Source organism: Melanerpes formicivorus, unplaced genomic scaffold, assembly GCF_026170545.1.
Source record: "Melanerpes formicivorus ecotype bairdi unplaced genomic scaffold, bMelFor1.0.p_v2 SCAF_7, whole genome shotgun sequence".
Lineage (NCBI taxonomy): Eukaryota > Metazoa > Chordata > Aves > Piciformes > Picidae > Melanerpes > Melanerpes formicivorus.
In genome coordinates, this window is record NW_027142359.1 from 6,313,120 (window position 1) to 6,599,109 (window position 285,990).

Consider the following 285,990-nt stretch of genomic DNA (forward strand, 5'->3'; position numbering starts at 1 on the left):
TCCAGAGGGTGTATATTTCCTGTGTGCCTTGGGCTTGCTGATTGCTGGGCAGAAACCACTGCTGGGTGCAAAAGAAAAGGGCTTCTGCTTTCATTTGGTAAATTGTATTCCCTGGTATGTGTTTTCCTAATACGACTCCAAGTGCATACAAGGCATCTGGGGTGTTTCTGATGAGGTACATGATGAGAAGAGAGAATGTAAGGTGTGAGGAAGACAAGGGAGTGAGGAAGACAAGGGATTGAGAAAGATGCTACCACTTCTCTCTGGGTGCAGAGGTTGGTGTGTGCTTGGCTTGGATGGCGTTTCCAGGGCCAACAGGGTTATGAGCAGAGGTTATAGAAAGGTTTTTCTCTGCATTGCTTTGTCTTCTGTGTGGCTTTCATCACAGCACTTCATCATTCAAAGAGGATGTTTCTCCAGGGGTCTCTGTGCTGCTCATCCCAGGAGGACAGCTGTCCTTTGTGAACCATCGAGTGGGTTCTTTTTCATTGATTTTCCACCTCTCTTGCATGATAAACATTTTCTCAAATATTGCATTACACAATGAGGGTTGCTTTTACACTGCTTTAAGACGTTCTGCGTTGCTTTTACACTTTTACATTGCTTCTACAATCATGGTGGTGAGACCCTGGCCCAAGTTACCCAGGGAGGTGGTAGATGCCCCATTCTTTGAATCAGCGCAGGTCAGGTTGTTTTAGGCTCTGAGCAACCTGCTGTAGTTGCAGATTTCCCTGCTGACTGCAGCAGGGTCGGACTAGACGATCGTTAAAGGCCCCTTCCAAACTAAACCCAGTGTGTGATGCCATTATTCTTTGCTGCCCAGGGATGGATGACTTTGTGCTATGGGTTGTGAGAGAGGTCAGGAACATCGCAATCTAATTTAAAAGGAAAATATTTTTCTCTTTTTTAAGAGTAAGGAAGGTTTTTTTAAAAAAGGGGGGAGGGGAGAAGTGTGTGCCTGTGTAGTTTAAAAGAAAAAAGTTTCAAAAGGTTAATAAGAAGAAATGTTCTGACCTTCCTGGCCTGCCCTCACGGCCAATGACACACACACTTGCGGTCTGTGGGCAGCCCCTCCAGCCCCACCGAGCCTCTTGGCCGGGGTCCCTCCCGCTCCGCCCCGCTCCCTCAGCCCGTGTCGGCGCGGGGCAGCGCGGCCCCGGTGGAGGCCGCGGGCGGGGCGGGAGGGGAGGGGAGGGACTGGGGGGGCCCCGTCCGGCCCCACTTAGCCCCCGCCCGCAGCTCGGCGGCCCCAATCGCGTCCTCCCCTTCCCCGCGGTGACTCCGATCCCGGCTCCGCCGCTCCCGCTCCTCCTCCACTCCGCACTTTGCGTCTCTCTACCGCCGCTGCCGCTCTCAGTCAGCGGCGGGGCCGCGGCGCGCACTGTTCCTGGAGCCGGGCTTGGGGCGCAGCGGCCGCCCGGTCGCCCGCCTGCCGTCCCCCTGAATGGCCTCCGCTCCGCGGCTCTAGCCGGCCCCCTGGGTCGCGGGTAAAGGCAGCGTGGAAGCCGCGGGTCCGGGGGACACACACACACGACGGGACGTTGGCCGGAGGCGGTGCCCGCGGCTCTCCCGCCGCGGCAGCATGGCGCGGGGCGGCGGGCGGCAGGAGGCCGCTGCTCCCACCACCACCAGCACCCGGGGCCTCTGGCCGCGGGGTCCGGGGCCCCTCGGCCTCCTCTGCCTGGCGCTGCTCTGCGAACTGGGCGCCGCCGAAGCGGAGTTCTCTATCCTGGACGAGGCGCAAGTTCTGGCCACCCAGATGAGGAAACTCGCCACTGAGGAGCTGGGGGTCGTCACCATGCAGGTACGGCACGGCCGGCACGGCCCGCGCCTCGCCTGGTTTTCCCTCCCTCATTTCTTGCCTCCTTCCTCCGCACGCTCTTCCCGATTCCTGTTTGTCCCTTTCTTTCTTCGTTCCTTTCTTTCTTTCCACCTCCCCGGTTATTTTCTGTTTTGCAAACTTTCCTTCCCCCTTGCGCAAGTGGCCCGGCTCCCTTCAGCCTCCCGGCCCCGGCTCCTCTAAGCTCTCCGGCTCCCCTGAGGCCCCCGGCCCCGGCTCCTTTTAGGTCTAACCCCGTTCCCCTCAGCCCCGACCCGGCTCGGGCGGCGGGAGCGATCGGGGCGCGTTGAGGGAGGAGGACAGGGACTGATTCTTGTTTTATTTGTAATTTGCACAATCGAAGCGGGCAGAAAACGCCCTCCCGAAGTCTGTTTTCCGCGGAAGGTTCCGAGCCCGGCCTTGGGGCTAAGCCCGCCGTGCTCCGGGCCGGCTGTGCGGTTTGTGGATCGGTGCTAGCCCGCCTCCCTTCCGAGCATCCCTCCCTCTGCGTGCTGCTGGCGATGAGTCGAGTCCTGCCCGAAACCCCTCGGATGAGGGTTGAGGAGTTAGTTATTTTGCATCTCGGCCTTAGGGGCTGCATCTTAATTGGGTATTTTGTATAGGGACTGGTTGGACTGGTAGGGTGTGCTGGTACCTATGTTATAACTATCGGCTACAGACCCGCTCCTGGTAGGGGGAAAAGTGAAATCAGATCCTAGGCGGCTTTCAGCGAAAGGTATGGTCAGTAGCAAATGCAATTTAAAAAGCCTCCCAAATTGAAAAGGAGACACTTTCATAGGATCAGCAGGGGTCTCTACCCAAATGGTCTTTTATCTTCTCTAAACTGGCGTCATTCTCTTACCTCTGAAACATCATTGTGTTGGCCGGCCTCCTAGGGCTTCGTTTTGTCCGAGAAAACACCGAGCTGTCTCTTGTCCTTGATGCTAAGAAGACGTGGATTTAAATGACTTCACTTAACAAGGTAGATTATTGATGTAGTGAATTCAAGGAAGTAATTTTTCCCCCCCTATGCTGTGCATACGCCTGCATTTATTTCCTCTCAAAAGATAGGAGCGTAATCCTGTAAATGGTGGCATCTGCTTAGTGCAAATTAAGTCAGTATAATTGTCTTGCTAAATCTGTTTCTGGTGTTAAAAAACCCTACCCTAATATGATCATCTCAACTCATTTTGTCTGTAAAAAAAGCAACTCGTAAAAATATCTATGGCTTTGATACACGATCCAAGTGGAGGGTGAGCCAGTTTTTCTTTCCAAGGATTGTAGCAATGATACGAACTCAGGATCAATCTGGATGCTGGTGCAGAGGGATGCAAATAATGTTTAAACTCAGTTTGCTCTTAGTTGGATATTTAAGGCCCCAAAGTAATTTAATGTGGTGGAACTGGTAGTTAAACTCTGAAAACCCTTTTCATACTCGGCTCTGTTTTTATATGCTTAATATTTTGGCTGTCGTAACTCCCACCAAGCTAATATGCAGCCTGTCCTTTGCTCTCCCCTCTAACATTATTACAGCTGTTTAAGATTAAACACCAGTGGGAACAAACCTCCCCTGATTTTTAAAACCTTCCTTGGTGATCTCCTATGGTAGGACAAAACCAATATAACATATCATTATGACATGTGTCGCTGCAGCCTGGGTTTAGGGGTGCAGAATTATCCTTTTCTTCACTTGTGCAAGGCTGTTGGGTTGCCTGTGTCACAGGGCTGTTGGCACAGCAGGGATGCTTGGGGTGACGCAAACAGGTGCCATAGCAGAAAGGAGGAGTGGGGCATTTTTGGAAGAAGAGCCAGATTGCTTTTGGGCTTTAAGTGGATAAAAATCCAAGGGTGTTGTCGTGGGTTTGGAGGGCGACGTGGAGGCAGAGGAAGTTGTGGTAGCGAGAGGAAGGATTAATACCCGACCATTTGGGAGCTGCGGTTTTGTTTAGTTTCATAAATTGTAGAGGAGGAAGCGGCAGCATTTAATGCTTCCCTTGTGCTCTTGCTTCGTGCTTTGGTCCTTGCCAGTTGTGGCTTCTACATCTGCACATCCTGGTAATGGGCAGGAGGTGGTGTCACCAGCTGCTGGAGTGGGACGTAAGGCTGGGAGAGGGCTTTGGAGGAAGGCTAGGTCTGAGCTGGAGGTAGGGAGAAAGCATCCAATGAGTGAAGGAGCAGGTGGAAACGCTTAAATTGAGTGAAGGTGAGAGGGTGGTTTAGGTGTGTTTTCAGTCTGGAATAAGAAACTGTAGACAGAGTCTCCATAAGTGCAGGAATGGAGGATGAGGTGGAGCCTCCAGAGCGGACTCTAGAGGAGCAAGGGGAAAGAGGTAAGAGGAGAGCTATGAAATTTGTCACCCTTATATGCCCCTGGAAAGGGTAGAATGAATATGGAAGCTGGAAGATGGAAAGTAAGGCAGATTTCTATTGGAGCAGCCATCAGTACTGTAAATGAGATCTTTCATCCTCCATGCAACATCTACTTCCTGTGATGCATTCTTCTTCTACCAGTGTTTTGCCTAATTATTTCAGCAACAATAAGGGCTTAGTGCTTTTAATCAAATCCTGCTCTTTTATGTTGTTGAGTGAGGTGCACGTACATCTGTATTGTAACACAGACTGAAGCGATGGGGAAGAATCGGGATGAGAGAGATGTCTGATGCCAGCGTCAGTCTGACAATTGTTTTTTTGGCACTCACACTGCTGATTTCTATTTATAGATGGTTGGTGAGTGCAGTATCTGACTGGTACCTTTAAGCAGTGCTTTGTTTTCTCGCCCATGTAAGTGCGCTGATTTCAGATATAAATTTATTCCTTGGATGATGGTAATGAGGATAACATAGGTGAAGCTCATGAGATGCATCATTCCAGGAAGGTGGAGAAGTCACTGTCCCTGGAGGTGTTCAAGAAATGTGTGCTCATTGGGGACATTGTGTAATGACAGTGGTGGTCTTAGGCTGAAGGTTGAACTCAATGATCTTAAAGGTTTCTTCCAACCAAAACAATTCTGATTCACTGGATGTATTGGACAGCAGTTTAACAGCTGCTTATGTAAGTTTCAAATCAGAATACACACCTCTGTATTGCATGAAGCGATCACTGAGTGAGAACACATGTTGGGCAGTGCAGTGCAGCAAGATGTGTAGGTCCTGAGTGTCTGTGTGTTGTCATCTTGGCTGTTATTTCTCCAGGAGCGGTTAAATAGAGAAAGTTCAGTGATTGTCTGACTTCCTTTGTTGCACTAATTATTATTCCCACTCTGAAACCCACAGATAATGTTTCATCCCATGTGGATTTCCTTTAAAATATGTTGAATTACGGGGTGGTGTGTACATGCTCATTTGCCCTGAGCTATAGAGGTGATCTGTTTGTGGTTCCCACCAAAGTTCATCAATGCTTCTTCCAAATTAACCAGAAGCAGCCACACCACAATCTCTTCATTTTCTCTCTCCTTCCCATGGGATGGAGCGGGGACAGCCTTGAGAGCTGTGCCTGCAGCAGGATGCAGTCACCCATAACTGTTCCCTTCTTTTAATTTTCATTAGTTAGGGTGTCTGTATTGTTACAGGGAGCAGCTTTTGGCAGCAGGCTGCATCCTTGGAAGACAGTGTACAATCACATTTCTAATTGCCACTCCGAGCAGGTGTATTCTTCACCATTCCTCACTACACTATGACTTCAATAGCCTGGTATCATAATTCACAGTGGGCTGGAAGCTTGAGGAATGAGCAGGTTGTGTGAGAACCCTGCAATATGTTCTCCTGGGCAGAGCTGACACTCAGCAGTAATTAAAAGCTAAGTGTCCCTTTATACTAAAATTATAACTGAATTGGTGGTTGTGGCATGATCTGGTCTGCTGGTGGGGTTTTACCATCTCTGTTACCTGGCTTGCTCTATCTTGGTTTCTCTGAACTGCTTGAAATTACAGAATAGGTTGGTGGTTGGAACAAGTGAAATTCCTTGATTGAGAGGTGAAGGCAGGGGGAAAAACGTAAATCAGAACTTTTGGGAGCCTTTTGTTTGGGTTTGGCAAAGTTTAGCCCTCTAATCTGCATGGGGCAGCCAAGGTGAGGGCTATTTATTGATAGAGTGGGTCAAAGTAACATCTCCACCTCCAAAATGGGGATATAATACTTGTAGTAAGAGTTGAAAGGCTTAAGCAACGCTTTGAAGATGAAAAGCATTGTTAAGTGCTTCTATAACTTTCAAAATGGATGTTGATGTTTCTAGCCAGATACTAACAAAAGTTATAGGCCCAGAGGGCCTTGAGTATTCTTGAAGGTAGTTCTGCCATTTTAATCCTCTACATTTTTTTATGCTGGGGAGGAAGTGCAGCCCTTTCCCATTGTCCATCACTGATCTTGAAGATGGGAAGTTAAAAAAGAAGTATTTTCAGTCTGAAAATGACAGTTTGCTGGTTATTTTTGTCCTGATTTGTTGTTTTTCTTCTAGTATCAGTACTTGCTCAGGTGGTGTGGTGATGTGTAAAATAACAAATGCTGTAGTGCAGGTTTCTCCAGGCTGATTTGCAATGGGATTATTTATTTATTTAACTAATAACTTATCTGGCCATATGTTTTTCAAGAAGAACAGATTGTGCACAGACCAGAATGACATGGAGATGTCCAGGGGTTTATATAGGGAGGATGCCCTGACACTATTGTTCTGGGAAATCCACATTCTTTGAAGATTTCTGGGTGATGGCAAAGAGTTGCAGTCACCAAAACAGTTCATTTGTTTAATCGCTTTGAAAAGGAACACTGACAGAATACAGTATTTTTTTTTCCAATGGGATGATCATCTGGCTAATGACAGTGGATTTATGACTTGGAAGAGACAAATCCTATTCCAAGCTGCACTGCAGACCAGTTGAAATGCCAGAGCCGTGGTTCACCATCTCTGAAATCATTTTATTTACACATTTTCCCACTTCCTGCACTGTTACCAAATAAATCTATAGGTGACCGTGAGGTATTTGCTCAGCAAGTGATGTAAAGCACTGCAAGTCCTCCAGCACTGGGTCTGAAACCTGGACCTCTGTGAACCTTCATCCAAATGACAGCACAGAGCTATAGAACCGCTGAGGTTGGAAAAGACCTTTGAGAAAAAGTCCAACCACTCGCAGGGAGCTCACAATCCACCACTACTGCTAAGCCACTGCCACTGAACCACATCCCTCAGCACCACATCCATGCATCTTAAGTACCTCCAGGGATGGGGCTCCACCATATTTAGTTTTTCCTTTTATTTGCGAGTTGTTTCTAGCTTGTGAAGCTGAACTGCAATAGAAAAGTGCAAGTAAGGAAGGCTGATAAATATTTGACTAGATATATTTTTCTGGTAATTATTATTTGCCAGTAGTGCTCACTTCAGGAATAATTACAGAGTAGAAACCATTGGAGTAAAACCTCATCTGTTTTACATGATTATGCCTTGGTTTGAATCCAGCTACAGCAGCCTCTTTCAAGGCTCTCTGAAAGCCCCAGACTGCAGCAGTTTTTCATCCTGTTCCATGTGGATTCTTTTTTTTTCTTTTTTTTCTTCCCTTTTCTCCCCGGCATGAAACATTTCAGAAAGATAGCAAGAGGTCCTGGTGGAAGGGCAGGGAAAATGGCTGCGTATAGGAGACTGAATCTGAATTTTTAATTAGGCTTTGAGTTGTTTCTTCAAAGTGTTGGGACATCGTTAGCTGTGTAAGTCCTGTTGCCTTAGCCAAGAGTGACATTTCCCTTCAAACAGGGAGAAAGCAGCTGCCCTGCGCAGATAAAAGTTGCTGAGCGCAGTGCAGCGAGGAGGGGTGGGAGATAATTGGCTGTCCCCTGCGCTGCTGCCACGAAGGACCCTGCCAGTCGTGGTGGGGACCGGAGGGGTTATTAGCAGCAAGAAATATGAGGACTTTGTGAAGTAATTGGGAATCTCTCAGCTGTGGCAGGGCCGATAACACCTATGGGAAGGCGCTGAAGTAAATGCAGCATGTGCTAGCCTGCTTCCTTTTTGGCTTAATTCAGCAGAGGAGGTGCTTGATGATCTGAACGGCAGAGAAGCTGCTCTGCTGCTGCTAGCTTGGCCAGGCTCTGGTGAGAAAAAAATTCTATTGGTTATTGTCAAATAATAGCGAGTGTTTCACCACCTTTCAGACAGAAAGGCAAGATATTTTGAGACTGGAAGGAAATGTGAAGCATTAAAATGGTAGAATTAGACTGGAGATTAGGATGAAATTCTTCACAGTGAGGGTGGTGAGACACTGGAAGAGGTTGCCCAGGGAGGTTGTGGATGCCCCTCCCCGGAGGTGTTCAAGGCCAGGTTGGATGAGGCTTTGAGCAACCTGGTCTAGTGGAAGGTGTCCCTGTCTGTGGCAGGGGGATTGGAACTAGATGATCTTCAAGGTCCCTTCCAGCCCAAACCATTCTATGAATCTATGATTTTGTGTGTGTGTGTTTACCACTTATTCTTTTATTTCTGTAGATAAAAGGAAGTTTTAAGAATTGCCAGATTGTTTTTTTTTTTTAGCTTGACAATTTGTGTTTTCAGTTCAGCAGGTTATGGTGAAAAAATGAGCAAAGAAATTAATAGAATTGCAGAATAGTTTTGGTTGGGAAAGTTCTTTGAGCTCATCAAGTCAGACCATTATCTAACTTTACCAATTCTGATGCTTTGCCAGTTCATGTGTGGGAGTGCTGAGCCATGAGCAATGATCCCAAATTTCTCTGTCCTTTGTTAGCATGCTGCATATCCTGAGTGTGAGGCTTCACAGAGAACCAGGCACATGGCAGTGCTTTATGGATCAGATTGTGGGGGCTTTGCTGGGGACTTCGGTGAGGGTTGGGTTGGATAATGTCCTAGGAGTGATTTATTCTGTTGTTATTCAATAGAAAAATATGAACTCTGGGAGCAGCTTTTTGGTTTGTTTGAGCTTTTTGTTTGTTTTGGTTTATTATTTTTAGTTGCTTTTTTGGTTTTTGTTTGGTTTGGGATATTTGTGTTTATTTTACATGGATAATACAGCTTAAAAATGGGAATTTAAATAGCTTGATACTTCAACTTTTTGGGTTTTATGCCAAAAATTCTGCTAAGATTTTTGACTAATACCTTTACTTTTGTAGGCTTAATGTAGAATACAATGTAAAGTGATTGAGTGTGGAGTGCCTGCATTCTGCTGTCACCATTTTCCTGTGGTTTATTGTCATTTAAAAATGTGTAGTATTAAGGAAACCTGAAAGGAAGTCCTTGGGCTCACTTTCCCATGGCAAACAGAGTTCAAAAACATTGGTACTTAGCCCGGTGTCTGTTGGGAAGATACAACCTTTTAACATAAAATAAAAGTGCTAAGTCATTGCTTGACTCTTGCATTGTCTGTGTTCATCCTCCAAAATCCTCACGTCTGATTTAGCAGGGGAAATCCAAGTTGATTTTTTAAATAATCCTGCTGCCACAAGTCACTAAAACTCATTTCTAATCCCATGAAAAGTTTGAATGGAATCACTTTTATCAGCTGCCTGTAAGGTCTCTGCTGGAGATTTTCCCAAGTGATTTTTCAAGCAGTATATTTGCAAAATTGCAATCATTAGCGAAAACAAACTCTTACTTCTCCAGCCCCTCAGCCAGAAGCAGCTGATAAAATCAGTTTGACACTGGTGGTGTTGGAGCTTACGGTTTTGTTCAGCCTTGATGCGATTTGAAGCTGCAGCCACTCTACTAGCAGAGCAGAAAATACTGTTTGGAGAGAAGCTGTCATTCCATTTTGGGCACTTCTGCAGAGCTGTCTGCCAGTGCTTTCTGCCCAGTTTTATCCATCTTTTCCACATATTCCTGCAATACAGTAGGAATTTCTGGCTATACTTAGGATTGTCGCAGGTGGGAATGAGGCCAGGGAAAAAGGCTTTAACATAGACACATCTGGAAGTTGCTATAGAGGTTTCTAGGATCTGGAATGCTTTAAGCTGAATTTTTTGTGTGTTTGCCTTGGTAGGGTTATGAGAGTATTTTAATGCCCTTTTTTGTGGATTTCGGACCAGATTGTGTCTGTGAGTTCAAGCTTGATGGTGATGATCTGATGGTACCCACACCACAGGGCTGAGGTGCTCCCATGACCTCCCTGTCTCTGGTTCACTCCCTGCTGCTCTTGCTTTCAGCAAAGGAAGTACTAGAAATATTTCCTCCTGAGCTCTTTTACCTCAGAAGTAATATTGAACAAAACTTGGGAAGGTGTTTGTGGTAGGGGGACAGAAAGGAGAAGAGACAGACTCCTAAAAACAGCTGTAGTGGGGGCCTCTTTGCCAAGGGCTGGAAAGGGCTCATCAGCCCTTGGGGAAAATCTGATGGAGAGCCAGGAGGGCTCTTTGCCTTTTGTTTGTTGGAAAATAAAGGAACTCCAAATTGTGTGGGTCAGGAGCATGAGATTTTCTCGTAGCAGACTTTCATTTTGCATGAGGGTGCGAGTTCCCTTCCAACCCAGACTTCTGGGATTCTGTGAGGGTAGTATTTGATACTGAAATGATTGCAAGTTGGCAGAAATACCTCAATTTTAACCAAACAAGCCACAATCTTCACCATTTCTTTCCCAGAAGCCATGTTAACACAGGAAAGATTGATCCCTGCATGCTTGTGATTTTCCTCTCCTTCCTTCTCTCCACGTGATGGCAGATCTGTGTGAAAATGCATTGAATGGCGCTAAAGCCACAGGGAGAGGTATTCAGCAGCAGCTGGATGATGACATGGCCAGCAGTGACAGCAGAGCTGCTCCTGGCCAGGGACCATTTCCCACTTGCTGTGTATCACACAGCTCATGTGTACACCATGGGACGGTTCAGCGCACTGCTGCATCATCCAAGCCTCGCTGTTGCTTTGTGAACAGGAGCCCAAGCCCTCGGCAGAGACCAGTTGTGTTTGATTTTGACTATTCCTGTTTTACCTTAGAACAGCAAGGAGGATAAAACCAAGTCATATGAGGTCTTTAGGACTGCAGTAGATGTGTTGGAGAGTATCAGGTGAGGAATGCTTTTTGGGAGCCCTCTACGAGACACCTTGGTGTGGCTATGGAGGTGCATGCTTTGTGGGAGCCAAATTAAGCTTGCCTGAAGTGTTTGCTTTCACTGATAGCCTTTTGATTAGGGATCAACACAGGTTTGAGACTGCCCTTCCCCCTTCTCCTCCTGGCATTGGGCCTAGCCGGGACTAAGAGGCCTTGAGATAACTCCTGCACTGTTACCAGATAGGGAGCATCTCTCACGGGAGCAGAGAAGGAAGAAAGAGAAAGTGAAAGGCTTTGCAGGTAGATTTATGGGGCACAGGATATTATGGGTATGAAATACACCAATTTCTATGTCCACCTAATGGGCTGGACACTCGAGATGCTGGAGGTATAGCTTATGTGGCAGGAACAGGAGGCACCCAGCCTAAACTGCCACACATATGAAGGAAAAGAAAGCAGGATCTTTCATCACTGCAAGGACTTTAAAATGGAGGAGGAAAGGCTACTTCAAGTCAGGGGATCCTAAATTGCAGCCAGTATTTTGTTAGTGATGGAGGCTAAGGCGGGTGTGTGATCTGCAGGTTCCAGCTGGCAGACTCAAACCCATGTGGACTGGACCTTTTAGAGACAGAATTTTTGTGTCATCTGGAAGGCATATGTGGCATAAGAAAAGCACTTTTAGTTCATGGACAACACATTTAACTAAAGTTTAACAAGTTTAAAGGAAATTTAAATATATTGCCACTGTGAACTAAGTAGGTAGACTTCACTGATTATAGTTTGTCTGAAGTATTGTGTGTAATGTGAATTTCTTGCTCATTTCTATTTTCTTTTGCTAGTTCATTGCTCAATAGTGTAATTTGAGAAGAAATTAAATACATTTCTCATTTTATTTCTACCTGAAATGTGGCTATAATTTTATCTGTGAAACCTTAGAGCTGCTGTGCATTAATTGAAGGGGGCTAGGGGAGGCTAGGGGGAGCTGGGGAGGGACTTCTGAGGAAGTAAAAAGTATTCAAAATAAAAAAGTGCTACAGAGTAAAAAAAAAGACTTTTAACAAAGTAAAAAGTGACAGAATGAGGGTTAATGGCTTCAAACTGGAAGAAGTTGGTTTTAGGTGACACATGAGGAAGAAATTCTTTCCCGGGAGGGTGGTGAGGCACTGTAACAGGTTGCCCACAGAAGTTGTGGAGGCTCCAAGCCTGGCAGTGTTCAAAGGCAGAATGGGCCTTGAGCCACCTGGTCTAGTGGAAGGTGTCCCTGCCCATGGCAGGGGGTTGGAACTAGATGATCTTTAAGTCTCCTTTCAATCCAAGCTGGGCTGTGATTCTGTGATGATGATACTAAATTACAATATTTTAGCTCTTCCATTTGAATCCTGCTGCTGTTTCACTTTTAGTAGCCCTAGATGATTTCGATAGCTGCTCTGAGGGATATGCTTTGATGGTCTTGGAGTTGTTAAAATTAGCTGGGTTTTATTTTATTTTTGGATTTTAGTCCAAAAGTTGCTTGTTTTTTACCATTTTAAATATCAACATACTGATGATACTGTGTTTGCATTGAACCTGCTGCGTGCAAAGCCCAAATTAAAATAATCCCATAATAGATAACTCACTGCTTGGTAAGAAGTTGAACCTAATGAATTGTAAAATACTGGTCCACTATAGCATTAAGTAAGTGTAATTTTGTCTCTCCCTTCATATTTATGCATTTATTCAGTAAGTTGTTGACTGTAAGTCTAGAAATACATTTAAAAAAAAAAAGCTCTGGTAATTGCAGCCTCAGCCTGTCAAGTGCTGCTTTTTCATACATTACCAAGAATAGAAAGTCAGCCTCCAAAAATAAATGAAACCCAACATACATCACCATGGTTTTCAGTGCTTGAAATGGTGGATTTGTCTTCCAGGAGCAAAGGTGCAGCAGCTCTTTTGAGAAGGGAAGACTCAGTCAGGATGAAATGAGCTCAGAGCTGCTATGTGAAGGTTTATTTGAAAACCAAGACCTGCTGCTTGCGCTCTCTGCTTTGAGTGTGTCATCTGGGTGATTTATTAAGAGACTGGAAATTCATGCTGAAGGGGAAGAGAAAAAGTAAGCCACTAGAAAGGGATAATACAGTCATTAAAAATATTTGTAGAGAATGCATTGTTTTGGGGCTCTTTGGAAATGGAATGAAAGCTGTTGTCCTCTCTAAGCCAAGTTAGATGTGAGCTGCTATGCTAGATTGTGTTGGTCAGACTTATTCCAGCCTCTTGGGTTTTTATCATAGAATCAATAAGGTTGGAAAAGACCTCAAGGATCATCAAGCCCAACCTGTCACCCAAGACCTCATAACTACTAAACCATGGCACCAAGTGCCACATCCAGTCCCCTCTTGAACACCTCCAGGGATGGTGACTCCACCACCTCCCTGGGCAGCCCATTCCAAGGGCTAACAACTCTCTATGTGAAGAACTTCCTCCTCACCTCGAGTCTAAACTTCCCCTGGTGCAGCTTGAGACTGTGTCCTCTTGTTCTGGTGCTGGTTGCCTGGGAGAAGAGACCAACCTCCTCCTGGCTACAACCACCCTTCAGGTATTTGTAGAGAGCAATAAGGTCTCCCCTGAGCCTCCTCTTCTCCAGGCTAAACAACCTCAGCTCCCTCAGCCTCTCCTCATAGGGCTTGTGCTTGAGGCCTCTCCCCAGCCTCATTGCCCTTCTCTGGACACATTCAAGAGTCTCAATGTCCTTCCTAAACTGAGGGGCCCAGAACTGGACACAGTACTCAAGGTGTGGCCTGACCAGTGCTGAGTACAGGGGCACAATGACTTCCCTGCTCCTGCTGGCCACACTATTCTTGATGCAGGCCAGAATCCATACCCAGATATGAATCCATATCTGGGTGCAGCTTTGATTAAAAAGAAAATAAAAGCTATTGTGTGTTCAAGACCTTTGACCCCCAACCTTTACTCCTTGGGAAGTGTAGGGACTTCCCATGAAGTTGTACTTAGGCCCTTGAGCAGATCAAAAGTGCAGCAGAGCTGGGTTTTTGCTGCTTTCCATCCTTGCTCCATCATTTCCTGAGCTCTGCTTTGCTTGTTTTGTGTCACTTTTGCCATTCCGTCTCTCCTTGCTTGCCAGTACCAGCAGTGTGCTGGAAATAACTTCCCTCCTCATCAACAATGAATGGGCACTTAGCTGTCCTCCCCATGATGCGACGTGCATGGGGCTGCGGTGGTTGGTGTGGCAGGTGGACACATCTCTGTGGTCAGTACAAAAAATAACATGATTGTAACAGATCCTCTGAAATGTTGTGCTTGATGGAAGATACTCCTGTGAGATAGGGAGCTGGATGGCTGTGAGAGCATGGATATGAAGCATGCAGAGCGCTCTCTGCATGACAAACCCCAGCAGTGCCACAGCCATCCGCTCTTCCTCTGTGTCTGCAGAAAAGAGCTGCGCTGGGTTTTGGCTGCTGCTGCTAGGAGATGACATTTCATTTTAGTGCTGAAAACAGATTCATGGCTTTTTTGGGATCCTTGCTCTGAAATAAGTTTAGAGCCAGTGTTAGCATCAGGCCCTAATTGCCTGCATGTCCAAAATATGTATTCAAAACATTAAAGCCTTGCTATAGAAAGGTTGTGGGCTGGCAGTATGGCCAGCTGCAGACCCTGCAAAGGCTGGTATGTGAGCTGGCCTACAGCCATACCCATGCTGGTGAAGATTGTGAACTCGTGGCCTTACTTGGATGCAGAAAGAAAAAAGATTCTTTTTTTGTCCCTTTTGGTGAACAGAAAATACTTTGTTCTCTCATAGACCTGGCAAGAAATCTACCTGAGTTAGGTACTCAAAGTCTTGGGAGATGCTGAATCCCTGTGCACAAAGGGAGGAAAATGGTGTAGAAAGGAGTTTAAGAGATAAAGGGGCTGAACTGACTGGTTACTGCTTTGGTTTTGATGAGAGCAGATGATAGCAAATACTCAGGAGTGGCAGCTCACTGGCTCATCCTCATGCCGTAGTGGAGGAGCAGGATTCATGGATTTATTGAATGGTTTGGAAGGGATCTTGAAGATCATCTGGTTCCAACCTCTCTGTCATGCACAGGGATACCTTCCACTAGGCCAGGTTGCTCAAGGCCTCATCCAGCCTGGCCTTCAAACGTCTCCAGGCAGGGGACATCTACCACCTTCCAGAGCAACCTATTGCAGTGTCTCACCACCCTCACTGTGAAGAATTTCTAATCTTCAATCTAAATATCCCCTCCTCAAGCTTACATTTTATTTAGTTTTATATTTTTTTTTAACTTTCCTGCTGCCAGCCCAACCAGAGCAGAGATTTTGGTGTTCTTGGTCATCATGTTTGGTGCAGGTACACTGTCAAGGCTTGAATTGTCTGGTCAGTTTTATTCCTGAATCATGACAAATGCAGAGCAGTTGTGGTCTGAGTTGTCTTCATGTCACCAAATAAAGAACTAAAAGCATTAAACCATGCAAAGTACACTTTGGGCTGTCGTTATGGGTACCAGACCTATTTGAGTCTTACCGCAGAGGAATTGTGAAGCATTCCCAGCTACTCATTTTAAAGCCCAGTTTAAAGTAATAGACTTAAAAATCTTATTGTGTAGTTGAGTTAGTGACTGAGTCTTCACTTCATAATCTCTTTATAAAAATGTATGCACATTAGCAGGACTTATTTAATAGACACACTGCCTAGATGAAAGGGCTCTTTGTGGAAGGAGGCTTTTGTGCCTTTCTGGATCTCTCAGCAATTCCTGCAGAGCTTCCCAAGTCTGGCTGACACCGAGCGCCAGAGGAAAAGACCTTCTCGCTTTCAGCTTGACTGGAGAATAAAGGGGAGAGAGCTGGGAGTGGGGGAGGGACCCCCGCTCCCCGAGGCGGGGCGATTGCTATGGGCAATCACCAGCCCAGCATTTAACACGTTTTAGTTCTTCCTACCCCCAGCTGGGGTTTGCATTCACGATGAGCGCGCTGCTACCCTGGCAGCACAAGTGGGGCTGTGGCAACAATAGCAGCTTCCCAGCCCGGTGAAATGAAGACAGCTTCTCTCAGCCCAGGTAGTCCCTCCATTTCTGGTTTGGTCTACAGATGAGGTTGGCAACGCCCACTAACCAGAAAAGCATTTAATTAGTTTGATTATTTTTTTTATTTGAGATCTGATGTTGTCTTTCATATTCTATTTAATCTCTCATCTGGATTTTTTTTTTTTCTTCTGTCTGTGGTGCACCACAGATTTTTGGTGAGAAAACGTTTTTCTTTCCCTCAAAAAGTAAGGCTGCAGCATCATGGCAGTGTTCACTTGGACCTTGCAAACATCTTCATGAGAGTAAGAATCTAGTGGACATCTAATTAAGTTTCCACTGGCAAAAAGAAACCTCAACCAAACAAAATACTGAAGCTTTTTGGTGAAGACATCTCTGTTTGCAGTTGCTGTTAATCTGCATGCTCTGCAGTTTTGCAAGCAGAGAGTGCTCCACCTTAGTGCTGTTGTAAGGACCCCAGAAAATGTATTCCAGTTTGGAAACTGGTGAAGATTCACAGAGAAACTTACTTAAAAAAAAAAACCAAAACAAACAACAACCAGAAAAAAAATCCCCAAACCCCACCAAACAAACAACAAAACAGCAGAAGCCCAAACAAAACACACAGGCTTTTAATTAGGATGGTAAAGCTGGACAAATGTGATTGAGATCCTTTAGAGTTTCTAGTTTAGTCAGGTGGTCTGTCCCTGGTGGGAAAGGTAGGTGGACTCTCTGCACTGAGTTTTTTCTTGCTGGTTGCCGTGCAAGTGCTGCTCATGTATTTCTAACAGCCAGATGAGGAAGAGCTGGGGGCTGCTGGAGGTTGGGTACCTCCAAAGAAATTTATGTTGATAGGTAACTCCTGTGGTGTACCTTACCTCTGCTGCTTGCCTTGGACCCCACCTGCCTGTCTTTATCTGATTTCTTGTATTTGCCAATGGTTTTTCAGCTGCAGTCACGGCTGGAGATTATCTTGTTAAGAATGAGAGTGGTGAGATGCTGGCCCAGGTTGATCAGAGAGGTGGGAGTTGCCCCATCCCTGGAACCATTCCAGATCAGGTTGTCTGGGGCTCTGAGCAACCTGCTCTAATTGTAGCTGTCCCTGCTGACTGCAGGAGGGTTGGACTAGATGACCTTTAAAGGTCCCTTCCCACCTAAAGCATTCTATGAGGAAAGAATAAAAGTAGTTCTGTGTCTGGCTTGAGCTGAGTGTCTGCAGGTTCCCAGAAGGGTGAAGTGGTTGGGTGTGTGGTGGCTGAGGGTGAAAGCTGAGGACTGGGTATCTTCAAAGAGGGATGAGGTGGAAAGCCTTATAAAAGGAACATGCACTGCCAAAGTTGATCAGGGCCGAAAGGCAGTGGGGCTGGACTCTTAGTGTTCCTTTATGACTTGAAAGCACTTCTTGTCTTGGAACAAACCAAGGTACTGGTGTCATTGTTGTGATTGAGAATTTTAATCTTAAGAATTCAAAAAAGCTTTTTGAGCTAAATCACTCCACACCTTTTTGCCAGCAGCCCCAGCACAAGGCTGCATTTCTCTGTGTAAAGCCAACTGAACGGCCAGCCTCTTAATTTTTGGATGAAAGCTTAAGCCCTTTCTAGGTGTCCTTCTAAAGCGATGCAATTCAGGTGCCACTCATTTTCTTCAAGCTCCTCTTACTAAACAAAAGCTCTACAGTAAGTGATAGTCTGAGGAGGAGAAGACTTGAGATCTTCTCCATACATATCAATAGCAGCCTGAGAGGGGATTTTCTCAATGCTCAGCAAGAGCTAAAGGACCTTTTGTGGGCAAGAGGATGGGGCCAGACTCTTACTGGTGCCCAGAAACAAGACAAGGGGCAACAGGCACAAACTGGAACGCAGGGTTCCATCTGAACAGGAACAGAAAATTCTTTGGTGTGAGGGTGCTGGAGCTGTGGAGCAGGCTGCCCAGAGAGGTTGTGGAGTCTCCTTCTTTAGAGATCTTCCAAAGGCCCCAGGACACTGTGATCCTGGTCAAGCTGATGTGGGTGCCCCTGCTTTAGCTGGGGGGTTGTACTGGATGATCTCCAGAGGTCTCTTCCAACCCCTGCAAGTCTGGGATGCACGTGGGCTTTGTTACACAATGCAGTGTTACCTGTAAACCTCAGCAGCAGGTTGAAATTTGTCATGTTGTGAATTTCATGTCTTTTATAAGGTTTTTTTGTGTCTTTACCAGTCATTGCAACTCTTGTAAGAATGAAATCCAAGAAGGTTTGAAGTGTTTCTTGCACAAGCAAGTGGTAATTGAGATTATTTCCTAATAGTAGGTGTTTGGAGTAAATAAAACAGCTGAAACTTTTGTGGTTTGATAGCAATCCCTATATAATTATCCATCATTTTTCTATTCTGCTTTTCTTGGTGAAATATTTGGAGAAGCAGACACTGTTCACTGCATGGTAGTGCTGTGAAGTCTAAAAAGCATGCATGTTCTGAAAGCTAGAAATATATTTACTTTCTCATTCTTTTCAGTGCATATGAAGAGCAGGTTTGTGCTCTTCAGTTTCTTGAGGGGAGAGTTAGCTGGACATTGTATTCAAAACCAGGTTCTGTTTATCAGATGAAGATTTCTTATGAAGAATAATATTTATTTATTTTAATAGCTACTGGATGCTTTGCAGACTAGGATAACAAGTCAGAAGCACACCCCCCACACTCCCCACCCCCACCCCAACAGCATTATTGTTATTACGATTTTATTTTTGGTGCCTAAAAACTGAAACAGGAAATGACCCGAGACACAGTTTCCATGACACTCTCTCACTTGAATCCAGTTTTCAAGAAGATGAAAGGACCAAAGCAGGCTTTTGATAGTGAGCAGCTAATTGGGTGGCTTATAGAGGCAGGGTTTTCTGTGGGGGGGAAAAAAAAAAGGGGGGGGGGAAGAAATTAAGTGGAACAGCTGTGTTTTGGTACATATGTATAATCCCAGAGAAAACTCTCCAAGGACAGGGAAACACAGTCATGCTTCAGTGAAAAGAAAATGAAGAATCTTTGAAAGCATAAATGTGGCTTTTTTTTAGTGGGAGGGAAGCTCCTGTTTAAAATAAAGATCTACTGGTATGAGTGTGTTAATATTTAATGGATTTGGAAAATAAGAATGGAGCCACATGAAATGGTTTGGAAGGTTAAGGAAGTGATTGTGGCCCTGTACTCAGCATTGCTCAGACTGCACCTTGAGGACTGTGTCCAGTTTTGGGCACCACAGTATAAGAGAGACATTGAGGTGCTGGAGTGGGTATAGAGAAGGGCAGTGAAGCTGGTGAGGGATTTGGGGAGCATATCTTAGGAGGAGAGGCTGAGGGAGGTGGAGTTGTTCAGCCTGAAGGAGTCTGAGAGGAGACTGTCTTTTTCTCTATAGCTACCTGAAAGGAGGTTGTAGTGAGGCCAGTGTTGGCCTCTTCTCCCAAGTAATTAACAACAGGACAAGAGGAAATGGCCTCAAGGTGCACCAGGGGAGGTTTAGGTTGGATCTTTGGTTGGATATTTCTTTACTGACAGAGTGGTCAGGCATTGGAACAGTCTGCCCAGGGAGGGGGTCACCATCCCTGGAGGTGTTTGGGAAACATGTAGACATGGCACTTTGGGACATGGTGTAGTGGCCATGGAGGTGTTAGGTAGAAGGTTGATAATGATGATCTTAGAGATATTTTCCAACCTTAATGATTCTATAATTCTGTGAAGTGTGGGGTTTGCTTCTGTTTATACAAATGCCAAGAAAAAGGCAATGTGCTCAGGTGGGTTTTTTGCTGTTCCTTTTGCTCAGTGTATTCCTACACTGAGAAATGTGATGTGGTTAGAGCAGCATGCAGCCAGGTCTGCTGCTCAAGGAGGATGTTCTTCTCTGGGACATGTTTCTGCTATACAAGGCCAAGGATTGCAGAGCAAGCTCCTAAGAACCTGCTTTATTTTCAGCAAAGATCAAACTGTCTCATCCTGTAGCCTAGTGTCTTAGTTTTGATAGTAGACTGCAATTCAGAAGGGTTACAAAAGCAGCTGATCCTGCCTGCTGAGGGGAGAGGATCTTGCTTGCCCTCCCACTGCCACCAGGCCTGTGGTCCATCCCATTGGGCAGCCTGAGTTGACTGCACCCACCCATGACTCCTTTCCCCCACACTGAGATCAGCCTGGGCTTTAATTGATGGTTGGATGGATTTTTCATGGCTTGCTTCTTCAGGAGGTGTTTTTCTGTCCAGATGGAGAAGAGAATTTTGTTAGCTAATGCCTGTCTTGCTACTGTGCATGGAGTAACTTTGTTTTCCCATGAAGTTTTGAATACCTGGAAGGGAAAGCTGTTGTAGGAACGTTTGAAGATCAGTCATCTTGGGACTTTGTGTGCTCTCCATGGTGGTGGGGTACCCTGTTGGTTTGTGAAGTGTTTCCAGCTGGTTAGTGCTATTTCCATGCATTGTTTTCTCCTTTTTATGCAGAATATGCCCATCTAGGTTGGCATAGTTCAAACTAAGTGAAATAGGAGAGCCAATATCAAAGCAAGCGTGGTTTTTGAATGCAGGAGATTAGAATCTCCCCTCTGAAAGCTAAGCCAGCAGTTGCTAGTCCTTCAAAAAGACTTCAGTAGTTCATGAACCTAAAAATCAGCTGCACCATCAGTAAACAACCAACAGAGAAAGAATTTGGAGCAACTTGGATGCTGAGTGGACTGAAACATCTACCCTACAAGGAAAGAATGAGACACCTGGGGCTGTTTAGCCTGGAGAGAGGAGGCTGCAGGGGATCTCATTAATGCTTAGGAATATCTAAAGTGTGACTGCTGAGAGGATGGGGTCAGACTCTTCTTAGTGGTGTCCAGTGACAGGTCAGGAAGTGCCACTTAAACATGAAGAAATTCTTGACTTTGAGGTTGGTAGAGCCTAGAGCAGGCTGGCTAGATTGGTTGTGGAGTCTCTTTCTGTGAAGGCATTTAAAACCTGCCTGGATGTGTTCCTGGGTGATTTACTCTGGGTGATCTGGCCCTAGCAGGGGCTTGAGCTGGATGATCGTCAGAAGTCCTTTCCAGTCCCTCCTCTCCCCCTCTATGATTCTGTATGATTCTGTGAATTTGGCACAGCTCTGGCTGCTTGCATGCGAGACAGTCTCACCACACCATCATGTTCTCCTGACTTCTGCACTGCTAAGGAAGCAGCTGACTGTCTGAAAGGGCTGCTTCACCATCAATAAATAAAACCCTCTGAAACCAGCTTGACTGCTGGTGTTGGGCAGCTCCTCAGCCTTCTCATGTGAAGATCTTATTAGGCAAGGGCTGTGGGCTGGCTGCCAGTTTTCCTCTGCAGACTGAGCCTGGGGGACTGCTCGTTAGCTCCCTGCCTGCCTGCCAGAGAGGAGCACGTTAAATTAATACTGGAGGAAAGGGCCGTGCTCTGACACCGCGGGAATGCAGGTGGGCTGGAGCCATGCACGGGAATGAAACCAACGTGCTAATCGTGCTGCTGGCAGGAGGCTGCCTGCTCTCTGCAATTTCTGTGTTTTCTGGTCTAAATAATCCCAGTGGGTTTTCACCAACCCTTTCCAGCACTCTCTGCTGATAGAGCCATTAATAATGTGGTTTGTCAGGATTTGGGGTGAGCATTTGGTGAGAATCTTGAGAAAGACATAGGTGTTCCCCGCCTTCAGAAAGTGGAAAATACTGCTTTATGAGCACAGCGTGGTGTTTGCTGCTGCTCCTGAGTGACAGCACAATGTCAAGACTGTCATTTCCCAGGAATGGTGTCTGCTGCTGGCAGAAATTTCTCTGCACATTGAGACTTTGAGATCCAATCTTGTGCTTGTGCTGTCACTATGGAGCTCTCCTGTAGCACTCCTTTATTTATTTTTTTTTTAAGGCTGAAATGTTAATATTGATCCCAGAGTACATATTCAACTACTCTACTCAGAAAATAGTCATTACTTATGCATGGTGAGAGGCTGAAATGAAATAAAGTCAATCTGCTGTTGTATGTGGGAGGCAGGGGGTTGGTTGTCTGTTCCCATGCAGCTGTGACAATCCCTTGGGTCCTGCCACCTTGGGCATCATCCCTCTTTCCCTGGCCCTTTCTTGTAATAAATCTGTTTTATCTCAGATTAAATTAAATCAACCTGAAAATGAAACAATGGTAGCAAGATATTCCAGAAGCAGCAATTTAATTATGATTTTGAAATTCAATGCTAAAGGAACCAAATATTTCATATAGATGCTGTTGCCAGAGCTCTGCTAAAATGTGGTTATTCTCAGGAGTGCTTAATATGGAAAATGTTTAGCAGGCAGGAAATAGAGAGTCTTTTTTTTTCTCTCCCCCCGCCCCCCTTGATGTTTATCTGCAGAACAGGTAGAACAATACCTGCTTAATAAAGGGGTTTGTTTAAAATGCAGCTATTCAGGAGGCTAGAGAGCAAATAAATGGGAGAGTAAGCAAAACACAGTTTAACTATAGGGAACATAAAGTTGAGAGGAAAAAAACGGGAGGCCAGGTCTTGTTTTTGCTGGTACTGGTCTACATCACTGTAATGGTCTCGGTGCCTTGAGGGGGTTGCAAATATGATTTATTGACACTGGAAGGGTCTCATGTGCTTCCAGCAAAGCACAAAGCAGTGAGTGGGTGTTGGACTTAAAAACTGCCTGATGAACTTTTCATTTCCCCAGCTCTATCACTTGGTAAGCATTGTTTCAAGCAGTCATCTTTCTTGCAATGTGCTGTGTGATGATCTCTGAATTTCTGCCTGCCCAGCTGCTTTATGCTGCCCCTATTGCATGTAGCTCATCCCTCATGTAGCAAATTTGGGGTGGAACTCAGCACTTTCCACAGTGATGACAGCTCAGTGATAATGAGTGACTGATAACTACTGAAGCCCCAGTTCAAGAAGGGCAGGGACTTGCTGGAGAGGGTACAGCAAAGGGCTACAAAGATGCTGAGGGGACTGGAACATCTCTCTGATGAGGAAAGTTGGGGCTTGTTAGTCTGGAAAAGAGCGGACTGAGGGGGGAATCTCATCAGTGCTTACAAATACTTAAAGGGAGTATGGAGCCAGGCTTTTCTCAGTGGTACCCAGTGACAGGACAAAGAGTAGCAGGCACAAACTTGAACATAAGAAGTTCCATCTGAAAATCTTCAGAGAGGGAGACTTCACAGCCTCTCTGGGCAGCCTGTTCCAGGGTGCTGTCACACTCACCATAAAGAAGTATCTCTTCATGTTGAGGTGGAACATCCTGGGTTCCAGCTTGTATCTGTTGTTCTTTGTCCTGTCACTGGGCACCACTGAAAAGAGCCTGATACCTTCATCTTGACACCTACCCCTCAGATATTTATAGGCATTAATAAGGACCTCTCTCAGCCTTCTCCTTGCCAAACTAAACAGCCCCAGGTCACTCAGTCTTTCTTTATAGGAGAGACATTCAAACCCCCAAATCATCCTTGAAGTGTTTAGTCTGTCAGCTCCCTGTGTCTCTGTAGCAAAAATTATCTTGTGAAGACAGGTTTAAACTGTGTCATGGAAAGCTTTCGGATACTGAAACACAGGTTACAGTCTGAAAGAGGGAGATGAAGTTAATTTATGGCTATCAGCAATTTATTAACTTACTAAAGTTAAAAGTTTTTAAGATAAATTATCAGCATCAGACTAATGAAAATTTCCTGTCCAATAAAGAATACTTTATTCTTTCACTTTCTGCCTGTCAAAACAGTGATGCCAGTGTAGTAGAAACTGTGTTTGACAACAGGAATATTTATTCCTGGAGTAGCATTAAGCTACCTCAATTCTGGCTACATTCAAAGCAGCCTTAATGCCTTTATTTCTCCTCGCTGTCTGAACTTGCTAATCCTGATACCAAAGTGGATTACAGTGTCATTTCCACATGTCCAGACATATGTACAGCACAGAGGTAATTGCACAGAAAGGCAAAAGAAAGAGAATTTGTGTAGCCCACCATTTGGAGGTGGGCTCTCTACACCTTAAACCCTTAATTCAGTGTCAAGTTTGCCAGTCAGTCCTGGTGGGCTTGTGTGCTGAATAAGGCTTGGCAAGCTTGTGGCCTTTCTTCATGTGCAGCTTGAACTTGGAAGCTGTGCTTCCACCAGAATGAGAATTTGATTCCCATTTAGCACAGTTCATCACAGGATTTTTTTGGTTGGAAAAGACCTGTGGGATCATCAAGTCCAACCATTAATCCAGTACTGCTAGGTCACCACTAAACCTTGTCCCATAGCACCACATCTATATGGCTCTGAAACCCCTCCAGGGATGGGGACTTCACCACTGCCCTGGGCAGTCTGTTCAGTGCTTCACAACCTTGTCATGTATTCATAAAGAGCAGAATTATTGTATAATGCTTATAAAAAAAATGGCAGGTCTTGGTAAAATACTATTTGTTGTAATGCAGCAGTGTGTACTAAGTACAGGTGTTCCATTGATATCTATTTTTGAATTTGATAGGATTTCGTAAATGAAAGCTGGGGTGATTTACTGATTTGTTTTTAAATAAGAAGCTGATACTAAACATTCTAATTTGAAAACCCCTTTGACTGATAAATATTTGATGTGCACTGAAACATCCTCAAAAAATGAAATATGGATGAGTGGTAGGAAACCTTGCAGTACCACAAAACACTGAGATTTGATAATTTCAAGTGCAAATGTCTGCCCAGGGATTCTTGATTCTTTTTAATGAAGATAGCGCTGTATACACGATCAGCATGAGTGCTTCTTAAATGAGAGAGTTCATCTCAGTAGCATCTTCTGAAGAAAATCACAGCAGAGGTTTATTTTCAGCTGCCTTTTCTCCAGAGATTTGGAAATATTTTGTTTAGATACAGTTAAACATGGCTTTAGATTAAAAAAATGAACTAACAAAGTCAAATGATTCTTTTCCGGTTTAACGCAGAAATTGTTTTAATTGTGTTCATTTACCAGGAGCAGCACACTTTGTAGTTTGTAAATGGTTTGTGGAAGAGCAGCTTGTAATAATATTTGCAGAAGGCATGAAAAATACTAATTGCTTCTGTCATTGTTTTAATTTTAACAATGTGTGTGCATGTGTCTGAGTTTGGGTTTTTTGATCTCTTCAATAGGTACAACCCAATTGGTAATGACATCAGCCATAACCTGAATTCATACTTCCCATTATACATTTCCTGGGCTGTATTTTTTTTTTTCCTTTTCTGAAAGGCTCATTCCCTCCAGTTTAAATTCCTTTTTAAGCGTGGAAATTTGCTCCCAAACTCTGTTGTCTGCTCTGTTCCTCCTGCCCTCATGGGTTGTGCTATGCTGACCATAAATTATAAGAGTGTGTGGATGTGCAGCTTCCCAGGACTGTGCTTGTAGGTTTGTAGCAATTACTTTTTGTGCTTTAGATTGCAAAACATAAATCTGATGGCAGTCAATTTGAGGTTTTCAATCTGTCCTCAGGATGGTGCAGTTCTCAGTCCAGTCTGCTTTGCTGTCATCTCTGCTGGGCTCGGGAGGTTTCAGCAGGGTTAAAACCAATTCAAAACAGAGGGGGGGAAAAAAAAAAATCTATCTTTAGAAAAAATCTAGGCTGTTTCTCAGCATCCTGAAAGCTGTTTTTTTCTTTGGTTTTTTTTTCTTTTCTTTTCTTTTCTTTTCTTTTCTTTTCTTTTCTTTTCCTTTTTGCTTTGCTTTTGCAGCATTGTGGTTTGTCTTGCATGTACTCCTCTATTTTCCAGCAGTAGCATTGGCCATGTTGAAAGTTCGTTCTGTTTAGAAACAGGCTGTTTTTCCAAGCAGAGCTGGAGGCATGGGTGATGTTCATATCACAAGATTGCACCTTGATACGGTCCCTTAAAAACTTGGAACTATTTCCAACCATATTAGAAATGAACATGTATCTTACCAGGGGTAATGGCTTCTAAGTGTGAGAAGCTCTATTTAGGTGAGACACGAGGAGGGAATTCTTCTGCATGAGGGTGGTGAGGCACAGGAACAGGTTGCTCAGGGAGATTCTGGATGCCCTCCATCCTGGAGGTGGTCAAGGCCAGGTTGAATGAGGTATTGAGCAACCTGGTCTAGTGAAAGGTGTCCCTGCCCATGCATGGCAGGGGGTTGGAACTGGATGATCTTCAACGTCCCTTCAAACCTGAACCATTCTATGAATCTAGGAAATATATCTATAATGTTTTCAGCCAATGTAATTTTTAGGAGGCTGAAATAGTGTTGTTTTTTTTTTCCCTAGGGAAATAACTAGTTAGGGTGTTCATTCAAAAAGAGTGAATGTCACTATTGTTTTCATGGTTGTTTAGTGAAAATGATAAATAACGGTTTGGTAACATTCAGATAATTAGAGCAGCAGATTAGAAATGGTTTTGTGTTCTGATTTTTTCATAAGTCTTTTATTATACTACTTATTCTTGTGTCAAAATACAATGTATGCTGAAGTTGCTGTTGTGGCAAGAGGGATAAGGAAAGCTGAGATTGTTTTGAAGCCCTGATTAAATAATGACCCTCTGAATAATGACATTGGTCAGGGAGTCTTGGAGACCAATATGGTGTCTACACAAATCTGTACTTAGATGTCAAATCATGGGCTCTGTTCAACTGCAGTAATTGTGTTTAGCTGAACAGCCCCCGTGTGAGGCTGCTATTGTGAAGTGAACTTGAACTGTCCAGTGTTTATCGCTTGGTAAAAGGGTCATAAGTGCTGTGTGGGATGTCTGTGATGGCCTGTGGTATAGCCATGGAGAAGGGAGGTGTGCCAGCAATCTGTGTCTCTCCTTTGTCATTAGGATGTCACGGATTCACAGGTAGCATTGGACTGGGAGTGACCCTCAAAAATAATCTTGTCCAACCCCACTGCCGTGAGACCTCTGGCTAGACCAGGCTGCCCTGGGGCCACATTCTTCAGAAAAACAAAGTGAAACCACTGATTTGGCAGCCTGAATCTGAGTCAGCAGTGTGCTCAGGTGGCCTGGATCAACAATAGTGTCATCAGCATGAGTAGGGAAGTGGTTGTCCCCATGTACTCATGTGTGGCCATACCTTAAGTTATGGGTTCAGTTTTGTGGCCCTTACTACAAGAAATACATTGAAGTGCTGAAGGTGTCCAGTGAAAAGCAATGAAGCTGGTGAAGGGTCTAGAGAACAGGTTTGGTGAGGAGCAGCTGAGGGAATTGGGTTTGTTGAGCCCGGAGAAAAGGAAGCTAAGGGGAAACCTTCTGGCTCTCTAAAACTCCCTGAAAGAAGGTTGGAATTGGGTGGTGGTTGGTCTCTTCTCTGAGGGAGAAGTGACAAGACAAGAGGAAATTGCCTCAAGTTGCACCAGTGAAGGTTTAGGTTAGATGTGAGAAGAAACTTCTTAAACACGGGACCAGGCTTCCTATGGAGGTTGAATCCCCTTCCCTGGAGGTGTTTCAAAGAGGCAGAGATGTGGTGCTGAGGGACGTGGTTTAGCACAGGACTGGTAGAGTAAGTTAATGGTTGGATTTAGGGACTTTGATCTACAGCAGGTCTCTCTGGCCTGAACCCTGTCCATTTCAGCAGCTGCCTTGGTGGAACTGCCCCATCTCCTGGGACCCACAGTCAGGGGCCTTGCAGCCCCACCCATGGCTTGCAGCCTCTTCAATTTGTAAAACAATGAGGGTGCAAGATAAAGGACTCCTCTTTACAACCATCTGATAATGTTTTGCTCCCGAAGGCTGGATGTGGAAATTCTCCTGGGATGGCTTGGCAGCAGGAGAGTTTTGCTCTTCTTCAGTGCCTTCCTTCATTAAATCTGGAGCTTTTTCTCCCTTTTCTGACTTGGAATCTACTCTGCTGTTGATTAACACTGGAGGTTTTGTTGGAGTTTTGGTTGTTGGGTTTTGTTTTGGCTTTTGTTTTACTCCCCCCTCTTTCATGTAAATGATGTCTTGCTATTTTCCTTGCTTTTTGTTCATTTTTAATTAGAAGAATAAATGCTTGCATTCATGCACAAATTGCTTTGAAGTGCTGTAGGAATTCAATTCATGAGCCTCCCCTTAGTCTCAATCTTTAATTTTTTTTTTTGATGAAGTGATAACATCTAATGGCTCTGCTCTTTCCAGAAGATTACATTTGTTTGCAGCGGGTTGCTCAACCTCCTTCTGTGTCCCAAGATAAAAAGTTAAACACAAGGGAGAAAGATTAATCAGCTAGCTCCCATTGAGGTTTTGTTTCATGGAGGTGTGACTCATGGTAACAACTCTGCCAAAGGCTACTAGAAAAACGGTAGGTACTCAGACAGAGCCCCTGCACAAGCACACAGGTGTCCAGGCTGCTAGCTGCACAGAGTGCTGGAGCCTGGCACTTGGAATGGAGGGTGAAGGACACAACACCTGTGTGAGGTGTGACCAAGTGAATTATCTTCTCAATCTGGTGGCTGAGCTAAAGGAAGAAGTATTAAGACTCAGGACTGTAAGGGAATGCAAAAGGGACTTAGGTATGTGGAAACAGGCTTTACAGAACCCCCCAGTTGAGGGATGTGACCCCAGAAACAGGGGGAAATGGGTACAGGTCCCTGTTAGGAGTAGCATGGGGAATCTATCCCGGCCTCCCCCATTGTCCTTGCAAAATAGGTATGAGGCCCTGCAGGTTGAGGGCAGTGTGGATGAGAAGACAGAAGAGGAACCATCTGAGGGGATGCCTAAAGCAAATCTGTCCCCACCAACCATCAGGACTAGTACCATAAAGAAAAAGAGGAGGGGAATTGTTGTTGATGACTCTCTCCTGAGGGGAACAGAGTGACCTATATGTCGTCCTGACCCACCCCCAGGGAAGTCTGCTGCCTACTTCGGCCCTGGGTAAGGGACATCACCAGGAGACTACCAAAGCTAATCCAGCCCTCTGGCTATTACCCATTGCTGGTAATCCAAGCTGGCAGCGATGACATTGATAAGAAGGGCACCAGGACAATAATAAATGAATTCAAGGCCCTCAGACGATTGATGGGACAGGAGCTCAAGTGGTGTTTTGCTCAGTTCCCTCGGTGGCAGGGGTGTACAGTGAAAGGAAGAGGAGAACCCATGCCATCAACAAATGGCTCAGGGGATGGTGCCTGCAGTGGAATTTCGGGTTCTTTGATCAAGGGGCAACTTTTGCCGCACCTGACCTGGACCTAGATGGGGTGAATCTATCCAGAAAGGGCAAGAGTGCTCTAGCACTAGAGTTGGCAGGGCTCATTGGGAGGGCTTTAAACTAGGTTTGAAGGGGGTGGGTGATGAAACCAGTCTCTCTGAGGAGAGAGTGGGACATAAACTAGAGTTAGATGATAAATCAGCAGCCCAGCTGAAGTGCATGTACACCAACGCACGCAGTATGGGTAACAGACAAGAGGAGCTGGAAGTCTTGATTCACCAGGAAAACTATGATGTAGTTGCCATTACAGAAACATGGTGGGATGATTCACACAATTGGAGTACTGCACTGGGTGGTTACAAGCTCTTTAGGCAAGACAGGTGAGGGAGAAGAGGAGGAGGGGTGGCCCTGTATATTAGGGAATCTCTAGATGCCACAGAACTTGAGGTAGAGGATGAAACACCTGAACACCTTCTTTGCCTCAATTTTTAACAGCAAGGCAGGAGGAGTTCAGGACGAGTGGCCTCCGGAGCTGGGCGATGGGGTCGGGGGGCAGTGTAATGCCCCGGAAATCCATGAGGAATTAGTTCGGGACCTGCTGAGCCACTTGGATATTCACAAGTCCATGGGACCGGATGGGATCTATCCTAGGGTGCTGAGAGAGCTGGCAGATGTGCTAGCTAGGCCACTCTCCATCATTTTCCTCCAGTCCTGGCTCACAGGTGAGGTCCCAGATGACTGGAAACTGGCCAACGTGGTCCCCATCCACAAGAAGGGTCGGATGGAGGAACCTGGAAACTACAGGCCAGTCAGCCTGACCTCAGTGCCAGGGAAAGTGATGGAGCAGATTATCCTGGCGGCAATAACTGCGCACCTGAAGGATGGCCAAGGGCTCAGGTCCAGCCAACATGGATTCAGGAAGGGCAGATCCTACCTCTCCAACCTGATCTCTTTCTATGATCAGGTGACCCGTCTGGTGGATGTGGGGAGGCCTGTGGATGTGGTCTACCTGGACTTCAGCAAGGCCTTTGACACCGTCCCCCACAGCAAACTGCTGGCCAAGCTGTCAGCCCGTGGATTGGACCATTACACTCTGTGCGGGGTTAGGAACTGGTTGGAGGGCCGGGCCCAGAGAGTGGTCGTGAATGGTGCCACATCCAGCTGGCGGCCAGTCACCAGTGGTGTCCCCCAGGGATCAGTGCTGGGCCCTGTCCTCTTCAACATACTCATCTATGATCTGGATGAAGGGGTAGAGTCAGTCATCAGCAAGTTTGCAGATGACACAAAGTTAGGGGCAGATGTTAGTCAGTTAGAGGGTAGAAAGGCTCTGCAGAGGGACCTCGACCGACTGAACAGATGGGCAGAGTCCAATGGGATGGCTTTCAACAAGTCCAAGTGCCGAGTGCTGCACTTTGGCCACGGCAACCCCATGCAGAGCTATAGGCTGGGGTCGGAGTGGCTGGAGAGCTCCCAAACAGAGAGGGACCTGGGTGTGCTGATCGACAGCCGCCTGAATATGAGCCAACAGTGTGCCCAGGTGGCCAGGAGGGCCAATAGCATCCTGGCCTGCATTAGGAATAGTGTGGCCAGCAGGAGCAGGGAGGTCATAGTGCCCCTGTACTCTGCTTTGGTTAGGCCACACCTTGAGTACTGTGTCCAGTTCTGGGCCCCTCAGTTTAAGAAGGACATCGAAACACTTGAACGTGTCCAGAGAAGGGCAACAAGGCTGGTGAGAGGCCTTGAACACAAGCCCTATGAGGAGAGGCTGAGGGAGCTGGGATTGTTTAGCCTGGAGAAGAGGAGGCTCAGGGGTGACCTCATTGCCCTCTACAACTACCTGAAAGGTGGTTGTAGCCAGGAAGGGGTTGGTCTCTTCTCCCAGGCAACCAGCACCAGAACAAGGGGACACAGTCTCAAGCTGCGCCAGGGGAGGTTTAGACTCGAGGTGAGGAGGAAGTTCTTCACCGAGCGAGTCATTCGTCATTGGAACGGGTTGCCCAGGGAGGTGGTTGAGTCATCGACCCTGGAGGCGTTCAAGGGGAGATTGGATGTGGCACTTGGTGCCATGGTCTAGTCATGGGGTCTGTGTTGATAGGTTGGACTCGATGATCCTTGAGGTCCTTTCCAACCTAAGTGACACTGTGATACTGTGAAAGGATTGAGTGCCTGTGGGTTAAAATCAGAGGGCTAACGAAACTGGCATCCTGGTTGGAATCTGTTATAGACCACCCAACCAGGCTGAAGAGGCAGATGAAATATTGTATAAGCAACTGGAGGTTGTCTCAAGATCATCAGACCTTGTCTTTGTGGGAGACTTTAACCTGCCAGATATCTGCTGGGAACTTAGCAGAGAGGAGGCAGTCCAGAAGTTTGAGTGCATGGAGGACAGCTTCTTGATGCAGCTGTTAAGTGAGCCTACCAGGGGTCAGGCCCTGCTTGACCTGCTGTTCTCAAATAGAGAAGGGCTGGTGGGAGATGTGAGGCTGTCTAGGGTGCAGCAACCACGAGATAGTGGAGTTTTCAATATGCAGGGACATAAGGACGAGCAATAACAGAACCCTTACTTTAGACTTCTGGAGGGCAGACATCAGCTTATTTAAGCAACTACTTTGGAGAGTACCCTGGGTGGCAGCCTTTAAGAGCAAAGGGGTCCAGGATAGTTGGACCTACTTCAAGCAGGAGCTCTTGAAGGCACAGGAACAGGCTGTGCCCATGTGCCGAAGGATGAGCCAGCAGGGAAGGCGACCGGCCTGGATGGGCAAGCAGCTCTTGAAGGAATTAAGGGAAAACAAGAGGGTGTATTGCCTTTGGAAAGGAGGGAGGCAACTTGAGATACGTTTAAAGATGTTGTTAGATCATGTAGCAGAAAAATGAGAGAGGCAAAAGCCCAGTTAGAACTCAAGCTGGCCACTGCTGTGAAAGACAGTAAAAAGCATTCCTATAAATATATTACTGCTAAAAAGAGGAGCAAGAAGAACCTCCACTCTTTATTGGACCTGGAGGGGAATGCTGTAACTAAAGATGAGGAAAAGGCTGAGGTACTAAATACCTTCTTTGCCTCAATTTTCCACAGTAAGGCAGGAGGACTTCAGGATAACTGGCCTCCTGAACTGGTAGATGGGGTTAGGGAGCAGTGTAGTACCCCTGAAATCTATGAGGAAGTGGTTAGGGACTTGCTGAGCCACTTGGATACTCACAAGTCCATGGGACCTGATGAGATCCATCCTAGGGTGCTGAGAGAGCTGGCAGATGAGCTGGCCAAGCCACTGTCCATCATTTTCCACCAGTCCTGGCTCACTGGAGAGGTCCCAGATGACTGGAAACTGGCCAGTGTGATGCCCATCCACAAGAAGGCCTGGACGGAGGAACCTGGAAACTACAGGCCTGTCAGCCTGACCTCAGTGCCAGGCAAGATTATGGAGCAGATCATCTTGGGGGCAATCACAGCACACCTGCAGTATGGCCAAGGGATCAGGCCTAGCCAACATGGATTTAGGAGGTGCAGGTGCTGCCTGACCAACCTGATCTTCTATGATCAGGTGACTGCCTGGTGGATGTGGGGAAGCCTGTGGATGTAGTCTACCTGGACTTCACCAAGGCCTTTGACACTGTCCACCACAGCAAACTCCTGGCCAAGCTGTCAGCCCATGGCTTGGACAGCAGCACTCTGTGCTGGGTTAGGAACTGGCTGGAGGGCTGAGCCCAGAGAGTGGTGGTGAATGGTGCCACATCCAGCTGGCAGCCAGTCACTAATGGTGTCCCCCCAGGGATGAGTGTTGGGCCCAATCCTATTCAGTATCTTTAATCTGGAGAACAGTATTCTCAGGGGAGACCTTATTGCTGTCTACAACTATGTGAAGGGAGGTTGTAGCTAGGTGGGTGTTGGTCTCTTCTCCCAGACAACCAGCAACAGAACAAGAGGACACAGTCTCAAGGTGCACCAGGAGAGGTTTAGGCTGGATGTTAGGAAGAAATTCTTCATAGAGAGAATTATTGGCCATTGGAATGGGCTGCCTGGGGAGGTGGTGGAGTCACCGTCACTGGAGGTGTTTAAGAAGGGACTGGACGAGGCACTTGGTGCCACGGTTTAGTTGATTAGGTGGTGTTGGGTTATAGGTTGGGCTTGATGGTCTTGAAGGGCTTTTCCAACCTGGTTAATTCTATTCTAAATCTAAGTCTTTTCCAACCTCATTGATTCTATGGTGTACCACAGCTTTTGGAAGGAACACAGGAAAAACAGTCCTGGGGACTAACTGACCTCCATTCAGCAGGAGCCAGCTGAAGGTGGGTTGCTGGATGGCCTGGGCCAGCTCTGCTCCTCTGGCCATTGTTCTGTAGTGCCTGAAGGTGATCACTGACCTTGGATGAACACTAGCAATTGGCTTGGAAAAGTGGTTTAGCAGTTTCTTCTAAAGATTATCTTCTTTGCTTTACTGACCTGGCGATTATTTGTCACTTCTCATGTGGTCACTTTTTTTTGGGGGCCCAGAACACAGTGTTTACTTCTGTTGTAGGTAGGTTTAATCTTGTTGGTAGTGTCAGGTCTTCTGGCTCATAAACCTAACAAGGAGAAGTTGTCAGGAAATCAGTCTATCAGTGCTCCCTGAGTTCATTCCTCCCCTGCCGTGGAAGCAAGAGGAGAAATAGCCCCTTTCCAGTGCTGGTTGATGGGTAATTCTCTTTTTGTTAGCATGTAAGTAGAATAAAAATTCTTCATTATGAGGGTAATGAGGCACTGGAACAGGTTGTCCAGAGCGGTTGTGGATGCCCTGTCCCTGAAAGTGTTCAACTCCACATTCCATAAGGCTTTCAGCAGTCCTGTCTAGTGGAAAGTGTCCATAGGTGCCTGTGGTAGAGAGTCCTCCTGTACCTTTTGTTTCAGACACTGACTCATACAGGGAGGAACAATCTCTTTCAAATTGCGCTGTTCAGCCTGGAGAAGAGAAGGCTGCCGGGAGACTTTTAGAGCAGCCTTCCAGTACCTGAAGGGGGCCTACAAGAAGGGGAGAGACTTTTTACAAGGGTTTGTTGTGATAAGACGAGAGGAAATGGACTGAAGCTAGACGAGGGGAGATTTAGAATGGATATTAGGAAGAAATCTTTACAGTGAGGGTGCTGAGACACCAGAAAGTTGCCCAGGGAGGTTGTGGATGCCTCTTCCCTGGAGGTGTTAAAGACCAGGTTGGATAAGGCCTTGAGTAACCTGCTGTAGTGGAAGGTGTCCCTGCCCGTGAAAGGAGAGTTGGGACTGGATGATCTTCAGGGTCCCTTCCAACTCAAACTATTCTGTGATCTATTTTTTTCCCCTTGAAAAAAGGGTTAGTGCCTTGCGTGGAAGCAGCTGAAAACTGACAGCTCTGTGTTAAAGTTTGAAGTTTTTTGTGTCTTTCAGAGTGGGTCAATATTGGACAGTTGTGGTTAAGAAGCTGCAGCAGCAGTTGCAGGGGAAAGCTGTTATCAGGCTATTTATTGTCTGGATGTTGATGGTTCCTGCTGAGAGATCCTGAAAAATGATACTCTTGGACCTTTAAAGCAAACAGCTCTGCAGTTTCGTTAGCATCAGCCCATTCGTTTTACACACAGAAGTTTGGTGTTGTGATTTATGAAGTATAAATTCCTGTGTTTAAGCTTGCTGGGCTTGGGTGTTTTTTTTCTGATTCAAGTAGATCTCTTCAACACCTCACTCCAGCTTTAGTGTTCCAGTGCTGCAGCATTTCTCCAAACAAACCCCATCAGCTTCTGCCTTGCTTGTGTTAAACAGATCAGGAAACTCATGTGCTCTCAGTGTGTGTCTGTGTGTCCCTTTGGGGTTTGGACTTTTTTGACTTTGCTGTAAAATCACACAGTCCTGGCTGGAATGTTATTTGATGGAACCATGTTGCAACCACAAAAAAGTGTGTCCAGCCGGTTGTGGGAGGTGATTCTTGCCCCTCTGCTCTGCTGAGACCTCACCGGTAGTGGTGGGTCCAGCTCTGGAGTCGTCAGCACAGGAGAGACATGGACCTGTTGGAGCAGAGCTAGAGGAGGCTGTGAATATGATCCAAGGGCTGGAGCACCTCTGTTGTAAGAACAGACTGAGAGAGTTGAGGTGGTTCAGCCTGGAGAAAGAGAAGGGCTCCCAGGAGACCTTATAGTTTCCCAATATTTGAAGCCTTCCAGTGTCTGAAGGGGGCTACAGGAGAGCTGGAGAGGGACTTCTTACAAAGGTATGGAGTGACAGGATGAGGGATAATGGCTTCAAACTGAAAAAAGATGGATTTAGATTAGACACCAAGAGTAAATTCTTCTCTGTGAGGGTGGTGAGGCACTGGAACAGGTTATCCAGAGAAGTTGTGGAGACTCCAAGCCTGGTGGTGTTCAAAGCCAGACTGGATGGGGCCTTGAGCAAGCTGCTCTAGTGGAAGGAGTCCCTGCCCATGGCAGGGGATTTGAATTAGATGATGGTCCCTGCCAACCCAAACCCTTATAATTGTATGTTTCTTCTGCATACTTGCTGTATATTGAATTCATGACCAAATTGAACAGACCCAGTAATTAAAATACCAAGCTCTTTTGGCTATAGAAATGCATCTCTGTATTGGTCTGCTGCTTAAATGTTTCCCCATCTTTAGTCATTTTGACATGAGCTTGAAAACACACCAGGAAAACGAAACCTAGGCTTCTCCCAGTGGGATGAAATTTCAGGACAATTTTGCTCCTGACAAATGCTTAAACTTACGTTCTCAACAAAATGCAGCCAGTTGAACAATACCCAGTAATCAAAACATTTTCAACCTGTACAAAACCCCACAACATATAAATGTTTTCAGTTTCACATCCTAGAAGCTGGAATGAGGAGTGAGTGAGTGTAGGGAGGGCAAATCCAATCCTGTTGAGAAGACCATCTGCTTTATATTTGAAGGCTGGGCAGCAGAACTTCCCTTGTTCTGAAATACTGCAGTAGATGTTGTCGTGAGTATAACCTTAGTCGAGTTACACTGGCTAAAGGAATAAGCGTTTTAACATGTGGAACTCATTTTCTTAGAGTATTTTCCCCTTTCACTCTTTTTCTTCTTCCCTCTTTGCTGGTCCCCTGGAGGGGAAAAAAAAAAAAAAAAAAAAAGAAAAAGAAGAAAAAAACCTGTTGGTTCTTGATTGCATTTTTGGCAGTTTCTAAGTTTTCCATAGTTTGCTCTCCTCCCAGATGCCTGAAATTTTCCAGGGAAACACATTTTTCAAGCAGTGTCATTCCTAGTTATCATCTCCCCTTCTGCATCACAGAATGCTAGGGGTTCAAAGGGACCTCTGGAGATCATCAGGTCCAACCCCCCTGCCAGAGCAGGATCACCTGAAGTAGATTGCACAGGAGCATATCCAGGCGGGCCTTGAGAGTCTCCAGAGACAGACTCCACTACCTCTCTGGGCAGCCTGCTCCAGTGCTCTGCCACACTCAAGGTAAAGTTCCTTCTCATGTTTAGTTGGAACTTCATGTGTTCAAGTTTATGCCCACAGTAATAGGCATAAAGTGGTATCTTGTTGTGTCATGGGGGAACTACTGTTGAAGAGGCTCTTGAAACAATCCCAAAGTTTTTTACCTCCCACAGGCTTATGGTAGTAGGAAATAAATACAGACTGTGATAACTTCCTACCATAAAAAGTGAGACCCAGCCTGAATTCCAGTTCTTCTGTTGTCCTCTGTATTGTACAAAACACTTTGCTGAAGTGCTGGCCACAGACTGGGAAGCAGAGCTGCAATGGGCTAACATGGCATGTGGCAGAAAATAATAGTACCTTGATTTTTAAATAGTGAATTGGTAAGCAATCTTCATTAAGATAAAAACTGGGAAGAGAAATGATGTTTTCCTGCTTAAAACCTCAAATATTGAGGAAGGTGTGTGCATGAGCACGTGGAGATAGACATCTGCAAAGATATACACTTGCATCACGAGTGCCAGGTTTTCTGTTCACTTTGCTTATAGAAAAGCTTTTTCTCACAATTAGTATGTCCCCCACTACCAATTCCTCTTCATTCCAAGTAATCCTGTGTAAATTTTTTATGTAAAGTGGGGAAAGTAATTTAAATGATGTTGCCAGAGGATTCATGTAAATGATAAGGTGGTTTAACAACACTCCAGCAATAAAGGTTACAGAGCACAGACCAATTATGCCCATTGGTGATGCACAGAGCTTCTCTGAGCAAAATACTGGTAGTAGGAGATGGACTGGGCCAGGGCAGTAGTCACAGTAATCATAGAATTATGCAATTACTTTGAAGAAGAGACCTCTAAGATCATCAAATCCAACCATCAACCCAAGACCACCAGGGCAGTTAAACCATGTTCCAAAGTTCCATGCTCACACATTTCATGAACACCTCCAGGGATGGTGACTCCACCACCTCCCTGGGCAGCCTGTTCCAATGCCTGACTGCGCTTGCAGCAAAGAAATTTTTGCTACTCTCCAGCCTAAACCTCCTGTTGCAGAATTTCAGGCCATTTTCTCTTGTGCTGTCACCTGATACTGGGGGAAAGAGAGCAACCCCACCTCACTCCAGCCTCCTTTCAGGGAACTGTAGAGAGCAATAAGGTCTTTGCATTTCCTCATTTTTGAGCTGAAGGTGCTGCTCCTGGTGCCTACTCTTTGAAAGCTCCCACCTGAGCCCAGCTTGTGAGCTCTGTGTTACATGTCTCTGTCAAGATACCTGTGTGTTTGAAAATACCATAGTAGACAAATACCTTAGTTAGTTATATCCTTGCGGAAAACTTGTCCTTTTCTGAAACCAACAGAAGGAGAAAGGCATTGCTGGTGTGGGTCCAGAGAAGGGCAACAAAGCTGGTGAAGGGTCTGGAGAACAGGTCTGATAAGGAGCAGCTGAGGGAACTGGGGTTGTTCAGTCTGGACAAAAGGAGGCTGAGGGGAGACCTCACTGCTCTCTACAGCACCCTGAAAGGAGTTTGGAGTGAGATGGGTCACTTCTCTCTAGTATCAGGTGATAGGATGAGAGGAAATGGCCTGAAATTGTGCCAGGAGAGGTTTTGGTTGGAGATTAGGAGCAATTTCTTTCCTGAAAGTGTGGTCAGGCATTGGAAGAAGATGCCTAAGGAGGTGGTAGAATCATGATCTCTGGAGGTCTTCAAGAAACATGTGGATGTGGCACTTTGGAACATGGTTTAACTGCCCTGGTGGTCTTAGGTTGATGGTTGGACTCAATGCTCTTGGAGGTCTTTCGCAATTGAAACATTCTCTGATTCTATTTCCTTCTAGACCTGTAGCTATTGCGTCTGTCCCTGGCCTGAGCAGGCTTTTTATACCAGTCTCTCATCTGAGTGGTTTTGCCTTTCACTGTGTTTTCCACCAGTTTACTTTAGCTTCTTCTCTGTATATTGTAAAATTTCTTAGAGGAGAAACACAAAGCATGTCTCTGCTCTCCTGGGAAGCCACTATTTAATGTTTCTCGGGTTTAGAAAATGGTAACAAAACAGAATGTGATACGGCTTCAGACACTGCAAAAATAAACCCCAGACAGGAGCCACAGGTTTCCCTCCAAACAATCCTACTCAGTGAGTTTCAGCAGAGAAAGGATTTGTTGAATATTTGTTTGCTCACCACTTTTTAAAACGTTAACCTTTAAAATAAGAAACAGGGCCCTGGTTAGTAGCTGCTCGAAGTTTTAAACCGCATTGCAGCCCTGCTGAGCTAATACATGTGCCCTTTGCTACTGCTTTTCTTGGTGTACTTTTATTAATATTACTGTTTTATTTTCATCCTGGAGTACCCAAATTTGACAGTACCATCAGTCTACAGCCTAAATCTGCTGAAAGTTGGAGTTTTGCTTTGTTGTTTTCATGTCTTCCAGTGTAGATGGCAAACCAGCTTTGATGTATTTACAGCCGAGTGGATATTTGACTAATCCTGGCTCTGGTTTTCCTGAGTCTCTTTGTGTTTTTTTCCAGATTCTTCTATTTTTCCCCCTGACTCTCTGTTTTTCCTGATTCTCCCTCCCTCTCTCTGTGTGTTTTTCTGGGATTCTCCCTCCCTCTCTGCGTGTTTTTCAGGGATTCTCTCTCTCTCTCTTTCTGTGTTTTTCTGGGATTCTCCCTCTTTCTCTCTGTGTTTTTCCTGACTCTCTCTTGTGGTTTTTTTTCTTTGTTGTTTGGGGTTTTTTTTGTTTTTCCTGATTCTCTCTGTTTTCCAGTATTTGAAGATGTTATTTCTGTTGGTGGGGAGATGGATTTGGATCTTGTTTGGCAAATAAAGTGATGTGCAAATGGTTGAATGCCCTGCAGAGCAGTTGGTGCTTGTATTTGGTTGGAGACCTTGGGGATTTGGGAGTGGTGGCTTTTTTTGTTTATTTTGATGCAGTGCTGACAGTCAGTCTGGGGGCTTTTGAAGTGTTTTCTCACCAGAGTGCATTGCTGCTGAGTGTATTTTAATCTCAAGGAACTGAGGGAACAAGCCAGTTAATATTTTGTAGTTTATGCTAAGCTTGGTTAGGAGTCTTCTACCAGTTTGAAAACTTGAGTTGCCTTCAGTTTCAAATTATGACTAAAAGTCACCTTAGCCTTGTTTTGGCACATCACAAAGCTAAACTGGAGCTGACCCCTTATCTCTGGCTTGATGAAAAGCTGACTCCATCCCATCCGGAGATGCAGGTTTGGGTGCTGAGCCCATTCATCACTGTCAGACTCCACCTGTAGGAGGCATTAGCTGGTGGTGGCCCCAATCTTCCCTATCCCAGTTTTAAGGACCCCTGCCCCTGAGTCCTCTAATCACTTCCCAACTTATCTCACTTGTCAAATATTTGTCCTGCTGTTCAAAGCTAGAAGGGAGGCCAGCTGGTGGCACCAAGAAGCTCTTGGTGGCATTTAAAGTCATTAAAGGATATCTCTAGGTACTGGAGAAGATTATTTTCCAGGAAGTTGCAAGTGCTTTGACCCAGACAGATAATTAAAGACCTAAGAAAACCAAGAGGCTCTAATGTGTTGGAAATGTGTTTGTAAAATCAGCTCCAGTTTTCTGAGGACTCCATCCAGGCTGTCATCATGTGCACTTGCACCCAAAAAGCCAACTAACTCTTCCTGGGCTGATCTCCAGCAACTTGGGCAGCAGGTGGAGCGGGGGGATTCTGCCCCTCTGCTGAGACCTCACCTGCAGTGCTGGGACCAGCTCTGGAATCCTTAGCACAGCAGAGACATGGACCTGTTGAAGTGGGGCCAGAGGAGGTGACAAAAATTATCAAAGGGCTGGAAGCCTTCTACTGTGAAGCTGGGCTGTGAATCTTGGGGTTGTTCAGTCTGGAGGAGGCTCTAGGGAGACCTTTTAGCAGCCCTGCTGTATTTGAAGGGGGGTGGGGAGGGACTTTTTACAAAGGCATGGAGTGTTACAGTGAGGGGTAATGGCTTTAGACTGGAAGAAGCTGGATTTAGATGACACATTAGGAGAAAATTCTTCCCTGTGAGCATTGTGAGACACTGGAAGAGGTAGCTGAGAGATATTGGGGAAGCTCCAAGTCTGGCAGCATTCCAAGCCAGGTTGGATGGGGCTTTGAGCAAGTTGCTGTAGAAAGAGGTGTCCCTGCCTATGGCTGGGGGCTTGAAACTGTGTTATCTTTAAGGTCCCTTCCAACCCAAACCATTCTGTGATTCTGCAGGCTCATAGGTACACTACACTCAGCTCTCCTGAAGCCTGCATGTCTCAGAGCTGTCACAGAGCACCAGAAATCCTTCTCTGGTTCCTGCAGGTACCATGATTTTCTCTTCTATTTGTGCAGCTACATGTGAGTGCTGTGTTCACCAAGGGGAGGGGAGGATCAAGATCATGAGTGGTGTGATGTGCTGAGCATTGTGCCGCAGGACTTGGGTGTTGCTGGAGGCCTGGGGGCCCCGGGGGTGGCACAAGGCTTTGTGCTCAGCCTCTGCATGCCCCACAGAGCTTAAATGTGAGTATAAAGCAGCAAGAGCTAGACACAGCCAGTCAGACAAGTGCTCCAAGCTTTGAGTAATTTGAAAAGTGAATTACTCTTCCCTGAATTCATAGTTCAGACCTGGCTAAATCTGGGACTAATGGCAGTTCTAACGTTTGCTTTTGGACCAAAGCATGGAAAATCCAGAAGCTTCAAAACTCCTAAGATTTGATGTAATTTTCCATGCTGTTTGCTTCAGAATGTTATGTCTGCAAACCAGTTCTTTGTGCTGGAAACAGGTGAAGTGAGTGAAGCAAAATTTGCTTGCATGTAGGGTGAGCTGTGGCAGCATAGAGCAGCTGTAACAGAATGCTGATTGCTAAGCCAGGTCTCCATAGAATCGTAGAATGGTTGGAGTTGGGAGGGACATCTGGAGATCATCCAGTCCAACCCCCCTGCTAAAGCAGGGGCACCCACAGCAGCTTGCCCAGCATCACAATGGCCAACAGGGTCTGGAATCTCTCCAGAGGAGGAGACTCCTCAATCTCTCTGGGCAGCCTGCTTCAGGGCTCTGGCATCTTCATAGCAAAGTTTCTCCTGTTCAGTTGGAACTTCCTGTGTTCCAGTTTGACACTGAATTCAGAATTTTTTAGATTGGATATTAGGAAAAATTTCTTCATTGGAAGAGTGGCCAAGCATTGGAGAAGGCTGCGCAGGGAGGTGGTGGAGTCACCATACCTGGAGGTGTTCAAGAAATGTGTGGACAGGGCACTTTGGGACATGGTTTAATGGCCATGGTGGTGTTGGACTCAGCTTTTTTCCAACTGAAACAGTTCTATGATTCTGTGAAGAAAAAAAAAATGTTGCTTTTGTTTCCATTAATGTTTTAAGTCAGAAGACTAAAGAAATGTGCTTGATGAAACCAAACTATTGGAGTAGTAAAAGCACTGCAGACATATTGTGGCACCTGCAGGGTTGTAGCACAACTGCAAAGCTGAACCCCAGCTCTCTCAGCCTGTCTTTGTGCTCCAACTTTCTGATCATATTTGTGGCCTCTTCTGGACCTGCTCAACATAGCTGACCAATGTTCAGCAAGAACGTGAATATCTACTAGAGATCATAGTAAATTTGAAGTAGCTAATGACAGCAAAAAGAGCGGAGCAAATGGAGAAAAAGAAGATAAAATGCTGGTGTAGGGCTTGCCAAGGTGTTGGGAGCAGTGCAGGGGATGCTGATAGCTCTGTCTGGTGGAGCATCAGCTTAGAGGAAGAAAAACTGAAAGCTGAACCAGTGTGGTGGTTGCAACCTCTGTGTGTTTCAAGAGCAAGTGGTGATGGGTTAGAGGCAAATAATGCAGGGTGAGCATCTCATTAAACACGTGGGTGGTGGTTCCTGTTGGCTGCTGCCATCTGCTCAGCAGATTCAATTGAACAATGAGGGGAGGGGGGAACAATAAGGTACAGATGTTAATAGTGTGTAAACTCCAATGGGCAAAGGTCTCTTAAGTGTTTAGACTGGTTTGGTCAGTTTGTGGAGCTGGCATTTGGGTCTGTGAAGTGCCCTTAGCTTCATTTGGCGATTGCTCCTTCACTCTGGCTTTCTACTTAAAGGCAGATCACTTTTTCAGTTAGTGAGATTAGCTGAAGTAGAACAGGGAGATGATTCTGGCTTTAGGTGAAATTCTGTGTAGGAGTCCTTGATGAGGGAGCAGATATCCTGAGAAGAATCATAGAATTGTTTTGGTTGGAAAATACCTTTAAGATCATCGAGTCTAACTTTACCGAGGCTGGTGCTAAAGTGTATGTCCCTCAGCACCACATTTCTGCATATTTTAAACTTCTTCAGGGATGATGGGGATTTAACCAGGTCCCTGGAGAGGCTTTTTGAGTGGTGGGAGCCCTTTCAGGGAAGAAGTGTCTTCTAATGTCTGACCTAGACCTCCCCTGGGGCAACATGAGGCTGTTTCCTCCTGTCCTGTTACTAGGGAGAAGAGACCAACCTGGGATTTTGTTGTAGAGAACAAGAAGGTCTCCTCTCAACCTCTTTTTCTTTGAACTGACCAACTCCAGTTCAGGAGTAATTGACCCAGGTAGGGCCTGAGCAGTTTGTGTCTAGCCTCGTTGTGCTGCAGCTCCCATTTTCCTGGGTGGTTTCTCAGTCCTTACTGAGTTTTCACTCTGCTGGCAGTTTGACTAACAGGCTCCTGCTCCCCCACTCTCTGCCATACACAGAGTTTTTACTCACAGCAGAAGATACCATAACGTTGGGTAGATTCTAAATCAAGCAGAAAGAGGTTAAACCCCAGCCCAGTGGCCAAATAAATTCCTGCTGGCACCGTGACTCTTACATAACCATGTGTAATGGTCTCTGGCTTTATTTTGGAAGTTCATAACCGGGGCTGCGTGCTAAAGAGGTGGAAGAAGAGGTCAGCTTTGTGTGAGGACAGAGAGCTCCATTCTGGGTAGCTGACAGTCTATTTCCTCCTTGCTCCTTTTGATGTCTGCAGACTAAATGCTGCGAGGAGAGAAAAATTTGAGTCATTTAAAACATTTTGCATCAAAATGACGTGCTTTAATGTGTGCCCTTCTGATGTTTAAATTATCTTTTCATCTCATGAAGGGGATTAAAAAAATAAAAAGAAGCAGCCAACATGTTTGTAGTTAAAGTGCCCAAGCTGAACTTTAAACAAAGCTCTGGAAGAAGAGGAAGTGTCAATGTACAGGCAGCTTTTAAGAGCTGATGCCTTTTTCTTCTCTCCACCAGCCCCCCCTTCCTTGGCTCTCTGAGACTTGAAAACTGAGATTTATTGCTGCCCTTCCAAATGCTTCTTTAGAATTAGGAGTGCAAATTTTTGGAATTCCTCAAGTCCTCAGGAAGCAGAGAATAAGGGAAAGTGATGAGCGGAGAATACCAAAGGGTTTTCTAGGCAGGTTTTGCCAGTCCTAGCTGCATCTAGCCTTACTAGGGGGAAATCAGCTAAACCTGCATCACCAGATCTTAGGGAGTCATGGATCAGTGATTACACTGGATTTGGGTGAAATGTAGACTTCATTAGGAATTGTAGTTGTTAATAATGTGGAGAGCTGATGGACTTACTGTCTTGCTCTAGCTGTGGAGCTCTCAGCACAGGAGAGGCATGAACCTGTTGGGGCAGGGCCAGAGGAGGCCACCAAAATGATCCAGAAGCTGGAAGTCCTCTGCTGTGCTGACAGGCTGGGAGTTGGGATTGTTCAGCCTGGAGAAGAGAAGGCTGCAAGGGGACCTTACTGTGGCCTTTCAGTGCTTAAAGGGGACCTGTAAGAAAGCTGAGGGCAGGCTTCTGAGCACAGCCTGTTGTGACAGGACAAGGGGTGATGGTTTGCATGAAAAGAAGGACATTCAAAGTTGAGAGAGGGAACTAATTTTTTTACACTGAGGGTGGTGAGACCCTGGCTCAGGTTTTCCAGAGATGTGGTAGGTGCCCCATCCCTGGGGCATCCCTGCTCTAGTTGCAGATGTCCTGGCTGCGACTGCAGGGGGGTTGGACTAGATGACCTTTACCAGCCCCTTCCTACCCAAACCGTTTTGTGATTCTGTGATTTTTATGAGTCTTAGTAATTTCAAACCTGTCAGGTCAAGGGATGAACTCAGCAGGATCTTCATGAACCACTGTCCTTCACCAGATGTGTCCATGCCTACAGATGTATTGTGGGCTTGATGTAACACTGAGAGTCATGGAATCCACAGTGTCAGTGAAATCCCAGTTCCCCTTGAGGCTGGTAAAGAAAAATCCCTTTGACTTATTTATATTTTTTAGGAAGGAGTTTACCATTCATGTTCTTATATCACTGATTTGTGGTACATTTGACATTGTAAAATGTACTTCCCAGTAGATCACTTCTCTGCATCGTGTGTAGAAGCTGCAATAAATGTGGCAGGGATTGGCATGCACTTGAGTAGGAGGACAGGAGAAAGTTAGAACATCCTTCATGAATAATGGGCATGTTTTTCTGGTTTCAATTGTATAATGACTTAAGCTCAAATTATTACTGTTACATTAATTGATAATTAATAAGCAACACTGTATGGAATAGGTTGCCCAGGGAGGTGGTGGAATCACCATCCCTGGAGGTGTTGAAGAAATGTGTGGGCATGGCACTTTGGGATATGGTTTAATGGCTGTAGTGGTCTTAGGTTGATGCTTGGGCTTGATGATCTTAGAGGTCTGTTCCAACCAAAACAATTCTATGATTCTATTCTTGTTTTGCATGGTGTGTAGACATAGCCCTTCAGGACATGGTTTAGTGGTCATGGTAGTGTTGGGTTGATGGTTGGACTTGATGATCTTAGAGGTGTTTTCCCAGCTTAATGATTCTGTGATACTGTTCTCTCTAACCTCTACTGGGTTATGTAGCCATCATATGTTGCTGTTTAAAAAATGGGTAGTAAAGGAGTATGTTAGGGACATTTGTAGGTCTTCCAATGGGGATGGACCCACTGTCACTAAGAGGAAAGCTGCCTTTGGAAATGACAAATCCCGAAGGAGAAATGTAGGTCTATCAGGCAAACTTCTCAGGAGTGCTGTCAGTGCAACTCAAATCCTTCCAATCTTGTTTTTCAGTCTGGAAGCAGAATATTAACAAGGTGCTGAGTGTTTTTCCCTCTACCTAACCACTGTAAGTGAACACTGCTGGCAGTGTGGCTGTCACTCATGTCCCTTTGGGAACAGATGGCAAGCTTTCCCAGGGGAAGACACGGCTCTCACTTCTGCCTTCTGATACATCCTTCTTTTCTTGCCATCAGTGAGCTCAATCTGGTTCTGTTAGAAATGGGTCTTATTTTTCTCTTTCCCAGATACCAAAAATGTCTAAATTCTGCTCACAACCTCTTGTGTGGTAGGTGGAAGCAGAAAGGACTTTTAAAAATGGTCATGTTGGGTTAACTGTTTAGCACTGGAGAACAGTAGTGGCTTGCGCTGCAGTGGCTTTCTAGTATGTTCACACTTTCTTTTTTAGCATCTTATGTCAGTTTGGTAAATGAACTGAGTTTTATAAATAAACCTTCTGTGTCTTTACCTTCAAAACCAAACCCATCTTCTTCCCACAGATCCACAAACACTTCTATTTCTATGGAGGCAGAGTTCCCCTTGGGCTAGCCTGGCATTAGAGACTCCCCAGGTGAAATGGTCCTTTTCTGATGCTGGTTTCCTCACCCCTGTGCCCTTTGGAGTTGCTTTAATGTGACATTCAAGACAAGCCCTCTCTTACACATCCTTTCTGATTTTTCTTGCAGAGGATATTCAACTCCTTTGTGTACACAGAGAAGATATCGAATGGAGAAAGTGAAGTTCAGCAGGTGAGTCCCGAAGCCCCTTCCCGCTGCCCACCAGCAGCATTACTGTCAGGGCAGGAATTGCTGTTTGGATTTATTGTGGCAACTTTCTAGTGTCCAGCAAATCAGATAACAATAAATTACATAGAAATGAAATAGAGATGGGGGTCTATGGGCTGATGATGTGTTTGAGAATTCTATATTGTCATGGAAAAGCTTCTCATCTGCTTTGTGTGTCCTCCCTTTGGAAACAAAAGAGCAGAGGCAAAGCTGGGGCTTTCATGTACCTTGCATTAATTGGTTGGTTTTCATCCAGGAAATCATAGGCAGCTATAGGTTGGGAGGGTCCTTTTAAGCCCTTCATTGCACCTGGGGAGGAATAACCCCTACGTCAGTACACATGAGGGGTGACCTGCTGGAAAGCAGCTTTGTGGGGAAGGATCTGAGAGTGCTGGCAGACAACAAATTCCCTGTGAGCTAGCAATGTGCTCTTGTGGCCAAGAAGGCCAATGGTCTCCTGGGGTGCATGAAGAAAAGTGTAGGCAGAAGGTCAAGGGAGATTCTCCCCCACCTCTACTCTGCCCTAAAAAGGCCACATCTGGAGTACTGGGCCCAGTTCTGAGCCTCCAGTTCAAAGGAGAAAAGGAACTGCTGTACAGAGTCCAGTGGACATTCTACAGATGCTTAGGGGCCTGGAGCAGCTCTGTGAGGAGGAAAGGCTGAGAGACCTGGGGCTGTTGAGCCTGCAGAAGAGCAGCCTGAGAGGGAATCTGGTCAATGGTCATCAAGAGCTAAAGAACCTGTGAAGGGCAAGAGGATGGGGCCAGACTCTTCTCAGTGGTGCCCAGTGACAAGACAAGGGGCAATGGGCACAGACTGGAACCCAGGAGGTTCCATCTGAATAGGAGGAGAAACTTCTTTTTTTGTGAGGGTGTTGGAGCCCTGGAGCAGGCTGCCCAGAGAGGCTGTAGAGTCTCCTCATCTGGGGAGCTTCCAAACCCTGTTGACCATTGTGATCCTGGTAAAGCTGCTGTGGGTGCCCCTGCTTTATCAGGGGGTTTGGACTGGATGATCTCCAGAGGTCCCTTCCAACCCTCACCATGCAGAGATTCTGTGATTCTGTAATAGGATTCCCAAATTACGATCCCATAGAGGGAATCTGCTGCTTGGAAAAGCATCATGCATTTAGTGGCAGTAGGTGGTTGGTCCCAGCACTGTAACAGAAGGGTTTGCTGGCTAGGGTAATGTTTCTCTTGAGTATTCCTGGGTGGTCTGCACACCGCGGAAGGGCCATGTGGGCTAGATTATCCGTATCAGATGGCTTATGAAAGCCAAAAGTGTTTTTAGGAAACCAAGAAACTGGATTAAAACTTCTTTGAAGTCTCAACTATGGATTCTCCACTTAGGAAAAGCTGCTGCTTGTTCCCCAGCCACAGATGCACCTCTTCACCCTACGCAGATATAAATAACTGTCCAAACACTGGAGGTACTGTGATGAATTCAGAGCTGTCAGAGGAGAAAAACGAGGCCCCGGTGAAGTATAATTACTGTGGTTAAAAGCTCAACAGTGAAGTGCATAGAAGAATAATTGAGCACTTCTGTTTCATTAATAACCCAGTCTTGTAGCCTTAATGAATCCCAAGCAATAGAACTGGAGTTTTATGAGTAAGAGTAGTAGATAGAATGGGATGAGCTCAAGCAAAGGCAAACAGACGTAAGCAAATTAAATCCCCAGTTGCTCATTCCTGTTTTTGTCATTCGTTAACATTTTCTTAGTAACTGATACCAAAAGGCAATTAAGTAGGGGTTTATATCAACTGGGATTTTTTTTTTCTGGCAGATCACCGAATTTTTGTAGGGGGCTGGGCTTCAGTTTATTTTATTTTTAATCCCAAACTGTAAATAATGACTTTCAGTTTGTTGAGAAAGTGAAAAACTACAGCTGTCGGCCTTGAGGCCTAACTGTTTAATAGGTTTGGCTTTCCTCATGCCACACAAGGAGTGGTTTACCTTTGGATGTTAAACTGCTTACACTTCTGAGGTCTACAGTTAGAGAATTCCTGTTGCATGTAACAGATAAAACCTCTTTGGCTTTGAATAGGTTATTAAAAATTGGATGGTGATTGCCAAAAATAACTTGGATTGCTTTCCTCCTGTAAGTGACTTCCATATCAGAGAACTCACAGTATGAAAATATAGTGGTGTGAACTGGTGATATGATTGAAGTGGAAGATGGTGAGTTTTGTTAGGGGAAAATCTAGATGAGCTGTTTTCAAGGAAGCCAGCATGTGTTCAGCATCCTGCCAGACATCTGGTTTCTGTGGTGTAGAGAACATGAAACTGGACTCCCAGGAGGAGAGAACAGTGACATAGAATCAAAGAATTGTTTTGGATGGAAAAGACCTTCAAGATCATTGAGCCCAACCATCAGCCTAACAGCACTGTGGTCATTAAACCACATCCCAGAGTGCCATGTCCATAGGTTTCTTGAACACCTCCAGGGATGATGACTGCACCACCTCCCTGGGCAGCCTGTTCGAATGCCTGACCACTCTTGCAGGAAAGAAATTTTTTGTAATATCTAACCTAAACCTCCCCTTGCACAGTTTCAGGCCATTTGCTATTGTGCTATCACTTGGTATTAGGGAGAAGAAACCAACCCCCACCTCACTCCAACCTCCTAGAAATGGTCTATTTACCTTCCAGTACCTGAAGGGGCCTACAAGAAAGCTGAGAAGGGACTTTTTACAAGGGCTTTCTGTGATAGGACCAAAGGGAATGGATGGAAGCTTCATGAGTGGAGATTAGGAAGAAATTCTTTACAGCGAGAGTGGTGAGACACTGGAACAGGTTACCCAGGGAAGTTGTGAATTCTCCCTCCCTGGAGGTTTTCAAGACCAGGTTGGATTGGGCCTTAAGCAACCTGGTCTATTGGAAGGTGTCCCTGCCTATGGCAGGGTGGTTGGATCTAGGTGATCTTTAAGGTCCCTTACAACCCAAACCATTCTGTGAATCTATGCATCTTAGAGGTTTCTTCTAACAGAAATAGTTCTGTGATTCTTTCCTAAAGTCAAGCTGTGTCTCAGCCTGGAAGGACAGGCTTGCTGTAGAACTGTTTGTGCTGATGAAAGGCATGGGCCATCCAAAGCCTCTTTGGCTTCACAACATCAGTACCTGTGAGACAGATGATCATATTAGTGCTCTCTGTCACCAAGCCAGAAGGAAGTGTCTCCCCCATCATGGGAGGAAGGATGCTTTTGGCTTCTGTCCCACTGCCTTGCCGTGTCACATGTCACAGTCATTGCCCATGGCTGGCAGCTTTGACAGTGACACTGACCCAGCGCCAGACTGCTGCAAAAACACCACAGCAACTTGAGAGAAACTAAATGTGGTTCTCTTGAGCATTTTTGAGTATTCTTAGTAGAAACAAGGTCCTGATTTGTCAGCCTCAGGTGCTGCTCTGCCTGCTCAGGTTCTGTAGAAGCTATAATAGAAAGTTCTGCACTTGACATAGTCGCTCTCCTCTTGGCTGGTGAGGTACAGGGAGGTAAGAACTGCTTGGTATTTTGGTGTGCTGTGATTTGTGTTGGGTTGGATTTTGTTTGGTTGGTTTTGGACTGGGTAAAAAGCTTTTGAACTCTTCTGACAGGAAAGAAAGGCAGGCAATAAAGTTGTCCAAAGAAGGGAAATCAAACTTGTGAAGGTCCTAGAGCAAAAGTCTTGTGAGAGTCAGCTGAGGGAACTGGAATTGTTCAGCCTGGAGGTAAAGCAGGCTGAGGGGAAACATTCTGGCTCTCTGCAATTCCCTTAAAGGAAGTCGGAGCCAGGTGGGGGTTGGTCTTTTTTTCCAAGAACAAGTGATAGATCAAGAGAAAATGGCCTCAAGTAATGCTGGTGGAGGTTTAGGTTGGTCACAAGGAACAGTTTCTTTCCCAGCAGGGTTGTCAAGGCCAAGAGCAAGCTGCTCAGGGCAGTGGTGGAGTCCCCATTGCTGGAGGGATTTCAAAGCCATAGAGATGTGATGCTTAGAGAGGTGGTTTAGTGGTGACCTGGCAGTGCTGGGTTAATGGCTGCACTTGATGATCTTCAAGACCTAACCAAAATGATTCTTTGATTCTAGATTTTGCTGTGGAGCGTGGCATCTCCCTGGATATGAAGAGCAATAGGCTCTCAAGATGGGGGAAATTTCTCTCAGTTAATTGTAGCCTCATGACAAAGGGCAATGCATATTGTGGTGATCATGTCTCCAGAATGATTTCTCAGGCATTGTGGCCCTTTCTCTGTAGTTTCAGGCGTGTGCCACATTCAACATGTTCCTTGGAGTTAAGTCTCTGGAAGGATTGCCAAGGTTGCTGGCCAAGTGGAAAACCTCAAATAAGTGCTGGTCTCTTTGAAGAAATGCGCACTGGAAAGTAGTTTTCTGCACCCTGGCTGAATGCTCAGGAGTGTATTTTCAGTGTCACCCAGATAAGGAGGAATGATTTGAATCTGCTGAAGCAGAGGCAGCAGAAGAATCTGGTGGTGATTCTGTGATCATTTATGATTCCATTTTAAGAGGACACAGTCTCAAGCTGTGCCAGGGGAGATTTAAGTTGGATGTTAGGAAGAAGTTCTTCATAGAAAACATTATTGGCCATTGGAATGGGCTGCCTAGGGAGGTGGTAGAGTCACCATCACTGGAAGTGTTTAGGAAGAGATTTTATGGGGTGCTTGGTGCCATGGTTTAGTTGATTAGACAGTGTTGGACGATAGGTTGGACTCGATCTCAAAGGTCTCTTCCAACCTGGTCTATTCTATTCTGGTCTATTCTATTCTGGTCTATTCTATTCTATTCTGGTCTATTCTATTCTATTCTGGTCTATTCTATTCTATTCTCCCTTCCCCACTGAAGCAGTGGTTTTTTTTTTTCAAAGGCCAAGCAGGTTGGTATCATAGAATGCCTCAGGATGGAAGATTCAACCCCTTTGTAGTCATCAGGACATCTGCAACCAAAGCAGGTTGCTTGGAGCCCCCAACAACCTGACCTGCAATGATTCTAGGATTGGGGCATCTCCCACCTCTCTGGGCAATCTGGGCCATTGATTTGCCACCCTCACAGTGAATAATTCCTCATTCTCTCCAGTCTGAATCTCCATTTTTTAGTTCAAACCATCAACTCTTTTCCTGTTACAGCAGGTCCTGCTCAGGCCTCAGCTTTCTGATCAGCCACTTTAAGCACTGAAAAGCCACCAGAAGGTCTTCCTGGAGCCTTCTTTTCTCCATGCTGGACAACCCCGACTCTCTTGGTCCGGCCTCACAGCAGAGGGGCACCAGTCTTTGGATCACTTTTGTGGAATAAATATGTTAAAAATAGGAATAGGAATACAAAAAGGTTAAAAGTAGAAATCTGTGGATGCACAGTAAGGATGTTATATAGCAGGAGAAGTGCTTGGTGGATGCTGGAGTTAAGGTACTTGTGTTCCAACTTCTTTCTTTCAAAGTGAAAATACAAACTAAACTCTTCAATGTGCGAGAAATGCTTTGGAGGAACCTGTCAGTATTAAATCCCTGGTTGTGTGTGTCTTATGGCATCAGTGTCTGTCAGCCTCATTGATACATATTTCATCTGCAGGCTTGAAAACATTAAAAATACTTTTGGCTTTCAAGATGCATCCAGAAATAAAACCTAACCTTGGAGCTGTGCTTTCCCTCGGTACTCGCTGAGAAGGGAAGACTTCAGAGCTGTGGAGCTTTGAGGGGGAACGAAGATTTAAAAAGAGAGAAAAAAAATAAGAGGAAGCTCAGGGGAACAATGCAAATGAGGCAAATGTCTCTGGGAAAACTGGGGAAGCTCACTGATGTTGTGATGAAAGGTTGTCACTGGAGATGGTGACAATTGAAGTGCATTACCCATGGGTGCTGCTGTAATAGAAACAGGTGTTACCGTCCAACCTGTCTGCAAACTGAAATGCTTTGGCTGCAAGCCAGCTGCCAACAAAACAAAAAAGGTATAAAAAATAGAGCTAATGGCTGCATTGTTTGGAGGAGAGACTCATTGCTTATTATTCCGTTCTTGAAAATTAAGGAGAAATGCAGAAGTCTGAAAGAAAAAGATGAGAGGAATGCCCAGGAAGGGTCCTTTTCCTTTCCTCTTTGTTTTTAAAATGAGGTGAAGATCACTTTGAGTCCTAACCCCAGGATAACAGCAGTTGATGTCTCAAGGTATCCAGATTTATTTTAGTCTCCATTAAAATGGGTGAATTTGAATGTTTCTGTGGGAGCAGGAAATGTCTGTCACACTTGGTGCCTACCCAAGGGTATTCCCAAGCATGGGGTGTTAGCTCCCTGCTCCTTTTATGTTCCTGATTCAGGGCCAAATTTTCCATTTTTACCTTAAATATGTTTTAAACAGTTCTATTTGGTTGGTTTCATGGTTCAGTGCTCTGCCCTTTTATTAAAATATTAAAACCTTGGAGTTTCTATAACCATTGTGGTGTGGTTCTTCCATCCTGTGCCACAAGCTCTCCTGCTTTGGGCAGGCTAAATGAAGCACGGAATAGCTTGGAAAAACTTGCTCTTTTAGTTAAAGATTTTAGGATTTTATGTAGGAAAATAAGAAGCTGGTTTCAGCCAGCAACCTTTCTTCTGACAGCCGAGAGCATCACTTTGCAAACTGAATGATGTTTCTGAGCTAATGATGTGAGTGTGCACGCATGCATGGGCACGCCAAGCACGCATGAGGAGCTAGGCAGCTTGAATTATGGTGCCGTGGTTTTTTTCTTTGCTGTTGTTTTTAATCACTGAGATCTGGGAATTGCCTTGATGCTGCCATGGACTTTTTTGTGCTCCACTGAAGCCCAGCTATGGAAGAAAAATTCAGTTGGTTTTGCTAGGCTTTCATCTGGGTGCTCCTTTTTGGCTTGCTGAATCGGAACCATTTGGGTTTAGTGCTTTTTCAGCTGATGGATGAGTCACCTTTCGGTTCCTCGTGTGGTTTGTTCAGTGTAATCCATTTTCAATAGAAAAATGGGTTTGGATCAACTGGCCAGGGGTGACTTTTTTTTTTTTTGAGTGAGCTGTTTTCAAAGTGGATTTGATTGTTGGGAGTATTCATAGAAGCATTGGATTGAAAGAGATCATTAAAGGTCCAACCTCCCTGCAGTAAGCAGGGACATCCCCAAGTAGAGAAGGTTGCTCAGAGCCCTGTTAAGCCTGACCTTGGATGCCTCCAGGGATGGGGCTTCCACCACTTCCCTGGACAGCCTGTTCCAGTGTTCTACCACCTTCATAGTAAAGAACTTCTTTGTAATGTGCAGTCTAAATCTACCCTGCTCTAGTTTCAGACCATTGCTTTTTGTCCTATAGCTTCATGCCTTTGTACAGCTTTCCAGTAGGCCCCCTTCAGGTAGTGGAAGGACACTTTAAGGTCTTCCTAGAGCCTCCTCTTCTGTTGCTATCTGAAGCAGTATTTTTAGGGTTTTTCAGATTAAGCAAACATAGTTCTTCCAACTTATGTCCATGGGGATGTCTTTGTAACTCTGAGAGGCTTCATGGTCCTTGTTGCTGATGTGCTCTTGACTCTTTGCCCCACCGGGGGGCCAGTTGGGCAGGGCCTTGACCAGCCTGGTCTGGTGAAAGGTGCCCCTGCCCATGGTGGGTTGCTTGGATCTAGATGGTCTTTAATGTCCCCTCCAACCCAAACCATTCTGTATTTCTATGACTGAAGTGTTTAATCCCATTTAATAAAAGTAATTACATTTGTTAGAATCATGTAATTCCCCTGCCTACTGCAGAGGGCTCAGGGGGTTGTGGTGTGGACTAGATGAGGTCACTTCCAACCCAGTGAATTCAATGATTGTATGACTTTGAGCCTGTAAGAGTTTTTTTGATAGAAGATGCTGTTTAGGTACTAAACATTTCATTTTTATCAGCTTCTGAGGTATCTTCTGAAAACCAGCTTTGTCAGACCTTCAAACTCCTCACAGTGAGGTAGAATTCAAAGGCTGCGAGGTGCTTTTATTTTTCAACCCAGAAAGTCAAAACTCATCAACACCAAAACCTCATCTTGTACAGCATTCATGTATGGGAGAAAAGCAGTGGTTCTAAAGCAGAGTCCTTCTCTTCTGCTGTTCCTTGTTAGTTTTGTTACTGATAAAGCTGGTCATGTGGTCCTTTTCATTCAGCAAACTTTATGCTCTGTCCCCTTTTGTGATTTCAGGTAGGGAGACCAATGAATAAGTGTATGGACTCAGATGTCTAGTTTACAGTAGTGCTTAAGCACAGGTATTTAATTTGCTCAAACAGAGAGAGGAACTTTATAACCAGGAAACTTAAATGCTTGGCTTTAGTAAGTTTGGCTTGCGTGTGTTTGAGGCCCTCCAAAAGAGTGCACTTCTCAAGGACATGTTGGAGCACAGTCAGACAAAAAGAAAGTTTACCAGAAAAATGGAAAAGGAACTAACTACCCAGCAGCTCATTATTGAACAACTGGGAGCAATTTAGTAGTGTTGGATGCCTACCATGGAGGAAGACCATTAGTAGTCCTCTGGTGCCTTGGCAATAAATCATTCTGCAAAACTAATTAGGTATAATTCTGCAAGTCATTTGAGCAAGGTCCTATTAAAACCTATGCTCCTAGGAGACCTGTTGTTGAGCTGCAGCATTTGCTGGGAACAATGGAGGCGAAGGCATCGCTGCTATCAGTGTGGGCCCCGTTATTCGCATAACGAAGTAAATCATGACGAAATGTCCTGTTAATAATAGTTAGGAAAGACATTTGTCAGTCCAGGGGAACAAGTGACTGCATTTCTCAGCACTGTTAAATCATCCCCGTAGGGTTTTGAGTGTCCAGGGAACAGGAGGGATGAGTGTTAGGAATTAACGAGCCCGCTTCAGCTCTCAAAAAAAATTTGAGGGGCTGCAAAATGCAACATGTCTGAGCATCCAGCACTGCAGTGTGCTGCTTACTGATGGTTCTTTCATTTGGGATATGTCCCTTTCATTAATATCTCACCTTGAACAAAAGACCAGGAGCAAAAGTCCCTGTGAATATTTCTTATAAAACTCAGTCCTTCCTGGTAACTGGGTTTACTGTCAGGTTTGCTTAAGTAACAGCCACAGATTGTTCCCCTTCCAGTTTCGCCCTACAAAGTCACAAGCTTCACTGGGTCAGTGATGTATCCCAGAAGGCTCTACCACTTGTTAACACTATGTATCCACACTGCTCTGGATCTGCCTGGCACAGAGAGAGCAGGGGCTATACCTGCAGAAAGTGCTGGCACAACCATGCCTTCAAGAAATGTATGGACATGGCACTTCAGCACATGGCTTAATGGCCATGGTGGTGTTAGGTTCACAGGTGGACTTGATGATCTTTTTCCACCAAAACAATTCTATGATTCAAATCCCACACCAGCAAGCCCCAGTGCAGAGCTCAGGAGGATTTGATTGCAAAAATGTGTTGACTTCTCGTTGTTATTACTGCTATTTTAATAAACATTTAAGCAGAAGGGCTGAAGTTCCAAGTTTGCTGTTTCTAAAGCTAGGCACTCTTAATTTATTTCAAGCCCTGAGAATTGCAGGGGAGGGATGACAGCCTGTTTGTTTGCACTTTCTGAAAGGAGAGAAATACAATCATCTGCTCTTACAAGTAATAGTGAAACCTCTAAACGTTGTCCTGATTTATGAGTGGCTGCATTCAGCAGGAGGACCTCTGGCAACACAAACCTTGTGTAAGAATTTCACCTGTGGCTGTTATTTTCCTTCTGTTACAATATCAATAACAGGTATTTCATTTTGTCATTGAAGTCTGTAGTTAAAAATGTTGTAGCTTGTGAGTGGCCACAGTGAGCTGCTAGACTAATGAAGAAAATCACTTGGAAGATGCTCAGCTAAGAGCCTGTATTGCCCCTCAGGAAAGCAGCAGGGGATACAGACAACAAAACACAAACTGGGATGATTTCTTTTGCCCAAATCACAATGACAACTCTATGAAAAGAGTTGAGAAATACTTCTGCATAGATCCACCTGACTGAGGAAGCTCTTGGTGAACAGAAATATTCATGGCAGCATTTGGGACTGCCTGGATTATGAGCTTGGCCCAACATGGCAGTGTGGGCTCTTTGCTCCTGAAGCAGTAAGAGGTTTCTGTAGGTGAGGTCTTCTGTAATATTATTACTTGGGCTTTCCTTAAGTGTCCATTTAGAAAGCTGCTTTAAATTGTCTTGTGGCCTGTTTTACTTGGACCTTACAAGAGCATTGTACTGAAGAGCATCAGTAGGAAGCCAGTACCTGAAAAGGGCCTATGAGAAAGCTGGGAAGGGACTTTTTATGAGGGCTTGTAGTGACAAGATGAGGCCCAAGGCATTGAAGCTTGTGGGGGGTAGATTTACACGGGAGATTAGGTAGAAATTCTTTACAGTGAGGGTGGTGAGACACTGGATCAGGCTGCCCAGGGAGGCTGTCAATGCCCCCTCTTTGGAGGCGTTCAAGGCCAGGTTGGATGAGGCCTTGAGCAACCTGGTCTTGTGGAAGGTGTCCCTACCCATGGAGGCGAGGTTGGAGTTAGATGATCTTTCAGGTCCCTTCCAACCCAAACTCTTCTGTAGATAGTCACATACAGGTGTCAGACCTTAATGAAAGGGAAATTAAATGTAATGGAAATTTCATTTCTTGTCCATGCAAAACTTAATGTTCAAGTGCTCCTGCTAGGTGATAAAAGTGTTTTAGCTTATTGTGCAGTCTGTTTTCTATGGCAAATGTTATTAATGACTTGATTTCACAGTGCTTAAGCCACTGAAGTAGCATGAGCCAAGCAAGATCTTTAACCCAGGCAGTTTCTCCTTTGCATTTCAGTTGGTTGCTAAGTCGGGTAATAGAGAGACATTGGCTTAATCTTCATCTTTACTATTATCATTTTTCAGCTGGCAAAAAAAATCCGTGAGAAGTTTAACCGTTACTTGGATGTTGTGAATCGTAACAAGCAAGTCGTGGAAGCATCGTACACTGCTCATCTCACATCACCCTTGACTGCAATCCAAGATTGCTGTACAATTCCACCCTCTATGATGGAGTAAGTATTAAATTCTGAAATCTCTTCTGCTGTCATGTAATATGTGAAGACAAAAAGATGATTTCTTTGCAAAGTGGCCTGTATTTTCTGCCACTTCGAAGAAGAAGGAAGACAGCATTCAAGAAGTCCTTCTTGTCTTGTCCTCTTGCTTTTACATTTCTACTAAGTATTCATTTAATGAAGAACTCTAAACAAGAACTGGGATTCAGCTGTGATGGTAAAATGAAACCAGAAGGAAAAAGCTTTGTTCAATCTTAGTCTTCCATACAAAATGAGTCTGTTTATACCCAGTGTCTCAACTGAGACACTCCTTATTCTGAACAACTTTTCTGAAGCTGGTCATGGGATGTTTTTTCCCCCTCCTTTTGAAATGCAGTAACCAAAATCACGAGTTGGTCAGTACATCACATGCTAAAACCCATTGCAGTACAGTTTAATTGAATTGACATGCTGCTGTTGGATACCTAGAGGCTTATTGAAACGGAGCACATTGCTTGGGAATGGAATTTGTTCATTTCAATTTGATTTGGTTTTAAAGACAGAATTTTTGGGTAGTCTAAATCCTGGCAGTTGGTTGTCCTGGGGTTCTGTTATGCTGTGTATATGCAATAACTACTTTGGGTTTCCTAAGTGTGTGATAGAAGATCTGATTTTCCCAATAAAAGTGTAATTTCTTTTAAATGCTCAAATTTTAAACACTTGTGTATGGCCTGTATCAGCAATCAATCAATCCTGTGACCAACAGGAGCAGGGAAGTGATTATGCCCCTGAACTCAGCACTGATGAGGCTGCACTTTGAACGCTAGGTTTAGTTCTGTGCCCCTCCAAGAATGACATTGAGGTTCTGGAGTGGGTCTAGAGAAGGGCAGCAAAGCTGGTGAAGGCTCTGTAGAACAGGGCTGCTGAGGGGCAGCTGAGGGAACTGGGGTTGTTTAGTCTGAAGAGAAGGAGGCTGAGGGGAGACCTTCTGGCTTTCTACAACTTGCTAAAAGATTGGAGTGTGATGGGGGTTGGTCTCTTTTCTCTAGTACCAGGTGATAGGAGAAGAGGAAATGGCCTGTAATTGTGCTGGAGGAGGTTTAGGTTGGACATTAGGAATAATTTCTTTCCTGCCAGAGTATCAGGCATTGGAACAAGCTGCCCACAGAGGTGGTGGAGTCACTATCCCTGGAAGTATTTAAAAGATATGTGGAGATGGTGCTGAGGGCTGTAGTTTAGTGATAGCAGCTTAGCAGTAGTAGTGGGATTGTGAGCAGTTGGCCTTGATGATCTGAAAAGGTCTCTTCCAGCCTCAACAGTTCTATGATTCTATTGGTAGTGACAGCTTATCCTTGAGGTTTTAAAGATATGTGCTAGTGCTGGTGTTACAGCAACAGTAATTGATTTAGAGCTGGTGCTGTAGAAGTCACATTGAAAGACACAGACTTGTCTGTGCTATTTGTTTGCAAGAGACACTTTGCTTTGGATTGCACCTTGAAAATGTGGGTGTCCTTAGGGCTGTGGTTTATCCTTCAGAATGCTTGTGAAATATTTGTGTTACGACTGCTTGACACTGTTCTTTTTCTTGCTGCGGCGAGGTGTTTCATGTTATAGGCTCTACTTGAGCAAACATTTGGTACACCACAGTGTCAGAAGCACATTATCTTCAGGGTGGGTTTTTAAGCTAGATTTAAGCTAGATCTGTCCCACGGTATTTAAGGCTGTTTATCACGTGGTGTTCAGCCTCTAAATGCATGGTGACATTTGAACCTTCATCACCCTTAAACAGAGCCATCTGGATTATGGACACTGTTGGAAGTTCAGCAGTTTTGGAACAATTGGTTGGGAAGGACATGATGAAATATAGTTTAGAGAAAGGATGCTTTTTTTAAAAGGTTATTTTAATGACTTGATATATTTAGTTTATATTTGTTGTTAGCATTAACAAAATTATCCATGTGTGTGGCCCTGAAAATCTTAAGCACTGGCTTCAAAGACAATTTGCCATCTTGCTTGAGATAAACTCTGAGAATATCAGACCTGGAGACTGTAAATAAAAGAGAACAAAAAGGACCGAAAAAGCACAAAATGGTATAGAGTCATAGGATCATAGAATTGTTCCAACTGGAAAAGACCTCTGAGTCCAACCATCAGACTAAGACCACCATGGGCATTAAACTATGTCCACACATTTCTTGAACACCTCCAGGGATGATGACTCCACCACCTCCCTGGGCAGCCTGTTCTAATGCCTGACCACTCTTGCAGGAAAGAAATTGTTCCTCATCTCCAAGCTAAACCTTCCCTGGCACAATTTCAGGCCATTTCCTCTTGTCCTATCACCTGATACTAGATGAAAGAAACCAGCCCCCACCTCACTGCAACCTCCTTTTAGGGAGCTGTAGGGAGCAATGAAAAAAGAAATGAAACCTGATGTTTCAATTCCTCATTTGGTCAAGTAGTGAGATGTGAGAGGGAAAATACTATTTATTTTCCTGCCATTACACGTTGTTGGCTCTTGCAGTGAAGAGCCCAAATGAGTAAGATTCCACGTGACTGTGATTCCAGTTCATGGTGACAAGTTCAGAATTAGGATGAACAGCCTGACTCTGCTCTGGATTGCTCTACTGCACACAACATCTAGCGGCCTAAGTAGTGTAATGAAATGCTAGCAATCACATCTCTGTTCTCCCTTCCAAGGTAGATTTGTGCAGTGGAACTACCTTGTTTGGAAAGTGGTGAAAATAAATAAATTAGAATGTGCAAAACCAATGTGATGGGGCAGTGCAGTTGGTGGCTATTGAGTGGGTTTGGCAGGAGACTTTTCCATAGGCTGTAATTCAGCAAATATTCTAATCCTATGCTTGTGCTTCTCTTGTTTACCCAAGCATTCAAACACGTGCTGGAGTACATGGAAGTTAATCACATGCTGAGGTGTGTGGACTGCTAAGTGGAGGTGGACTGCTACATTCATGCAATCCTACAATGGTTTGGGTTGGAAGGGAAATTTAAAATTTGTCTAGTCCAGCCCCTCTGCACTGAGCAGGGACATCTGCAACTAGAGCAGGTTGAATGGTTCCAGGCATGGGGCATCTACTACCTCTCTGGGCAACCTGTTACAGCATCTCACCATCCTCTATGTAATAGAGATTTCTTCCTTCTTTCTAGTCTAAATCTCCCTCTTTTAATTTAAACTGTTAACCCTTCTCTTGTCACAACAGGTCATGCTAACAGGTCTGTCGCCAGCTTCCTTGTAAGCTCCCTTGAAGTACCAAAAGGTCACAGAAGGTCTCCCTGGAGCCTTCTCTTCTCCAGACTGACCAACCCCAACTCTCTCATTTCGGCCTTGCAGCAGAGGGCTTCCAACCCTCCCATCACTGCTGTGTCCTCCTCTGGCCCTGCTCCTACAGGTCCATGTCTCTTCTGTGCTGACAACTCCCTAGCTGGCCCAGCACTTGAGGTGGGGTCTGAGCACTGTGGAGTAAATTTTGGCAACAGAGCAGGGGCTATGTGGCTTTCTGGTTTTGCTGTTCCTTTCTTCAGATAGAGGTATTTGCGTTTTCAGTTGTGCTTAATCGAGGTTTGGGAATGGAAAACCATAATGGTAATGAGGGAGAGACAGAGGCTGGGAAGAGACATGAATGAACATGGCTTTCAGACAAGCTCATAGGTAGATGGTACAAAGATCTGGTATCTGCCCTACCATTACCATCCAGGCTATACTTGTGTCTGTAGGGTCAGAGCCTGGAGGCTTGCTCCTTTTCCCAGGGCTGTCTGCTGTATAGAGGAAGCATCCTGAGGAGCTGAGAAGAGGCATTGCTCCACCCAGGCAGTTCATATGGATAAAGTGCTCAAGGCTCTTAGTAAAGGGATGGGTAAACTGATAGGAGATAAGGAAAATGGATGTCAAGTGACATGCATCTTCTAATCTCTGAAGAAATTCCTGCTGGGGAATAAGGCTTTGTGTTTCCTCACTAATAAAGGCTGCTGAAGGAGCCATGAGAAGCAGATTTCATGCTGTCTCCAGAGGTTCCCTATCATGATTGCACTGGGTGGCTATTTACAGGACAATGTTATAATTAAAGTATCTTCCTTCTTAAGAGGATAAATACCTTTGTGTACAAGGTGGTGTCTCCTGAGGTGCTTCATTCTTAAGAAAGCCCTCAGTAGGTCTTTAGGAAGTCTGGGAACCTAAATGGCCTGATGGGGTGGAGATGGGGCTATAGCAGTGTCAGCAAGATGCCGGGGAGAAGAGTAAGGAGCGTTGGTTTATCAGAAGTACTGAGCAGCATCCCCATGTGAAACTGAAGGTAGGGGGAGACCCCATTGCTCTACAACTCCCTGAAAGGAGGTTGGGGTGAGGTGGGGGTCAGTCTCTTCTCTCTAGTATCAGGTGACAGAATGAGAGGAAATGGCCTGAAATTGTACCAGGGAAGGTTTGGGTTGGATATTAGGAGCAGTGTTTTTCCTGCAAGTGTGGTCAGGCGTTGGAACAGACTGTCCAGGAAGGTGGTGGAGTCACCATCCCTGGAGGTGTTCAAAAAATGGGTAGGTGTGGCACTTTGGGACATGGTCTAGTGGCTGTGGTGGTATTAGGTTGACATTAGGTTGATGGTCTAAGAGGGCTTTTCCAACCTTAGTGATGGTTGGAATTGGTGATCTCAGACGCCCTTTCCAACCTTAATAAGTCTATGGTCCAACCATACACTTATGCTGGTAAAAACATTTCCCTTTCTCTTTGTTTCTACCCTGAAGGACAGAAATGAATTTCATCACTGGTTTGTGTGGAAAGTTGTCTTGAAACCCCATCTGTGGAGAGGTGCTTTGCCATTCATTAATGTCCTTGCTTCTACTGCTAAGAAACTTGTTTCAAGGCAGGTAGAAATATATTTTTGTTCTTTATTTAACTTTGCTGATAAGGCCTTAGGGAATGCATTTATCTGAACTTGTGAAAGGAGATGGAATGGAGAAATATTTGTTGGTAAAACACAATACTTGGCAGCGTTGTGTTACAAACCTTACCAGAGCTGTTTGACTAAGGGAGTTTACAAACCTATTTCTGAAAATCATTGACTCCCTGGCTGTGATACCACCCTCAGAAGTGGTCTGTTTTTTTCTGCTTTTTAAACAGATGGTTAAATATTTGCTAATGCAGTTTGGTTTTATCACAGCTCTTTCTGTGTTTATCTTTCCTCTCCGGAGCAGTTAAGTGGGAGATAACAGGAATCCCATTCAGGTCCTCCACTTGCTGCAATATCTGAAGAGCTGCACTTTCAGAGAAGAAGTGGGTGGGCCATGCTGCATGAAATTGCACATGTATTTGCTGTTCTTGCAGGGTATCAGACTGCAGTAAATGCATGTGGGTTTGTAAAGCGTGTAGGGAGTGCTCAAAGTGCTAGTCTTGGCATGATCTTGGTTTGTCCATAAACTCTAGCTGGTGTTTAGGAAATTTCTCTCTTGGATTGTTGCTTTTACTTTGTAAATGCAACCGAGCTCCTCATGAGAAAGTGGGGTTTGGAAGAGTTTGTTTTACTGGGTTGCAGCCTTCCTTCCAATAATGCACTTTTACATCTGACAGCAAGTATATTTTGATTTTTGCAAGCAGTAGTTGAAATAATTGGACCAACTTCTCTGCCTGTATCCAGTTTTAGACTCCCCAGTTCAAGAGAGACAGGGATCTACTGGAAAGAGCCCAATGGAGAGCTATGAGGATGATTAAGGGACTTGAACATCTCTCCTATGAAGAAAGACTGAGAGACCTGGGGCTATTTAGTCTGGAGAGGAGAAGGCTGAGAGGGGATCTTATCAATATCTATAAATATCTGAGAGGTGGGTGTCAAGATAAAGGTGATGGTCTCTTTGTGGTGCTCCCCACAAATAGGAACAGTGGATGCAAGCTGGAACACAGGAGGCTCCACCTCAACATGAGGAGACTTCTGGTGTGAGGGTGCTGGAGCCCTGGAGAAGGCTGCCCAGAGAGGTTGTGGAGACTCCTTCTCTGGAAAGATTCCAAACCCACCTGGATGTATTCCTGTGTGACCTGCCCTTAGGTGATCCTGCTTTGGAGGCCCATTCCAACCCCTAACATTTTGTGATCCTGTGAATGATCAGTAATTTGTGTGTGTGTGGGGGATGTTGTGTGGAATTTATTCATAAAACTGTGTTTTTCCAGCCTTCTGTTTAGATTCAGTAGCAACATATATTCAAGTGTGTAACGTAGGAGTTAAAATCTTTCCTTATAATCCAGGAAAGCCTGCCTAGTTGTGAGGGGGGGTTTAGGCTGGATGTTAGGAAATACTTCTTCACTAAAAGAGTTGTGAAACACTGGACTGGTTTGCCCAGAGCAGTGGTGTACACCACTGGTACACCATCCCTGGAGGTACATAGATGGTGTGTGGACCTGGTGCTCAGGGACATGGTTTAGTGATGCCCTTGCAGTGCTAGGCTGAAGGTTGGAGTAGATGATCTTGAAGGTCTTAAGCAGCCAAAGCTATTCCGTGTTTCAGAAGCAATGCCGAATTCTCATGCAATGTTATTTGCATACTAAAACCAACTTGAAATTTGGGTGAACATAAAGAGAGGGAAAGAAACGAGTCTTTAAAACAATGAGACCCCTTCAGCGGCTGCCCAAGTGTCATTTTAATCCACAGCTCCCTCCTTTTCCCCCTAAACTGAAACTGTACACTGTAAATTCCGGCCAAACGCGATCTGATTGGAGCTCACTTGAGCCCTGGTTTGATGTAAGATTCAAAGCTGCTGCAAATTTATTTTATCTCCTACACTTGCTGATCTCCTGCTTGTAAATCCTGTTGAAGGAGAATAAAAATGAGTGCAGCCTGATGGGAATTGAGTGTCTGAAGTTCAAAGCAGTTTGCACATCAGAGCCAACGTCAATCAAATGAACATCTTGCAAGCTAGGCAGGGAGCGCGCTTTTCCGTGGGGAAGAGATCAAAGTGGGAGTCACAGCTCTGTTTGCTCCCTCGGGATGCAGCTTCGATCGGCCCTTCATTAAAGGCAATCCAGAAGGAAGGGCTTTACAGAGAGAAGCAGGGAAAGGGGGATGGGGCAAGTGGGCCTGTCTTGAAGCTGAATTTCAGCCAATGTCTTTTAGAAACATGCAATGATTTGGGTTGGAAGGGACCTTGAAGGTCATCTAGTTCCAATCAGGGATGCTTTCCACTAGATACAAGTTGCTCAAAGCCCTGTCCAACCTGGCTATGAACACTTTCAGGGGATGGAGAATCCACCAGATCTCTGGGCAATCTGTTCCAGTGCCTCACCACTCTCACAGTGAAGAATTTTCTTCCTGGATTTTCCTCCTAATATAAAATTTAAGTGTTCCCTGTTTCAGTTTTAAGTCATTACCCCTTGGCATGTTGCTATGGGCCCTTATAAAGAGCCTCTCTCCAGCTTCCTTGTTAGGCTCCCTTGAAGTACTGAAAGGCCACAAGAAGGTTTCCATGGTACCTTTGCTTCTCCAGGCTGAACAGCCCCAGCTTTCAGCTTGTCTTTACAGCAGAAGGGTTCCGGCCCTCCCATCATTGCTGTGGCCTCCTCTGGCCCCTCTCCAACAGGTCCATGTCTGTGCTGTGCTGAGGACTCCGGAGCTGGTCTCAGCACTGCAGGTGGGGGCTCAGCAGAGGGGCAGAATCCCATCTCTCCACCTGCTGCCCATGCTGCTAGGGATCAGCCCAGGTCACACACAGGTGGCTCTGAGCTATGACTGCATATTGCTGATCTGTGCTGAGCAGCTCATCAACCAGCATCCCCAGTGCAGGGGTTTGCAGGGTTGCTCTCCATCCATTCATTGCCCAGCCTGGATTTCTGCTTGGATTTTCCTCTCATTTAAGTAAATATCCAAACTAATAACATCTATGTACAGTGTTTGCTGTGGTTTTCTAGGAAGGGTTTTGAAGGACTTCTTAAGTGTTGGCTGTGGTGTTACCACCTGGAACATTTTGGACAAGATCTTGAGAGGAGATCGCAATCATCACAGTTATTGTCCAACTCATACTCTTGCTGCTAGGATAAGTGGAAGGCACTGGGGAAAATTCAGACTTCATTGTGATCAATGCTTATCGGCACATCTTAAAGTATTAAGGTTTTGGGAGTTCTGACTTCTTCCGAAGTAAATGATGGGAAGATTTGTAGAACTTGTGTGGAAAAAATGCAAGATATGAATAGAAAAGATAAACCCAGGAGTTAGAGCCAAGAATATGAAAACTTACTGGAAATGCTACATGGCAGAGTTGGAAATTTAGATGTAATTTTATCTTTAATGGCAAATAGGTTAATAGCACATCCATAATTTAAACAACTTGGATCGCCCAAAAGAAGCATGTGGGAAACTCTGCAGTGTAGAGTAGAGATACGTTTGCCACCCTCCTGCCTTTGCCCAGTTTCTGGTCTTGGTTCTCTGAAGATAGAGCAGGTCTCTTCTCAAGGTCCTCGTATCATGGAACTTTGAAAACACACCCCATTGCAAGGTGCAGAAAGTCAGCTTTAAGGCAAACTTAACCCAAAAAGAGGTTTCACAGTGGAGAACACTTTTCCAACTGTTGACCCAGCACTTCCAAGTAATTTGGATGTAGATCTATAGTTCACGCTGGAGCAGGCCTTGTATGGGTCTGTCTGAGGGCTGCTGTTTAATTTATAGGGTTTAAAATAATTCTGCATATTTTTTTTTCCCTATCATTTTCCTATTAACTAGATTCTCTTTTTGCTCCTTGTGCACTGTAGCAGGAGAAACAAAGGGTGGGCTTGGCTGCAGCAACCCTGCAGCTTGCCTTTCCTTTTCCAGCTCTGCTGCAGATTATTTAGGCATCTGTGTTCTCATTTTCCTGATGGATAACACAATGCTTAGTGGAAGAAACTGAGACACTTGGTTGAGTTTTGCCTTAAAGTGCTTCAGCATGCTCCAATGAAAAGTGCAAGGTCAACAGGGTGTTTATAGCCAGAGCACCGATCTCCTTGGCCTGTGGCAGTGGGTTTGGGGTTGCGAGGGGTCCATGCCAGGGTGATAACTTTATTTTTGCCTTCCTAGAAGAAATGCCAAGCTGGACCTGGTGTTCATCTGCTTGAAACCCTGTGTTAATATCTATCATGACTGAGAGACCTGAATTCAGTTTGGCAGCTTTGTGTGTATGAAGAAGTGATGCAGCAATGCAGTTGACATTTTGAATCAAGAGATATAAAATTTCTCAGCTCCAAGAGGGACATTGAGGTGTTGGAGTAGGGCCAGAAGAACAATAAAGCTAGTGAAGGGTCCAGAGAACAGGCCTGGTGTGGAATGGCTGAGGGAACGGGTTGTTCAGCCTGGAGAAAAGGGAGCTGAGTGGGGAGGCCTTCTGGCTCTCTATAGCTCCTTGAAAGAAGGTTGGAGCCAGATGGGGTCAGTCTCTTCTCCCAAGGAATAAGTGGAAATGGCCTTAAGTTCTGCTAGGGGAGGTTTAGGATGGACATGAGGAACAATTTCTTCCTGAAAAAGACTTGTCAAGCCCTGGCCCAGGCTGGCCAGGACAGTGGTGGAATCCCCATCCCTGGAGGCATTTCAGTGCCTTGGAGGTGTGGTGCTGAGGGCCATAGTTTAGTGTTGACCTGGCAGTGCTGGGTTAATGATTGGACTCAATAATCTTAAAGGTCATTTCCAGCCTAAGCAATTTTGTGATTCTTTGCTAGGTACTTTAAAGTGAATTGTTGGGGCAGTGTGAGAGCTGTGTGGCAGGATGCACTTGTCACTTAGAGTGACTGTGAGCAGTGACTTGTGGCATAAAATAAACCCAGAACAGAGGAAGATTCCAGATGATTTTGAATTAAACCCCAGCACTTCCTGCCTGTGCTCTCAGACATGAATCATGTTAGTTGCTAACAAGGTATCCAGCTGCCATCACTAATAGATTGTGATGGGAGCAGTGGGACAATTAGCTAACATCCTGAAAAGTCATTATTTGTCCCTATGAGTTTGATCCTTAGGATTCCTTGGAAATTATTTCTTTAGCATGAGGGTGGTTAATTTGCTGTCTCCAGCTCTTCTCCTTCTGGTTTTGCCCAAAGGTAAACATGCTTTTTTTGTGGAACCCATCCTTTATCAATCCATCTTAGTCTTGAGATTCTTTAGCCAACAAAAAATCAGCAACATTTTTGCTCACTTGGTAGGGGCTGTCACATTTTGAAGTGGTTACATTTTAGTGCAGATAGGAAAAGCCCCAGCCTTGATCTGAGCACTACATTGCTGGGAAATGTCAAGTCTTTCCCTGGGTGAAGAGGACTCTGAGGATTTCTCACAGAGCAGGTTGGCAGTAATTTCAGCAAGGAGTCCAGGCAGAGTGAACAAGCCTGTGCAGGGTTCTACACCATCATGATGCGGCTGATTTTGGTGTCTGACTTAACATCCCTTTCCAGTGTTACAACCTGATGGTGGTGGGGTCATATCATAGACTCATAGAATGGCTTAGATTGGAGGGGACCTTAGAGATCATCTACTCCAAGCCACCTGCCATGGGCAGGGACACCTCTCAACTAGATTTGGTTGCCCTAGTCCAGTCTGGCCTTACACACCTCCAGAGAGGGGGCATCCACAGCCTCTCTGGGCAACCTATTCCAGAGTCTCGCCACCCTCGTACTAAGGAACTTTTTCCTAGGATCCGCATCTCCTTCACCTTCAAACTTTCCCCCCCGTCCTGTTTATAGACACCCTTAAAAAAGTCCCTCTCCAGCCTCTAGGCTCCCTACAGGTATTGGAAGGCAGCTATAAGGTCTCTCCAGTGTCTTCTTCAGACTGAAGAACCCTAGCTCCCTCAGCCTGTTCTGATAGCAGAGGTGCTTCAGCCCTTGGATCATCTTTGTGGCCCTCCTCTGGACTCGCTCCAACGGCTGTGTCCTTATGCTGGGGACAACAGAACTGGATGCAGTATTCAATTTGAGGTGGGTCTAGTAAAGAGGACAGGAGCCCTTTTTATCTGTTTGTCCATCTATTTCTCTCTTTCTTGCCATGAGGAGCGAGGATAATGCAGAAGATCATCAAAAGCTCTTTGCCCCTGTCTGAGTCTTGAATCAAAACCTCAGTGCTGATGCACTGCTGCTGATTGTGCTGCTTTGGAGAAAACACCAAAAACCACCCAGACACCTGCATCCAATGAAGAGTCCACAACACTTTTGTAGAGCAAGGAACTGAGCTGCCTCCTCTTGTTCCCACAGCATTATTCACTACCCTCAGTGCTCTGAGCTGCTGCCACAATTAAAGATCTCTCTCCAGTGATGAGCACGTCCACAGCTGTGTGTGTTAGGTGGGGATGGAGGAAGGCAGGTGGAGTTAAACATTTTCTATGTCAAAAGTCTGAGGTATGTAAAATATTTGTGAAGAGATGAGAGAGAATCTGTGTACAGACTGCTCTGGGGCTCCCTGAGGCAAAAGCTTGCACTTTCCATCTATGTTTTCATCTACACGGTAGAAAGTTTGCAACTTAAATATCCTCTGTGTGTGTGTCCCAGTATTTATAAATTAAAAGGTTGACCAAAATTGATAAAGCTTGTTGAAACTGCATTTATTCTACCTAATTTTTAAAGTGCATAGGGGGCAGTTAATTGTTGACAAATATATGTGACTCTTCCCTTCTCCCCACCCTCTCAAGTCTGTGTTTGAGAAGGGATCACAAAATGCTGGTACTTCAGTAACTCTACTTCTTTACTGTAGCTTCATTCATCTCAACCAGCAGTTAAGGGAATTTCCTCTCCCTCTCTACTCTGCCCTAGTCAGACCATAGCTGGAGGACTAGGTCCAGCTCTGGGCTCCCCAATTCAAGATAGGGAACTGCTGAGAAGAGTCCAGTAGAAGATGCAAAGAGGCTGAGAGGAGTAGAGCATCTCTGTGAGGTGAAAAGACTGAGAAACCTGGGGCTGTTTAGCCTGGAGAAGTGCATCCTGAGAGGGGATCTGCTCAATGCTCACCAAGGGCTAAATGGTGGGGGGCAGGAGAATGGGGCCAGATTCTTCTCGGCAGTGCCCAGTGACAGGACAAGGGGCAATAGGCACAAGCTGGAACCCAGGAATTTCTATGTGAACAGGAGGAGAAACTTTGTTGTGAGGGTGCTGGAGCCCTGGAGCAGGCTGCCCAGAGAGGTTGTGGAGTCTCCTCTTCTGGAGAGCTTCCAAACCCGGCTGGCCATTGTGATGCTGGGCAAGCTGCTGTGGGTGCCCCTGCTTTATCAGGGGGGTTGGACTGGATTACCTCCAGAGATCCCTTCTAACCCTCACTATTCTGTAAGTCTGAGATTCTTTGGTCTCCTTTAAGAACAACAGTCAATTTAAGATACGTGCAATGCTAATGGCTGAAGATCAAACTAACTTTAGTGTGTGACAGTTTAACAAGACATTGTTTTTACTGATACTTCTGTGTGTCAGTGAAGGTAGAAAAGTTGAGCAGGCAGCAATCAATAATGATTACTTTTTGCATACTCCAAAGTTCAGTTTGATTAGAGATTCTTCACCTAGAGCCTCTAGTCTGAGCTCCAGCTATGTAAAAGGAGACTGTGTGACTGCAAGAATCGTAACATACAATCTGATGTTAAGGCCAGAGCAGTCAGTGTCTGAGGTTTTGTTATGCTTTTGCATAAAGGAGTATTTTACTTATTGCCATTCAGAAAATCATTAAGGAATTCATTAGTAAGTTCTCAGGAAATTACTCCTGTACTTGAAGGGCAAATCTCTGAACTTGTAAGAAGTTGACAACAGAAGTAAAACCTCTGCTTTAAGCAACAAAACAATAGGGCCACCCTCAAATATGGTTAGACCAGTATGAATTATGAATATAAAGCAACTTCATCGCCTGTGTAGGCACCAGCAGCACTGCTCACAGTGAGCTCCAGCTCCTCTCAGGAGCATTTGGCTGGTTTTGTAGTGCTACAATTTCTGCAAGTGGATTCAGTCACCTACAGAACTGGTGATCTTAAGCCTACTGACAAATATTTTTCTTTTTCTTAGTCTTCACTTCTATGTAATGAAAGGTTCTCTTACATCCCACATGTGAGGACCCCACAAACCCAGAGATGGAGGCTCTCAGCAGATCCTGACTTGGGGCCGCTGTGGCTACATCCCTGTAGAATTGAATTATTTTGCATTGGGCTGAAAGAAAACAGATTGAATTAGGAGAGTTTGAGTTTGCTTAAGAAGACTTGCTTCCTGTGGTCATAACTGGAAATTTCCTCGTGGTAACCAATTCCATCTGTATGTGGTTTTTGTTTCTGCTAATTGTTGTTATAAGGGGATGGTTTAGAAGTGCTTTGTTTCATTGTCTCTTTGTCTCCACGATCCCCAGCCCTTCTAGCAAGCACCCTGTATGGGCAGAGACAGAAATCGGTGTCTTTCTATTCATACTGGGCACCATCATTGTTGAAGGAGAATCATAGAATTGTTCAGGTCTGTTAGGTAGAAACAAAAGAATTCAAACATGCAGGTTTGATGTTCACTTTGCTGCAAGCAGGAACAATGATTTGTCCCAAATTGGATTTTAATCCTGTTACTCTTGTGGTGCTGAGAGGGTTTGTGCCTCTCATCCTAATGACTTAGTGTTTCCTCTCTCATTGGATGTTTTTTTCATGTTGTTTTAATGGACAACCCTTTAGGGGAAGAAACTTTTCCTAATATCCAATCCTAACCTGCCCTGGTGCAACTGGGAAGAACACTTTAAAGATCAAGTCCAGCCAATAACCCAGCATTGCCAGATCACCATGTCCTGCAGTACCACATCTCCACACCTTTGAAACCCCTCCAGCAGAATACAGAATTAACCAGTGCCCTGGGCAGCCTGGTCTAGGGCTTGATAAACCTTTCAAAGTCGAAGTTGTTCCTCATGTCCAACCTAAAGCTTCCCTGGTGCAACTTGAAGCTGTTTCCTCTTGTCCTGTCACTTGTACCTTGGGAGAAGAGACCAACCCCCACCTGGCTGCAACGTTCTCTCAGGGAAAGCCAGGAGGTCTCCCCTCATCCTCCTTTTCTTCAGGCTGACCAATCCCAGATCCCTTAGCTGCTTCTCACCAGACCTGTTCTCCAGAGCCTTCACCAGCTTCTTTGCTCTTCCTTGGACCACATGTAGCTGCATCTTACTGAATTTCAATTTCCTAATTAAAATCTTCAAGTAGAAGAGTGGTGCTTGGGTTTCCTACCACTTTTGATTGCAATACTTTTGGGCCTCCACTGTCTGATAGCTTCTACATACGGGTGTGCATGAAACATTATAAGCAACTACACAAAGAGCATGAAGGACAAATATAAATTGCTCTGAGCTAAATCTGAAGTATTAAATTGGCACTGGGTGTGTGTTATAGAGATGGAAGGCAGTGATTGATACGCTGTTGATATTAAGTTGGTTGGTATCTTTTGATGTAGCTGCTTTGTCTGTAATTCACTGGTTTTAGACTTGTACAATATTGAACAAACCCCAAGTTTCTCTCCAAGATTCATTTCCTATCAGCTTTCATGTCAGAAAGCCTAGGTAAGGACTTTTGCCCAGAATGGGATGTTTTCCAGTCCTCACTTGCAGTTTGCTGTAATTTCCTAGGAACTTCTTTGTAAGAAGTAAATAGTTTCTTTTGAAGTACTAGAATAATCACACCATGGATTCATAGAATGGTTTGGGTTGGAAGGGACCTTAAAGATCATCTAGTTCCAACCCCCCTGCCATGGACACGGACACCTTCCACTAGAGCAGATTGCTCAAGGCCTCATCCAGCCTGGCCTTGAACACCTCCAGGGAGGGGTCATTCATGACCTCTCTGGGCAACCTGTCCATAAGTCAAGTGCCATCAAAATACTCAAGGTCACAAAAAGGTAAAACTGCTCTATGTAAATGATACAAAACTGCAGTGAAGTCTTTGAAAGCTTCAGAAGTGTTTCCAGATATTTATAACCCTTTAAACCCCTTCAGTTAAATTTTTTGATGGTTTAATTCTGTTTCATCATCATTAGAAGCCTATGCATGTGAATGCTTCTTGCAATAGAGTTATGAATGTATCTGAATTACTTAACCAAAATGTAACAAAACTTCAGACCATCAAATTCTTTCCCTATTTGGAATGTAAGTCCCCAACTTTTGGTTCAGAAAACAGGTTTACAATTGCTGTATTAGGTCTGTTTCATAAAAATATGAAGAGGAAATCCTCCTTTTTCAAGACACATATAAATAATAAAGTTTTCAAAAGTGAAAAATGAAATAAATAATAGTCCTGGTGAATGAGTATGCAGCAAGGAAAAAGTTTGTCTCAGCAACAGGAGAAAACAGTTCCTGATTGTATGCTGGATGCTAAGGTGGAACATCTACTGTTTAATTCCAGATGAAAGAGCAGACTGTCAGGATTCAGTCTTCCAAGGAATATTGTGGAGAAAAATGCAACACATTATTGTAGAGAGCAGATGCAGTCCAGCCATGAGGAGCTCATCATCAGAGTTTTGGGTTTCTCAGTTTTTCTTGGACCTTTAAAATATGTATAAAGTTGGAGTTTCTGCTCTGATGAGACCTCACCTGGAGTACTGTGTCCAGCTCTGGAGCCCCAACACAGGAAGGACATGGAACTGTTAGGGCAGGTGCAGAGGAGGCCACAAAGCTGGTCAGAGGGCTGGAGCACCTCTCCTATGAAGACAGACAGAGAGTTGGGGTTGTTTATTCTGGAGGAGAGAGGACTCCAAGGAGACCTCATAGTAGCCTTCCAGTATTTTTTGAAGGAGGCTACAGGAGAGCTGGAGAGGGACTTTGTACAGAGGCATGAAGTGACAGGATGAGCAGTGATGGCAGAAAGAAATTCTTCCCCATGAGGGAACAGGCTGCCAGAGATGTTGTGAAGGCTCCAAGCCTAGAAGTATTCAAAGCTGGGTTGGGTGGAGCTTGGAGCAATGTGGTCTAGTGGAAGGTGTCCCTGCCCATGGCAGGTGGGTTGGAACTAAAAGATCTTCTAGGTCCTTTCCAACCTAACCCATTCTGTGATTCTATGAAATAATTTTTTCCCACTGAGATATCCCAAGACTGGTTTGCAGGGTGGCTGCTGTGTGGGGTTACAGGGTGATGCCAGAGTGCTAACCCTGCTGTTGTCATTTCAGATTCGATGGCAATTTCAACACCAATGTTTCGAGGACTATCAGCTGCGACAGACTGTCTACCACTGTCAACAGCAGAGCCTTCAATCCTGGACGTGACTTAAATTCTGGTAAGCAGCACTTGGGGTTTTTTCCTTAAATGTTGTGGGGTTGTTTTTTTTTTCCCATTAGACTTCACCATTTCCTTGGCAGAGAATTAGCATTGATTGCCATAGCAACCGGCTTTTATTTCTCCTTGCAACTGTCACGCACTGCTCTTAATTTGAGATTTCATGATTGAAAGATGATACCTAAAGTAATGCCCTTAGTCTAAGTACTTCATAAAAATGTCAGGAAGATTTTATTCCAGCCTACCATGGATAATTTTGTTGTGGTTTATGCACTTCTTATATCTCCTCTTTTTTCTCTTTTCTTTTATACCAAGGCACTTTCCTTCCTAGGCTTGTCTGCTTTGGCATCAGCAGTGTCAGCTGCTGAAGGGACCATGCAAAGAAGTTTCTCTGATCTTCTTAGCTGAGTTCAGCTAATGTGAGGCTGTTTGCAGCGATATGCAAAAGCTACAAAACACAAGGACATCCTAAAATACTTCCTTTCTTTGTCCTGTCAGGGCATTTCCATCTTGACAGTCAGTGCATTTGCTTGACATGCTTAAAGAGCTAGAAATATGCTTAGAACCAAAATACATCAGAGTTATCCCTGAGAAACTCAGCTTTTGCTCCTCCAGTGCAGCAAGGTTTTTTTTGGCTTGAATTAATACATGAATTTCAGGTGGTCTTTTTCAGTCCTAGTTTTGTCCAGATGTTCTCTCTCTCTTTTTAACTTTGTGATTATTTTCACCTTATTTTGCCTCATATACCTTTAAGTTGTAGATTAGAGAACACCATAACTTTAGTTGTGGATTTTATTTAGTCTGAGTTTTGGGGGTTTATTTTTTGGCCTTAATTACTTACCTAATGCAGACTCGAGAGGTTTTGTTTCTTATTTTAATTTTCATGCCTTTTGGAATGAAATACTGATTGATTTTTTTAACTCGACTGATGTAGGGGCATGCACACACCGTTCTACCCTCACCACGCAGCATCTCTGTATCTTGGAATCATGGATTGTTTCAGGTGGAGAAGACCTTCAAGATCATCAAATCCAACTGTCAACCTAAGAACACCATGGCCATTGAACCGTTTTCCCAAATGCCTTGTCCGCCTGTTTCTTGAACACCTCCAGGGAAGGGACTCTACCACCTCCCTGGGCAACAAAAATCTTGAAAGAAACAGGATGCAAGAGCCTTTGTTCCTTAAAGCTCTGCTTCCTGGTTTTCTGATGCCATCTACAAGTAAAAACCAAACACAAAAGAGTCTGTGGTCGGACTCATCAGTGTTGCCCAGCCACAGGACGAGGGGCAGTGGGCGCAAACTGGAACCCAGGAGGTTCCATCTGAACATGGAGGAAAATTTCTTCACTGTGAGGGTGCCAGAGCCCTAGAGCAAGCTGCCCAGAGAGGTTTTGGAGTCTGTTTCTCTGGAGAGATTTCAAACCCTCCTGAACAATCCCTGTAGGTTCCTTTCCATCCCATCCACTGTATAGCACATCTTGAATGCAGGTGCTGGCCAGCCAAGCTCATTTCCTGACATAGATCTCATCCCCATAATTTGTGTGGTGTTTTCCATCCTACAGCTAAGCAGTCTTTGTTCACTTACTGGGATTTGCTGGGCTTTGTTTTGCTCAGAAACCTTCATTAAAGAAAAACCCAACCAAGCAAGCAACTTGCTAAAATAACGTTTAAAATCACATTCAGTTGTTGATTAAAATAACTTTGAAAGCACGTTTTCAGGCACTGTTGGAAAAGCAAAGCCAAGCCTTGAATGAGCCCCTTAATGTTTTTTATGTGAGTAAGAAAAAAGAAGAAGAAAAGAATAATCTTTTTACTGCTGCAGAAGATGGATTAAAAAAAAAAAAAAAAAAAAAAAAATTTTTTTTTCTTCTTGAGTGGTGGAGAACAAACAAACTGTAATTTCCCTTAAACATTTCTGGTTTGAATTCTCACAGAAACAAAATGAGAGCACGTTCAAGCTTCTCACTGTCCTGGCTTGTCAGGAGCACTTGAGTGCTTCCTCTTCACTTGCTTCTGGCTTGAAAGCTTCCTGATGAAAGGAGTGCCTTCAGAAAAGGACATTGGCAGTAAAGGGCAGCAGAAGAGAAGAGGGAATTGGAGTGACAGTAAGAACAGGGATGTGCTTCAGCACTGATTGACAGCAGGCTCTCATCTGGCTTTCCTGTTGGCAGCGCTCAGAAACACAGCCTTTGGGGACAGTTTTTTATCAGTTAGAAAATGCCTGTGAGAGAGAAATGGAATGGAAGGAGTGGGTTGATGCAGAAAAATGAGATGGAAATAGGTTTATTTGTGGAAAAAGAGTTGGTACACACCTAGTGAAAGTAACTAGCAATAGGATGAGAGGAAATGGCCTGAAATTGTGCCAGAGAGGTTTAGGTTGGATATTAGGAACAATTTCATTCCTGCATGAGTGGTCAGGCATTGGAACAGGCTGCCTAGGGAGGTGGTGGAGTCACCATCCCTGAAGGTGTTCAAGAAGTGTGTAGATGTGGTGCTTCAGAATATAGTTTAGTGGTCATGGTAGCTGGGTTGTGGTTGGACTCAATTATCTTAAAGGTCTCTTCCAACCTTAATACTTCTATGATTTTATGAAAAAAGAAGTTAAGTTTTCTGTAGGTGAGCTACAAGCAATGCCCTTGGTCCTCCCTTCCTTGTGAAAGTTGTTTGAAAGTCTGTGAGATGATGCTTTCCACCTTCTCTTCTCTGGTCCTCAGTTGAGAATGCCTAAACCACATGAGCCCCACCACCTTAGCCACAGAACAGGAGACTGGTGTTCCCTCAGAGAAAGGTTGCTGCCAGGAGGGAGGAGCTGGCGTGAAGCTGGACATCACCCACTTCCAAAGCATTGTCCCTGTATCACTGCAGAAGTATTTGGGGTTTGGAATAAACCGGATATGGGAAGGCTTAGGGGCAGGAGGCTGCCTGTTTGTTTTTTATGGGTGAAGGGTATTGTGATGGTGGTGTCTGTAGCTCTTGCTACATGGGCCACGACCTGTTGTGCCAAAAGCAAGTCTCTGCCCAAAGGAATTCATGGTCTGAGACAATAGTGGGCTTGGGACAGACTGGAGATGTAAACAGACTGGGAAGCAGTTTTGGTCAGAAGGCTGGAAAAGTTCTTGGTACACCAGCATCCTTACAGATGTGAAGATGGCTGTAAGGATAGAAATGGCTTTTAGAAGCTCTTCCTTAGTGACATCTGTCTTATTTCTACAGTGACCTAGTTCTGTGAAACCACTTACCTTAGACCATATGCTGAGGACAGAGCACTTTGTCTGCACAGGGCTGTTTCTCCATAAATCAACATGTGTATTCAGAATGCTGAACCAAAACCATCTTTGAAAGAGGATAAAGATCAAATGAACAAAGTTCCTCTAATCTCATATTTTTCTTACTTCTCTGGAAAATGTCCTCATGTAGAGCTAGCCAGGAATTTCTGTCACACTTGGGATTCAATGGAAATTATTTTTCTGCTCTCAGAAAGCTTGAGAATTGCTGGTACATCTGAGTATTTTGATCATGGTTGTTTTTTCCTCTGCTGCCACCTTGCTTTGCTTGTTTAGATGTAGAGGCAGGAACCGCATCTTCCCCAAAATGATGTCTCATTGTCTTTACCATTGGATGCAGCTTGGGTAGGACCCTGAGTGCATGAACCTCTTAGAATCATTTTGGTTGGAAGAGACCTTTAAGATCATCAAGTCCAACCATTAACCCAGCACTGCCACGTGACCACTAAATCATGTCCCTCAGTAGCACAGTTCTTCAATCACTCCAGGGATGGGGATTCCACCACTGCACTGGGCAGCCTGTTCCTGGCCTTGACAACCCTTTTGGGGAATACTTTTCCTCATGTCTAACCTAAATCTCCCTTGGTGCAACTTCAGGCCATTTCCTCTATCCTGCCCCTAGTTACTTGGGAGAAGAGCCCAACTCCCAACTGGCTCCAGTTGTAGAGAGCTAGAAGGTCTCCCCTCAGCCTCTTTTTCTCCAGGCTGAACAACCCCAGTTCCTTCAGACAATCCTTACAAGACTTCTGCTCTAGACCCTTCCCCAGCTGGGGCATCCTCAAGGGTTTGAAAGCCTTCTCCTCCCCCAGCCCAGAAGCAGGAGCTCAAGTACCTCTTTTTGCTCACAGTTCCCATAATTGGCCTGTCATATCTGTCACCCAGGTCATGTTGCTGAATGGGTTGGGTCGATCATTTCAGTCTTTACATAGGCAAAAATAATTCCCATGAGCGTATCCCTTTTCCCTCACGAGTTCTGTAGTTGAAATAATCCAGCCTATAAAAAGCTCTCAGAAAAACAAACTTAAGCTCTGCTCAGTTCAGCCTCAGTCTCAATGTTTTAGATGTTGCTCTTGGCCTGCTCTGCACAGAGGATAAGAAAGTGGGATCAGAGTGGTAAGGTTGTAGGTGTTGGAAGGGAATGGAATTCCTACCGCAGACTCCAGGCAAGCCACAGGAGCAGAGCCTGGGAGAGCCCTGAATGTGGACAACAACCTCAGCTTCTAGTCTGAACATGGTGTTAAGAAGGGTACTTGCAGCTCATGACCTTTGGGAAATAAAGGGCTTTTTTGGCACCGTTCTGTTGGAGCATGGTAATAGAGAAACATTCATCTTAGGGAAGAGAGGAAGAAGAAAAAACAACCCTTAAAAATAATGCTGCTTTTTTTTTCTGGATACTGGGTGACTTAATTTTTTAAGATGTCTTAGGCTTTGTTTTATCTTAGTTTGAGTTTTCCATTTGGATTACTTTTAGCCATTACTACAAACTAGATAAGGAAAGAGTCTTTATTCTTCAGATGGAATCACAGGCTTTGGTTAGTTAGATTAAGAGATCTGTCCTCACTGGTATGAATAGTCCTTTATGTATTAGATGACAAAATCTTATCCAGAGCCAGTGCATTATGTTATCAGATTGCTTTGGTCTTTTTCTCTTTTTGAATAAACAAGGAACCAGTAAATCTTTCTTCTTCTCATCCTTCAAAGTGCCGAAATGTCTGTTTCGACTCAGGCAGCTTTAGCAGAGTGCTGTTCCCCAGCAATAAGCAGAGATGGTACTAAGTTGTTCAATAAATTCTGTCTGTGCCTTTTTGTGGTGTTGATAATTTAAAATATGGAGTGCCTTGCTCATGTTCTTTGTGTTGCTGAACTTTGGTAGTTGTGGTGGGTTAAAATCATAGAATGGATCGCAAGCAACCTTCAAGATCATCTAGTTCCAACCCCACCATGGGCAAGGACACCTTCCACTAGACCAGGTTGCTCAAGGCCCTGGTCTTGGACACCTCGAGGGAGGGAGGTATCTTCACCCTCCCTGGGGCAACCTGTTTTCATGTCTTGCCACTCTCACTGTAAATGATTTCTTCCTAATTTCCAGTCTAAATAATTCCCCTTCAGCTTCAATCCATTCCCCCTCATCCTATTGCTACAAGCCCCTATAAAAAGGCTGTCCCCAGCTTTCTTGTAGGGCTTTTCAGGTACCGGAAGACGTATTTGAGCAGAAGAGTTACTTCCTCTTCTCCAAGTCATTTTAATGAAGGAAGCTGGGCTTGTTCCTTAAAAGGAAAGAGTTTTTCTCACTTCTTTCCCCTCCAGAGTCAAAAGATCTCCCAAGAAGTGAGCTGGGTTCCATCCTGGCTTTTGCCACCAGCAGAATTTTAATTGAGTTGGAGCTGCAGAGCCTTTTCTTTGTGGTGCAAATGCCTGAGCCAGAATACAGTTTCACTCAGAAAATCCTGGACTGCATTTGAAGGGCTGGAGAGTTAAGAGAATGTCTTTGTGTCAAATAAACCCATTTACTCGCTGCTGTTGTTTCTGGGGAGCACTAAAGGATCTCCATGATGCTTCTTTCTGATGGAGGATGTACTTGTCAGAGGAGACCTGCAGTGTGTGTTGTACAGAAAATTAAACTTTGCTTTTTGTGTGGGGTGAGAACCACGAGGTCTGCAGCTCAGTAAATGCAATGCTAAAGAGGAGGACTTTACGAAGCTCTTTTATAATGAGCAATTATGTTCAGTAGGTCCTTTTTTTTTCCCACTGACTGTTTGTGCTCTTCTTTTGAAGATTAATTAGTTAATGATTTGACTATGCTTTGAAGATGGAAAGCGGTATCTAGAAGTGCTAAGTGTTATCATACCGCATTCCCTTTGAAGTTTTATAAACTCTATCACATAGGGCTTGCTTTCTAAAAGTCCTTTTTGCCTTGTGAGAGATTTATCATTAGAGAGAATGATTATTTCAAATACTCTCATGCTAATACTTCCCAACATTTTTCTGCCTGCAGCAGAATTTGGAGTCACATGGTGCTGCATTGTAAGGTTTCAGAGTGACTTGGCAATGCCAGCTCATGGGCAGCTCCCAGCCAGCCATTTCTGTCCCCAATCTGTGTCTGGAATTAAGGGAGTCCACTAAGATTTCTGTGTTTCTAAGACTTGGACTCTTGGCTTCTTCCAAGCAGTGTGTTATCAAGGCTGGGTCTTTATTTAGTGGTGATGCTTACTTCAGAAAAGCAGAGTCACTGCATGTACACAATAATGCAAAATGTTTCGGAATTTCATAGGATCAGAAAATGCTTTGGGTTGGGAGGGACCTTGAAGATCATCTAGTTCCAAGTCCTGCTATGGACAGAGACACCTCCCACTAGACCAGGTTGCTTAAGGTTCCATTCTGGCTTTGAACACTTCCAGACTTGGAGCCTCCACAACTCTGGGCAACTTATACCAGTGCCTGACCACCCTCCTGGGGAAGAATTTCTTCCTAATGTTTGTAGCCATTACCCCTTGTCCATGCCTTTGTCAAAAGCCCCTCCCCAGCTCTCCTTTAGTCCCTTCAGAACTATCCCTGGAGCCTTCTTTTCTCCAGGCTGAGCAACCCCAACTCTCTCAGCCTGGCCTCATGGCAAAGGGCTTCCAGCCCTCCCATCATTACTGTGGCATCCTCTGGCCCCACTCCGATAGGTCCATGTCTCTGCTGTGCTAAGGACTCCAGGGCTGGCCCCAGTACTGCAGGTGGAGTCTCAGCAGAGCAGAGTGGAGGGACAGAATCCCCTTCTTCCACCTGCTGCCCACACTGCTGGGGACCAGCCAAGGATGCTGTTGGCTTTCTAACTGGCATCAAAACAGGGAGTTGGGTGCCTTCTTATACTTGCAAAAATCACTTGAATGTGAAAAAAGGAAATTACTTTGGGTTAAAATGAGAACCGCAGGTCAAGCATGTGGAGCCTAGAAAGTGAGTAACAGTGAAATGCCCAGCAAACATCTCTGCTGGGGCTGCCCAGGGGGTTAATTTTGATGGATTTAGCCTTTAACTATAGGCTAGGCAGGTGGCTCCTTTTACAGGATGTTTGGGGTCTTTTTTTGTTGGAGTCTTATGGTTGTGTAACCCATCCAGAGGCTGGCTGTGCTGCAAGGAGGAGGTGAGAGTAAAGCACGGGCAGCTGAGGGACTGGAAAGTTTGGAGTAAGTGAGGCAAGGCTAAAAACAAGTGTCTGCTGGGTGTTCTGGCAGGGACCAAGAAATGAGGAAGTATCTGCAGGGCATTCTTACAGCTTTAGTGGATGGAAAATCAGTGCACTCAAAGAGAAGAAGTATGTATTTTTTTCAGCCATGGCTTATCTGCTGGGAGACTGTCTGCTGTGGTCAGAGGAAAAAGGGGAAGGGGGGAAGCAGAGTTGTGATAAAATTGGTAGTCTCTGGGGAAGGTGTTATTGAGCTCATGTACTAGCAGAAGGAAAACATGAGCAGAACTGTCTGAAAAGAAGGAAGAGCAGAGAAAGGCACCAAGAAGACTGTAAGGAGCTTGTTTGAGGTTCAAATCCAGTTGTTTTATGGGGAAAATGAACGTTTTTAAATCCAGATGCTCTCATGGGGAAATAAATACCATTTGTGACCTCCTGGAAATAAGAAGTTTATCTTTGATATAGCAATGATTTTTAATAAAACACTTCTAATTGTAAACTGTTTTTTTAAAGGCTATAGATGAAATTAAACTGGACAAGTTTAATTCATCCAGGCTTTAACTGAGCATTCACATGTCTGATCTGAAAATACATTTTTCATGTCCGTTAACTCTTTCCAAACCCATAAATACTAGAGATTAAGCTTCTTTATATGAAACAAAAGAAAACAATTGCCATACAACACACCCGGAACTATGATATCTTGGTGGCTAGCTGTAAAAAGGAGGAGTGAAATGTCTGATGGTGTCATGTGCTTCCCCACCTGTGAGGATAGGTACCTGCTGGACAGGTACCATCACCAAAACCAAAAGAAGGACTTAAGAGAAATTTGGGGGGAGTTTGAGTGCAACAAACAATATTCACGGATTTGTTTGACATTTTTTGCTTTCTTTGAAAATTCATGAGATAAAAGATTCCTGCTCTGAAGAACATCACCAGGCTGATGCTGCCCATGCACAAAGGAGAGAAAGAAAGAAGGTTTGGCAGCTTTGTTGGATTTGAATTGGTGTTTTTTTGGAGAAGGATGAGAAAGTGAGAGGTGGGAAAACCCTCATCAATGATTTCAGGTCTTCTTGTTTCTTCCTCCTTCCACCGAGGCACCAAATTCAAAGTTGTGCAAAAATGGATCTTGCTGCAGAGCAGGGTGCAACCACGACTTCCAGTGGGACTTTTAGGCACTGTGGAAATAAGTGTGGTAAAAAGAGGGGGAGAAAATCCCAAAGTGGTGGGTTTTTTTTCAGGGTAATTACACTGAGCTGAATGTGGAGAGAGCATCTTGGCCACAGCCAGGCTGGGAAACATGAGTAAGTGCTAAACTGTTGAGGATGTTGAACTTCAGCTATACTCTGTGTGGGTATTTTGTTGTAAATGGCTGGCTGAGGTTTGAAATGTGCCTTGCAGTGATTTCCAACCCAAATATTTGGCATATTTCATAATGAACAAGATCCAGAAGATGAAACTGGCCTAATTTCAGTGTCCCAAGGGAAATGACAAAAGTAAATGCTCAGCAAAAGGTGAAGCACTGTGAATCAGAGTTCTCTGCCACTTCTGCCTGGTTTTGTAATCAAAAAGCATGAAAGGAAAAAGGGCAAGAAAATGCCTTTATTTAAAAGTGTATTTTAAGCTGATATGATCCATTTTAAGAATTCAAACATGCATGTTTGATTTTCAGTTTGCTGCAAGCAGGGACAATGACTTGCCCCAGGATGGATTTTAATCCTGTTACTGGTGTGGTGGTGAGGGGGTTTGTTCCTCTCGTCCTAATGACTTAGTGTTCCCTCTCTCTTTGGAGACTTTTTACTCTTGCTCTAAGGGACAACCTTCTGGGAGAAGAAATTTTTCCTAATACCCAATCCTAACCTCCCCTGGTGCAACTTGGAAGAGCCCTTTAAAGGTCAAGTCCAGCCATTAACGCAGCACTGCCAGGTCACCACTAAGCCATGTCCCTCAGCACCACATGCCTACAGCTTTCAGAGCCCTCCAGGAGTGGAGACTCCACCACTGTCCTGAGCAGCTGGGGCTGCTCCTTCAACCTAAACCTTCCCTGCTGCAACTCAAGGCTGTTTCCTCCTGTTCTATCCCTTGCTAGGGAGAAGAGACCAACTCCCACCTAGCTTCAACGTTCTCTAAGGGAGTTACAGAGAGCCAGAAGGTCTCCCTTCAGCCTCCTTTTCTCCAGGCTGGCCAACCCCAATTCCCTCACTTACTTCTCACAAGACCTGTGCTCTAGACTGTTCACCAGCTTTGTTGCCCCATTTCTGGACTCAGTCCCAACACCTCAATATCTTTCTTGTAGTGAGAAGCCCAAAACTGAACTCGGTGTTCAGGGTGCAGCCTGACCAGTGCTGAGTGCAGGGAGATGATCACTGCCACAGTTCTGATGGTCACCCTGTTGCTGGTCCAAGCCAGGAATATTTGTAGTTCATGAATTCAGGTATTGCTTCCACATACTAAACAAAATCTGTCAAATCCAGTGCTACGTTTCCACCTGACCTCCACCGTTTGCAAATCAGACGTGAAACTCTACCAGTCCTCAAACAGAGCTTCTTGTATTTCATGTTAGGTCCTTGATTATTATTCTCCAAGCACATACAAGAGAGATCTTGTATAAACATCCCTCCAAATTTGTAATTCTGCTTCCTCTTTCATTTTCCCTTTCCATCCTGTAGTTCTTGCTGATAATCTGAAGTCTAACCCAGGAATCAAATGGCAGTATTTCAGCTCAGAAGAAGGCATCTTCACCGTGTTCCCAGCCCACAAGTTCCGGTGTAAAGGCAGCTATGAACACCGCAGCAGGTAGGATTTGTCTCTTTTGAATGTCCTGGGCAAAGCGCTCAAACTGGATTCCTCAAGCCTTGATTTAATTTCAGCTTTGTACTTTGCCAAGATAACAACTTTAATGAGTAACCTTTAATGGAGTCCCTTGGGTTTTCTTAGGTATGTTGGGTTTTAAGGCACCAATTTTCACTGTTTAAGCAACTTTGAAGTAAACAAAATTGCATCCAGGTTTCTCACCTCTCCCAAATAGAATAAAGGAGGAACTTGTAAATCATAGGGCAGCCCATAGGCAAAATTTTACATGCTTGACTCATATTTGACCCTTGTTAACAAAGAAGTGAACAAGCATTTTACTGATTTGGCAAATGCATCGTTTTGGGGAGGTGGGTAAAGGATGAGACACTGGAAAGGGCATAAGCAGGAACATTTTTCCAGTCTTCACTCAAGGTTCAAGGGGAACACCATGGATAGTTTTGGAGCAGCAATAGTGGAAACTTTCCTTTTGTAGTAGAAAAAAAAACCAATCAAATGGTGACAGGATTTTTCTGCAGAGGGGATTGTTTATATTCCATGGGCATTAAGCAGAGCAGTTGCAGTGTAGTATTTTTTCCTTAGCTTTTCTGTCAGTGCTGTGGGACTGATAAAGAGTCAAGAGTGGAATCTTGTAAGAAAGTGGCTTTAGTGTCTCTGGTGCCACATTAGCTAGTTGTCCTAGTTAATCTATTCAGAGGAAATATCAGCCCATCCAGGTACCTTTCCCCGTAGCTGAGTGCACAGAAGTGCTTTGGTTACCTGTCAGTGTTGAGCAACCAAATGTTGACAGATGTTGTCTTCTGTGTGTCATCAAAGCATGAAGTATGTGGGCTTGATTAAGTTTTCTGTGGTCTGAAGATGTGAGAGATGGGTATACCCCGCTGTTGATCAGAATTCTGTCAGCAAACCATTACTGGTTTTATCTACATCACTTAGTCTGGGTAGCAGATTCTCCATGGTTAAATAAAGGACATCTTTTGGCTAGTATTTACTTCAGAGGATAGTTTGGATGGATTAATTAGTTAATACTTCAGCTCTTTGAAGATCAAAGGCCCTATTTAGGTTCCTAGGTATTAATACCAATGTGGGGCTTCAGGCTGTTTTACAGTTAAGATCTGATTTGTGCCAGTTTATTGCAGTGCCTTGTCTAAAGTCTTCTGCATTTCCTTCACTCTTAATAAGATTTCTCTGGCTGCCTTTGATATAATAAAATTTAGATCCCAAAGCTCACACTGGACTCTTAACTGATTTGGGTCTAGTCTAGAGAGGATTCTATGAGGATTCTTACTCATAGAATCATAGAATGGCAGGGGTTGGAAGGGACCTCTGGAGATTCATAGATTCAGAGAATGGTTTGGGTTAAAAGGGACCTTAAAGATCATCTAGTTCCAACCCCCTTGCCATGGACAGGAACACCTTCCACTGGATCAGGTTGCTCAAGGTCTCATCCAACCTGCCCTTGAACACCACCAGTGAAAGAGCATCCACATTATCCCTGAGCAACATATTGCAGTGCCTCACCACCTTCACTGTAAAGAATTTTTTCCTAATCTCTACTCTAAATCTACTCTCCTCAAGCTTCAATCCATTAGATCCATTAAATCATCCAATCTAACCTCCCTGCCAAAGCAGGATCACCTAGGGTAGGTTACAAAGGAATGCATCCAGCCAGGTTTTGAAAGGCTCTAGAGAAGGGGACTTCACAACCTCTCTGGGTTATTTTTTATCCTGTCTCATTTTTTTAATCCTTCATATTTTGTTCCAGGTTGAAACCTTAGTGGGAGAGCTTGTGTAACCTTTCACACATCTCTCACAACACTGAACTGGATCTTTACTCAAAACAGGTTTATTGGTGTTAGCACAGACAGATACATGACAGTACCTAGGGTTAACTCAGACTGGCCATGGGGCTTAAAACTGTGCAGACCATGGGCACCCAGAGAAAACCCTTCTTGGCAAGAAGCCTTCCCTTATTACAGTAAACCAAACACCCTATGCTAATGCAGCCCTGCACAGTTGCACAGGTTTATACATGTCATGTAACCAGCAAAACCCCACCAGTGCACTGAATTCTATGTATGAGTGAGGTTCCCAGCACCCAACATTTGTCATGAGGCTTTTTTTGCTTGTCAACACTTAATCCAAAACTTGGTGTCAGCTGCTGCAAACAGCAATCCCAAGCACTGATGCTGTGTCAGCAAAATCCTTTATTCCTAGCTGAAAGTGGTTGCTGTGGCAGAGAGAGAAGGATCTGATAACCTGAATTGTCTTCCCTCAGGAAGAGGGGGAAAGTGAGGGCCTTCTCTGTATCTTCTCAACTAGGCTTTCCTAGCAGAAGCTTTTATAACAGCAAAAATTCCTGTTACAATTCATTGTTTCTTCCTGGGGTGTTTTTGGTTTTGATTCTTGACTGTTTTCATTTGTAAATGTTTGAGTGGAAATGACAAGATGACTCATGACAGTGGTTTGGGGTTTGTTCTCCTTTAGGCCTGTCTATGTTTCTACTGTTCGACCGCAGTCTAAGCATATTGTTGTCATTGTGGACCATGGGGCTTCAGTCACAGAGACACAACTCCAGATTGCCAAAGATGCTGCTCAGGTCATTCTGAGCTCTATAGATGAACATGACAAGGTAAAGTTTCTCCCAGCATGTTTTCATTGGTTTCAGCTATCCTCAGTGTTCTCAGTTTTCATCCAAACTGATGTTTTTCACTTAAGTCTGTGGACTCATGGGGGTCTGTGGCCTACCTCAATTTTTGGAAGCCTGTATTACTGCAGGGGAAACATTTGGGGGTCTGCAGACAGAAAAACAAAGTGAAAACCACTGATTTAAGGCAAAATCTTATTTCTGGGTGACTTTAAAGGCTCCTTTGTCTTGGCAGAGTCTTTAGGTGATGGTCAGCAGTGTAACCAGGAATGGTACCAAGATGCTACAACTCTGGTGAAACCTCACCTGGAGTACTGTGTCTAGCTCTGGGGTCCTCAACACAAGAAAGACATGGACCTGCTGGAGTGGGTCTAGAGGAGGGCCACAAAGATGATCAGAGGGCTGGAGCACCTCCCCTAGGAAGACAGGCTGAGTTGGGGTTGTTCAGCCTGGAGAAGAGAAGGCTTCCAGTGGAGGAAGCCTGGGAGGTACAGTTTACAAGAGCATGTAGCAATATGACAGGGGGCAATGGTGTGAAACTGGAGCAGGGTAGATTTAAATTGGACATTAGGAAGAAACTCTTTACTATGAAGGTGATGAAACTCTGGAACATGTTGCCCAAGGAGGTAGTGGAGACATTAAAGATTAGGCTTCATGGGCCTCTGAGCAACCTGATCTATGGTCCCATCTGTGGAGACATTCAAGATCAGACTTGACATGGCCCTGAGCAGCCTGATCTAGTTGGACTGCAGGGGGGTTGGACAAGATGACATTTGAGAGTTCCCTCCAACCCAGTGCAATTTGTGAATTAGAAGAACTGTGCTCTGAGCCTGACAACTTCTGAAGTACTTGAATGCTTTGAGAAACTCTTTTCTCCTCTGAAGCTGTTTTATTTTTTGCTTGTGAAAATGAAAATTATTTCTTCTGCTGCTATACTGGGGAAAGCTAAAGCATAATTAGTGGTTGGAAGATTCCCAGACAAAGAAAGGATAAAGCAAAGGAAATCTGGATTTTGTGTTTGCGTGACAATAAGACAGTCACTTAAATTGTAGTTTTGGAACTACAGGGCCCCGTAATGTGCTTCTGTAGCACCACAAGCAGTCCCCAGTATGGTCTTTACTTTTTATAATGCTCTGCCAGTGGGACCTTGGTTATTCTTTCTCCTTGGGTTTTGGCCTTGGGTTTTTTTGTTTTAATCAGGAAGGAAGTTTCAGTCAAATCAACTCGCAGAACAGCTGATCATAATCTTTGCCTTAAGTCTTCTCGTTAATAATCCAGGAAAAACACTTCTACTTCTGTGCTTTTAGAGTGTTCTAATACTGGAAAATAATAGCACAGCAGGATTAATAGCACTTAAATGTCAGTGTCAAAATTATTTGTCTTAATATAGACTTAGAATGAAGAAAATAGATTTAAGATATTTATTAGTTGGTAGCTCAGTGGTTGGGAAACCTGTTATACAGGTATAGAAGTACTGCTTAATTCTGTGGCTGTCTTGCATCAGTCATAATTGGGAATAAATTATGCCACTCATTTAATAAGACTGGTCTAGTCTGTGTCTATTAACGTCCCACTACATGCCTTGACTTACTGACAGGATTCAAACTGCTGGGAAATTTGCCCAGCTTTGAATGAAACATTAAAGCAACACAAAGCTTGGCTAAGAAAAGTTCTTAGTGGGTCTGTTGTTCTGTTTTCTTTTCATTTTTAATATGCACTCTGCTTTTCTCTAGGCACTCAGGGCTTTCCTAAAAATGCTCTCTGCTGGCTTTATTTTTGGTTCTCTCTAGTTCATTCGGCCTTCAGCCCAGAAGAGTGTATTAACTATTATGTATGAGCAGAGTGAAGCTGACTTGGTCTGAGAAACAAAGGCTGAAGTCTCTTTTTCTTGCAATCACCATAAGTCTAATCCTTTTCAAATGTGATGGATTTATGCCTGGAGCATTTCTTGTTTAACAATTGCATTTTAAATCCAGGGAATCTCTTCAGTTGGCTTTATCATTGTGTTTTCTGTATCGGTGCGTAAAGAACTCTAAATGGGAAGGTAATCCAATAGAGTTTCTTCTCTTTCAAGATCTCTGTGTTAACCGTGGCAGACACAGTCAGAACCTGCTCGCTGGATCAGTGCTATAAGACTTTCCTATCTCCTGCCACTAGTGAGACAAAAAGGAAGATGTCCACCTTCGTTAGCAGTATAAAGTCATCTGACAGCTCCACGCAGCATGCGGTGGGATTTCAAAAGGCTTTCCAGCTGATACGGAATACCAACAATGGCACCAGGCTCCAAGGAAGTAAGTCCCTGCTTGAGCAATCCGGATTATTTCTGAGGCTTGCAAATGTCTGCTTGTTTGAGCTTCTCACTGACAGAGGCCAAAGGAATGAAGTGTCTTGAGTATTAAATAAAAAAATAGAGGGTGGGGGGAAGCACGTGTTTTGGTGAAGCGGCACGTGTTTTGGTGACTGCATCTGGAGGCTCACAAAGATGATCAGAGGGCTGGAGCACCTCCACAAGGACAGGCTGAAAGAATTGGGGCTGTTCAGCCTGGAGAAGAGCAAGGTCTGGGGAGACCTTAGAGCTACATTTCAATATCTGAAGGGATCCTACAGGGGGGCTGGGGAGGAGCTGTTTAGAAGGGCTTGTAGTGATGTGTTGAGGGACCACGGTTTGAAATTGGAGCAGGGTAGATTTAGACTGGGCATCAAGAGAAAGCTCTTCATAATGAGAGTGGTGAAATACTGGAGCAGATTGCCCAGGGACGTGGTTGAGGCCATATCCCTGGAGACATTAAAGATCAGACTTGATATAGCCCATGGGCAACCTGATCTATTTGGAACTGTCCTTGCTGACTGCACTGGGGCTGGATGACATGACCTTTGAAGGTCTCTTCCAGCCTAATGCAGTTTGTGAATCTGTTGACTCTGCACAAGTAGTTGTTGAATGTGGCCATTCCCTTCAATTTATTTCACTTGCTGACTTCCATTTGAATTACAAAGTGGAATTGTAGGATTAAGTTGTCCAGTTGTTGAATTATTTAGCAAATGTGTGTGTGTGTGAGTCCTTTTAATGCAAAATGCTGTTGCTACAGGTTCATTGACTTAAAACTTGTGTATGGATAATCTGCCTAACTGGAATCCTACAGAGGTGTCCTGTGCTTCTCAGGGAAAAGGGGGTTTGGATAATACCAATTATGGGGGCTATTTTATGGAATGTGAGGTTAGCCTGGCTAAATTTTCATTCGTCTAAGAATATCCTCCTGAATTGTGGTCTGTTGTGGGCTTCCTTCTCCCATCCCAAGATTGAGGTTTTCTTGTGTGTTTTTGTAATGAGGATGTGGTGATACAGAAAGATGGATGTGAAATTGAGTGGCATGTTTGCTTGCCAGGAGGCCACGGAAAGCCAATTCCTGAAGCTGTGCTCTGAGTGCTTGGTGGAGTTAAGTAACATTGCTGCTGCTGTGGCAGGGTGGAGAAACCAGTTTGATCTCTATGGGTTTAGTCAATTTATGTAATACAGATCCCATGGCTTGGTCCTGGGCCTGCTCCAATAAGAGCAAATTCTTCAGTGTGCTGAAGGGCAGCAGCTCAGAGCAGAACATGGTGAAAAAGAAAAGTCCTGGAATGAAAATGCTTTGGAAAGAGTGAGGAAATGTGTTCCTCCTTCATGTGATTTCTAAAAGGGTGCTTTTGCTATTAAAGCTTCAGCCAACTTCTGAAATCTAGGCAATAGATACAGTGAAACATTGATCTGCCTGTACACTGTTTAGGTGAAAGATAAGGTGGCCAAGGGCAGCAGGTATTTACCATCCTCTGGCAAAATTATGAAGAGGCTGCAACTTTATACAAAATAAAAAATAAACTCAAGAAACCCAGTGCTGCTGAAGCTAGCTGGGATCATATGCATTAGTCATCAGGAGTTATTCCAAGAACATCAGCTGTAGAGTCTTGCAGCACAACAGAATCACAAAATGGCAGGGTTTGGAAGGTACCTCTGGAAATCATCCAGTCTAACCCCCTGCTAAAGCAGGGGCACCCACAGCAGCTTGCCTGGGATTACAATGTCCAGCTGGGTTTGGAATCTCTCCAGACAAGGAGGCTCCACAAGCTCTCTGGACAGCCTGCTTCAGGGCCCCAGCACCCTTAAAGCACAGAAGTTTATTCTGTGCAGATGGAACCTCCTGGCTTCCAGTTTCTGCCCATTGCCCCTTGTCCTGTTTCTGGGTGCCACTGAGAAGAGTCTGGCCCCATCCTCTTGCCCCCCACAGGTCCTTTAGCTTTTGCTGAGCGTTGAGCAGATCCCTTCTCAGGCTGCTCTTCTCCAGGCTCTACACTCCCAAGTCTCTCAGTGATTTCTGCTCATAGAGATGCTCCATGCCCCTCAGCATCTTTGGAGCCTCCACTGGATCCTCTTGAACTGAGAAGCCCAGAACTGGACCCAGTACTCCTGGCGGGGCTTTGCTGGGGCAGAGTAGAGGCAGAGGAGAACCTCCTTTAGCCTGCTTAATGCCCTCCACCAGACCATTTACCTTCTTGGCCATGAGGGCACATTGCTGGCTTGTGGTTAACTTGTACACCAGGACTCCAGGTCCTTCTCCATAGAACTGGTTTCCAGCAGATCAGCCCCTAAATTCTCCTACATGTCTTTCCTATTTGGCCACTGTTTGTGTATTAGGATTGGAAGGCTTTGGCACATTCTCCATTAATATACAAACACGTATTTTTTCCTAGGTTTTATACCAACTATTTTGGGGCACAAATACAGAGTTAAAAGAAAGGGCAAATGTTTTGGATTTAGGTTTTCTTTAGGAGTGAAAGGGCTTTGGAGGCCCAATTGCCTATACAGCAAATTTCAGAAGTCACAGGGTGAGACACAGTAGGTTTGAGAGGAGGATGTTTATAACACAAGTTTCATTTTCTTGTAAATAATCTTTTCATCTTCTTAAAAAAGAAAAAACAAACCTACTGAAAAAATAAAATCATTCATTTCACTGTTAATTTTCTAACATCCTCTTCCTGGAGAACAATGTGTGGGTGTGCCAGGGGAAGCTATTGAGATACAGCCTCATTCCCAAATTCACACTGGGAAAGTTAGAAGGGAACTAATGGTATGAGATGGAAGAATTGTGCCATTGATCACGTCTGAATTTCCTGCCTTATGCTGGTTCTTACTGCAGTCCTGCTCAGCAGACCCTCGTCCCAAAGCTCTGCCACTGAGTACCGACATTCCCAGACAACTCTAAGTGAAGAACTGGGATAAAATTGCAGTGTAGATACATTTATTTTATAGATTCATAAAATCCTTTTTGTTGGAAGAGACCTTAAAGATCAAGTCCAACCACTAACCCAGCACTGCCAGGTCACCACTAAACCATGTCCCTCAGCACCATATCAATACGAGTTTGAAACCTCTCTAGGGATGGGGACTCCACCACTGCCTGTGTACCTTGGGCCCAGTCTTGACAACCCTTTCATTAATAATGGTGGACTGAACACGAGGGCTTTTTCTAGCTCTCTGAGTTCAGTGTATCAAATAGAGCAGGCTGATCAGCTGTTAAGTGATAGAATGCCCTTTTGAGCAGGAGGTAAGGTGTCCTTCATGCAGACTTAGGACTATCTTATGTTACTTCTGCTAGCAGAGCTTTTAGACTGCAGGATCATGCCTGGCTGTGGTGCGCAACAGCTATGCTATAGCCCTGGAAATACTGGAAGAATTCTCCTCAAGCCACAGCCAAAGCTGTATTAATACCAGACTCTGGGTGGAGTTTTTTTCCTACTTTTCACTTCTTAAAATAAAAGTCAGAAATTCCCCCCAAATTTACATGTCCTGTTGCCTCAGCCAATTCTGGCTGAATGTCTTTTCAAGTCATGATGACAAAATGTACAAGCCAAAGCATTCATACTTAGTTTAAAAAAAAACAACCCACAGCAAAGCTACAAAGAACCCAGATGACACAACAAAGTTGGTGTATAATGAATTAGCCTCGTGTTCTCCACATGATATGGTAGTGTATGATCCCTGCAAGTGTCTTTAGGCATAAAATGCTGGTAATGCTGAGATAGGGTTGCCCCTTGTCCTGTGGCTGGCCCTATCCTCTTGCCCCCTACCCTTTAGCCCTTGCTGAGCATTGAAGCCCTCTGAGGCTGCTCTTCTCCAGGCCCAACAGCCCCAGATCTCTCAGCCTTTCCTCCTCACAGAGATGCTTCAGGCCCCTCATCATCTTCATAGCCCTGCACTGAACTTTTTCCAGTAGTTCTATGTTCCTCTGAACTGGGGAGCTCCAGATATGGCTTCACTAGGGCAGAATAAAGCAGGAGGAGAACCAACCTTGCACTGCTGGCCCCACTTTTCTCGATAGAAACCATTAGCATTTTTGGCCCCGAGGATATGTTGCTGGTTCATGGGTAACTTTTTGTTCACCAACACCCCCAGGTCCTTCTCTTTAGAGCTGCTTTCCAGCAGGTCAGCTCCTCACCTGTACTGGTTCAAGGGGTCACAGGTCCTCCTCTTGGATGCATCAGGGAATTGCAGTCCTTTGGATTGCAGGGTAGGTGATGAACAGATTTTTGCTTTCATTAAGCCCTTCACATGGAGTTAGAGCAGGTTCTGCTGCATGCTGGGATTGTGTGCTGCTGCAGTGGCTGCAGCCAGACCAGAAAGTGCCTGTGAGACCTGCTCAGGAGAAACCAGCCACAGTGCTTCTAGGTGGTTGGTAGGCACCAAATCAAGCAGATGTTTGTTAGGTGCTCTGAATGGAATTAATAAGGATGTACTTGACTGTGAATCTCACAAACGAACCTGTGGCAGTATATGGTTCTAAGCAGGGCTTGTAAGGGCTCTAACCACCTGAATTTATAGAATCACTGAAATATTGAGATTGGAAAAGATCTCTAAGATTGTCAGTTCCAGGAGCTGACTGCCTTAATGTAATGCACTTTCTGCTTTCTCTCTAATTCTAGATACTGATATGGTGATAATTTATCTCTCAGCTGGGATCACATCAAAGGATTCCTCAGAAGAAGATAAAAAAGCCACTCTCAGTGTCATCAATGAAGAAAACAGTTTCCTCAACAACTCAGTAATGATCCTTACTTATGCCCTCATGAATGGTAAGAGGTGGTTTTATGTTTCCACTGGGTGCAAAATGCCCCTTCCTTGTACAGCTAGCTTCTTCAGATTATCCAAATGTAATTCCACACCTTACTGGGAGCAGTCAGTTAGTGGATTTTGGCTCATGTAATCCAGAGGCTGCATTCGGATGTTAGTTCTTTGGTATATAAAACTGTGTGCCACTGTATGGTTATGTCATGGAATCAGAATGGTAGGGGTTGGAAGGGACCTCTGGAGATAATACTGAGTCCAATTCCCCTCCTAGAGCAGGGTCACCAAGGGCAGGTTACACAGGAATGCATCCAGGTGGGTTTGGAAGCTCTCCAGAGGAGGAGACTCCACATCCTTTCTGGGCAGCCTCCTCCAGGGCTCCAGCACGCTGACGGTAAAGAAGTTTCTCCTTGTATTGAGATGGAACCTGCTGGGTTCAAGTTTGTCTATTGCTCCTCTTCCTATCAGAGGACACCATTGGAAAGAGTCTGGCCCCTTCTTGACACCCATCCATCAGATATCTGTGAACATGAATAAGATCTCTTTTCAGGGTTTGTTGTGGGGGAGTTAACCTTCGCTTTTTTAATCCCTCTTGATTTAACATTAAACCCAGAAAAAAACAGATCAACTATTGATGTTACTGTGCATAACTTCCACCAGCAGACAGCTCTCAAGGTATTGCTGCCAGTAACACAAACACCAGAAGATACTGTGTTTCATAGTGCAGCTGCTCGGGGTCTGAATTCTTGTTGGTTACCAGCCTAAACTTAATTTGACAACTGTTGCCACTGTACAGCACTGCCCATTTTTCCTGCTGCAGCAAAATAGGAGTATGCTTGGCTTCTGTTTCAGTTGTTAGCCATGACTGTAACATCAAATATAATCTGAAATGCTCTGATAGTTTAGGACCTAGCTTAGGAGTGAGGTTAAACATGAAGATCATGCTCACAGTAGAGTTCTAAAGGTTGGAAGAGCCCTCTAAGATTATTGAGTCCAACCATCAACCCAACACCACCATGGCCATTAAAACATGTCCTCAAGAGCCATGCCCACATGTTTCTTGAACACCTCCAGGGATGGTGACTCCACCACCTCCCTGGGCAGCCTGTTCCAATGCCTGACCACTCTTGCAGGAAAGACACTTTTCCTGGAACAGCAATTTTGCATCCTGTGTTTCTTCAGTAAGAAGGTTGTATGTTGTATCACTGAAAAATGCATGCAGCCCTCAGACAAGGAAACTAAAGCTCAGCCTAATGGATCATTTGGCTGTACATTTAAATACTCATCTGAGACCTAATATGTCCAAAAGTCTTTGATTTGTCTGCAGGAACTGAGCCTGGCACTTGTGTAAAATGGGCAACTTTAGTGTTTAAGGTGAAGAACAAAGCCTTTATCTCCAAGGGCTTCTAATATACTCATGGTCCTATATGTGGACCAGCCACTGGTGGAGAACAAAGAGCTGTCCTGTGGATTTATGGGTCACATAAGTCTTTGTTAAAAGGTCTTTGTTTATAGTGGTGATGCAAAGAGCCTGTTCAGTTTTTGCACCATGCAACAGAAGGTGAGAGGCAACCTTAGTCAATTTTGTCCTAGCCAATTACTTTTCCAAAAGCCATACTGTTCTGTCAGCACCTCACCCCTCACCTTGTCACTTATCAGTCCTACAGCTTTTATTGACAGCACTTTGAGAAGTCTTGATGGAAATTCAGCTTCTTTTATCTCCTTCCATTTGTCTTTCAGAGGGAGTGACAGGTTTGAAGGAGCTGGCCTTCCTACGAGACCTGGCAGAGCAGAACTCGGTGAAGTATGGGGTGCTGGACCGAACAGCTCTCCCTGTGACCAAGGGAAGCATGATGGTCCTAAACCAGCTGAGTAACCTGGAAACTACAGTGGGCAGATTCTATACAAACCTCCCCAATCGAATGATTGATGAAGCAGTCTTCAGCCTGCCCTTCTCAGATGAAATGGGAGATGGTAAGTGCTTAAGACCTCAATAATGGTTGGATTCAATGATCTTAGAGGTCTTTTCCAACCAAAACAATTCTATGATGCTATTTGTCTTGTGTGTTGAGTCTCAAAACAAATGTAAGCCTCTTCTTGAGCAAATCTCTTCTGACTCAGAACTCTTGCTTCTCTGTGTGTTTCCTAACTCAGTAATTAGCTATATTACTGCTCCCTCACAAAGCCATATCCAAGCACAATGGAAAATTTGAGCAACAGAAGGATTAGAAATGTTGCAATAGTGAAGATTTGCCTAACCTAAATTTCAAAGTGTGCTTTAAAGCTTATACACACAACTGATTTTCATTTTGGATTGAAGGAAAAGAGTCAATGAGTTTCCAAACAGTGGTGTAGAAAGTAAGAAAAATTAAGTTTTTGCCAAGAGTTCTTACCTCAGGCACAAGATGCATCCCAAACATTGTGAAATTATGGCTCTGCTTCCCACTGCAGTAGTCATGCTGAAATTTAGTTAAGCAGAGGAGGTTTAATATTCTGACTGTGCAGTTAGATGAGCAATAATTCATCCCTATTGTTGCTTTACAGGTACAAATTCTCTTCCTTCCTCCTCTCCCTGTTTTTTTAAATGGCATTAAAGAAACAAAATACTACCATAGCTTTTCATGCAAGTGCATTTCATACCTGTAAGGCATCTACCTGCAGACTGACAACCTAAACCTCCTCTGGTACAACCTGAGGCTGTTTTCTCTTGTCATATTACTTTTTACTTGAGAAAAGAGACTGACTTGCATCTGGCTTCAGTCTCCTTTCAGAGAGTCGCAGAGAGCTAGAAGGTCTTCTCTCGGCCTTCTCTTCTCCAGACTAAACAGCCTCAACTCCCTTAGCTTCTCCTCACCAAACCTGTTCTCCAGACACTTCACCAGCTGCCCTTCTCTGGACACACTGCAGCCCCTCATTGTCCTTCTTATAGTAAGGACTTCAAAGTGCACACTCTGTTTCCTCTAAAAATAATTAGCTAGATGTTTTTGCTGATGGCTTTATGTTATTTCTCTCATTGTAAGGCCTGATCATGACTGTAAGTAAACCGTGTTACTTTGGCAACCTCCTGCTGGGGATTGTTGGAGTTGATGTCAATCTTGCATATATCTTGGAAGATGTCACCTACTACCAAGACTCCTTGGGTTCCTACACATTCCTCATTGATAATAAAGGTAACTTTTTGGCATGGATAATGTCTTCTAGTCCCACTGAGATAAATAACCATCAGAAGAAAACTCTTGATTCTCATGTCTCTTATTCATTATATTGAATAATAATACTCATAGACTCTTAGAATGGTTTGGGTTGGAAGGGACCTTAAAGATCATCTAGTTCCAACCCTCTGCCATGGGCAGGGACACCTTCCACTAGACCAGGTTGCTCAAGGCTCAATCCACCCTGACCTTGAACACTTCCAGGGAAGCGGCATCCACAATCTCCCTGAACACCCTGTTCCAGTGTCTCACCACCCTCACTGGAAAGAATTGCTTCCTAATCTTCAGTCTAAATCTCCCCTCCTCCAACTTCAATCCATTCCCTCTCATCCTATCACTATAAGCCCTTATAAAAAGTCCTTCCCCACCTTTCTTGTAGGCCCCCTTCAGGTATTGGATGGCTGCTCTAAGGTCTCCTTGGAGCCTTCTGTTCTGCAGGCTAAGCACCCCCAAGCCTTGCAGCCTATTTTCAATTAAAAGGTTGTGTGTTGTTGGCTAGCTTCACCCCAGAGTTGCTGAAGACTGTGGGTGGATTCATGATTTGAAATGTCTGCACTGGAGGTTTGATACGGAAATACTGAACTTGCTGTTGAGATTTTCTACCAGTGTTATATCTGAGGTTTTATACATGTGTAGGGCAAACCAAAACTGCTGTTTATATGTGTTCAGCATGTTTCGTCTGGTCCCAGCGTCTTCTTGTAGCCATGTTTCATTTTCAGCTTACCTAGTTCTTCATTTGAATCTTCTTTGATGATAAATTGCTTGTTCCCTTTTATTAAGTCTTGTTAAAAACTGCATCTTGTTGCTGTATTCCTCTTCCCCCCCCCGTAAATATTCATCCTGGGCTCAGTCTGGTTTTGTGTCTCTATTTTGTAGGATACACTCTTATGCACCCATCCCTCACCAGGCCCTACCTGCTGTCTGAACCACCACTCCACACAGATATTATCCACTATGAGAACATTCCCAAATTTGAGCTGGTGCGCCAGAACATCCTTAGGTAAGGAACTGGGGTACAAGGCTAAATATTAGCTGTCCTTAGGGCACTTAGAAGTATTTCTAAGGAGTTTTAAGAGAATATCAGGTAAATTCTCTTTTCCCACAGTGTCTGCATACTTGGAGGGATTTCTTTTTTTTTTTTCTCTTTCTCCTCCTCCTGTGTAGAACAGTTTGGTTTTTGCCTCCAAAGAACAGTTCTGGTTTGGAGTTTTTACCTCCAAAGAACAGTTTTGGGTTGGGTTTTGCCTCCAGCTTTCTTCATATTATCACCTGCTGAGCTAAGCAGCGGTTTCCACATCTGATCTAGGCGATACTCTTTCTAATGGTTCTCTCTTTCATGTCAGAAAGATTCTCCATTGTTTGATCTGGGATTATCTTTAGAATCATAGAATCATTTTGGTTGGAAAAGACCTTTAAGATCATTAAGTCCAACCATTCTCTAACTCTCCTAAAGCTGTTGTTAAACCATGGCCCCCAGCACCACATTTCTGTGTCACTGAAACATCTCCAGGGATGGGGATTGAACCATCTCCCTGGGGAGCCTGTTCCAGTGGTTGAGAACCTTTTTGATGAATGAGTTTCTTCTAATGTCCAACCTAAACCTCCCCTGGTGCAAGCTGAGGCCATTTTCCCTCGTCCTGTCTCAGATCAGCCTTTGTCTAATCTGAGTGTGTGTTCTAAGTCAAAAGATGGTGGTACAGGAGGGCATTTTCAGCATATATACACATTTTCTTTACCTCAGGTAGATACCAGTTGATCTCTTTGTCCCTTAAGATATTTGAATGCCTGTAGAGTAGGTTTGGTTTGCTTAAGAGCTTTCTCAGTTTTTAATAAAATGCTTTATGTTCTGTTTGCCAACACAGCATTCCCCTGGGCAGCCAGATCATTACAGTCCCCGTGAACTCCTCGCTGTCTTGGCATGTAAACAAACTGAGAGAGGTTGGAAAAGAAGCCTACAATGTCAGCTATGCCTGGAAGATGGTAAGGAATGACAGTGATACTCACAGGGTGGCACAGAGGGTGCATTCATGTACTGAGCACAGTGCAGCATGAAATATTGCCATATTTCAAAGTAAGATAGGTTTGGATTACTCTGAAACTGCATGAATGTGGAGTGGGTTTTGTTACAGTGAAGACCAGTTCCCGGGTACCTAGCATAAGAAGGACATGGAAATGCTGGAGTAGGTCCAGAGGAGGTCACAAAGATGGTCAGAGGGCTGGAGGACCTCCCCTATGGGGACAAGCTGAGAGAGTTGGAGCTGTTCAGCCTGGAGAAGAGAAGGCTCCAGGGAGACCTTAGAGCAGCCTTCCAGTGCCTGAAGGGAGCTACAGAAGAGCTGGAGTGGGACTTTTGACAAGGGCTTGTTATGATAGGATAAGGGAGAATGGATTGAAGCTGCAGGATGGGAAATTTAGACTGGAGATTAGGAAGAAATTCTTGACAGTGAGGGTGATGAGACACTGGAACAGGTTGCCCAGGGAGGTCATGGATGTCCCCTCCCCAGAGGTGTTCAAGGCCAGGCTGGATAAGGCCTTGATCAGCCTGGTCTAGTGGGGGGTGTCCCTGCCCATGGAACTAGATGATGTTTAAGGTCCTTTTCAACCCAAACCATTCTGTGAATGTAAGGAAATGACCATTTCAAGTTTGTTCCTATGTCAGCTTCAGAGGTGTGTCTGTGTGTGCTTTTTCATCATGAAGACACTTGCTTCATAAGACATAACTACTGCAGAGTTACACAGAGATTATACTGGTGCTTTCCCAATGGAAGTAAATCTGTGCTGGATGTCATACTATGGTATCCTGGGATGGATTAGAATGGCTGTGGTTAGTACCTTGAGAGAGGTTCTCCTGCCCCTCTACTCTGTCCTCGTGAGGCCACATCTGGAATATTGTGTCCAGTTCTGGGCCCCTCTGTTCAAGCACCTCAGGGAATTGCTTGGAAGATGCTGAAGGGAGTGGAAGATGTTCCACTTGTGCAGAAAGGCTGAGGGAGCTGGGTCTCTTTAGCCTGGGGAAGACTGAGGGCTGACGTCATTCATGTTTATGAAGATGTGAAGGGTGAGTGTAAGGAGGATGGAGCCAGGCTCTTCTCATGGATGTCCAATGACAGGACAAGGGGCAGTGGGTGCAAGTATCAGTAGCCAGTGATGATGTTTGCTGTAAAGAACTTACAAAACACTAACTTCTAAGTTATAATAGTTTAAAAAAGAAGATCTATGCTTACAAACATTAATTATATCAAAGTGCAATGTTGCAGGCTTAATTGCTGATTGTGGGAGCTTTAGGAGAGCTCCTGAGGTGATCTTTGAGAAAATGGCAAAGTCTGGTTCTCCTTTCAGGACTGGATGAGATAGGTGATTAAAGAGAATGAAAACCAAATAGAAAGTAAGTTCTGTAACTTCCACTTTTTTCTTGCTGTTTGACTTGCCCATGTTTTCCAGGTCCAGGACACGTCCTTTATTCTGTGTGTCGTGGTGATACAGCCAGAAATACCTGTCAAACAGCTGAAGAATCTCAACACTGTCCCCAGCAGCAAGCTCCTCTATCACCGACTGGATCTCCTGGGCCAACCTAATGCCTGCCTGCACTTCAAGCAGCTGGCTACCTTGGGTAAAGTTTCCTTGCAGTTCATCTTCCCCAGCTTGTGCATGTTTCTGTAGAGTGTGGCAGCAGCAGGAAGGAAAAGTCTTCTCAAAAAACACTGGAAATAATGTCTCTGAGAGATTTCTGTTTCCAAAGCTGATTTGCTTATCATCTGTTACCTTCTTACAGCTCTTCATAGATCATAGCTCCTCTGCTCAATGGTGAGCACTTGTGGGTGAATGCAGAGGGACTGCTTGTCAAAGAGAGTTTCTTCAGGAGTCTTGCTTGATAAGTTCCTCCCAAAAGAAAGTGGGAGTGGCGAAAGAGTGAGAGAAGTCTCACCAAGCTTAAAACAAAGTATGGGCTGCCATAGCATAGCCAGCAGATTGAGAGGTGATTCTGCCACTCTGCTCTGGTGAGACCTCACCTGGAGTACTGTGTCCAGCTCTGGTGCCCCCAACACAAGAAGGGCATGGAGCTGCTGGAGCAGGTCCATACAACACCACAAGGATGATCAAGTGGTTGGAGCACCTCTCCTATGAAGACAGGGTGAGAGAGTTGGGGTTGTTCTGCCTGGAGCAGAGAAGGCTCTGGGGAGACTTACAGCTATGTTTCAGTATCTAAGGGGACCTACAGGAAGCCTAGGTACTATTTAGAAAGGCCTGTGGTGACAGGACAAGGGGCAATGGTTTGAAACTAAAGCAAGGAAGATTTAGGTTGGATGTCAGGAGGAAGTTCTTCTCAGTGAGAGTGGTGAAATACTGAAACAGGTTGCCTAGAAAGATGCGATTCAAGTCCCATCCCTGGAGACATTCAAGGTCAAACTTGGATGTGGCCCTGAGCAACTTGATCTAGTTGGAGAAGTCCTTGCTGACTGCAAGGGGGTTGGACAAGACAACCTTTGAGGGTCCTTTCCAATCTGATGCATTTTGTGATTCTCTTCTCTTGGCTGTAGATCAGTTTATTGACAAATAAGTAGGATGAAGTCTCAACCAGTCATGCAGAACTAATATTCTCTTGATTTTTGGACTTAACCAAGTTTTTCACTTCCACAAGCATTTAATTCCATTGATCCATGTGAAGTCAGATGTTACATCTGTTGGGGTAAAGTGAGAACTTCAGTGATGTGATGGTTTCCAGACGCTCCTTAACGATTCTTGGCTTCTTGACGCATTTCTGCTTTTGATAAGCTTAACTGATTCTACTCTACCTGACGGGAAAAAGGGAGAGGTCTCGATGGCAGTAGAAGTTCTAGTGTCTGGAAAGAGCAGAGAACTTGAACCCCCTCACACATGTTAGTAAACCCCACAATTTATATTAAGAACTTTGTTTTTTGACATGACCATCCCAAGTTGTAATCTTTCCTAGTTGAGAATTGGTCTTGAGAGTTTTGCTAAAATCTGTGCTACATTGCAAGAAGTTCTCAAGTGCTTTTGTTTGTAGCAAGGTTTGAAGGTCTCACAGTGGATTTGCAGCACAGCTGTGATATTTTCTTTGCTGCATTGCAGTTCTACAAATAACCAAGTGAGCTTAGACTAGAGGAGTTAGGGAGGAATTTAACTAACCTGTAGGAATCACTTTACCCATTGCTTAAAGACAGGGATTCTTCCTTTCTTCAATGCAGTGCCTAGTCTTGATTATCCTTATAGCTAGAAAGACAAGGCAAAAATGGATGATGCATCACTGAGCTAAGTGGAAAACCTTCCTGCAAAACAAAATGCAGTCACATCAGGATATATGGTCTGGGAAGCAGATGAAGGACTCTAATAGATGATGACTACAGTACATATGGTGGCTGGATGGCTGGTGATGTGTTTTAAAGGAATGTGAATAAAAGCAGAACACTTCACATACTCCGAATTATTCCCCCCACTTCCCCTCTGGAGACCATTACACATGGGAAAATGGTGTTCCTTGGGTCAAATATTGAGAAAAGGCCTTCTTCTCAACCTTCAGTCCTGCAACATCATCATCATAATTTTTCTTCTTAAAAAGAAGCTGTCTGGTGTTGCAGTTTCTGCACAAGGAAAATTCACTTTCTAGTCTGTGCTGGAAGTGACCCCAAACAGCCACACATTTATTGGTAAGCTCCCCTTTCTGAGCTTGGAATTCTCTGTTTGTTTGTTGTCTGTAACTGAAAGTGCTTGGCTTTGTTTTTCCCTGCCATATCCAACCTGAACATGGATAATTAATTTCTTTAGCACAAAAATACTTTCTTAAGGGAAACCAGCTTTTGTCAGCTTTCAAAAATTAGTAATGCTGAAAGTCAGAATGGCTTCTGAACAAGGGCACCAAAGTCTACCAGTCAAGGGCACCAGGACAGCTGAGGGGGTCACCTACTGGAAAGCAGCTCTGTAGAGAAGGACCTGGGACTGCTGGTTGCTTACAAGCCAGCAATGTGTCCTCATGGCCAAGAAAGCCAGTCATCTCCTGGGGTGCATGAAGAAGAGTCTGGCCAGCAGGTCAAGGCAGGTTCTCCTCCTCTTTATTCTGCCCTGGTGAGGATACAGCTGGGCTACTGGGTCCAGTTCTGGTCTTATCACTTCAAGAGAGACAGGTAACTACTGGAGAGAATCCAGTAGGGGCTACAACGATGCTGAGGGGCCTGGAGCATCTCTGTGAGGAGGAAAGGCTGAGAGACCTGGGGCTGTTGAGCCTGCAGAAGAGCAGCCTGAGAGGGAATCTGGTCAATGGTCAGCAAGAGCTAAAGAACCTATGAAGGACAAGAGGATGGGGCCAGACTCTTCTCAGTGGTGCCCAGTGACAGGACAAGGGGCAATGGGCAGAAACTGGAATCCAGGAGGTTCCATCTGAATAGGAGGAGAAACATCTTTGTGGTAAAGGGTGCATCACTGTAATTCCTTCCATGTGTCTTCAGTGTTCTCCTGTTTTGCTGATTTTAGAAAGCCCTACAGTGATGCTCTCTGCGGGCAGCTTCTCCTCTCCTTACGAACATCTGAGCCAGCCTGAGACGAAGCGGATGGTGGAGCACTACACGGCATACCTCAGTGACAACACCCGCCTCATTGCCAATCCTGGACTGAAGGTATGGCCTGCCTGCTGGCCACTCTGGGCAGCTCTGGAGTCCTTGGTTTCCTCACAATACACAGCTTCATCCAAAAAGGAATTGGAAACATTAGAATTACAGAATCGTTTTGGTTGGAAGACACCTTTAAGATCATCAAGTCCAACTGTTAACCCAGCACTGCCAGGTCACCACTAAGCCATGTCCCTCAACACCACATCTACAGGGCTTTGAAACCCCTCCAGGGATGGGGACTCCACCCTTGCCCTGGGCAGCCTGTTCAGGGCTTGAAAACCCTTTGAGGCAACACATTGTTCCTTGTGTCTAACCTAAATCTTCCCTGATGCAACTTGAAGGCATTTCCTTTTGCTTGTTGCCTGGAATCAACCCATACCTGGCTCCTGCTTCCTTTCAGGGAGTTGTAGAGCCAAGTCTCCTTTCGGCCTCCTCCAGTTCCCTCAGCTGCTCCTCATCAGACGTATTTTCCAGACCCTTCACCAGCTTCATTGCCCTTCTCTGGACCAGCTCCAGCTCCTCAATGTTCTTGGAGTGAAGGGCCCAAAACTGAACCATGGAATCAAGGTTGTGGCTTCAACAGTGCTGAGTCCAGGGGGACAATCCCTGCCCCAGTCCTGCTGACCACACTATTGCTGATCCAAGCCATCATGCTGGTGGCCTTCTTGGCCACCTAGGCACATGGTGGTTCCTCTTCAGCCAGCTGTTGATCAACACCCTCAGGTCCCCAGGTAGTTCCCAGCCACTCTTCCCCAAGCCTGGAGCCTTCGTGGGTTTGTTGTACCCAAGAGCAAGATGCAATATTTGGCTTTGCTGAACCTCATCCCATTGGCCTTGGCCCATTGACCCAGCCTGTCTAGGTCCCTCTGTAGAGCCTCCCTGCCCTCCAGGAGATCATACACCTGTCTAACTTGATGTTATCTACAGACTTAGTGATTTCCTGATGCTCACTGACTTACAGAGTGGTAGTTTGTAGCAGTATTCTTGTGCCAGGAGGAATGGCCATAGGCTTCAAGACAGTGAAGAGAGGATAAGAAGCAGGGGAAAAGTTGATGAGCAGCTGTTGAAATACACGCTAGCCAGACTAAAGCTGCAGTCATTTCTAAGCAGAAATAGTGTGTTCTTAAGCATGTAAAGGAGAACTTTCTGTGTCATGTGCAGGCAGAGACATGCTTATATTTACATGAAGTAAAAAAAGCAAACTCCAGAAGAGAGATAAGGGGAACTCTAAAGGAGACATAATGACACCAATATTTCATTATAATACACTTTCCCTTTGCCTGGAATGTGCCAGATCCGTCTGGTGTGAGAAGACTTTAAACAAGTAATTGAGTTTAGATGATCTCGGATCGCTCTTTAGGAAACCCCGCCAGCAGCTTATTATCTTTTCATGCAAGTCTTAGAGGAACCCTGCTAGGTCTGCCTTTGTTTTGCAGTTCTCTGTCAGAAATGAAGTAATGGCTACCAGTCACGTCACAGATGAATGGATGACACAAATGGAAATGAGTAGCCTGAACAGTTACATTGTGCGCCGTTACATAGCAACCCCCAATGGGGTGCTCCGAATTTACCCCGGTTCCCTCATGGACAAAGCATTTGATCCCACCAGGAGACAATGGTGAGTTTTTAGGGTCCTGTTATCAAAGCTTTGGCTAATCTCAGAAGGCAATAAGGGAAATATTCGGTATCGATTTCGTAGCCTTGGGGTGGGTTTGGGGGTTGTTTTTATGGCGACTTAAAATCTCTTTAGCCACCAATGTTTTCATTGTGGCTAAAAGGCTGAGTGCTTAAACACAGCCAGTTCAAACCTTTATTGGTTCTCATTCCAAATTGGTTTTATTTTAAGGGATAGTTTCTGCTTCATATCCCTGCTGTGGCAGATGGGAATATAAATATTCAGAAAAGGAGCATCCCCTTTAGGGATTAACTACTTCAGGCACGTTTTCAGTTCTGGTTTTGGTTGTTAATATTTTAGTCTTTCCATTTGTTTCTTTACAGCAGGTTTCCTCACTAATTGAAAGTAGGGATTCACTGGTTCAACTCGGCACTATTAATTATGCACTATTGTCTAGTTTGGGAAAATGTTTGTGTACATTACAAATGAGATCTGGAGACGTGGGAGTACTGTGGAGTGTGTTTTGACGTGTGTGCTTTGTTGAAGGCAGCCGGGAAGGTGCTGCCGCACTGGGATGCCTGTGAAGGCATGAGCCAGCACCATGTCCCAGCCCTCGAGCTCTGAATTGCTCGTGCCCATTCTGTAGCTCCCCTGACCCATGTTTTATTTGGAAAAAATAATTTCCATTAGCCTTTCTTCAGGTTTTATTCTTTGTTATTTATGACTCTGCTGATAGAGAAGATGGTGGAATCACAGAACCATAGGATCATTTTTATGGGAAAAGATCTTTGAGATCATCAGGCGGAGTCACTGCCCCTGCAGGTGTTCAAGAAACATGTGGACGTGGCACTTCGGGACATGGTTTAATGGCCATGGTGGTCTTGGGCTGATGATCTTAGAGGTCTTTTGAAACCAAAACAATTCTAGGATTCTGTGATTATCTAACTCTACCAAGTCTGGTGCTAAACCATATCCCTCAGCAATGCATTTTGCTCACTTTGTATTGCTGTTGTAAATGAAATGAACACACTTTTACAGTCTAGAAGGGTAGATTTAGACTGGAGATTAGGAAGAAATTCTTTACAGTGAAGGTGGTGAGACACTGGAACAGGTTGCTCAGGGAGGTGGTGGATGTCCCCTCCCCAGAGGTGTTTAAGGCCCAGCTGGATGAGGCCTTGATCAACCTTTTCTAGTGGAAAGTGTCTCTGCCCATGGGAGGGAGGATGGAACTAGATGATCTTTAAGGTCCCTTCCAACCCAAACCATTCTATGAATGCCTTAATTTTAAAAGCTTTTCAATTATTTTCCCTGTTGGTTTTGGGAAGTGGTCAGGTTTTTTTGCTTTTACCTTTCACTGAATTTCTCAAACCATGGATTTGAAAACACCTGCTTAAGCAGCATGCCCACAGAGTCTTGAGTTTTAGATATAGTCAGAAGGAATGAAGAAGCAAGCAAAGCACTGGTAGTAGAGTTCAGTCACTTGGACAGTATAGTCCAGACTCCCACTGAGTGGGGGAAAACAATGTAAATTTTTCACAAAGAAAAGTTTTTCCAACAGCTGGAATGTTTTATAACCATGCTTATGACAGTAGGAATATATTTGATGTGATGGTAGCTTATTTGAAGGTGACAGGAAGTTTTAGGTCTGGGTCCTGATCATATCTAGGTACTTGCTGAGTATTAAGAACCACAAATTTGGTAGCACCTTGTTCACCATGGGCAGAATTCACTGTCTGTATTTCTGCAGAAGCAAGGATAATGTCTTAAAGCTTACAGAAACCATTTTTCACTAATGATGAATGTTTCTTCTGGCTGCCCTTAGGTACCTTCATGCAGTGGCGAATCCAGGATTAATCACCTTTACTGGTCCCTACCTAGATGTTGGAGGGGCTGGCTATGTTGTTACCATCAGTCACACAGTCCATTCTTCCAGGTAAATGGTGTTTTGAGGTTTGTAACAAGCAAGAATACTCCCAGTTATCAACATGTATTTTGGGTAGGAGAGAGAGAAGCTCAACAGCTCCTGCATCTTCAGGAACTGAAAACCAAACCTGGTTTTAAATGTGTTCCTGGATGACCATGAAATGAGATTCAAGACAAAAAGCTAGGAGGGAGGAGGAGACGGATTGTTTTCATGAGACAGTGTGGGATGTGTTCCCTCTCTGATGGTAGTCAGATATATTTCAACAAAGCTGTTCCACCCCCATGCCAAGGACAGGGACGCTTCCTACTAGACCAGGTTGCTTAAGGCTCCATCGAACCTGGCTTTGCACACTTCCAGGTCTGAAGCCTTTACAACATTTGGAAGAAGAGGTGAAAGCAGAACTACCTAAATGCAAAGAGAGGTCTGTCCACAGTACAATTTTAATTAAAGAGCTGTCCATACTCCAGAGCTTGGGAGAGCTCCTTGCCTTGGCTGTTTAAATTTGGCAGTTGTGGACAGAAGCTTTCAGGAGTAAAAAGAATGTGAGAAAAAGGCTGTAAACCTTCAAGCTGCCCTTACAGGATTGCTAAAACCAAATTGGAGTGGAAACAATGGACAGTTCCTTGGGATCAAAGGCAAAATGAACATCATAGCCATATAGGAAGAAGCATTTTCTGTGCAATTAGTCTTCTACAGCTTAAAAGAAAGTGGAAATTCTTATGTGTCTTCATTCAGAGCTGATCAAGAGATCAGCAGGACTGGTTGTGACAGGACAAGAGGTGATGGTTTAAATTCAAAGAGGGAGATTCAGACTGGAGAGAGGGAAGATACTTGTTATGCTGAGTGTGGTGAGACACTGGCCCAGGTTGCCTAGAGAGGTGGTAGATGTCCCATCCCTGGGACCCTTCCAGGTCAGGGTCTTGGAGCAACCTGTTTTAGTTGCAGATGTCTTTGCTGACTGCAAGGGGTTTGGACTAGATTACCTTGAAAGGTCCCTTCCAACCCAAACCAGTCTGTGATTCTGTTCTATGAGTCTCATAGTTTCCTTTGTTCTCAATACAGTTAAGATCACCAGCAGGAGAGGTGGAGGCTATCTTTGCAGTGCTGGAATGACCCTTTCCTCAGGGACCAGACTTTTTTGTTTCAGGTCCCCCTGGGCCAGGTCTCCAGCCTAAGGTTTTGAGGCTTGCTTGGAGATGTAGGCCAAGGGTTTGATTTGATATGTAGACTCAGGGCTGGCTGGAGGTGTAGGTTCAGGGTTGGTTGAGATGTAGGCTGTTCAGAGGAGTGTAGGTACTAAATGTTTCCAACATGAGCTCTCCCAAGTGTCAGACATGGTGGTTTTGCATTTTGGTTTTTGCTTAGAGTCTCTTCCAAGAATTTTCCTGAGCACATGGCTTCTGTTCAAGATCCAAGACCCCTGCTTCTAATATTGCACTGCTAAATCCAGATGGCAAAGCCAGCAGAGCCCAGGACACTGCTTTTCTGCTCTTCTCAGAGACATCTTGGCTTTGTTTGGGATTTCCCACCACAGGACATCTGCCTGTCTTTTTTTGGCAGGAGCATTATCAGCCCTAATGCCTGCATGGTGCTTCTCAGAGAGGAATTTACTTAAGGGAAGCCAGCACTTTGGTAAGGAGAGAGTTGCAATTAATCACAGCCCTGATTTTTATCTAGCAAGCCATGGTTCAGTGAGCTTCAAGAACTTCAAGCTCATGTGGCTTATTAGAAGATGATTAAAGAGTGGTTAAACAAAGTTTGGCAGATGTGAGTGTGATTCCTGCGTAAATATGACCTCCAAAGCTTATAGTCACATGCAGTTATAATCCCCAAAGAGGTCTTAGCTAAAATAAAACAGAGGGTTGGGGGAGGAATCACCAGAGTTAACAGGCAGGCTTGCATTAGACACTGCTCTGTGGGTTTCAATTGACAGCCTTGGTTTATCTGGAGCTGGCTCATATCTCTCCTTCCCATTTTATGTCCATCTTGCTTCATTTTTGGAGGCTGGGGAATGGAAGATTCATGAAAGAAGTTACTTAACACAGCTTGTATCAGCAAGCCAGGATTTAATGTGTGAAAATGCAGCTGAAATATTTACAAGGTTTCTAATGGCTTTTTGTCTGTTAGGACAGGGCAGTAACTTCATAGCTTGATGCCTTGTCACATGCAGTTAAATGGGTTTGTGCTGCTTCACTGTCATCTTTCTTCACATTCCTTTTCCATCAAATGAGTAATGGTAAAGATAAATTAAATGCAGGTTTTTAGAACCTGTGTTTAGATAGCTACAAATGAAATTTGATCACATCTTCACTGGACCTCTTTAAAAGCAAACAACTTTTCAGTCTTGTAAATAGAGCTGGTAGAGGCCAGCAGCTTTTACTTTGTATAGTCCAGCTGTGCTGTTCAGTATCTTCTTTTTCTGGACATTTTTACTCCTGTCTTCAGAGATAAAATAATTTAGAAAAGTGAATTTTGGAAAACTAGTAAGTCCAAGGTGGCTGCTTTGTCATCACCCTGAGGCCCTGATGGAGGAGCAGATGATTTTGCATTCTTCAGGGATAAGGCATAACTTGGTCTGTCTCTGCTATCTTAGTGCTGCAGGGAGCAAACTCTGAGAATTTGGGTGTGAGAGATGTAGCAGTGACAGGGGTTGCTCAGTAGTAGCTTCAGGCTATCCCAGCCCATAATATTTTCATAACCTGCCATCATAAATACTAATTATTTTCCTCTGCTATTATATTAGAAGGCTTTTGTTCCAGAGCCTGGCTGCTGTGATGCGCAGTGGGGATTTGCAGCTTAGCTCAAGTGTGTTGATTCAGGGGATCTTGTCTATCTGGATGTTTCTCCTGAGGAGAAGGTGGGAATTTACCAGGATGGGAAGTTTGGGGGAAAAATAGGAACAGAAATAGAATATAGTTTCAGCTTTCAGCATCCAAATGGCCTCAGCCAAATTTCCAGACTGTGCTTCTGCCAGGAGAGCTCTTGCAGCTGCTTCAGTGATGGTGAGCAAAGTTAAAGCTATGTGACTAAGCAAAAGTAGCAGTTTTTTACCTTTACAGAACTGTAAGAAAATTCCATACATTAGCCTGAGACTCTTTAGTTGGTCTTTGATGTACCAGTTGCTAAGGCAACTATATATTCCCAAACTGGTGTGTAATAATAGGAACAGGAGTGCATTTTGAGTATGCAGCTCACAGCAGCTCTCAATGCTGTCAGCATCCACACAGATACTAGCTTCTGCCCTTTCCCTAAAGGTCTGGTTTATGGTTGCCCTACACTGGGGAAAGATGCTGAAGCAGAACATTTATGATGTTGTTTGAAATGTCACAGGCAGTAGAAGGCAGTGCCAGGTTAACACGAGTTCTTGCTGTTTAATTTCAGCTAGCACTGGATATCTGGGCTATTAGAAGGATGGGATTTGAAGCACTGAACATGGTGCTCATTAACCCCAGCACCTAATCACCACCTTGTTGCCTGGTGCAAGGTAACCCACCCATTTTCCAGTGGTGCCCAGTGACAGGACAAGGGGCAACAGGCACAAACTGGAAGCCAGGAGGTTCCACCAGAACAGGAGATAAAACTTCTTTGTTGTGAGGGTGCTGGAACCCTGGAGCAGGCAGCCCAGAGAGGTGGTGAAGTCTCCTTCTCTGGAGGGCTTCCAAACCCACCTGGCCATTATGACCTTGGGCAAGCTGCTGTGGATGCCACTGATTTAGCAGAGTGGTCAGACTGGATGATTTCCTGAGGTCCCTTCCAACCCCCACCATGCTGGGATTCTGTGATTCTGTATCTATACCTTGGCCCACTTCATTTCTTCTGGCAGAACTTGACAATCACTCCTACACTTTGGAATTGTAGGGATTTTGCTTCGTTTTCAGGTCCTAACACCTTGGGCTGAGCAAAGAGGAGCGCTGTGGAACATATACCCTCCCCAGATGGTAGGGATTCAGGTGCTAGAATCACAGGAGCTGCCTCCTGCCTTCAATTTTGCAAGTGGGGAATTTTTAATTCTAAGTTTTGTTGCTGAGAGAGCTGGCAGATGAGCTGGCCAAGCCACTCTCCATAATTTTCCAGCAGTCCTGGCTCACTGGCGAGGTCCCAGAGGACTGGAAGCTGGACAACGTGGTGCCCATCCATAAGAAGGGCCGGTTGGATGAGCCAGGGAATTACAGGCCTGTCAGCCTGACCTCAGTGCCAGGCAAGATCATGGAACAGGTCATCCTGAGTGCAATAACACAACACTTACAGGATGGCCAAGGGATCAGGCCTAGCCAGCATGGATTTAGGAAGGGCAGGTCCTGCCTGACCAACCTGATCTCCTTCTATGATCAGGAGACCCGCCTGGTGGATGTGGGGAGGCCTGTTGATGTAGTCAACCTGGACCTCAGCAAGGCCTTTGACACCGTCCCCCACAGCAAACTCCTGGCCAAGCTGTCAGCCTATGGCTTGGATGGGAGCACACTGCGATGGGTTAGGAACTGGCTGGAGGGCCGAGCCCAGAGAGTGGTGGTGAATGGTGCCACATCCAGCTGGCGGCCAGTCACTGGTGGTGTGCCCCAAGGATCAGTGCTGGGCCCTGTGCTCTTTAACATCTTTATTGATGATCTGGATGAGGGCATTGAGTCCATCATCAGTAAATTTGCTGACGACACCAAGCTGGGGGCAAGAGTTGATCTGCTGGAGGGTAGAGAGGCTCTGCAGAGGGACCTTGACAGGCTGGACAGATGGGCAGAGTCCAACGGCATGAGATTTAACACAGCCAAGTGCCGGGTTCTGCACATTGGCCACAACAACCCCATGCAGTGCTACAGGCTGGGGTCAGAGTGGCTGGAGAGCAGCCAGGCAGAGAGGGACCTGGGGGTACTGGTCGATGGTAGGCTGAACATGAGCCAGCAGTGTGCCCAGGCAGCCAAGAGGGCCAACAGCATCCTGGCCTGCATCAAGAACAGTGTGGCCAGCAGGAGCAGGGAGGTCATTCTGCCCCTGTACACTGCACTGGTTAGGCCACACCTCGAGTACTGTGTCCAGTTCTGGGCCCCTCAGTTTAGGAAGGATGTTGACTTGCTGGAAAGAGTCCAGAGAAGAGCAACAAAGTTGGTGAGGGGTTTGGAACACAAGCCCTATGAGGAGAGGCTGAGGGAGCTGGGGTTGTTTAGCCTGGAGAGGAGGAGACTCAGGGGTGACCTTATCACTCTCTACAACTACCTGAAGGGAGGTTGTAGACAGGTGGATGTTGGTCTCTTCTCCCAGGCAGCCAGTACCAGAACAAGAGGACACAGTCTCAGGCTGCGCCAGGGGAGGTTCAGGTTGGATGTTAGGAAGAAGTTCTATACAGAAAGAGTGATTGCGCTATGGAATGGGTTGCCCGGGGAGGTGGTGGAGTCGCCGTCATTGAAGGTGTTCAGGAGGAGACTTGATGGGGTGCTTAGTGCCATGGGTTAGCTGTTTAGGTGGGTTGGATTGGTTAATGGGTTGGACACGATGATCTTGAAGGTCTCTTCCAACCTGGTTTGGTTTATTCTAATAAAGGTTTATTCTAAATACCAAATGTCTGTAGGTGATAGGGGTGTGTGTCAGAGTTGAGGTAGAACAACCCATGCAGAGGATGGTTGGCTCCTCTCTGTGATCAAGTTCTGGGCTGTCTCCTGCTTCTGGTTTGGTGAGGTGCAGTTTGTGTGGAGAGACTTCAGAAATTTCCAGAAAGTTACTAAACACTGCTAAGACCCTTTTCTCCCCATATACAGCTGCTCTGACTGGTCACTGAAACACAAGCAGGGTGAGCTGAGCTGAGAGGAGTGGATTTGAGATGGTCATTTATATGCCAGGGAAGCCAGTCCACTCTCCAAGCAGGGAACTGAGTAATTAGAGTATTAATTATTTATACAGCCATGAAAGCCTTCTTTCCTTTCTTCCCTTCCCTCTTTGCAGTGCACAGATGTCTTCAGGACATTCAGTGGCAGTGATGGGCATTGACTTCACCCTACGATACTTCTACAAAGTTCTCATGGACCTGCTGCCAGTTTGTAACCAGGATGGAGGGAACAAAATAAGGTAAACCATTCCTTCCAAGCAATACACATCTAAAGCCTCTCTTATCTTTGAACCAGATGGCCCACAGGTACTTTCCAACTTACTCTGGGATTCTGCTACTTTCATTGTGTGTTCTCTGATTCCCACTCCAGTTCATAGAATCATAGAATGGATAGGGTTGGAAGAGACCTTAAAGATCACCTAGTTCCAAACCTCTGCCATGGGCAGGGACACCTTCCACTAGACCAGGTTGCTCAAGGCCTCATGCAACCTGGTCTTGAACACCTCGAGGGTTGGAGCCTCCACAGTCTTCCTGGGCAACCTGTTGCAGTGTCTCACCACCCTCACTGTAAAGAATTTCTACCTAATCTCCAGTCTAAATCTCCCCTCCTCAATCTTAAATCCCTTCCCTCTTGTGCTGTCACTGCAAGCCCTTGTGAAAAATCCCTCCCCAGCTTTCTTGTAGTCCCATTCAGGTACTGGAAAGCTGCTCTAAGGTCTTCCTGATGCCTTCTCTTCTCCAGGCTGAACAGCCCCAACTCTCTCAGCCTGTCCCCATAGGGGAAGTTCTCCAGACCTTTGATCAGCTTCATGGCCTCCTCTGGACTCTCTCCAACAGTTCCTTGTCCCTCTTATGCTGGGGCTGCCAGAACTGGATACAGTTCTCTAAGTGGGGTCTCACCAGTGCAGAGTGGCAGAATCCCCTTCCTTGTCCTGCTGGCCATGCTTTTGATGCAGCCCAGCACACAGTTGCCTTCTGGGCTGCTGGTGACCATTGCCCCTAAGTCCTTCTCCAGACTGCTCTCGAGCCACTCCTTGCCCAGCCTCTATTTGTGATGTTTATATTTGTGATATTTGATATTTATTTGTGTCTTCTCATAAAGATGCAGAGTTTTTTGTTATTCAAGCTCAAACTGTCATCAGCTAAGCAAACAGTCTGCAGGAATACAAAACCAGGTTTCTGAGGTTTTGGGTTATATTTGGACTTCAGTGAAATCCTGTGCAGAGAACCATTCCTTATTAAATGAACCCATTCCAGCTCTTCTCTGGCTTGAGCTGGGCATTTTTTTAAAATCTAGTTTGTGGTGCATAAAAAAACAACTATCAGGATTTCTGGTTTGGCATTTTTTTCCCCCTCCCAGTTTAAAACTATTAATACTCAACAGGGACAGATGCTTTATTCTGTCTCTGCATTCCCTAAATGAGGAATTTCAGGCATACTGTTAAGTGCTTTGTCAAACCATCCTAGTGCAGCAGCAGCCAGATTTCCTGCTTACAGCGTGCAGGAGCTAAGAGTGCACCACTCCAGCTATCCTGCAGGCATTTGGGGGGGGGTTACTCTATCCCTACTAAGTGGCTTTTTTATCTCTTTTTTTTGGATGTTAGGAAAAATGTCTTAGTTATTAGGGAAAATTTCTTCACCGAAAGGGGCATGAGGCACTGGAACAGGCTATCTGGAGAAGTGGTGGAGTCACCATCCCTGTAGGTGTTTAAAAGACTTTTGGATGAGGAGCTTAGGGACATGGTGTAACTGTTGTGTACAGGAAGATGTTGGGTTATTGTTGGATTTGATGGTCTTAAGGTCTTTTCCAACCAGGTGATTCTCTGATCATTTGATTCTGTGATTCTATGATTCTTTGATTTTTTTTTTTTTGTTTTGGTTCTCTGGTTCATTTTCTCTCTGTGGTCATTCTGGGTGATCACAAACCTGCTCATTCCCCTGCCTCCTCTAACATCTCTCAGAAAACAGAGATGCAGCATCACTGCCTGAATTTCAGTTTGGGGCAGTAAAACAAACCCTAGACACCAGTTTTCCTGACCCTGACACATACAGTCCCATCTATTCTGCACTGATTGTTTTAAATCTCTCCCTCAGTGAGCCGAGATGGGGAAGCTTTCCAGAGCAGGCTGCCATGGGAATCGCAGACTTGAAAGCTGCCCTGAGTATCCGCTGGCCCCAGGCAGGAGGCTGGGGCAGGCCGCAGCTGCGGGGCCCAGCTAAAGCCCCGCTGTGCCGGGGGACCCCGCTGAGCTCTTCGGGAGCATTGAGTGGCCACATTAACCTCCTCCCATCTCCCTTCTGCGGCCACCGCGCCTCTTGATCTTGGTGCAGGCTGTGGCAGTGCCACTGGCTCCTCCGCCTTCCCCAGCACCCCTGTCTGCGGCTATGGAAACGGGGGATGCCCAAAGCATGAGGGATTAAAGCTGGTTTCTGGATGAGGGCACAGATCCCACATCATTTCCCTGGGAAACTGATGGGAAGAGATGAAAAGGGGAGAGGAAAGGTTGGGAAGGCTGAGAATGGAACGGGAGTGATTTATCTCCGTGTTCAAATTGAATTCTAAAGCAGGAGGTCATTAAAGGAGAGTGTGAAATCTCTGTTTAATTAGGAACATGGGAGATTAATAAGCTGTTAGAGCTTTCCAAGTTCATTAGGCTGCTTTTGTTTCTGGATCTTCCCCGATCAGACAAGACAAGGCACGGAGCAGTTTTCCTTTCTGTTTCTAATCAGTTCCACTTTCAAGTCCTTGATGGTATGGGCTTACTTTACCAGTAACAGATGTGAAAGCTGCAGGGAAATGCCCAACAGATTCTGTTGGGACAATCTGCAGTGGATTTGTTTAATAACTTAGTTAGCTTAAGAAACAGAAGCCTTAAAAATCCTGCCTCTACCTGTAGATTGAAGATGATCTTTTACTTCCCTGTATTTTGCTGAAGCCTGCAAAGTGATTGTCCTTGTACAGCCCAGTAGTACTGGGTTCTACTTTGGGCACCTCACTTCAAGAAGGACCTTATGGGGCTGGGGCAGGTCCAGAGAAGGGTAAGGAAGCTAGTGAAGGGTCTGGAGAAAATGTCTGAGGGAGCTGGAGTTGTTCAGTCTGGAGAAAAGGAGACTGAAAGGAGACCTTTTGGCTCTCTGCAACTCCCTGACAGGAGGTTGGAGCCAAGTGGGGGTCAGTTTCCGCACCCAAGGAAAAAGTGATAGGATGAGAGGAAATGGTCTCAAGTTGCACCAGGGCATGTTTAGGTTGGACATTGGAAAAAACATGTTCACTGACATGACTCTCAAACATTAGAATGCCTGTCCCCTGGAGGCATTTAAAATACACAGAGATGTGGTGCTGAGTGACATAGTTCAGCAGCAGACTTGCCAGAGTCTAGTTGGAGAGGATGATCTTAGAAGTCTTTTCCAACCAAACCATCCTGCAGTTCTATGATTCCAGTGAGGTCTAAAAAAGGTCTCTCCTTTGTTTGTTGTGTGCAGGTGCTTTATCATGGAGGACAGAGGCTACCTTGTGGCACACCCAACCCTCATCGATCCCAAAGGACACGCACCTGTGGAGCAACAGCACATTACACACAAGGTCTGGCTCCTCTTTCCTGCTTTCTTACTGTCTTTACTGACTTCTGTAAGGACTGTAGAGAACCTGCTGTTGGTGTCTGATTTCAAAGGCATAAAATCCTGCTTTTTCCCACGTAGGAGCCTCTGGTAGCAAATGACATTCTGAACCATCCCAACTTCGTCAAGAAAAACCTCTGCAACAGCTTCAGTGACAGAACTGTTCAGCGGTTTTACAAATTTAATACCAGCTTAGTGGTAAGTCTGGGCTTCTCTTTTGTTTTGCTTTTGGGTGTACTTTGGTTGGGTTGGGTTTCTTTTGGTGGAAACGCAAGTCCTTGCCAGGATCAGCAGAGGAGGCTGGCAGCCAGCCTTCCGTGAGGATAGGCCTCCATTCACCCTCTCCAAACACAGAATCAGTGATCTGGATTGCACAAACTGTGCTCACACCAGGAGTCAGCTGACGTGCAAGGAATCATGAATGTGATTGCTGGGCAGCTCTGGCTGATGCCTGCAAAACCTCATCCAGCATCAAGAAAGTAAGAGCAGTACTCTGTTGTTATGCAAGGACTTCCCAGCAGGTTTTTTCTGCTTTGGATACTCTGACCTGACCTCTGCCTTCCAGCTCTGTCCTATGACAAGGGGTAGTAAAGGTCTCTAATTTTTATTAGGTGTCCAAATAAGTGCATTTACTGGTGAGTGTACGTGAGCATTCACAGAGGCATAGAATGGTTTTGGTTGGAAGAGACCTTTACGATTACAGAGTCCAACCATTAACCCATCACTGCCAGATCACCATTAAAGTACATCACTCAGCACCACCTCTCCACAGATTTTTAATCTCTCCAGGGACAGGGACTCCAGCATCCTGGAGTGGAGTTGCAGTGGATCACAGAGTGTCACTGTCAGACTGCAGGCTTTGGAGAGATGAATGTTCTTCTGTCCCCATGGGCTGTGTGTGAGCTTCCTCCTGCGCTCAGCTGCGTGGAGAGCTCTAAGCCAGGGGCTGTCATCTCTTGCTGTGCCATGAATGCAGCTGGCAGCACCACAGATTCACCCTTACATGATCACTACAGAATTATTCTCTGGGGGAAAAGCTGCTCTTTAAATGATACTTTTCAATTATTACTGGAAGGAGAAAGTGGGGAATAAGCATCAAAACCACTTGGAAGTTGTGTCAGAAGACACTGATTTCTGTCAGGTAGGCTTAAACATTTTCCCCGCACTGAAAATGCAAACCAGAAGGTGTCTTATATTGAAGGAAATTGTGTAGGACAGAGCAAAAACTTCAGACTGTGGCATGCAAATGGGAATGAGGAATGAGGCTGCCTGCCAAATAGATCACAGCTGTACAGGCCTGTGGGCTATTTCTTCATGTGCCAGGAAGGCTTCAACAAGTTGTGATGGTGGCTGCCCATCAGAGCAGAGCCTCTTTTGCAGGTCACTGATGGTTAAAGTGGTGGGGATGGGCCAGTGAGAGATGCAAAAGAGTGAGATCACAGAGTGATTTGGGTTGGAACGGACCTTAAAGATCATCTAGTTCCAAACCCCCTACCATGGGCAGGGACACCTTCTACTATACCAGGTTGCTCATAGTCCCATCCAACCCGGCTTTGAATACCTCCAGGCTTGGATCCTCCACAGCTTCTCCCAGCAACCTGTTCCAGTGCCTCAGCAACCTCATGGGGAAGAATTTCTTCCTAACATCTGATCTAAATCCAGCTTCTTACAGTTTGAAGCCATCACCCCTCATCCTGCCACTCCATGCCTTTGTTCAAAGTCCCTCTCCAGCTCCCCTGTAGCCCTCTTTCAAATGCTTGAAGGCTGCTAGATCTCTCCAGGGCCTCCCTTCTCCAGGCTGAGCAAGCCCTGTCCTCATGGGAAATCTGGTCTGCTGGCAGCTCAAGGCTGCTGCCACATCTCACAGTGCTGGCAAACTAAGCATGTTTTCTCCATGCTCCACATCTTTCCATCCAGTAGCAGCTTGAAAGCAAAACTCAACAGGTTGATGGACAATTTTATGTGTGAAGACAGCACTCTCGCATCCCTCCGCTCTGTAAGGCTTGCTTGGAAGGTGCAAAGTCTTCAGGTCCCTAGAAATGGGTTTCTTGCTGCACCACTTACATGACCTGTTCTTCCCTAGGGGGATCTGACAAACCTGGTGCATGGCAGTCACTGCTCCAAGTACCGGCTGACGAGGATCCCAGGCACCAACGCCTTTGTGGGCATTGTCAATGAGACCTGCGACTCGCTCGCCTTCTGTGCCTGCAGCATGGTTGACAGGCTCTGCCTCAACTGCCACAGGTGAGCAGCACACAAGGGACATGAACAGACTGCTCCAGGCATTTACTTCTCCCTCCTTCTTGGTCTGGGCAGTGGAAAAAGTGTCCAGAGAAGTTGTGGATGCCTCATCCCTGGAAATGTTTAAGGCCAGGCTGGATGAGGGCTTGAGCAACCTGATCTATTGGGAGGTGTCCTTGCCTGTGGCAGGGCAGTTTGAACTAGATGATCTTTAATGTCCCTTCCAACTCAAACCATTCTGTGATTCTAGGATTCAAGGTTTATCAAAACATGTGAAACGAAATGAAAACATGCAGTGCAAAGCCCAAGTGAAAAGAAAATAGTTATTTTACTTGTGCTATTTGGAAAAAGCATGGTGACTTAGCATATCATGGAATCACAGACTGGTTGGGGTGAGAAAGGACCTTCCAAGGTCCTCTAGTCCAACCCCCTGCAGTCAGCAGAGACATCTGCAGCTAGAGCAGCTTGCTCAGAGCCCCAGCCAACCTGATCTGCATTGGTTCCAGAGATGCAGCATCTCCCACCTCACTGGGCAGCCTGTGACAGTGTCTCACCACCCTCAGGGCAGGAGTACAAAGGGGCAGAATCCCCTTCTGCTCCTGCTGCCCATGCTGCTGGGGATCAGCCCAAGACAGGGCTGGCTCTGGGCTGGCAGTGCATGGTGCTAGCTCATCTCCAGCTTCTCACCTACCAGCACCTCAACTCCTTCACAGGGCTTCTCTCCAGCCCTTCATCCCTCAGCCTGGATTGATGCTGGGGATTGCCCCAGCCCAGGTGCAGGACCTAGAACAAACATAACAATCTTTTGCCATACTGTCCAAAAACACAGGGTAGTTTGTTTTTGACATGGTTGAGTAGGTAAAGATCTTCTCAGACCCTGCTTCTTGGACAGTTACTATGGATCGTTCCCTGTGTTGTGGCATAAGACCCACAAGTTTATAATGGACCGATGCAGCTTTTCATTGAGGGGATCCTGGTGCTTACAAATTTTCCCCACACCAGGATCATTACATGTTTGTTGCAGTGGTAAGAACAGCCCTGCATCTAGATCTGAGACTTGTCCAGGATTATCTGCTTTTGACACTTCAGGGTGTGGATGACAGATCAGGGAGGATCCATTGTCCTCAGTCCTAGGGCAGAATAGAGCAATCCCTGTGCTCCTGGGGGAAGAAGAAGGGTTACTGAAGAGCCTTCTCTGTGGTGAACAGAGCTGCACTATGGGGTTAAAGTCGTGGTGCAACATCTGATGCATTTTTCTGTGTGTTTTCCGCCCCTGAAGAATGGAGCAGAACGAATGTGAGTGTCCTTGCGAGTGCCCTCTGGAGGTAAACGAATGCACCGGCAACCTCACCAACGCCGAGAGCAGGTGAGAGCCTCAGACTCACAGCCCGAGATGGGTTGGAAGGGATCCAAAAGCTCATCTAGTCCCACCCCCCTGCCATGGCCAGGGATACCTTACACTAGACGAGGTTGCTCAAGGCCTCATCCAACCAGGCCTTGAACACCTCCATCTCCAGGGAAGAGGGCATCCACAACCGCCCTGGGCAACCTGTTCTAGTGTCTCACCACCCCCACTGTAAAGAATTTCTTCCTAACCTCCAGTCTAAATCTCCCCTCCTCAGTTTTAAGTCCGTTCCCTATCACTACAAGCCCCTGTAAAAAGTTCCTCCCCAGTGATCCTGTAGCCCCCTTACAGTACTATAGATCTCTAATAAGGTCTCCCCTGAGCCTTCTCCAGGCTGAACAGTCCCAACTCTCTCAGCCTGTCCCCATAGGGAAGGTGCTCCAGCCCTTTCATCATCTTTGTGGCTTCCTCTGGACCTGCTCCAGCAGTTGGATGTTTTTCACTGATTGTGGTTTGACTGGTTTTTTTAATAGAAGTCTTTCCTTTTTGCCCCAATACAGGAACCCAAGCTGTGAAGTTCATCAGGAGCCAATGACCTTCACAGCCATCGACCCAAGCCTACAGGATGCTCTGCCGCAGTGTATTAACACTCAGTGCAACCAGAGGACAGAGAGTGGGTAAGTGGCCCTCTCAGAACAGATTCTGTAAATAATTAAGGGAAAACAGCTCTTCAGGACCCCTTCTAAAGAACAAAAGAGAAGAAAGCAGAAGTGTGATGCCATGCTCTTAGATTTTTAGGTACTTAGATTTAGATACTTTTTCACATCCTGTAGCACACACCAATGATGGCATCATGCTGCAGTGCAGAAACAGGAGACCTCAGCATTCCAGTCTGAGTCACATAACACCATGGCTCTCTTGTCATACTCTGTGACTGAGGACTGAGGTGGGAGATTGTAGCAAGGTGAGGATTTGTCTGTTCTCCCAAGGAACAAGTGATAGGACACAAGGAAAAAGCCTGAAGTTATGCCAGGAGAGGCTTAGGTTAGACGTGAAGAACAATTTTTTCCCCAAAAGACTTGTGAAGCCCTGGACCCAGAGTCCCCCTCCCTGTAGGGACTGAAAAGCTGTCTAGATATGGTGCTGATGGACAGGGTTTACTGGTGACCTGGCAGTGCTGGGTTAATGGTTGGACTTGATGATCTTTAAGGTCTTTTCCAACCGGACTGATTCTATCATTCTATAAGTGGAAGATTTGCTGTTGGAAAGACCATGAACTCTTCCTCCTAGCACATTGGATAGTGCTGTTGTGTTTGTGTGCCTTGTGGAGGAACATGTGGACTGAAGTGTTCGCAGAAAGCAGGCAGGACTTCTGTGGTGGTAGCTTTAGGGATGGTAGTTCCCTGTCAGCTTCCAGGGTCCTGCTTCTCTGTTCTACTCCTGGCATTACATATTAAAACGTGAGGCTTGTTTTTAGTCAGTTACAAGCAGTCTTCCAGGAACTGCTCCAAACAGACTTCAAATCCTTTCTTCCATCTTCCCGAGAACTGCAGAAAAAGGGTGGGACGCCTGTAGTCTGAGTTCACCATGCTGAGAAATGTCTCATTGAAGGAGGAGTAGGAACTGTCAGAGGAGTTACAAATAGGAAGTTCTGTCTTTGCTTAGGCTGAGTGATGAAGCAAGGCAGCCTGGGAAGATGCACGTTGAAAGTGCAGCTTCTCTGTGTAACTTCCCCTGTCGCAGCTGAGCATTCAAATGGGAGCTTTTGTGTCCAAACGCTACTTGAGTGAGGGCTTACAGATGATTTTTGGTTTCGTGTATCTCATGATTCTAAACCAGATTGAGCCAAATGAGAAATGTTGACCTTGAATGTGAATACTATCTCCTTTGGTTTTAATTTTCAGGGATTGCTTTGGTGTGTTGGACTGTGAGTGGTGCATGGTGGACAGTGATGGGAAGACCCATCTGGATAAGTCCTATTGTGCACCTCAGAAGGAGTGCTTTGGTGGCATTGTGGGAGCAAAGAGCCCATATGTGGATGACTTGGGAGCAATAGGTAAGTCCACCAGTGCAGTACAGATGCTGTGTGGAGCCGCTTGTGTTTAGCAGTCTGCTGTTTCCATGTTAGAGTGTGCTTCACATCACTTCTGACACTCATGCTAGTGGTAAATTATTAGCAAAAGTGATCAAGCAGTAAAAAAATAGCATCAGGCTACACATTCCTGTCCTTGGGATGGACCCCCTCTGAATTTATTCTCCTCTCTAAAGTATGTGCACTGAAGCACCTTGAAAGCCCTCAAGATCATCTCCCATCTTCAGAGGTGTTCATTTAAAGGTTTCTGCAGAGCATTTATAGATTGTTTTTTTCTCTCTCTGCTGTTTTGTTCCTTTTGCTTTAGGAGATGAGGTGATCACTCTGAACATGATCAAAAGCGCACCAGTTGGCCCAGTGGCTGGAGGCATTATGGGCTGCATTATGGTGCTTGTCCTGGCCGTATATGCATATCGCCACCAGATCCATCGGAGGAGTCACCAGCACATGTCACCTTTGGCTGCTCAGGGTGAGCTGAGAACTCTTGGGACAGAAATAGTAGGAAAAAAACCTAACAAAACAAAATCACAACAAAACAAAAATAAAAACAATAACAAACCCCAAACAACCAAAACACAAACCCAACCCAAAATAAATCCAAACCCTCTTCTCTTGGTTTCATTGGGATATGTCACCCCATTTTATATCCTTTTTGCTCGCCCTGAGGAAGATCAGTTCTCAACCAGGGTTCTTGTGTCCTACTGCCCTCTCCTGGGTGCAGCCAGACCTGCTGTTGCTCAAGGAGAGTGCCCAAAAACCTGTAATGTGCAGAGCTTGTCAGGAAGCTGAAGTTAGGTTCTTTTTAGTGCTAAATCAGTAAGTCCAGCTTCACAGCTTTCTGGACCTTGTCATGGGATATCTATACATAGATTGATGAGACCACTGAAATCTGAAAGACAAAACTGTGTCTGGGGGAAAGGATTTTGGTAGAAAGATACAAGGAAGTGTGCTCAGGGCTAATTACCTTCACATTTGATTATACCCCAGCTCCATTTGGAAGGAATTGAATTGATTCAAAACTCTAAAGCCTGTTCCTCCCAGGGGGAGGTGGGTGCATCATCTTCTTGCTATCCCCAGCCTTGACTCTCTTGGAGAAGGAGCACAGCAAGCCCAGACAGCCTCTCCATTCCCAGGCTGACAGCCATTAGTAAGGTGCTCCATGATTCTTCTCTTTAACAGTTGCATTTTTCTGTTTGTAATGGTGTGTAGAAATGTCAGTGCGCATGTCGAACCTGGAAAATGATAGGGACGAGAGAGACGATGACAGCCATGAAGACAGGGGAATCAGTAAGTACCAAATCACGTTGCTGTAAAAAAAGAAAAGTTAGCTTTAAACCAGCCATTGCTTTTTCTGATAGAATTAAAGTTATGTGAAGAAGCCCTGTGCTGATGAGCGAAGAAAATGAGTGGCTTAACCTAAGCTGGAACTTCCAGTTACGCCTTTGGTGCACCTTTAATCTCATGCTAAAAAATGACTCCGTTACTAATCTCGATTATGTGTGAAAAGGGGTAGTCCCTTACACCCGCCCCATCATGACCACTTCCAGAAATACCTCAAATCAACTTGAAAATTGCACTTGTCACAGTACAAGGTGAGGAAAGCTCCTGCTTTTGTTCAGCCTTGGAAAGCAGAGGCTATGTCTGATATGGATGGTCAACAAAATGTCAGTAAATTGTATTTGGGTTGAGTTGGGATGTTTGTACTTCTTTAGCTTGTGTGTGGTATTGGTGTGGTGTCAGATGAGCACCTGAACTCTGGGAAAGTTCCAGAGTCAGACCACATCCATGTCTCTGGGCCCTCATTAAAGCAACTCAAACAACACCTAAGATTTGAAACTGTGTCAACACTCAAAGATTGCAAACTAAGTGCATCTGAGTTTCATGGCTTGCATCTACTGCTTCTCTGAGTCCTTTCTAGCTTCATTTTGAGTTGGCTTTCAGTGCTGCCACAGGTTCTGCAGCATTGGCACAGCAGTTCTCTAACTTCTATTGATCCAAGCAGGTGAGGTGAGTGAGTTCAACAGGATTCTGATCTGTTCCACATTTAAACAACCATCTATTGACTCCTCTGTCATTGGGCAGTTGCCTTAAAATAAGTGGTATTGTAGAAAAAGTAGTTTGCAGGAAGACTGTTGCCTTGTGCCTGATTTGTCCCGTGGAGCACTTTGTTGTGAACCAGTTGTGTTTCTCTCTGTCTGCAGTCAGCAACACTCGGTTCATAGCAGCGGTGATAGAGCGGCACGCCCACAGCCCCGAGCGCAGACGCCGCTACTGGGGGCGATCGGGGACGGAGAGCGACCACGGTAAGACCTTCGGTCACTGCCCTGGCCCTGGGTTAATGATTGTGCTCACTGGGCTTCCTTCAGGTGTCTGGCATGTTGGAGATGAGACTGACAAAACCAAACCAAAAACCTTTGCTCCTTATTGCTTCACAGCAGAGTAGTTTTGACACTCTCAGGCAGATGATACTGTCCAAGGAGGAGCTGCTTTTGTCAGGGTGGTAGCACAGCAGCAGCCCAATGCTGTGCTGTCCCTCTCTGATAAGGGTTCTGCCAGCTTCACGGGGTAGCCACAGTCCTGACCAACAGAATCACTGAATCATAGAATCATCCTGGTTGCAAGAGACCTTTAAGATGATTGAGTCCAACTGTTAACCCAGCACTGCCAGGTCACCACTAAACCATGGCCCTCAGCACCAACATCTACATGGCTTTGAAACTTCTCCAGGGATGGGGACTCCACCATTGCCCTGGGCAGCTTGGGCCAGGGCTTGACAACCCTTTTGGGAAAGGAATTGTTCCTCATATCCAACATAAACCTCCCCTGATGCAACTTGAGGCTGTTTCTGTTGTCTTAGTGCTTGTTCCCTTGGAGAAGAGACCAACACCCACCTTGCCCCAACCTTGTTTCAGGGAGTTGTAGAGAGCCAGAAGGTGTCTCCTCAGCCTCCTTTTCTCCAGGCAGAACAACCCCAGGTCCCTCAGCTGCTCCTTAACAGACATGTTCTCCAGATCCTTCACCAGCTTCATCGCTCTTCTCTGGACATGGTCCAGCACTTCAATGTCCTTTTTTGAGTGAGGGGCCCAGAACTAAACCCAGGAGTCAGGGTGCAGCATCAGCAGTACTGTACTGGGGTACAGTGGGACAGTCATTTCCCTGGTCCTGCTGGCCATACTATTGCTGATTTCAGGCCAGGATGCCGTTGGACTTCTTGGCTGCTTGGGCTCACTCTGGCTTATACTCAGACTGCTATCAACTAATACTGATAGAGACCTATGTGTCGGGTGCCTCCTGACCGTTTCTGCAGCACCTTCAGTCCATAGTGTCACCACAGAGGATGCTTCACATCACCTTTAAGCGAATAACTGTTAGGATAGGATAGGACAGGACAGGACCAGGTTGGAAGAGACTTTCGAGATCATCAAGTCCAACCCAACGGTCAGCATTACCTGTGTCCGTGTGTTGCAGTGAAGAGTATCTGTCCATGCTTGGTTGCCACACACCGTCTAGCCCTGTTTGAGGTCAGCGAATTTGGAGACATCTCTCAAGCTCTGAGACTAAGTCTTCTTAAATCTCAGAAGCTGTTGGGAGGGTGTAATGCTGTGGAGTCATGAGGAGACTTAATAGCAATTAGGAGGACGGTTAGACAAGGCACTCAGCCCCAGATGTCAGCTCTAGTGGGTGCTGCTATGGCTGAGTGCTGTTACAGCAGGGCTGCTCAATTAGTAAGGCAGTGATTGCACTGAGGGAATTGCTGAGGGACAGGAAATCTGAAGGCCAAAGCCTTGGAACATGGGTAAGCAGATGTCTGAGGGACAATCTTGCTCTAGGAGGAATTACCCTGGATTTGGGGCCAGATTACCTGTGCTGAGGCAGATTTGCTAGACTAAAGCTCCTTTTGCTCCATTTCTTGTTATCCTGATGAATCTTTCCCATCTCTCTGGTCAGCATGCCAGGGTTAGCAGGGTAACTGGTTCCCTACTTCTGAAACTGGAGCTTCTATTTTTAGTTTCTGTAATTCCATCTTCCAAGGGCTGTTTGTTCGTCTTCCACAATTCCTCTCTGCCAGCAACTAAGCACGGGAAATTAGAACCAGCGTTGGGTGCTGCTGTTTTTCACATGCTTCTTTTGGGTGTCTCAAGCAGCAGAAAACCTGGCTGAGATGCTTAGAAGCTCCAGCAGTTTTCCAGCTCTTAGCCAAAGCTTTCAGAGAAGGATTATTTGTCTAATTAAAGCAAATCTTTCTCATTTCAGCTTTTGGGGGTTTGCATTTGGAAATGCTGAGGTAGTTTGTATTGCAGTCTGGTTTTGAGTGGTAAACACAAATCTCAGTCACCGTTGTAGCACCTGCTTCAAAAGAAAGGGAGAGAAAATCTTCACAGGACCTGCTAGGGGACAGCTTCCTCACTGGGAAAGCACAATCTTCACTTGCAAGGGTTGGATGGATTTCTGGTGACGTAACTTCCTTAGGATATCCTGGTGGATGCAATGTCTCATTACACCTAGAGACAGCTGAATTGGGATTTTTAAATTCTCAGACTCCAGGAGCAGATAGTTTAGCCAGAGGAGAGCCTCGAGCTAATTGCAGTCTGTGTGTGTTTGTCTGGAAGTATCAGTACTGTTTGGCTTTATGGAGAGCTCACCAGCATTGAAACATGCACTTGGGCTTTGCAAGTAGACCTTCCTGGGTGCCCTTTTCCTTTGGAAAATACATCACTGGTATTCTACAAGAGGATATGACGAACTGTTGCTTCCAGGTTCAAGAGCTGGCCATCCTACCTTGGAAAGAACTTAGGGTCTTGTGAAGAGCAGCTGAGGGAACTGGGGTTGTTCAACCTGGAGAAGAGGGGAGACCACCTGGCTCTCTACAACTCCCTGAAAGGAGGTTGGAGCCAGATGGGGGTTGTTCACTTCTCCTAAGGAATAAGTAACATGGAAAGAGCCTCAGTTTCTGAAGGGACCTACAAGAAGGCTGGGGAGGGACTGTTTAAAAAGGGTTGTAGTGATAGGACAAGGGCAATGGTTTGAAACTGGAGCAGGATAGATTTAGGTTGGACATTAGTTCCTCACAATGAGGATAGTGAAATATTGGAACAGGTTGCCTAGAGATCTGGTTGAGGCTTATCCCTGGACATATTCAAACCCAAACTTGATGTGGCCATGGACAACCTGATCTGATTGGAGGTGTCCCTGCTGACTGCAGGGATGTTGGACAAGATGACCTTTAGGGTCCCTCCCAACCTGATGCAATCTGTGAATCTGATTTCTCTTCCAGGCTACAGCACCATGAGTCCTCAGGAAGACAGCGAAAACCCTCCTTGTAATAATGACCCATTATCAGCTGGGGTTGATGTTGGGAACCACGATGAAGACCTGGACCTGGACACCCCACCTCAGACCGCTGCTCTGCTGAGTCACAAGTTTCACCACTACCGGTTGCACCACCCAACCCTTCACCACAGCCACCACTTACAGGCTGCAGTCACAGTACACACTGTGGATGCAGAGTGCTAATGGACAAGGAGAAGAGAAACCTATGTTGTGAGCAATGATCCGTGCAGCAACAGGCAGCTTTGGTTTGGTGCTTCTCACCAGGAATGACGTATCTGACTTCCTGAGTAAACTGTTAGGCACAAAAAGCCTTCCATTTCTAGAAAGGTAAGGTTGGCTCTGAGATGGAAGGGAAACATCCTTAATGGATGGACCTGCCATAACATGGAATGAAATGGAGCAGGAGGCACATTAGACCTCCAGAAACAGGGACGCAAGTTTATACAGCAGCTGAAGCTTTGGCAGCCCTCTTATGCTGAGCCAGGAGGAGAGAGCAAGCTTGAAAGAGCCAGAGATGATTTGGTTTCCTTAACTGGAAGAGCAGAAATCTGTGCTGCTGAAGACTTAAAAAGTGCCAGATGGAGGCGGGGAGGGGGGACAAGGCTGCTGGCTTCTCTGCCGTTTGTTCTGCACGTAGAAAGTTCTCCACTCCCATGATTGTTGTGTGCAGCCCGGGACAATGCATCTCCAGATTTTTAAGTAAAGGATTATTTTTCTACTATTTATTGAACTCAAAACTTTGGGGAGGGAGGGAGGGAGGGGAGAAAACATGTTAGTGATTCTCAACAGCTACCACAATGTATTCTGTGCTGGTGAAGTGGTTCTTCTGAGGAAGACATCTGTTTCTTATTAGCTGAGCTTCATCCACTGCCCTGCTCTGCAAAAGGGAAAATGAAGAAGCCGTTCCTGCCGTGTTTACGTTCTGAGTGCTTTCTTTGCCACAATGGTTTTCTATAAATATCACAACCTGATTTAGAGGACAGGATCTTCCTCCTCTTGCAGAGGGGAAAGCCTGTGCTCTCTTACTAAAACCCTGAGAATTCAGCCCATCAACCTCTCCCATCTTTACCTCTTTGATCATCCTTCAAGGTTTCCTGTGTGGAAGTAATCAGGAATTTATTTAGCCTTAGCTAGCAGACGATTCCAAGTGAAATCTGTACCATTCTTCTGTTTCCTTTGGACATTCTCATGGTCAGACATAGGGATAAACGAGGGCTCTCTAAACCTTGGGTTACTGTGGAAGAGAGCTTCTTGAAATCGTAATTCTAAGCTGCTGCTGCTGTTTGTCTGGAAGTTAACATGGCTTTGGGAATGCCACCCAAGTTTAACCACCCTGTCTGCCACATCCTGATTGCAAATTAGTTTTCAATCACAGTGTTGGAGTTTAGATTCACTTTTTTTTTGGTGATTACTACACTATCAAAACCCTCCTTGCACTGTGGGAATGATAAGCATCCTTTTATATGCTGGGTTTGTTTTTAAAAACAAACAACAGAAAATTCACTTGTTTTAATTAATATGGTACTTAATGCTGTATTCTGTACAAAAATGAGTTTGAAACAGTACGGTAAAATATGTGTGATACCAGGATACCCCTTTATACTATGTATAAAAATCCAATCTCTTAGTGAAATAAACTGTATATAACATAGAGCTCTGTGGAGAACTGGCAAGGTGGAACTTACTGTCCTTGATGAAGGGCTGGACAACCTTAGCCAATCAAGAGTGGTGGCTCCTCAGGGCTCAGTATTTGGGCCAGTTCTCTTTAACAACTTTATCAGTGATCTGGAGTGCACCCTCAGTGAGCTTGCAGGTGAAACTAAATTGGGTGGGAGTGTTGATCTGCTGGATGCTCCGCAAAGAGATCTGGCCAGGTTGGCTGGATGGGTTGAGATCAGTTGTATGAAGTGTACAAAAGCCAAGTGCTGGGTGCTACACTTGTGTCACAACAACCCCATGAACGCTCCAGGCTGGGGGAAGAGTGGCTGAAAAAAGGACCTGGGGGTGTTGATGACAAGACAGCTGAAAATGAGGCACTGTGCTGCCCAGGTGGCCAAGAAGGCCAACAGAACCCTGGCCTGTATCAGTAATAGTGTGGCCAGCAGGAGTATGGAAGTGGTTGGTCTGAGCACTGTTGAGGCCAAACCTGAAATACTGGGTTCAGTTTTGGGCCCCTCACTCCAAGAACGACACTGAGGTGCTGGAGTGTTTCCAGAGAAAGGGGAAAATGCTGGTTCTCCAGCTGGGGAGAATAGGGCTGGTGAGGAGCAGCTGAGGGAACTGGGGTTGTTCAGCCTGGAGAAAGGAGCCTGAGAGGAGACCTCAGTGCTCTACAGCTACCTAAAAGGAAGTTGGAGTGAGGTGAGGTCTATTCTTCCTATTATGAGGCAGTAGAGAGGAACTGGCCTGAAATTGTGCCAGGGGAGGTTCAGGTTGGATATTAGGAACAATTTCTTTCCTGCATGAGTGGTCAGGCATTGGAACAGGCTGCCCCCAGAGGTGGTGGAGTCACCATCCCTGGAGGTGTTAAAGAAATGTGTGGACGTGGCACGCTGGAACATGGTTTAATGGCCATGGTGGTGTTAGGTCAGTGGTTGGACTCAGTGATCTTGGAGGTCTTTTCCAACCAAAACAATTCTATGATTGTACTTGAAGCAATGAGAAGAAACAAAGCTCTTTGCTTAGAATTCAGCAATAAGGATCTAGAGTTGTGCCAAGTCACAACTTCAAATGCTGACAGCTAACCTTGGCCCAGTAGGTGTAAATGTCATGCTGGTAAGATACTGCTGCTCATTTAAACCAAACCCTGATAACAGATGTAATCATTATTTCTGAGATGATAGTTCTTCCATTTTTATTGCCCAGGTTGCTGCCACAGCCTTACCTCCCTGATATCATTTTACTGTGTTGACTGAGGAGCAAGATCATAAAATGAGCAGCTGTACTCAAACCCAGTGTCCTCACCTGTAACTGGCAAACTTTATGGTTCTTCATTTTCCACTTGTCTCAGTTTTGAAATTTAGCTGTATTAAACAGGTCTAAGGACTTCTCCTCAACTACTCTGCCCTAGTGAGGCCACAGCTGGATTACAGGGTCCAGTTCTCGGCTCCCCAGTTCAGGAGAGACAGGGAACTACTGGAGAGAGTCCAGTGGAGGCTCCAAAGATATGGAGGGACCTGGAGCATCTCTGTGAGGAAGAAATGCTGAGACCTGGGGCTGTTGAGCCTGGAGAAGAGCAGCCTGAGAAGGGATCTGCTGAATGCTCAGCAAGAGCTAAAGGATCTGTGGAGGGCAAGAGGATGGAGCCAGACCTTTCTCATTGGTGCCCAGTGACGCTACAAGGGGCAATGGGCACAAACTGGAACCCTTCTTTGGTGTGAGGGTGCTGAAGCCCAGGAACAGGCTGCCCAGAGAGGTCATGGAGTCTCCTCTGGGGAGCTTCCAAATCCAGATGGCCATTATGATCCTGGGCAAGCTGCTGTGGGTGCTCCTGCTGGGCAGGTTGTACTGGATGATGTCCAGAGGTCCCTTCCAGCACTCACCATGCTGGGATTCTGGGATTGTATAATTTCCTGTGGGTTTTCAGAGTTTTTACCTTTGTTTTGTGCTGACCAACACTGAACTTACTCAGTGCTTTCAGTAGCTGAGCACTATGAAGGGTACTGATATTTCCTGTGTGTAGCAAGCAGGTTCTCCACCCAAGGAACCCAGGTGGCCTGCCCAGAGAGAGAAGCTCTTTAGATGTTCAGAACATACTGTTTGAAAGCAAATTGAGATGATTTTTCTTACTTGTTTACATTATTGCCTTGATAAAAAAATGTGATTTGGGAAGAAGAGTCTGTTACATCTTGCCCATAATGTTTTATAAGGCCACTTAAGCCATGAAATGTTATCTTTACCCTTGCCCTTGGCAAGGGCAGAGAAGACAGATGAGATGTTCCTATGTGTAACAGTAGTTGTGACTATAACTGGTCAAAAAAGAAGTCTGGAGCTTTCAAAGTCTCTGTTCTGAAAAGTGACCCAGAAATGATGTTGAGGATAAGTTTATCTGTCAGAGTACAAATTACAGTAGTGAGCTGGCAGCATATATGGAAAAGGGGGGGAAAATAAGGATGTAGAAGTGCTGGACCAAGCTAAGAGATTGCAGGTAATCCTGAAGGCCATACCCAAGTGCAAGGATTAATTTGCAGTGTTCACAGCTCCTAGCTCCCTGTTCCATTTGTTTTTCAAAGAGAATCCCAGCTATGGCTGGGATTTTGAAAGGAGCCTGCACGAGGCTTTCAGTGATGTTTGGAATATTAATTCCTACAGCAATGAATTCAGGAACTGCAGGGCTGCTTTGCTGTGCAGTCCCCCCCTTTGCCATGGACCCCAACCATGAACAAGCAATGCGAGTGCCGTAGAGGATTTCATATTGCTGCTTTGCAGTGCTTCTCCCTGAGAGCTAATTATTTTCCCTGCTTTATGTGCTCTGAACTGAGTCACAGAAGGACCTTGGCCCAGAAGGACTTGCATTGCTGAAGCCAAGGCTACAGTGGAATTTAGGCACTCAAGTCCAAGAGTGAAGTCCTCCAACCCCTGCCTTGTTAGCAGAGTGCCAAACATAACTGGTATGTTTGCCAGCACAGGCGCAGAAACACTGCCAGCTCTACCTCTGTGGAAGAGGAGCCTGATGCTTCCCTGCCTCCGCACCCTTGATGTCACTCGCTTTGCACCTTGCTTTGTGAGCTTGGGGCATGCAGATCCTCTGCCTGGGAATCCCAAGGAGCCTGAGGTGGCAGAAATTCAAAGTGTATCTAAGACCATGTGTGAAGAGTTCCCAAATGAGCTCCTGACTTTTCATGGCAGCCTGCACTAGAACATTGCACTTCCTCCTTGCCTGCTGTGTTCCAGGTAAAGGCTTAATTACTTCACAGGTTGGCAGAATGGGTTGCGTTGGAAGGGAGTTTAAAGACCACCTAGTTCCAACCCTCCTGCCATGGGCAGGTGTGGGAAGAGGTTGGGACACCTTCCACTAGAACACGTTGCTCAAGCCCTCATCCAGCCTGTCCATGAACACTTGCAGGGAAGGGGTATCCACAGCCTCCCTGGGCAACCTGTTCCAGTGTCTTACCATCCTCACCATAAAGAATTTCTTCCCAATTTCCAGTCTAAATCTCCCCTTCTTGACCTTCAATCCATTCCCTCTCACCTATTGCTACAAGCCCTTACAAAAAGTCCCACATCAGTTTTCTTATAGGCCCCCTTCATATACTGGAAGGCTGCTCTAAAGTGTCCCCAGAGCCTTCCCTTCTCCAGGCTGAACTCTCACAAATTCTGCCTCTACTCTGCAAACCTCCAGTGAGATTTTCAGTAAATAGTTGGTTTAATAATAAAGGAAAAATAAATGTCTGAAATACCAAAGAGTTTCCTTCAAACAATCAGATCTACTTGGTTTAACCAAGGTTTTCCTGGTCATGCCCATCAGAAAGTGGCAGTTGATACCAATTGGCAAAGTGCTGACCTGAGCAGCAGAGCAGCACAAATTTGGTGGCAGAGACAGGACATTTATAAGATCAGGACATTTCAGCTCACAGATGAATCACAGTGGCCTTATCTAAATGCTGTGGAAAGAACATTTCACAGTTTTCTCCCTGGGCTGGCTTCTTTAGGGGCAGCAGTAGACAGTAGTGCTCTCAGAGGCTGGAGCCAGCAGTAACAGTTTTTGTTCTGGTTTACTCTACAGTTTTATAGCTGACACTTGGCAAAACCACACCAGCTTCTTGGAGCACTGCCTGAACAAGTGCTCTCTGCTGTTACTGCCACTAATGGAACAAAACCAGGGACAGCAAGGAAGGGAAACTTGGCCCAAAAGCATAGTGCAGGAACATTTTTACCCCACCCTCCACCTGGCAATGAAATGTGAGGGTGCCAGTGCAATGGATAAAGCTTTGGGGATAAAGGGAACAGCCTCCCAGAGTGTCCAGTCAGCACTTCCTCTACCAGCAGTGTCTGCATGGAAAAATATGCAGGAAGAGGTGGGGCCATCCCTCAGCAAAATTCTTCCAAAACTGCTGGTCTCTCCTCTATCACAGCAGCTGAACTCTAGAATCATTTTGGTTGGAAAAGACTTCAGGATCATCAAGTCCAACCATTCTCTAACCCTGCCAAGGCTGGTGCTAAACCATGTCCCTCAGCACCACATCTCTGCCTCTTTTAAATACCTCCAGGGATGGGGATTCAACCACCTCCCTGGGGAGCCTGTTCCAGTGTTTGAGAACCCTTTCAATGAAGTAATTTCTTTCAATGTCCAACCTGAACCTGCCCTGGTGCAACTTGAGGCACTTTCCTCTTGTCCTATCACTTGTTCCTTGGGAGAAGAGACCGACCCCCATGTGCCTCCAACCTCCTTTCAGGGAGCTGTAGAGAGCAAGAAGGTCTCGCCTCAGAACCAGCCTTGCTTCAAATTGCCAGTCTTGGATTATTAGATTGCCAGAGAGTTCCAATTTTGGTCAGCAGTGATGGATTTCTCCAATTTTAAAGCTCTTTCACTGCACATAGAGGTAATGAAATGGGACAGACACTCTGAGTAAGGCTGGCAGTGGGACCTGCAGGAAACTGGGAACTTGGTCAAATCATTTTAATAGACTCATTTTCAGTTTTCCAACTTTCTGACACTTCAGCAATTAATTTGCTCCCCATATCAATGCTCCTGGCATAATCACAGGCAATCAGGAGAGATTAAAGGTTGAGTAATTAAAGTACATGATTCAATTTCTGCAAAATCAGAACAACCACCACTTTAGGTGTGTTTATTTTCATTGCAGCTTAACCAAGGAAAATTATGTGAGCAAGCCAGAATGTTACTGCTGTAACCTCAGCCACAGAAGCTGGAGAATGGGAAGGGGACCCATGGGTTCTTCTGCTCCTCATGGAAACAATGAACAGGTCAAAGTCAGACACCTCAGTGTGTCTGTAGCTAATGTTGTCTAGCTCAGACAGCCCAGTGCTATATACCCTCCTCTGTCCAAATTCAAACTGTTTGACATTGGGACATTGGGAAGGTTGAGCTTGCATTCATCCTTTAGGCCTGTTTTCTATATTTAAGGAGTTACAGCAATTTTAGGGATAAAATACTGTGAGGGTGTTTCCAATTCCAGCCTGTGCAGGCAGGGATGAATCCCTGACTGGTTGATCATCTCAAAACACATTGCTGTAAGATGCCTGTTCACTGCCAGTATGTACCAGCCAGTCAGTTAATCACATCAAGGACTTCCCTGGAGTTTCCGATTACCCAGGTCCGCAGGGGCTGTAAATGAGGTTGTGGTGTTGATGCACTCAGCTACCCCAGGGAGTGCTTCAGCTCAGTGTTACGATTTCACTGGAGTTTGGTGTGAAATGATTTTACAGCTTCCTCTGAGCTATCAATATCAGCTTCCAGTTCCTAGAAAACAGGGAATTGGAGACAGAATAATTTTGGCTTTCTCAGCCAAATGAGCCAGCAGTGTGCTCTTTGGGCCAAGAAGGTCAGTGGTCTCCTGGGGTGCACTAAGAAGAGTGTCACCACCAGGTCAAGGTTAGTTCTCCTCCCCTTCTACTCTCTCCTAGGGATGCCACAGCTGGATTACTGCGTCCAGTTCTGGGCTCCCCAGTTCACGAGAGATGAGGAACTACTGGAGAGAGGGCAGTGGAGGCTCCAAAGATACTGAGGGGCTTGGAGCATCTCTGTGAGGAGGAAAGGCTGAGAGGCCTGGGGCTGTTGAGCCTGGAGCAGCTTGAGAGGAGATCTGATCAACGCTCAGCAAGAGCTAAAGGACCTGTGGGAGGCAAGAGGATGGGGCCAGACTCTTCTCAGTGGTGCCCAGTGACACAGCAAGGGGCAATGGGCATAAACTGGAAGCCTTCTTTGTTGTGAGGGTGCTGGAGCCTTGGAACAGGCTGCCCAGAGAGGTTGTGGAGTCTCCTTCTCTGAAGAGATTCCAAACCCTGATGGCCATTGTGATCTTGGTCAAACTGCTCTGGATGACCCTGCTTTAGCAGGGGGGTTGTACTGGATGATGTCCAGAGGTCCCTTCCAGCCCTCTCTGTGCTGGGACTCTGTGATTTGAATCTACAATTTACAGGCCATTAACAGCTCAGCCAATAAAAACACTCAGTGTTGGAATGTGGGGCTATACCTGCTTTTGCTGGAAAACCCAAGGCATATTTTAATATTTTTTTTAATACTAAAATTGCCCAAAATGTACTTTGTGCCAAGAATTTGAAGCTGACTCTGGATTACATTACCTTTCAGTGCAGCGGCAGTTCCTCACTTTATAAGTTACAGTTCTTGCTTCTTTTATCTTTGTACTGTTGATTTGCAAACCACTGTGTCACAGGATGGAAATGGAGGAGAAGTTGCTAACCAGTCTGTTAGGGAGCTAATCCATCATTCCTAACACACTTGGGAGCAGTGTCACACCAAGTTTAATAGTTGGCAGGTTCCATTTAAAGAAATTGTTCAGCTGTGGCCAAAGCCTGTTGAAGTGTTTTGTGTCTCTGTGGAAGAATGAAACATCCCTGTTTGGGGCACACACAGCAGTACCTGACATGTTTTGCTTACTCCAAGAAGAGCATTGAGATGCTGGAGTGTGTCCAAAGAAGAGCAATGAAGGGTCTAGAGCACAGGTCTTGTGAGGAGCAGCTGAGGAAACTGGGGTTGTTTATCCTGGAGAAAAAGAGGCTGAGGGAAGACCTGGCTTCCTACAACTCCCTGAAAGGAAGCTGGAACCAGGTGGGGGTTGGTGTCTTCTCCCAAGGAACAAGTGACAGGACAAGGATAAATGGCCTTAAATTGCACCGGGGAGGTTTAGGTTGAACACGAGAAACAATTTCTTCGAGACAAAGTTTGTGAGGGCCTTGAACAGGCTCCCTCACCATCCTTGGAGGGATTTAAAAGCTGTGTAGGTGTGGTACTGAGGGATGTGATTTAGCAGGCATGGTGGTGTTGGATTGATAGCTGGAGTTGATGATCTTATGGGTATTTTCCAATATTTATGATTCTATGGTTTAGCAGTGACCTGGCAGTCCTGGATTAACAGTTGGACTTGGTGATCTTAAAGGTCTTTTAGCAGCCTAAACAATTCCATGATTCTTTACTCTGGTGCATGTGTCAGCACCAGTAAGGCTTCTGCCAAGTGAAAATAACCATCTCTTGGCAATGCAGTTCTGAATGGCACAATGTGGCTGTGGTGGCCTGAGAAGCAATCTGTTGTCCATCTGGCATCTCTTCAACATGATGGGCATTGCTGGGAGGGGATTTGATGGGCCTGAACTGTGATCTTATATTACTGCTGTTCCTAAGTGCTTGGAGAATGAAACAAGCAATTTATCTCTGGTATTAAAATGAGTTTATTAGTTAGCTGGACTCACCATGTCACAATCCGTGTCTCAACAACATTTCAGTCTAGACAGGGAGTTACTTTAATGGTTAACGAGTGACTTGTAGCCCAGCAGAGCAAGTGAAGCCTCAGACTGTGAGGCAGCAACAGAGGTTACAAAGTGTCTGCTTCTTCAGGATACTGAAGGTATCAGTTGCTCATTGTGCTCTTCTGGCTTGGTAATTTGATAGGAAATTCTGTTTGTCTCTTAATGATCCCTGCTCTTACTGCAGTGTGGAATTTTACCCTGAGAATGTATTCAAATTTGTTAGAAAAACGGTGAAGGGAACTTCTTTTGGCCCCCCTGGTATGTTTTGGAGGCAATGTGCATCTGTGAGTTAAAGGATTGAGCATCTAGATCATCATCACTGCGCTAATTACTGCTGCAGACAATTGAATCCACATCTTTTGGTTTCCAAATTTCAGTTTCCTAATGAAATGAGTGGCTGGAGCTGGGAACAGTGGGTACAATAAAAACTGAAGAGAATGGTGTTGTTTGCACTTTGCTCACATGAAGCAGTGCTAGCAATCAGGGATTTTTATGGAAGCTTGTAATTAGCAGCAACTGATGGATTCCACACCCTTATTGCAGGAAACACCAATCACATGCTTTCAGAAGATTGGTTGGTTTTCCCTTTCATAAAAGAAATCACTTTTTTAAAGAGCTCACAGATTCATTTCTAGTATCCCATGGACCTGGGACCCTCAGATGGATCTTTAGATGTCCTAAATAGAATCACAGAATGGGTTTGGTTGGAAGGGACCTCCAAAGGTCATCTAATTGAACCTCCCTTAAGTGAGCAGGGACACCCTCTAGATCAGGTTGCTCAGAGCCTTGTCAAGCCTGGTCTTGAATATTTTGAGGGATGTGGTCTCAACTATCTCTCTGGGCATGCTGTTCCAGTGTTCCACCACCCTCATGGTGCAGAACTTGTTCCTAACCTCCAGTCTAAATCTCCTCTAATTTCAAACCATTGCCCCTCCTTCTGTCACTGCAGGCCTTTGGAAACAGGCCCTCTTCAGCCTTCTTGTATCCCCCTCAGGTACTGGAAGGTCTTCCCAGAGACCTTATCTTCTCCAGGCTAAACAACCCCAGTTCCTTCAGCCTGTCCTCATAGCAGAGGTGTTAAAGCCCTGTGATTATTTTCATGGCCCTCCTCTGGACCCACTCCATCATGTCCTTCCTGCGTTGAGTACTCCAGGTGAGGAGCACTTGGCTTTCATTTTATCTGCACAGATCTGAACTTGTTTGTACTTTTGAATGCAGATAGTTACTCACGAGACTGTCTTTAAATTCAGAAAAATTGTGTTAGAATTCTAACACTCTCAGACCATAGAAATTAAACAAACATACATGGCTGGTATTAATTCAAAGCCACAGAAGCATGAGGAGATTAATCTTCAGCTTAGAAGAGCTACAAAAGCAGCTGCTGTGGATGGGCATGTTACTCTTAATTAGGAAGGAATTTAGTGAACTAAATTAAATTATTGCAAAGTGGCTTATCTATATAATAGCATCAAGTCAGCAGTGCAACCAAAGTTACTCTTGCAGATCTGTTTCTTAAATGGTGATTTTGTTTTGTTTTGGGTTTGGTTTGGTTTGGTTTTGCAGCAATTTTGAAATGGAAGGAAAGTGCAGTAGCAAACCGAGGGCTGCTTAGAGCACAAAACATAAACATTTAGGGCTTTGTTTTGAAAGCAACATCAAGTGAGTAACAGTATACTCATACATATACACACAGCCTTTGCATATGGCATGGGCTGCAAACAACAAAATGGAATTCCACAAGGAAAAGATAAATCCATCCCTGCATTGCCTTGCTGTGTTTTTCTTATCGTAGCTGGGTGGAGACTGTTACCATTTGCATTTCATCCTGAATTGCACCATCTCAACAGCTTCCAGGATGCTTCCTAGTCCAATAGAAGCAGTAGCAGAGAAATTTGTGAGAGGGTTCCCTAACCTGTGTCTCTTTTCAAGACTGTTTAGGCTTACATCATTTATTTTCACTGTCACAGGACAGGCAGCAGTTCTGAAGACTACATCAGAGAGCTGTAATGGCCTGCCTGAGGAAGCACTGGCCAGAACCAGGACAGTAACCTGTGCTACCAGCCTGGGCTTTTGATTCTCCTGACAGAAACTGTATAGTAAAATGGGAGAATTCCTAAAGGCAGAACATAAACTTGTCAAATGAGAGAACTGCCTGTCTAATGCATTGATAGATGTGTGGAATCACAGAATCCCAGCACAGTGGATGTTGGGAGGGACCTATAGAGATCATCCAGTCCAACCCCCCTTCTAAAGCAGGGTCACCCACAGCCGGGTGCACCAAAAAGAACAAGAAGTACTTCAATTATTGTTGGCTCAGTTGTTTTATGATTAATTTCATAGAATTATAGAATGTTTTAGGTTGGAAAGGACCTTAAAGATCATTTAGTTCCACCCTCCCTGTCATGAGTAGGGACACCTTCCACTAGCCTGGGTTGCCCAAGGCCTCATTCAGCCTGGCCTTGAACACCTCCAAGGAAGGAGGATCCATGACCTCCCTGGGCAACCTGTTCCAGGGTCTCACCACCCTCAGTGTAAAGAATTTCTTCCTAAGCTGCAGTCTCAATGTCCCCTCTTCCAGCTCAAATAAACTCCACCTCATCCTATCACTACAAGCCCTTGTAAAACGTCCTTCCACAGCTTTCATGTAGTAAATAATTTCAGAAGTAATGAAGTCCAAGAGTCTTTGTAGTCTTAACCTGCTAGCTTGGGTTTGGACTAAAGCAGTTTCTACAAATACTGCTGTTACTTGCTGTGAGTTTATTTCAGTATCTGGTAACCCTGTCTCTAAAGTGCCTTTTAAATCTAGTCAAAAATTATCATCCAGAACTTAGTCACATTTACCCAATTTAAATCAAAGTGTGTTTGCAATTTCTTTTTTTAAGACTATTTGTCAGATTTGGATTATCTTTTGCCTGTTCTTTGTGGTCAGCCTCATCTCTACAAATGGATACAAACATTTAAATTATTCCTCATTCATTTATACCAACGATGACCATGTTAAGAGCTAAATTTAACTCTGCTGTAAATGACATTGCAAGTAACCATGCTAAGGAGAAATGAATTTTCCAGGAGAATGACCTATTTTTCTTTTTAAAAGGAAGTGCTGAGTATCAGGGTGAAATTGTTTTACAGTCAAAGGCTCCACAGAAGGGAACATTTCTTTTATGAGTGAATCCCAGAAATACTTTTCTTCCACCAGGATGTCACACACCTTTTCTTCCTGTGACACTTGGGAGCCTTGTGCCTGCCCATCCACCATTTCATGGAGCTTTGGCCCAAGAGCATGACTTTTGTCACAAGCGCAGCACCAAGGTGTCATTGTACCCGTTGGTGTGTTCCTGATGAAGAATAAAATTAGAATGAGCTCATCTTGGGCCATAGCATCTGGTAACCTCTGGTGGAGCATTTGGGTTCATTCAAGATACATTTTCTTTTGTTGTCATTCTGCATTTCAGCCTCTCCAGGTGGATATATGCCTAAAGAAGGTATCAAAACATTGAGGGTAAGGAGCTTTGATCGCTGGGCAGAGGCCAATGGGATGAGGTTCAGCAAAGGCCTTGTGCTGGGTTCTGTGCTTCAGTCACAACCACCCCACACCAAGCTGCAGGCTTGAGGAAGAGTGGCTGGAAACTGACTGGCTGGACACTCAGCAGCAGAAAATGACCTGGGGATACTGGTCAACAGCTGCCCGAGTATGAGCCACTGTGTGCCCAGGCTGCCATGAAGACCAACAGCAACCTAGCCTGGATCAGCAAGAGTGTGAACCAGCAGGAGCAGGGAAGTGATTGTCCTGTACTGAGTACTGGTGATGCCACACCTTGAGTACTGGGTTCAGCTTTGGGCCCCTCACTCACACCGGTGAAGGGTCTGGGGAACAGGTCTGGTGAGGAGCAGCTGAGGGAACTGGGGTTGTTCAGCGTGGAGAAAAAGTGGCTGAGGGGAGACGTTCTGGCTCTGCAACTCCCTGAAAGGGGGTTGGGGAAAGGTGGGGGTTGCTCTCTTCTCCCAAGGAACAAGTAATAGAACAAGAGGAAATGGGCCTCAAGTTGCACCAGGGGAGGTTTTGGTTGGACGTGAGGAACAATTTCTTCCTTAAAAGGGTTATCAAGCACTGGCCCAGGCTGCCCAGGGCAGTGGTGGAGTCCCCAGCCCTGGAGAGGGGCGAGAGCCGCGTAGATGTGGTGCTGAGGGCCGTGGTTTGGTGGTTGGGCTCAGGGACTTCAGAGGTCTTTTCAAAACTGAACGCTTCTGCGACTATGGGAAAATGGCGGGAGCGGCAGAGCGCTCGAGCCCTTCCCTGGAACCTGCCTCCACCTTCCTGTGGGGGTGAAATTGCCCCTCTGACCCCACACACCCCGAGGCGGTTCGCAGCCTGAGGCCGTTACAGGCACCACCCAGCTCCGCTCGAGTTTCCTCCGCTCCCCTCCGCCGTCCTTCTCCTCTCGGATTCGTGCCCCTTTCACCGCCTTTGTGCGGCACCGGGCGGGGGTCGGGAAGCCTCTGGGCGGGAGGCCGAGCCCGCTGCCTCTTCACGGGGCTCCGCAGCGTCCTGCTTCCGCACCCTTCATCGCGCCGGGAAGGGCCAGGGAAAGGGCGTTCGGGGCGGGCCGGGGGCGGGCAGCGCGGCGGCGCCTGGCGTGGTTCCCCGGGCCCCGCCGTGCCGTGCCCCGCGGCTTCCCCGCCGCCTGCCCGCCCACCGCCGCGGCTCCCCCCCGCTCGGGCGCTCTGCAAGATGGCGGCAGCAGCCGAGTGCGGAGCGGAGCTGCCCGCGGGCTCACCGCGGGGGACTCGGCAGCCGCTGCCGCCACTGGACCCCGAGGAGGTGGCGAAGCGATTGGCGAGCACCCGCCAGGAGCTGAGCAACAGGCGCAAGATCCTGCTGAGGAACCTGCCAGCCGAGAGCAGCAGCCAGGTACGGCCGTCGCCTCTTCGCCGCCGGCCGGCGGCATGGCGCGATCCCGCCGGCGCCTCGGGCGGGCCGTGCCCCGGGGGTCGGGGTGGGAGCGCCCGGTGCCACCGTGCAGCCGCTTCCCAGGGCGGTGCGGAGCTGCCCGGTGGCCAGCTTTTGCCCTCGTACCCGCGGGAGTTCGTGGGTTGCAGCTTCTGTTCCCTTCCTCTCTCCCACGGTAGGGCTCGGGTTTCTCTTCCCGACGCCTTCTTTGGCTTTGTTACCGCCGGTACCGCTGTACCCGCCGAGAACGGCTCCGGTTTGTCTTCCCCGCGGCGGGAGTGCCGCCCTTACCCGCGGAGAGCGACGCCGGGCTCGGCGGTTGCTTCGTGCTGGTGCCCAACGGTGGGAGCCAGCCCCGGGGCCGGGCCCCAGCCCTCAGGGGGTGAGGGAGCAGCCCTCGTCCCAGAGCAATCCTGGGGGTCGGTGAGGGGCAGTGAGGTCGTTCATCATGGTGTGCAAAGGAGCCGGGCTAATGAGTGTGCTAATTGCAGTTGTGTGACAGCGCCTGAAGTGAAGGAGCGGCCGGCTGTGGCCCGTTAGCGGTACTGGAGTGGTGACACCTGTGTCCTCGCCGTGCCCACAGGTCGAGCGGCTTTGCAGTCCTGCGGCACCTCCAATTCCTCTGTGAAAGCAAAGCTAAAATCCTCCAAACCCGGGTTATTATTTTCCTGGGGTGAGCAGTGCATAGTCAGTGAAAGCGATTTTCCACAATCTCATGGTGGTTTAGGAAAATTCCACTCAAATTAGTGCAAAACGCAGGAAAAGATCAGTGAACTCTTAAACCTAATGCATCTGAGTCACATTCTGAGGTGATTTAGTTGCCTAGGCACTTTACCAGCTCCAAGTAATCATCTTGATGCACAAGTGTAGAAAAACGGTAATTACGGTTTTTGTTCTGAACCTCTCCTTGTGTCTCTTCCCCTCTCCTTCTAAAGCACAGTCACTTTTATTACCTGTGGGTAAGTGCAGCACGCGAAGATGAGCGTTTTCTCCTCCTGTAAAAAGGCACCATTCATTTCAGAGTGAATCTTTCAGCGATCGGTGTAATTGGATCCAGAGTGCCCAGCCTGCTTGCCGGGGTGCTTCTTGGTGCTTTGTTCTCACCTCTGTGGTGCCTTTCAATCCGTTTGGCCAGGCTGTCGTGTGACTGTAGCTTGTGAAGAGTTTTCTAGCTGACAGTTTGCTATCATCCTGCATGAGCAGAGCCTTACCTCTATTTATAGCAACCTAATGACCTAATCAATAGCAAATTTACACGTTGGAAACCCCTGCTAATCTTCCATCGCCTGTTGAAGAAGCCATCACACGTTGGCTGTGTTGACAGAGAGGGCTTACCGGAGTGTCACAAGGTGCTTGCTTTGGATAGCCACAACAGGGTCACTTTGTCTGACACTCCAACAGCTGTGTTTCTTGCTCCTGTTGCATGCAGCAGGTACTTGATGAATTCACAAAGCACTTCTCTCCTCTGTGGAAGCCAAGAAGTTAGGTGTTGCTTGGTGAGGCAGAGTGCTACAGGGAAAAACACCAGTGTGAAGGTTCACCTTGGTAGCCATACAGTTTGGAAGTTTGCCATTTTCTTTTCAGGATGTATAAGTAGGACTTAGATGCCTATTTCTCTATGTAAGGTTCTGTTCACCTGTTACTAGGATCGAACAGTTCCACCATGTACAGATCCTGAAATATGGTTTCAGAAGATGGCATTTTAGTTTTTAACATCGAGGAATTCCTGTTGGCTTGTCAAGGCCAACTAAGAAGAGTTGTGGAGGAGAATTTTCTGTCCTGGAGCATTTTCAGAAAGGAGAAGTATGTTTGTGGTCAGACACGTTAAGTATACCTGTGTATTTGGCTGTTGGGCATTTCCAGAAATTACCATGAAACACAATGTTTCTAATTGAGGAGTGGCTGAGGGAACTGGAGTTGTTCAGCCTAGAGAAAAGGAGGCTTGGGGGAGACCTTCAGTCTTTCTGCAGTTCCCTGAAGTGAGCTGGGGGTCAGTCTCTTCCTCAAGGAACAAGTGATAGAAGAAGAGGAAATTATCCCAAGTTGCACCAGGGAAGCTTTAGGTTGGGCATTAGGAAAACTTTCTTTATGTCAAGGCCTAGCCCAGGCTGCCTAGGGAAGTGGTTAAATCCCTGTTCCTGGAGCTATAAAAAAGTCATGTAGTTGTGCTAAGGGAGGTGGTTTAGCAGTAGCCTTGGTAGTGTTTGGATTGATAGTTGGACTTGATGATCTTAAAGGTCTCTTCTAACCAAAATAATTCTATGACTCTGTAAATTTCAAATTAGCACCTTTAGTAAACATTGTGTAGAGGTGTTTTTTTCTGCCTGTTTCTTCATGAGATGCTTGGCTAGTGAAGTAAAATCAGATAAACTATTGATAACCTGGCCAGTTCACTCACCATCAAGAAGGAGATTAGCATTGTTAAAGCACAGCAAAGTCTTCCAGAATAGGCTTTCTTAAATGTAATTATTCATCCCTGAGGTCCCTTCCAACTCCTAACTTCCTGTGATCTCTAGTCATTGAGGTGTTGGTATGTGAAGAGTGAGTCCAGGATTTACCATACCAGTCTTCAAATGTCAAGCACTCCTGCTGGTATAGATTGGTGAGATGTTCAGTTTTATCTGAAGGTTCATCATCTCCAAAATGAATGCAGAACTCCACTTGGGAGAAAAAAAGAAAAGAGAAATTAGGTAATGAGCATTTTCCTCTGCCAGTTGTAGCTATATATTCACTTTTAAAATTTATGATTGTACTTGTAATCTCTGCTACCTTTGGAGTTCCACCTGCATTAAACTGAATTTAAAAAAAAAGATAAATTACTCTTATGGCCACAGAAGAAATGCATCTTAGCTATGAAGTTTCTGAACCAGACGGTACCACAGCCTTGTAGTCTTAGAAACCAAACAAACAGATAGAACTTTAAGTGTCAGAAGTGTTCAGCACTTCAGGTGCAGGGTGGCTGTTAAGGGGCAAAGGTTGCCCATCTTTGAATCTTGACAAGTGGGACTTCTCTCAAAAGGCCTTTGGCAATGTCTGTGTTCCTGAGGAATAAACCAGGTTGGAAGAGACCTTCAAGATCATCAAGTCCAACCCACCTAAACAACTAACCCATGGCACCAAGCACCCCATCAAGTCTCCTCCTGAACACCTCCAATGATGGTGAGTCCACCACCTCCCCGGGCAGCCCATTCCAATGGGCAGTCACTCTCTCTGTATGGAACTTCTTCATGACATACAGCCTAAACCTCCCCTGGCTCAGCCTGAGACTGTATCCACTTGTTCTGGTACTGGCTGCCTGGGAGAAGAGACCAACCTCTGCCTGTCTACAACCTCCCTTCAGGTAGTTGTAGAGAGCGATAAGGTCACCCCTGAGTCTTCTCTCCAGGCTAAGCAGCCCCTGCTCCCTCAGCCTCTCCTCATAGGGCTTGTGTTCCAAACCCCTCACCAGCTTCATTCCCTTCTCTGGACACGCTCCAGCAAGTCAACATCCTTCCTAAACTGAGGGCCCCAGAACTGGACACAGTACTCGAGGTGTGGCCTAACCAGTGCAGTGTACAGGGTCAGAATGACCTCCCTGCTCCTGCTGGCCACACTGTTCTTGATGCAGGCCAGGATGCTATTGGCCCTCTTGGCTGCCTGGGCACACTGCTGGCTCATGTTCAGCCTACCATCAACCAGTACCCCCAGGTCCCTCTCTACCTGGCTTCTCTCCAGCCACTCTGACCCCAGCCTGTAGCACTGCATGGGGTTGCTGTGGCCAATGTGCAGAACCCGGCACTTGGATGTGTTAAATCTCATGGCGTTGGATTCTGCCCATCTGTCCAGCCTGTTGAGGTCCCTCTGCAGAGCCTCTCTACCCTCCAGCAGATCAACTCCTGCCCCCAGCTTGGTGTTGTCAGCAAATTTACTGATGATGGACTCAATGCCCTCATCCAGATCATCAATAAAGATGTTAAAGAGGATGAGGCCCAGCACTGATCCTTGGGGCACACCACCAGTGACTGGCCGCCAGCTGGATGTGGCACCATTCACCACCACTCTCTGGGCTCGGCTCTCCAGCCAGTTCCTAACCCAATGCAGTGTGCTCCTGTCCAAGCCATGGGCTGTCAGAGCTTGGCCAGGATTTTGCTATGGGGGACAGTGTCAAAGGCCTTGCTGAGGTCCAGGTAGACTACATCATCCAGAGCCTGTTTTCAGGAGGAAGGATGGCCTGAATAAAGCACTTAGCAGTCTGTTGTGCCAAGTAAGTCATCATTCCCTTATGAGCTTTTTTTTTTGTCATTGCGTGTCAGTGTGAAACAAATCCGAAGTGGGAACAAATCAACTCGAAGATTCTTTTTGTATTGAGCTTTAGAGCAATTTCCTCAAGCAGTTGTCTTACTACAGCCATGGAGAAAGGTTTTTTTCTGACAAACCTGCAGTCAACATTTTGTTAGTGCCTTCACTGTTCTTGAAGGCAAAGCCTCCATTTAGTTTTCAGTTGGCAGGTCAAATGATTTTGTGCTGACCTGTCCCCACACAATCTTCCAGCATTACTAGATAGTTCCCCATATTCATCCTCATCTGATTGCTCCAGCACAGTGCCTGAGCTGTGCACGTTATGAAAATGTCTGGTATAATAATCACCTAAAAATGGCCATCAGCTGTTGCTGCGACCACCTTAAATCATAAGACACCATTGTGTCCGTACTGATAAATTTTTGTTACTTTTTACGTTGCTGAACCCATAAAATTAGATAGAAACACACTTGTTACTACTCTTGTTCCTGTGGGTTGGCTCCCTGTTACGGCTAAACCAGATCAACTCCTATCTCCTCTCTACGTGGTCTTACTGCTTTGAAGCTCTGGGTGAGCTGTGGTCTGGTAACACACCATGCACTGAGAATACAGGACCCCTAGGCCTTATTCTGAATGTACTGCAGTTGTTGAGGTGAGATTGTCCTTGAAAGGAGAATTCAGTACCAAGTGTACATGAAGGGTCACAACTTGCCTTGTTCTTCCGTGGAGCTTCACTGCTTGCATCAAGAATGTGTATGCCAGCCTTCAGGTACAGGGTGTGCTCTCCAAAGCAACGATCTTTTCTCCTCTTGCAGCCTGTGGACAACACACTCCTCTGACTTGTAATTCGTGCAAGAGCAGGGAAATGTCACCTGTTCTTCCCAGAGTAATCATTTTATGGCTTCATTAGGATGCAGGGCCATAAGCAGGATCCAAGGGATCCCATCAGGGCAGTGATATGTGATGTTTTACAGTCAGACAGGCAAGATCGTCCCATTTGGGGTCTGTTCTTGTTAGCATTAATATCCCTCTGATACAGTTCTGTGGTAAGACTGATGGTTGTGTCAAGAATCTTTGCAAAGAGATTGTCCTAGTTTCACTGGGATAGAATCATAGAATGAATCTCTCTTCAGGAAAGCTGTTAGAGAAGATTGCAACACCTGATTCAGTGAGAACAAAGTTGGGAAGACAACTTGTTTTCATTTGGGGCTGGCCATGCTGTGTGTGGGTCTCCATAGTGATCAAAGTCTTCAGAAGTTTTGAGTCAGCCAGATGCAGCTGACCCAAGCTGGCCAGCAGAAGTATTCCATACCATAAACATCCAGCTCACTATAAATTAGAGAGTTTACTGGGGACAGCCTTTTCTCCTAATGGCCGCCATCCCTGGAGGGTCTTGCCTGTCATCCTGCTCCCTAGGCCAATTTCCTGTTTGCCTGCTTTTACTGGAGCTGTGGTACTCAGAGTGCTTGACATCCAGCATTCAGTGCTGGGAGCAGCTTGCCAACACTGCATGGGCTGAGTGTAACCTTGTGTAGCTGCTAGTAGTATTAATATTAGTTTGGGTTTTTTTAATTATAATTTTATTAAATTGGTTTCCATTTCAACCTCTGGGTGTCCTTTCCTTCTCCTGATTTCCCCTTCCTGGGGTGGGCACTGAGTGATAGAGCAACTGACTAAATGAAGATAGAGATTTAAAGGTAAGCTTGGTTGTAGTTGCTCATTTTGTTCTGGTCACTGCTTGACAATGACTTAGCACTGTCTTGGTTGGACATCTCTTGTGATGGCCTTGTGTGTGCACATCTGCCTGAGCTGTCTTCTCTGATCAATCAGCTAATCCTTTTCAATAGCAAGGAACAGTCATGCTGTTTGATGTGAAGGTTCAAAGGCATTTATCAGGAATTGAAGGTCTTGGGAGCTGCACCGAGTGCTCTGGGAGGCAGGAGGACTTCTCTGGGCAGAGGAAACAATAACCTCTTCTCTTCTTGACTGCTAAAGAGATGCCAAGAACATGAGGACAACCAATGTGAGTGAAGCTACACATTACTAGACAGGAAGTTTTATTTTGCTGGAGTATTGTATGACAAGTCAGCCTCTGTTTATTTTGGGTTTGTAATTCCCCCTATGGATTAGAAGAATTGATTTTGAGTGCCCCAGGTCTTTGTTTTTTTCACTGTTAATGGTTCCTTATTTATGTCTGATTAACTTCCATGGGAGCAGAGGCTCATAACTCGGATGACATCAACAGTCTGGTACCATGACATACCACTTTGTATCCAGGGAGTTGCTGTTAGGAAGAATACATCTTGAATTGTCCTACTCTGGCTACAAGAAGGACATTGAAGTGCTGGAGTGTGTCCAGAGAATGGGAGCGAAGCTGGTGAAGAGTCTGGAAGACAGGGTTGGTGAGGAGCAGCTGAGGGAACTGGGGTTGTTCAGCCTGGAGAAAAGGAAGCTGAGGGGACACCTGGCTCCCTACAGTTCCCTGAAAGGGGGTTGGAGCCAGGTTGGGGTTGGTCTCTTCTGCCAAGTAACAAGTGGTAGGACAAGGAGAAACAACCTCAAGTTGTGCCAGGGAAGATTTAGATTGGACATCAGAAGAAATTTCTTCACTGAAAGGGTTCTCAAAGACTGGAACAGGCTGCCCAAGGAGGTAGCTGAATCCCCATCCCTGGAAGATGCCAAGATGTGGTGCTGAGGCACATGGTTTAGACTTGGTAGAGTTAAATAATGGTTGGACTTGATGATCTTAAAGGTCTTTTCCAACCTAAGTGATGATTCTGTGCTTATCTTCCTTGTTAATCATTACCAAGATCTGTAGTAAAATCTCCACTCTTCACAGCTCAGATGAGCTGCCCAGCAATGGCTGTTCACTTGTGGATTCTCCCCTCATGCAGCTAAGGAGCTGGTGCTGTGGGAGATGCCTTTGCTTTCAACCAGTTAGGGTTTTTTCCCTGTGCTTGATTGTCTTTAAATGCCACCATATTGTCCTCACATTTCTGCTTTTCTTCTTGAACATCTGAGGCCAGAGAATAAATGTTACAGAGGGACGTTCTACTTTAATGTAGGACGTGAGCTAAAATAGGGCTGATTAATTATTTTAATACCCTGCACTTCTTTGGCATGACAGAATCTAAAGAAAGATGAAACATTTGAGTGTCGATAAGAAACTGGTGCAGTCCACCCAGGACAGGGATTCATTTTGTCTTCTGGGACCTGATGTACCCATCCATTTTTTCCCCCGCTGGTGTCTGTTCCCCATCAAAAGACAAATCACTACTTAGCATGATGCTATTTCTGGTGGGGTTGTGTGTTGGGTTTTTTTTCTTCTTTTTCCTTCTTTCTTTCTCCTTGGATTAGCCACAATTTTTCCTTGTTCCTTTTTGATGGAAAGCCTTTAATGAACTGTGATGATTTGAGGAAGTGCTCTCTCCCCATCTGTTGTATGCCAGACGTTTAAGTAGAAGGGGCCTTTGTGTCCTCTGTCACACTGACTGAACATGAAAGGCATACTTGCTGGAGAGTGAGGAGCCTTAGGATGTGCGTGCTTTTTGGTTTCCTTTATTGCTTTTCTTTTGATTTGTGCTCTTGCTCTCTCATGTTACCTCTTCTATGGCTTTTTTTCATCTTCCATTTAGCTTGCAAGCAGCCCAGTATACCCAAGATGATGAAATTCATTTCCAGTCCCATAGTGTTCCTCTTACTAACACACTAACACGTTTCTGGAAGATCATCCCACATCCATCATAAGTGTATTGAGAAACTTATTCTTCTATCTTAACATTTTCTTTGGGGGCTGTGATCTTCCAAAACCGAGTCAATTCTCAACCCAAAAGGTTCACCCCAAAGGCAGTTTACTAGTTGATTTTATTGCAAGTTTCATAGTTTGTGACTGTTCGTGGAAGTGAATCATAGATTGTGCTGAGCAAAACCTTTAGGGCACACCTCAGTGCTCAATGCCTGGGCAAGTGGACATAAACTATACATCTTAAATCTGATCCTACAACCATTGTTCACCTGAGAGCTTTCTTTAGTGCAACAGTGAAAAAAGAACTTGAGAAATTATCAAAGATCACAGAACTGTTCTGGTTGGAAGAGGCCTTTAGGATCATTGAGTCTAACCTTCAACCTGAGACCACCATGGCCATTAAACCATCTCCTGAGGAGAGAACATACTATAGTCTAAAATCTTACTTGTTAGGAATGAGGGAGGGTTTACCTGGCAGTTGATGCCCAGATGGTGAAAACTTGAGAACCTTCTACCTGTGTAGTCATCAGTAAGTAAGCAATGTTTAAAATTGCATTTTACATTGGTCCTTGTGCTTTGTAACCCGACCCTCTTGTTGGTGCTGTCTTCTCCACTTCTTGCTCTCCAACGGCCTTTGGGATTTTCCCTCAGTAACAGATTGTTACTTTAAACCTTGTTGGTGTTCTCTTGCTTATTACCTCTTCAGGCAGTTAATGTAGACCTTTAGCTGCTTCCCAAGAGCCAAGTTACAGACCAGGCTTGTACAGTGTTTATATTGGAAACACCACCAAAGCTTACTGTAGAAATGTGAGCAGGCACCATTATAACTGGTAAATATTTTTGTTGCCAGAATAACACATGCCAGTTTTACATCTAGAGAGAAAGATACTTGGGGTTAGGGTGCTGTAGACTTTATATATATATGGTGTGTTCTAAGTGATCACAGAATCACAGACCATTAGAGCTTGGAAGGGACCTCCACAGATCTTTGAGTCCAACCCCCCTGACAAAGCAGGATAACCTAGGGTAGTCTGCACAGGAATGCATCCAGGTGGGTTTTGAATGTGTCCAGAGAAGGAGACTCCACAACCTCTGTGGGCAGCCTTTTCCAGTGCTCCATCACCCTCACTGTAAAGAAGTGAAGGCTCCTGGAAGAACTTAGGACAGCTTTTCAGTGGCTGAAGGGGTCCTACAAAAAAGCAGGGAAGGAACTTTTTACTTGGGATTGTTGTGACGGGACAAAAGGGAATGGATTGAAGCTGGAAGAGGGGAGATTTAGACCGGGGATTAGGAAGAAATTCTTTACAGTGAAGGTGGTAAGACACTGGAACAGGTTACCCAAGGAGGTTGTGGATACCCCCCCTCCCTGGAGGTGTTCAAGGCCAGGTTGAAGGAGGCCTTGAGCATCCTGGTCTAGTGGAAGGTGTCCCTGCCCATGGCAGGGATTCAGAACTAGGAGATCTTTAAGGTCCCTTCCAACCCAAACCATTCTATGACTCCTGGTGTATTTATTTTCTTGCACTATGAGATCCTGTTTATGAAGAGCTTGATTTTATTAGAAATGGTACATTGAGCTTTACTGATTTGATAAAATAGAACAAATATGCTTGTTAATGACCTCTTTCTTGTTCGCATTTAGAACAAATGGGGTGATGAAGCATGAAGACAGAACTCCTCTAAGGAAGGAATTCTTTGCATCTGAGAAGTTAAAATTTTAAATTGATAGTATGTGGTAAAACCTCATGTTGCCAGTTTTGCTACCCGAGATAAGGCAGGTCTGGCCAAAAACATGAGGAACAATTTCTTCCTCAAAAGGGTTGTCAAGCCCTGGAACAGGCTGCCCAGGGCAGTGGTAGAGTCCCCATCCCTGGAGGGTCTGAAAGGCTGTGTAGATGTGTTGACCTGGGAATGCTGGGTTCATGGTTGTGTTAAAAATATATTCAGACTGTCTTTACTAGTGATTTCTCTTAAATTCATAGAATCATAGAATTGCCAAGGCTTGAAGGGACCTCAAGGATCATCCAGTTTCAACCCCCCTGCCATGGGCAGGGACACCTCACAGTAGATCAGCTTGCTCAGAGCCCCATTCAGCCTAGCCTTAAAAACCTCCAGGGATGAGGCTTCTACCACCTCCCTGGGCAACCTGTTCCAGTGTCTCATCACCCTCAAGGTGAAGAACTTCTTCTTAACATCCCATCTGAATCTACCCTCTAGTCCTATCACTATCTGACATCCTAAAACGTCCCTTGCCAGCTTTCATGTAGGTCCCTGTCTGATACTGGAAGGCCACAATAAGGTCTCCTCAAAGCCTTCTCCTCTTCAGACTGAATAGCCCCAATTCTCTCAGTCTGTCTGCAAATGCCTTTTAATGTAATTGGTTTTATTGTTTTTCTGCTGATTGTAAAGTAGGAACTGATTGTTTCCTAGTTAAGATTTTTGTTTTTCCTGATGTTATTAACTAGCTTTCAGTGTCTGCTTGTAAGAACTTTGAAGGTTTAAGAGGCTGTGTGGTAGCTTAGCATAACTGGTTACATTTCTGGTCTAAGATACTTAGAGCTGCTGGTATGGCCCACATTTTTATGCAACTGCCACTCAGAGCAAGCTTTCTCCTCCATTCTCTCTCCTCCTCTACGTTTCTGTGGTACTTACCATCCTTGCTTTGACCGGGAATGTGTTCCCCAGGAGCTGCCTGACCAGGATCTTGCTCAGGTACAAAGACACCTTAGTGCCCAAGAGTTGGTGTTGAATTTTATGTCTGGCTCAGGAGCCAACTAGGAGTTGATCCAAGGAGTGCAATAATTAAAGGCCAAGACAGGTACCACTACAAACAGTGTTTGTGTTGGAAACTTCGTGGGAACCATGACTTGCTGTATGGCTGCCAGATAACTTTGCTTACAAATTTTTGTTGTCAAAATATGATAATCTAGCCTGACATCGAGTGCTGGGCACTCATGGCAGGTAGACCTTCATGTTAGTGCATGTTGCCATTTTGTTTAGGCTTCATAAGATTGTTGTTGTGATCAGCAGTCACTTTTTTTAGCCTAGTAGGTTCATTCATTTCTAAGAGGAAAAAATCCTTTAGGAGAAGGTTTGTAAATGTTATATGGAAAAAGTGGTAAGAGTGGCCAGCCTTGGTCAACAGACAGTTTGGATATGTGAGTGAAGTGGTGGCACTAGGGATAGCAGCCACAGCTTGCCTGTGGAACTGTCACTGGGTTTATTTCCCCCAGAGATGAGTGCTGGGCCCCATCCTGTTCCATATCTTTACTGACGATCTGGATGAGGAGATTGAGTCCATCATCAGTAAATGTGCAGATGACACCTAGCTGGGGGCAGGAGTTGATCTGTTAGAGGGTAGGAGAGCTCTGCAGAGGAACCTTGACAGGCTGGACAGATAGGCAGAGTCCAACGGCATGAGCTTTAACACATCCAAGTGCCAGGTTCTGCACATTGGCCACAACAACCCCATGCAGTGCTACAGGCTGGGGTCAGAGTGGCTGGAGAGCGGCCAGGCAGAGAGGGACCTGGGGGTACTGGTTGATAGTAGGCTGAACATGAGCCTGAAGTGTGCCCAGGCAGCCAAGAGGGCTAATGGCATCCTGGCCTGGATCAGGAATAGTGTGGCCAGCAGGAGCAGGGAAGTCATTGTGCCCCTGTACACTGCACTGGTTAGGCCACACCTTGAGTCCTGTGTCCAGTTCTGGGCCCCTCAGTTTAGGAAGGAGGTTGACTTGCTGGAATGTGTCCAGAGAAGGGCAACAAAGCTGGTGAGGGGTTTGGAACACAAGCCCCATGAGGAGAGGCTGAGGGAGCTGGGGTTGCTTAGCCTGGAGAAGAGGAGATTCAGGGGAGACCTTCTTGCTCTCTACAACTACCTGAAGGGGGGTTGTAGCCATGTGGGGGTTAGTGTCTTCTCCCAGGCAACCAGCACCAGAACAAGAAGACACAGTCTTAAGCTGTACCAGGGAAGGTTTAGGCTGGATGTTAGGAGGAAACTCTTCACAGAAAGAGAGATTTGCTATTGGAATGGGCTGCCTGGGGAGGTGGTGGAGTCACCATCACTGGAGGTGTTTAAGAGGAGACTGGATGAGGCGCTTGGTGCTATGGTTTAGTTGATTAGATGGTGTTGGGTGACTTGATGATCTCTAAGGTCTATTCTATTCTATTCTATTCTATTCTATTCTATTCTATTCTATTCTATTCCTCCTGCTTTGCTAAAACTGGGACAGAATTGTAGAAGGATATAGGTAGGAATGGAACCTTTAAAGGTCATCTTGTCCATCCCCCCCTGCAGTCAGCAGGGACATCTGCAACTAGAACAGGTTGCTCAGAGCCCCAAACAACCTGACCTGGAATCATTTCAGGGATGTGGCTTGTACCACCTCTCTGGGCAACCTGAGACAGTGTGTCTCACCCCCATCAGTGTACAAAATTTCTTCTTAGGTCTAGTCTAACTCTTTTAGTTTCAAACCATCACCTCTTGTCCTGTCACAACAGGCCCTGCTAAAAAGTCTGTCCCCAGTTTTCTGATCAGCCCTTTTAAGCCCTGAAAAGCCACCAGGCTCAACACCACCAGCTCTCTCAGCCTGGCCTCACAGAGCTTCCAGCCCTCCCATTGCTGTGGCCTCCTCTGGCCCTGCTCCAGCAGGTCCAAGTTTCACCTGTCCTGAGGACTCCAGAGTTGGACCCAGGACTGCAGGTGGAGTCTCAGCAGAGCAGAGGGGCAGAATCCCCTCCCTGCTGTGGTAGGAGATGGCAGCAGCTCTGTTGCCTTTCTCTCATGGCTGCCCAGTAGAAGGTTGTGTCAAGGCTGACCCAGGGAATGCAAAAGGTTTTCCTGTCACAGGGCATGGGCAGGGGTTGGTAGCTCCTTTGTGGGTGTGTGCAGTGGTGTGTAGTGGTGGCAGTGAGTTCTGCCATGGTGACTGTGCTGGTGTAGCTGGGCTGGGGTGGAGGGACAGACTCCCTGGGTCATGAGCCAATAGGCTGCCAGGAGATGGGGAGCAGACAGTGAAGTATGGCTGTTTGTTTCAGCTGTGCTCAGGGAGACAGCCCTGTGCTTACATTCATTGCCACACCAGGGAATAGACCTGACTTGAAGGACCTGCCTCTCATCCAGAGTAAATACTCCATCCTGGCCCAAATACTGAGTGACTGCTCACACCAAGGAGACAACTCCATTCAGTGCTGTTAGAGCACAATGCTTGGTGGTGTTCAGCAGAATCTGGTTAGGAACCATGGGTAAAAAGTTCTTGTGGCTTTCCCTGACAGCTCTGCTTGAGCTGCTGGGAATAGAGCCTGTCAATAACATTACAGTGGTGACAGAGTTTGTTCTTTTCTGACACACCTAAGTGTTGAAAGATGTTGAAGCTCAGAAGTGCCTGAGTTCAGAAACCAGTTTAGTAATTCTGGAAATGTGAAGAATTTTAGTCTGATATTTACAGATCTGTTTCATTTGAAGGAGGACACACCTGCTTCAGAGCCAGCATGGCCTATTTTAGTTTTGTTAGTTGTCACAATTATGTGGAAAACTCTTTCACTAAAATGCTGCAGAAACCCAGTTCCACAGGTAAAGGCCTCAGTCATGCCATGGGGAGCAGAAGCAGCTGCCCCTTCCTAGAAGAGCCTGTTGAACAAACCTGGCAAAGTTGTGAAATTTGGTTCCTTTCCACCTGGGGATGAACTGCACCAGTACAGATTAGGGCTTGACCTGCTGGACAGCAGCTCTGTGGAGAAACACCTCGGAGTCCTGGTGGACAATGTTATCCATGGGACAGCAATGTGGCCTTTGTGGCCAAGAAGGCCAATGGTCTCTTTGGGTGTAATGAGAAGAGTGTGACCAGCAGATCAAGGGAAGTTCTCCTCCCCTCTACTCTGCCCTAGTGAGGTCACATCTGGAGTCCTGTGTCCTGTTCTGGTCTCCCCAGTTCAAGGGGGACAGAGATACACTAGAGAATGTCCAATGGAGGGCTATGAGGGTGATGAAGGGACTGGAATGTTTGTATGATAAGGAAAGGCTGAGAGACCTGAGGCTGTTTAGCCTGGACAATAGCAGCCTGAGAGGGGATCTTCTTAATGTTTATGAATATCTGCAAATAGGAACCCAGGAAGTTCCACCTCAACATGAGGAGAAATGTCTTTACTGTAAGGATGAAGGATGCCTGGAGCAGGCTGTCCAGAGATGTGGAGTCTCCTTCTCTAGAGACTTTCAACACCCATGTGGATGTGTTGCTGTGTGACCTGCCCTAGGTGATCCTGCTTTGGCAGGGGAGTTGGACTGGATGACCTCCAGAGGTCACTTCCAACCCCTACCATTCTTTGATTCTATGAAAAACTTTACTAAACTTTGCTTAGTTTTTTATTTTAAATTCATCCTTATGTTCTCATATTTTTTTACATGAGACCTCGTAATTATCCCAGGAAGATACAGAATCTTAGAATTGTTTTAGTTGGAAAAGACTCTAAAGATCATCAAGTCCAACCATTAACTCTGCTAAGTCTGGTGCTAAACCATGTCCCTCAGCACCATATGTTCAATTCAGGCTGTTTTCCCTCTCAAGTAAAGTTCCAGGCAGTTACTGGGGAATCACACGGAATCATCTGATTCACAGATGACTTTCAACAGAGTATTGAGAGATGTTTGTGATATTTCCTGCAGCTTCCTCATCATCTAAAGCTTTCAGTGTTGCTTTTGTAAAATAGTATAGGAAATAAAAAGTTCTGAGCAGGACAGAAATTACTTTTTTAGAGTCTTCAGTGCCAAGATAGGATGAGGGGGAATGGCTTTAAGCTTGAGGAGGGGAGATTTAGGCCAGAGATGAGGAAGAAATTCTTTACAGTGAGGGCAATGAGACACTGGAACAGGTTGCCCAGGGAGGCTGTGGATGCCCCCTCCCTGGAGCTATTCAAGGCCAGGTTGGATGGGGCCTTGAGCATCCCTGGTCTAGTGGAAGGTGTCTTTGTCCATGGCAGGGGTTTGGAATCAGATGATCTTCAAGGTCCCTTCCAGCCTAAACTGTTCTATGAATAAGATACAGCGGAGCTGTACAAAACTGCAGAAAGCGTCTTCTCCGTCTTTCATGACTCCCAAGGAACCACCAAGTAATTCTCTGAAGAGGGAAGTCCACAATCCAATCACCTTCCTGGCTTGAATCTTTGAATTATACCTGGTATATTTTGCTTTTCAGAAACCATAGCCTTCTCACATCTGATCAGAGGGTGGCTGGTTGCTTGTGAGGTGCTGCCATATTTTATTAATGCAGTATTTGACAGCTGTTAACTACTGAAACCAGAGATTGCTCCTGGCTTGACTAAAAGCTATGCACCTGACACCACTCATGGAGAACCCAATTAACCTCTCAGCTATATATTGGATTAGCAAACTGGCTTGGCTGCTGGAAATTGTCTGCTAAAGGGCAGGGGGCAAAAGGATGGGGCCAGACTTTTCTGAGTGGTGCCCAGTGGCAGGACAATGGACAACAGGCTCAGCCTGGAAACCAAGAAGTTCCATCTAAACATAAGGAGAAACTTCTTTGGTGTGAGGGTGCTGAAGCCCTGGATCAGGTGGCCCAGGGAGGTTATGGAGTCTCCTTCTCTGGAGAATTCCAAACCCATCTGGCCATTGTGTTCCTGGGCAAGCTGCTGTGGGTGCCTCCGCTTTAGCAGGGAGGTTGGACTGGATGATCTCCAGGCGTCACTTCCAACCCTCACCATTTATTAATTCAGACAAAGTTGATTGATTATTTTGCTTACTCAGTTGGTTTTTCACTGTAATGTATGGGACTTACCCATGTAAAAGGATACATATACTCTTCCAGGAGAAAAGGAGGCTCATCAGAGACAATCTTGCTCTCCACAACTCCCTGAAATGAGTTTGGAGCCAGGTGACCATTGGTATCTTCTCCCTAGTTACAAATGATAGGATGAGAGGAAATGGCATCAAGTTGCTCCAGGAAAGGTTTAGATTGGAAATTAGAAGCAACTTCTTAATTGAAAGAGTTCTCAAACAGTGGGACAGGTTGCCCAGGGAGGTGGTTGAATCCGCATCCCTGGAGGTGTTGTTTAAAAGACACAGAGATGCGGTGCTGAGGGACGTGGTTTAGCACCAGACTTGGTAGAGCTAGGTCATGGCCGGATTTGATAACCTCAAAGGTCTTTTCAAACTGCAATGGTTCTCTGATTCTATATATCCAGGTTACTGCTTTGGTTTCTTCTTGGGGATGACTAATGTTTATTTCTGTGTTCTCACCACTGAACTGATCATGTTCATGTTCTTTGTGGGGCACCTCCATATATACACCTTGCTCTTGCTGCAGCAAACTGGTAAGTAGCTCTTCCACTTTGCTCCTAACCACCCCTGCTCTTTCTCCATTAATTAGTGGAAGCAAATAATGCTCTTGGGATCAATTCTTCGTTGAGCATCTGTGCAGTAATTGATAGAGGATACTTTCCAGGGGGTATTCTGGGCACAGTTATCTCTTGGTTGAAAGAATATTCATTATTAAAAGAGTGAAAATCTGCTGAAGTGAACTTGAGCAGTTGGAGGCATGTAAAGCAACTGTTGCATTTCATTTTATGGCAGCATTGCCTGCCCTCAGTAGACTGCACGATGTGATGGTGCCAGTATTTCTTCTCTATGTGGCATTTTAACTATGCTAGCTGTGCTTCAGAGAACTTGGGGGAGGGGGGAGTTGGTGTTTAATGAGCTGTGATGTTATCCATCTTTATCAAAAGACACTGAACAGGACACTCTGTTGTGCTTATGTGACTTTATATAATGAAAAGTTAAATTAAACAAACTCAGTGGGACATTTTTTTATATGAGATTAAAACATTGCTGCAGTAGTGTGATCAGCTGTCTTAAAACCAAATATTTGATGGTGTTTCCATGGGGAGATTTTGCTTATTGGGAAGTTGTTTGGTTTTGTTTTGAGGTTTTTTTTTTTGTCTGGTGAATTCTTTATCTGATGTTGCTTGTACTTTTCTCTTTCAGGAAATCCATGACTTATTTAAAGAATATGAAATCAAGTACTGTTATGTGGACAGAAATAAAAGAACAGGTAAGAATCTAAAACATAATTTCATGGTAAAACTAGTGAGGAACATCATCTGCCACAGTGACTGAAAGCTTCCTGAGTAAAGAAGTTGGCTGTGTGGTTTCCAACAAATAAACTAAATGAGACAAAGCCAGGACTTGGCCTGAGAAGCAGAACAATGTAACTTCAGAACATGCTGTCACATAGTCCCTCAATGTCGTTTTTGACTGCATAGTTTGTTACCTTCTAGTGAAGCCAGTGGAAAGCTGGGAACTTCACTAATATCACCCAGAGGCAGGTTGGTCTGCTGTGGTATATTTCAGACATATTTCCGTTGTGAGTGTCTCTGTGGGACAAAGCCAGGATGCTCTTTGTTAGAGAAATGTGTGACACCATCTCAGGATACTGGAGAGCAGAATAGTGTAGAGACAGAAAGAAAATAAGGCTCAGAGGAGACCTTCTTGCTCTCTAGAACTCTCTGAAAAGGAAGTTGAAGCCAGGTGGATGTTGGTATCTTCTCCCTAGAAACAAGTGATAGGATGAGAGGAAATGGCCTCAAGTTGCCCCTGGGGAGGCTTAGGTTTGGCATTAGAAGAAACCTCTTCACTGAAAGGGTTCTCAAACACTAAAACCAGCTGCCCAGGGAGCTGGGGCTGTTGAGTTTGAAAAAGAGGAGGCTGAGGGAAAACCTCATTGCTGTCTACAGCTACCTGAAAGGACATTGTGGAGAGGCGAGCTGGCGCTGGTCTCTTCTCACAGTGATAGAACAAGATGGAATGGCCTCAAGCTACAACTGGGTAGGGTTAGACTGAACATCAGGAAAAAAAATTTCACAGAAAGAGTGGTCAGGCATTGGAATGTGCTGCCCAGGGAGGTGGTTGAGTCATTAACCCTGGGTGTGGTCCTTGGGGATATGGTTTAGGGGTGAACCTTGTAGAGTAGGGTTAATGGTTGGACTTGGTGATTCTGAGGGTCTTTTCCAACCTGAATATTTCTGTGGTTGTTTTGTTACTAGGGAGAAGATACCAACCCCCATCTGGCCCCAACCTCCTTTCAGGGAGTTGTAGAGAGCCAGAAGGGCTCCCCTCAGCCCCTTTTTGTTTTTGTTTTCCAAACTGATAATGCACCTTCAGGGTAAATCCTAAACTCTTGTTTGTCCTGTGACTTACACTGGTGGGTTCTGGGGGGCAGGGAGAGGTGTGGTCATTACCTCTGTAGCTGAGGAAGAGCTGTCATAGGTGGTGTCACTTGTTCTGGTCTCTTGCAGCATTTGTCACTCTGTTAAATGGAGAGCAAGCTCAGAATGCCATTCAGAAGTTCCATCAGTATTCTCTTCGGGGCAAGGAAATATCTGTGCAGCTCCAACCAACAGATGCTTTGCTCTGCATCACCAATTTGCCCATTTCATTGACATTGGAAGAGTTTGAAGAACTTGTGCGTGCCTACGGCAACGTCGAGAGGTGTTTTTTGGTCTACAGTGAAGCTACTGGCCATTCCAAGGGCTATGGCTTTGTGGAATACATGAAGAAGGACTCTGCTGCCAAGGCCAGGCTGGAACTTCTGGGGAAACAGTTAGAGGAGAACACTCTCTTTGCACAGTGGATGGATGTGAACCAGCTGACCACAAATCTTATTCACTCCAAGTGCCTTTGTGTAGATAAATTGCAAAAAGACCATGCTGATTCAAAAGATCTGCTCCAAGCTTTCTCACTGAAGTATAAACCTGTTTTCTGCCAGGTATGTTGGATTTTTGTGTCTTTTGGAAGGTCATAGCCATGATGTAAGTGGCTCTATATTTGCATCTTTGCTGTTTGTTGTCATATCCTTTTATTTTTCATTTAACTAGTGAGTGATTGCACATCTGCATTGCGATATACGCTGTGGTACAGATGCTTTCTTGGTATGAGCTTGAAGTGATTGGTTGATGTCAGCTAGGACATCTGCAGGAGACCACTCTCATGAAATGCCAATAAAATGCTTAGAAGATACCCCCTTCTCATATATCTGACTGGAAATAATTTAAGAAGTATTTTAGTGAGCTTTTAAAGGAAACATTGATGATGGGTTTATTGCTTGGTGAGGAAAGCCAGAGTGTATGAACAGTTTATGAACAGCACAAGTGCAACAGTTTAGATGATGGAGAATGCATCTGTAGCTCTATATCTCTATGTATTTTATACTGCAGCTAAGGGAGGAATCTTATACACTGAGGATGGTGAGAAACTGGCCCAGGTTGTCCAGATAGATGCCCCATCCTGGAACCATTCCAGTCAGGTTGGTTGGGGCTCTGAGCAACCTGCTCTAGTCCCTGCTGGCTGCAGGGGGTTGGATTAGATGACCTTTAAAAGTTCCTTCCAACTCAACCCAATCTATGATTCTATGTATTTAATGAGTATATTTTAGAAACCTCTGCAAATACCTGAAGTGTTTTTTCCCTAACTGAAGAAGATGTAGGCTTGGATCTTCTAGTGGGCTGAGCTTGTCAGTAACAGAAGTGGTAGATCATTTGGAAAGCTTGCAGGTACTGAAGAAGCACCAGAGAATCACAGAATGTCAGATTGGAAGGGACCTCAAGAATTATGTGCTCCAACCTTTCTGGGTGATAGTGTAGTTGAAATGAGGTAGATCCTTACAAGCCTTTGCAAGTGTGAAGATTTTCTTCACCTCATGTGGCTTGTGATGATGACCACGAATAAAATGTTGTTCATAGAAGCGGTGCAGGGCAGCATACCATACAGAGGCACGAGAGAGAGAGCCTGTGTTGAGGTCACACAGTTTGGTATGATTTCAGTTGTTTGTTTTGGTTTTATTTGTGTTTGTTGATGGTGTTGGGGTTTTTTCCTCAAGTATCTTAGAAGGCTGCTCAGAGATTAGCTTCAGAGATAAGCCTCAGAGATTCTCAGCATTTAAGATCGGAAGTTCCATCAGGCTGTCTAGCCTGACCACCTGCAGGCCCTCACATTTTCCCTAGTCCTCTTTTGGAGCCCCAGGAATTTGTAGCTGACTAAAGCACATCCTTGTATTTGCTTGATCCAAATGTCCCAGCAGGTAGATAAATAGGAGAAAACTGTTTCCAGAAATTTCCAAAACTTGTTTTACACTTGTGCCTGTTTTCTTAGTTGAAAGCATCTGCCTTCAGCTTCACCTCACTGATGACTAGATTGAGGAGCCTTTGCACCCCACCATTTTCTTCCTGTAAAAAGGTATTAAGTGCTGTAATCAAGTTACTTGCTCAATCTTTGTTTAGCTAATTAAACAGATTAGTCTTTTAAAGTCTTTAGTTCAGGGATGTTTCCAGCTGTCAGATAATCTGGAGGCTGTTATCAATGCACCCAATAATTTTTCAACATCCTTTGAAAACTCTGAGGTTTGAAGAATAACAAACTGAAAATATGCTCTTCACTAACAGCATTCTGCTGGACAGTTAGAGACACTTAAAAATTGACCTTTACCTTCCTTCTTAAATCACAGAATCATAGAGTGGTTTGGGTTGGAAGGGACCTTTAAAGGTCATCCAGTCCAACCCTTCTGCAGTCAGCAGGGACATTTACAACTCCAGCAGGTTGCTCAGAGCTGCAAGTGACCTGACCTGGAATGATTCTAGGGATGGGGCATCTACCAACTCTCTGGGCTACCTGGACCAGGGTATCACCACAATCAGTGTAAAAATTTTCTTCCTTAGATCTAGTCCAAAACAAAAATAAATATACATGTATGTGTGTTCTCCATCATCTAAACTGTTGCACTTGTGGTATTCATACACTCTGGCTTTCCTCCCTGAGCAACAAATCCATCAGTGTTTCTTTAAAAGCTCTCCAGAATGTTTTGGTACAGATTACCGTCCCGCAGTACAGGTGAGACGTTGACCTGATGGAAAGCAGTTCTGTGGAGAAGGAGCTGGGACTGCTGATGGACATCAAGTTCACCATGAGCCAGCAATATGCCCTTGTAGCCAAGAAGACCAATGGTGGTCCGGGGTGCATGAAGAAGGGTGTGGCCAGCAGGTCAAGGGAGATTCTCCTCCCCTTTATTCTGCCCTTGTGAGGCTACAGCTGGACTGGTGCATCTACTTCTGATCTTCCCAGTTCAAGAGAGACAGGGAACTACTGGAGAGAGGATGGGGCCAGACTCTTCTCAGTGGTGCCTAGCAACAGGACAAGGGGCAGCAGGCACAAATTGGAACCCAGGAAGTTCCATCTGAACAGGAGAAATTTCTTTGGTGTGAGGGTGCTGGAGCCCTGGAGCAGGTTGCCCAGAGAGGTTGTGGAGTCTCCTTATCTGGAGAGCTTCCAAACCCACCTGGACATTGTGATGCTGGGCAAGCTGCTCTGGGTGCCCCTGGTTTAGCAGGGTGTTTGGATTGGATGATCTCCAGAGGTGCCTTCCAACCCCCACCATGCTGGGATTCTGTGCTGAAACTACAATGCATTCCATAGCTGCAAACCATTCTTTTCACAAGTACTTCAGGTCTTTACCAGTGCAGCTCAACTGATGTCAAAATAAAACCCAGTGCTGCTACACACACACACACACACACACACACACGTACATAGCCTGTATGCATCTATGTCTGTATGTATATATCAAAAATAGGTGAGTTCTGCAGAGCTCTTCCCATGACCAGTTTTTAACAGCAGCATGGAAGACCCAACCACCCTCTTTTTTTCTTCAGAATCTTTGAAGTTTGTTTTTCAGTTGTTAGTGTAAGTTTGTGGAACCTAAGAGTCTGGGCTAAGTTGGGTGTTATCCAGTGAAACCTAGAGGAGATTTCCTCCCTTCTCCATCAGAGCTCCTATCAGTATGTCACTCCTGTTCATTTTGGGACTGGAGATTTTTGCCTGAGCTTTATTCCCTCGTAACCCCTTTTTTTCTTTTTTTGTTGTTGTTTGATTTAAATCTGCTCATTCTGCTATAAAACTCTGCAGACAAAGGCCAGGGCATTGTTTGACACATAAGCTTGTTTCCAGTCTGCTTGATTGATCAGTCTGGCATCTTCTCTTGGCATTAAATACAACCACAGCCTTCATAGTCTCCTAAAGGGCAGTATACATCCATGGAATTTGCATTGTTAGATGTTTCAACAGCTGCCATCTAGCCTGATGAATGTCATTTTCATTATTGCAGGCTTAAGAGCTGAACAATAATGAGTTTATAATTCCTATCCTGCAAAAGAAAATTCAAATTATTGTAGCCTACAGCTGCATTTGCAGTTTCCTTCTCATTCCTTCTTTGTTCTGAATATATTTCATAGCTTGAGTTCTCCATGACCATGAAGCAAAGGTGGTAATTCAAGTAGAGTACGCATGCCAAACATCCTATAGCTTGTGCTGTTCCCCAGGGGTCTGTACAGTCTTATTCAGCATCTTCAGCAGTGAGCTGGATGAAGTGTGCTCTTAGTTTGCTGGTGATACAAAACTGGGAGGAGTGGCTGACACCCTGTCAGACTGTGCTGCTGTTCAGTGACATCTGTACAGGCTGGAGAGTTGGGCAGAGAATTGCCCTGTGAAGTTCAAAGTAGGACAACTGTAGGGTCCTGCACCTGGGGTGGAATAACCCCCAGGGTTGGGGCCAAGAGGATAGAGCCACAGTCATTTCAGTAGTGCTCAGCAACAGGACAAGGGGCAAGAGGTACAAAATAGAACAAGAGAAATTCCACCTAAATACATAGGAAAGCATTTTTGCTGTGAGGGAGTTGGAGCGGTGGAGCAGGCTCACAGAGAGGTTGTGGATTCTCCTCTCTGGATACTTCACAAACCCACCTGGACATTGCAATCCTGGGTCCCCCTGCTTTAGCAGGGGGGTTGGACTGGATGAACTCCGGAGGTCCCTTCCAACCCACACCATGCTGGGATTGTGTGATGTGATATTCTGAGAAAGAAACATACTGAGTTTGGTAGATCCCAACGCAGGGTGTCAGCTGTTAGCAAAGTGTTTTGCAAGGGACAGATGAAAACACTGCAAGGCAGTCCCTGAAGTTCTCCATTCTGTGCAGTCTGTTATGAAACATTGTTTCAGTTTGCTCAGGATGAAGACAGTTGTATCGGGGACTTTGCGGTGGTTGAGTATGAAACTGCAGAGCAGGCTGAGGAGGTCCAGGAAGTCACCGATGGCATCACCATCAAAGGAAAGAGAGTCCATGTGTCATACTGTGCTCCTGGAGCACCGGGCAGAAGCACCTTAGCAGCACTCATAGCAGCCCAGAGGATGGTAAGAAACTTGCAAATCTGTTTTCAGAACAATTTTGAAACACCTTGAATGGCCTGGGTAGGGTGAGAGGGATTCAGCTGCTTTGCTTTAGGATAAGGAAGTCCTAAATGTGAGGAGAAACTTTGCTGTGGGAGGGGTGGAGTCCTGGAGCAGGCTGCCCAGAAAGGTTGTGGAGTCTTCTCTGGAGAGATTCCAAACCCAGCTGACCATTGTGATTCGGAGCAACCTGCTGTAGGTTCCCATGCCTTAGCAGGAGGGTTGAACAGGATGATCTCCAGAGATCCCTTTCAGCCCCTCACCATGCTGGAATTTTGTGAAGAGAAGCCCAGCTTTTGGAAGCATTAGCCTTACTCTTAATCTGCACAGCCCAGTTCTCCTCCTAGGAGACCCTTCAGCTTGAGGGTGGTGAGGCACTGGAACAAGTTGCCCAGACAAGTTGTGGAGGCTCCAAGTCTGGAAATGTTCAAAGCCAGCTTGGATGGGACCTTGAGCAACTTGGTCTAACAGGAGTTGTATCTGCATAAGGCTGGGGAGTTGGAAGTAGATGATCTTTAAAGTGCTTTATGACCCAAACCATTCTGTGATTCCAACTCCCAAGTCTCCTTCCATTTACTGCAAGGAGAAATAGTGAAATATGGCCATAGGACATCACAAAGTTACACTGACATAGCTCTGGGGTTTTAATAAATGTAAGGTTTTGTAAGCTAAGTTTTTCCAGTTCAAACCAAAAATAACTGGAAATGGAGTCATTTGGCAAGGTAAAAGTTGGCTTACCTCAGAGAGGCAAGAATTTGTCAATTTTAAGATAAATCTCAAGGTAGGAAAAATAGTTTAATCTTGTGCTTGATACAGAAGAAAACCTTTTGCACCCACGTGTCTTTATCAGATTATTTCCTAGCAAATTGGATGTGAGCAGTGTAATATGAAGCTGTCTTAAAAGGAGAAGCAGAACAGACTCATTATTTCCACTAGCTTTAGCCCACAGTTTTAGAAGAGAGAGGAGTGGTGCTATGAAGAGATGGTCTATGGTGTTCATCTCACCAGTACCTCTCCCATTCCCCTTTTTTGGCTTTTGGTTTAAGGGGAAAACAAGAAATGTGTCTCAGGAAAAATAATATGCTTGAATTTTTTGGGGGGAACAGTTTTGGTAGATACTTCATTTGAGGGGAAAAGGAGCATGGAAAGGAGCGGGGCACAGGGAAGATGTTTTTTTCTGTCTAAAATGAAATGTGTGCATCACTGTCACACAGGTCTGAGGCATCTCAGTGTCATCTTTGTTTCCTCCTGATTCTAACACTTTTGTATCTCTCTTCATTGAAGATGAGGAACAATAGGAAAGGCTTGCTTCCGGAGCCAAATCCAGTGCAGATCATGAAAAGTTTTAACAACCCAGCCATGTTGCAAATGCTGCTGCAGCCCCAGTTGCGTGGACATGCTGTTAAACCTGGTAAGTGGGTTTAGAAGTCAGTTTAACAAAAGAAACCCTGTTCTTGGTGATTTCAGCAAAGGAGAGAAGCAGGAATTCTATTTGAAAATCTCTGCTGTCACACATTCTTTCACATTTGATGAAAGCAAAAGCAAGAGATGGATTGCTACACTATTGTGTCAGGGCAAAATGAATGTTACCTAAAAATGGCCCCACATTAGCTGTGTGGTTTGCAAGTGTTTATATTAGAAATGGGTTTGAAATTAAATAGCTCTTACAGACAGCATTAAGATGGCAAGTTGAAACCTGATTCTAAGTCTGTACTCAGCACTGATGAGGCTGAAGCCTCAAATAATGGCTTTGGCTTTGAGTCCCTCACTATAAGGAAACCGAGGTGCTGGGGCAGATCTAGAGAAGGGCAACAAAGCTGGTGAAGGGTCTGGAGCGCAGATCTGGTGAGGAGCAGCTGAGGGAACTGGAGAAAAGGAGGCTGAAGGAAGACCTTCAGGCTCCCTACAATTCCCACAGAGGAGGTTGGACAGAGCTGGGCATTAGCCTCTTCTTTCAAGTAGCAAGTGACAGGACAAGAGGAAATGGTGTCAAGTTGCACCAGGGGAGGCTTAGGTTGGACATTAGGAAATATTTCTTTACTGAAATGGTTGTCCAGCCCTGGAACAGGCTGCCTAGGCAAGTGTTTGAAGCCACATCCCTGGAAGTATATAAAAGCCATGTAGATGTGTACTGAGGGACATGGTTTAGCAGTGGCCTTGGTATGGCTGGGTTAAAAGTTGGACTCAGTACTCTTAAAGATCTTTTCCAGCCTAAACAATTCTGTGATTCTGTCTGAATTTTGCAGCCTTGGTCTTTCTCCTGTTGTTTCCAACGCAAGTCATTATTCACTTTGGTGCTACCATAGTCATGCACAGCATTTCATAATGGCATGCCCTGTTTTCAGCTGGGATAGAGATGGTTCTCTGCTTAGTAGCTAGAACTGGGCTGTGTTTTGAATTGAGTGAGACAAATGCTGATGATATACTGATGTTTGCAGCTGTTGCTAAGGAGTCAAGGACCTCCTAACTTCTCATGTTTTGCTAGTGTACAGCAGCAGAAGAAGCTGGGAGGGAGTATAGCCAGGACACCTGACCTGAACTAGCCAAAGGGATGTTCCCTACCACAGAATGTCATGCCCAGTATATCAACTGGGAGGAGTGGGCTGGGGAGGTCAGGTCCCTGCAGGTCAGTGGGTGGTGAGCAGTTGGATTGTGCATCTCTTGTCCTTTTCTTGGGCTTTATTTCTCTCTGTTTTGTTATATTCCTCCTCCTCATTATTATTATTATGCTTTTATGATTGTTGTTATTAGTATATCTTATTTGAGTTATTAAACTGTTCTTATCTCAACCCACAAGTTTTATTTTCAGTTCTTCTCCCCTGCCCACTGGGAGGTGGGAGGAGTGAGCAAGTAGCTGTGTGGTGTTTAGTTCCCAGCTGAGGTTAAACCACAACTTGGTATTAAGCAAAACCACTTCTCTGCATTCTCATTAGGATGGATGTGAATAAACATATTAAAAACAATCTTATCACATTTCAAATGGTGAAAGTGTCAGGAACAGGAGTGAGAACAGATAATTTGAAGAGTCAATTAGGGGTCAAAGAGTTTGTGCCCTAATCCCCTGATTGGAGATACCCAGAAACTGTGGACACCTCAGTGGAGAAACGCTTTAGCTGATGCTGAAGTTTCAAAGCACTTCAGATAAAGATGTGGTCTGCATCTTTGAGCAAAACTCAGCTCTAGAGGAAGAAGTAAATTTGATCTCTAATATGCTGTTAATTGGAGATCAAACCTGGCTGTATTGAAAAGTTTTGTTACAATGACCTTTAGTATACTGAAAAGTTTCACAACCCCCAAATATAAAAAATACAGAATAACTCTTACAAAGACCTTTACTTGCCTAACTTATAAACCAACTTTTGTCTTGTGTTTCTGAAACAGTTCTTGGAGCATCTGCAGGTTTACCTCACCTTATAAATTCAGCAGTTGGCCCACCTTTTTTGCAGCTGAATAAAATTCATCAGGTAGGTCACCAAGATACATATTTATCCAAATACATATTTGTGAAGATCCCAGCAGGAAAAAGATCTCAAAAGCTTTAATAAATTATAACTAAAATCAAGTGTTCTAGTTAAAATTGTCTTTGGGAAAAGCAAGTTGTTATGAGATACCTCTGGGGATGTGAGAGCAAACTGTGCTTGCTATCCACAACTGAGTTATTTTATCTTAACTGAGTTTTTGATTTGGTAACACCACATAGAGACAATTGGTCATTACTGGCCAGAAAAAAGCCTTTTTCAATCAGAGCTTGAGAAGCATGGCACATCCATTTCTCTTGGAGCTGCTCACACACACTTCCTCTAGAGTCTGGATTGGTTTATTTTAATCAAGCCAAGCAGCTTAGCATTGTTAGCTTCATTATAAAGATTGCAGGGACCAAAATGTGCTAAATACACCATGAAATAATGGCAATTTGCAGATGTCCCTTCTTAATCCAGAAGGCCTCACAAGGTTATAAGCTGCTTAAAGTGTTGTTAGAGTATCTGTAATTTACTGTCAAGTTGATAGGACTTCCATATGGACACCAGAATTCTTGGGAGATACTATAAAGGATATTTTTGGTGAGTTTGCCCTAGAAATTGGTGATGAGAACATGCTAGAGTAGCACCCACAAGCAGATCTCCTCCCTGCAGCAGTTCCCTTGGCCAGCAGCCTGCCTGGCCTCCGCCTTGCATTGAGGTTCTGTCAGAAAGTTCTGCTTGGAGCCAAAATTTGCCTTTGCAGTATTCATGATGGGTTTTTTCTTAGTACCTGTGAGGAAGTGGAATCAATGGCTTTGATCTGCTATTTCTGATGGTTCAGAAATATCCATTTAAAAAATAAAATTCCCTTAAATATTTTTTCTTTCTCTGTGCTTTTGGCAAACACAGACTTCTGGGTCTTAAAAAAGACCATGTTCATATGCAGGGATGTGCCCTGTGTTAAGGTTATTTAGCCTCTCTCTTTCTTTTTCTCCCCTGCTCAAAACTGGAAGACTAATATTTTCATTTTGAATAAATGCTCCTTAATTTTGCCCCATCAAATGAGTTGTTTGGGGGTTTTTTGTCCTGTACAATGTAAAAAAAAAAGCCAAACCAAAACTAAACATCCTTCTCTGCTTGCACTGCTTCAATTTAAGTGACATTTTCAATTGGTGTGTTTAATTATTGCTGCTCTCTGTTCAGCCCCAGAAAGTCTGTGTTTCCTTGGAAGGCAATGTGAGTGTTTTCTGCTCACAGCTGGAGACAGGCATGTTTTACACAGTTACCAGAGGGACTGATGATGATCCAAGGGGTTTTTGGCTTAAGAGTGCTGCAGCTAAACAACTTAGTGTTCTCTCTTTAGAGAGACTTGCAAGGTCTAATTCTCTTCCTGGGAGCTTCCTGCCATTTAATTAGCTCCAAACCTAATCTAATAGCCTGAATTTTATTGACAGTTATTTAGTTATCCCAATTCATTCTATGTTTTTTTCAGTGACTTATTTCAGACTATTCTCTAAAACCAGAAAGCCAGGTCACTATTTTTATTGTCTTGAAATTCAGTGTTGTCAGAAGTTAGAGGAACAGACAGAACTTTGGCTCCTCTGCACAGCTCCCCAGTCACATACAGATTCAGCCTCCTGTATATCTTGGTTTTGCTATTCCATAGTCAGGGTTTTGTAAAGTAATATTTTTAGGGTGATTGTGCCACATTGTAAAATAATTGATAAGAAAAGATTCAGCAGAGGGGAATTGGAACAAATGGGGTTTTCATCCACTCATCTTTCATCTCTGGAGGCAGCCTGACTTTCAGCTGCTTTAATTTCTCTTAGCTACGATTATCACATGGCAAAAGAAGGCATTTTAAACTTTCTCAGAAGCCTGTTTTCCTCAGGCATCCAGCAGTTTATCAAAACCTTATTAACTGAGAGACTTTCTTCTGAGGATTCAAACCAACCTGATTTTTCCAACTCTTGAATTTCTGAATGTTTTGCAATTGAACTAATGCATTTTCCTTGATGTAACAAGTTTAGAAGGTACAGAGACTGGTACTGGTGATAATAAACAGCCCTGGGTAATTTCTACTGGAAATCACTAAGACAATTAAAATAGCAGATGTGTAACTAACTTAGATATGGCACTTTTCTGGTTTAAATTGCACCTTTCTGAGTCTAGAAAATCATACTGAGAACAGGCCTGCAGAGAAGGGCTTGGGGTAATGAGAAGCTCAATGTAAGCTGGCAGTGTGCACTTGCAGCCCAGAGCCTGCCAATCCCCGGGGCAGCAGGTGGAGGGAGGGGATTCTGCCCCTCTGCTGCGCTCTGCTGAGACCCTGCCTGCAGTGCTGGGACCAGCTTTGGAGCCTTCAGCACAGCAGAGACATGGACCTGTTGGAGCAGGACCAGAGGAGGCCACTGCAATGATGGGAGGGCTGGAAGCCCTCTGCTGTGATGTCAGGCTGAGAGAGTTGAGGTTGTTCAGCCTGGAGAAGAGAAGGCTCCAGGAAGACCTTCTGGTGGCCTTTCAGAAATTAAAGGGGCTGATGAGAAAGCTGGGGACAGACTTTTGAGCAGGGCCTATGTGACAGGACAAGGGGTGATGGTTTGAACTCAAAGAAGGAAATTTAGACTGGTGAGAAGGAAGAAATTCTTCAGTGTGGAAGAGGTGAACCACTGGCCCAGGCTGCCCAGAGAGGTGGTAGATGGTGGTAGATCCCTGACAGTATTCCAGGTCAGGTTGTGTGGGGCTCTGAGCAACCTGCTCTAGCTGCAGATATCTCTGCTGACTACAGAGGCATTGGACTAGATGACCTTTAAAGGCTGCTTCCAACCCAAGTGGTTCTATGATTGTATGGTATGACAGACATGGGAATTTGACGCTGCCATACAGAGACACAACCTGCTTGAAAATATTTGTGAAGTGTTTTGTAGGAGACTGATAAATTTACAACACCATGAGTCAGGAGAGTTGCCTTCTTTTGGGGCTCTCCATCCTCATTACCTTGTTTTGGTGATGTTTTTTATGTAAGAGAAGCTAACAAATATAAATGAAGAAGGCTGTGCTGGTTGTGATTCAACACAGTCAGTGTCCCATAAATCTATTCTTGCACTGCTTACAAAAAGGTTTGTAGAGCAACCTATTTTTTGCCTGGTAAATCATGCTCAGGAGCTGCTGCCAGAAAGGCAGCTTCAAGCCTGTGTTCAGTTAACATGAATCATAAAGTGGTTTTGTGATCCATAGTGGACATGAGATTCCTTTTAAGCCACTATGCTACTCCATGGAGCATATAATGCTGACTATACCCTTAGTAATCTGCATGTTGGGCCCCAGAGTTGTTAAATGGCTCAATTCTGGTAGCAAACTGATCCAGAAGTTTTTTGATTGAATAATACAAATATTTTAAACCCTTGACAGTCCATAGGCACTGTGATTTCTGAGTTTTAATGGTTCTGGGATAGAGTTTTATTTAGGTAGTTGCCACTAAAAAGGTGGGGAAAACATATCTGGATATTCTTCTTTGAAAATAGTGTGTCATATCTGTAAAGCAAGGGATGAAAGACCCTGCCAGTTCCAACCCAGGCCTGTAAACTGTGTAGGTATGTGGTGGAGATTGTGTATCAGAACTGCAATGCAAAGGACAAGGCAAATGTTAACAAAGCCCCTATTCACAGAGCTCATAATCCCCCAGAAGGCCTTGTGTCTCATCTTTCTTCTTGGCACTCTGGGTAACTCTCCCATCTCCTCTGTCTGCAGAGGCTTCAAACATGTTTAGCTTTCCCTGTGGGCTTAGAGGTGGAGGCTGGATTGGATTTGGAGTGTGCTCTTGATCCTTTAAAAGCCATCAGCAAACGTCCTTCTGCTGGGGAGGAGAAAACAAGGGCTGGATGGGGGGAGAGTTTAAAAGAACTTGAAACAACTTCCTGTGAGTGGAGGAAATAGTTATCTTCCTTTGCTGTGTTAACTCAGGAACTGATTTGAGTTTCTTGAATCTGAAAATGATTCAAGAATGTGCTGTTTTCCGTGACTGGCAACTAACACATTTCAATACCTTCACAGAATTCCATTCTAGGGAGCACATCAAACTTACTGCTGCAGAGCCCTGCTCACCTACCACTGCCACAGCAGCAGCTGCTGAAGGTTGAAAACGTCCAGGCTAACAGTGTAAGGTCATCGCTTCACCTTCAACTCTCTTTGAACCTTCTTATAACTGCTAAGCAAAATAATGTTGTTCTTCTGGTGTAATTGCACAGTTTAGTGTACCTGTAAAAAAAAGAACCAAATGTGAAAGTGCTAAGAAATAGCTACAGACAATTTGAATCATTCACACAGTTTTCTATTCTTCCTTACAGAAACCAGGTTTGCTGGGAGAACCTCCAACGATGCTGCTTCAGACAGTGCTGGGAATAGGGGTAATGCCAGCAGTGAGTTCAGGCATGGGAGCCCGTGGAGAAGCTCTTAAGTGTAAATGACCTTTTCTTTCATACCAAATCAGTAGAAATGCTCTGCTTGAAGTTGAGATCAAAATGCTCAGCTCCTTTTTCCACCCCACTTCAGCTAAAGTCCCATCTTTGAACCGTATCACCACCCAGTGAGGCAGGCAGAGAGCTGGGCAATGACACATGGTATCTAGCTACATAGTGAAGCAGGGGAACAAGTTCTTTACCTATGTAACCAACTATAACCTGATTTAAGCAGCAAACAAACTATCTTGCCTTGTTGCCTGGCTTCTCTCATCTATTTGTCCGGGAGCAAAGAGTACACTGTGGCATTGGTTGAATATTTGCAGGGAGTTAAAAGTTCTGCTTGCTGAGTTACTGCCATTTTTAATACAGTTGGAATATGTAGGATGAGAAAAAATGGCCTCAAATTGCACCAAGGCAGGTTTAGGTTGGATGTTACAAACTTATTCCCTGAAGGGTTTCTCACCACAGCTATTAAACCATGTTGCCCAGTGCCATGTCCACACGTTTCTTGAATACCTCCAGGGATGGTGACTCCACCACCTCTGTGGGCAGCCTGTTCCAATACCTGACCACTTTTGCAGGAAAGAAATTGTTCCTAATTTCCAACCTAAACCTCTTCTGGCACAATTTCAGGTCATTTCCTCTAATTCTATCACCTGATTCTAGGGAGAAGAGACTCCACCCCACTCCAACCTCCTTTCAAGGAATTGTAGAGCAATGAGGTCTCCCCTCAGTTTCCTCTTCTCCAGGTTAAACAACTGCAGTTTCCTTAGCTGCTCCTCACCAGCCCTGTTCTCCAGACTCTTCACCAGCTTTGCTGCCCTTCTCTGAACCCACTCCAGGACTTCAATGTCCTTCTTGGAGTGAAGGGCCCAAAACTGAACCCAGGATTCAAGGTGTGGCCTCACCAGTGCCCGGTATGTGGGCACAGTCACTTCTCTGCTGGTCACAGTCTTGCTGATCCAGGCCAGGATCCTGTTGGCCTTCTTGGCCACCTGAGCACACTGCACACTTCTTACCTCAGTGAATGTTTAAGAGTCAGGGTTTTCCTCTGTTATATTAGCTTTATGTGGATTTGTTTGCTCCTGGGAGGGTGAAAGAATACAAACTATCACCAGAATGCAGTGTTCCAGGAGAGCTGTAAGCCAGACCTCTCAATGTTTTTCTCATCACTTAGTAAAAACCACAAACAAAACCTACCGATAAATCTTGTCTAACAGCAAAGTTTCTCCGTTTATGGTCGACTGCAGCATCTAATCTGCCTCCAATTCCAACAGCAGCAGCAGCCGCAGCAGCAGGGATGGGCATGCTGCCATTCTTCCCGAATCAGCACATTGTTGGACAAGCTCTGCCAGGGCAAAACAACGCTCCGGAGAAACAGGCGACTCCCGAAGCCGTGGTGCCGGCATCCCAGCCTTACCATCAGACCCTGACAAACCTTCCTGCAGGAGCTTTGCGGGCTGGCCAGGCCAAACAGAACCCACTGAAAAGCACTGAGATCAGTTTGGGGGTAAGGAACTTGGAGTGCAGATCTTCTCCTTGTTTTGCTCTTGTGCTTGGGTTGCGTCAGTATTTCAATGTGGAAGAGTTAATTTCAACTGCTTCTTGTAGTTCTCCACTCTAGAATGTGCTAGATCACAGGATCATCCATGAGACATTTTAAGGTCATTGCAGTTATGAATAATAAGGAGAGAACAATAATGCTCTTTGGTGGTCCAAATGAATTCACAACGGACTCTTTTTACTGTGCTGGAGGGGGTCTTTTTTTTTTCCCCATGTCTGTGCCTCTCATAGTATTTGATGATGAAATTATCTGCAGGGCAAAGACTAAAAACTGAACTTGTGGTGGAATTTTGTGCCTAATCAAGAGCAGTTCTGGTGGTATGTAGGGCCTTTGGGTTTCCTCTTGTCCTCTTGGTGTGTATATATATATATTTGTATTTTCCATTCTTAATCCATACCCTCTTAGCCATAGCTGACATTTTCTTAGTCTCTATCAGTTTTAACATTTATTCTTTTGAAGGCAGGGGATGGGAGGCTTGATGAGATGGGATTTAGATTGAACCAGAATGGTCATTAACAGATTTAATTTTCTTGTAATCTATGTAAATACTTTGACATTTACTTGGAAACCTGTGGTTAATTCAGCTCAGATCTGTGTTTCATGGCATATTTTCTGAGTCATTTGAAGTGATCCAAGATCTCCAATATTGGTGGTTGCCTTTCTTAGCTTGGGTAGATTTAGTCCTACTTCAGGAGGTATGCTTTTCATTCTTTACATCAGTTTTTACTGTAAGGAAGTGGAGTTTGACCTGTGTATAGACCCACATGGATAAAATGCATAGGATGTATGGATATACATATGTAAAACCAGTGTTTTATTTCAGCATTTCATTCAGTAAAAAGGAAATGCAATTAAACCATGAGCAGTTTGAATAATCAATTATTTTCTATGAATCCTGTTTACCAGGAAAGGTTCTTCTTTGAAAGCCTGGTAGATTGTTTCTTTTCCTGCATCAAGAGAAGGGGAAGTGGTCTCAATTTCCACAAAGAATGTGGACTCCACCACCTCCCTGATCAGCCTGCGTCAGGCCTTGACAACCCTTGTGGGGAAGAAATTGTTCCTCTTGTCCAACCTAAACCTCATCTGGTGCAACTTAAGGCTGTTTCCTCTTGTCCTGTCACTTGTTCCTGTGGAGAAGAGACCAACACCCACCTGGTTCAACCTCCTCTCAGGGAGTTGCAGAGAGCCAGAATGTCTCCCCTCAGCTTCCTTTTCTCCAGGCTGAGCAACCCCAGTTCCCTCAGCTGCTCCTCACCAGCCCTGTTCTCCAGACCCTTCACCAGCTTTGTTGCCTTTCTCTGGACCTGCTGCAGCATCTCAATGTCCTTTTAGGAGTGAGTGGCCTAAAACAAAAGGCAATATTCAAGATGTAGATTCACCAGTGCCACATACAGGGGGACAATAATTTCTCAAAGCCATGTTGTAGTGGCAGATCTCAGACAGGGTCATATCTTCAGGGCTGATTTCTCCTTCATTTGCTTGTGACTCTGAGTGAGAAGAGTTTGCTTAATGCTAACACCTTGCATCTGGGGTCATTCAGGTGATTATTGTTCATTTACTTGACTGTAAAAAGTTTTGTTTGATTGATTTTGTAAATATCCTTTAGTACCTTACACTCTGAAAAGAAAGGTTCATACAAACCCCTCTGGCCACCAGAACATAAAGACATGGTGTCCGGATAGCTGTCCCAAATATATCCGTTTTCCTGTGGCATTCCAGAGGGCTCAGCTTTTTTCAGACTCCTGCAGGGACATTTACCCTGCTTTCTGGCAAAGAGTGTCCAAGTACTGTGCACACTGACCTGTCCCCTTCTTTTACAGACCCCCTTGAAAAAGCAGACTTCACTGCTGGGAGAGCCACCAAAAGAAATACGTCTTAGTACCAACCCCTACTTGAATTTGGCAAGTGTGTTGCCTGGTTTATGTCTTCCAGGTAAGCAAACTTACAGAATCATAGAATTGTTTTGGTTGCAAAGGAGCTCTAAGATCATGAAGTCCAACTATCAATACAACATCATGTCCCAGATACAATACAACAGATACAATACAACAGATACAATACAACATGTCCCAGAGTGCCATGGCCGCAGGTTTCATGAACACCTCCAGGGATGGTGGCTCCACCACCTCCCTTGGGCAGCCTGTTCCAATGCCCATTGGGTCAGGGTTCCTTGACCAGGGTGTGACAAGTGATGGTTGTGTTTGCCAGGGAATTCCAATGACCACTGGAAAGCTGCCGTAAGATTGTGATGTAATCTATCCTCAGAATCAATATTGTATCGGGAGAGAGGAAATCTTCAGAGTTAATCATAGAATTGTTTAGGCTGGAAGAGAACTTTAAAATCATTGAGTTCAACCATTAACTCATCAATCCATGGCTACCACTAAACCATGTCCCTCAGCAACACATCTACACAGCTTTGAAACCACTCCAGGGATGGGGACTCCACCACTGCCCTGGGCAGCCTCTTCCGGGAATTGACAACTCTTTCAGCAAAGAAATTGTTCTTCATGTCCAACCTAAACCTCCCCTGGTGCAACTTGAGGCCAGTTCCTCTTGTCTTGTTCCTTGGGAGAAGAGACCAACCCCCACCTGGTTCCATCCTCCTTTCAGAGAGTTGTAGAGAGCCACAAGGTCTCCCCTAAGCCTCCTTTTTCTCCAGGCTGAACAACCCCAATTCCCTCAGCTGCTCCTCACAAGCCTTGTGCTCTAGACCCTTCATCAGCTTCACTGCCCATTAGGCTGTGCTCAAGGTGTTGTCTCACCACCTCAGTAAATAATGGGGTCACTGACAGGGACAAACTTCTAGAAAGCCTTTCAATTATTAGTAGCACAGGTTAATTTTGAGCACAGCCTAATGTCAAGTAGCAAATTTCTCTTGTAGTCCAAGGAGATTGCCAAAGAAGGTTGCCACTGAAGCTGTGCAGTTAATGCCAGCCCTGTATTTGTTGTGTTCCAAGCAGCAATTGCCAGCAAAGCCTCCAGCCCACCGCAGCAGAGCAGCCTTTCGAACAACATTGTGGATGCTGCTGTGTCTCAGGGACCTACATCACAACATGGAGTGGAAAACTATTTTAATTACTCTCAACATCATGGGGAGTACTCCCAGGTATGTTGTTTTGTAGCACTTTCTTTAGAAGCCTGGTTTGTTCAGAGCTCTGGTACCAGGATTTTTGGCAGATAGGAGCTCAGAGAGCCCTCCCTGGGCTGCTTGTTGGTTTTCTCTGTGTACTCTTAGTGCACTTACTGTAACACATAGAATGTTTTAGGTTGGAAGGCACTTTTAAAGGCCACCTAGTCCAACCCCCATACAGTCAGCAGGGACATTTGCAACTACAGCAGGTTGCTCAGAGCCCCAGACAGCCTGACCTGAAATGGTTCCAGGGATGTAGCTTCTATTACCTCTCTGGGCAGCCTGGGCCAGTGTCTCACCACCCTCAGTGTATAACATTTCTTCCTTCTGCCTAGGCTAAGTCTCCCCTGTTTTAGTTCAGACCATCACCTGTAGTCCTGTCAGAACAGGCCCTGCTCAAAAAATTGTCTCCATCCTTCCTATAAGACTTCTTTGAGGGGGGGTGGTCTGATGTAGTCTGATAGCTCTGCATGGAGTTGAACTGCATTGCCCAACAACATGGACCACTCTTCAGCAGTTCCTAGGCTTTCCTAACAAGCCCTATCCTTTTCTTCAGGCTGAAGCTTGTAAGTTCTTTTTCCTGAGAGTTCCTCTCTTTCAGTGTAGAGAATAGATTTAGCACAAAGTACATCTAATGCCAATAAAAAAAAAGCCTTCAGACATTCCCTGCTGCAGTGTTGCAACTGTGAAAAGATTGCTTCTTGAGAACCTGAACTCAGTGCAGCCAGCTGAAAAATTACTCTCTTACAACTTCTGACTTGGCTTTTGTCTGTCTTCAAAACTATGAAGTTTTCCTCTTTCTCTTCACAAGAAGTTTTCAGCTTTTCCTGACCTTTGGCTAGATCCCAGAGAAGAGGGTGTTCTGTCTACCAGAAGTTCCTGTGTGGCTTGGGGAATGTTTGCAGTCTGTGCCAGCTGGTTTCTCTGCATGCAGTTCCTTCACCCATGCCTCCCTGGCTGATCAGAGCATGGGTTTTAAGGTGGAGGACTGGAGAGTGTTGCAGTACTGAGAGCAAGTTTCACAGCCATCAGGGCACTCAGAAAGAACATTTCCCTGTGTTCATTGTCTGTCACTAGTCTGTGGAGAGATAGAATGGTTTAGGGATCAAATATGAGAACTGGATTGTAGTGCCCTCAGGTTATCAGTATGAAAGTCCTGGGTCTGCACTGACACCCCCACCCTGGTTCTGCTGTAGGTCTCCTCCTGTCGTGTCCCCATCACTATGTCCTCCCCAGTGTTGCCTGATCTCTCCTCCCACTGCAGGGAGACAAAAACAAATTGTGCCCTCCTCTCCTAGGTTGCTGGCATAGAAATCTGTGTTGCTCCAAGCCTCCTGAGACAGAGCAGGGCTGTTAGAGTTAGTTGAGTCTGGAGGACAGACAGTGGGACGCATGGGTGGGTACAGGGATGGTTTTGTATATAGGAAGGTCTTAGCTTGGCCAGGGAGGGGTGGAGGGGGTGGGTTTGCTGCATGATGGTTGCTGCAGTACAGAGCTTTGCCAGGAACCAGACCCATCTCCTACTTGGGTCAGATCTGGTGAGAGTTGTGGGTTAGGGAAGCGAGAGTGATGTCCTGTGGATGTTGTGCTGTGTGGTTCATGGAAGCACTAAGGTAGTGTTGAATATTGTGTTTGAGCAGTGGCTTTACAACCATTTTGATGTCTCCTGGAACTGGTTCCTAACCCCGGTTCTGTAAAAAACTTTCAAAAAATAATAATCACTGGTGGTGTAGGATGAGTGAGATTAATGTGTCTTTAATAACATGAAGGACTCAAATGGTGTCACTCGGGTGCAGAGGTGCCACATGTCACATTCATATAATCATAGAATTATTTTGGTTGGAAGAGACCTCCAAGACATCAAGTGCAACCATCAGCCTAAGACCACCATGGCCATGAAACCATGTCCCAAAGTGCCATGGCCACACATTTTTTGAACACCTCTAAGGATAGTGAATCTACCACCTCCCAAGTTACATTTAGAATAGAATAGAATAAACCAGGTTGGAAGAGACCTTCAAGATCATCATGACCAACCCATCAGCCAATCCAACCCACCTAAACAACTAACCCATGGCACCAAGCACCCCATCAAGTCTCCTCCTGAACACCTCCAATGACGGCGACTCCACCACCTCCCCGGGCAGCCCATTCCAATGGGCAGTCACTCTCTCTGTGTAGAACTTCTTCCTGACATACAGCCTAAACCTCCCCTGGCGCAGCCTGAGACTGTGTCCTCTTCTGGTACTGGCTGCCTGGGAGAAGAGACCAACCTCTGCCTGTCTACAACCCCCCTTCAGGTAGTTGTAGAGAGCAATAAGGTCACCCCTGAGTCTCCTCCTCTCCAGGCTAAGCAACCCCAGCTCCCTCAGCCTCTCCTCATAGGGCTTGTGTTCCAAACCCCTCACCAACTTTGTTCCCTTCTCTGGACTCGTTCCAGCAAGTCAACATCCTTCCTGAACTGAGGGGCCCAGAACTGGACACAGTACTTGAGGTGTGGCCTAACCAGTGCAGTGTACAGGGGCACAATGACCTCCCTGCTCCTGCTGGCCACACTGTTCCTGATGCAGGCCAGGATGCCATTGGCCCTCTTGGCTGCCTGGGCACACTGCTGGCTCATGTTCAGCCTACCATCGACCAGCACCCCCAAGTCCCTCTCTACCTGGCTGCTCTCCAGCCACTCTGACCCCAGCCTGTAGCACTGCATGGGGTTGTTGTGGCCAATGTGCAGAACCCGGCACTTGGATGTGTTAAATCTCATGCCGTTGGATTCTGCCCATCTGTCCAGCCTGTCGAGGTCCCTCTGCAGAGCCTCGCTACCCTCCAGCAGATCAACTCCTGCCCCCAGCTTGGTGTTGTCAGCAAATTTACTGATGATGGACTCAATGCCCTCATCCAGATCATCAATAAAGATGTTAAAGAGGATGGGGCCCAGCACTGATCCTTGGGGCACACCACCAGTGACTGGCCGCCAGCTGGATGTGGCACCATTCACCACCACTCTCTGGGCTCGGCCCTCCAGCCAGTTCCTAACCCAATGCAGTGTGCTCCCGTCCAAGCCATGGGCTGACAGCTTGGCCAGGAGTTTGCTGTGGGGGACGGTGTCAAAGGCCTTGCTGAGGTCCAGGTTGACTACATTCATCAGGCTTCCCACATCCACCAGGTCGGTCACCTGATCATAGAAGGAGATCAGGTTGGTCAGGCAGGACCTGCCCTTCCTAAATCCATGCTGGCTAGGCCTGATCCCTTGGCCATCCTGTAAGTGCTGTGTTATTGCACTCAGGATGACCTGTTCTATAGTCTTGCCTGGCACTGAGGTCAGGCTGACAGGCCTGTAATTCCCTGGCTCATCCAACCAGCCCTTCTTGTGGATGGGCACCACGTTGTCCAGCTTCCAGTCTTCTGGGACCTCGCCAGTGAGCCAGGACAACTGAAAAATGATGGAGAGTGGCTTGGCCAGCTCATCTGCCAGCTCTCTCAGCACCCTAGGATGGATCCCATCCGGTCCCATGGACTTGTGGGGATCCAAGCTGCTGAGGAGAGCTCCAACTACCTGCTCCTTTTGTATCCTTCCTTCCATTCCTCACATTCCACTGTGCTTGTGTCTGCTGCCAAGGCAGTGGTGCCTTGTGTGTCTTCACTTCATGTAGTTTTCAAGGTTTGTTTTGAGCTTTATCACTGGTGTCAAACATGTTTTGATGCTTCACGGAGAGCTTTGTCTTTTAGTCCCTGTCAGGTCCTGCAAGGCCCTAAGAAATGTTGTCGTTTAAAGCCATCATAGTAAGACAGCTAATGGGAAGAGGTTTTTTTTCCTCCTCTATAGGAGGCTGTTCAGCAGTGGTATCAGCATTATGCTCAGGCATATAACTCTACCCAGGCAAGAGTTGATGACTTTGAAAATGAAGCCTCTGAGGTGAGAAATCCTTTTATTCTCTTCCTGTCTCCATTGGCTGTTTCACCCATCAGCTGTGAAGGTGCTTTTGGACTCCAGACACCTGCTTTGTTTGCTGGGAGTGGCCGCTGCCATTTGTTCTGCAGAAATAAGGGGCTGGAGAGTGGGGGTGGAGTGGCACTGTATGGTCACCTTCTGCAGGGCAGTCCCTCCAGGACTCATACTCACGCTTTTGATTGTGTCTGGCATAAATATTCCTCTCTAAAATCCTGCAGTAAAAATACTCCTGCCAAGAAAGAGCACACCACAACCTTGTTTCCCATAGAATCAGAAAGTGGACTGGGTTGGAGGGGGCCTTAAAGATCATCTAATTCCAACCCCAACCTCCCCAAAATGGGCAGGGACACCTCCCACTAGCATAGGCTGCTCAAGGCTTCATCCAGCCTGGCCTTGAACAGCTCCAGGGAGGGGGCATCCACGACCTTCCCCTGGGCAACCTGTCCAGTGTCTCACCAATGAGGAATGATCCTTTCCTGAAGGATCATTTTATTCCACAGCCTGAGATTTCAGTGACCAGTGAGAAACACTGTAAGGAATTAAGTCCAGTAAATATCCTTCAAATCCCCCATCTGACTCTAGAAATTGCTGCATGCCTGAGCTGCTGTGCACTGCATGCTCCTCCTAGCAACTGTGACTCAGAGATTTTCATTCCTGCTGAGTGCCCGTTGCTTTATCAACTGAAAAATTATTCATTACACCATTTCCTTTCAACTTCTGGTTGATGATGGATCCCATTCTGCATCTAGGAGTCAACAGGTGGACTTTACCCAGACTACAGAACCTGCTTGCAGGTCATGCCAACACTTTACAGTGGAGCCCAGGGATCACACCAGCCAGGCAGCTTGCACCTTCCTCCACAAAGCCCATTAAAGAAGGTGAGAGGAGAGATCCAGCCTGATCCAGCGGCTGGTGGAAGCACTTCTTATTTGTCTTGTGCTGCCACCGAGTGGACTTTGGTCTCACAAGACAAAGCAGAGCTTTTCTACCACAGCTCCTCAGCATCCTGGGCTGCTCCTCAGGACCACTCGCAGTTCTGCTGGATGTGATAAATAAAAGCAGTGGTTGAGCAAGGTGAGCCAGTGCCAGACCCCCTCAGAGCCCTCCAGCACCCTGGAGATCAATGCTCCTCAGTGCCTGCAAACAACCAAAACCCCTAGGCAAAGAGAGGCTGGATGTTTGTGAGCTAAACCTTTTGGAGAGATGGTGTTTGTGAGGGTGGATGTGCAAATCCCCACGAAGGAGACAAAGCAGGAAGTGAACAAAGGAGGCGGGGAATTCACCCTGGTTGTAGAGGTTTTGCAGTGAGTGTCACTGGGATAAGACCTTTGAAGTGGCGTTAGAAGTCAAGGCAGGGTCCAAGTTACTTACAGCCTCCACTTTGTAGTAGCCTTAACTGGAAGAGAACCAGTTTAAAATGGCTTTCATCTGAAATTATAGCAGACATTAGATAGAACTTACTACAGCCAGACTGATTGAGCAAAGCTTCCTTTATCTGCTGCACTGTGTAGACAGTTTTCATCAACAGTAGATGTGGGAGAGATGGGCAAATGCTGTGGGAGCCAGCAGGAGCAGCTCAAGTCTGACCTAGCAGGAGGCTGGTTTAATACAGACCAAGTCAGGGAGGTTAAAAGCTTTGCTCAGTCTGAACAAAAGACGACTTCTCATTTTCCAAGTACCTCAGAAATCCTGAGAACCTTATGCTGTTGTGTTGTAAGTAAACCACATTGCTCCTTAACAGACAGATTGTTGAGCTTCTGACTTTGCAAGTCCAGCTCTAGCCATGAGAGAGATGATGATCTCCCCAACTGCTGCTAGAGGGATGCTGAGCTGGCTCTCCAGCCCAACTCATGGCCCTATGCGTGATGTTCAGGAGGGTGAGAGCAGCCACAACTGAAATCAGCCGTGGCATCTGGGGGAACTTATGAGCCTCCTGCGCGGCTCTCCTCCATCATGACTTTAAAGCCCTTTGCTGCATGGAGGCAAGCAGCAGGATTCAGCACGTGATGTTCTGGCATCCAGACTTGGCATGACGTGCCTGGGTTTTGGAGGAGGTTTAGAAAGAGCCAGCGTGGTGGAGGACCTTTGGAGATCTAGTCCACCCTCGCTGCTAAAGCAGGGTCACCCAGAGGTGCCTAGGATTACAATGTCCAGGTGGGTTTGGAATTCCTCCAGAGGAGGAGAACACACAGCTGTAGGAATTCATGACTTCTGGATAGGAGACAAGGAACTGGCTTTGACATGTCTTAGGATAAAGCTGGCCAAGGCCATTGGCATGAGCTGTGAAGTCTCCAGCTGTGTGTAGCTGTGTCAGGTTCCTGACGGCTTGGATGTGACTGGAAATGAGTGACACTGTAACAGGAGAAGGAGATAGTCTGGGGTTTGATTTGAGCTTTAGTTATCTCCACTTCAAGAGGAAGGTTTGTGTGTGGAGCTGACATTGAACAGCTTGCTCAGAAGTTTGTCTTGATGCCAGATGCCATAAAAGGCAGAAAGAGAGTGGTTGGTCCCTTGACATAGATCAAATGGAAGCAGTTTGCCTCCATAGGGAGGTCCTTTGCTCTTCCCTGGAAGGAGAAAGCTAAATCTTGGTGCAAAGGACACACAGACTCTGTACTGCTTCAGTGTGTGCCTGTGTGGGTGCACTTGTTTTACCCTATGACCTTTTTCTCCTGCTTGTGTGGGCTGCATTCCAGAGGTTCAGAAAGAGCAGGACTGGAGGTCTGTATGAAGCCCACAGTGGTGATGCTGCACTCTGCTGTGTGAGCCAGGACGTAGTGGAGGGTCACAGTACACATGTGACATCCCTGTGGCTGTCAGGGAGGAACATTCTCTTTCCTCCAAGCAAGGGCCTGTTGCTGGTAACAAGTGCTGGAATGAAGCTGGACTTCACTGGGGGGTAATGTGAGTTGTCAGCGATCAACTGCTTTGCTGCTGAGATCTTCTGGGATGAGTTGGGCTCAGGAACATTTGGTCAGCTCAGCTGTTCTGATTGGGTGAAGGGAATGATGTCCCTGTTTGGAGTACTTCAGAAAACTTCACATGTTCACAATGTGAACCCCCACCCCGCAATTTTCTGATCTAGGCGACACGGTGTAGTTGAGCAGATCCAGGTGGTTGTTACAGGGCAGATGCTTCCATCTTAGTACAAAGATAAATTAGTGGCACAATAGGGGAAAGGAAGAAGTGATCAAGAACCATTGATGAGGGTAGTGGGCTCTTGTGCATGGATGGTGCTCTGATGGATTTCAGAGGAGCTGAACCTGAGAATTGCATACCCCAAGGAGCCTTCGGTGGTGGGGCAGTTTTAGGTCACCTGTGCCCTCACCAGAAACCCTCCTCTTGGGCCCTCAGGACTTTGTATTTTGCACTGAGGTTCTCCTTCACCTTGGTACCACATCTGAACTCATGTCTGCAAGTGACAGATGGCCACCCATAATCCACAGCACAGCCCCGCTTTGGCATGGCTGGAAGCCAAGTCCTTTAACATCTGACTTGCTTTTAACCCTTTCAGCTTGCCAAGAGAAAAAAAATGAGGATTGAAAGGTGGCCCATTGGTGCTTTACTTGACAGGATGATGATGTCTGGAGCTGCTGTGGTACTGCAGGGAATAGCATGGCCATGACACTACTGCTTTTTAACTGTGGAGCAGGACCACGGCAGCTCTTTGCCCTCACAAAGCCCCGTGTGTGGTGGGACACCACTGCAGTCATAACTGGGTTTTCTTTTTAGGGCCAGGGCATGGACACTGACTCATAAGCTGTGTATAGCTTGGACCTTGAAGCCAAAGGAGTCGGTCGGGCCTTTGGAGTTGGTCACTGGCTCCTGGGTCCAGCCTGGAGCTTTATTTATTGCTCTGGATCATGTGTCACTTGTTTCCTCCTTGTCCTCAGGTGGCTCCAGCACGGAGCGAGAAGCGGAGCTCCTCGTACCTCATTCCCTCCTCAGAAGCTGGCCCCATGGAGTACCTGGGCCAGCAGGCGGCGGGCTCAGCGGCACGCTACGCCGAATCCTCGCTCAAGAAGAAGCGCGTTTATTGAGACCCTTGTGCCCACCCCTGCCTCTGCGGGGTGAAGGTGGGACCTCTCTTCTTGTACCTCTGCTATTTATTGCTGCCTTAACTTCAGACAAGTCCTTCTGCTTTCTGTGTGGGGTGTGAGTATCCCAAGAGGAAGAGACCCTCTGTAAGGGCCGTTTGCCAAGGAACCGGTACGTATCGCCGTGAGGTTGGCCACAGCTCGGTAGTCTGGAGTTGCCTTCTGAAAGGCTGGGATGGTGTTACCTTGGTCACCTGCTTCTGGAAGTAGCAGTGGGCTGAGGCTGACAAAGGAACTGGGTGAGTTTTGGCAGCTTGCTGGCTGAAAGCAATAAAAATACTGAGGAGGGAACACTGAGCCATGCTCCAGTCCTCAGGCTGAGGGATGTCAAAGATGAAGTCTTGAGAGAAGTAAGGGTTGGTTTGTTTTTTTTTTTCCCCTTTTTCTTCCTTATTTTTTTAAATCAGAATGTGAGGTTGGGTTTTGGATTTTGCTTTTTTTGTTATTTTTTTTTCCCAGGATTAAGAGTTCTGCATTTACAAGCCTTTATATTTTTAATAGTTCCTCTTAATCCTGGTAGGGAGACACATACCAAATGTATTACCAGAGCCTGGCTGGTATTTTCCATAAACAGATGTCAGAAGTAAGATTCTAACCTGTGTGCTGCCTCGCAGTATCCAATTCCTTTTGGCTAGGTGACCTTGGACAATGAAATAACCTCTGTCTGCTTTTAGGCCAAGAATCCACAGCTTTGCCTTCTTGGAATTATTGATGTACAGTTTGTGAGTGCTTCTGGGTGTCAGGCAGGGCTGCTGGCAATGCTTTCAGGTTGGTGGAGCGCTGGTAAAGGTAACTGGAAGAAATCAACTGTGTGGTCTGCTTTTGCTGACTTCTGGATGGGGATGATTCAGAGTTAGAGATGTTGTTCTACTGCCCTGCTCCTCGACCTCTTTAATTCTGCATTCCTGCTCTTCACTGTATTTTCTTTTCTCCAACCATCTTAACTTTTGAGATGTGCTGCACTCCAAAGCCTGTGCACGAAGAACAGCCTGGCCCTGGTTTTCACTCCTGCTACCTATTACCCTTTGCATTAAGTTCTCCCTAAAAGAAAAGAGTCACTCCCCCATTCCAGGTGTACAGGATGGGCTCACACCCCCATGCAATGGAAACTGCAGCAGCCTGTGTGTGTGGCTGTGGCACAGCCAGCCAGTGCTGGTGACAGAGGCTGGGCTGCCTCTGCCCTATAACCAGCCTGGCTCCCCCAGGGCAGGTGGCAGCACACAGACACCATTTCCCAGTTTGATCATTGTTTCTGTTTTCTTTCGTTTGTTTAGAAGACTCTGTATTATTTTTAGCATATTCATTAAGTTGCTCTGCCTGGAGCCTTTCTTCTCTGCTGTTAATCCTTGTAGCTGGAGCCTTAGACATCACTGCTTTTGAGATCAGTGGTTGTGACAGGTAAAGTATGAGCCAGGGCACTGTGTCAGACAGCCTGGATTTGCTGCCTTGGAATTCCAGCGTGGTGAGGGTTGGAAGGGACCTCTGGAGATCATCCAGTCCAACCTCCCTGCTAAAGCAGGGGCACCCACAGCAGCTTGCCCAGGATCACAATGGCCAGCTGGGTTTGGAATCTCTCCAGATAAGGAGACTCCACGACCACTCTTGGGCAGCCTGCTGCAAATTCATTTGGCCTGAATTCACTGAGCACTGAGGCCAGAACCCAGGGCCTTTTTGCCTTGATCTTGCTGGAAAATCCTGAAGCCATTTTTTTTTTTATACTGAGGTTCTTAAACTCTGCCTTTCAAGCTTTGTGATGTGACCGTGATAGGCATTTTCAAAGCTTAAAGCCCTTCACAATCAGAATCCCCCCTCCCTCTGCAGCTGTGTGTGTGCTGCACATGCAGGCCAGCTTGAGGAGCTCTGGTGGGATTCCTTGTGTGTGTATGGATTAAAAATTGATTTGTAATAGTTTTGTTCCTCCTGTTTGTATATGCAACTTTCTCAACTTGTTACGCTTTTCAATGAAAATAAATCATTGGTTCACAGTGGAAGTGGATTTCTGTGGGAGGAAAACCACCTCTGGACTACCTTGAAATCATTATTTAAAGGAGGGAAAGGTGGTTTTGACCACAACAGGCTCTGCTCACCATTTAAACCTCTTTCTCTGTTTAATTTTAGATTAAAGAAGATAATGCACCTGGAGAAAAAAAAAATCTTTATTAGATTTGTTTGTATAAAGAGTAACAAAGTGCTTACAGATTTAAATCAGGTTCATAAGTGACATACAGGAAAAACAAAACAGGTAATACTGTAAAAATAAATCTGACCTCCTTACAGCTCATAATTACAATTTTTTTTATATATATATATATATATATTTAGCTATTTAAAGACATCTCTCTGTTATTGCCAGAACTGAGTGTCTCCTCAGAGCATTTCCAAACTTCCAGATGTGGTGGGAAAACAACTCCACCAAGTCCTACAACATGGGTCAGCAGGTTTCCAATTAAACCACTGTGCCCTGCTGAGCCTAGTCCTGGCAATAAAATGTATGTGGTCCCAGTCTGGCCCCACTGCTTTCCCTTTGGTTAACTGAATGTGGCACAAGTCCATGGCTTGAGGCTGGAAATCTAATTAAAGACCAAAGTGTCATCTTAGGCCCAGTGAAGGGCTGCACTGCATTGCTCAACTCAGTTGATGTGTTGGCCAAATCTTCCACCAAAAATGGTGGGCTGGGTGGCACCACTGATAACAAGAAGACTGTTCGCTGTGTTTGAGGAGGAGTCCTCTCCTGGGAACACATCCTTGGTGGCTCAGTCCTTTAACTCTGTGTGGGGCATGCTCCCTTAGGTTCTGTACACAGCTCCATTCCGTTTCTGTCTCCAGAGTAACTTATTTCCTGCTCCCCTCTCACTTGCAGCAGAAGCTGCCAGCATCATGTGTGCAGGTGCAACAGCAACAGGAAGAGTGGAAGCTGCAGCAGGTGGAAAGGGGTAAGGTGGGAAGGGAGGGCTGAGCTGGGAACAGCAAAGAGATTTATGCAGAAAGCAGGTGTTGCAGTGGAATGGTTAAAAACCCCATCAAGCACAACGATTCTGTCTGGGGCTGGGGTTTTTAACAGGACACAAAGAAATTTTCAGTCAGATACAAGAGCTCAGAACTGCAGGGTGGTAATGAGCTGATGAATTTCTGTCTTCTCTGGATTTTTATGCCACAGTTGGGGAGGTTTTTTTACGAAAATTTAAGTGCACATGAAAGATATTTTTTTAAAACCTCCTCAAAAATTCCATAAAAATGATTAACTTGCCTTCTCCAAGCCTACTAGTTTAGCTCTCCAGGGAATGAAAGTGTGCACAGCAGGCTCCTTTGCCATGCTGCAGCTTGGACTGCAGCACATCTTTCGGCTCGCATTCATCAGGATGCTCCCAGCTGGATGAAGATCAAAGCTACCTTCTGCTAACAGCAGCAAAACCCAAAAAGTTAAGCTGTTGTTTCTGCCACCTTTAAATTAATTTGATCCAACTGTTGGCTAAAATTAATAAAGGAAAACTGTTGGCAAAAGAATCCTTTAAACCACATTAGCACAGTCAGGATACAACAGGAAATAACAGCAGTTAAAAAAACCCAAAACAAACTAGAGTGTCTGGGGCAGTGATATTTGGACACACATTTGAAGTACTGACAGTATTAAAAAAAAACCAACCCAACAGGTAATTACATTTTACTCATAATTGTTTCAAAGCCTTGAATCAGATTGTGAAAGGTTATCCGTTCGTCGTGCTTGAAGATCCAGCACTTCCTCATCAGCTGGTCCACCTAACAAGCACAAAAAGAGACATTTTTAAAGGCTCTCTGACACATTTCATTGGGTTTTCCACTCGACAGAAAGGATTCTCACTGATGGGAAATGAATGACTCTGTTTAGAAACTTCCTGTGTTTGGTGTGGTTGCTCCAAACTAGACCAGTCATGGAGTAGACTCAGAATTGGTTTGGTTGGAAGAGACCTTTAAAATCATGGAGTTCAACCCCACATATCCACAGCTTTGAAACCCCTCCAGCAATGGGGACTCCACCATTGCCCCAGGCAGCCTGAGCCAGGCCTTGACAACCCTTCTGGGAAGAAATTACTCCTCACGTCCAACCTGGTGCAACTTGAGGCCATTTTCTCATGTCCTATTGCTTGTTTTTGGGAGAAGAGACTAAACCCGACCTGGCTCAAACCTCTCCTGTACAGAGCCAGAAGGTCTCCCCTCAGCCTCTTCTCCAAATTAAGCCCACTTCCCTCATCTGCTCCTCATGGAACTTACTCTCTAGACCCTTAGCCAGCTTCATTGCTTTGATCCTACCAGCAGAGGGCTTCCAGCCCTACCATTATTGCTGTGGTCTCTTCTGGCCCCGTTCCAACAGGTTCATGGCCCTGCTGTGCAGAGGGCTCTGGAGCTGGTCCCAACACTGCAGTTGAGGTCTCAGCAGAGGGGCAGAATCCCTTCCCTCCACCTGCTCCCCACGCTGCTGGGAATGAGCCCAGGACATGGCTGGTAGGCTGGGAAAATCCAGGCCTACCCAACCATGAAGGAGTGACACTTGTGCTGCTAGCATCCAAAGCAGGCCACCATTCATAAAGGGCAGGTGTCTGTTACCTCCTCTGGGCAGTTGGGGGGGCGTGGCAGCCGTTTTTCTTCCTGCAGAACATGCACCAACCGTGCTACCGTCATCTGTCCCTGTGTGGGGCCAATCATCTTCAGGAACTCCTGTGAAAAGAGACAGAGTCAGGGCCACAGCCTCTCACCCTGCACAAAGCCAGGCCTTCAGTTTGACATGAAGGTGATATTTGGCTCAAAATGAAAACCCACAGTAGATGCTTATCCTACGGACACCATGCACAAGTAGTTTCCTCATCAGGACAAACAGTCACAATTTCCAGGCGCTTTCTTTACTGACAGACAACCTTAAGGGTTGTTTTCATAGAATCAGAATAGGTTGGAAGAGATCTTAAGGATCAACTTCTTCCATACCCCCTGCCTTTCACTAGAGCAGCTTGCTCAAGGAGCCATCCAATCTGGCTTTGAACACTTCCAGGCTTGGAGCCTCCACACCTTCTCTGGGTAACCTGTTCCAGTGCCTCTCCACCCTCACGGTCTTTCATGAGATAAAAGAGAGTCAATCTAATTCTTGTTTCCAAAAATAACACATTTTCTTACAAGAAAAAAAAAAATAGCCAATTTAAGCAGGTTTAGCAGTAATTTCTGTCACAAGCACTTACTGCCATGGGGCTGGACTCAGAATCACAGTAGGTAAGCAGCTCATAGAGTGTCACCCCAAAGGACCAGACATCCGAGGCAATGTAGAATTTACTCTGCTGCAAGCATTCTGGAGCATACCTGAGGACACATCAACATGAAACTTTACTCAGAGCTGCACACATCTACTCACACATGCAACAGAGAGCTGAAGAGGCAAGTTCTGTGTTTGCAGAGTTCTTGTACCCAATTCATGTGCCCACAGGGCTTGGGATGCCACAGCAGGAGTAAAACGACTGTTACAGAACAAGTCACTCTGAAACTAATGGAGAGCAAAAACATGGAGAAAATGGATCACTAAGTGCAGCAAGAATAGCACCAAAGAAGCTAAGGATAGCTACCAGGTACCTCTACCTTGCTCTGATGTTGCACCTTGATTTAGGCCTCTTAGCAAAGTATGTAGAATGTTAAGGACACCTAAAAGCCCAAGTCTGCAGGAGCAGGAAGCATGCTGTATGACACAGGCTGGTTAAAGAGAACAAGCTGTAAGCTACTACCAGAACACAGGGCTGTCGAGGTCATCCTTCACAGTGTAGTACTCCTTGTCGGTCTCAATGGCTTTGGTGAGGCCAAAGTCTCCAATCTTCACCCTGTTCTCACTCTCAACAAGGACATTTCTTGCTGCTAAGTCACGGTGCACGTACTGGCGGGAGCCCAAATAGTCCATCCCCTAAGAGAGAAGCAAGCCTTTCATGCGTGCTTTCATACTGGCTAACCACTGGTGTTCTCCAACTTCCCCTTCAAATGTTGCCTTGCTCATGTGGTCAAACACTGTCCAGGTTTCCCATGGCAGATTCTCCATCTGCTGGCATTTCCCAGAGTTTTCTGACACATACTCCCCCTTCTGCCTTTTGGTTCCTCAGCTGCTGAAACTGCTGGCCCTGCTTTGTGCTTTCTAATTTTCAGCTCAGCAGCCAGAGAGTATCTTTGGTTGACCTTCAGGATCATCCAGTCCAACCTTTGACCCAGCACTAAAGGGTCAACAACACTAAGTCATGTCCCCCAGCACCAGGTCCACAAGCCACTTAAACACTTCCAAGGATGGTGTTTCCTCAGTGGTGGAGTGCTGGGCAGACCATCCCAATGCTTGATAACCCTAAAGGGTTATCAAACCACCTCCTGACCCTTCTCCCCACAGTAGCCCTTTGTGTGCTGCTAAAACTGACTTTTCTACCTGCCTGCTCCACCATAATCACAACCCCCCCCAGTCTCCTGTTGAAAGCACTTTGCTTCATGTAGCCTCACTGCTCCTGCAGATTTTCTTTCAGCCTTGCATGCTCCTCCTCCCCCCTTGCCATCACACCCTAAGTGCCATCCTCCCTCCTAATACTTCCAGCTCTGCAGCAGCAGCAACTTCTCATGGCAGACTTTTATACAAGGGCATCTGTTAGTTGCTCCCTTGCTGGTCTTTGTGCCAGTAGCATCTGAAGCACAGGAGAAACTGCTTTGTCTTTGGGGACAAAGGGAATGGCTTTGGTCATCAAGAGCTGGCCTCTCCTTGCCCCTTCAATCTATTGAACTAAAGGAGCAGCAGAGCTGGAGGGAGGCTCTGGTGCCAGGCTCACCTTGCAGATCTGAACTGCGTATCGGAGCAGCTGCTTGAGATTGATCTTGTTCTTGTTGCGGGGCAGGTACTCCTTCAGGCTCCCAGAAGGAAGGAACTCCATGATGAGTTTAAACCCACTGCCTCCTAAAAACATGAAGATGTGTTTAATTTGCAGCCAGATGACCCTGCTCATGTCATTAACACAGTAACTGGTGTCCAAGCCCACAGCACTGGAAGCATTTGTGATGGTATGGTGTGACCACAGCCAATCCATGGGCTGACACCTGTTAGCACACACAGAGCTTCTCCAGAGGCCCCTCAAGCAGGACTGGAGTTAAAGTTCTCAACACTGGCTTAAAACAATCACCAAAGCTCTTTTCTAGTAAGAACATATGCTTCTAATGATGACCTTGGGGTAGTGGGGTTGTGAGCCAGCTACAATGGTCAGCTCACTCCTGGAGCACAGACACACCAGCCTGCCCAGGGGCTCCTTTATCACCACATCTGAGAACAGCATCCATGCTGCTTGCATCCAGATTAACCAAACACAGTAATAGGCAGAAAGAGGACTTCAGAGATCAACTGCTGCTTCTGGACTCCTCACCACAAGGAGGAATAGGACCTGCTGGACATCTGGAGAAGGCCACAAAAATTATCTGAGGGCTTGAAGCCCTCTGATGTGAGAACAGGCTGAGAGTTGAGGCTGTTCAGCCTGGAGAAGAGAAGGTTCCAGGGAGACCTTCTGGTTTCCTTTGAGGACTCAAAAGGGCTGATCAGAAAGCTGGGACAGACTTCTGATCAAGGCCTATTGTGACAGCACAAGAGGTGACGGTTTGAACTAAAAGATTCAGACTGGAGAGAAGGGAGAAATGTTTGACACTGAGGGTGGTGAGACCCTGACCCAGACTACCCCAAGAAATGTTAGAAGCCTCATCCCTGGAACCATTGTGGGTCAGGTTGTTTGGGGCTCTGAGCAAGCTGCTCTAGTTGCAGATGCTCTTGCTGACTGCAGGGGGCTTGGATTAGGTGAGGTCCCTTCCAACCCCATCCAGCCTGTGAGTCTATCATTCTTCCATGAAGAAAGAGGTCTAAACCCCTGAGGTTGAGCCAAGAGTTTTCCTTTCTAAAATGCTCCATATTTGAAGGCAAACCCTTCTACCCTTGATGTCATGTCTACTGTTAACGTTTCACATGCAGATTTACCATCCTCTGTGCAAATCCCCTTGTACTTGACAATGTTCTCATGATAAAGATTCCTCAAGATTTCAATTTCCTTCTTGAGATCAGCAATGTGACTCCCTCCACTCTCTGGCTTTAGAGATTTCACTGCCACCTGCTCCCCTGTGTTGTCACCTTCTGGGTCATATCTGCAGAGTTCAACCTTGCCAAAGTGGCCCTGATTGGAAAAAAGGAAAGACAGAATGAATTAACACAACATTAATCAGAGTGTCACTGGGCATTTAGGATTCCACTTTCCTGCTGTGACAGAGGACAGAGAGGAGCACACAGGTCTGTGCTCTGGAGCTGACACTCCTCTTACCTCCCCTAGGTCCCTGATTCTTTTCAAGAATCTCTTCTCAAACAGTGTGGGATCCACCTCTGTTACAGGCTTCTTCTCTGAGACAATGTCAGGGTCTAGGAATGCAAGAAAAGACCCAGCTCAGACAGATTCCTGCAAGAGCATCTTCCTCTTGACATCTCAAGGCATCCCTGCTTACTCCCAGTCTGCTGCTGTTAGGGCTGCATCAAAAGAAGTGTGACCAGAAGGGAAGGAGGTTGGAGTAGATGAGCTCTGAGGTCCCTTCCAACCTAAGCCATTCTGTGATTCTGTGGCAAGTCAGGGGATTCTGCCCCTCTGCTTTGCTCTCATAAGACTCCACCTGGAAGACTGCATCCAGTTTTCATGTCCCCAGCACAGGAAGGACATGGAACTGATGGGAGTGGGTTACAAAGGAGGCCACAAAGATGATCAAAGGGCTGCAGAACCTCCCCTATAGGGAAAGGCTGAGAGAGTTGGGGCTCCTCTGGCTGGAGAAGGCTCTGGGGAGACCTTAGAGCAGCCTTCCAGTACCTGAAGGGAGTCTACAAGAAAGCTGGGGAGAGACTTTTGACGAGGGCTTGTAGTGATAGGATGAGAGGGAATGGATTGAAGCTTGAGGAGGGGAGATTGTAACTGGAGATTAGGAAGAAATTCTTTGCAGTGAGGGTGGTGAGACACTGGAACAGGTTGCCCAGGGAGGTGGTGGATGTCCCCTCCCTGGAGGTGTTCAAGGCCAGATTGGATGAGGCCTTGAACATCCTGGTCTAGTGGGAGGTGTCCCTGCCTATGGCTCTGCTTTGGTCAACACACTCCTAGGGCTATCTCATGGAACTCAAGGAATGTCTTAAAACTAATTTAATCTGTTGTGAATTTATTTCTGGAATTCTCACTACCAGGAGGAATAGGACTTGTTGGGCATCCAGAGAAGGCCAAGAAATTATCTGAGGGCTGGAACCCCTCTGCTGTAAGTTGGGGCTGCTCAGCAGTGACATCTGTAACTACAGGAGATGGCTCAGAGTCCCAGGCAACCTGACCTGGAATGGTTCCAGGGATGTGGCATCTAAAACCTCTCTGGGCAATCTGGGTCTCACCACCCTCAGTCTCAAACATTTCTTCCTTCTCTGTAGTATGAATCTCCCCCTTCTGGTTTCAAACCACCAACCCATGTCCTGCCACAACAGGCCCTGTCCCCAGCTTTCTGATTGGTCACTTTAAGTCCTGAACAGCCACCAGAAGGTCTCCACGGCAAGAGCAGCAACACCAACACAACTTAAGCCACACACTCTCCAGCAAGAGTCAGTTCCCTTGTTGTAGGGACACAACACTCTCCTGTCAGTGCAACCCAACACATGGAAGAATGCTGCTGGAGGTGCTCAGCTTCACCAAATAAACTTTACTCCTCCCTCTATCCATGCCTTACTTTGTTCCTCCAGCTTGTTGATGTCTCTCATGATGGCTCTGAAGAAGGGTCTCTGGTGGGGGTCATAGTTCATGCACTGCTTCATCAGGTCAGCCAGCTCCTTGCAGGATGGTGTTGCCAACACAAAATGCCCCTCGTAGAACCTCTCCTTCTGCAAGGCAGAGACAGAAACATCGACAGGAGTTTTAGAGCTGCACTGAATAAACCCTTTTCTGCCGCAGAAGATGTGACTGGTGGATCCTCAGCTCACTGGGAACTTTGCCAAAGAAATCCTCCTCACCACTAACTCTACACCATCTCCTACCAGCAGATGCAGGGCTTGTTCAGCCTGGAAACAAAGGAGGTTCAAGGGAGACCCTCTGGCTCTCTACAACTCTGAAAGGAGGCTGGAGCCAGGTGGGGGTAGGTCTCTTCTCCCAAGGAACAAGGGACAGGGCAAGAGGAACTAGCCTCAAGTTGCACCAGGCGAGGCTTTGGTTGGACATAAGGAATAAATTTTATCCCTTGAGGGTTGTCAAGGCCTGGCTCAGGCTGCCCAGGGCAGTGGTGCAGCCCCATCCCCAGAGGAGTTTCAAAGCTGTGGTGATGTGGTGCTGAGGACCATGGCTTAGTGGTGACCTGGCAGTGCTGGGTTAATGGTTGGACTCCATGACCGTAAAGATCTCTTCCAACCAAACCAATTCTGAGTCTACTCCATGACTCTGGTCTAGTTTGGAGCAACCACACCAAACACAGGAAGTTTCTAAACAGTGCTGCAGATTTCTCCTTTCAGAAGGTTGGGGATTTTTTGGCACATTTTCCATGTTACTCCTGCAGCAGGACAAATGGCTGAGTGGAAACACCTACCAAGGAAACACCACAGTCCTGGCTGCTCCTTAAAACCCCTGAAAAGGTACCAGCTTCAGGGCACATGGGCTGAGGGTGGGCTTGAGCATTGTCAGCCCTGCAGAACCACCCTCACTGTCTGCCACATGCAGGAAATGAGTTGTAGCCAGGGTAGCAAGTTCCCTTCAGCCACCTCCTGTTAAACAACTGGGGCAGTGATTCAAGTGCTCTGTCATTTCCTTCTGAGAAGCAGCAGCTGCCTTGCTCCATCACCTTCCTAACACAACAAAGCTTCAAGAGAGGATAAGTGCATTTGGAACATATGCTGGACTCCAGCAGTGATGAACAGAAGCTGCCAGCAGTAAGGCAGAACAAGAGTTGTTTCAATTTGGGTTTGATTTCAGAGTGAACAATAATGGTGTCCCCCAGGGGACCAGTTCTGAATCCATCTCCACCAGAAACCAGCAAGAAAAGAAGCTGTTTTTACCACCGAACTTCAAACAGTTTATGACTGGACAAAGGACATTTGTGAGGATCAGAAGCTATGCTGCTATGCTGAGGTATGAAAAATCCCCAACAAGGTCAGGTTGAAGCACTAATAAATGATTTTTGTAGCAAGGACAAGAATTCCTGCTGCAACTTGTGACAGCTGAGATGGATCAGGTCCTTATTAAGCTCAGCTGAGCTGATTTGCATCCAAGTTGAAAGCAACTCAGACTGGGTATGGAAACTGAAGTAGTAAAGAGGGTGCAGCTGAGATGTCAAGGTCAAGTTCATGTTACATGGTTTTACCTCTGCTAAGGTCTTGTCCTTTAGTGGGACTTCTCCATTGTAGCAGATTTCCCACAGTGTTGTACCAAAGCTCCACTTATCTGCTGCAACACTTAAATTTTTGGAGTCTTCAACACACTCCGGTGCAATCCAGGGGATTCGCTCCACACATTCTGGGATAAGACACAGAATCAGTTTGGAGTCAGTATCAGAGGATTAAACCCCAGCCTCCCAACTTCCTTGTTCCTGTCCAACAGCTGCTCAGCTACAACTAACTAAAGCTGCAGCACTTGTCCAGCTTCAGGGAAATCTTGATTCTCACAGCCCATTCTCAGAAGAGTGTTTCTGGGGCTTTTCCAAGCTTGTGTCTTGAGCCATCCAGAAATTCAGATTCCTTCTGTGTCATCTCAGTAGGCTTCAAGTGACAGAAATTAATACAAGCAGCACCCAGCAGCAGCAACTCCCCTTCACTTGTGTACAGTTTTCAGATTCAAAGCTGACTACTTGTATTCTAGAGCCAGTTCTAGCTGGTATAAATGTTTCTTCCTTTCCCCCTGGTGACAGAATTGTGGTTGTGGTACCATACCTTGCCTGGACAGGACAGTTATGGGTATTCCAGGGTCACTCAGCTTTATGAAAGGCCCATATTCTGTGTCAATTCCTTCTCTTGCCAGCAGGATGTTTTTGGTACACACATTGCCATGCACCAAATCCTTGTCCTCCTAGAGTGAGGGAGGAGAAGAACAGTGAGTGGAGTGAGCTGACCATGAGCTCTGCAAGTGCTCTAACATCTGTAACCACAGCCACACAGAATCACAGATGAGAGGGGTTGGAAGGGATCTCTCGAGATCATCCAGTCCAATCCCCCTGGCCAAGGCAGGTTCACCTAGAGAAGGTCACACAGGAACACAGACAGAGGGGTTTTGAATGTTTCCAGAGAGGAAGACTCCACCACCTCTCTGGGCAGCCTGCTCACAGGCTCCACCCCCTTAAAGAAGTTCCTCCTCCTGTTTCAATGGAACTTATGTTCAACTTTGTGCCAATTACCTCTTGTCCTGTCACTGGGCACCACTGAAAAAAGACCAGCCCCATCCTCCTGACACCCACCCTTGATGAGATCCCCGTCAGGCTGCTTTTTTCCAGACTAAGAAGCCCAAATTCTCTCAGTCTTTCCTCATCACAGAGATGTTCCATTCCTTTCAGCATCTGTTGCACTTTGCTCTACCTTCACCAACAAGTCCGTGTTCTGCTTGAACCAGGGAGCTCAGAACAGGACCCAGTCCTCCAGATGTGGCCTCACCAGGGCAGAGTAGAGGGGGAGGAGAGGCTCCCTCCAACTCCTTACCACACTCTTCTTGAGGCACCCATTGGCCTTGAGGATGCCATTGGCCTTCTTGGCCACAAGGGCACATTGCTGACTCATGGCCATCCTGTTGTCCACCAGCACTCACAGGTTCCTCACCCACAGCTCAGCCCCCAGTCTGTGCTGCTCCATGGGGCTGTTCTTACCCAAATGCAGGACTCCACACTCGCCCTTAGTGAATCTCATTAGATTTCTCCCCACCCACCTCTCCAGCCTGTGCAGGTCACACACAGAAACTGGGGGCAAATCCAGCACATCACCTGCTTGGCCTGCTGACAAACAGTTGCTCATCACCTTGTCTTAAGAGTCTTTCTCCTTAATTAAAGCACCACAATGAGTACAACGAGAACACCCCCCACACTGCACAGCCCCACTAGCTGAGAAAGGAGATTGCTTAGTTACTACTGCAGGGTTAAAGTGCAGCAGCCACAAGCAGTGCTTTTGTCCAGATGCCTTCTTACCAAATAGCTCAGTGCACTTGCAAGTTGCTTGGCAACTTTGAACTTCCAAGGTGTTGTCAGAACTTCACTTTTCCGATGCATGAACAGATCCAGAGGCCCAAATTCCACAAACTCTTCAACCATGATATCTACAAAGTCAGGGGCATAAAGTCAGTAGAGCAAGAATCTGGGGCTGAAGCAGCCTAAGAGACCTTCTGCCATCTTTTCCCCAGGCAAGGTGGGGGACAGGATGGCTTTATTTCACCTTCCTCAGAGTTTTTTTCAGTGCTCAGAGTCCAAATTAAAAGGCTGAGAGAGTGGCTTTATGTAGTAAATGAATAGTAAACCTGGAACAAAGCATTTCAAAGGCCACAGGACAGGGAAAGAGCTTCTGCCAGCAGGCTGGTGTGTACTGGCACTGCTGTTTGGGCATTCTGACCTCAAGGAATCATGCTGCAAAGCTCTTCTTCAAAGACAGCACTGGAAGAGGAAACTTGTTAGTAAAAAGGCCTTTGCAGCTGCCTTGCTGTTCCAATTCCACTTCTGCCAGCATTGAAAAGCCAAGAGGCAGCAGCTGCTGACCCCAGCTGCCCCCGGGTGAGCCCTGAGCTGACCAAGACTGCCGCTTGCAGAGGTGTTCACTGAACTCACTTTCAACATCGCGGACACAGACTCCATGGAGGAGGACAATGTGCTTGTGAGACACCTGCTTCATCATGCTGGCTGTCTCAAAGAAGGCCTGGAGCAAGGGGAAAGAGGGAAGACATTAACTCCTGGCTGCTGGTAGTCACACCAGAGTTCAAAGCACACAGAGCATCAAGTGACAAAAGTATGTGCCCAGGATCACTGTGTCTTCTAGTAACATAAAGAATCATGGAAGTGGTTTGGGTGGGAAAGGACATCTTGTCCAACATTCTTGCAGTCAGCAGAGACATCCCCAGCTACAGCAGGTTGCTCAAAGCCCCAGACAGCCTGACCTGCAATGGTTTCAGGGATGGGGCATCCACCACTCTGGCAACCTGGGCCAGTATTTCACCACCTGCACTGTAAAAACATTTCTTCCTTCTCTCTAGTCCAAATCTGCCTCTTTTAGTTTCAACCCATCATCCCTTGTCCTGTCACAATAGGCTATGCTAAAAGGTCTGTCCCCAGCTTTCTTCTCAGCCCCTTTAAGTACTGAACAGCTGCAAGAAGGTCTCCCTGGAGCCTTCTCCAGGTTGAACCTTAACCTTCTCAGCCTGCTCTCACAGCAGAGGGGTTCAAGCCCTCAGATATTTTTTGTGGCCTCCTCTGGATGTCCAGCACGTTCATTCCTCCTTGTGCTGAGGATTCCAGAAGCAGTAGTTGATCTCTGAAGTCCTCCTTCTGCCCATTTTTATGCTTGGTTAACCTGAATGTGAACTACATGGTTGCTGTTCCCACCAGATGTGCTCCAGCCAGACCCCATGCTGCTGCCTCTCCAATGAGATTATCTCCAAAATGCTGCTCAGTGATGGATTTAACTCCCAAAAATGGTGAGCTACACCTTCAGCACTGCCCCCTTCCTGCACCTCATACCCAACCCCCCCTTTTAAAGCCTTTTGTTAGTTACCCACATGTCACCTGGGGAGGTCATTGGTAGTACAACAGACAAAAAAAAGGGAAAAAAGACTTGCCAAAGAAATGTCTCTGTGGCTGGGGTCCAAGACTTTGAGGAGGACTTTAATCTCTCTTTCATTTTGATATCCTTCATTTTCATCATCTTTGTAGTTGAGGATCCCTGAGTAAATCTGTGTTCTTGTCCCTCTTCCAAGGTGTTCACCCTAGGAGATAACACACAAGATACTTATCAAACCAAGGTGTGAAGCAACTGAGTGTAAATTAACCCAAATACTTGATTCTGCCTCTCCAAGTAGAGGCTTTAGCTCTCCACTTCACCTAGGTACATGTAGACTTAAAATTACTACAGTGAGAATCCAACAACAGCATGTTACTCTCTGCTTCAGTGCTCTCTCTGAGCACACTCACCACTGTAAAGTCAGGAGATATTTAAGGGCTATTACAGAACCACAGCACCATTTTGGTTAGAAAAGACCTTGAAGATCATTGACTCTAACCATCCTCTAACTCTACCAAGCTGGTGCCAAACCATGTCCCTCAGCACCACACCTCTGCCTCTTTTAAACCCCTCCAGGTAGATTCAACCACCTGTTCCAGTGTTTGAGAACTCTTAGTGAAGAAGTTTCTTCTGATACCCATTAACATCAAACAGGTTCAGTGTTTAACCTTGTGTCAGACTAAACACCAAAGGAATAAATAATAACATGCCTCTTATTTACAACAAGCTGCTGCTGAGGTGATCTTTAATGTGAGTCCAAAAGTTACAGGAAGTAATATTTCAGTGGAATGCTTTGTTTGGGAAAGCAATTTCCTCCTAAGTAACAGAGGATTCTGCCTTGGGATAATTTTGCAGGAAGCTGGCTTGCTGACTGTAAAAACACCAATCAAAAACCCTAATACCTGCCCAAAACTTCTTATTTCACTGAAGAAGCTAACTGCATGGTTCAGGAGCTCAGGTCTTTTAGAGACATCAAAGGGGATTTGTGCACTCAGGTCACCTGCACCACTACTGCACACAACTGTCAGGACATTTGGCTGCTAAATCAGTTAGTTAGCAACACAAAATTTGGACTGTCAGGGACTCTTTCAGAGCTTTTAGAATCATGGAATTGTTTCATTTGGAAGAGACCTCTAAGATCATTCAGTTCAACCTTCAGTTACCTTTTGAATCTTCTCGATACTTCAGGCTTGGGTTTTTGGTTTGGTTTTTTACTGTAGGCAACTTGAGGTTCAAGATTGAAGTTGAAGTTTAAGATTAAAGCTGAGGTTTAAGATTAAACTCAGAGTTTCAAATTAGCCCTCAAGTTGCCTCTCTCTTCAGTGTGTCAGGCTTTTAAAAGACTCGGCCACAACTTGCAACCAACCAGCTAGGAAAAGGACCTTTTAGGACTTGCATGATTATTAAGCATGGGCTCAGAAGCACCTTTTTCCACAGACATTAGAAAGTGCTCAGCTATCAGTTTGATTTCCAGTGAAAGGAATTACTTTCAAGCTTTTCTTCTTGCACACAAGGACATAAAAATCTTTAGGTTCTGGAATAAGAGGCTGTCACACCAACAAAGCTTTGCTGAGGAGCAATGGGAAGGGGAGAACCAGCCAGAAGGGAGTGATTTTGTGTCCTTTGAGTGGGTGGAGTGGGCTGCCACACTTCTTGGATTACAAAGGAGAAGCACACTTGAGCAGCTACCTACCTGTATGATTTCTTCCTTCAGGATACGATGGAAAATCAGCTGCCCAAGGGGATAAACGGGCTGCCACTCCTGAGCCTTCTTGGTTGCAACTAGCAAGTTGGAGATTTCTGGAAGGAAAGGAGAGAAAATATTCTTTAGGGCTTCTCTGAGAGAGCTGCATTCACACTTCTCAGTCTGTGCCATTACTGTGTGTGCTTCACTGCAAGGGGCAAAACTCAAATGGGGAGGAGGGAGAAAAGAACCTTTGACTTAAATTGTGCTCAAGTAACTTCTATTCCATCATTCAACAGAGAATTTAGAGCTATATATTGTATGTGTAGTATACAATGTGAATATTTGCCATATTGAGGCTGGTATCAAGAAACTGAATGCTATTTATTGCACTGAGAAATACTCAGGACTGAAACCTTAAGTACATTAATTAAGTAAAAGAACACATTCTCATCATTCTCATCAGCTTTGCAGCTGGGGATCCCTGAGTAAATCTCTGTACCCTCCTGCCAGCAGTCTCCAGTGTTCAGACAAGTAAGCAAGGAATAGCTGGAGTCTCATTTCTTCCTCTTTACCTCCTTGAAAATCTCTTGCACTCTGGGCCACACTAAGAATCAGCTTCCAGAGCATAGGAAGTAAACTGGGGAATGGGAAATTAACAGAAGGAAAAGACTGAAAAGGATGGTGCTTCCTCCCCACAGCTTCTCATCAGGGAGAGGCACGGTTATATCCAGAAGTCCTGCACATGAATTTTGTCTGGCTGATTCAAAAATAAGAAAAAAGTACAGGGGGAACAGCAGAGATGCCACAATCCCAGCATGGTGAGGGTTGGAAGGGACCTCAGGAGATCATCCAGTCCAACCATCCCACAGCAGCTTGCCCAGTATCACAATGTTGATGTGGGTTTGGAATCTCACCAGAGAAGGAGACTCCACCACCACTCTTGGCAGCCTGCTCCAGGGCTCCAGCACCCTCACAACAAGTAACTTTTTTCTCCTGTTCAGGTGGAACCTCCTGGGTTCCAGTTTGTTTCTGTTGACCCTTGTCCTGTGGCTGTGCATCACTGAGAAGACTCTGCCCCCATCCTGTTGCCCCCACAGCAGGTCCTTTAGCTCTTGCTGAGCACTGAGCAGATCCCTTCTCAGGCTGCTCTTCTCCAGGGTCAGCAGCCCCAGGTGTCTCAGAGCCTTTCTTCCTCACAGAGATGCTCCAAACCCCTCAGCATCTTCACAGCCTCCACTGGACTCTCCAGCATTCCATCTCTCTGCAGAGGTAACACCCTGGATCCCACTGTAAGTTGTGCCAATGAAAAGCTCAAGTGGGCATCCAGCTCCTTGACCTGTTTTATTATACCCCACATCCAGCTGTCAAAATGCAATCAAAATGTCAAACTATGCAAGTTCCCCATGGTGCAATGACCAATGTTCTTCAAAGTGCTGGTGAGCTCAGTATCTACCTACAGAGCACTGTCCCCTCAAACCATCACAATCAGCAGGTAACTAACACAGCTCATTTCCCCTTTATTCTAACAGGAAGTCATTATCTGATCGTTGCAAGCACGCCGCTGTGTTTTCCTCTTTCATACAAAATTCAGCTACCAGACACTGGTACTTTATAGATTCATAGATCCATAGAATGGTTTGGGCTGGAAGGATCCTTGAAGATCATCTAGTTCCAACCCCTCTACCATGAGTTTACAGCAAATAATTTTAGTAAGTGTTGGCTTTAAGTTTATTGGCCCAGCCCTCTAAAATCTGACCTCAAAGATGGATTTCCTGCCTGCAAGGCTGTTCTGCTTTCTAGCAGTTGCAGACCAAACCCTGTCTGCTGCTTCATGAAGATTAACAGAGCAAACAATAGCTCATAATGATGGCAAACAAGTTTCAAACCAAAGGTTGCCACACAACCAGTGCAGGCTGCAACCCTCCTTTGCTAGAACACCACAAGGTGATGCATGGCGGCACTGCCTGGCATACGTGACTCTGTGGAGCAGAGGAAGAACCTTATACGGGCTCCTCTTTGGCACAGCTTTTCAGCCCATGACTCTGAGTCAGCTGTGACATTTTCTTTTTAAACAGAACTAGAGTTCCACCTTCTGCTATCAATACTGCAGGGCCAGCTGTTTGGGTGTGAAAAGGGAAACCAGAACTTCTCTCATTTGAGAGCTTCACACCAAATAAGGCTCAAGAGAAGCACCAGCCCCTGAACATCCCATGCTGAGCTCTGAACACTGAGAAGAAACACACACACCCCCCCAACCTTGCTCACAGTGCTGCTTTTGCTTTTTGGCACAACTCCTCCTCCACAGAGAAGAAAAAAAGCTTCATCTGTAGCTTTTTAAGTGACAAAAGAGCCTCACCACACAACACAAAGTACCAACCAAAGAATGCCTCCTCTTTCTGGAGCCTGCTTCCACTTGACAGCTACGTTTCTTGCCTCTCTTAAAGGACAAATTACCTCTTGGTTTTGGTTGGCAGCACCTCTTCAGTGTAAAGCTTATGTTGTCTGTGCGCAGTATTTGTCCTTTCAGGTGATCCATCAGCTCTTTCAAGGATGAGAAAGGCTTGTTGGAGCCATGCAGGAAGTACTCGCCTTTCTCCACCTCGATCTGGAAGTTCTTGTGCTGAACTGAATTATTTGTCTGCCGTTAGCAGGAGGAGAGGCAGGGAAAAAGAAAGCAGAATGAAATCATCAATGTGAAAGAATATTTGAAAGTCATAAAAGTTCCTCAAAAGCCTTTGAAAATGTATGTAGGACCTGTCCATATATTCAGTCATAGAATGGTTTGGGTTGGAAAGGACCTTAAAGACCTTAGTTCTAACCCCCTTACCATGGGCAGGGACAGGTCCCGCTAGACCAGGTTGCTGGCATTGAACACTTCTAGGGAGGGGGCATCCACCACCTTCCTGGACAACCTGTTCTAGTGTCTCACCACTGTATCACTAAGGTTGGAAGAGACCTCAAAGATCATTGGGTCCAACCTGTCACCACAGACCTCATGACTAGACCATGGCACCAAGTGCCACGTCCAATCCCCTCTTGAATGCCTCCAGGGACAGCAACTCAACCACCTCCCTGGGCAGCACATTCCAATGACGAACGACTCACTCGGTGAAGAACTTTCTCCTCACCTCAAAAGGGAGAACACTGCTGCCCACTGCAGGCTTGAATCCATGACCATTAAGAGTCTCATGCTCTACCAACTGAGCCACATGGTCACCCCCATGGTCACCACCCTCACTGTAATGACTTTCTTCCCAATCTCATATCCTAATTCCTATCAGTTGCCCCCAAGCCAGGGTCCTTTAGTAAATCTCCAATAAAGCAGAAGGCATCCCTAAAGTTCCTATAACCTTCAGTCCCAGGAAATTTCATAACAAGAGTGGAAGAAGAGCAAGATAAAGCTGCAGTCATCTAACAAATCCAGTTATGGCCTCTGTGTTATGCAGAGCCTGGGAGCATGCAGAAGCCCCGATTGTGCAGGAAGAGTTTTCTCTTCACTTGGTCAACAATTGCAGAATCAGAACCATGGTTTCAAAACCTCAACTTAAAAATAGCAAAACTCTCTTTCACAACCCAGATTGTTCAACAAGTGAAATGAGATTTCAGCCTGCTGTTCAAACCTTCCAGTTTCATTCAAATGAACTGAGGAAGAGAGACTGAACTTTAGGACTTCTCTATCTCAAGCCGTTATCCTTTCCAGTTCTGCTCCCCACCTCTCTAGAGCTTCATAGGATCACAAAATGGCTTAGGTGGGAAGGGGCCTTAGAGATCATCTACTCCAACCTCCCTGACATGAGGGATGCCTCTCAACTAGACTTAGCTACCAGTGCAGATGCTGAAGGGAGTGGAACATCTCCCTGGTGAGGAAAGGCTGAGCGAGCTGGGGCTCTTTTAGCTTGGAGGAGACCAAGGGGTGACCTGATTCACGTTTATAAAGATGTGAAGGGCAGTGTTGGGAGGATGCAGTCAGGCACTGCTCACTGATGTCCAATGACAGGACAAGGGGCAGTGGGTGCAAGCTGGAGCAGAGGAGGTTCCACGTGAACATAAGGAAAAACTTTTTCACAGTGAGGGTGACAGAGCCCTGAAGGAGGCTGCCCAGAGAGGTAGTGCAGTCTCCTTCTCTGGAGACATTCAAAACCCACCTGGGTGTGTTCCTGCGTGACCTGCCCTAGGTGATCCTGCTCTGGCAAGGAGTTGGACTGGATGATCTGTAGAGGGCCCTTCCAAACCTTGATATTCTGGGATTCTGTGACAGGGAGCTCCTTGCCTTCAGCTCATGATCAGCTTAGTGCTGGGAATGCCCCACCTGACGTACCTCTGAGCCTTCACAGCAGGTGACTGTCATGAGGATGTGGTTGAAGTTGGTGCAGCTCCACCTCAGCACATACATCCCTGCTTCGTCCCCTTCCAGACGCAGTTTGTGGATGGCGTATTCCGTACTGCAAGAGTCAACACCAGGAAAACCAACCAATGAGCAGCTGCATCCAAAAGCTATCAGCAGTGAATACACAGGAGAGTCATCCTGCAGCTGGAACCAAAATGTCTTAGCAGCAGCTCAGAAATATTGCATTGTTATCAAGATATGAGCTCATGACATGCATCACACTCACAGCTGCAAAAGAGTGAGGCAGGAAAGTGTTGTTAAGCTCTTCACGTGCTTGATGGAGCAAACTCTGCATCCAGCACAGCGTGTGCGCCTGTAAAGTTCTCAATTTTCTATATATTGCATCTTGAAAGATAAAAGGTGGCTAGAAGGGAAGAGAATTGCTTTACCTATTTAAAAACCCACAAAGGCCTCTATCCAAGGACTCACAGGGTCAGCATAGATACAGCTCGAGTTGGGTTACCTAAAATACTTCCCCCAGATCAACTGACAATGATTTTTATAGCTACTTCTTTTAGTGAAGTAAGCCTCAAAATACCACACCAGTGACAAAACTCTGGGTTTAGAGATGACTAAGTGGATGTGGAGAGAATCAGTGATACTGTTTTGTTATAATCATTAGAAGAAATATATTGTTCACAACCTTTTGTTAATTAACAACCCTCCAAATGTTCAGTTTCCTCAGAGGTTTCAACCTGCAGTGGCATTAGAGGACTAATTATTCCAGTGGAAGGATAAAAACCCAAACATTTCACTAACCAAATGGGTCCATGACATCCATTTTTGATGTTGTGCTCAATCAGTGGGGGAGCCACATCAGTGCAGAGGTAATGGTGGGCGTCTGCTGTCAGCCTGAAGTAGCCATCAACCAGCGATGCAAAGGACAGGGCCTCCTCGTGTGAGGACAGCTTTAGTTCCTACAACACAAACATGGATTGGTCAAGAGCTCTTGCACTTCCACCAAGGCACCTCGGGAATGTTTTCACATCCAGCAGTTCTGGCACACAGTGGTTAAGGAATCGTCCCACACACATTTAGGAAACGAATGTTGACCGTCCTCTGTCCTCCTCACTCATCATTGGTGAGGAACTTCCATTCTCCAGCTTGACTTACATTCTGCTGTAACCCTACACAGAATCAGAATGCTCTGGGTCGGAAAGGACCTCCAAAGGTCATCTAGTCCAACCCCCTGCAGTGAGCAGAGACATGAGGTCTTTAAGGCAAAATCTTTGGCAGCCTTTGGAAAGCACCAGAAATTCAGGACTGGGACTTTCATGTTGGAATTTGAAGCCCAGGGTACTCAGTAGCTCCCTTCCAACTTCTAAGGTTGGCAGCCCCCAGCAAGAAGAATCACTTAGAACACTAAAACTGGGTATCTGTAAACCAAATCTCCTCTCCTCCCAGGTCTTCTCTGCATTTCTCTCCTCTCCCTCTGCCATCCTTACTGAGCTCCTCTTCCTCGATGTTCCTTTTGGCTATCCAAGCTGTAGAGAGGAAGCCATGGGCTGAGAAGCACATTAAGGAGGCCACCATATTCCAGGGTTATTTAGGTAAGGAACTGTTCCTCAAGGAGGTTGATACCCATTGCCCAACACCACACCACTGCAATTTCCAACGGCAGGGAAACCTACCCGAGGTTTGATTCTTACCATCCTTTTGTTGTCCTGCTTGTTAATGCTAACTGTACACTCCTTGATGACAATGTGGGTGATTTCAGGAAAATAGGAAAAATTGTTCCACAGGTCTCGAGTTCTGTGTTTTTCTTGCTCCTTTTTGGTTTTGCCATCAGATTTCTTCTTCCTCTCTTTCTCTGCCTGTACAGACTGCAAATAGAGTTTGGATAAAAGCATACTCATAAAACCAGACTTTCTTTAGCACTAAAAAAAAAAAAATCCATGCCAAATCAATCCAGTGATTTTATTCTTGATTGATTTTTGCACCAAATTATCCATTTCTTTATGTGTTCAGTGTATCGAGGCAGCCTTATCTAGTGGAAAGTGTCCCTGCCCATGGCAGAGGCTTCAGAACTAGATGAGGTCCCTTCTAACCCTGACAATTCTTTGATTCTGCATTGCAGGGATTACTCCAGTCAAAAACGATCCTCATGAGTCTTCATGAGGACCAAAGAACCCAGATGGGTATCTCACCTCTCTCTTGGTATGTTAAAAACAATTTTGGTAGTAATAACTTCCGAATTCTATACTTGAAATATTCTGTCAGAGCTCAGCCCAAACTCAGGAGTCACATTCTTCTTGCACTGCATGCCTGAGCCACAAATGAAGTTCTGCAGGCAGGTCACAATGAAGCTGAACATCTTCCAGCTCAAAAACCGTTAGTAACTACTTAAAAAACACAAAATGTTCAGGCTGTGCAAAGCATCCTGCTAGTCACAGAAAGGTTTTCACTACAATGGAAATCTGTGGGTTAGGCATTTAAATAAATATCATCTCTAAATTAGCAGAAACAGGAGCCCTGCAAGAAATACTGCACTTATGGCAAGCTCTTCTCAAATATCAGTTCTGCCTTCTCTCCTCTCCATTAATATTATCATTGCAAACAGGAATTTCCCATCAGGGATTAATGTAATTAGGTTACATCTAAGTGGAGCAAAGCATAATAGTTTCAATGCTCCGAAAGCTGGCTATCAGCAGGGTTCTCTTCCCGGTGGGAAGTGAGGCAAGCAAAAAGAGGGCTATTTGTTACATGTTTTATGTGGAGAGAAGATGAAGAATCACATGGAATGGAAAGGGCTGGAAGGGACTTCTGGAGATCATCCAGTCCAACCTCCCTGCTAAAGCAGGGGTACTCACAGCAGCTTGCCCAGGATCACAAAGTCCAGGTGGATTTGGAATCTCTCTAGAGAAGGAGACTCCACAAGCTCTCTGGGCAGCCTGCTCCAGTGCTCTGTCTCACTCTTAAATAAGCTCCTCCTCCTGTTTAGATGGAACTTCTTATGTTCAACATGGATCCACTGTCCCTTGTCCTGTCACTGAGCAACACTGAAAACAGACTGGCCCCATCCTCCTAGCACCCATTCTTGAAGTATTTATAAGCATAAATTCCATAAATTATTTCAGTGGTTGCACTCCAGCCAGACATGCTGTTCCTACCCAGAAGCACATAAGCAAACTTGTAGCCATAGGTCAAGGGGCAATGGTTTGAAACTGCAGCAGGGTAGATTTAGACTGGACATCAGGAAGGAGTTCTGCACAAGGGTGGTGAAATACTGGAACAGAGTGGCCAGGGATGTGGTTGAGACTCCATCCCTGGTGGCATTCAAGGTCAAACTTGATGTAGCCCTGGGCAGCCTGATCTAGCTGGAAGCGTCCCTGCTGACTGCAGGGGGAGTTGGACAAGATGACCTTTGAGGGTCCCTTCCAACCCAATGCAATCTGTGAATGTAGTCTGGAAAGTGACACTCTCAAAGAAACACTAATGCTCTAGCTCACGTTTTGCCAGCACCCCCCAGCAGCGGAAGTGCTCAAAAGCCCTTCAAACCTCGAGCATATTTAGCATTCATGTGCCCAAAGTGACCTCAAGTAGCAGCACTGGAATAAGGAACAACATAGAATGTTGTCACACGAGAGAAACTTCCAACAAAAAGCTGCTCTGCAGTGTCTTGAAGACCATGCCCACATTTTAACAGTTATGTCTCCAAAGCAATCACAGAATCATAGAACGGTCTGAGTTGGAAGGGACCTCCAAAGGTCATCCAGTCCAACACCCATTCAGTCAGCAGGGACATCCTCAACTAGATCAGGTTGCCCAGAGCCCTGTCGAGCCTCACCTCAAAAGTCTCCAGGGATGGGGCCTCAACCACCTTCCTGAGCAACCTGTTCCAGTGTTCCACCACCCTCATAGTAAAAAATTTGTTCCTAACATCTAATCTAGATCTACTCTCCTCTGGTTTGAAGCCATTGCCCCTCGTGCTACCACTGCAGGCCCTTGTAAACAGTCTCTCTCCATCTTTCCTGTAGGCCCCCTTCAGGTACTGGCAGGCTGCTATTAGGTCTCTTCTCCAGGCTGAACATCCCCAGCTCCCTCAGTCTGTCCTCATAGCAGAGGTGCTCCAACACCCTGATCATTTTCTTGGCCCTCCTCTGGACCTGCTCCATCAGGTCCGTGTCCTTCCTGTACTGAAGGCTCCAGGCCTGTACACAGTACTCCAGATGAAGTCGCAACAGAGCAAAGTGGCAGAATCACACCTCTGGCTCTTATGCAGCCCAGGATGTGATTTGCCTTCTGGGCTGCAAGCACACTGCCTGCTCCTGTCCAGCTGCTCGTCCATCAGCACCCCCAAGTCCTTTTCCACAGGGCTGCTTTCTCTCACCTCACTCCCTTTTCTCCCTGAGTACTTACACTTGGCTTGAGCCTCCACTGGATGCCGTTGTTGCCGGTGACGATGACCTCGTAGAGCGGGAGGCTCTCGCTGTCTCCGCAGCTAAATCCATTGATTTCATTCTCGGAGGAGATCCGCAAAAATGAAGTCTCAAAAATTTCAGCTCCATAATGTTTGGTCAGGGTCTCCATGGTTGATAAGTATTTGACTTTGAGGTCACGTGGGGACACGTTACCTTCACAGATGGTCTTGTTGTTAAACTCTTTAAGGAAATGCTTGAAAACATTATTGATGCGAATCCTGGTCAAGAAGTTCCTCTGCCTGATGGTCTTGTTCAAAGTTTCGGGAATATAATGCTTGTAACTAGAAGGAAAAACAATACCACGAGTTTTTAAGCCTAGAGAAGGCTCCAGAGGGACCTTACAGCTGCCTTCCGGTACGTGAGGAGATCTAACAGGAAGACCTCAGGACTTGTCATAAGGGTGCCTAGCAATAGGACACAGGGGAATGGTTTGAAGCTGAGGAATAGTATGTTTAGACTGGATCTTAAGGAAGAAGTTCTTCAGTACAAGGGTGGTAGGACACTGGTACAGGTTGCCCAGGGAGGTTGTGGATACCCCCTCCCTGAAGGTGTTCAAGGCCAGGTTGAGTGCGGTCTTGAGCAACCAAGTCTAGTTGAGAGGCATCCCCACCCACGGCAGAGAGGTTGGAGGAGATGATCTCTACGGTCTCTTCTAACCTAAGCCATTCTATGCTGAATCTATGGCTATTTACAAAGGCTTGTAGCAGCAGGACCAGGGGCAATAGTTTGAAACTAGAACAGGGGAGATTTGGATTGGACATTAGAAGAAATTCTTCCCCTGAGGGTGGTGAGACACTGGAACAGGCTGCCCAGAGAAGCTCTGGAGGCTCCAAACATGGAAGAGTTTCAAGCCATCTTGCATGGGGCCTTGATGCAAGCTGGTCTGGTGGAAGGTGTCCCTGCCTATGGCAGATGGGCTGGAACTACACAATCTTTAAGGACCCTTCCAACCCAAACCAGTCTGTGATCAAGAGCCAATAACCTTATCCAAAAGCTTTTAGGTCAGCTGGATACAGCCCACTCAATCCAGTAACTGAATTTATTCTAAGAGCTTTCTCCTTAGGTTGCCACTTAGCAACACAGACATTTCTGAACCTGGGTCACTGGGTACCCAACACATCAATTTGCTGAAGGCACCAGCTCAAAGATTTGAAATACCCTCCAAGAGAGAAAAAAAATCCAGGTTTTCTAATAGAAAACTGATCAAATGAGGAAGATCCCCTAAGCAACAGTAGTGTTGGATCTTGTAACTCCTTTACAATCAGACTCTGGAAGGTAAAAATGCTTGAAGTCCCTTCTGAAAGAGAAACCCAGCAGACAGAGCTCACCTGATCTCTTTGGAAAGCTCTGGAAGCTTCACCTTTTTCTTCATGGCATAGTGAGAGATGGCAAGGACAGCCATCCCCAGACACTCGTTCTCGATTTCATGGACCTCTTGATCGTTTTTTGGATCACGGATCAGTGCCAGGCCTTTCACCAAGTCATACTGGCCCTGCGGAGGAGACAAAACCAGAAAGCTGACAGGTGCAGTCTTTGTCATAGTTTGATGCAGGCCACATGTCACAAGATCACAGGCTCTCCTCAAGCAAGAAGAGTCACCCAAAGCTGAAAGCTGGGACAGGAAGGGGTAGGGGAAGGAGGGAAGAGCTGTGCAGCAGATCTGTCTTCTCTTAGACCAGTGAAACAGAAACATGGGCAAGCACTGGGCACCCCATTAAGCCTGCCTGGTTAAGAAGAAATCAACATTTGTTCCTGTCTAATGTCCTTTAAAGTGGTTTGTGGAGCAGATGGAATTGCCACACAGATCATCACAGCACATCCATTGCACAGCAGTCCAGTGTTGTGGCTTTCACCAAGAGCATATATAGACACAGAGCACCTGCACTGCTGAGACAGCTCCAAAAATCCTGTCCCCTGCTTTTGTAAATCAGCCCATCACATGAAGTTCAATAAGGACAAGCACCAGTACAGACTAGGGGTCATCCTGCTGGAAACCAGCTCCATGGAGAAAGACCTTGGAGTCCTAGTGCACAGCAAGTAATCCAAGTTAGCAATGTGCCTTTGAGGCCAAGAGGGCCAATGGCATACTGAGGTGCATCAAGAAAAGTGTGTCCAGCAAGTCAGAGAGGTTCTCCTCCCCCTCTACTCTGCCCTGGTGAGACCACACCTGGAGGACTGTGTCCAGTTTTGGGCTTCCCAATTCAAGAGAGACAGGAATCTGCTGGAGAGAGTCTAGTGAGGATGATCTGGGGACTTGAACTTCTCTGCTATGAAGAAAGACTGAGACACCTTCAGCTGTTTAGTCTAGAGAAGAGAAGGCTGAGAGGGGATCTTATCAATGTCTGTAAACATCTGAGGGGTGGGTGTCGGGATGAAGGTGCCAGGCTCTTTTGAGTGCCCAGTGATAGGACAAGGACCAATGGGTACAAGCTGGAGCCCAGGAGGTTGCACCTCAGCAGGAGGAGAGATTTCCTTTTTTTGGTAATAACTAAAGAAAGCACCCCTCCTCTCCTCTCCTCGCACCATTATGATTTACGGTTTGTCCTGGTATACAGCAGATACTTTGTGCCTCTACTTTATCTCTGCCCGTCATCAGCCAGTGTCTCTTTGAACCTCATGCACTCAGTCTCAAAACCTGGGACAGTCTGACAAATACTTGATAACCAAAGAGCAAAGACCTTTCTGTTTGTGTCTTTTATTACTTCAGAGTGCTAGAGAGCTGTAGCTAACCTGATTGGGTTTTTTTATTGTAGTGTCACAACACAACAAGGATTCTCTGGAACAGGTTCATGCTCTCTGAAGGACACAATCACATTTCAAAGTCTAAGAATTCTGCTTTGTTTTTCTCTCCAGTGCATTTAATCTGCTCATTTCACAAGCCTTCATCAACTTCAAGCTTCCCTTTTCTTTGATGAAACCAGTTTCTGGTTTGCAAAATCATTTGTGTGCATACTAAATGTTTAGACAGGAGCAGAAGCTTTCTAAAACAGGGATCCTCCTTACTTGCCACATCCAACCTACTGCAGGTACTTCCAACAAGTGGAAGGCACAACAGAAGGGAAGAAAAACTGCCACACAGTAAAATGAAAGTCATTAAAAAGACACCAAACTCTAAGCTTGAATACTGCTACTGCTCCTCTACAGGACTAGAGATGACACAGTTGTCAGCAAATGTTTTACAATTGAAAAGCTAAGCACTGATATCCTTAAATAGTTGATACTGAAAGAAATTTTGCTCTAACAATACAGCCCTTCTTGGAACGTGAGGTCTAAAGTTTCTGCATATGGGTAGATTGTTCTTCATTGAGCAAAGTCTCTTCTCTCCACCATGCAGAAGCATGAAGAAAACACTTATGAATACCAACGGGTAAGGTTACAGAAGAAGTAACCTTACAAGTACTAAAATAGGTCTTTAAAGCAGCTTGTGCTGGATCAAATCATTTCTGTGTTACTGAGAGAACTGCAAGCATCCTCTTACCTGTGCAAAGATGTATTCTAAAGAGCTTGCATCGAATATTGGGGTTCCTTCTGGTGCTGTCTTCTTCTCAGAAGAGGTCTTTGCCTTCTTTGGGGAATGCCTCCACACTGAGGGCTCACTTTCGTTAGTGCCATGCCAGTTTGTGAAGTAGAATCTTGCAAGAAACAAGGAACAAACCAGGTACATTAGAAGAGCATTTAAAAAATCAGCAGTTAGAAGTCAAAATCCATGCAGAAGAGCAAAGAATTCTCTATCAAGATGAGCTTTCTGTGCTGTGTTTCTGTCCATCCTCTCTTTTTGTTAAGTTGCCTAAAAGCATGTATCTGAATCATGAGTAGAAACACCACCAAGCATGCCAGAAACTCCTGCCAAGTACCGCAAGATACTGCAGATCTCCTTTAGCTGAAGCATAAGAACAAGAGCAAAGCAAATCCTTCTTCCTCCAGGAAATTACTTTGTTTCCCTATGCTCCTTGCTAAGTTGGGTGATAATTAGTAACTCCAGTTCCTTTGGTGTTTCCTGAAAGTAATTTGCATTGTTTGTAATGCAGAGGAAAATTTGCTCCTCTCCCTAAGAAACTGCACTGATTCTGACAACACTTTTAACTGACAATAAAAACTGCAGGGACCATGCAAAACAGTATGGGGAGTCTCTGCCTTGAGAAGAGTGATGGACCTGTGGTAATGAGGAGACAGATTAGGACTATCTCACTCACACAAACAGAAATGGGAGCACAAGTTTGCCAGTTAAAAAGTCCTGCAGGTGAGCTGGAGACTGCTGATCCTGAGTTTCAGGAGCATGACACAACCCTCCCTTACATCGCTTTAGCCCAGGGCAAGCACCTGTGGCATGGGTGAGAGCCATGGGGACCATATGAAGAGTCAGGCTGAGTGGGTCACTCTGGGAAGGAGCTTTCTTTCACTTCACCCAGTCACCTGGTCAAGGGCTGGTGCATATTAAGAAGAGTGTGGCCAGCAGGTTGATGGAAGTTCTCCTCCAACTCAACTCTGTCTTAGGCCAGAGTCCAGAGTATTGGGTCCAGTTCTGGGCTCCCCAGTTCAAGAGAGACAGGGAAGAACTGGAGAGAGTCCAGTGGAAGCTACGAAGATGTTGAGGTGTCTGGAGCTACTCTGTGGGGAGGAAAGGCTGAGAGACCTGGGGCTGTTGAGGCTGCAGAAGAACAGCCTGAAAGGGGATCTGCTGAATGCTCTGCAAGAGCTAAAGGGTGCAGGGCAAGCACACTGAGGACAGACTCAGTGGGCCTGAATCAGTGGAGTCCAGTGACAGGACAAGGAGCAATGAGCATAAATTGGAACCCACGAGGTTCCATCCTGGGTTTCACCCAGGAAGACAAAATTCTTTGATGTGAGGGTGCTGGAGCCCTGGATAAGGCTGCCCAGAGAGAACAGAATAGAATAAACAAGCTTGGAAGAGACCTTCAAGATCATCGCGTCCAACCTATCATCCAACACCACCTAATCAACTAACCCATGTAACCAAGCACCCTGTCAAGTCTCCTCCTGAACACCTCCAGTGATGGTGACTCCACTCCCCGGGCAGCCCATTCCAATGGGCCAGGAGTTTGCTGTGGGGGACGGTGTCAAAGGCCTTGCTGAGGTCCAGGTATACTGCATCCACAGCCTTCCCCACATCCACCAGGTGGGTCACCTGATCATAGAAGATCAGGTTGGTCAGGCAGGACCTGCCCTTCCCAAATCCATGCTGGCTGGGCCTGATCCCTTGGCCATCCTGTAAGTGCTGTGTTATTGCACTCAGGATGACCTGTTCCATAGTCTTGCCCGGCACTGAGGTCAGGCTGACAGGCCTATAATTCCCTGGCTCATCCAACCAGCCCTTCTTGTGGATGGGCATCACGTTGGCCAGCTTCCAGTCCTCTGGGACCTCTCCAGTGAGCCAGGACTGCTGAAAAATGATGGAGAGTGGCTTAGCCAGCTCATCTGCCAGCTCTCTCAGCACCCTAGGATGGATCCCATTCCGTCCCATGGACTTGTGGGAATCCAAGTGCCTGAGGAGAGCTCCAACTACCTCCTCCTGGAACACAGGGAAACTATGCAGCTCCCTGGCTCCTTCTGCAAGCTCTGCAGGCCAGCTGTCTGGAAGACATTCTGTCCTGCAATTAAATTAAAAATTGAGGCAAAGAAGGTGTTAAGTACCTCTGCCTTTTCCTCATCCTTTGTTACAACACTCCCCTCTGTGTCAACCAACGAGTGGAGGTTGTCCTTGCCCCTCCTCTTGCTATTAATATATTTATAGAAGGACTTTTTGTTGTCCTTCACGGCAGAGGCCAGACTAAGCTCTAAATGCCCTTTTGCCTCCCTAATTTTCTTCCTACAAGACCCAGCAACATCCTTAAACATTCCATGGGTTGCCTCACCTTTCTTCCAAAGATGATACAGCCTCTTTTTTTCCCTTAATCCATTCAGAAGCTCATTACCCATCCAGGCTGGCTGTCTGCCCCGGCGGCTCATCTCCCGGCACATTGGCACAGCCTGTTCCTGCACCTTCAAGAGTTCTTCCTTGAAGTAGGTCCAGCTCTCCTGGACCCCTTTGTTTTTAAGGGCTATTTCCCAAGAATAGGATAAACAATAGAATAAACCAAACCAGGTTGGAAGAGACCTTCAAGATCATTGCGTCCAACCCATCAACCAACCCAACCCACCTAAACAACTAACCCATGGCAAAGGAACCTTCTGAGTTAGTTCCTTCAGTAACCTGAAGGTTGTGGAGTCTCCTCTGGAGAGATTCCAAAGTCGCTTGGACATTGTAATCCTACGCAACCCAAGGCTCTCCAGAGGTCCCTTTCAACCACCACCATGGTGGGATTCTGTGAAATGCTGGAGGAGAAGCTGCTGCTCTCTTTCACCCACAGGAGCTCTGATAATCCTTCCTTCCAGTTTCTAGAAACGTATGTGTGGGCTCCATAGCATGAAACACTGCTACCTCCAGCTTCAAATCTAGCTATGAAACAGTTAAACTTCTCCTCCTCCCCCAGCTGGTGTGCCAGCTACTCCAGGATGTTACAATATACTGTGGTTCCTTATGTTGCAGACTTTTTTTACCTCGAGGCAAGTGAAAGAAATACTGGATTGGTTAAAAAGTCTCCAGTGGAAAGCGAGTCCTTGTAAAATATCACCAAGAGTACAGCAGCTGGCACAGATCTGATGGGGAAAGAGGAGGATAGGAATTCCACACAAGCAGAAACCAAATCCAAAGCTTTCAGCAGTGGGAGAAAAAAAAACCCAGCACCAGCACAAAAATCAAACATCTAAAAGCATTTGAAACTCCTCAGTCACATTATTTTAGATATATAATAGCCACTGGATGAAATCAAACCTGTCAGTGGGATGACATTTCAGATATAAGCTTGGCCACATGAAAATGATTCAGTCTCCAAATGATACATCCAGTTTAATACACTGCACCATTAAATAAGCCCAGAGACCTTTTCTTTTTCAAGAGGAACTCTGCCTCTTTGCAGAGCTCAGAATAAACAATATGGATTTAGAGTAGGAGTTTCACAATCCTGTGTTGCTGGCAATTTGCCAGTACTCTACCCCGCTCTTGGCTCAGATGCCCAAGCCAAGACATACAGTGGATCAGAAATGAGAGAGAAGAAGGTATCACTTCCCCAATACACTGGAGCACTCCTAGGGAGATGGGAATCTGTAGATTTTAGGGCTTAGCTCATGCAAGTTCTCCTTAAATGCAGATGGAATTACTGTAAACACAGACTATTGGCCCAAAATGTGCCAATTTTCATGCGTGGAGCACATCTGACAAAAGAAGTCAAGCTTCAAATCCAAAGAAGAAAAACATAAACCACCAGAAATATAAATCTGGAAAGCTGGGCATTTTTCATAGCTTCCTTCAACAAGGGAGACTGCAGAGGGAGCAGTGCTGAGGAGAAAGACTTGAAGTGACGGTTGATGAGAACCTCAACATGGGCCAGCACCAAGCGCTCCCAGCCCAGGCCCAGCCATGTCCTGGACTGATCCCCAGCAGTGTGGGCGGCAGGGGCAGGGAGTGGATTCTGCCCCTCTGATGTGCTCTGCTGAAACCCCACTTGCAGTGCTGGGGCCAGCTCTGGAGTCCTCAGCACAGCAGAGACATGGACTTGTTGGAGTGGGGCTACAGAAGGCCACAGTAATGATGGAAGGGCCACACCAATGATGGGAGGCCTCTACTATGAGGCCAGGCTGAAAGAGTTGGGGTTTTTCAGCCTGGTGAAGACTCTGGGGAGACCTTGGGGCAGCCTTCCAGTATTTTCTGAGTGGGGCTACAGGAGAGCTGGAAAGGGACTTTTTACAAAGACATGAAGTGACAGGATGAGGGGTGATGGTTTAAACTGGAAAAAGCTCAATTTAGATGAGACATGAAGAAGAAATTCTTCCCCAGGAGGGTGGGGAGGCACTGGAACAGGTTACCCAGAGAAGCTGTGGAGGCCCTCAGTCTGGTAGTGTTCAAAACCAGGCTGGACAATGCCTTGAGAAACCTGGTCTAGTGGAAGGTGTCCCTACCATGGCAGGAGGTCGGAACTAGACGACCTTTAAGGCTGCTTCCAGCCCAACCCAGTCTGTAATTCTATGATAAAATGGTAAAACAGAGAAGATTCCAGAAAACAAAGTCCAATGTAGATTAATCTTCTATTTTTAACCTTTATTAATCTAGACTGAACTTTGTTTTCTGGGATATTCTGTTACCTGCATGGTGCTAGCCACCACACAGTTAGGATACAAGAAGGCTGAGAGAGCTCTCATCATTCACCCAAAGGAGCACATAAACCCAAACATATAAACACATCAAAACCAAACAAAATGGAAACTATTTTTTAAGCACTGAGATAAAAATCAGCACTGTACTTTTAACAGGAAGATTAATTCCCACAATTACATCTTTAAAACATCACCTTTTGATGTGAGAGAAACACAGCACAGCAAAGAACAGTACCAGAGCAAATCCACCCACAATTCACACTCTACCAAGACATTTTGTTATTATCCAGCCTATGGTTCATCTGCCTGACCTCTTCAAGCAAGAAAGGGCATCTGATGCTGCGAGAGGCCATCTGAGTCCTCAGGCCTTCTTTTAGAGTCACTCAATTCCATTATTGTCTGGTGCTTATCTGCCAAACTTAATCACAGCTGTTTAAAGCTGAGATTAGCTGAGGTTAAGTCATTAATACCACTAATAGATACCACTAAAGAAAACATGAAAAACTGTGATATCCTCTTCCTCTTTATAAATAGGTTATCACTGTTATAATCACTTGAAAAGCAAATATGGCTTTGCTGACTGTCAGTATTTTTTTTTCCTCCTAGTAGTTCATCCAACAACAATTTCAGCCTGGCACAAATCAGAACTGAAACACCTTGCACTTTAAAGATCTAATTTCACATTTTCATAGAATGGTTTGGGTTGAAGGGACCTTAAAGATCATCTAGTTCCACGCCCCCTGCCACAGGCAGGGACACCTTCTACTAGACCAGGTTGCTCAAGGCTTCATCCAGCCTGGCTTTGAACACCTCCAGGGAGGGGGCATCCACAGCCTCCCTGGGCAACCTGTGCCAGTGTCTTACCACCCTCACCGCAAAGAATTTCTTCCTCATCTCCAGTCTAAATCTAACCTCTTCCAGCTTCAATCCATTCCCTCATGCTATCACTACAAGCCCTTGTAAAAAGTCCTTCCCCAGCCTTCTTGTAGGCCTCTTCAGGTAGAAATTTGAAGAATTTGGGAACTAGTGCTTAGCTAGGAGAAAGGAGGCTCTGGGAAAAGCTTCTCACTCTCTACATCTCACTGAAAGGAGGCTGGAGCCAGATGGGGGATTCCTTCTCCCAAGGAACAAGGACTAGGACCAAAGGAAATAGCCTCAGGGGAGGTTTAGGTTGGACATGAGGAGCAATTTCTTCCCAAAAAGGTTGTCACGGCCTGAAACAGGCTGCCCAAGGCAGTGGTGGAGTCCCCATCCCTGAAGGGGTTTCAAAGCTGCGTAGATGTGGTACAGAGGGAGGTGGTTTGGCGGGTACTTGGGCTTGATGACCTTAAATGCCTCTTCCAACAAAAGCAATTCTATGATCTATCCAGTCCTAAGAGGAGGACATCCTTCCTCTAGCTAGAGGATGTGAGAGTGCTCAGCAGCTGTCAGCATTACTGCTCTCACTTCCCAGTGAGTGAGAGCTGGTGGATCCATTCAGCCCAAGAAATCTCACCAGGTTATCTGCCATAGTTTAAGAATGCCACCTCATGTTCAACCTGATGATACATGACAGAGAAAAAGATCCTGAGAACAATGGGTTTAATTTCCTGAGGCTTCTTCCAGCCAAGAGCATGCCACCCACCGATTCCCTTCCAGTCCTTGAGAATTTCAAAAGCAGCTGCATGTTGCTTTTTGCTTTCAAGTTAACAGCAGAATTCCCACTGACTTCAGGAGGAGAATAGCTCACTTTGAACACTTCCAAGAGGAATGGAAACATGTAAAATAATGACAGCATAAGAAAGCCACAGTTTTTGGAGGCGTTGTTTTCAATAAGCTTTTAGATGGTTCAGTCACCTACAGTGTTGTGGATTTTCAACTTCTGGGGCTTTTGTCAGGGTTAGGTAGCAAAGATGAAAGAAAATCAGGAAACATTTTCAAAGTTTTCCCTGCTAACCTCTTACCTAGGCTCTGAAAAACCAAGCTGCTTCTTTTGGTTTTGCTTTCCTGCCTCTTCAGTGAATTGAGTGTTAAAAGTTAAGAGCAGCTAGACATGGTTAAGGAATCATTTTTCACTTACCTCATTCGGTAATGGAGCCTCAGGGATGTTTTTTCATCTATCTTGAAGACCTGGTTTGGTGCATACCACAGTTTTTTGTTTTCATCATAGAGTGCAAAGAGATTATGGCAGAGAGGAGATATGGCTGCCAGAGAAAAGAAAACAGATTAGTCACAAGGCCAGACACATGCATGAAGCAAATACCTGATCTTGCAACACCAGCCAGAAAAAGAAACTGATCCTAGGATTAGTTTGGAACAAGCATTTAGTCAGTCATGGCTAAAGTGGAACTGCAAATTGGGCACTGGCTCATTCCATTGCTTTTATTGTACATCCAACAGTCAGATTCATAGAATCATGGAATGGGTTGGAAAGGACCTTAAAGATCATCTAGTTACATGTCCCCCATCATGGGCAGGGAGACCTCCCACTAGGCCAGGTTGGCCGAGGCCTTGAACACCTCCAGGGAGCAGGCATCCACAACCTCCCTGGGCAGCCTGTTCCAGTGTCTTACCACCCTCACCATCAAGAATGTCTTCCTAATCTCCAGTCTAAATCTCCCCTAAATTTTCCCTTCAATCCACTCCCCCTCATCCTATCACTACAAGCCCTTGCAAAAAGCCTCTCCCCAGCTTTCTTGTAGGCTTCTTTCAGGTACTGGAAGGCCATTCTAAAGTCTCCTCAGAGAATCTTTGATGATCAAACATTCTTATTTCAGCTACTTCTAACATTAAAATTGTTCTGGAATCCTGATTTTGCTAAAGGTTTGAACTTAAGAGGAAAGTACTTTAAAATCTTCACTTAGAATCATAGAATCACAGACTGGTTTGGGTTGGAAGGGACCTTTAAAGGTCATCTAGTCCAATCCCCTTGCAGTCAGCAGGGATATCTGCAACCAGAGCAGGTTGCTCAGAACCCCAAACAACCTGACCTGGAATGGTTCCCAGGGGATGGGGCTTCAATCCCTTTTTCTCAGGGTCACAGGCATAAGTGTTTTAACAAAACCACTCAGCAACACCACACCTTTGAGCTCAGTTTTAGGTGCTTAATACACTTTTCTCCTTGAAAGAGAAGGGTTTAGTGAAATGCTGAAAACAGCAGAAAGCACAGTGTGTCATCTTACCACTCTTGCCCAATTCAGCAGAGGGTTTTCCAACAAAGAGCAGACTTTGACTTGTGTGTCTAGGCTGACCTGCCTTAACCTTTGCATTTACATAACCCCAGATGAAAACAAGCTATCTATAGGATTATCTTTCTTTGAATTCCTGCTTTCAGTTTCTTGTTTTACTGGCAAAAAACAAGCAGCTCTTGCAGCAGTACAGGTGAGGGGTTGAACTGCTGGAAAGCAGCTCTGTGCAGAAGGACACAGCAGTGCTGGTAGACAACAAGTTCAGCATGAGCCAGCATTGTGCTCTTGTGGCCAAGATCTATGGACTCCTGGGGTGACGAGGAGTCTCCCTCTTGAAGAAGAGTCTCCATGAAGAAGAGTCTGGCCAGCAGGCTGAGGGAGGTTCTCCTGCTCCTCTACTCTGCCCTAGTGAGGCCACAGCTGGAGTACTGGGTCCAATTCTGGGCTCCCCAGTTGAAGAGAGACAAGGAACTACTTCATACATACAAATCTCAAGACAGTCTCTCCTACCTTTTCTTCCACTTCAAGCAGTTTAAGAACTGCCCAGACCCCTGGCAAAAATTTCCATCCTAGACTACAAGTTCTTTACCATGAGGGTAGTGGAACACTGGAACAGGTTGCCCAGGTTGGTGGTTGGGGCCCCTTTCCTGGAGATATTCAAGGAAAGGCTCGACAGAGCTGTGAGCAACCTGATCTAGTTGAGGACATCCCTGCTTACTGCAGAGGGCGTTGGACTAGGAGCCTTGAAGGTCTGCTCCAACCCAGACCATTCTATGATTGTATGACTCTACATCACATGCATATTTCTTCTGCAAACATGGACTTACATGCAGAGAAGGAGGCAGCATTTTTGATGCTGTCAGGCCTTGACAGAGGGAACTGAAAATAAAACGGGTATACTCACAACACCGCTGGGCAGCTTTGATGCACAGCTCCTCCGAAGTGAACTCGCCACTCGTGCAACAAATGGGAGTTTTATCTTGTAGGTAGAAAAGTATTTCTAGACCCTGGTGCTGAGCTTCCAGGTTTACTTCACTCTTCTTCGTGCTCCTCATTTTTGCACAGAAAGCCATGGCTTTGCAATCTTCTTTTACGTTTAGATACTGAAGAGTGGAGGGAAAAAAGAGTTGAGATGAGTTTCAATAGCTGGCAGAACACACAGCCACTGCTTAATGAGGCTGCTGCACGCTGTGATGGGCTAGGCACAGCACTTCTCAAAGCCTGCACACTGGGAACCTGATTATTCAAGATCAGTGCTGCTCATAAATGAAGGGGAAAGTAAAAAATGAAACATCAATGCTTATTCTGGCTGATCACAGAACCACAGTATTACTTTGGTTTGAAAACATCTCTAAGATCATTGAGTCCAATCATTCTCCAACTTGACCAAGACTGGTGCTAAACCATGTCCCTCAGCACCACATCTCTGCTTCTTTTAAACACCTCCCCAGATGGTGTTTCAACCACCTCCCTGGGCAGCCTAATCCAGTCTGAGAACCCTTGCAGTGAAGAAGTTCCTTCTAATATCCAACATAAACCTCCATAAACTTGAGGCTGTTTCCTCTTGTCCTGTCACTTGTTCCTTGAGAAGAGACCAACCTCTACCTGCTCCAACCTCATTTCAGGGAGCTGTAGAGAGCCAGAAGGTCTCCCCTCAGCCTCCTTTTCTCCAAGCTGAATGACCCCAGATACCTCAGCGGCTCCTTACCAGACCCATTCTGTTCTCTTTGGTAACTCTGTTCCAAGTAATTCCTCTCTGTTCTGGTGGCTCTACAACTATTCTAGGTGGTTCCTCTTCTTACTGTAAAGCAGGAATAACTTTCACATTCTTAAGTACACCTAAGTGGCTGAAAAACAACACTTGAGGCTGGGTTATATAAACAGTCCAATTTCTACTTCCTTAAAAAAAAAGATTAGTTAGCTTCTATTTTTGCAATCTTCATAGCAGCTAAATATTTCTGACAGTTTTCTCACCTCTCACCCTTTGTTTGTTCAGCTCTTGATACTTGAATGTGTCATGATGAAACAAGCTTTATTGAAGGGTTATTTGTTGTTATTACTTCTCTCTCCTTCTCCAAGAGGAAAAATAGAAGCACTAAGGAGGTTTGATGCAGTAGTTTCTAGACTGCCAAGAACAGCCCCAACTCAAAAGCAAATGGGTTGCATTTTACATCCAGTGCCTCAATAGGAAGAGCAGAAAGCAAGCAGAGGAACACACACTCAAGAGTATTATAGGGGAGAGTGTTCCACCACTAAATGGAAGGGACCTCTGGAGATCAAGTCCAACCCCCCCTGCCAGGGCAGGTTCAGCTAAAGAAGGTCACACAGGAACACTTCCAGGTGGGTTTGGAATGTCTCCAGAGACAGAGACTCCACCACCTCTCTGGGCAGCCTGCTCTAATACTTCACCACCCTTAAAGTAATGAAGTTCCTCCTCATGTTTAGATGGGACTTTTTATGTTCAGCTTTCTTTTCCAGACTACAAAGCCCTGACTCTCTTGTTTTTCCTTGTAAGAGAGCTGTTCCAGTCCCCTCTGCAGCTTTGTAGCCCTCTGCTGTACCCTCTCCAGAAAGTCCCTGTCCTTCTTGAACTGCAGAGCCTAGAACTGGACAGAGTTCTCCAGATGTGACCTTACCAGGGAAGAGTAGAGGGGGAGGAGAGCCTCCCTCCATCCCCTGACCACACTCTTCTTGAGGCACCCCAGGATGCCATTGGCCTTCTTGGCCACAAGGGCACATTGCTGACTCACGGTCATCCTGCTGTCCACCAGCACTCCCAGGTCCTTTACCCCAGAGCTGCTCTCCAACAGCTCAGCCCCCAACCTGTGCTGCTCCATGTTTTGCTAAGCTTTAACTTAATTCATAACAAAACCCCCAAACACCCAGTTGTGTAGTGTATGAAATTAATCCTCCCACTGCAACCCAACCAACCCAACTCTCAAGAGCCAACACACCTGCATTTATGTAACTGGCTGATCCTCTACGGAGCTGAAACTGGTTATCTTCACACCCTCCAAGGGCAACTGGAGTCTACCTGGGAAAAAATAAAAGAAAAGAATTAAAATCATCAAGGATGGGGCTTGGCACAACCTGGGCCACAAAATACATGGTCAGGCTGAGGAAATGTCACCTGCAAAGGGAAGACTTCCATTAATGTAATTGAGATGTGGATCTAGTCTCAAAGACAGTCATAGCAAGCATCTAGCAGTCATCTTCTGATTTCTTTGGACTCTCTGAGTGCACTGGCTGAGACATCAACAAAATCCAGGGGAAAGTCTTGGTTAATAATTGGGGTTTTCCCTCATTTTCAGAGATTCAACCATCAGTTTGGTGTAGTACTCATTGCAGCTCTTGGCTGGGTCACCAAGGGAGCATTTTTCTCTTCACTTTACCTCCCTCAGGGCTTTTGAAGTCACTTCCTATTTTTAACTCCATATTGCCAATTCCAGTCCTTCCCTGGTCTCCATTGTTTCTTCCCCTGACAGATTGTCAGGGTTTTTTTCCTTTGTTTTATTTTCCTTTGCTCTGTGAAATGTGCAGAGCCTTGGGTGGACTTGAAATTACTGCATCCAGCTCTGAAGCCCTCAATACAGGAAGAACATGGACCTGATGGAGCAGGTCCAGAGGAGGGCCAAGAAAATGATCAGGGTGTTGGAGCACCTCTGCTATGAGGACAGACTGAGGGAGCTGGGGGTGTTCAGCCTGGAGAAGAGGAAGCTCTGGGGAGACCTAATAGCAGCCTGCCAGTACCTGAAGGGGGCCTACAGGAAAGATGGAGAGAGACTGTTTACAAAGGCCTGCAGTGATAGGACAAGGGGCAATGGCTTCAAACTAGAGAAGAGCAGATTTAGATTGGGCATTAGGAAAAAATTCTTTACAATGAGGGTGGTGGAACACTGGAACAGGTTGCCCAGAGTGGTGGTTGAGGCCACATCCCTGGAGATACTCAAGGTGACACTCAACAAGGCTCTGGGCAACCTGATCTGGTTGAGGATGTCCCTGCTCACTGCAGGGATGTTGGACTAGATGACCTTTAGAGGTTCCTTCCAACCTGGGTGATTCTATGACCCTATGATTCTAAGTTGCTCCTCTCCTACTGGCAGGGGAATGAGCCAGCCAGCCAGGGAAGGAGTCTGGACTTCTTGAGGAGAAGATGTGGGATTCTGTTCAGCATCTCCAGAGAGACTCTCATGTTCTGGCCCTGGCACTCTCTCACTGTCCAGCAGCCACAACTTCAGGCTGTCAGGGGGAAACCATCCCACTCGCTTCTCCTGCAGCAGTCACTAATTGAGTGTGACAGTAAACTAAACGATACAAAACATGTCTGAACTAAACATGACAGCACTGCTGCTCTGGTAAACGTCCCTCATCACTCATCTGAGGCTGAAAGACTCCTCTGTGTTCGCCATTCCTCCTTTTTCTCTGCCAAAACCTCCTGGACTGGTTTTGCTGCAACAGCATTAGATCATCTGATAGAGCAGGCTTCAACCAATATTGCTTTAGAAGCCTTAGAGAAGGTCTGACACTGCTACAGAAGCTTCTCTTGTGCTTGGAAAGTGCCCAGCAAACGGGACACTACCGTAGAGGAAAAACCCAAACAACATTGCACAGCACCCACTGATGGTAAAACTGCATGCTCCTCCCACCCATGTCACTTCTATGCCAAATTTGAGTTTCCAGACACGATCCCCTGGCAATAATATGAGGAAGAACTAATTGGGAGCGTGATGATTGGAAAATGCAGACAAGCTACTAATTGTTCTGCACAGCATCATAACATTTAAAGGCAAAAGATACGAGCTTCAACCTAGCTGCAAACGCTCCCTTTCCCAGGACACGTAACTGAAATTCAGTGGATTTGGATGTCTGTGTGGGCAGAACACACACAAAAAAGAAAGAAGGTTGGCCAGAGGTTTGAAAATGTAAAGAGAAATATAAAACCCTTGCCTTCGTGCAGATCCAGAAATCAAAGTGGTTGCTTTTCAACCCTTGCATGCTTTGGGTACGTTATATAGCTCCTGCTCTTGTCTCTAATCAGGGCAGCAATTCCCAGTAGACAAAAAAAACCCTTAAGTGCAGCTTCCTTCACAATATGCTTTGGGAGATGACCCAAACAAACCAACGGCCAGTCTCGAACTTACTGGTTACTGACAATTTTCCAGACATTCTTGTGCCCAGCCTCAGGAATTCACTTTTTAAAAATGCCTCTTAAGCATCCAACAAGTCTCCGCTGAACCAGACCAATCCCTGCTCTGCCCTAGCAGGAGCATCTCCCACCAGTCCTACACAGTAATCATGGAACTGTTTTGGTTGGAAGAGACCTTTAAGATCATGGAACCTTCAGCCTAAGTTAAACCTAATACTAGGTTCAGAGGAAAGCCACAAAGATGATCAGAGGGCTGAAGCACCTCTCCTTCGAGGACAGGCTGAAAGAAGTGAAGTTGTTCAGCCTGAAGAGGAGAAGGCTCTGGGGAAACCTTAGAGCTACCCTTCAGTATCTGAAGAGGACCTACAGGAAGGCTGGGGTGGGACTGCTGAGAAGGGTCTGTGGAGATAGGATGACAGGCAATGGTTTCAAACTGGAGAAGGGGAAATTTAGGTTGGACATCAGGAAGAAGTTCTGAACAAAGAGAGTGGCAAGACACTAAGCAGGTTGCCCAGGGATATGGTTGAGGCCCCATCCCTGGAGACATTCAAGACCAAACTTGATGAGCAGCCTGAGCTAGCTGGAGATGTCCCTGCTTATTTGGACAAGATGACCTTGGAGGGTCCCTTCCAACTCAACACAATACTGCTACCTTTTTAAAGGTCTGTGTTTCAGTCACAGAGCAACAGCTGAGGAACTCAGAGGGAACAGATCCTCAGCCTAGTGCAGCACCAGCAGAGGGGGACAATGACTCATCCTTCACACAAGGGTTACAACCACAAAAGTAGTGATTTTGGGTGCACATGGGCACAAAACCAATACCATGCACCCACGACTGCCAGATTTCTTCAGAAGAGGTCAGTGAACAGATCTGGAGCCCACACAGAAAGTATTTCTTTTTCTCATACACAAAATGTTGCCATCAGAAAAATGAGGAGTTAAGAAGTAAGCAGACAGAGTTCTAGAAGGCAAGTTATTATGACATCAATGAAGTCTTCCATTCAGCCTGGAGAAGAGAAGACTCAGAAGATCATTACAGAGGCCTTCCAATACCTGAAGAGGCCTACAAGAAAGATGGGAGGGACTTTTACAAGGGCTTGTAGGGATAGCATGAGAGGGAATGGATTGAAGCTGGATGAGGTTAGATTTAGACTGGAGATGAGGAAGAAATTCTTTGCAGTGAGGGTGGTGAGACACTGGAACAGGCTGTCCAGGGAGGTTGTGGATGCCCTCTCCCTGGAGGTGTTCAAGGCCAGACTGGATGAGGCCTTAAGCAACCTGGGCTAGTGGGAGGGGTCCTTGCCCATGGCAGGGGGTTGGAACTAGATGATCTTGAAGGTCTCTTCCAACCCAAACCATTCCATAACCCTATGAAGATTTGGGAGACAACAATATTTAGTAAAATGTTGTGTTCCTGCCTGTAACTTGCCATGACCAAGATCCCCTTCATGCCCAACAGTCCCACCATTTCTGATGAAAAATTTGCAACACTGTAAGTAGCCCCTTTAAGCCTCTGTATTCCTCAAAAAACAAAGGAAGAAAAGGCAGAGGCATACATTAAATGCTTTACAAACCTCATGCAAATCTTCCTTCAATTAGAAGGAAGAAGTTAATTCTTTGATGTGGAAGAAGGAGCCCAGGAAAGGCCACCTGGCTCCAAAGACTCCTGTGAAGCTGGGACATCTGCACCTGGCCCTGCTGAGAACCTCCCTTCAACAAAAATACCCCAAAACAAAAAAAGACCTTCCCTTGAGTAAGGGAATGGAAGATAAAATTGTCTGCTGGGAGACAATTCAAGCTTTTAGACACCAAGTGATGCTGGCTCCAAGAAACTTCTCATCTGAGCTCAAACAAGGCTCTAGATGCAGCTCAGGCTGCATACCCAAGGAGGTAAGGGATTTGTGGGGTTTTAACCCAATTCAGACTTTTTGTTCTCAGAGGGACGTGCTTAGAGCTAGCCCAATTCCCAAAAGACAGGCACTGCAATTTGGAGATGTAAGCAGAGCTGCCATGTCACCATACACAAAGATCACAGAAGCAAAATGCAAAGATGGAAGGTGTCTTCCAGGGGCAAAAGTCCCAAAGATGAGAGGAGAGGGAAATCCCAGATGAAATCTAACCAAACCAGAAGCTGGTTTGAAGCACCACTAGCAAGCTCTTCCTCTTTCACCCCCCCCACCCCCCACCCCCCCAAACCCATTTAGTCTCTGGTTTGATAACAGGAACAGAACCAGGGGATGTTTATCTCATCACAGGAGCACTTCTACTATGAATGCAGGCTGAGAGAGTTGGGGTTGTTCAGCCTGGAGAAGAGAAGGCTCCAGGGAGAACTTAGAGCTGCCATCCAGTATTTGAAGAGGGCTACAGGAGAGCTGGAGATGGATCTTTTACAAAGTCCTGAAGTGACAGGAGGAGGGCTGGTGGCTTCAAACTGGAAGAAGCTCAATTTAGATCAGACATTGGAAGAAATTCTTCCCCACGAGGGTGATGAGGCACTGGAACAGGCTGCCCAGAGAAACTCTGGAAGCTCCAAGACTGGAAGTGTTCAAAGCCAAGTTAGATAGGGCCTTGAGCAACCTGCTCAGAGGTTGTAGGAGGTGGTCCTGCCATGGCAGATGGGTTGGAACTAGATGATCTTTGAAGGAGCCTCCCAAACCAAACCAGTCTGTGATTCTGTAACTTCCATCACAAAGTAACAGGCCTTCCTGAAGAGTGCAGGACACGCTATTTTGGTAGCAGTCACAGTTTCTGTCACCCTGAAAGTTCTCAACTACTATTATTTTTTTCATCACACTGATAAGGGAACTTGTCACAGCCCCTACAGCACAGGGCAGACATCTCATCTACTGTAACCTCTTAGAGACTCAAAAAGCAAACCAGGTGCAGTACTTAGCTTCACAGTTTTAACAAGAGAAAATAGCACCATGGAAAAACTTCTTCACTGTGACTGTGACAGACAACTGCCCATAGAAATTGTGGAGTCTCCTTCTCTGGAAAGATTTCAAACCCACCTGGACACTGCAATCCTGGGCAAGCTGCTGTGGGTGACCCTGCTTTAGCAGGGGGACTGGGCTGGAGGGGAGGTGGTTGGGGTCCCATCCATGCTGGGATTCTGTCTAAGGATATGACAGCAAAGTGATGAAGCAGCACAAGACAACAATGGGACCATCACCGGCCTGACCAACTACCTTCCTAGAACAGTCCTGGGAAGGCATAGCCAGCACAGCAGCACAGGTTGGACCAGCCTCCACTTCTCCAGACTAAACAACTCCATCCAATTCCCTCAGCCACTCGACCTGTGGATCTGCTCACTACACTAACTCAGCTCTCAATACTTCCATCTGCTAATATCAAATAATTTAAGATTAATGCTACTAATTAATGTCACTGTTCTTTCCTGGGGAGGTTTCTTTCCAGTCATACTGATGAAAAACAAAAAAACAACAAAACCACAACAAAAACCCCTTTTCAGGTATTCATTTAGGAAAGTCAAGAATCCAAACTCCACAGGGGAGGATGAGGTTATCTTTTTAATGCAGTTGGGTCCTTTCTGGTCACACACAACTTTTCATCATATTTATGTGTGTGATCACAGGCTTCCCCCCCAGGATTCTTTCACTGAATGTGCAATTTATTTTATTCTTTTATTCAGGGTGATCTCATCAAAAGCTGTTTATTTCTGCTTCCCTCTACCCCACCACCTCAAACCAGAGTTACTAATTCCTCTTGAGTTTTGCTCTGGTATTCATTCTAGCACATGACCGATCTGGGTTGTTAAAACCTTGTGTTAAAAAACCAAGTTGAGAGCAGAGACAATGGAAATTTTCAGCAGAAAAGTTAACAAAGCTCTTCAGAACTGACAAGCAGGCTGTGTGTGAGGGGGGATGGCAGCCAGTCTTCCTTCTCGTATCGACAGAAGTGAAATACTTCCATTTTAGCAATCTGAGAAGCAGAGAAGGCAGATTCCTATTGCCTCCACTGACTGCTTCGGAGCAGACCCAACTCCTGATGGACCCACTCAATTCACTGTCATGCTAGGAGAAGGAACCCTGTTGGTTTCCTGTACTCTTCCGAGGCAATTACAGCTACTTCTCTGAATTCTGTGACGTGGCACCTATGTGGGAAGAAGTTTTTCAGGTTGCTCAGAAAGCTGTGTGTTAATTTACCACCTCCATTGTCCTGGCTGCAACATTTTTCCTCTGTGTTACTTGATTTTTCCAGCCTGATATTCCTTTGAATAGGGACTGGGCTTCTAACAGAGGAACACTGGCCAAAAAGTTTTTTAGCTTGCTTCTAAATTATAAATGTGCACTTAATCCTTTCTCATTTGTCATTTCTGGTAACAACTTTCAATGAGAAAATGAATCACCAAATGCCAAGTCGGAAGGGACCCCAAGGATCATTTAGTCCAACCTTTAGTGCTTGAGAAACTTACAACCACAGAATCCCAACATGGTGGGAGTAAGAAGAGACCTCTAGAGATCATCCAGTCCCACCCCCCCTGCTAAAGCAGGAGCACCCACAGCAGCTTGCCCAGCATCACAATGTCCAGGTGGGTTTGGAAGCTCTCCAGAGAAAGCGGCTCCACAACCTCTCCGGGCAGCCTGCTCCAGGGTTCCAGCACCCTCACACTAAAGATGTTTCTCCTCCTGTTCAGATGGAACCTCCTGGATTCCAGTTCGTGCCCATTGCCCCTCATCTTATTTCTGGGCACCGCTGAGAAGAGTTTGGCCCCATCCTCTTGCCCCCCACAGGTCCTTTATCTCTTGCTGACCATTGATCAGATCCCCTCTCAGACTGCCTTTCTCCAGGCTCAACAGCACCAGGTTTCTCAGCCTTTCCTCCTTATAGAGATGCTCTAGGCCCTAATTCATCTCACAATCTGTTACTATCTCCTTTTATAGTCCACACCAACCACTTTTCAGCTAAAGCACTATCAGACTCATGTATCAAGCTTAGAATCACAGAACGCTTTGGGTTAGAAAGGACCTTAAAGACCATCTAGTTCCATGGGCATGGACACCTTCAACTAGACCAGATTTGCTCAAAGCTCCATCCAACCTGCCTTTGAACCCTTCAAGGGATGAAGCATCCACAAATTCTCTGGGCAACCTGCTCCACTGTTTCAATACTCTCACAGTGATGAATTTCTTCCTTAGATCTAATCTAAACCTTCCCTCTTTCAGTTTAAAACCATCACTCCTTCAAGCCATCATGGAAACCCACCAAAGAACAACATGAGCTTGACCATATAGGCAATTCTCCAGAACCTATTACACACAAACTAGAGGAAAGTTCATTTACTTTTTTTTTTCTCCTCCCTAAAAACAGATCTTTGTTACTAAAACTGATGCTGAAGGGGGATTCCAGGCCTGAAGAGATTTACATGGGCTATCTGTTTTCATTCCTGCACTAATGATCCTCTTCCTTCCTTTAAGTTCTCCTCCAAGCTGCTCACCTACATCCCCTCTGTGTCCCTGTGCTAGCACACAGCTAGGAGTTTGCACCTTTCAAATGGGATGGAAGTTTGCTGGCAAAAAGCCACCTCATCTTCCCGGCAATGAAGCAGATCTTCAGGAAATGAGGCCTCTTCCTGGTGGTACTGCACTGATTTAAGGGGTTTCCTGAAGTTTGGTTCAGATGTGTGGAAAAACTTTCAGGAAAATCAGTCAGTGTAGCAAAGACCTCCAAATCCAGGTTTTCTTGGAAGAGGAAGTATTAAGGATGTGCAAAGCTTGTTCCTTCTGGGCTCACCTGGCAAACAGGTCACTAGAACTAAATGGGGCAAGACTACTGATGCTCTTCATGCCCCAGTTAAAAGCTAAAATTTCAGTGAAAGCCATCCCATTTCCACCATATTCACTTCACTGTCTTCATTTACTCAGCAGTCTGTGCATGCAGAGATGAACCCCAGGTCCTAGACAGGAGATGAAGCCCAGGACCCAGCAATGCCACCCTGGCACCAACAGTGTCCCACAGCTGCATACTCAGAATGTCGCTAGGAGGGGGTTGTTTGTTATGCCAACACCCCCCCTAACCCCCACAAAAACCACATCACCTTTTCCACAGTCCTAAAATGGTACAACCCTTCAGGTCCAATGACCATCTCCATGATCTGCTGGTGCTCCTCAAGAAGGGAATCCTTTAATTTTCCTTGCTTAGAAGGAAAAAGTAAGCGTAGATATATTACAACAGAAGCTGGATTTCCCATCATGTCTTAGATCTTTAGGAGGAAATCAACCCAAACAAGCCAACAGCTGCTGTCTAGCAAGGTCAAGGCTGATGAGCCAACACAAGTAACATTATCAGCACTTCTGCAAATGAGTGGAGAAGAAGGAGAAATGAAATTACTTGCTCACTCATCCAGGAAATGGGAGCCAGCACTGCTAACTAGCTCAAGTCTCCCCCATCCCACTCTGCAGCTCTAACATCAGAGGTACAATTGGAAGCAAAAGCTCCTCCCAACAACACTGGTGTGAGTGGGCAGACTCCACAGGGCCTCACATGGGCTGCAGCTTTCTACTTTGAGCAGCTAAAATGTGTGAAGGGGCTGGGACCCCTCGGTGACCACAGAGCTACTGCAAAGCTCCCCTCCTCCAAGACCCACCAGCTGTTCACAGACCACTCTAGCAAAGCTCCCAGCACAGAGACCACACATGGTCACTTCCCTCACATTCACCCCTGTAACCACTTCCTTGAGAGCAGCTACAGATGTCCTGAAGCTTTTACATTTTCAAACTGTGTCACAAAATGGAGACTCTTGTTCCAGTTCTCTCCACCCCCTGCTTCCTCCTACCCGGCGCTGGGCAGCACTAATCGCACAGGCTGAACGTAGAATCCTAGAACGCTATGAGTCACAAGGGATCTCTAGAGATCATCCAGTCCAACCCCCCTGCCAAAGCAGGGGCACCTAGGGCAGGTCACACAGGAACACATCCAGACAGAATCTCTCCAGAGAAGAAGATTCCACAATCTCTCTGGGCAGCCTGCTCCATGGCTCCAGCACCCTCACTGTAAAGACATTTCCCCTCATACTGAGGTGGAACTTCCCGTGTTCTAGCTTGTGCCCATTGTTCCTTGTCCTGTCACTGGGCACCACCACGAAGAGACTGGTACCTCCATCCTGATGACACGCTCAGATATTTACAGGCATTAACAAGATCCCCTCTCAGCCTTCTCTTCTCCCGACTAAACAGCCCCAGGTTTTCAGGCTTTCTTCACAGGAGAGATGTTCAAGTCCCCCAGCCATCCTTGTAGCTCTCTGTTGGACTCTCTCTAGCAGAGAGTCCATGATGATGGCAGCAGCAAAGGAGGACTGCATGTTCCCATATTCCCTCCTCATCTTCTATTCCATCCCACACTACAGGCATGAAGGTCACCTGGTCTCACAGAGGAATGGGTGAGAAAGGAGGTTTTGCCACAGCAAAATTTCTTTACCCCAGAGGAGGAACTTGCCCAGCATCATCATGCAATGGGGCTGAGCTTCACAGGAGCAGTGTTGATACCTCACCCACTTCCTAAGGAGCAGGAATTACTGATGGTGGAGAACAACCTCAAGATGACCACTGCAGCTCTAAGAAGAATGAATTGAAATACAGGCACTAATTTGCAGTCTACCTAGTTTAAGTGTCACTAATTTGTTGCCATAAGCACTTAAATTATTTTAAAAGGCCTGAAGGAGTTCTATGAACATGCTCAACATCTCCTCTGCATCTGGCAAGACACCTGAATCCCCTAGACTGCTATATTCATGATGAACTTTGGTAGTGGAGTGCTTCCTGTGATGGTGGCTTTGCACTTTGGTGAAGCACTTTTTGATGGCTTGGTTTTTTTCCTTCTGTCTTTCTTCTTTCTGTTTTTTCCTTTTAATGTGGTGAGAAGCCATTGTTCAAGTTCATTCTTCAGGGCTCACCATTTCAAACAAGTCACAAACAAAAGCAAACAAAAACTTGCCCAGTTATCTTTACCCTTCTTTTCAGAGCAAACCACCAACAGGGACATCCCCTAACCAAGAAAAAAAACACATTCCTTTTGTAACATAGTTGTAAAAACATAGCAAAACCATAGCAAAACTGGGGATTTGCCACCCACAGCAAGAGCAATTTGATCTTCAAAGGCTCCTACCCCTCTCTATATTCTCTGCTCATCTTTCCTGAAGTTCAAATCACACTGCTGTAATGCTGGGAGTCCCAGCTGGATGCCGTTCTGGTTGGACAAGGTATGGCCAGATGGTACCAGTACAGGTTGGGGGATGATCTTTTACAGAGCACCTCTGGGGAAAAGGACCTGGGAGTCCTGGTGGACAACAGGATGACCATAAGCCAGCGATGTGCCCTTGTAGCCATAGAAGGGCAGTGGCATCCTGGGTTGGATTAGAAGGGGTGTAGTCAAGAGAGGTTCTCTTCCCCCTCTACTCCGCTCTGGTGAAGCTGCATCTGGAATACTGTGTGCAGTTCTGGGCCCCTCAGTTCAAGAAGGACCTCAGGGAACTGCTTGAATGAGTCCAGTACAGAGCCCCAAGGATGCTGAAAGGGAGTGGATCAGCTCCCTGACGAGGAAAGGCTGAGGGAGCTGGGTCCCTTTAGCTTGGAAGAGACAGGGAGGTGACCTCGTTCATGTTTATAAAGATGTGAAGGGCACTGCCAGGGGGAATAAGGCAGGCTCTGCTCAGTGATGCTCAATGATAGGACCAGGGGCAATAGGTGCAAGTTGGAGCAGAGGAGGTTCCACATGAATGTAAGGAAAAACCTTTTCACTGTGAGGGCGATGAAACACTGGAACAGGCTGCCCAGAGAGGTTGTGGAGTCACCTTCTCTTTCTGTTGCCATGGAAAACCATACCCATCTGAGACTGGTTTACAGAGAGAAATGAGCTCTAGAGTTGCTACACCGATGCCACCCAGAGCTTTGAAACTCAAATACACCTGTAGCTACAACCTATTTGCTGGGAAACTAATGAAGGAGACTTAGTCAAGGCAACACTTCAGCCTTGTCCTAGGATACCTATCCACCACGGTGTTTTGAAGAAGCTTTGGCTTTCTCAATAGACACTGGGCTTTATTCTCCTCACAATGGTCACCATGTCTGGAAAGAAAAGGCATACTGCTGTGTTCATCAGATCTAAAGCAGTCATCAAACTGAGGGGAAATGTTCTTCTGATGGTAGATGTAAGCAAGGAAAGCATCCAGGTTAATTAAAGCTGCAAGAAACAAGAATGGTAGAATCACAGAATAGTTTGGGTTGTAAGGGACCACAAAGATCATCTAGTTCCATCCCATGGTCAGGGGGGTTGGAAGCAGATTATCTTTAAGGTCCCTTCAAACCCAAGCCATTCCATGAACCTATGAATCTATGATGTCATCTTCCACACACCTCTTCTGTTAACTGTGCATGCTGAAACAAATGAACAAGGGGAGGTCTCTCTGGCTCAGCTATCCAACCCTTTGGCTGGTTTTACTTTGCCTCAAGAGAATCTCACTGAATCCAAGAGACTGCACCAGGGATAGGCATTCAAGAGATGCCCATGGGGGCCAAGGCAGCCTTGACATATCCTTTCTCACACTGCATCAAACCAAAGCTTGGTTCCCACCAGCATGACAGAGACCAGAAGAAAGATCAGTCCCCAGGGAAGGAAAACCAAAATCAAATCCAAGCCAACTGTAGTTTTTAGCTTTTAATTTGAGCAACTCCCTCTCAACACCACAGTTCTGTATCCAGTGGCATGTTCCTACCTGTGTATTTTATGTGTATGGCTGGAGTTGAGAAAGATTTACTACCACTGAGACATCATTCTGAATACAAGAGGGAAATACAGTTCTTCAGTGCCCATCTGTTGAGATAATCACACGTAACAATTACCTTTTATTTCTGCCTAATCACCAGAGTGCACCTGTAGTAAGGGTGAGCTGTAAATACGTCTACTCCTGTTAGGCAAAGGAAGGAGCTGCAACCAGTTCATTGGCTTGTCTGGAGCAAATGAGACACAAAACTCAGTTCTAAGTCCATTCAGGCCATTTTCTGGATTTCTTCTTGGCTTACTTTCTGCTCTTCTCACCATTTCACCAAGGTCAGAGCTTCTCAGTGGGTCAGCTCACCTGCAAGGTTCCTGAAAGGACTGCTGCAGCCCCACCACCAAGAGTGCACACCTGAAGGAGCAGACACTCCCCCAGCCTAGATTTCAGTGCCACACCTCCATGCCTTTGAAACAGCTTCAGGGATGGAGACTCCACTACTGTCCTAGGCACCCTGTTCCAGGCCTTGACAACCCATTTTGGGGAAGAAATTGTTCCTCATGTCGACCCTAAACATCCCCTGGTGCACCTTGATGTCATTTCCTCTTGTCCTATGGATGCAGATCTAGAGGGTTGGACTCTACCCCAGGACAGACTTCAGCTTGCTTTAATTACTTTTATCTTCTCAAGCTTTTAATGAATCTTTATATTGCCTAGCTTACTTTAAGACGAGAAGGAATGCCTTAAATACCACCTGTAAAGGTGCTAAAGGAATGACTTGGTATGGAAGTAATCCTAAATCCTTCTTCTCCTATCCAAACTGCAACAGGACTAGGAAAACAAGTATCTTTTTCATAGTTCTTTTCTTCCTAAAAATCATCAAATACAAGTAAATGAACAGAAGGCATCTGAAACAAAGGAGGCCAAATGAATCACAGAATGGTAGGAGTTGGAAGGGACCTCTCGGGATCATCAAGCCCAACCCCTTGTCAAAGCAGGATCACCTAGGGCAGCTCACACAGCTCTTTAATGAAGAGTTTTAAAATGAAGTTCTCTAATGAAGCTCTTTAAATGGTTGCCTGAGTAGCCATGTTGAGCTTTGCGAAGTTACAAGGATCTTTGCGCCTCCCTTTGGCAACCAAAAAAGAAGAGCCTGAACTGTGCTGGCTTTCTGCTAGCAGATCTTCCTCGTCCACTGTGCTCAACCCTACAGATGGTGCATGGTGTTTTCTCACTGCTGTGCACACATGTAGTCATCAAACTGCTCCTTTCAACCCAAACATCATGTCAGTCACATCTCAGATGCCCTCTGCAATCTAAGACAGCAAACATCCTCCATGGTTTCATACCAGTTCTCCTCCAGGACTTCAGAATATGGGACAGCTGTGATGTTCTGAAGGCCAGGCTGCCAACTGCTGCAGTGAAGGCCTTATCTAATGGTTGTTTTCTGTTTGCACTAGAGGAACACCCTGATACGCTTTCTAGTACCAGTTTTATCTTCTAACACAACTAAAATAAGTGACAATTTAGTGTTTAAGCACAGGCAGACTGTGCCAAGAGCAGCTTGTTCTGCAGGAACACAGAACTGTGAAGGGACCCATAAATCCACTCCACTTCTCCACCATCATCTATTAACAGAGATGTGCTGAGTTGATGGTTGGACTCGATCTGAAAGGGCTCTACCAACCAAAATGTGATTTATTTTTTTTTTAAGCATCTCCCCAGCTTGCACATCCCTGAACAGATTACCTGAGCCAAGCAATATGTTTCAAGATACCTTATCATAAAATGGCTTAAGTTGGAAGGGACCTTAGAGATCATCTACTCCAACCTCCTTGTCATGGGCATGAACACCTCTCAACTAGACTTGACTGCATAAGGACTCATCCAACCTGCCTTGAACACCTCCAGGCAGGAGGTGTCCACAACCTCCCTGGGCAACCTGTTCTGGAGTCTCGCCACCCTCATACTGAAGAACTTCTTCCTAAGATCCAGTCTAAACCTAGTCTCCCTCAGCCTCAAACCATTCCCCCTTGTCCTGTCACTGGACACCCTTATGAAAAGTCCCTCTCCAGCCTTCCTGTAGGCTCCCTTCAGGTATTGGAAAGCAGCTATAAGGTCCCTCCAGAGTTTTTTTCTTCTCCAGGCTGAACAACCCCAGTTCCCTCAGCCTATCCTCATAGTAGTGGCCTTCCAGCCCTTGGATCATCCTTGTGGCCTTCCTCCAGACTCTCTCCAACAGCTCTATATCCTTCTTTTGCTGGGGCACCAGAACTATCACTAATTATGGATTTTTTTCCCCCAACAAACCAAAGTTCTAACAAGTATTTTCAGCAGGTTCCCTCACTGAATGTCCACCACCCCATCTAATTCTGAATGGTGTGGCTTGATGTGGAGCACTTGTTACAGTTACGAGATTTGCTGGTGGGAGCCTTCAGTTATGTCAAGCAAAGTAAATATTGACACTCAATTCCTTGAAGCTCTTGACTAAACACATATTCTATTTTTAACTAACCAGGTTAAGTAGGAGTAAACTTCACATGTTTACCTCCGAGACTCATGCCAACAGTGGCTGGAAGGTGGTAAAACACGTCAGAGGCTTCAGCATACAACAGTGAGCAATGCGACTTTGCTTTTCCTGTCTCGGAATCTTGTTTGGGTTATGGATTTGAGAGTTTGCACTGTGAATTGCACAATCATCCTGTCACCAAGGGTTTGGCCCCAGAATGACCAACATTGGCCTTTACACTCAACCATACGCAGAGAGACTCTGCTACGCTTCATGTTTGAGACGGGGGGTGGCAACAGGCAGGATCTCAGCCTGTGCAACAGTTTTCCTCAACATCTCTCCTCTGAAGAAAAGCTGAGGGACCTGGGGCTCTTTAGTCTGGAGAGAAGGCTGAGACAAGATCTTGTCAACATCTATAAGTATCTGAGGGGTGGGTGTCAAGATGAAGGTGCAGGGTCTTTTCAGTGGTGCCCAGTGATAGGCCAAGGAACAACAGGTTCAAGCTGGAACAGAGGAGGTTCCACCTCAGTATCAGGAGAAACTTTAGACTCTAGAGTGACAGTGCTGGAGCCCTGGAGCAGGCTGCCTGGAGAGGTTGTGGGGTCTCCTCCTCTAGAGGCTTTCAAAACCCATCTGGCTGCATTCCTGTGGCCTGCCCTAGGTGATCCAGCTTTGGCAGGGGGGTTGGACTGGATGATCTCTAGAGATCCCTTCCAACCCCTACCATTCTGTGATTCCATGATTTCAATCTGGCAGTCTATATACTCCTCTGCCTAGAAAGTCTTACACCTCTGCCAGCTTGCCAATGCAACTCAAGGCTCCCATAACATCCTGTCTGGGCTGAATCATCTCATGTTTATTTATAGTTCACTGGTTTCTCTTGTTAGAAAACATTTGCTCGGCTATTTCTGCAGCTGCTGCTTGGTGGTCTTGCCTTTAGCAACAAACTCACCCTCCTATGACTCTTACACCATGTATGAAACTTGAAAAAAGTCTGAGGAACACAGTTTGTATCTCAGAATACTGAGTGGCATTCTGCAAAGAACAACTGTAAGGTATGTTTGAAATCAGAAATTTCCAGAGGAATGTAAATGTGAACATTTTTAGGAATCAATCTGCATGCCCAGTAGAGTCTTTACATTCTGAACATTTACAGTACCTCACTGTGCCTTCATTCCCAGTTTTGGCCAAGAGAAGTTTCATAAAAGTTTATGCTCAATTCACTTTTCAATCCAGCTATAAGTTGATTTCAGTTCTCCCTCCCTCTCTTCTGATGCCACTTTGGCAAGAGCAGCTTTGGATGCAGGACCACTGCACTGCTGCTATGACCCAAAACTGACCAAATCATTTGACCTTGCTAGGCACTAGCTTAAACCACTACAGTGAGTCCCAAGATCATAAAACCATTTTGGTTGGAGAAGACCTTTAAGGTCATCATGTCCAACTGTTAACCCAGCACTGTCAGGTCACCACTAAACCATGTCCCTCAGTACCACATCTACATGGCTCTGAAAGCCCTCCAGAGATGAGGCCTCTACCACTTCCCTGGGGACCCTGGTCCAGGGAAGAAATTGTTCCTAATATCCAATCTAAACCTCTCCTGGCACAACTTGAGGCCATTTCCTCTGCCCTATCACTAAGAACAAGAGGAACAATATCTTGTCTGAAGATGTTAGCTGTACACGCCACAGGTCAGCCTTTCTTCCCAAGAGGCTGATAACAAAACTTATCTTGATTTCAATAGCTCAGGAAGGCCCAGTTAATCCACACTCAACCAAAGAGCCTCTGGTCTGACAGACTGTGACTCCAACCCCCCTCTCCAGCTCCAGTGCCAACACAAAGCTCAAGGAACTTGGCTGAATACCAGGAAATTTCTTCTGCAGCAAGAAAATGACTCCCAGCCAGCATATCAATTCCACTGCTGCTCCACAGCAAACACCCCAACCCATGGCTACAGTCATCTCTGCAACACCCTGCCAAGTGATGAGGAGCGTGGGGAGAGGCAGACCTGTGCAACCCCGAATCCACAAGCCACATTCTTGCACCTTCTCTGGCCTCAGCCCAAACCCTCACTCAGCAGCAGTAAACAGGAAGCAACCACTGAACTCAGCGACACATACGTGCACCTCGAGCAACCTCTTAAACTTCTTCCTCCTGCAAAGACAGCTGTCAACATCTGCAAAGAGGAGAATTAGCTTATTTGTAAAGAAAGGAGTCAGGTCTGCATTTTAAAGGTCATCAGAACTTCAGGAGCTGAAAGGCAGCACCCTACAGATTGTGTACATTGCAAGCAGGGCTTTGCAACAGAAAAGCTGTGACTTGTGTATTCCACTGTGGCTAAACCCCAGGAATATTTGCTTAACATTAAATTATGTCCCTTATGAAACAGAATTCCACGTGGTGGGGTAGAAAAGCACCTCTGAGGTACTACCAAGCTACTCATCAACACCACTCCTTACTGCTTCAGCTGTGCCACTGCTGATCTGATTTGTAAGGTCCTGCCCTGATCTCAATACTGGGTCTAGATGCAAGGCTGTAAATACAGGAGTGCAGCTCTTCTGGAATCATAGAATCACTTTGGTTGGAAAAGACTTTTCAGATCATCAAGTCCAAACATTAACCCAGCACTGTCAAGGCCACCACTAAACCACGTTCCTCAGCACCACATTTCTGCCTCTTCTGAGCAGCTCCAGGGACAGGAATTCAACGACCTCCCTGGGCAGCCTGTTTCAATCTTTGAGAACCCTTTCAGGGAAGAAGTTTCTTCTGATGTCCAACCTAAATCTACCCTGGTGCAACAGGAGCCCATTTCTTCTCACCTTGTCACTTGTTACTAGGGAGAAAAGATCAACCCCCACCTGGCTCCAACCTCCTATCAGGGAGTTATAGAGAGCCAAAAGCTCTCCTTTCAGCCTCCTTTTCTCCAGGCTGACCAATCCCAGGTCCCTCAGCCACTCCTCACTAGACCTATTTTCCAGAAGCAGCAGACAAAATAGAACTAAAAATCTCATTAAAGGCAGGACTGAAGACATCACTCCAAATCAATAAAACAAGCTCTTCTCAAGAAAATTGGCTTTAAGGCCTGACTGCAGCTTTTAAGAACCATTCCTGTAAGGAGCTTGGTACAGTAAATGTGAGTAAGCAAATATTAAAAATAGCTGAGCAGGGACACTCCAGTTCAGCCTTTTCACACTGACTCAAGGCCGAATGACTCACCCTCACTGCCTCCTGCCATATCGATTTCCCCAGTACCGCTCTAACATCTTGTACTTTACATACTGGACACCAACACTGCCAGTCTCAGGACCTGCAGGATCAGCGTGGGGGTTGTGTGTGTCAATAGCACTAAAGCTTTGCAGAATTTCTTACGTGTTATTTCAACCTCCAACAAGCATTTCCCAGGAAATGATTCACAGGATTACACTACGAAAAGGCTGAAAGCCAACATGAAAAAGAACTAGAAATTAGGGAGGTGAGATGCTTAAATCACTCTCAAAACCTTCAACATGCAATTATCGAGCATCTTGCTTCAGAAAATATTTTCTTACCCTCTTCTCCCTCCTACCTGCAGCCACCTTGAGTTACTGAGTTGCTTTCTAACAAGATCCTCCTCCTAGAAATCCACAGGTTGTGCACCCAGGTTCTTTTAACAGTGCTTCTCTGACTTCTTTGCTCAAACAAGCCCAAAAAACCTCAGATTAAAAAAAGCCTTCTACAAGTCTTAGTCTGATTTACTGAAATTTACAGGAACTAGTGGTCACAGAGAGGGAATTTCCACCTAGCGAAGTTGGTAACTTTTAGACTTTGACTGTACATTTATGGTCAAAGCCTCAGCAAACAGAAAAGCTCTTAAAAAACCTTCATCATAGATGTACCATTTAATCAAGACTAATCAAGCTAATTAAGCACCAGTGACAAGCTGTTTAACAACACATAGCTGCTACAGATGGCAATATGGGATCCTCCTTATTTTATTTCCATAAAGATTCCTCTATCTGCTTAAAAATCACATACGCCAATTTTTGCACTAGAATCATAGAATCAATAAGGTTGTAAGAGACCTCAAAGATCATCAAGTCCAACCTGTCACCACAGACCTCATGACTACTAAACCATGGGCACCAAGTGCCACGTCCTACCTCCTCTTGAACACCTCCAGGGATGGTGACTCCACCACCTCCCCAGGCAGCCCAATTCAAGGGCTAACAACTCTCTCGGTGAAGAACTTGCTCCTCACCTCAACCCTAAACTTCCCCTGGCACAGCTTGAGACTGTGTCCTCTTGTTCTGGTGCTGGTTGCCTGGGAGAAGAGACCAACCCCTTCCTGGCTACAACCACCTTTCAGGTAGTTGTAGATAGCAATAAGGCTTCTTCTGAGCCTCCTCCAGGCTAAACAACCCCAGCTCCCTCAGCCTCTCCTCATAGGGCTTGTGCTCAAGGCCTCTCCCCAGCCTCGTTGCCCTTCTCTGGACACATTCAAGAGTCTCAATGTCCTTCTTAAATTGAAGGGCGCAGAACTGGACACAGTACTCAAGGTGTGGCCTAACCAATGCTGAGTACAGGGGCACAATGACTTCCCTGCTCCAGCTGGCCACACTATTCCTAATGCAGCCCAGGATGCCATTGGCCCTCTTGGCCACCTGGGCACACTGCTGGCTCATGTTTAGCCAGCTGTCAATCAGTGCCCCCAGGTCCCTTTCTGTTTGGCAGCTCTCCAGCCACTCTGACCCCAGCCTGTAGCACTGCATGGGGTTGTCGTGACCAAAGTGCAGCACCTGGCACTTGGACTTTGTGAATGCCATCATGTTGGACTCTGCCCATCTGTCCAGCCTGTCAAGGTCCCTCTACAGAGCTCTCCTACCCTCTAACAGATCAACACATGCTTCCAACATGGTTTCATCTGCAAACTTACTGATGACTGACTCAATCCCCTCATCCAGGTCATCAATGAAGATACTAAACAGGACTGGGCCCAGCACTGATCCCTGGGGGATGCCACTGGTGACTGGCCGCCAGCTGGATGTGGCACCATTCACCACCACTCTCTGGGCCCAGCCCTCCAGCCAGTTCCTAACCCAGCACAGAGTATTGCTGTCCAAGCCGCGAGCTGACAGCTTAGACAGCAGTTTGCTGTGGGGGACGGTGTCAAAGGCCTTGCTGAAGTCCAGGTAGACTACATCCACAGCCTTCCCCACATCCACCAGGTGGGGCACCTGATCACAAAATGAGCTGAATGAGCTGTTCACAGTAACTTATTCTCTATATTATATTTTGCTTGCATTAAAAATTATCCCTTTCTGCCTATTTTTTTTTTTTGCTAGGAAAAGCCCAACATGGCCAGGATGGGAACTGTTTTCAGTGTAACTCAGAAAGGAAAAGAAGATAGGTGAATGTTACGGGCCAGACTGACCCACTTGCTTAACTATCAAACAGCATTTGCCTGCTTCCAAAACTAACAAAAACCCAGCTGCAATAAAGTCTGAGCTCAAACTGTCAGAAAAACAGGAACTGTGCTGTAGAATTGGGGGTTTGTATTTCCCCTTTTGAACTTGATACCAGAACCAACAATACATTTTGTGTCTAGGACACCATGAGACACCAAATGTTCCGGATTTAAGGGGAAGGGTAAAAAAAAAGTTCAGTTACTTGCCACCATTTGGTTCTAACTTCCAACTAAACAGAAGAGTAGCTTCACAGGTGGTGGAGTGCTTTTCATACTTCTACAAATTATAGAATCATAAAGGTTGGGAAAGACTTCTAAGATCATCAAGTCCAACCTAAATGAGGAAAAAAAAGTTCAGTCAATATGGCTGAAAAGGATGGGCCACCAGAAAGGTGCTCCCATGCAACCCCAACAGCAGAAAATTAGGAAAGGCAGAGGGGGAAAAATAGTTAAAAAAAAAAGGAAAGAGATGCAAGCCTGAGGAACTTTAAATCACACCTCTCCTGTTTTATACACTGGGATGAAACTGCATGTTCATAGATTCATAGAATGGGTTGGGTTGGAAGGGCCCTTGAAGATCATCTAGTTCCATCCCCAGTGCCATGGGCAGGGGAACCTCCCACAAGACCAGGGTGCTCAAAGCCCCATCCAACCTGGCCTTGAACACCTCAAGAGAGGAGACATCCATGACCTCCCTGGGCAACCTGTTCCAGTGTCATCACCCTCACAGTGAACAACTTCTTCCTAATTTCCAGTTTCAATCTCTCCTCTTCCAGCTTCAATTCGCTGCCCCTTGTCCTGTCACTACAAGCTCTTGCAAAAAGCCCCTCCCCAGCTTTCTTGGAGGCTTCTTCAGGTACTGGAAAGCTGCTCTAAGATCTCCCTGGAGCCTTCTCTTCTCCAGGCTGAACAGCCCCAACTCTCAATCTGTCCACATAGGGCAGGTGCTCCAGCCCTCTGATCATCTTTGTGGACTCTTTTGGACTCTGTTTGAAAACTCCAATTCCAAATCTTGGATTTCAAAACTAAGAATGATGGAAAAAAATATTTTTTCAACAGCAGCTGGGCATTTTATTCTTCAATCCAGGTATGCAGCCAGACCATCTGCAAACACCACAGCACAGCTACTCTGGGCAAGGAATATTTAGCTGTAGTGGGCAATACTTGCTACAAATAAACCCGTCAAAGTAGCTACATTGTTGTAGAAAAGCATGAAAACTAAAAGCAGAAGGTGCACCATGAGGGCACCGACTGCTGAGCACACAGGCTGTTAGCTCAGCAGCCTGAGATGGTTACTTCAGCCTTAGCTCTAAATACTCCTCACCATAAAATTACTTCCTTTTTTCTGTCCTTAAAAGCAACTGCAAAACTGAACTGCAAGTTAACTTGCAGGACTCAACAACAAAACCTCCTTCAAATGTCACTAAGCTGCTGGTTTATCCTGATACACAAATAGAATCATAGAATTGTTTTGGTTGGAAAAGACCTTTAAGATCATCAAGCCCAGCCATCAACCTAATACCACCATGGCTGTCAAATCATGTCCCAAAGTGCCAAGTCCACATGTTTCCTGAACACCAGTCTTAAGCTGCCTAGCCCTTACAAAAAACTACTGACACCACAGAGAATCACTGAACTGTTTGGTTGGAAAAGACCTTTAAGATCACCCAGTCAACCTAATCCATTATGGTCATCAGGAGTTCATCAGCACTTCCAAAAGCCTCATGGATTTTAGGGCTGTATGAAGCTTCACTCCAAACCAATACCCTAAGTCACTATGATTACCAGAAGACAACTGACGTCCCATGAAGAAACATCTCAACATGCATCAGCACATTAAAAGAATCAGGATGAGAGAGATGGGGTTGTTCAGTCTGGAGAAGACAAGGCTCCAAGGAGCCTTACAGCGCCTTTTCTCAAATCATAGAGTGGTTTAGATAGAAAGGGACCTTCCAAAGTCATCTAGTCCAGCCCTGCTGTAGGAAGCAGCGGTATCTCCAACTGCATTAGGTTGCTCAAAGCCTCATCAAGCCCGAACTTGAACATCTCCAGGGATGGAGCCTCCACTACAGCCTGTTCTACGCCTTGACAACCCTTTTGGGGAAGAAATTGTTCCTCGTGTCCAACCTAAACTTCCACTTAGGCAACCCGAGGCCATCTCCCCTTGTCCTATCACTTGTTACTTGGGAGAAAACCCCAGGTCTTTCTCTACTGGGCAGTTTCCAGCCACTCTGCCCCAAGCCTGAAGCATTCATCCAAGTTCAGGACTTAGAACTTGGCCTTGTTGAACCTTATCTCATTGGCCACCTGTTCCAGTGTTCTACCACCCTCACAGTAAAGAACTTCTGTGGCTAAAAGCACAGAAATGGTAGTAAAACAGAAATTAAGCCAATGTTTACCTGTCCATATGTTATTCCTGTGCATATGCAGTGGTTATCTTTACAAGGTTATTTGCAGCTTAAACCAGTTTACTTCACTTCCCTGCACCATTCCAGATACAGTCTTTCTATGCAAATGGGAACAAAACTTATTTCCCTCATTCTTAAGGGGAAATAAACTCAAAAAGCCCCACTGTGCTGTTATCCTGCAGTCATTCCCCAGATCAGGAGGGCAGCACTTGTCACTTCCACGTTTGTGCATCACCATGACTAAGACCACAACACACAACCACCCACACCGAGAGCACCACCTTTGTATCTCCCTGAATGCTGTGCTGGAGGTTCCTGGCACCATTTCTCCAGTATTCTGAGGATTCCACAGCTCACCCCCAAACCCAGCTGATAATCCCACAGCAGCAGCACTCACTCCTCACAGCCTCCTGGAGTGTAAAGCTCAGGGGTGAGGGGATTTCAGCAATCCCCACAATTTCTTCTTTCCACTCCCAAACTGTCTTATGCCAGTGGTCAGGTTCAGAGAACGTCTCTGGAGATGTATTTAACAGCTGCTGCACTGGTAGGGTCTTCATCCCCACGGAACAAGGATGTTAACACCATGCCCATGCCCCTCCATCCCTCTCAAACCACAGGTTCTTGAGCAGACAGCTTCTCCAAAGGGCTCATGCACAATTTATTTTTCAAATGCACAACACCTACAGTTGTGAGAAGCTCACATTTTTCATTTTCTGTTTTCTACCTAACCCACCAGAATGCCAACTTTCAGTATCCATTGACTTCCAACACAAACCCGCAGCCAGGGTTTTGCCCCACTCCAGCATTCAGTAGACAATCACAGAATTGAAGAATGCTAGGAGTTGGAAGGAGCCTCCAGAGATCATTGAGATCAACCACCCTGCCAAAGCAGGACTACTTAGGACAGGTCACACAAGAAATCATCCATGTGGGTTTTGAAGATCTGTAGAGGAGACTCCACAACCTCTCGGGGCAGCCAGCTCAAGGGCTTCAGCACCCTCACAGCAAAGTCAGTTTTTTCTCATGCTGAAACGGAATTTCCTGTCATTGAGTTTATGTCCATTGCCCCTTGTCCTATCACCGAGTAGCACCGTAAAGTGACTGGCTTCATCTTCCTGACAGCCACCCTTCAGTTATTTGTAGACACTGATAAGGTCCCCTTGCAGCATGCTCCTCTCAATATCTAATTAACTACAGAATGTCTATAGGTTTGTCTACAATTAATCACAGAATGGTTTGGGTTGGAAGACCTTAAAGACCATCTAGTTCTATCCCCCACCACCACAGGCACACCTTCCACAAGACCAGGCTGCTCAAGGCCTCATCCAACCTGGCCTTGAATTCTTCCAGGGAAGGGGCATCACAACCTCCTGGGCAACCTGTTCCAGTGTCTCACCACCCTAACTGTAAAGAATTCCTTCCTAATCTCGAGTCTAAATCTCCCCTTCTCCAGCTTCCATCCCTTCCCTTTGGTGCAACCACTACAAGCCCTTGTAAAAAGTCCCTCCCCAGCTTTCCTGTAGGTCCCTTTCAGGGGGGCAAAGAGAGAGTAATCTACATGTCACTATTTCCTTACCAGCCACAGCAAGGAAGCCAAACTACACTTAGATTCAAGAGAGATTGAGAAAAGGTACCCTGTGGTGTTTTTTCTTTGCTAATAAGACCTGATTTGTTAAATCTGGAACACATCACAAATACCATAGCACTTTTTTCAGGGCCTCAAGAAATTCTCAGAGCTAATGGAATGCGACCAGAAGTCACTGAAATCAAGGCAAAGAACTTTATTTAGCCTCCTAACTTTTGGGTTCTGCTCCTTATCATCCCATACTTCACACAGACTCCTAAAAAATTCTTTTGACTAAAAGTCTGTGAGAACCACCCTGCCATTTTAGCCAGGAACAATGAAAGCTGAATTGCAAATTACAGAAGCCAAAACCACCACTGTTAAATCTTGTGGATTCTTTTCTGTTTACTGTAACAAGAGAGCAAACAGATGTCACAAGGAAAACAGCATCAGCATCCCAGATATTCCAATAATGAGCCATTCCTTGCTCCTTATCCTCACTTAGGTTTTGGGTTGGTTTTTTTTAGAGGACTGAAGCACAGACTTAATCTGGCAATAAATCCAACTCTGGAATTAAATTAAAAATGGAAAAATCGGTCAGTCTGCAAGTGACACTAATATGGAAGGGAGTGTTGACCTGCTGGAGGGTAGGAAGGCTCTACAGAGGCACCTGGACAGGCTGGATCAATGGGCCAAGGCCAATGGGATGAGGCTCAACAAGGCCAAGTGCTGGGTCCTGCACCTGGGTCACAACAACCACACAAAGTCTCCAGACTTGGGGCACAGTAGGTAGGAACAGACCAGTAGAGAAAGACCTAGGGATGTTGGTCAATGGTAGCTGAAGACAAGCCAGGGTGTGCCCAGGTGGCCAAGAAAGCCAACAGCATCCTGGCTTGGATAAGCAATGGTATGGCCAGCAGGGCCAGAGCAGGGATTATCCCCCTGCACTCAGCACTGGTGAAGCCACACCTCGAGTATTGGGTTCAGTTTTGGGCCCCTCATTCCAAGAAGGATATTGAGGTGCTGGAGAAGGTCCAAAGAAGGGCAACAAAGCTGGTGAAGGGTCTGGAGAACAGGTCTGTTGAGGAGCAGCTGAGGGAGCCGGGCTTGTTGAGCCTGGGAAAAGGAGGTTGAGAGGAGACCTTCTGGCCCTCTACAGGAGAGCTGAAAGGAGGTTGGAGACAGCTGGGGCTTGGTCCCTTCTCCCTAGTAATAAGTGACAGGATAAGAGGAAACAGCCTCAAGCTGCACCTTGGGAGGTTTAGGTTGGACATCAGAAGAAACTTTTTCACTGTAAGAGTTCTCAAAGACTGTGACAGGCTGCCCAGGGAGGTGGTTAAATCCTCATCCCTGGCGAGGTTTAAAAGATGTCGCAATGTAGTGCTGAGGAACATGGTTTTGTGGTGACCTTGACAGTGCTGGGTTAACGTTTGGAATCGATCTCAAAGGTCTTTTCCAACCAAAATGATTCCCTGATTCTACATCAAGGTGTTAATTTAATTAAACAACTTCCATGTTGGAAAACGGCTGAAGTGGGAGGGGACCTCTTGAAATGGTCTGCACCAAGCATTGCTTGCAGCTGGGAGAGGCTACCCAAGATGTCCCCAGCTGAGTTATAATCTCTCTGCAGGCAGACTCTTGGCAGTGTGGTCTAGCGTTTTACCATCCTGACAGTAGTGAGGTGTTGTGTGAAAGATGCTCCAGCCCCTTATCATGAAATAAGTGGTGTACAAATTGAAAGGGTTGTTTGTTTTCTTAAGGCCAAGGTCACTTTTGTAAGGTTTGCCTTATTAAAAAAAAAACACCTCAGGATCATATTCCAATTTTTCTTCTCCCAAGTCCAGTGCCTGTGACTTAGAACAACACTGCAGCCAAAAAATCAGCATATAAAACAGAACACAACACAGAATGATTGCAAAATTGATTGGACTGAGCCTCGGCTCCAGCCCTCCCCCTGACATTACTCATATCCACACATGAAAAACTACACTAGCTCATTTTTTAAGGTCACAGCTTCTGGCAATGAACAGGATCAAATGCAAATCAAACCAGGAAGAAAAGCCTTAACTGCAAATATGCAAAGTCCAGACAGAACCCTGCAACAGCATTTCTAAGTCATCAGCTGATTGCGGAATGCTCACCGCTGAAGAACACCTATCATTGAAGGCTGCTCCACATTATTTGACATCTCAGGTCAAACTCCCAATGAGCTCCCTTCTTCCCCCATCACTTTAGAAGATATTTTACAAGTTATCCCTAATTATGAGTGAGACAGCCAGGAGAAAGGGAATTATCCCATTTTGGCACTTCAGGACATGGTTTAATGGCCATGGCGGTCTCAGATCAATGGCTGGACTTGATGATTCATAAATTTATAGAACAGTTTAGGGCTGGACGGGACCTAGAAGATCATCTAGTTCCAAGCCCCCTGCCATGGGCAGGGACACCTCCCACCGGACCATATTGCTCAAAGCCTCATCCAACCTGGCTTTGAACACCTCCAGGGAGGTGGCATCCACAACCTCCCCAGGCAAACTGTTCCAGTGTCTCACTAACCTCACTGGAAAGAATTTCTTCCTAATCTCCAACCTAAATCTCCCCTCTTCAAGCTTCAACCCATTGCCCCTCATCCTATCACTACAAGCCCCTGCAAAAAGCCTCTTTCCAGCTCTCCTGTAGCTCTCTTCAGGTACTGGAAGGCTGCTCTAATGCCTCCCCAGAGCCGTTTCTTCTCCAGGTTGAAGTTCAACTCTCTCAGCCTGTCCCCAGCTCTCTGGTCACTTTTGTGGCCCTCCTCTGGACCCATTCCAGAAGCTCTATGTCCCTTTTATGATGGAGGATCTTAGAGGTCATTTCCAACCTAAACAATTGTACGATTCTATGAATTTAGCACATTTTATAGTGGGATGTTCCTGAGGTAGACTGCTTGCTGCTCTACAGAACTATGCCATGCTACTTACCTAATCTTTGATTCTAAACAAAGTTTGAAAAGATAATTTCTATTAACACAGTGACACAAAATACAAAGTTGCTTATTAAGCCTTTGGTTGAGACTCAGCAAATTTTGTCCACACCATGAGACGCCCCACTAAAACCAGTACAATAGCTTTGTTGGACCATACGTATGTATTTATCAGATTAAGATCATTATCAGTCTTGCCTGCTAATTAAACTACTCTCTTTTGAGAAACAACTACCTTGAAATGCTCATCTAGAAAGCTGCTGATCTCCATTGCTTTTAAAACCTTGAAATGGTCTGGGAAAGTTCCTGGTCTCCACTGCTTTTAAAACCTTGGAATGGTCTGGGAAAGTTCCTGGTCTCCACTGCTTTTAAAACCTTGGAATGGTCTGGGAAAGTTCCTGGTCTCCACTGCTTTCAAAACCTTGGAATGGTCTGGGAAAGTTCCTGGTCTCCACTGCTTTCAAAACCTTGGAATGGTCTGGGAAAGTTCCTGGTCTCCACTGCTTTCAAAACCTTCTAAACCATACCCATGAGAGAGGATTTTCTTCAGGTGCAATTTAGGACATAGAATAAAATACGACTAAATTGATTTGGGCCGTGGGCAGACGTACAGGCTTTGTTGAGGCAGCAGAGCCTGGTGAAGACTTTCCCCCTGGGAAGGCACTTTTTACAAGGGGCTTGTAGTGACAGAATAAGGGAATGGACTGAAGCTGGAAGAGGGGATATTTAGACTGGAGATAAGGAAAAAATTCTTTACAGTGAGGGTGGTGAGACAGTGGAACAGGTTGCCCAGGGAAGTTGTGGATGCCTCCTCCCTGCAGGTGTTCAAGGCCAGGTTGGATGAGGCCTTGAGCAACCTGTTCTAGTGGGAGGCATCCCAGCCCATGGCAGGGGGGTTGGAACTAGATGATCTTTAAGGTCCCTTCCAACTCAAAACCAGTCTATGCTTCTATGGATCTACATTACTGTTTTACTGGCGGTCACCAGTCTTTACTGGCAAAAAATGTGAAGCACAGATGGCTCAGACATGGGCAGGGAAGCAGAGTCTTTCAAGAGACAGGGAGGAATAGAGTAGAGTAGAGTAGAATTAACCAGGTTGGAAGAGACTGCTGAGATCATCAAGTCCAACCTATCATCCAACACTATCTAGTCAACTAAACCATGGCACCAAGCACCCCATCCAGTCTCTTCCTAAACACCTCCAGTGATGGTGACTCCACCACCTCCCTGGGCAGCCCATTCCAATGGCCAATAACTCTTTCTATGAAGAACTTCTTCCTAACAGCCACCCTAAACCTCCCCTGGTGCAGCTTGAGACTGTGTCCTCTTGTTCTGGTGCTGGTTGCCTGGGAGAAGAGACCAAACCCCACCTGGCTACAACCTCCCTTCAGGTAGTTGTAGACAGCAAGAAGGTCTCCCCTGAGCCTCCTCTTCTTCAGGCTAAACAACCCCAGCTCCCTCAGCCTCTCCTCATAGGGCTTGTGCTGCAAGCCCCTCACCAACTTTGTTGCCCTTCTCCGGACACATTCCAGCAACTCAACATCTTTCCTAAACTGAAGGGCCCAGAACTGGTTTGCATCTCAGTTGTATCTGGAAAGCTGAAGTGGTGACAAAGTTTAGGACAAACCAAGCTCTTTGTGTCATTACCCAGCTTCAGTGATGTGCACTGATTTGGCTGTGGAAAACTGAACCTGTGTATAAGACAAAGGGGAGTGAACAGTGTGTACATACACCACAAACAAGCCTGGCAGTTTAATTAGCTCCTAATTAAACTGCACCACATGGTTAAGCAACAAATGAAAATGTCCTAAGAAGTCTGCTCATCAGAGAAAGCATAAAACATTCCCAAGGCACACAGTGAGGCTGTGTGATTCTTCCCCACTACTCCACCCTCCTAAGACTCCACCTGGAGTACTGTGGCCAGCTCTGGAGCCCCCAACACAAGAAGGACATAGAACTGTTAGAGTGGGTCCAGAGAAAGCTATGAAGATGATCAGAGGGCTGGAGCACCTCTCCTATGAAGACAGGCTGAGAGAGTCAGGGTTGTTCAGCCTGGTGAATAGAAGGCTCCAGGGAGAACTTACAGGAGCCTTCTATTTGAAGGAGACTTAGAGGAGAGCTGGAGAGGGACTTTTAACAAAGGCATGGAGTGACAGGATGAGGAGATAGGGCTTCAAGGTGGAAGAAGGTGGATTTAGATTGGACATGAGGAAAATTCTTCACCATGAGAATGGTGAGGCACTGGAACAGGTTGCCCAGGGAAGCTCTGGTAGCTGCAAGCCTGGAAATGTTCAAAGCCAAATTGGATGGGGCCTTGAGTAACCTGGTCTATGGGAAGCATCCCTGCCCATGGCAGGAGTGTTGGAACTAGATGATCTTTAAGGTCCCTTTCCCACCCTAACTATTCTGTGATTCTAAGATAATGCTTCACCCAGAGTCCTCTACACGAGGCAGTGTCCTACCATGGATTTATGGGTTGGCAGATCCTGCCCTCCTCACATTAAATTAATTCTCCAAGTAGACAGAGCAAGAGGCTGGTTCTCTATAAATGCCTCTCTGTGTGCTACATGACACACAAACGCTGTGGTGTGAGTCAGGTCTGGAGAAAACCATTTTGTCTATGCTGGTCTGTAGGAAGAATTTATATTGCTTCCATTTCAAAGCATCATGATGTTTCTTAGGCAGGATTTTCATAACATAGTGTCCAAGTTTACACAGCCCTGAAGAAAGCTGGGGAGAAAGATGATGGGAAGTCTTCTGAGCTGGGAACAGGCATCCATCAGAGCACACCAGTTGCTCAACCAAAGGAGTGACGTGCCACAACAGGAGTTGTGCTGCTGTCATCTGCAACATGAAACCAGGGCCTCACTGATGCCCCAGCAGCACTGCTTACCTCCTCCTGCCACACACACACACAGAGCCAAGAAAAACCTGGGCTCATCTTTCACTTAATTCAACAGCAAACTTCTAAGAACACAGTGCGAGTAACCGTGGAGATCCGACAGGCTTTTATTGCAAGGCAACTTCTGAGTCAACATTGACAAAGGGTGAGCAGTTCACCTGCACAGACCAAGCTACCATGACTGACACCTTCAGGTTTAGTAGTTTAAGGTTTTAATGGCACATGTTGAGCATTCAGGGCTTAAAAGAGCAGTCAGGCATTGGAACAGGCTGCCCAGGGCAGTGGTGGAGCCACCAACCCTGGAGGTGTTCAAGAAATTTGTGGACACAGCAATTTGGGACATGGTTTGATGGCCATGGTGGTATTGGGTTGATGGTTGGACTTGGTGATCTTAGAGGCCTTTTCCAACACAAATAATTCAATGATTTAAGCAAAGTGAGCCTTCTGTTTGCTGATGTATCTTGATTGTATAGCTGTAACTTGGTTGCATTGTAAGTCACGTGCAGGAAGCTGCAAAGGCTATAAAACCCACAGGACTTTGTTTTCTTAACTTGGCAGAAGAGAGCTGCTGCTCCTTTGTAAACATGAGGGTATTTTAGTCAGCTATCCCTGTGCATCCTTTCACTAACTACCTGTGGCTTTGACAGTGACCTCAAACCCATGCTCTCCTGTACCTATCACCTCCACACTTACAAGAAAGGTGTTCACAGCTGTGAACTGCAGCTAAACTAAGTACTGGTATAAAACAAGCTCATTTCCTCAAGGTAAAGCTGGTGGTAAGACAGAGGCTTCTGGATGAGAATCCCAGCTGGCAATGCTGGCACTCATGACCTGCATCTACATACAAGGTGTTCAGACATAGATTCATACAACACTTAGGTTGGAAGGGACCCCTGAATACCATCTAGTCCAGGAGACTGCAGTCAGGACAGACCTCTGCAAGTAGAGCAGGTTGCCCCGAGCTCCAAACAACTCTGACCTGCAATGGTTCCAGGGATAGGGCATTTACCACCTTCCTGGGCAACCTGGGCCAGGCTCTCACCACCCTCAATGTCCAACATTTCTTCCTTCTCTCCAGTGTGAATCGCCCTCTTTTAGTTCGAGCCATGCCCCTTTGTCTGGTCACAACAGGCCCTGCTCAAAAGTCTGTCCCCAGCTTTCTTAAATATGAGGGCCTTGTTCTGTATTATCAGCAAACACATCTACCATGTTCCCTTCATGAGGACAATCATACAGCAGCAGAAGTTTTCCTGGGAATAATTATGGCCTCACCAAAAACTGGGGATTGGACTGGGCTCCTTTTCTCTGACTACATCAGAATCTGGATGAACTCTTGACTATTTCTGGGCTCAGAATTACTAAGACACTTTTCAAAACATCAATATGTAACAGCCAAATAAAATACATTCTATACAAAGCTATCTTCTAAGCCAGGCACTGCCATTTCTAAGAGATAAACCAGTTAGAAAGGCCATGAGGTTTTAATGACAGAAGTATGGTCTGTGGACGACTTAGACTTTACCATCAGAAACAGTAAAGGCAACAAGTGCTGAGGTTTGGAATTGCAGCTCTGGCTTCAGTAACAAAATCTTCCTTCAGATTAAGTCTTAAAGAGAAGAAGAAAAGTAGAAGATTTGAATTAGGGAAACCACACAGTTAGTACAAACAAAACACAAATCAATAGGAGGAAAAAGCAAGAAAGTAAGCAGGGAATTTGTAGTCTTTTGTTTGCAGAGAACTCCTGTACAACAGAGTGCTCCAGCACAGGTTAGAATGCTCTGAAGAGGGACAAGAGGATGCAACACAGGTTAGAGAACTGCAAAGAGTGACAGGAGGCTGAAACACAGGTTAAAGAGCTATAAAAGGTGGCAAGAAACTGAAACACAGCTTAAAGATCTGGAAAGGGTGACAAGAGGCTGAAATGAACAGGTCAGGGTCAGTGATGTAACTTTCTGGTTCCTTTTGAACTTGTAAACTAAATAGACGAGCTCTGGCAATTTCAAAATTATTAGTCTCTGTTTTGCCATACTTTGAGGAAAAGTGACATAGAGAAGTGTTCAGGAAGTGAAAGGTTATTTCTTGTGCATCTTCAGTAAACACGGAAGACACTGAGGGTACAAAGGAAAGCACATAAAGCAATCTGCAAATGCCAGCTTGTAGTTGTTCTTGGTCAGAAACCTCAGAACTGAGGGTGGCCACACTTTCTTTCCATGCAGGAGGCTACCACCACCTTGAGATAAGATGCAAGAGCTTGATGTCCTAGAGACAAAAAAACCTCCACCCAACCCATGCAAAACTGCATGGGGGAGAGATTGGACTAGATGACCTTAAAAAGTCCCTTCCAACCCAAACCATTGTTTGAGTCTATAATTCAGTCTATAATTCAATGATAAAATACCAGATTTAAACATAAAGGGCTCAGCCTAAGTGCAACATTTAAGGCAAATTGTATTTTTTATACTTCTTCCTTAAACATCTAATTCCTTACAAATTAAAAGGGCTTTATCAAAGAAAACTAAGCCCAAACAAACAAAAAACAGATTTAAATTTGCAAAAACAGGTATTTATGGATGGCAAGCAACAGGAAGTTATTTAGACTGTGCAAGCACCAAGGCATGCAAGGTTTGTTTTATCTATCTCTTTGTGTTGAGTAGAAAAGTTCTGCCAAATACATTTCCTGAAAAACTTAGCCCACGTACAAAGAAGTTTCTTCCAAGTGTTGATTCTCATCCCTCCCTCCTTCCCCTGTCCATGGTCTGCTTCACAGAATGGTAGGGGTTGGAAGGGACCTCTGGAGATCATTCAGTCGAACCTTATTTTCCTTATCTAAAGAAGTAGGCTTAGATCTGTCCTTCCTGCTGGCCGGAAAATATCAGATTTAAATATAAAGGCCTCAGCCTAAGTGCAACACTTAAGGCAAACTGTTTGAAAAAGCACAAGTCAATATTGCCTCAATCTCAACTTCCAGCCAGTAAAATTAAGCAGCTTAAAATATCTGAAGTGGAAGAGCTGTTTATTCTTGATGTATTTTGACAGAATATGCCCAAAACTGAGGGGCAATTTTTAAGAGTATCACTAATAAATATATCAATACCCTGGGACACCTGATGGACAATCCAGACCCTGTTCAGTCTTTGAATAACTGGAAATGACAGGAAACAAAACACTCAAGCAACAGTTTAAACAGCACAGGGTGTCCAAAATAACTGAAAACTTGCACTGTATTCACAAACTGGCGCCTCAACAGGCCCAGCCCTTCTCAGATCCACCCTGCAAACATGGGAGGTCATCTACAGCAGCCTGAGAAGCATGCACATTTTCCTTTGGGAAGCATGAGGAATCAGGAATGGTGTGGCCAGCAGGAGTAGGGAAATGACTGTATCCTGTACTCAGCACTGGTGAGGTTGCACCTTGAATCCTAGGTTCAGTTTTCAGCCCCTCACTCCAAGAAGGACATTGAGGAGCTGGAAAGGGTCCAGAGAAGGGCTGGTGAAGGGTTTGGAGAAAAAAAAGTCTAATAAGGAGCAGCTAAGAAACTGGGATTGTTCAGCCTGGAGAAGAGAAGGCTAAGGAGAGACCTTCTGGCACCTTACAACTCCCTGAAAGGAGGTTGCAGTGAGGTGGGGGTTGGTCTTTTCTCCCTAGTATCAGGCAACAGAATGAGAGGAAATGGCCTGAAATTCAGCCGGGAGAGATTTAGACTGGATATTAGGAACAATTTCTCTCCTGGAAGAGTGGTCAGGCATTGGAACAAGATGCCCAGGGCAGCGGTGAAGTCACCACCCCTGGAGGTGTTCAGTAAACTTGTGGCCGTGGCACTTTGGGACACGGTTTAATGGCCATGGGATGGTGTTGGGTTGAAGGCTGGACTTCATGATCTTAGAGGGCTTTTCCAACCCAAACGATTCTCTGATTGTACAAACAGCAGCTGTCACTTAGATGTTTCATTCAAAGGGAATGAAACCTTTGGGGAATGGCAAAGGAAAGCAGCATTTCCAGAAGAGTTAAGGAGTGGAAGGTTGTTTAGTCAGGGTCAGGCAGAGTTGAGACTAAAACATCCCAAGGCTTCTAAACCCATCAAGTGCTGCATTGTATGCTCATCCACCTGTAGACTGCCTCCTTATCTCTGTGAACCTTCCTGTCCCCTCCTCCAGTACACACACAGGCAAAGTCATGACTCATACTAAACACTGTATGCTTCAAAAGTCAGAGGACAGAGCATTAAGTACTGAATTTATTCAATTCAGTAGCAGATCTGCCTCTATGTAGTAAACTGAATTTAAAAGAAGTTCAAGATATACTTCATAGAACAAAGCTACCAGATATGCATTTATGATGGATGGAGTTTCTTGAAGCAAATTGCCTTGCCAAAACTTGTTCTTTACTAGCAAGCCCCTGCTGCTGCTTTGGGAATTCCATAGCTACAGCACAAAAGAGACTTGGAATTTCTGGAAGAGTGTTTGTTTACTACCAGAACTGCTGACAAGGCAGAATCAACAGCAACTCCAAATCACTTACTCCAAGACAATCTTCCTGTTCCTTGGTAGCTGGAGCTGTACTTTACAACATCTTAACCCTGCAGGTAGGTTCCCCCTCAACCCCAAATTCCAGTCTAATTTTTTTTTCCCAGGCTCTCAACACTACCTTGCTCCATTAGCTACAGATGGCCTGTAACCATAAGACAAGAGGAAATGGTTTAAGCTGGACCAGGATAAATTTAGGTTGGACATCAGGAGGAAGTTCTTCCCAAGAGCAGCGAAATACTGGAGCAGGTTACACAAGGATGTGGTTGAGGCCCCATCCCTGGAGATATTCACGATCAGACTTGATGTGGCTCTGGGACAGTCTGATCTAGTTGGAGCTGTCCCTGCTGACTGCACGGGGGTTGGACAAGATGACCTTTGAGGATCCCTTCCAACCTGGTGCACTCTGTGAATCCTCTGCTTTCCCAATGACTTCTAGTTCTTTCATTTCCTACTTTACCCTTCACAACCCACAGGGAAAGGAAAAGAAGTGCAGCAGAACAATTTTATGGGCCTGAAGTTTTAAAGTGTAAACACGATCACCTAACAGACAGGGAACCATGGTCCTATCACCATCACTAAACAACTCATCCAGTGCCAGAGGACGGTAAAAGGTGATGATATGAAACAAGTGGCACAGACCACACTTTTCCAAGCAGATAGAAGCTGCTCTTCCAGTTTCCTGTAGCTCAGGCTTGTTGTTTTGCTGTCAGTTATGCAACTTATGTTACATTTATATAACCAGTTCAAGGGAAAAATCTGAGTATTACTTGTCAGCAAAAAAAAAAAGATGGTAGTTTGATAAGCTCTTCAGCATCAATACAAGTCAGGACCTGTTCCTTAAAAATCCCCCTGTTTTCAACAGGCCAGGACATTCAAGCCACTAAATCACACTTCCTCAGTCCCCCTCTTCAATTTCTATCAATAGAAATTGCAGTCAATTTGCCCAAGAGAAAATTCATCACTACCTTCTTCCAGCAACCCAGAGCACTGTTTCTGGTTTTTGGAATGATGAGGTGAATGAAGAAAGCAAATATGGCACTGGCTACCTAAAGGGCTGCTAAAGACATTGAGTTGGACTTGTTCATGGGTGGACTCAATCTTGGAGGTCTTTTCCAACCTTATGATTCTAAGTGAGTGAGTAAGATAAGTAAGCCATAATTTGATGTGCTGCAGAGAAACTAGAGTGGAAGGTGGAAGTCCCCATTTAGCTGCCAAACACCCCAAATGCTCCTGAGGTTCCACTTTCCTTCTTGATGAGCTTTAAACATTTTTGTCTCACCCTAGCAGCAAAACTCAGTGGTGCCCAGCGACAGGACAAGGGGCAACGGCACGAAGTGGAACGCAGGAGGTTCCACCTGAACAGGTGGAAAAACTTCCTCAGTATAAGAGTGCTGGAGCCCTGGAACAGGCTGCCCAGAGAGATTGTGGAATCTCTCCCAGATGGCCATAATGATGCTGGTCAAGCTGCTGTGGGTGCCTCTCCTTTAGCTGGGGGGGGTTGGACTGGATGATCTCCAGAAGTCCCTTCCAACCCCCACTATTCTGTGTTTTCTATATCAGTTCATGACAAAGGTTTCTTTGCAACAGGCAGGCTGTGAGTATTAACTGACTTATTCATCTGCTTGAACTGTAAAAAGCATTTTCTATCAATTCAGCAAGTGTTTGCCATTACCAATATCTGAAATCTAATTGCATTTGAAGTGCTTCAGAGACCTAGAGCAACTCTGTGTTTACAGGAAAAATGCACAATCTTCAAGAAACTGCAAACTATTGGACAGGCTTCTAAAGCACAACTGGACTACTGCCAATTTATCATCTAGAAGAAAACATTTTGTCATTTTTAATTGCTGTAGGAGACACGACATGAATCAGGAACCAAGACACAATTCAGACTTCCTTTTATTTCTGGTTCCTAAGTTCTCCTAACAATCCTTTTCACATCTGAACACAGTCTTAGTGGTTTGGTTTTAATGTGCAAAAGCATTAAGCTCTCAAAACAACACAAACATCTTCCTCTTTACATGAGCACAGGCAGAGCAGCTCTCTCTTGTGCAATTCATGCCCAACACAATGTACAGCTTCAAGGGTTCTCCAGTTGGCTTTGGGCGGTATTTTGAACCTGTTTCTCATACCAAGTCAAGCAGCAGCAAGGTGCCAACAAACCTAGGGCCAGCTCTGTAGGTGAAAAAAAGTGTTTCACCTCCAAATTGAGGGAGGACGAGAAGGTACATGGTAGGAAAGGGGTGAAATCTTCCTGCCCACAGCAGCAAGCATCACTGTCAGGATGCTGCCTACAAAAACACAGAAATAATTTTCCCCTCTACACAAAAAAGGGAAGCTGGTTTCTGTAAATTCAGTCTTTTATTTCCAGGACTGTGAACTACTACAGAAGCATCCATCTAAACTTACTGAATTTGGTTTCATTTACTCTTGCAAGCAAGAACCCTGGAGCACTTTCAGCCCCAGAAGAGTGAAGGTAAAAGAATTAAGAGTTAAGTTTAAATTGCACACTCTGTTTGACTATGGAAAATATGAGGTTAAAAGGTATGTTGATTTTACTCACTAAGTCTCTTCAGGTATACTTCAGCTTTGTGTTCTGCAATTGACACAGCTTTGCTTTCCAGAGCTTTCCTATCAGACATTCCCTCCAGATTCTGCTTCCCGTTTGTTTTGCAAATAAGCTCATGCAACAGACCATCCCATGTGGTCACAGAGAAACAGCATATTCCCAAATGGTTCAAGATTCAAGATTTACAGAATCTGCCCCTCAATGAAGGCCACTTTGAAAGGAATTCTTAGCCATTTTTGCAGCGCAGAGTTTAGGAATTCACAAGCTTAAAGTTGATCTAGTTCTGTACTTATATTCTTGTGCAATTAAAACCTACATATGTTTGCTTTTCACAAGATTTTTCACCTAACCTTTCCCAAAGGTCAAATGCTTGCAGCTTTGTTCTGCATTAGTATAGCATATCCTCTGTTCCACTGGGTTTTGGGGCAGATGGCATGCACATTTAGAGATTCATAGAATGGTTTAGGTTGGAGGGGACCTTAAAGACCATCCAGTTCCAACACCCCTGCTGTGGGCAGCGACATCTTCTGCTAGACCAAGCTGCTCAAGACCACATCCAGCCTGCCCTTGAACACCTCCAGGGAGGCAGCATCCACAACCTCCCTGGGCAGCCTGTTCCAGTGTCTCACCACCCTCATTATAAAGAATTTCTTCCTCATTTCCAGTCTAAATCTGCCCTCCTCAAGTTTCAATCCATTCCCTCTCTTAAGGAGAGCTAAAAATGCATTGACAAAAACACTCATAAAAACCTTCCTGCAATCACCAACTTTTTACACCACAAATGACAGCAAGAGCCTGATGGGACCTGTTGTTTGCTCAGAGGCAGGCAGCACGTCCTTAAGAGGCTCTGTGCTTCAAAGCACCTGTCTCCATGTCACCTAGCACAAACCCAGATCAAGGTACAACTTCCTGTGTGTTTTAAAAACAAGTGCCAGGAGGAAATGCCTCCTGCTCCCCATATATGGGTAAAACTGAACTTAACATTGAGCTTCAGCAGCCCCAAATAAAATGGTACCAACTTGCCTACGTTCCACTCAAGAATAAAACTACAGACAATCTTCTATGAGCAACTTAAACTGGGCAAACTGGAGTTAAGTTTAAACACCAATATGACTTTGAATTATTCCCATCTCCCACAAAAAAGCAACCACCAAAAAAAAGCACAAACTTTCTTCTACTGCACAATTAGCCTCGAGGTCTCTATGCCTCAAAATACAGCTCCCCATCTCTAATCCATCCCAGAAGCCACCCATCTTCCTCCTAAACATGGTCTCCATGTCTGTTTAAACAGTATAGTATCAGTCAGGGCTGGAAGGGACCACAAGGATCATCTAGTTCCAACCGCCCTGCCATGGGCAGGGACACCCCACACTAGATCAAGCTGGACAGAGCCTCATCCAGCCTGGTCTTAAACACCTCCAGAGCTGGCTCCAGCCTATCCTGCCACACCGAGCAACTGCCATGTTGTCTTCCTGCCATCAACTTACATGGTTAGCAGTGGGGTTAACATACTTCAGACTTTTGGGTCGTGGTTCTCCTCATAGATTAACTTTCTGTATGTGTTTTTAAAACACCAACTCCAGAGGATTATCTAAACAACACAGCAATTGTTTTCTCACACAAACACACTAAGCAGAACTCTATTTTTAGGCGTCTGGAGATGGTAGAAAGTTCAGCACAACTTGTCAACTGCCAAATTACCCATTTCACGTCCCTGTGTGTGCTTGGGGGTGACAGATACCTAACAGAGAGGTGACCTGCCTGCACGATGGCTGTCACCAGGCTTACAGGAAGGGACACCTACAGAGAAGGGCCGAAAGCTGTCTCTAGCCCCACACAGGAACAGATGCCAGACTGACAGCTGGACACAATCAGTTTTCCCAAGCCCTACAATGGCACAGAAATGCAAGGAAGCAGTATTTCTAAGCGGCTTGACTGGAAAAGAAGACCGATGAGACTTACGGAGGGTCCGAGCTCACTCCTGAGCATCTGGATTTTTTTTTTTATTTCCCCCATTTCCAACAGTTATTTCACTCCTGTTTCTCCTATCACCAAAACGCGGCCTCCCAGGACTCGCCGCTCGCCGAAACGTGGCTCTGAAAACTCCCTTCCCAGCACGGCACCGCCAGCACGGCCTCGTTCCCCGGCCCCTCTCCGCCGAGGGAAACCCAACGTCCCCGCACACCCCAGCCCTGCCGCCGGGCCCGGCCGCCGCGCTGCTCCTGGGACAGGGCCGGCAAGGCCGCCGGGCGAAGCCCCGCACCGCCCCCGCGCCGTCAGCCATCTCGGGAGCTTTCCCCAGGGGAAGCGCCCGCCGCCCGCGCCGCCCTCCTCCCCGGCTCTCCTCAGCCCCGCACTCCGACAGGGGCACGCAGGACCCCTCTCCGGCCCCACTCCCCGCTTCCTTACCGGGCGTGAGACGGGCGGCGGAGCGGCGTGGGGGCCGCTCAGCCGCGACCCCGCGGGGCGGCGCGGCGCGGCGCGGCCCGGCCCGACCCGGTGTGTGCGAGAGCAAAGCCCGGGAGCGCTCGGCAGCAGGAGGGCGTCGGTCCCGGCACGGCAGCAGCGACGGCTGCCTGTGGCGCATGCGCCGACTCCAGCCCGCCCCAGGGCGGTGACGAGCCGCTTCCCGCCTCCCGCCGCCCAGCCTGAGAGTGTTGAGGGTGCTGAGGGGGTGGAGGCCCTGGGCTCGCAGTTAGGAGGCTGGCGGAGGCGAGAGGGGGGCGCCCTGCCCCTGAGACTTGCCGGGCCGAATGGGCGACAGGATGGGGTCGGTCCAGGCGCCCAGAGGCTGCCGACCTCAGGCGGGGCAGCCCTGATTCAGCCGCAGGGATGTGCCCAGAGCACGGGAAGGGTGAAGGCGGGGGAGGTATAAAGCGAGGTGAGGACTTAATAGTGCGGAGAGAGGTCAGCAGCCGGGAGTTAAAGAGGAGCTACTTAAAAAGTCGGCCACGTGGTACGGCTCAGATGGTGCTCAGGTCATAGAACCACAGACTGGTTTGGGGTAAAAGGGACCTTTAAAGCTCATCTAGCCCGACCCCCCGGCACTCAGCAGGGGCATCTGCAGCTAGAGCAGGTTGCTCCTGACCTGCAATAGTTCCAGGGATGGGGCATAAACCATCTCTCAGTGCAAAAAAATACCTTCCTGTATCTAGTCTGAAACTCCCTCTTTTAGTATAAACCCATCACACCTTGTCCTGCCACAACAGGCCCTGGTCAAGTCTGTCCCCAACTTTTCACCCAACCAGCACCCTCAAGTCCTTCTCAGGGCTGCTCTCCGTCCCCTCATCTCCCAGGCTGTGTTGACACCAGGGGTTGCCCCAGCTGAGGTGCAGGTCCTTGCACCTGGCCTTGCTGAACCTCCTAAGGTTCACACAGACCCACCTCTCAAAGTCTGCTGTCTTCACCAACCCAGTGCCAGGGCCATAGCTGCTGTCTCCACAGATTTCCAGCATCTGCCCTGGTGCAGGCTGAGCTACTGGTGTGTCTGGATCATCTTTAAACAACCTACAACCTACCCCTAGCCTCACAGAGATGTGGATGAGCTGGTGTAAACAACTTGGTGTTTATACCAAAATGAGGAGACACAATTCTCTTGTCTGCACAGAAAAGAGAACGGTTTCTTCATTGTGGTTTCAAACTCTTCACAAAGTCACAGGAAATGGCACAAGTGGAAGCAGTATCAGTCAGAAAATGATTCACTTCACTAAAACGATACCCCCCTGCCCACACACGCACACATAACTGGCAATTGTCTTCTCGAGAACCCATCTGCTGCTTTTGGGGGAATTGTCCTAACAGCCACATTGGCCACTAGAAGAAACCAACACGTGCCCCTTTTACACGTAATGGTAATTTCATGTCATGCAGACCGATCAGAGCACGCTGATAACATCATCTCATCAAGGTCTTCTCATGCATGGCAGCACATGGGTGTGCAAGTCCTGGCTTTTGAACCTTTTCTCTAGGAAATCAACCCAAAATCCCCTGTACTGCGCACTGGTGAGACCTCACCTCAAGCACTGCATGCAGTTCTGGGCCCTCTTTAAGGTGCTGGAGCAGGTCCAGAGGAGAGTGACAAGACCAGTGAAGGGACTGGAGGGAAAGTCTGATGAGAAGAGGCTGAGGGAGCTGGGCTTGTTTAGCCTGGAGGAGACTCAGGGGGGACCTCATCACTCTCTACAACTACCTGAAGTCAAGTCGTAGTAAGGTGGGCGTCAGGCTCTTCTCCCAGGCAACTTACAGCAAGAGGGCAAGGCCTGAAGCTGCACCAGGGGAGGTTTAGGTTGGATGTTAGGAAGCACTTACTCATGGAAAGAGTAGACACCGGAATGGACTGCCCAGGGAGGTAGTGGAGTCGCCATCCCTGGCGGTGTTCAAGGAAAGATTGGATGTGGCACTTAGTGACATGGTCTGGTCGATGTGGTGGTGTTGGGTCATAGGCTGGACCTGATGATCTCAGAGGTCTGTTCTAGCCTCCATAATTCTGTGATTCTGTGAACATGCAGGAGCTGGGAGGCATGTGAGTGCATACATGTGCACATCCACGTGATTGCACTTTATAAACTAAAGACAATCACTGATTGTACTTTTCCCCCCTCTCCCAAGAGGAAACAATCTTGCTCTTCCCAATGCATTTCCACAGCTCTCAGGTTCCCAGCAGAGCATAGCTTGGATGCTTTCCCACCGTTTTTTAACCCTTTTCCTCAGCCTCACAGCGCTGTTGGGTCTGGATTAGCCACATGCCTTGGAGTCTCATGCCATTTCCATCACCCTGGTAATCTTAACTCAGGTTAGAAGAGATCTTGAGGCTGGAAGATCAGAGCCTGCAGACACATGCAGCTGTGATATGGCTCTCAGGCCCAACTCTTGTTCCCTGTCTTGTCTATCTATCCATCTATCCATGTGCCCCCCCCCCGATTTTCCTGCAGAAGCTGTGCTGCCATTGTTTAGCTTTCAATCTTGTAAGCCCTTTCCATGGCTTTGCCTTTATAATGACAAAATCAAGTTTTCTCGGTGGGTTTCCTGCCCAGTAACAAACCAGATCTTTATTATTTATGCTTTCCAGGCAGGGCTCGTTTCCCAGCACAGCAACTGATGCTGCCAACGTCCTTTCAATCCTGAAGCTCAGAGCTGCAAATCAAAGCAAAGCTGAGGAGACCATGACAGAAGGATTGCATAAGGTGCTTAGCCTGGGGCTGCTGGTGGCTGCAGCAGCTCAGAGGAGAGCAGCTTTATTTCTGCCTCCATCTAAATTGGTGACACCCAAAGCCCAAGACCACATCCACGAATGACCCAGGCTCCCAAAGGCCACATCCTTCACCAGGAATTAAGTTCTCATGTGCTCACACACCTCACTTTAAAAGAAACGGCTGGGCTCCTACGGCACTCAAGAGTCTCACAGAAACTGTGTGCTCAGTTTCCTCACACAATCCCAGAATCCAAGCATGAGGGGAGTTGGAAGGGACCTGTGGAGGTCATCCAGTCCAAGCACCCTGCTAAAGCAGGGTCAGCCACAACAGGCTGTCCAGGTGATTTTGCATCAGAGGCTTTTTCTGCAGCTCTTTACAGAAAGACCCTGCTTTAGCTACAAACACATGTGCTTAATTGTTTAGGGGAAATTACTTTAAGGGGTTTAATCCAAAATGACATCCTTCCCATGGGATGGTATGTCGTGGTAAGAGCAGGACCTTTGGGTATAGGTTGGAAAATCCTTCCCTGTTATTAACATAGTTCTTGAGAGCAATTTTTAGAAGGATGTTGCTATCATCCCAGTTATATTTCACAGAACAACTGGGAGAGATCAACTGACAGCAGTGTCCTGAAATCAAGGATAATAAGCACAAAGCTCACATTATCGGCAAGACCACAAGAAAACTATGTTAGTGGGTGAACAGCAAGAAAATCAAGAGAAGCAATGTGCCCTTGTGACCAAGAAGGTCAATGGTCTTCTGTAGTGCATGAAGACTCTGACCAGCAGATCAAGGGAGGTTCTCCTTCCCCTCTGCTCTGCTGTAGTCAGGCCACATCTAAATTACTGAGTCCAGTTCTGAGCTCCCCAGTTCAAGAGAGACAAAGAACTACTGAAGAGAGTCCAGTGGAGGTTATGAAGATGCTGAGAGGCCTGGAGCATCTCTGTGAGGAGGAAAGGCTGAGAGACCTGGGGCTGTTCAGCCTGTAGCATAGAATAGAATAGAATAGAATAGAATAGAATAGAATAGAATAGAATAGAATAGAATAGAATAGAATAGAATAGACCTTTGAGATCATCAAGTCCAACCTATCATCCAACACTATTCTAATCAACCAAACCATGGCACCAAGCACCCCATCAAGTACCTTCCTAAACACCTCCAATGATGGTGACTCCACCACCTCCCTGGGCAGCCCATTCCAATGGCCAGTAACTCTATGAAGAACTTCTTCCCAACATCCAGCCTAAACCTGGTGCAGCTTAGGACTGTGTCCTCTTGTTCTGGTGCTGGTTGCCTGGGAGAAGAGACCAACCTCTGCCTGTCTACAACCCCCCTTCAGGTAGTTGTAGACAGCAAGAAGGTCTCCCCTGAGCCTCCTCTTCTCCAGGCTAAACAACCCCAGCTCCCTCAGCCTCTCCTCATGGGGCTTGTGCTCCAAGCCGCTCACCAGCTTTGTTGCCCTTCTCTGGACACATTCCAGCAGCTCAGTATCTTTCCTAAACTGAGGGGCCCAGAACTGGACACAGTACCCAAGGTGTGGCCTAACCAGTGCTGAGTACAGGGGCACAATGATCTCCCTGCTCCTGCTGGCCACACAGTTCCTGATACAGGCCAGGATGCCATTGGCCTTCTTGGCCACCTGGGCACACTGCAGGCTCATGTTCAGCCTACTATCAACCAGTACCCTCAGGTCCCTTTCTGCCTGGCCACTCTCCAGCCACTCTGACCCCAGCCTGTAGCACTGCATGGGGTTGTTGTGGCCAATGTGTAGAACCTGGCACTTGGATGTGTTAAAGCTCATGCCCTTGGACTCTGCCTATCTGTCCAGCCTGTCAAGGTTCCTCTGCAGAGCTCTCCTACCCTCTAACAGATCAACGCCTGAGAGGGGATCTGATCAATGCTCAGCAAGAGATAAAGGACCTGTGTGGGGCAAAAGGATGGGGCCAGACTCTTTTCAGTGGTGCCCAGTGACAAGAGAAGGGGCAATGGGTACACACTGGAACCCAGGTGGAGAAAGTTCTTTAGTGTGAGGGTGCTGGAGCCCTGGAGCAGGCTGCCCAGAGAGGTTGTGGAGTCTCCCTCTATGGAAAGCTTCCAAAGCCACCTGGCCATTGTCACCCTGGACAAGCTGCTGTGGGTGCCTCTCCTTTAGCTGGGGGGGGGTTGGACAGGATGATCTCCAGAGGTCCCTTCCAATGGTCACCGTTCTGGGATTCTGAAATTATCCCTTTCTTGCCTACTCTGCATTTTGGTTTCAAACTTTCAGAAGCCAGTCTTCACATTTGTCCCTGAAATGGTGACACTTTCACACCACTTGCAACAGTATGAACATGTAGAAAGCTTTTTTTTGTGGCACTTCAAGGCAAAGCGAGGGGCCCTGCATACGGGAAAGTGCTTTAAATCATTGATGCCATCAGTTTGGGATTGACAGGACCTTTACATAAATGTGATTTAACTTTATCTAAGTGGTTTCAGGTTGTCATTGATTTGTTCCTGGCAGTACTTCTGGGGCTTGGTTCTTCTCCTAGGTACTAGGAAAGAATCAGGAGGAGCTAATGAAGTCAGAGGCGCTGCGTAACACATAAAATGGGCCGCAGAGTTGCAGTGTCAGCAATTCCTTGAACTGCAACAGCATTAGAAAACACTCTGACAATGTTTCTCTGTGCTTTTGCAAGCTCCTGCAGAATGTCAGGCTATGTTCAGCACTGCTCAGATTAATTTCTAAACTGCACTTTTTTTTTCCCCCCAAAGGAAAAGCATGGCTCCATTTTTAAATAAAAAAACCAAAACCCAAATCAAACCCAAACCCAGCTTTTGAATCTCCCTCTTTGAGCTCAAACCCTCACCCCTTGTCTTGTCACAACAGGCCCTGCTCAGAAGTCTGTTCCAAGCTTTCTCATTAGCCCCTTTAAGTCCTGAAAGGCCACCAGAAGGTCTCCTTGGAGCCTTCTCCAGGCTGAACAACCCCAGCTCTCTCAGCCTGGCCTCAGAGCAGAGGGCTTCCAGCACTCAGATCATTGCTGTGCCCTCCCCTGGCCTCACTCCAACAGGTACATGGCTCTCCTGTGCTGAGGACTCTGCATCTGGACTCAGCACTGCAGGTGAATTCTCACCAGAGCAGAGTAGAGCAGCAAGGAGAGAGTAGAAGCTGTTGTCAGATCAACCTGTGCTGGATTTGGTTTATCCAGCAGCTAGAACATGGGGAGCAGCCATGCCACCAGGCTAGGAAGAGCATAAGGCCCAGACTGCCATGCAATGTGGAGTTGGATCAGGTGAAGTAGGTCACACAGCAGTCTTAGGTAGAATCATAGAATTATTTTGGTTGGAAGAGACCTCTAAGATCATTGAGCCCAACCGTGATGATGCCCTAACCCTGATGTTGCTCCTAGCCACCCACTGTGAAGTGCCTAGCACTGCACACCATCACCAAGCAGTGTCTTAGAGACTGCAAGGCCCCTGGCTCCTGCAGCCATGGGATGGGACCTGTATAAATAGCTACACAAGTGCACAAGTTCTTTCATCTGATCTGTTGCTGAATTTATCTTCAGCTTCCTGTGCTCACCATAGCATGCTTTTGTGAAACCGTGGAACTGTCTGCAGAGTCCTTGACCCTGCTTGGAAAAGCAAGTGAGGGAATTTATTTTGAGATCTCAGGGATGTGTGAATTGCTTCTTTGTAGTTAACTGCTTCTTTTTTAAGCTAATAATCTCAGTTTGGGGAAGGAGAGGTGCCTCATGTTGCCAGTCCAAATTTAACTTTGCAAACCAAGGATTAAATTGTGTCCATCCAAAGCAGTCCTTGCTCTGAGGGTGCTGTGGCAGCTGCTGCTGATAGCCAGGCTGCTGGGGGATTTCCTGTGCAGGGCTGCAGCGAGCTGGCAGAGCCTCATGGAGAAGGTGTAACACCAAGCTCCATTTCCCAACTTCCCTGGACAGGGGGATGGAGGTTGCTTGCATTGCTCCAAGCTTGGGAGTCTCCAAGCTCGGGGGTGTGGAGATGCTGCCGCTATCTCTCAGTCCTACATCAGAGGTGTTCATGTTGCTGCTTGCCTTCAGTGTCTGCTTTGTTCCATTGCCAGATTTCTAGCTCTTCACTGTCCTCTTGACAAACCAAGCCAACAGCATTATTTGCTCTTCTTTTCCAGATTTCTCTGCTGAAAAAGACAGCTTCTGTTCATGTGTTGGGAAGCAAAAACTGGGTTTGTGTCAAGAGCTGTAAAGCACCTGCAACGGATGGACTTAAATCAGTGCCTGCAACCTAGCAGCTGGCACACTGCAACCAGCACAGCCTACATCTGACTTATTGGCTCTGCCACTGTTGCTCTGAGATGGAGCAGGGGGGTGGTGGTGGTATTGGTGACCAGCTCCAACTGGTCAGACTTGTTCAGTGAATATTTTTATTGTGCCTCAAGCAGACTAATAAAATAGACAAATCAACACTGCCCAGAACCTCCAATGTGTTTTCTTCAGCTCAGAGTTGATTTTCAGCGCAGCGATCTCCAGAAGAATGAATTTGGTGGCCAGCAGGTCAGTGGAGGTGATTCTGCCCCTCTGCTCTGCTCTGCTGAGACCCCACCCACAGTGCTGAGTGCAGCTGCAGAGGCCTCAACACAGGAGAGCCATGTACCTGTTGGGAGTAGGGCCAGAGGAGGCCACAGCAATGATCTGAGGGCTGGAAGCCCTCTGCTGTGAGGCCAGGGTCAGAGAGTTGGGGTTGTTCAGCCTGGAGAAGAGAAGGCTTCTGATGGCCTTTCAGGACTTAAAGGGGCTGATGAGAAAGCTGGGGACAGACTTTTGAGCAGGGCCTGTTGTGACAGAACAAGGGTTGATGGTTTGGACTAAAAGAGGAAAATTCAGACTGAAGAGACAGACAAAAGGTGCCCAGAGAGGTAGTAGACATCCCATCCCTGGAACCATTCCAGGATGTTTGGGGCTCTGAGCAACCTGGTCTAGTTGCAGATGTTTTTGCTTAGTGCAGGGGGGGTTGCACTAGATGAGCTTTACAGGTCCTTTCAAACCCAAACCAGTCTGATTCTGTGACTCTCTGTGGTGCTGGCACAGTTCACAGGTATCTGCTTCCTGCCTGGCTGCCTGCCAGTCGCAGCACTAGAGCCAGCCAGACTCCATCCATATGTAGCTTTTCCTGGGAGATAGATATAGATGTAGGTACAACAGTTGGCTTTTGTAAGGGCACATCTAGCACTAACTGGAACTGGAGGAGGGTCTGATGGTGGCTAGGGATGAAGCAGAGCAGTGACTTCAACCAGAGTGATAATTCAATGGTTTATGAGTGGAAATGCCACATCTGTCACCAAGGCATTTGTCTTTCTGTAATGACACACAACATTGATTCACATCCCTCACGGTCACAGTTTGTTTACACACCTCAGGCTGTGTCTCTGGTCTGTGCCCAGCACCCAAGAGCAGGTGTCCCTGTCTCTTTCAGGAGAACACACACAACCAAAGCACACAGCACATACATAGTCTTGGACAACTCCCAAAGATCATTCTGCTGCTGCTGTTTCTCCTGGCTGTATTTTTGGAGCCTACATTTCCTTGGTCTTTGTTAGAAAGCAGCATTTTTATGTGGTGTTTCCCATATTCCCTTTATTGTATGGAGAGAGAGAACTAGGTCATGTTTCCAGGAAGGGTTTATAGTAATTATTGTATGGAGTCCAGCACTGGAGTCCCCAGCACAAAAAGATCATGGAATGTTGGAATTGGGCCAGAGGAGGCCACAAAGATGATCAGAGGGCTAGAGCACCTCTCCTGTGAAGACAGAGTGAGAGCTGGGGGTGTTCAACATGGAGAAGAGAAGGCCCCAGGGAGACCTTAGAGATGCCTTTCCAGTATTTGAGGGGGGCTACAGAAGAGCTGGAGAGAGGCTTTTGACAAAGACACAGAGTGACAGGATGAGAAGTGATGGCTTCATACAGAAAGAAGCTGAATTTAGATTCTTCCCCACAAGGGTGGTGAGGCACTGGAACAGTTTGCTCAGAGAAGTTGTGGAGGCTCCAAGCCCAGAGTGTTCAAAGCCAGGATGAGTGGGACCATGAGCAACCTGGTCTAGTGGAAGGTGTCCCTGCCCACGGCAGCAGGGGGTGGAACTAGATGATCTTGAAAATCTCTTCCAACTCAAACCACTCTACGTCTCCATCATAATGGTACAGAGGGCTCAGAAATACAAGCAGGATGGCAAGAAGACTCAAAAGCGGGAGAAATGTGGACTTTGTCCCAAGCACATTAAAGATGAGCAGTTAGAAGCTCAGTGCCCACACTGTGACCTTTGTGCTACTCAAATATGTGCATCATGGATTCAGCAGGACTGTGTGGCTGGGGAAGGAGAAAAGATGTCAGTCTCTTAGAGAACAAGGTGAGGTTCAGGCTGGTCTGTATCACCCTGGGTTGTTAAAATGGCAAGTAAGGGGATAATGGTTATACTGGGCAACAACTAGATACTGTCAGCAGCCAGGTTTCAAATGCACTGAGAGCATTCAGGCTGCAATACAAATTCTGGTGACAATGGCTGATGTTATCATTTAATTCCATGAAACCCACAGAGCTGACAAGTAGTGTAGCCTTTTTCTCCCATTTAAGGTGTTCCTGGGTTTCCTCATTTCCATCTCCCATGCAGATATGGCATGTTTCCTTCAATTTAGCTGAGTTAAAGAGGTGAAAAATTCTTAAGACTAAGAAGGACCTAAATAGATCTTGCTGGAAATGCTGACTGCAGGGGGCATTGGACAAGATGACCTTTGAGGGTCCCTTTCAGCCCAATGCAATCTGTGACTCCTCTAACAGTTTTCAGGTAAAACACTCACTGGATTGTGATTAAAACGGGTTTTCCTCTAATGGAGGTGCAAATGCAACTGCAGCAGCCGGTCACATTTACATCTGAAATTAATTATGCTTCATTAGCAGGAAGCTCCAATAAATGTTAATTTCCAGAGTCACTTGAAGCTCTATTCTATGATTCTGCGATTTCAAATGAATCCTACAATAGTTTTGGTTGGAAGGGACCTCCAAAGGTCATCTAGTCCAACCTCCCTGCAGTGAGCAGGGACATCCTCAGGTTGCTCAGAGCCTTGTCAAGCTAGACCATCTCCTTGGATGGGGCATCAACTACCTCCCTGGGCAGCCTGTTCCAATGTTCCACCACCCTCATGCTAAAGAACTTGCTCCTAACATCCAATCTAAATCTGCTCCTCTCTAGTTTGAAGCCACTGCAGGCCTTTGTAAACAGGCACTCTGCAGCCTTCTTGTAGGCCCCCTTCAGGTACCGGCAGGCCACTATTGGTCTCACTGGAGTCTTGTCTTCACCAGGCTGAACATGCCCAGCTGCCTCAGCCTGTACTCAGCAGAGGTGCTCCAGCCCCCCAGTTATCTCCATGGCACTCCTCTGGACCTGCTTCATCAGGTCCACATCCTTCCTGTGTTGAGGGCTCCAGAGCTGGACACAGTACTGCAGGTGAGGGCTCACCAGAGTAGAGCAGAGTAGCAGAATCACCTCTCTCAACCTGCTGGCCACACTGCTTTTGATGAAGCTGCAAGTGCACATGAGAATGCAGTGAGGCTTTGGATGATGGAAGGGTGGCATCATGTATTGCCTTGAGATGTTGCTGTTCTGCACTGGGTGAAATGTCTGTAAAACAAAGCCATGAGTTGCTTCTCTGGGAAGGTGAAGCCACCACGTTTGAGGAAATTGCTATATGAAATGCACCAACTCAGCATGTAATGCCAGGCACACCTCAGGAACGTCAGCATGGAGCCTGTGACACAGTCCCTGCTGAGCTGTGACCATCTGAACCAGCACTGCCTTTATTAGTCTGCTTCCATAGCAAGGCTGTTGACTCCTCCTCATCCCCTTCCTTTGGAAACAACCACTTCTTCCCCACTGCTCCAAAACACTCATCCTAAAGGGCATCTGTACCTTCAGATCTGTGCCTGTGTGCTTTTGTTCACGCCATACTCTCTTGGCTAAAATAAGGCAGGAAGTGAGAACTGGGACCTGGACAGGATGGAGATCTGGGCAGAGGGCAACCTCATGAAGTTCAACAAGAGCAAGCATAGGGTCCTGTAGATGGGGATCAATAACCCACTGCACCAGTACAGGTCAGAGGGTGACCCACTGAGCAGCAGGTTCTTGGGGGGACAAGCACAAACTGGAACCCAGGAGGTTCAATCTGAAAGAGAAACTTGTTTGCTGTGAAGGTGCCAGAGCCCTGGAACAGGTTGTCTAGAGAGGCTGTGGAGTCTCCCTCTCTGGAGAGATTCCAAACCCACATGGACACTGTAACCCTGCTTTAGAAGTGGGATTGGACTGGATGATCTCCTGAGGTCCCTTCCAACCCCCACCATGGGATTCTGTGTTTCTGTAAAAACATCTACCCCTGTAACTTCGGAGTAATGATTCAGACCCATTACTGACCTCACCTACTCCTCTACCATCCCTTTTTCAATGGCTCTTTGCCCTTTGCTACCACCAGACTAAAACTGCCTGTGCTGCTGCTGCCATTGACTCATTACCTTGAACCTTCCACCAGCACCAACCTCAGGTTGGTCCCAACAGCAAGGACAAAACCCATGGATAACAGCTTCTTGGGTGGAGCAACATGGCAACGTTGGGATGGGGTCCATGGTTCTGTTGTCCATAAGCCAACACCTCCAACAGGAATCATTTGCTCTCTCCCAGACTTATTTTTAGGCAGGAGGAATCTGAAGCTCGTGCTAATGTTTAAACACTTGTCTCTCTTGAATTATTCAGCGTGCTCTGCCTGCTTCTGGAGTTAATTAAAGTGGAGTGCAGTTGATAGGAAGCTCTCACATTCACCACAGGGAGAAGGCAGCAAACTGTTTCGGAGGAACACCGACAGCCTCCTGCTCTCTCCGCCCCTCCTGCAGCACACACTGACATGCTGTAAGTGCTGTGCTTCCTTGGCACCAGAGCACCAAATCTTAAGAAGTCTGCCTTCCTTTAAGGAGACCACTGTGTGCACAGACAGCACTGGGGACTGATGTGTCCTGAGCTGGGCTTGAGAGTGCAGTGCCTGATTTCAGAAGATGCAGGGAACCACCCAAACCAAGAGCTGTTTCCATTCTGAGCAGCATCACCTCATTTTTCCCCTCTCTTATGGCTGAAGGAGTTTTTTTCCAGTGTTCCTCTCATCCTATCACTTTTTACCTGTGAGAAGAGGTCAGCCCCCACCTGGCTCCAGCCTCCTTTCAGGAGTTGTAGAGAGCAATGAGGTCTCTGCTCAGCCTCCTTTTCTTCAGGCTGAACAACCCCAGCTCACTCAGCCACTCCTCACAGGACTTGTGTTCAAGACCCTTCACCAGCTTCACTGCCCTTCTCTGGACCCACTCCAGCACCTCAGTGTCCTTGTAGTGAGGGGCCCAAAATGGAACACAGGATTCAAGGTACAGCATCACCACTGCTGAGTCCGGGGGCACAATCACTTCCCTGATCCTGCTGGTAGCACTATTCCTGATCCAAGACAGGATGCTGTTGGCCTCCTTGGTCACCCAAGCATGCTGTTGGCCCAAATTTAGTCAGCTGGTGACCAGTACCCCCAGATCCCTCTCTGCCAAGCTATGTTCAAGCCTATAGTATAGCATGGGGCATTTGTGCAGCTCTCACCCTCCTGAAATCAATAAGGAACCTGAGATTGGGATGGGAACTTCACTAATGATCTGCAGGACAAGTCTAAGCCACAGCCCTTTGGAGTCAACAGGCATTCTTCCTCTGGTTCCAGCAGTGTTTGGTCCCAGAAATCCTGTAACATTAGCCCAACATGAATGCATGTAGGAGATTATGAATACACACAGAGACCCATGTCCCTCTCCTGCTCCTGTTATGAAGAGCAAATTATGTACCAAGTTGCCCAGTCTTGATCACCCATCTGAACACAGAAATGTGAGCAGTAACTGTGATACTGTACTACACTGAAACACTCAGTTCCTGAGGAACGTTTTTGTCCTCAATCAGACATCAATTAAAGTCACAGTTTGATAGAATGGTTTGGGTTGGAAGGGACCCTTTAAGGTAATTTTGTCCAACTCTCCTGCAGTGAGATCTTTAACTAGATCAGGTTGCTCAGGCTCCATCAAGTTTGACCTCGGATATCAAAGATGTCTTTCAAGCACAGGAAAAATCAAAATGAGAAGGGAAAAAAAAGTCTTTCAGCACCTCAGGAAGGAGCTAGCTGCAAGTCCCATCAGCATCATGCTGGCTCTGGTTGGGATGGTGTCAATTCTTCCCTTAGGTGCCCATTTGTTGCTGAGCTTTGGATTTGTGGCTAAAACAGTGTTGACACCACACTGGTGTTTCAGTGCTTGCATCAAGGCTTGCCCTTTTCCCCTGCTGCGCTCCCCACCAAAGATTAGTGGATGGGCAAGGAGCTGGGAAGAGACACAGCCAGGACAACCAACACAGAGAGCAATCATCACTGAAAATGGAAGGGAGGAGGTTTTGGAAAGGGACTGGGTGGGCATAGTGGGTAGATGGCTCTCTGTACACAAAGCAGCATGCAGACCATTATTTCCAGAACTCTGTAACTCCACTGCTTTAGAATCACTCAGACCAAAAACTTGCAAGCAGAACTAAAGACTGAGCTTGGAATCTGGGTGGCTTTGGTTTCCTTCATCTATCCAGCTCTGTCAGTCTCCTGGCAACATTTAGCTGCAGCAATGCTGAGGATTTAGTGGAAGCATGATAAAGTTTCCCTTTGTGAATCAGGCTACTGACAGAACAGCAGGGTTTGTACATGAACCATCAGCTCAGCTAGCAGCCAGGTCCAAAACAGGAGTACAGGCAGGAATAGTTTATGCAGAAAGGAGAAATCATAGTTTGGGTTGAAAAAGACCTCCAAAAGTCATCTAGTCCAACCCCATGGTTGGATCAGGTAGTCCTCTGTTCACACAGTACTCCTGGGGACTGCTTTTCCTGCGGAGTGGAACACAGCCCCTCACCTGGAAACTGGAAACCACAGAATCATCTCAGTTGGAAAGGACGTTTAAGCTGATTGACTCCAGCCTTGCCAAGTCCACGACTAAACCATGTCCCTCAGCACCACATCTACACAGTTTTTCAATCTCTTCAGGGATGGGCACTCCACCACAGCTCTGGGCAGCCTGTTCCAGGCCTTGACAACTCATTTGGGGAAGAAATTGTTCCTCATGTCCAGCCTAAACTTTCCCTGGTGCAACTTTAGGCTGTTTCCTCTCATTCTACTATCACTTGTTATTTGGGAGAAGAGACATAGGACTAGAGAGTAAGCATGTACTGAGCTCCACTGAGAATGGGACTGCAGCTCCAACACATCATTACAATTTTACTCTGAGAAAGCGAAAATCTCACCACAGTTGAGCTGAGGATATTTGTAATGAATAAACAACACTGAATTCTCATTAAACTCATGAAATTTGGCAGGCAGGCTGCTCTAACTGAGCAGGTTTTGCAGCTGGTGTGCCAAAAGAATACCTCTGCACCTGAAGATCACAGAATGATTTGGGTTGGAAGTGGCCTTAAAGACTGCCTGTTTCCAACTCCCCTCCCATGGCCCCTAGGGACACCTTCCAGTAGAGCAGGTTGCTCCAGCCTGGCCTTGAACACTTCCGGGCATCCACAACCTCCCTGGGCAACCCATTCCAGTATCTCACCATGTTGCATGACCAAGCTGGCAACATTGCTGATCACACAAACACACCACCAGAGTCTTGACTTTTTTCATTCTACTTTGCCAAACATCTCCAGGCTCACATCCTGAAATTGCTTAACATGACTTAGACCCAAGTGACATTCTGGCACATCTAATATTTGCACATAGTAGGACATTGCAATTAGGCCACTTGATTTGTAAAGATGTTTAATCATGACAGCTTGGAGTAAAGTTCAAGTGCCCTCTGCTAGCCAGAGACAAGCTGAATGAGCAGTAATTAAACCAGTCTGACTCATAATGGGCTCTGCTGGACTTTGAGATCACACACAGAAATCACCATGGTTGGAAAAGACCTTCAAGATCATTGAGTCCAACCCATTACCTAACTCTACCAGGGCCACTACTAGACCATATCCTTGAACACCAAACGTAGATGGCTATTAAACATCACCAGAGACGGGGATTCAACCACTGCCCTGGGCAGCCTGTTGCACTCTTTGATAAACCTTTTGATATTGTTTATCCTAATGTCCAATCTAGACCTCCCCTGCCATAACTTGATGCCATTTTCTCTAATCATGCAGTTCTTCCTGATGAGGACTGTGTGCTTGAAATGCTGTTGGGAAGGAGTCTTTTTTAATTTAGCACAGCTAAAATGAGGCTTTCTGGTACCAAAGCTTCACACTGAGTAACAGAACTCATCTTGTTTGTAAAAAGGAATGGCAACACCTTCACCTGGCTTCAAGGCTGGGTGCAAGCAGACAATGGAATTCTTGTCCTGCAGCTGTCACAAGCTGACAGCAGCTGGCCAGTTTGCTCAGAACGGACACTTCAACCCTTAAAAAAAACATTTGGATGAGTGCCAGGAACAGATCAGCCCTTCTTGCCTGCAGCCTCACAGCCCAAAGGAGTCGCTGCAGGAGCAGAGCTGCTGTTCTTGTGCAAAACGTGGGTGGGAAGGTGACGGCCTCCAGATGGGAAAAGGGACTTTCCTGACAAGAAAGCCTGAGAACTACCAAGTTAGAACAAATCCATCTGGAATGAGAGCTGAGCTGTGTCACAAGAAAACCACTGTGCCTTGGGATCAAATGCATAAAGGACAGAAAAGGGATGGTCCTGAGAGACCCGAGTTTTGAGCAAACAGTGCTGTGAAGTGCGTTGTTTACATCCTGCTCTAACGCGGTTGGTGGGAAGAAGTGCTCCTCTGCCAAAAAAAGATTTGATAGTTGCATTGTTCATGCACAGCAATACTCAGACACAGCAAACCCACCAATGTGCTTAAGAGGTCTGTCCCAGTACGGCAGCAGGAGCAAGCTACAGGAAAAAGAGACGGACTTCGTGTCTGCTGAGCTAGACAGGGAAATAAAGGCTCCCAGCAAATCTGATCAGGCAGGTATTGGTTTCAGGCACCGACGGTGTTTCAGTTCCTGTCCCATGCCAGAGCTGGGAGCTGTGCTTGTTGTAACAGGAAACGAGAATCACAATCTGCAGCCAGAGGCACTTGTCATTTGAACGGCCTCTTTGCCCTCTCTCTCACCAGGACTTGATGTGGCCTGCAGTACACAGCGGTCAGCTGTGCTGCATGTCACACTAAGTGAGCCAGGTTGGCCATTAACCCTTAGATCTTAGAATGTAAGCCAGGAACCTTATCCTTGGACCTGGTCAATAACAAACCCTGCATTTGCCTCTGAGTGATTATTTCCCATAGGGAGGACAAAAACTTTTCAGTTTCTACTATGAATCGGCACCCTGACTACTCATCAGTGAGTACCCAAAGGCATCCTTGTGGAAGCACCAGGAGGACCTGTCTGAACACCACAGTACTTTGGTTGTAATGGTTGAACTTGATGATCTCAAAGGTCTCTTCCAACCACAAATATTCTAATTCTACCTCCAGCTCCAAATTCCACTGTCACCTGCCTTTCTCCCAGATGGCTCCTAAAATGACCACAGAAATGGCTAAAGGAGATGAAACTCAGCCCTGGCCAGCCTGCAAACCTAAAACACTCTCATCCCCAGGATCCCACAGCTTCCCCTTCCCTCCTGTTGATTCTGTGACCAAAATAGGAGTGTGGCACAGCACAGCAGATAAAGGAGAAGCTTGGGAGTGATGCTGGCATACAGCCAGGGACAGCTACAGGCAATGTGCCATGGAGATGACCACCTTTCCAGGGACCACCTCTCCTTTTTGGGATGAGCATGTTGGATAAGCAATCTGCTCTTGTGGAAGGTGTCCCTGCCCATGGCAGGGGATTGGAACTAGGTGATCTTCAAGATCCCTTCCAACCTCAACCATGCTATGATTCTGTATTCCTGCCTAGGATGGGGCATCCCTCCAGGCTTTAGAAAGTGGGAGAAAGGAAGCAGAGTTGACTCTGCTCAGAATTTAATTTATCGAGAACTTCAACTCTTGATAACAGGATGTCTTTATCATTTGCAGAATTTCTGGCACAATAGAAGCCTTCTCCAGCAAGACTCCAGCCACTATCACAGCAGCACTAATAACTTCCCCTGTTTAGATGACGCATGCTGGCAGAATGTTCCAATCGGGGCTGTGCAGCACTGACCCTGTCTGGGCCCACAGACACTGCCAGCAGCACAGTCTAGCACACACGTCTTCCAGGAAAGAAGATCAGAGAAATAACACAAACCATCTAATTGCCATCTTGGAGCAGACCGCTGCTTGAGCTCATTCCCATCCTTTTTTCCCTTGGAGCAGCGAGCAGCAGCCGGGGCTGGGCAGAAAAGCACAGGGCAAGGCCCTGAACAGCCATGAATCATCCGGTCCAAAAGGAAGAGTTCTTTAAACACACGGGGTTAATGACCACACTTAGCAAAAATAAATGATGGGTGGAAGCTAGCGCATCAGCTCAGCAGCCCGAGGGTGACAGGGGGACTGTGGGGAAGAGGCACTGCACCAACACGTCTGCAGGTCTCTGCTCGTTTCACGACAGGAACCCTAGCAGCTCTCACCCTCCCCAGCACAAGCCGGCCGGCTGGGCCCCTCTGCTGGCCTGTCCCAGCACTGCAGCCTAGCCCCATAACCCTGCGCCCCCCGAGGCAGCCACAGATACACCCTCGTCCACCCAGCAGCCTTCAATTCCCAGAAGACACAAATCAGAGCGAGCAGCTTCAGCTGAGAGCAGGTTCCCTGGGAAAAAAAATAGCCTTTTCTTGGTATTTTGGGGACAGGGCCACAGAAACTACCTGGGAAAACTGCAATTTCCCACTCACGGGGGCGGAGAAGCCCCAAGCAAATCCTGCAAGAGGCTGTACCAGCTGCATCACCAACAACGCACTGCATCATCCGAGCAAAAGAACCCGTGTCCCACCATCCCTTTCCAGGTACTGAGATATGCAGAAAATGACATAAGGTGCTACTTAGCCAAGACTCTGATCTCCTCACCAAGTAGGAAAACATAGCCCAGATGACTCTAGTACCCCAGATCTACTGCTAGTCATGGCAGTTCTGGCACCAAATATTACCTCTCTGATCTTTATTATTCCACCATGCTGCACAGCACTCTGCTCTCTGAACTAGTTTTAGAAGTTCCCAAATCACAGCATTCCTGGAAAACTTTCCAAGGTAAAAAAAAAAAATGAAGTGTTCAAGATCAGGTTGGCTGAGGCTTTGTACAACCTGATCTAATGGAAGGTATCCCTGCCCATGGCAGAGGTGACTTAATCTTCCATAGAACTATTTTGATTGGAAAAGACCTTTCAGATCAAGTCCGATCATTAACACAGCAGCTGCTGAAGGAACTGGGGCTGTTCAGCCTGGATACAAGGAGGCTGAGAGGAGACCTGTAGGCTTCTACAACTGCCTGAAAGAATGCTGGAGCCAGCTGGGGGGCCGGTCTCTTCTCCCAAATCACAAGCAGGACAAGAAGAAATGGCCTCAAGTTGTGCCAGAGAAGGTTTAGGTTGGACATTGAGCAAAATGTCTTCCCTGTAGAATTTGTCAAGCCCTGGAACAGCCTGCCCAGGGCAGTGGGGAAGTCCCTATTCCTGGAGGGGTTTCAAAGCCATGGAGATGTGGTGCTGAGGGACATGGTTTAGTGGTGACCAGGCAGTGCCAAGTTAACAATTGGACCTGATGATCTTCAAGGTCTTTTGCAATCAAAATAATTGTATGAAAGATCACTGCAAAGTCCGTCACTAAACCACATCCTTCAGCACTGCATATCCACTGCTTTGCCATCCCTCCAGGGATAGAGACTCCACCACAGCCCTGAGCAGCCTCTTCCAGGGCTTGACAACCTCTCCAGGGAAGACATTTTTCCTAATGTCCAACCTAAGCCTTCCCTGGCACAACTTGAGGCCATTTCTTCTTGTCCTACTGCTTGTGACTTGGGAGAAGAGACCAACCCCCAGTTGGCTCCAACCTCCTTTCAGGGGGTTGTAGAAGCCAGCAGGCCTCCCCTCAGTTGCCTTGTATCTAGGCTGAAAAATACCAGTTCCCTCAGGTGCTTCTCACAAGCCTTGTGCTCTAGACCCTTGTGCTCTTATCCTATTGCTTGTTAGAGACTGATGCCACTTCATCCCAACCTCCTTGCAAGGCCCCTTCCAACAAAAACCATTCTATGAAAACGGTCATTAACAGCCAAACTCTCAATAAATACATTTTATTCAACTAAAACATTGACTTTTATGCAAAGGGGTACATTTAGAAGGAGTGCACTTTACTTCAGCAGGACGCTGTGCCGTACATCAGTCCCCAGGGTGCAGCAAAGGGGTGGTGGGGGGGCCTGTGAAGCTCAGATGGCTGCCATCCTTCAGTTATCACAGTACTGTACCTTTACAAGAGACAGCATCAGCACTGTGATAACTGAGCCAGGGCAGCCTGTCAGTCATTGTGGCCCCTCCACAGCACTGCCCATCTTCCTCCATCTCCTCATCCCACAAATGTCCCCAAAATCCTGCATCACCCCCAAAAGATGACCAGATGCCAGCTGAAAGGCCCAGGAGCATTGAACAGAAGTGGCTTTGCATCTGAGGTTTCAGTCCAGAAAATTATCCAGATAATTAGTGTGATCCTAATGACCGCAGTGGTTTCCGCAGTGCAGCTCTAACTGTTTGTAAGTAGTTGATTCTTCCGGCCCAAACCACCAGTGCTGGATTTAATGGAGCGTGGGTGACTAATCACCCTACGGATTCATCACCAGAAAGAACAGGGGCACCCCTCTCTCCCCCTGAAAACCACTGGAGCTAGAAAGAAGCATTTGGTTTATGCTACTTAGGTATTGAATGTCATGAGCCAGACAGTCGGTGGGTACAGTGGCAGAGAGCCAGTAAGTTAATGGAGCCACACCACTCGCCACAGCCAAAGAGCAGCATCGGTAGCAGCTCAACTACAAGGGCAAGGCTGCACCATGCCTGCTGCACCTAGCCAGCCAGGCTTTCACCAGCCAAGCGGGCTTCTGGGTGCTGGAATGTTACAGCACCAGGAACAACTTTGCTGGGCTTCAATCAGAATTTGTCACATGACTTTCTGGAGCTGGCATCACAAACGCCTGTTTTGATGCCTACCGATGGGAGCAGTGCCTGATGCCAGGCAGCTAGCTGGAGTAAGAAGAGAGGCCTAAAGGCTTGATGCTCTTCAAGCAAGCAGCTGGTGTTCTGGGGTCACAGGATTCAAACAAAACCGTGAAATAAACACTTCCACTGCAGTAGTGGTCTATAAGCTTACATCAACCTTATTTCACCCATTTTTTTGCCTGGTTTTGGTGTCTTAAAACCAGGTACTGCTGAGATCACGGAACTATTTCTAACAGCTCCCCATTTTCATTAAGGGAATCAAAAACATCATTATGAAATGAGTTCAAAACACCTAACAGTGTTACACAGGAGAAGTTAATATGTTACTAAGTTTTTATGAAAACTCCATTTATTACATAGAGAGACTTCAGCAGTATAAGTTGCTCTCATCTTTGTATCAAGAGGAAGCAGAACCATTAGCACTGCTGTAACCCTCTTAAATAACTTACCTGGAGAAGAGCACGTCCCAAGATGTGATGGAAACTGGTTTTAAAAGAGGGAAAAAAACAACAAACAAAACAAAACCAGAAAACAAACCACTTAGCACTCTGCCAGCTCCAGCTAACAAAATGGTGCCTTGCAAGTGTTTAACTCCAGAGGGCAATGGAGAGACAAATCTGAAATACCCGAGGAGAAGCACGCAGTGGAAAAAAAATATTTGTACATTTTAAAACAAACTCCAAACATACATTACATAAAAAAAGAGGACAGTCAACAGATTATGCAATTCTGACGTAAGATGGCACAGATGACTTAAATCTGGTATCCTAAAACTTGCAGAGTTATCACCATTTGTAGATTAATCATTAAAGAAGCCTAAGGGGAAAAAAAGGCACAAAACAACATAACAACAAAAAAACAACTTGGTAAAAAATATTAGTCAATTCTGCACACACAAGGCTGAGTGTTGAGAAGAGAGGAAGTTGCATGACTAACAAACCATTCGCTCTCACTTCGAGGTGGCTTTACGACAGTACTACTATTGCAGCAGAAAAGGTCTACTCATTTCAGTAGAATGCCACAAATGTAGGGTTGGGAATCCCACATTCCACAGGCTGAAGCGATGAGAGGAGAATTGCTATTTTACAGATCAAGCACATTTCAAACACTGCTACAAGATTTGACCTCGTGCTCCAGCAGTTAGTATTATAATAAAGGTAGCATGACCACCAAGGTGAAGAATTCCTCCCCAACACCCTCTGGCACAAAGGCTCTTTAAGTGACACAGATGTTCTAGAGGGCTGATGCCATTTTCTCCAGAGGATCCACCTCTTAGTCATACAAGTATGTTTTTTTTCCTTGCATCTAGCACACACAGGATGATTTTGTTTGGCTTCAGACTAAAGATACACAGACTCAAGACAAAATGCCTGAGGTGGTTCCCTATTACTACCTGAAGAACCTCCTTTTAAAGCAAAACCCACTTTAGTGTTGGAGTCCAGCACACATTTTTGTTCTTGTTATTGCTAAAGCATTGCATATTTCCACATGGTTGGCTTTTTTTGAAACCTCTAGTTTCCAGTGTTTTATTCCAGCTCTTTCTGCCAGTTCTTGCTTTTGAAAGCCTTCTAAGTTTGTCTGGCTGGTTTTTAAAACTCCAATTCCATCTCCTGCCCCTTTGAGGCTGACGATCCTATGTATTTAACTTGTTTTGCATGAACCAAAATTCCTTTAGCATCACACTGTCGGAATTCCTGATGTGCCCTGACCACAACCCTCAAGACTTGCGACTCCCCACCCCAAAGCACCGGGCAAGTATCTTCCAGTACTACCG

General features: G+C 46.0%; 3 protein-coding genes across 14 annotated transcripts in view; 2 read left to right on the forward strand and 1 right to left on the reverse strand.

The window, feature by feature from the left end:
* Positions 1 to 1,238: 1,238 nt before the first annotated feature.
* Positions 1,239 to 128,755, forward strand: CACHD1 (cache domain containing 1). Of its 2 annotated transcripts, XM_068140813.1 has the most exons (27): positions 1,239 to 1,804; positions 46,010 to 46,072; positions 56,950 to 57,098; positions 73,165 to 73,271; positions 83,392 to 83,518; positions 86,021 to 86,165; positions 88,255 to 88,471; positions 93,135 to 93,284; positions 95,017 to 95,250; positions 96,297 to 96,446; positions 97,365 to 97,488; positions 98,351 to 98,468; positions 99,930 to 100,098; positions 102,975 to 103,117; positions 104,548 to 104,729; positions 106,549 to 106,659; positions 112,579 to 112,701; positions 115,946 to 116,045; positions 116,162 to 116,278; positions 118,164 to 118,324; positions 119,601 to 119,687; positions 120,227 to 120,343; positions 121,571 to 121,722; positions 122,066 to 122,227; positions 122,968 to 123,045; positions 123,960 to 124,061; positions 127,034 to 128,755. In XM_068140813.1, the coding sequence occupies exons 1-27, from the start codon at positions 1,583 to 1,585 to the stop codon at positions 127,270 to 127,272; spliced, it is 3,849 nt and encodes a 1,282-aa protein (XP_067996914.1). In that variant the 5' UTR covers positions 1,239 to 1,582; the 3' UTR covers positions 127,273 to 128,755. The 2 variants fall into 2 exon arrangements, with proteins under 2 accessions (XP_067996914.1, XP_067996915.1); XM_068140814.1 differs by lacking the exon at positions 122,968 to 123,045 and having other exon boundaries at positions 1,243 to 1,804.
* Positions 128,756 to 141,265: 12,510 nt separating this feature from the next.
* On the forward strand, positions 141,266 to 187,628 carry RAVER2 (ribonucleoprotein, PTB binding 2). 6 transcript variants are annotated; one of them, XM_068140824.1, is made up of 15 exons: positions 141,266 to 141,448; positions 158,503 to 158,569; positions 159,813 to 160,282; positions 164,561 to 164,752; positions 166,073 to 166,199; positions 168,170 to 168,252; positions 172,303 to 172,407; positions 172,596 to 172,707; positions 173,987 to 174,219; positions 176,094 to 176,205; positions 177,237 to 177,382; positions 181,230 to 181,319; positions 182,105 to 182,233; positions 185,249 to 185,431; positions 187,571 to 187,628. In XM_068140824.1, exons 1-14 carry the CDS (start codon positions 141,269 to 141,271, stop codon positions 185,393 to 185,395), a joined length of 2,193 nt encoding a protein of 730 aa, XP_067996925.1. In that variant the 5' UTR covers positions 141,266 to 141,268; the 3' UTR covers positions 185,396 to 185,431; positions 187,571 to 187,628. The 6 variants fall into 6 exon arrangements, with proteins under 6 accessions (XP_067996925.1, XP_067996924.1, XP_067996926.1 ...); XM_068140823.1 differs by lacking the exon at positions 187,571 to 187,628 and having other exon boundaries at positions 185,249 to 187,443; XM_068140825.1 differs by lacking the exon at positions 187,571 to 187,628 and having other exon boundaries at positions 173,990 to 174,219; positions 185,249 to 187,443.
* Positions 187,591 to 285,990, reverse strand: part of JAK1 (Janus kinase 1) — a 99,237-nt gene continuing 837 nt past the window's right edge. For 3 of the 6 annotated variants that reach the window (XM_068140817.1, XM_068140819.1, XM_068140820.1), the window contains 24 exons: positions 225,023 to 225,102; positions 222,973 to 223,171; positions 220,961 to 221,084; positions 214,169 to 214,322; positions 212,019 to 212,182; positions 210,629 to 210,971; positions 207,919 to 208,092; positions 207,029 to 207,186; positions 206,201 to 206,324; positions 204,337 to 204,520; positions 201,889 to 201,995; positions 200,254 to 200,400; positions 199,250 to 199,337; positions 198,620 to 198,747; positions 197,382 to 197,517; positions 196,817 to 196,968; positions 195,200 to 195,350; positions 193,780 to 193,874; positions 193,443 to 193,635; positions 192,259 to 192,383; positions 191,191 to 191,363; positions 190,657 to 190,774; positions 190,034 to 190,144; positions 187,591 to 189,208 (listed from right to left, as the gene is read on the reverse strand). In XM_068140817.1, the coding sequence (XP_067996918.1) occupies positions 189,107 to 189,208; positions 190,034 to 190,144; positions 190,657 to 190,774; positions 191,191 to 191,363; positions 192,259 to 192,383; positions 193,443 to 193,635; positions 193,780 to 193,874; positions 195,200 to 195,350; positions 196,817 to 196,968; positions 197,382 to 197,517; positions 198,620 to 198,747; positions 199,250 to 199,337; positions 200,254 to 200,400; positions 201,889 to 201,995; positions 204,337 to 204,520; positions 206,201 to 206,324; positions 207,029 to 207,186; positions 207,919 to 208,092; positions 210,629 to 210,971; positions 212,019 to 212,182; positions 214,169 to 214,322; positions 220,961 to 221,084; positions 222,973 to 223,171; positions 225,023 to 225,028 (3,456 nt within the window). In that variant the 5' untranslated portion in view covers positions 225,029 to 225,102 and the 3' untranslated portion in view covers positions 187,591 to 189,106. Of the gene's footprint in view, positions 189,209 to 190,033; positions 190,145 to 190,656; positions 190,775 to 191,190; positions 191,364 to 192,258; positions 192,384 to 193,442; positions 193,636 to 193,779; positions 193,875 to 195,199; positions 195,351 to 196,816; positions 196,969 to 197,381; positions 197,518 to 198,619; positions 198,748 to 199,249; positions 199,338 to 200,253; positions 200,401 to 201,888; positions 201,996 to 204,336; positions 204,521 to 206,200; positions 206,325 to 207,028; positions 207,187 to 207,918; positions 208,093 to 210,628; positions 210,972 to 212,018; positions 212,183 to 214,168; positions 214,323 to 220,960; positions 221,085 to 222,972; positions 223,172 to 225,022; positions 225,103 to 245,103; positions 245,119 to 264,236; positions 264,350 to 285,990 lie in introns of those variants that run through there. The other 3 variants (XM_068140818.1, XM_068140822.1, XM_068140821.1) reach the window with 3 other exon arrangements.

Bases quoted from the DNA above. Each gene is read 5' to 3' on its own strand.
- CACHD1 (XM_068140813.1), top strand. From the start codon at position 1,583: ATGGCGCGGGGCGGCGGGCGGCAGGAGGCCGCTGCTCCCACCACCACC. The intron at 46,073-56,949 runs GTGAGTCCCGAA...ATCATTTTTCAG, and splicing joins GAGAAAGTGAAGTTCAGCAG to CTGGCAAAAAAAATCCGTGA. The intron at 124,062-127,033 runs GTAAGACCTTCG...TTTCTCTTCCAG, and splicing joins GGGGACGGAGAGCGACCACG to GCTACAGCACCATGAGTCCT.
- RAVER2 (XM_068140824.1), top strand. From the start codon at position 141,269: ATGGCGGCAGCAGCCGAGTGCGGAGCGGAGCTGCCCGCGGGCTCACCG. The intron at 168,253-172,302 runs GTAGGTCACCAA...ATACCTTCACAG, and splicing joins AGCTGAATAAAATTCATCAG to AATTCCATTCTAGGGAGCAC. The intron at 177,383-181,229 runs GTATGTTGTTTT...CCTCCTCTATAG, and splicing joins ATCATGGGGAGTACTCCCAG to GAGGCTGTTCAGCAGTGGTA.